This window comes from Pan troglodytes, chromosome 10 (assembly GCF_028858775.2).
Source record: "Pan troglodytes isolate AG18354 chromosome 10, NHGRI_mPanTro3-v2.0_pri, whole genome shotgun sequence".
Taxonomy (NCBI): domain Eukaryota; kingdom Metazoa; phylum Chordata; class Mammalia; order Primates; family Hominidae; genus Pan; species Pan troglodytes.
In genome coordinates this window covers 17,536,249-17,824,606 of record NC_072408.2, presented here as the reverse complement: position 1 = coordinate 17,824,606, position 288,358 = coordinate 17,536,249, and the positions used below count along the sequence as shown (strand labels likewise).

General features: G+C 36.9%; 6 protein-coding genes and 1 long non-coding RNA gene across 72 annotated transcripts in view; 5 read left to right on the top strand and 2 right to left on the bottom strand.

Annotated features, from left to right (window-relative positions):
• Positions 1-12,804, top strand: part of YBX3 (Y-box binding protein 3) — a 24,339-nt gene extending 11,535 nt beyond the window's left edge. The window contains 5 exon segments of one of the 2 annotated variants that reach the window (NM_001280274.1): positions 1,761-1,967; positions 7,735-7,832; positions 9,749-9,923; positions 10,529-10,628; positions 12,230-12,799. In NM_001280274.1, the coding sequence (NP_001267203.1) occupies positions 1,761-1,967; positions 7,735-7,832; positions 9,749-9,923; positions 10,529-10,594 (546 nt within the window). In that variant the 3' untranslated portion in view covers positions 10,595-10,628; positions 12,230-12,799. 2 annotated transcript variants of the gene reach the window in all.
• Positions 12,805-40,361: 27,557 nt separating this feature from the next.
• Positions 40,362-98,268, top strand: STYK1 (serine/threonine/tyrosine kinase 1). 5 transcript variants are annotated; one of them, XM_016922971.4, is made up of 11 exons: positions 40,362-40,741; positions 77,803-77,928; positions 80,318-80,437; positions 80,883-81,017; positions 83,703-83,966; positions 85,282-85,463; positions 87,232-87,315; positions 90,110-90,318; positions 92,292-92,332; positions 92,998-93,094; positions 94,618-96,047. In XM_016922971.4, the coding sequence occupies exons 3-11, from the start codon at positions 80,386-80,388 to the stop codon at positions 94,820-94,822; spliced, it is 1,269 nt and encodes a 422-aa protein (XP_016778460.1). In that variant the 5' UTR covers positions 40,362-40,741; positions 77,803-77,928; positions 80,318-80,385; the 3' UTR covers positions 94,823-96,047. The 5 variants fall into 5 exon arrangements, 4 of the variants coding, with proteins under 4 accessions (XP_016778460.1, XP_016778461.1, XP_054520046.1 ...); XR_008538437.2 differs by lacking the exons at positions 40,362-40,741; positions 77,803-77,928 and adding exons at positions 40,958-41,191; positions 96,053-98,268 and having other exon boundaries at positions 94,618-95,436; XM_054664072.2 differs by lacking the exon at positions 40,362-40,741 and adding an exon at positions 40,973-41,191.
• Positions 98,269-101,356: 3,088 nt separating this feature from the next.
• On the top strand, positions 101,357-126,823 carry MAGOHB (mago homolog B, exon junction complex subunit). 10 transcript variants are annotated; one of them, XM_063786341.1, is made up of 11 exons: positions 105,017-105,129; positions 105,573-105,858; positions 107,025-107,107; positions 115,347-115,437; positions 116,741-116,907; positions 117,969-118,058; positions 119,019-119,255; positions 120,944-121,086; positions 122,564-122,670; positions 125,342-125,500; positions 126,718-126,823. In XM_063786341.1, the coding sequence occupies exons 5-11, from the start codon at positions 116,793-116,795 to the stop codon at positions 126,719-126,721; spliced, it is 855 nt and encodes a 284-aa protein (XP_063642411.1). In that variant the 5' UTR covers positions 105,017-105,129; positions 105,573-105,858; positions 107,025-107,107; positions 115,347-115,437; positions 116,741-116,792; the 3' UTR covers positions 126,722-126,823. The 10 variants fall into 10 exon arrangements, 8 of the variants coding, with proteins under 8 accessions (XP_009423125.1, XP_520743.2, XP_009423124.1 ...); XR_010148266.1 differs by having other exon boundaries at positions 120,944-121,168; positions 125,342-126,823; XR_010148267.1 differs by lacking the exons at positions 120,944-121,086; positions 126,718-126,823 and having other exon boundaries at positions 125,342-125,461.
• A 31,192-nt stretch (positions 126,824-158,015) lies between these two features.
• LOC104001468 (uncharacterized) lies at positions 158,016-163,612 on the bottom strand. Its single transcript, XR_128441.6, has 2 exons — positions 163,300-163,612; positions 158,016-159,475 (listed from the first exon to the last, which is right to left on the bottom strand). It is a non-coding gene; the product is annotated as an uncharacterized LOC104001468 (long non-coding RNA).
• Positions 163,613-165,059: 1,447 nt separating this feature from the next.
• KLRC1 (killer cell lectin like receptor C1) lies at positions 165,060-272,631 on the top strand. 51 transcript variants are annotated; one of them, XM_063784698.1, is made up of 12 exons: positions 165,087-165,713; positions 179,523-179,636; positions 183,849-183,978; positions 194,186-194,236; positions 196,113-196,254; positions 224,489-224,846; positions 267,464-267,681; positions 268,072-268,167; positions 268,683-268,736; positions 269,262-269,413; positions 271,018-271,118; positions 271,998-272,631. In XM_063784698.1, exons 7-12 carry the CDS (start codon positions 267,495-267,497, stop codon positions 272,107-272,109), a joined length of 702 nt encoding a protein of 233 aa, XP_063640768.1. In that variant the 5' UTR covers positions 165,087-165,713; positions 179,523-179,636; positions 183,849-183,978; positions 194,186-194,236; positions 196,113-196,254; positions 224,489-224,846; positions 267,464-267,494; the 3' UTR covers positions 272,110-272,631.
• On the bottom strand, positions 209,221-212,327 carry EIF2S3B (eukaryotic translation initiation factor 2 subunit gamma B). Its single transcript, XM_063786336.1, has one exon. The coding sequence runs from the start codon at positions 211,313-211,315 to the stop codon at positions 209,897-209,899; it is 1,419 nt and encodes a 472-aa protein (XP_063642406.1). The 5' UTR covers positions 211,316-212,327; the 3' UTR covers positions 209,221-209,896.
• A 9,893-nt stretch (positions 272,632-282,524) lies between the features above and the next one.
• Positions 282,525-288,088, top strand: LOC107973221 (NKG2-C type II integral membrane protein). 2 transcript variants are annotated; one of them, XM_024347561.3, is made up of 7 exons: positions 282,525-282,898; positions 283,288-283,386; positions 283,659-283,703; positions 284,168-284,212; positions 284,759-284,910; positions 286,490-286,590; positions 287,467-288,088. In XM_024347561.3, the coding sequence occupies exons 1-7, from the start codon at positions 282,607-282,609 to the stop codon at positions 287,582-287,584; spliced, it is 852 nt and encodes a 283-aa protein (XP_024203329.3). In that variant the 5' UTR covers positions 282,525-282,606; the 3' UTR covers positions 287,585-288,088.
• Positions 288,089-288,358: the final 270 nt, after the last annotated feature.

The following is a 288,358-nucleotide window of genomic DNA, read 5'->3' as shown; positions in this document are numbered from 1 at the left end:
CGAAAGCAAAAGTGGTAGAAAAACATTCAGTGAAAAATTTTTCTTAAAGACTTTTCCTGTCCAAAACCTGAAAATTCTAAAGTCATGCATATAAAAGATATTTAGAAACAAAATTGTTAAAACGCTTAAGAAACAAAATTGTTAAAACTCTTAAAGTATACATAAATGAGCTTTTTTGTTGTAATATCTAAGTCCCAACAACTTGTTCAGTATCTCTCAAAAGAGTGTGTTCAGCAGTGCTGGTGCCATTATTATGCTTTGTAAAACTCTTAAAGATTTGATTGTGTGAAATGCAAAAGAGGAAGATAAGCCCAAGAAGAAAAACAGTTTATGTTGTCTCACACTTAATATTTTGGTAAGCATTTTCTGTGCAAATAAACGTTTACATAATTGTGAATCTCATCTTTGGTAGAGGTTTTATGAAGAGTAGAATGACTTGATTTTTTTTGAAGTTAGACTAGTTGAGGCTTTTTTGGAGGGGGAGTTTGGTTGCACATGTGGACTTGTTCTGGAAGGGTCCAAAGCTTAAATACACTCCTGTAAAAAAAAGTAATGGGTCATTATTTTGCTTTTTTTATTTATTCATTTTTAAAAACTAGTTACTTCCCATTAAAGACATTTGCATATCCCCTTTAAAGTAAAACTTGAAATCACATAGTCTTTGTAGGATGTTTGGTTTTTTAAAATGTAAAATGGTAGTATATGATATAATTTAAATAGAAGAAAAATATAAAATGAATCAGTGAATTCCTTTGTGAATATTAATAAGATCTATATTTAGAAACCTCCAGGATTAGGGCTTACTACCACCAAAGTATGATTACAGCGTTACTCCTAAACATATAAAGGGAGTCATGCCTTAGGTCAGTTGTTCTCAAACTTCCTGATTTGGGGATCTGTTTACATGCTTACATGTTATTGAGGATTCTAGAGTTTTTGTCAATGTTTATTTATATTAATATTATATTAGAAAGTAAAATAAACTTAAAATGTTAATTGATTAAAAATATATGTTCATGAAAATAACAGTTTTTATGGAAAAAATATTTAAATTGAAAAGAGTGGTATTGCTTTATACTTTTGCAGATCTCTGATGTATGGTTTAATAGAAGATAGCTGGATTCTCACATCTGTTTCTGCATTCAGTCTGCTGAGAGACCACATGTCATTGTAGCCTTTGGGAGACCCCACCATATACTTCTGAGAGAATGCCTGGGAAAGGCAAATAGCATCTTAGTAATATTATGGCAATAGTTTGACCTCGCTGACCCCCTGGAAGTTTTCAGAGATCCCATCCACACTTTACAGACTTGTAGGAAGAATACCACTTGGGTCAAATATGTTGGTAACATCATAAAATGTATTATTTTTTGGCTTTTCCCTGACGTTGCCTCAGTGGATGGTAAATGCTGGGAGACACGCATTTGATGGAGCAAAAATTATAAACCTTGCAGATACTCTTCGGGTGGTTGGTTAGCTGATACCAGTTCTAATGAGATGACTATTAAATTGATTGTAGATTGATTGCTCTTGCTTTTCTGCTTCTTGGTATTTTATCTGCACAGATCTACTCTAATCTTAATGTAGTTTATCCCAGGCAATCACATGATAATCTGGGTTAAATGCATTTTGTCTGTATAATGGAAAGGATTATATTGCTTTGGGGAGATTTTATTTTGGTGATATTCATCCTAAATGGTGTTCTTTGGTTCTTTCCTTGCTAAAACTTCTTCTGAATCTCTGTTTCTTTGCTTCGCTAGTACGCTGGGGAGGAGGAGGAGGAAGGGAGCGGCAGCAGTGAAGGATTTGACCCCCCTGCCACTGATAGGCAGTTCTCTGGGGCCCGGAATCAGCTGCGCCGCCCCCAGTATCGCCCTCAGTACCGGCAGCGGCGGTTCCCGCCTTACCACGTGGGACAGACCTTTGACCGTCGCTCACGGGTCTTACCCCATCCCAACAGAATACAGGTAAAATTGCAACTGAGACTTCTCTTCAGCAATCCTCACCCTTCCGTCCTTCTCTGCCTCCTCTTCCTCCTCCTCCTCCAACATCAGCTGCCAGAAACCTTGCTTATGGCTTCCTGATGCTACAAAAGCTGAGGCAAGGCCTTCAGTCTGCTTTTTCAAAGCAGTCATTCCGGTAACATTTCTAAAAGCAAAACCACGTGATCCATGCCTTTAATAGGGAACCCTTATGGCTAAAGTTTCTAGTTGATAGAAGAACAAAAGAATTAAGGTAACAAGACAGGTGGAATGTGTAAGAGCTTGGACTCTGAAGTCAGGCTGGATTTGAATCCTGTTTCTGCTACTTATTTGTGAGGTTTTGAGAAAACCAAGTTTTAGATGAAGTTCATCCATTAAGTGGGGGCATTAAATGCCTGCACCATAGGGTTATGATGATTAAATATAAAGGATTTAGCAAAAGAGATGCCTGCAGCATAAATAACATTTATAAAGTATTGGTTTTAAATGAGACAGTGCTGATTTTTAAAGGCAACCTACCAGAATGGAGGTTGTTGATGATTGATTCTCCTTTTTCACTGCAGAATATTAGTACAGCTGTTTTGAGTTTGTTTTGTGCTTAATGACCCTTACATCAACTTTGCAGTTCCTAGGGAACTTGGAAAACTAGGGATAGATCATCATTTTTGTTATCAGTAGCCAAAACTTTTTTCTCCTCAGTGTCCTTGGGGTTTCTTTTTTTTCCCCTCACCGCTAGATGTTTTGACCGAACATTATGTTCAGTCTGTTCTTTGCTACCCTTCTCCTGTCCCATCATGCATGACTGTGTTCTTTCTTGTTTTTTTCCTTCTACTCTTCAACAGCTGCCCCTGACAAATGTGCTAAAAATAACAAGTAGACTTACATATATGGAGAGATTGGGTACATGAGACATAGTAGCTTTAGGGCAGCACTCTGGGCTTCTAGGAAACAAGGACAGGAAAAGTCAGTGAGATTGTAATATGCACTTATTTTTAGCGTCTTAATAGTGCTTTCCTGAAATACTCCTCCTTAGTGTTTGGCTTATACAACATATATCACGTTTGCTGAAAGCATGATGATTCTTTTTCATATCTTTTGAAATAAAATGTATTTCATCTTAGGAATTGAAGTTTCAGAGCAAAGTCGTTCCTTAGTGCCACATAAAACATCATATGCAGAAGCTAATCAAAAGCTGCTTTTGAACATGTACGCTTATTCCTGTAACTTAACTGCATTTAGTTATTGACTGAATGGCTGACTTTCCTACCTATTCCATGTCAGAAGTAAAAGTTGTCTTGATCCTTTAAACCATATTTTTAAATAATCTTTATAACATCTACTAGCTCTCTGACAAAGTAGTCTGGTTAAGCCAGTCAAGAGCATCAAAAGAAAATTCCTAAAGCTCTCATCCATATAACTAAGCTACTTCAAGGTTGTCAGTGTGTTCTCTTAAAAATATATAGATGGATCTCTAGGATAGTAAAAATTATTGAGATCAAATAGAAAAGTCTTCGCCAACGTTTTCTACTATTACAACACTATGAAATTTATTGGGCATAATAGAAAAAAAAAATAGGAATATATAGGCCAGTGGTATTTGCCTTATGCACTAAGGACATAATATAGCATGATTTATTAGTGACTGAATGACTTCCATTTTTAAAGAAAATAGTTCTATAGATTTGAAAATTAAGTAGAATCATTCACTGAGCTACTATGTGCTTGTTGTCTTTGAGAAAATCATTATATGATGGAGGGAAGGGAGCAACATTGTGGCATCTACCAGGTGACAGATACTTGGAATTGGTTCTTTCTTTAGTTGTCTCTATAGCCTGAGGGAAGCAGTGGTTTCCATATTTTTTGTTGTTGTCACAAATGAAGGAATTTGATTACTTTTAAAAATCAGCAACTTTGATTTTACATGGACAAGAAGTGGTAGAACTTAAATTCATTTTGTTCTTGTCATCCAGTCTTTCTGGCAGACTCTTATCCTTTATACATGTTAATTGCTGTTTCTGTCAGTCTTTTTTTGTGACTCAACAGTTTCTGAGGAAGAAATGGCCGAGCTTACTTAGGAAACTAAAGAGAGGCTCATGTGATGGGGATGATGTGAATGAAGGGGGAGAGGGTATGAGGTGAGATCTCAGGGGAGGTCAGACATGCTGGTAGACCACTGTAAAGACTTGACCTACTGTAAATGTGATGAGAAGCCAGTAAAGGGATCTCAACAGAAAAGAAACATTGAAGAGATTATTGGACTGTTTTGTTGGGACTAGACCACAGGAGGCAAGAGTATAAAAGCAGGGAGAACAGCTGCTATAATCTTTTCAGTAGAGAGATGAACATGGGTTGTATTAGAGAAGCTGGCAGTGGAAGGTCTGATTAAATGGTTAGATTTGGAAAATGTTTTAAGCATATAGAGGTGTTGGCATTTCATGATGGATTGAGTGAAGAGTATGAGGAATGGTAATATATTGTATGAGGAGTAAATAATACCTCTGCAGTTTTGATTTAAACAAATATGGGAATACTGAAGAAAGATTGGGTTTGGAGGGAAAGGTGAAAATTCTTTGGAGGTCTTTTTCTCATATTAAATTCACGTATAAGTGGAGGTGTTAAGTAGGCAGAAGAAATAAAGCAGAGGGAAGAGGTAGAAAGTGGCTGGAGGATGGAAGGTGTAGTCTTAGATACCGTGGTTGACAACATTTTTGGGAGTTCATTAAGTTGTATTTGAGAAGAGACCTAAATGGAGCAAGGGATCAAGTCCATCAGGTCCCAGGAAAGGCGTGAATGGGAGTCTGAAGGGGAGAAATGGAACTGCAAATAATTATTTGGAATTATTTATTTATTTATTTTATTTTATTTTATTTTTTTTTTTTGAGACGGAGTCTCACTCTGTCACCCAGGCTGGAGTGCAGTAACACGATCTCAGCTCACTGCAAGCTCCATCTCCTGGGTTCATGCCATTCTCCTGCCTCAGCCTCCCGAGTAGCTGGGACTACAGGCACCCGCCACCACGCCTGGCTAATTTTTTGTATTTTTAGTAGAAATGGGGTTTAACTGTGTTAGCCAGGATGGTCTCAATCTCCTGACTTCGTGATCCACCTGCCTTGGCCTCCCAAAGTGCTGGGATTACAGGCGTGAGCCACCGCTCCTGGCTGATTTGGAGTTATAAAACAGGATGTTTAAAGCCATAGGGGCAGGATGATATTAACTATACAGTGAGTGTAGGTGGAAATAGGGTCCTAGGATCAAGTTCTGGGACACACCAACGATTAAAGATTAGGAAGATGAGGATTGTCTAGCAAAGGACAGTGAGAAGGAGCAGCCAAGGAGAATGTATTTCAAGAAAGAAATGTGTTAAATGCTTGTTGATAAGTAGAGATTAAGCTGAGAATTGATTATTAGATTTGGTAACTTGGAGGTCAGTGGTTTGGTGAGGACAAAAGTTTAAATAGAATGAACTTAAGAAACAGCAAAGGGCAGGAAGAGGAGACATATTCCCCATTGAGGTTTCTGTAGTGGTGGTCATGATGTTTGGTTTTTCTTTAGTATGTATGTCTGTAAAGAAATGGGGTAGTAGCTGGAAGAAGATAAGGGATCAGAGCAAGATTTTTGCTTGATTTGATTTGCTTTTTACAATGCAGAGTTACCCCTGGTCTCTCCCTTACCCCTTATCTCACCAACAACTTCTAAAGCCATTAAATGGGCAGATCAAGGTAGGCACGTGTGTTTGCCATAAACCCACATATATATACACACACATACATAGACACACATATATATGTAGCATTGTGTGTGTGTGTTCCATGGTTCTGTCTACTGAAAGGTCCTGAAAGCTGTGATATCTTAGTAACAGCATTGAGCATACCTGTCCCCCAATTTTTTGTTTTTAAATAACATTCTCAAACAAAAAGAATTCCCTTTTTGTTTGTCCCAGCTGATTTCAGAGCTGGGACAGAGAAAGTATAATGTGAGCCTGGAACATCTTGTTGTGGCAGAAAGCGAAGAAGTACTCAAAGAATGTTGGAAACACATCAAAAGGATATGAGCCAGCTTGAAGGGGTTCCCATTGGCCAGTAATGATAGTAACAGATTACAACTCATTGAAAAAAATAGAAAACCATGAGTCCATACAAATATAAATAAATAAACCAATATATTGAAAAATTTGATAAGGAATAGTATATTTATGCACTTTGTAAGTACTTCCTCACAAAGTACTCATTAATTACAAAGAAGGAAAGAGTCAACTTACAGTGGAGGACTCTGGTGGCAGATACCACCTTAACCACTTATCAAAGTGAACATTATCAGTAATGGCACAAATTGAAACTATATGCCACCTGACAGGATGCAGTGAGGAGAATGCAGTGTCACTTTTGTGACATTCCCCTGGGGATGCAAAGACAATATCTAATCATTAGTGAACACCAATAACCCAAGTTGAGGGATATTTTACAAAATAACTGGTTTGTAATCTTTAAAGAAGTATCAGGGTCATGAAAACCAACGTGGTGGCTCATGCCTGTAATGCCAGTACTTTGGAAGTCTGAGGCGGGTAGATCACGAGGTCAAGAGATTAAGACCATCCTGGTCAACATGATGAAACCCCATCTGTACTACAAATACAAAACATTAGCTGGGAGTGGTGGCACATGCCTGTAGTCCCAGCTACTTGGGAGGCTGCGGCAGGAGAATCGCTTGAACTAGGGAAGCAGAGGTTGCAGTGAGCTGAGATCGCGCCACTGCACTCCAGCCTGGCGACAGAGTGAGACTGCATCTCAAATAAATAAATTTTAAAAAATTGCTCCAAACAAAAAGATATAACTTACTTTAGTGCATAATTCTAAATGGTGTTTTTGCTATAAAGAGCATCATTGGGACAAATGGTGAAACTTGAATGGGATCTGAGAATTACATTTAACTTTTCTGTAACTTTGTGCTTATTTCAAAATTTTAAAAAATTGAAAAGGATGGGTGCTATTTCACTGGGTATATATGCTTGGATGGAAATGATAGAAAAGGTGAAAACATATAGTGAAGGGGTAGCGTTAACATGCTGTGTCTAGTTGATGAGAATAGAGAGGCTGTTGGTTTCAGATATGAACTTGGACCACTTACCCAGGGTAATGGGAGAGAAGAAAATTCTAATGTAAATACAGGGAGCTGGGTAGATTTGCTAATGAGAATGTGAAAATTGTCTTCTGACTGTTTCTCTTTCTTGATGAAATAATGAAGGACAGTATTTGGCTCTTAGCGGGAGGAAGGGATGTTTTGAGAAAAGAAAAGAAAGTTGAGTTATGGCTGTATGGTAAAGAATTGCAGACACTGTTGGTGGGTTTTTTTCTTTTTTTAAGTTGTTCTTTCTTTCCCCTGGAAGTTGTACAATAAGTTAATTTTATTCCACTGGCTTAAAGTAAGTTTGCTGTAAAGAAAAATAAAAGAGTATTTTATTTAAAGAGATGAATGAAATGTATCCGATTTCAAAATGTTAAATTGATACGCAAAAATAAAGTTAGGTGCTCTGGGACTCAGCAAATGAGTATTCTAGTCAGACTAGGTTTGTCTTCCTTTTCAGTCGTTCACGAAGATGTACTCATAAATAGTTTGTGTTGCAACTGAGAGTGCCTAGTTTTGTAATGAAGCATTTTGTTTTTTACTTCTAAAAAAAATTCTGAACATAGCTGTATGCACTGTATCTTATCCCCTGTGCCGTGACACTCACTGTCAGCTCTCATTGCCTCTTCAGGCTGGTGAGATTGGAGAGATGAAGGATGGAGTCCCAGAGGGAGCACAACTTCAGGGACCGGTTCATCGAAATCCAACTTACCGCCCAAGGTACCGTAGGTATGTCGCATTTTCCTCTAATGGCCAGTTAAAGGACTTGTGTGCACAATGGTAGAATGAGGACTGTGTGGTTCCGTTTTGTGGATTTATTATATATCTAGAAGATGTGAATGCTTTGACTACATGCCAGAGTTTTCAGGTGGTGGTGTGACATTTCCCACCTACTTAATACTAGAATTTTTAGTTATCTCTGCACCAAAGCATCATTTTGTATTCTGGAATTATAATAAGATGTAAATTAATACTTAATTTTTATCAAAATAAATCAGATAAATTATTGGTGGGCAATTCCGTGGTAATGCTGCAGATGGAGGAAGAATTGAGTGTCAGAGGATATTTGGGATAGTGACTTAATCACTGAGGCAGTCCAGTAGAGGGGTTAAATCAGGGTATGATCAAATCGCCTGAATTTATCTTCCTACTCTAGAATTCATTAGATGTATGTTCTTGGACTGCATTCCAGCCTGCGCAACAGAGTGAGACCCTGTCTGAAAACAAAGAGATATTCTATAGTTGGGGATTAAAGGTACTAATGCAGCTAAGATAATTACTGTGGTACCTGATAAAGTAAAGGCCTCACTATGTATTAGATATTATTACCACCATTGAGGTTAATATTAGTGAACGCTGGGTTATTGTATTTGTGCTTTATTCCTTTTGAAGACTGAATTAGGCTAGACTCCTTCCATAAGATCCCTTTGAAGCGTTTTATAATATAAGCCTGCCCATTCTTTTATCTTACCCTTTGTGGTAAGTGGAAAAACTACAGCTTCCTTCCTGAATGATGTTTATGCTACCTTGAAATTTGTCAGTATGGCTTTATTGAAGGATAAAAAGTATATTATATTGGGAAAGGATTCCACCAATATAATTGTAAAAGGATCGTATCCTTTTTCTTCACAAGGTTCCCTCCAGCTTTAGGCATAATCACTAATGATTAAGTACTAGGGACTTTCAAAATAAAAGAGATGGCATAGAAATGTCTTACTGGAACAAAAAGGATTCAGTAGCGTGTGAGGCTCAGCTTTGTCAGTCCCTGGATATGTGATCTTGGAAAGTCATATTTGACCTTTTTTAACCTATAAAAGCAGCACTTTTATATAGCTCAGCCGTATACTTTATCATCTAAACCTCTTGGTTTTCTTGTTATAAATCTCACCCACAGAATTACCATTCATATTAAATATTTAATTTTAAAACTGACTAGCACAGGCTCTGGCACATAATAATGTTTCTTCTCATGTTTAATTCCCTTAGTCTCTGCTAAATTCTGTTCATGGAAGGCAGATACCAGACTACTCTTCTTTTCTTTTTTAATTTTCCTATTCTTAGTGCTTATCAAAGGGCCTGATAGGAACAGAGTATGTGTTCGGTATATGTATGTTCCTTACAAATATGTATTCAAATGAAAGGGGAAAATGATGGAAAATTAAGATTTTTTTTTTCATGAAACCTCTATTCCATTTGTTGCATTGACCTGTGAATAATTCTAGCAATAAGTACTCATCACTTGACTTTTTTTTTTTTTTAATTTTGAGATGGAGTCTCCCTCTGTCACCCAGGCTGGAGTGTGCCAATCTCGGGTTGCTGCAACCTCTGCCTCATGGATTCAAGCAATTCTTATGCCTCAGCCTCCCAAGTAGCTGGGATTACAGGCATGTGCCACCACGCCCGGCTAATTTTTGTATTTTTAGTAGAGATGGAGTTTCACCATGTTGGCCAGGCTGGTCTCGAACTCCTGACCTCAAGTGATCCGCCTGCCTCAGCCTCCCGAAGTGCTGGGATTACAGGGGTGAGCCATCATGCCTGGCCCTGATCACTTGACTTTTTAATTTTTAAAAATAAATAAAACCTTATTTTCTGGAGAAGCCCTGTCCTGTTGGCACTTGTTCTATTTTCTTCTGTGTTCCCTACAGCAGGGGACCTCCTCGCCCACGACCTGCCCCAGCAGTTGGAGAGGCTGAAGATAAAGAAAATCAGCAAGCCACCAGTGGTCCAAACCAGCCGTCTGTTCGCCGTGGATACCGGCGTCCCTACAATTACCGGCGTCGCCCGCGTCCTCCTAACGCTCCTTCACAAGATGGCAAAGAGGTAAATCCAACCAGTCAGGGCGGATGTTGCCAGATAGTCTTTAATCATGTCAGACTTTAGCATTCTAAAAGTGGTTTTATCACATGAAACCTGACACTTAACAAATACAAAAACATTTTGCTCAAGATCCATATATATAGGGTATGCCTTGCACATAACACAGACCACATATTTGAATCCAGTTAACATTCTCTGAAAGAATGGCCCATACTAATGGGGATTCAGAGCTAAAACATTTGGGGTTCTTCAAAGAAGAGAGGCATTTATCGAGAGGAAGCTGCCTCTAAGCATGAGTTGAAAGCAGTTGTATATCAGACTTTATGGAGAGTAGTGGTATTTAGTTGCCGTTTGTAAGCTGTTCTTATATGGTACTAATTTTGTTTTGTTTTGTTTTTTGTTTTTGTGAGGTTTTGGTTTCGTTTTGTTTTGGTAGAGATGCCAGGGACTGAATATGGTAGTAATTTGTGACTCATACATAAGAGTAGTTAAATTTTTGCATGCTAATTTTCCTTCACAGGAAAATTCAAACTTTTAAGAACTTTCAGTCTTGAACTTTCCACTGTCATCTGACTTTATCTGATTTATGGCTTTGTTTTGCATTTTAGGCCAAGGCAGGTGAAGCACCAACTGAGAACCCTGCTCCACCCACCCAGCAGAGCAGTGCTGAGTAACACCAGGCTCCCCAGGCACCTTCACCATCGGCAGGTAAGAGCTGGGGCAGCCCAGTCTTGAGTTGGTATTTTCTTTTTAGTATCACTGGTTTCTCAAGAAGAGTACAAATTAGTCTAAACTAGTTCTACAGTTCATCTGTGCCAACCCCTTGTCTCTATTGGGACTCTGTGGAAAAAGTGATTTGGTGGTTAAATATTTCTGGGATTGACCTCATTTTAATAAGCTTTGGTGAGGGTATAAGCATTCAGACAGAGTTGATGATACTCAACTTCTTTTTTCTAGACAGGCAGTTTTTTAACTACTAGTACCACTTAGGAAAACTGATGCTAAAAGTCCCTAACAAAGGCCTGGTTTTAGTAATCAGAAACAGTTTCAGAACCTGTTTAGTAATCAGAAACAGTAGAATAAACTAAAGGATTTTTTTTTCCTTCCCTTTTTCTTTGATAATCAACTTTATTTATTTTGAGGCGGTGCAGCATAGTGTATAAGAGCCAAGGTTTATCTACCCATTGCAGGCTCTACTGCACCTCTCATTTGCTGGGTGATCTTGAGCGGTTTATCCTCTGTCTCAGTACTATCTGCTACTGGTAAAAATTAGGGTACTAATTATATTTACTAGGGTCGTTGCAAGGATTATTAAGTGAAATAACAGGAAGTGTTTACAATAGGGTATGGTAAAGAATAACCTCTCGTAAAAGGATAGCTTGTTATTTTCTTGTCATTTTCTACTTTTTTCTGTCTTTTAAAGGTCTTGGACATTTTATTTACATAGAATTATAGCCAGAAAGATCAACTCAATTATAAATTCTGGGTTGTTTTTTTTTTTTAACCTATAACCCTTTTAACTGAGACTTTAGTTCTTATACTTCTTGGTTATCACCCTTTCCATTAGCTTTTAGTTAAGAGAGAGGTTGTAAACTCAGTGTCAATGCTATTTTTCAAAAATTGTTAAAATTTCATCAATGAAGTTTTGGGATTATTATAAGTTCTTGTGTCTTAAGGCCATCTGCTTTTATATCCAGTGATGTGGGATTTTAATCAGCCGTTAATTAGGTAAGCATTCGCTTTGAGGACAATATTCTGTTTTATCTTGGGTAGCATGGACAGTTTGTCAGAGAAATAAGTTCCCTATTCAAACTTGGAATTAACTGATTCAGAGTAACATATTAATAATATAAAAATGGCCATACCCTTTTATGGCATAACATTATTTCTAGGTATTGTTTCTAAGGAAATAATTTTAAATATTGGGAAAAAAATATTTTTACAATTTACAGTCTGTCTGACATTTGGTAAATAGCTAATTGATATATTCATATTAGGAGATAGGGTGCAGCCACTAAAATGATTTTGAGTATTGTTCATTAGTAATGGTAATTTTCTTTTATACAATTTTATAAAATTTTTGCTCTTATGTACTGACTTTTCTGGTTTATAAAAATACTTTATTAAAAAATGAGAGTTTCCATTTAATTAACATATAGCTTACAGATCTATACAAGATGTGATTGTATTTAGAGCATTTGAAGTACTCTTTTTCTAATTATATGAAAAGCATATAATTTCTGCCTTTTTATTCTTTAACTCATGGTTACTTTGTCACTCTTTATAAGTTTGATTTTAATTTTTCCCAGGTGACCTAAAGAATTAATGACCATTCAGAAATAAAGCAAAAAGCAGGCCACAACCTTAACCAACACCAAAGAAACATCCAAGCAATAAAGTGGAAGACTAACCAAGATTTGGAGATTGGAATGTTTACTGTTATTCTTTAAGAAACAACTACAAAAAGAAAATGTCAACAAATTTTTCCAGCAAGCTGAGAACCTGGGAATTCCTGCACAGAAGACAAGAGAGCAGCCTCTCCAGTTTCAGCAACCGCTAGGTTTCTATTTTTTTTTCCTGGTTTTTACTGTTTTGGTAATATATATATTGAAACAAGAAATATTAATACCACATGGGGAGAACCCCAACCAAAGAAATCTGAAATATATAGTAAATGCTTTTTTTTCCGTTTTTGTTCATTTTGGATGCTGGTGCTAAACCTCCAAGTGTCATGATTTAAAAAAAAAAAAAAAATTTATGTCCTTCTTATTTATTTCTTAGGATGAGGGGAGGATAACATTTTTGCTTTCTTATGTGACTCTCTTTGAAAATGTGCGGTAAGAAATTCCTCAAAAATAAAATTTTTACCCTTCAGAGGACAGAATGTTTAATGGGAGTGTATTTTTGCCGACCTTAGTGTGTGTTTGTCTTCTCCACCACTTGATTTACTTGACTTGATTAATAGTAAATTCAAAGCCAAATGTAAAGTTAAGTTAATGCTGTTTCACAAATTTAGGCATATAAGCTTGAGATGATAAAAAATTGGATTCCTGTTGAAATGTACAGCTGGAAATTGACAAGTTCATGTCTGAGTTCAGTAGTAGGCATGAATTATTTGGTACTGTCTCTTTTTGAGTAATATTCATTCAGTGAGGTGACGTGATGACCTTTAGATTAACGAAGGAGTTAATAGTTGTAACATCCTTCAACTTCCAGCCTGAGGTTTTTACCACTAACTGCTGTGTTGTAGGTATACAAGGGAGCTCTTTACAACTACATTTCTCCCCCTCCCAGCCATGGTGCCCCTAAGTTGAGAAAAACTATCGCAGCTGTCAGTGCCGTATAGTTACTTTTCAGAACTGCTGCAGCAGTACATATCGAGTGTAGGTTTGTGCTAAACATTATTCTAGTGGCTAGGATGGAACAAACCAACAAAATACCATTGTTTCAATGACCAGGTACATACAGAAAATAAACAAGTATGGAATTTAATTTAGATGGCCATAAGTGCTGTTAAGAAACATAAAACGTGGTAGGAGGACAGGGACTGGCATAATCATAGGGGATATGTTGATTTTAAATAGTGGGGAGGGTCTCCTATTTAAATGGAGTCCTAAGGTGAGGGGTCATTAAACATTTGAGTATCTGCAGGGAAGAGCACTGCAGGTGGAGGGAGCATTCTTGGCCTAATAAATGGCAAGCAGGTGAACGTGAACTGTTCAAGAACCTTGTATTATCTTGCAAGTTAAAAGGGTTGGTAAAAATTGGTAATAGGCCAAGGCAAAAAAAAATCAACTATTTTATTCTATTAAAAAAGGCTCCCATCTTGGTTCCAGTTTCCTCCAGGCAACCAGTTAGCATATCTTAAAAATAGACCCATTTCACATATTTCATGTGTGTGAGTCTGTGTGTGTGTGTGTGTGTGTGTGTGTGATTGGCCAACTAATGCAAATTTGAGAAGAGGAAATGAGCTTAAATTGTGCTTACGTTAACAACTTAAAAACAATCATTAGACATATCCATGTTTAAAATTCTATGAATAGTTCAACTATACTATTCAGCCAGTCTTCTTTTTCCTAACTTCCCCTTCTTTTTTTTTTTTTTTTTTTTTGTGTGTGGACAAGAGTGACTTTATTTTATTTTGTTTTATTTTTCAAGATTGATGACAATTCTTTTTCTTTTTTATATTTCCTTTTTTATTATTATTATACTTTAAGTTCTGGGATACATGTGCAGGACATGCAGGTTTGTTACATAGGTATACATGTGCCGCGGTGGTTTGCTGCACTCACCAACCCATCACCTACATTAGGTATTTCTCTTAATGCTATCCCTCCCTTAGCACCCCCAACCCCCAGCAGGCCCCAGCGTGTGATGTTCCCCTCCCTGTGTCCATGTGCTCTCATTGTTCAACTCCCACTTAACAAGTGAGAACACACAGTGTTTGGTTTTCTGATCTTGTGATAGTTTGCTGAGAATGATGGTGTCCAGCTTCATCCATGTCCCTGCAAAGGACATGAACTCATCCTTTTTTATGGCTGCATAGTATTCCATGGCGTATATGTGCCACATTTTCTTTTTTTTTTTTTCTTTTATTATTATACTTTAAGTTTTATGGTACATGTGCACATTGTGCAGGTTAGTTACATATGTATACATGTGCCACGCTGGTGTGCTGCACCCACTAACTCATCACCTAGCATTAGGTATATCTCCCAGTGCTATCCCTCCCCCCTCCCCCCACCCCACAACAGTCCCCAGAGTGTGATGTTCCCCTTCCTGTGTCCATGTGTTCTCATTGTTCAATTCCCACCTATGAGTGAGAATATGCAGTGTTTGGTTTTTTGTTCTTGCGATAGTTTACTGAGAATGATGATTTCCAATTTCATCCATGTCCCTACAAAGGACATGAACTCATCATTTTTTATGGCTGCATAGTATTCCATGGTATATATGTGCCACATTTTCTTAATCCAGTCTATCGTTGGACATTTGGGTTGGTTCCAAGTCTTTGCTATTGTGAATAATGCCACAATAAACATACATGTGCATGTGTCTTTATAGCAGCATGATTTATAGTCCTTTGGGTATATACCCAGTAATGGGATGGCTGGGTCAAATGGTATTTCTAGTTCTAGATCCCTGAGGAATCGCCACACTGACTTCCACAATGGTTGAACTAGTTTACAGTCCCACCAACAGTGTAAAAGTGTTCCTATTTCTCCACATCCTTTCCAGCACCTGTTGTTTCCTGACTTTTTAATGATTGCCATTCTAACTGGCGTGAGATGGTATCTCATTGTGGTTTTGATTTGCATTTCTCTGATGGCCAGTGATGATGAGCATTTTTTCATGTGTTTTTTGGCTGCATAAATGTCTTCTTTTGAGAAGTGTCTGTTCATGTCCTTTGCCCACTTTTTGATGGGGTTGTTTGTTTTTTTCTTGTAAATTTGTTTGAGTTCATTGTAGATTCTGGATATTAGCCCTTTGTCAGATGAGTAGGTTGCAAAAATTTTCTCCCATTTTGTAGGTTGCCTGTTCACTCTGATGGTAATTTCTTTTGCTGTACAGAAGCTCTTTAGTTTAATGAGATCCCATTTGTCAGTTTTGTCTTGTGTTGCCATTGCTTTTGGTGTTTTAGACATGAAGTCCTTGCCCATGCCTATGTCCTGAATGGTATTGCCCAGGTTTTCTTCTAGGGTTTTTATGGTTTTAGGTCTAACATTTAAGTCTTTAATCCATCTTGAATTAATTTTTGTATAAGGTGTAAGGAAGGGATCCAGTTTCAGCTTTCTACATATGGCTAGCCAGTTTTGCCAGCACCATTTATTAAATAGGGAATCCTTTCCCCATTGCTTGTTTTTCTGAGGTTTGTCAAAGATCAGATAGTTGTAGATATGCGGCGTTATTTCTGAGGGCTCTGTTCTGTTCCATTGATCTATATCTCTGTTTTTGTACCAGTACCATGCTGTTTTGGTTACTGTAGCCTTGTAGTATAGTTTGAAGTCAGGTAGCATGATGCCTCCAGCTTTGTTCTTTTGGCTTAGGACTGACTTGGTGATGCGGGCTGTTTTTTGGTTCCATATGAACTTTAAAGTAGTTTTTTCCAATTCTGTGAAGAAAGGCATTGGTAGCTTGATGGGGATGGCATTGAATCTGTAAATTACCTTGGGCAGTATGGCCATTTTCACGATATTGATTCTTCCTACCCATGAGCATGGAATGTTCTTCCATTTGTTTGTATCCTCTTTTATTTCATTGAGCAGTGGTTTGTAGTTCTCCTTGAAGAGGTCCTTCACATCCCTTGTAAGTTGGATTCCTAGGTATTTTATTCTCTTTGAAGCAATTGTGAATGGGAGTTCACTCATGATTTGGCTCTCTGTTTGTCTGTTGTTGGTGTATAAGAATGCTTGTGATTTTTGTACATTGATTTTGTATCCTGAGACTTTGCTGAAGTTGCTTATCAGCTTAAGGAGATTTTGGGCTGAGACAATGGGGTTTTCTAGATATACAATCATGTCATCTGCAAAGAGGGACAATTTGACTTCCTCTTTTCCTAATTGAATACCCTTTATTTCCTTCTCGTGCCTAATTGCCCTGGCCAGAACTTCCAACACTATGTTGAATAGGAGTGGTGAGAGAGGGCATGCCTGTCTTGTGCCAGTTTTCAAAGGGAATGCTTCCAGTTTTTGCCCATTCAGTATGATATTGGCTGTGGGTTTGTCATAGATAGCTCTTATTATTTTGAAATACGTCCCATCAATACCTAATTTATTGAGAGCTTTTAGCATGAAGAGTTGTTGAATTTTGTCAAAGGCCTTTTCTGCATCTATTGAGATAATCATGTGGTTTTTGTCTTTGGCTCTGTTTATATGCTGGATTACATTTATTGATTTGCGTATATTGAACCAGCCTTGCATCCCAGGGATGAAGCCCACTTCCTAACTTCCCCTTCTCTCTTCCTGCTCACTTTAAAGCTATTCTAGTATAGAATATTTCAAACATACTTTTTAAAATGTTTTTAAAGGGTACCATATACTTTTTGGCACTGATTTTCTTTTTCACCTAATATTTTTCCTATAGAGTCCTCTCATCATTTGTACTGACTATATAACATTCCATTACATAGCTATCCATAATTGTACTAGCCTTCTATCATGGGATATTGAGGGTATCTTAATTGCCATTGCAAACATTTTGCCTGATATAATCCCAACATCCTTACTTCTAAATACTGTCATCTGTTTCAGGATGGTAGCTATTCTATTTCTGGGAAAAAATAAAATAAAATGGAATGATGAATGCAGAGTTGGGGAAAACACACTGGTTGTAAGTACAGAAATAACACAAATTGGATGTGATGTGAGGATGGGCCAAAAGTATGTTATTTTACTGGTGAGGGACCTTGGATTGCTTTATCAAGAAATCCAGGCTACCGGGGTGAGACCACAGCCAGAAATTAACTAGAAGGCTATCTGTCATACGGCAATCACAACTTAACTCTATGGTTGTTCATATTTGATGGCACTGCACCTATCAGAAAATAGCATTACGCAAATCAGTATTTGCCTCCTACTATGTGTCAAGAGTGATGGGTGCTTTCAGATCACAAGTAAGTCAGCTGTAACTGTTATAAGGGCTCTTGTGTTTATTGCAAAGATGCAAGTTTTGAAAGCTTTTTGCTCTTAGTGGAGTGGATAAATGTGTTTATAAAGACTAATGTTTTGAGATTTTAAAGAAAAATTTTAGAGCTAAATTAGATTGAAGCTAGTTTCAGTTAAAAAATGGAAAAGAATCTCAAGATTGATTTTGTATATTATGGCATAAGCATTTTGTTTAATAAGAAAAAGTCTAGAAAGGATACAGGTGCTGATATAAATCTCTGGAAATGTGATCTTGTGCAGTAGCAGAAAGAAGAATTCATCAGCTTTGTGATTTTCCCAAATGCTCTGTGAAAGCATTTCATTTTAACTGATGAGCTAGCTCCAGAATCACCCAGGCTTTCAGAATGGGGATGGTAAGCTCTCATGAATGATCCACACTGGTCAAATAACACGGGGAGCTTAGTTTGCAGATCCCTCCCTATGCCTCTAGTTTGGACAGTATTCTAGTAAAAGGGGTATAGAATAGAGGCATCTGATAAAAGGGACTAGAAATCACCACTTTGTTATTGCCATAGTATTGTTCTTTTATGCATTGATCTCATTGTCAAATTCATGAAGGCTTGCACATAAGGGGTTCCAGGCAACGCCTGTGCCTGTCACATGGACTTGGCACCACTGGTGAAAACTCCCTCTTATCAGTTGAGAACAGAATTTCCCGAGTAATAAAAATTGTGGGAAGAATGTGTGTGTGTGTGTGTGTGTGTGTGTGTGTGTGTGTGTGTTGTTGTTGTTGTTGTTGTAAAAAGTTCCTAAGATGTTTTCCAGAATGGCTGTTAAGGGCCAAATTGTGTCCCCCTAAAACTCAAATGTTGAAGTCCTAACCTCCAGTACCTCAGAATGTAACCATATTGGGAGATAAGTTGTTTTAAGGGGTGATAGATGAGTTTAAAATAAGTCCATTTTAGGGTGAGGTCTAATCCAATATGACTGGCGTTCTTGTGAGAAGCAACACCAGAGGCATGCATGCACAGGGGGGTGGCCATGTGAAGAAGTTGCAAGAGGAAGGCCATCTGCAAGCCACTGAGAGGCCTCAGTGAACCAAACCTGCCAGCACCTTGATCTTGGACTTCCAACCTCCAGACCTGAGAAAAGGAATTTCTGTTGTGTAAGCCACTAATCTGTGGTATTTTGTTACGGCAGCCCTAGCAAACTACTACAGAGGCTATGTCACTTTATGTTCATGGCAGCAGCGTATAAGACCTGATTTCTTAACATCTTCATCAGCATTTGGTATTGTTACCGTTATTTGTTTAACTTTTATAGGTGAGGTGATACTTATTGTGGCTTTAATTTGCATTTCCCTAATAGCTAATGACATTGAATATATTTTCATGTGCTTATTTACCATCTCTATATCATTGGTGAAATGTCTTTTCATGTCTTTTATCAATTTTCTTATTGGGCTGTTTGGTTTTTGTTACTGTTTGAATTTTGGGAGTTCTTTGTGTAATCTAGATATGAGTTCTTTGTCAAGGATGTGGTTTGTAAACATTTTTCTCCCAGTTTGTAGCTTGTCTTGACTTTTTTTTTTTTTTTTTTTTCTTTCTGAGACAGAGTCTCACTTTGTCGCCAGGCTGGAGTACAGTGGCGCAATCTTGGCTCACTGCAGCCTCCGCCTCCCAGGTTCAAGCGATTCTTCTGCCTCAGCCTCCCATAGCTGGGATTACAGGCACATGCCACCACACCTGGCTAATTTTTGTATTTTTAGTAGAGACCGGGTTTCACCATATTGGCCCGGATTGTCTCTCTCTCTTGAACTTGTGATCCACCCACCTTGGCCACCCAAAGTGCTGGGGATTACAGGTGTGAGAACCATGCCTGGCCGTCTTTACCCTTTTAACAGTGTCTTGTGCAGAACAAACGTTTTTAATTTTGGTGAACTCCAGTTTATTGTGTTTTTTTTGTTTTTTGTTTTGTTTTGTTTTTTTCCTTCATTGATTGTGCTTTTGGTGTTATTTATGTCTAAGAACTCTTTACCTAGCCTCGGTCTTAAAGATATTCTTCCATGTTTTTCTCCATCTTTGTGTCTAAGATAGGAAGTTTAAGTTGTTTTCACCTGTGTCTGTCTAGTTGTCCCAGCACCATTTGTTGAAAAGACTGTCTTAGTTGAATAGCTTTTCTATACCATTGCCAAAATCCAGTTGGCTCTGCTTGTGTGGGTCTTTTTCTAGGGTCTCTAATCTATTCCACTGGTCTTGTTTGTTATCTCTCTGCCAATAACACATTGCCATAATTACATAAATCTTAATATCAGGTAGAGTAATTCTTCCCACTTTATTCTTTTTCACAACTGTTTTAGCTATTCTAGTTCTTTTGCCTTCCTGTGTACATTCTAGAATAAGCTAATCTGTTTCTAAAAAAAAAACCTTGCTCGGATTTTAATACAGAATGTGTTAAGCCCTTGATTAGTCTGGAGAGAATTGAGGTTGAGTCTTCCAATCCATGAACACGTACATCTATTTATTCAAATCTTTGATTTCTTTCATCTGCATTTTACTTTTCAGCATATAAGTTCTGTACATATTTAATTAGACTTATACCCAAGTATTTCATTTTTAGTGATTGCAAGTGGTACTATAAGCTTTCACTGTTCATAACTAGTGTATAGAAATAGAATGGATTTGTATATGTTGACCTTTTATGATACAAATTCACTGAACTTACAGTTTTAAGAAATGTTTTGGTAGATTATGTTATCTGCAAGTAGGCACAGTTTTATTTTTTCCATTCTAATCTGTATGCCATTTATTCATTTATTTTCTGTTCTTTATTTTATTTATTTATTTATTTATTTATTTTGAGACGGATTCTTGCTCTGTCACCCGGGCTGGGGTGCAGTGGCGCGATCTCGGCTCACTGCAAGCTCCGCCTCACGGATTCACGCCATTCTCCTGCCTCAGCCTCCCGAATAGCTGGGACTACCGGCGCCCGCCACCACGCCCGGCTAGTTATTTGTATTTTTAGTAGAGACAGGGTTTCACCGTGTTAGCCAGGATGGTCTCAATCTCCTGACCTTGTGATCCGCCCGCCTCGGCCTCCCAAAGTGCTGGGATTACAGGCGTGAGCCACCGCGCCGGGCCTATTTTCTGTTCTTATTGTGCTGACTGGTGAGGACATTCAGTGTTATATTAACTGAGAATGGTAGAGTGGATATTCTTGCCTTTTTCCCAATATTAGGGAGAAAGCATTCAGCCTTTCACCATTAAGTATCACGTTAGCTGTAGCTATTTTTGTAGATGGTTATCAGGTTCAGGAAGATCCTCTCTGTTTTCCAGTTTGCTGAGAGTTTTTATCATGGATAAATATTGGATTTTGGCAAATGCTTTTCCTGCTTCAGTTGATATGATCGTATGATTTTTCCTCTTTAGCTTGTTAATATGGTGGGTTATATTGATTTTTAAATATTGAACCAGCCTAGCATTCCCTGAATAAATGCACTTAGTCATGTTGTATAATGTTAAATATATTATTGGATTTAACTTGCTAATATTTTATTGAAGTTTTGTCCTCCTCTGTGCATGAGGGATATTGGTGTGTAGTTTTTCTTTTTTCTGTACTGTCTTTGTCTGGTTTTGGTATCACAGTTAGCATTAGCCTTATAAAATGAGATGGAAAGTGTTCCTTTTCTGTTTTTTGGAAGAGATGATGTATAATTGATGTTAAATTTTCTTTAAATGTTTGGTAGCATCTGAGCATAGAGGATTTTTTCTGAGAATTTTTAAACTACAAATTTAACAATTATAGGTCTATTCAAATTATCTATTTTATATTGGGTGAGTTTTGGTAGTTTATGCTTTTTAAGGAATTCATTGTCTCTAAATTATTACCACATTTGTGTATGAAGAGTTATAATGATTTTTTAGGTTTTCTTTTTAAGTCTTTGGGGATGGTAGTAAAATCTCTGTTTCACTACTGATATTTGTAATTTGCATCATTTTTTTCTTTGTCAGTCTCACAAGAGGTTTTCAATTTCATCAAAATTTTCAAAGAACCAGCTTTTTGTTTTATTGATTTTTCTCTGGTTTTCTGTTTTGCACTTTATTGACATCTGCTCTTTATTATTTCTTTTTTCCTGCTTGTTTTAGGTTTATTTTGTCCTTTTTCTGATTCTTAAGATTGGAGCTCAGATTATTTTTGACTTCTTTCCTATTCTAATATAAACACTTATGCTATAAATTTCCTTCTCAGCGTGGCATTAGTTGTGCCCACAGATTTCAAATGTTGTATTCATATTTTCATACAGTTTAATGTATTTTAAAATTTATCTTGAAACGTCTTCATTGACCCATTAAGAAGTATGGTGTTTAATTTCAAATGCTTGTTGGTTTTTCTGTTATTCTGGTGTTAATTTCTAGTTTTATTTCATCATAATCAGGGAACACACACTGTATCATTTTGATTATTTTAATTTGTTGAGTTTTATTTGGTTTACGGTCCAGGATATGGTCTGTCTTAGTGAATGTTCCATGGGCTCTAAAAAATAATTCTGCTATTGTTTAGTGGTTTTGGTGATATTATTCTTTATCCTTGCACCAATAGAAAGACCATCTAATCATGTAGTTTCTGCTCTGTGAACATGATAACTGCTGAGTTTTGGGAGAGACAAGGGAACCTGGGGCCATATGCTGACTGAGGTTGCCAAAAGAACTGGTTTGAACCAGCCAATTAAAGCACCTCCCCCATTTTGAAACTTGCCTTGCGGACTCAAGTAGATCTAACCAAAACCTGTCTTGACTACTCCAGAAGTCAGATAAATTGGGTGGGGCAAAGTGAAAGATTATAAAAATTTTGTGAAAAATGTTGAGAAGCATGGTATGAAGTTATCTTTAAAGTCTCTTGCACAAATGAACAACACATTAAATACCAATGTTCTCAACACTGTTTTAGGCCTCCACAACAATCCTTGCTAGTCACTTTTGTTGCCATTTAGGAAATGTGAACATTGTGGATGCTGGTTACACAAATGTATTATAAGACTGAAATTCACAGAAAGTAGGCTAGATGGAGAACAAGCTCGGGAGTTATAATATCTAGGTTCAGGTCTAAAGCCCTCATCATCTATAACCTCAGGCTGCTCACTCCAGAACGTGGTTTCAACATATTTGAAAGGAAAAATGTAGTTTTCAACTAAAGGTAAAGGGGAAGACATTTCAGATTATCCCAGCTCTCCCTCAAGTAGAATATGCCATTGTCTTTTTGTGGATGGCTCTGTCCTGGTCTCATCTAGGGATTATGTTTCACTGCCTGAGACATGTAATCTATACCTCTACATAATTGCAGGACAAAGGATAGTGGAGGTCTCGGCCCATGTAGAGTAATCCAAGTGTGTGCCAATGACATTGTATCATAAGTATAGCCAACCAAAATAGGTAAGAGAGAAGCTAAACAAAGATCAAATACCTTGCTCGTTCTGGTCACTTAGTTTCTATTTAGAAAAGTGTATTTAAACTGTGGTATTAGATCGTTTTTGACAAGTACAGTTTGAGATAACCCTGATGATGTTGTGAAAGTAAAGTGTGCTGATAATGGCTTTCCTTATTATTCTTATTCCTGAAGTCATTTTCTTGACAGACTCAGAACTTTCAGACCCTTTCCTCCTACTTTTTCTGCTTAGTCCTCCTTTTTCTTTTTAAGGTTAAGTTTTAAGGTTAAATGACTACTGATGGTGTGTGCAATTGTTAATCATTTCCATCATCCCCAACAAGCAGCATTTGGTAGGTATTGAGGCCTTCCTTTATGAAGTTCGTTGTAGTTGGGAAGGTTTTGATGGTTAATTTTGTGTGTCAACTTGACTGGCCACAGGGTACCCAGATTAAACATTATTTTGAGGTGTGCCTGTGAGAGTGTTTCCAGAAGAGATTAGCATTTGAACCTGTGGATTCAGTAAAGTGATTGTCCTTCACAGTGTGTGTGGGCATCACCTAATCCATTGAAGCCATGAATAGAGCAAAAGGCAGATGAAGGAGGAATTTGCCCCTTTTTCCATGCCTCACCACTTGAACTGGAACATGTCGTCTCATCTTCTCTTGCCTGAGACTGGTATTTACACCATTGGCTCCTCTGACTCTCAGGCCTTTGGACTCAGACTGAATTAAACCACTGGCATCTCTGGAACTCCAGCTTACAGACAGCAAGCAGTTCTCAGCCTCTATAATGAGCCAATTCCTTAATCTTTTTATACATCATATATATACATCATATACACACACATCATATATATACACATATATATATCCTATATACATCATATATGTGAGATATATATATATGTGTGTATATATCTCATATATATATATATGCTACTGGTTCTGATTCTCTGGAGAACCCCAACTAATAGAGATTTTGGTAGTGAGAGTGTTTCTAGAGGAATAGAATTTTAAGGATGAGTTTTCAGAATTCCTTCTGGAGTTCCCAGAATTGACTCTCTAATCTGATTAGATTTAAAGATGCTAATGACTACTTCCAGTAGTAAATAAAGCATTGATAGTGTATGGCATGAACTGTTTATGGAGATATGCACAATTTCTCCACTGGGTACTCCTAGTCCACCACTTACAAGGAAGCAAGGAGCTAAGTGACTATGTATATGATACTTTCAATCATTTTTGGAAAACTAAGGAAAATAATGATGTTAGTTGGTTGTTCCTATGTTTCTAGACAGAGTAGTGAAAGAAAAGGATGAGCTCAGGGATATGAAATCTCAGCTTAAGCACTACATAACTGTCTCAAGAGCTTCTATGTTTGACCTGAAGGAGACTCTTACCTCCTATAGCTGTACGGCTGAAATTGCTGAAAATCGAAGGCAGAACCTCATCCTGTGACTGGCTGAGTAAACTGCAAGTTGAATTCCCAGCTTTGCATGGTATGTTGTATTGAAGTGAGGGCATTAAATGAAAAAGCATGGGATCCTATACATTGGGATGTGGCTGTGTGGCAAGACCCTGATGAAGCTGGGGACATTGAGTCCCTCATTCTTATAGCATTCTTTACAAGTAGAAGAGGTCTTCCTAGCCCCCACAGAAGTGGTCCCCTTAACTCCAGAAGCAGCAGCCTCCCCATGCTCAATACAGTGGCATCCTCACCCCCAGTGGTATTAACCCTGAATTGCCTGAGAAAATAGTAATTGCCTTCCCTGAGACAGTGGCCCAGTGAAACAATACTGATTCTCAGGACCCACCCTCAACACCCTTATTTTCTTCTAGACCTACAACTAGACTCAAGTCCCAGCAGGCCCCTAAGGGTGAGGTAGAAAGTATGACCCATGAGGAGGTGCACTACACTCCAAATGAGCTACTTGAGTTTTCTAATTCATACACACAGAAATCCAGGGGATATGTGTGGGAATGGATACTAAGAGTATAGGGTGATAATGGAAGGAACATAAAATTGGATCAAGCTGAATTTATTGACATGGGCTCACTAAGCAGAGTTTCTGCATTTAATGTTGCAGCTCAACTCAAGGAGTTAGAATGAGCTCTAACAATTAATTTGATTGTTTGGCTAAAACATTAATCAAAAGGTGGTTCACCATGAGTGAATTGGAAATACCAAAAATGCCTTGGTTTAATGTAGAGGAAGAGATCCAAAGGCATAGGGATATTAGAATGTTAGAGTGAATTAGTCATTTAAGACATTCTCACACTGAGAAGTCCAGAAGACATATGTTTCAGCAATACTGGAAGAAATAAATTTGTGAGGTAAGTTCTGGCATCTTTGAAGAGTTCTCTGGTGGCTCTACTCTCCATAGGCCAGACTTCATAGTGGGAACTGCAGTCACTGAATTGGGAAACCTAAATGCAGTAGGAGTAATCGGATCTTGGGGTAGCAGAGGCCAAGGCAAGTTGGGCGTAGTTACATTAGAGGGCATCAGAGTCAAAGCAGTAATCAGAGTAGTCTGATTTGTGTAGACCTGTGGCATTGGCTAATTGTTTATAGTGCTCTTAGAAGGGAAACAAATAGAAAGTCTACTACATTTTTTACCTGTTTAAGCAGAAAAGTTCTAGGTCAAGTGAACCAAAGTCTAACCTGAATCATAAAAACAGAGAGTCATGGCTCCTTAATCAATTACCAGACTTGAGCCAATTTACAGACCCAGAGCCCCTTAAATGAAAGGGAGTCGAGGTCCTTTTGAGGGAGGAGCCACATACCCTATCAAAAATGTATACTGTTAATCTTTCTCCAAGCCCTCCACAAAGAAACCTACTGCCTTTTACTGGGGTAAAAATCACTGGGGAAAATAATCACGCATTTAGGGAATTACTGGACACTGGTTTTGAAGTTACACTGATTCTGGGAGTCCCAAAATATCACTTTGACCTACCAGTCTGAGTAGGGGCTTATGGAAACCAGGTGATCAATGGAGTTTTAGCTCAGGGTCATCTCACAGTGGGTCCAGTGGGTCCCCAGATCCATCCGGTGGTCTGCTTCCCAGTTCCAGATGCGTAACTGGAATAGACATATGCCATTAGTAGCTGAAAGAATCCCACATTGGTTCCCTGACCTGTGGAATGAGGGTTACTATGGTGCAAAAGGCCAAGTTGAAGCTATTAGAACTGCCTCTACCTAGGAAAATAGTAAATAAAAACAATACTGCATTCCCTGAGGGATTGCCAAGATTCACGCCACCATCAAGAACTTGAAGGATGCAGGGATGCTGATTCCCCCAACATCCCCATTCAACTCTTGTATTTGGCCTGTCCAGAAGACAGATAGATCTTGGAGAATGACGGAGGATTATCACAGGCTTAACCAGGTGATGCTTACAGTTGCAGCTGCAGTATCAGATATAGTTTCATTGCTTAAGCAAATTAACTCATCTTCTGGTACTTGGTATACATCTATTGATCTATAAAATCCCTTTTCCTCCATACCTGTTCATAAGATTCACCAGAAGCAGTTTGCTTTCACCTGGCAATGCCATTAATGCACTTTCACTGTCCTAACTAAAAGGTAGGTGTATTAATCCATTTTCAACTGCTATAAAGAACTACCTGAGGCTGGGTAACTTATAAAGGAAAGAAGTTTTTGGTCTGCATTTTGGTCAAAGCCATTCAACAAGTTACTAGGAAGTTCTAAACTTTCCCCTGTCTTTCTATCTTCTTCTGAGCCCTACAAACTGTTCCAAGTTCTGCCTGTTACTGAGTTCCAAAGTCACTTCCACATTTTCAAGTATCTTTATAGCAGTGCCCCAAATTGCCCCTATCAATTTTCTATAGTAGTCAATTTTCACACTGCTATAAAGAACTACTGAGAGTGTGTAATTTACAAAGAAAAGAGGTTTACTTGACTCAGTTCCTGTATTAGTCTTTTCTTATGCTGCCAATAAAGACATACCTGAGACTGAGTAATTTATAAAGGAAAGAGGTTTAATTGACTCTCAGTTCAGCATAGCTGAGGAGGCCTCAGGAAACTTACAATCATGGAGGAAGGGGAAGCAAACGTGCCCTTCTTCACATGGTGGCAGGAAAGAGAAGTGCCAACCAAAAGGGGGAAAAGCCCCTTATAAAACCATCAGATCTCATGAAAACTCACAAGAACAGTAACATGGGGGTAACCAACCCCATGATTCAATTACCTCCCATGACATGTGGGGATTATGGGAACTACAAGTTGAGATTTGGGAGGAGACACAGCCAAATTTTATTAGTTCTGCATGGTTGGGGAGGCCTCAGGAAACTTACAATCATGGTGGAAGGCAAAGGGGAAGCAAGTCACATCTTAAAATGGCAGTAAGGGGCAGGGAGAAGTGCACCACTTTTAAACCATCAGATCTCATGAGAACTACCTTACTATAATGAGAATAGCATGGGGGAAACTGCCCCTATGATCCAATCACCTCCCATCAGGTCCCTCCCTTGACTTGTGGGGATTACGATTTGAGATGAGATTTGGGTGGGGACACAGAGCCAAACCATATCAGTGGGTCAACTTGCCAGACGTATGTTATAATTTAGTTCTCAGTGATCGTGACTGACTTTCTCTTCTTCAAGATACCACAGTGGTTCATTACATTGATGACTTATGCTGATTGGACCTCATGAGCATGAAGTGGCAAATATTCTGGACTTATTGGTAAGAAATTTATATGTCAGAGGGTGGGAAATAAATCTGATGGAAATTCAGGGATCTTCTCCCTTGGTGAAACTTCTAGGATGCAGTGATTTGGGTCATGTTGAGATATCTCTTCTAAGGTGAAGGATATGTTGTTGCATCTGGCCCCTGAGAGAGGCACAATGCCTAGTAGATCTCTTTGGATTTTGAAGGAACATATTACTTATTTGGGTGTGTTACTCTGGCCCATTTACAAGTGAACTGAAAAGTTGCTGGTTTTGAGTGTAGCCCAGAACAAGACAAGGCTCTGCAACAGGTCCAGGCTGCTGTGCAAGCTGCTCTGGTACTTGGGCCATATGGAGCTTGAAATATTAGTGGCAGATAAGGATGCTGTTTGGAGCCTTTGGCAGGTTCCCTTAGGTGAATCATAGGACAAGTCTTTAGGATTTTGGAGCAAGGCCCTGCCCCATCATCCACAAATAACTACTATTCTTATGATAAACAACTCTTGGTGTGCTACTGGGCCTAGTAGAGACTGACTACTTAATTGCGGGTCACTAATTTAACTGGACCTTAGCCACCCACCATGAACTGGGTGTTATCTGGCTCCCCAAACCATAAAATTGGGTATGCCAGCAATACTCCATCATCAAATGGAAGTGGTATATACATGATCAGGCCTGAGCAGGCCTAAAGGCACAGGTAGGTTACATGAAAAGTGGCCCAAATGCCCACTCCAGCTATACTGCCTTCTCTCTCCCAGCCTACACTTACAGCCTCACTGGGAGCTCCCTGTGATCAATGGTCAGAGGAAGAGAATACTTAGGTCTGGTTTACAGATGATTCTGCACTATATGCAGGCACTACCTGAAATTAGACAGCTGCAGCCCTAAAGCCCCACTATGGAACATCCCTGAAGGACGGTGGTAAAGGGAAATCCCCCAGTGGGCTGAACTTTGAGAAGTGCACCTGATTGTTTACTTTGCTTGTAACAGAAAATGGCTAAACATGTGGTTATATACTGATTTATGGGCTGTGGCCAATGGTTTCACTGGATGCTCAGGGATTTGACAGGAACATGATTGAAAAATTGGTGGCAAAAAATATTTGCAGAAGAGCTATATGTATAGACCTCTCCTGTGTCCCATGTGAATACTGACCTTAGCAGGGGAAAATCCTGACTCCTAAGGCAAAATGGGACAACTGCTTTGCAATGGAAATAAGGAAGAAAACGTGTGGAATACAGGAGATTCTTTAGGGCATCTCTTAGATTACATGCTCTGTGTTTAAGGTCAATGAAACTGTTACAACCCAGCCTAGGGAGGAGGACTAAGGGAGCAGATCCTTCAGAAATGAAGGTTTTGGTCACATCGCCTGATAAAGAATCATGACCAGCTGAGGTGTTGCTAAAAGCAAAGGGAACACGGAATAGGCAGTGAAAGACAGTATTACAAATACCAGCTACAACCACGTGGCTGCTTACAGAAATAAGGACTGTAGTCATCATGAGTACTTCCTCCTTATTTTGCCATGAATACATTTGTGTTTGTGTGCATCTTTGTTTTCTTTCCTCTCTTACTCCCTTATCATGTAGCATAAGATATATTCATTGTATAGCCATAGTGTTTAAGTACAGTTGTTCCTTGGTATCCATGGAGGATTGCTTCCAGGACCTCCTGCTGATACCAAAATTCACAGATGCTCAAGTCCCTTATATAAAGTGGTATAGTATTTGCATATGACCTATGTACATCATCCCATATACTTTAAATCATCTCTAGGTTACTTATAACACCTAATACTATGTAAATGCTATATAAACAATTGGTATCCCCTATTGTTTAGGGAGTAATGACAGGGAAAAAGTCTGTACATGTTCAGTAAAGATGCAATCATCCATTGTTTAATGAATACTTTCAATCTGCAATTGGTTGAATCTGTGAATTTGAAACTCACATATATAGAGGATTGGTATTTATTTTATATCATAATATTTAAGTCAAGGGATATCAAGGAGAAGAGTACACACTGCTCAAGGACTTTACCTCCTTTTTTGGGAAAAGGGTAATTGCCAATTTTTGTTTTATGCAGGGTAACTGTATCATGTTAGGTGGAATTAGGACATTGTTGTTTTCTTTATTTGGAGATTAAAGTATGGTTTAGAAGATGTGTATGGGTGCCAAGTTGGCACGGTGTAGACTTGAGATGGTTAATTTTATATGTCAGCTTGACTGGCGACAGGGCGCCCAGATTAAACATTATTTCTGAATGTGTTTGTGAGAGTGTTTTGGAAGAGGTTAGCGTTTGATCGTGTGAACTCAGTAAGGTAGATTGCCCTCCTCAGTGTGTGTGGGCATCATCTAATTCACCGAGGGACTGAATAGAGCAAAAGGCAGAGGAAGGAGGAATTTGCCCCATTTTCCCTGCCTCGCTGTTTGAACTGGGGCATCTCATCTCATCTTCTCTGGCCTGGGACTGGAATTTATACCATAGGGTCCTCTGAGTCTCAGACCTCCGAACTTGGACTGAATTATACCCCTGGCTTTCCCAGGTCTCCATCTCACAGATGACAGATTGTGGGACTTGCCAGCCTCCATAATCATGTGAGCCAATTCCTCATAATACCTCCACCTCTTTCTCTCTCCACGGATAGATCGATTGATAGATAGATCTTTTAATTATTTGTTCCAATTTTTAAAAAAATTTAAAAATGGAAACACACCCCAATAGACATTTTAATATATAATCTCCATATATGTATGACTACACTCATAGCACATGTTATAAAGCACACAAAAAATAAAGATCAAATATTTTCAGAAGATGTTTGTTAATGTAACAGACTTCTTCATACTCAGATATTTTAATAATAATGTGATTTAAAATGTTTCATTATTTATAAAAAGGTATTGTCTTAATACTTTGTGATATGTGTTTTGAAAATCTGTTTCTTTGCTCAGTTTGATATGGTATTTGATTTCAATGACTGTAATAGCTAAAAAAAAAATTCTGGTCCAAATAGAAAAAAAAGCACTTTTACGTGTATAAAATATATACATACACACACAGATACACACATATACATATATACACGTATGTGTGTATATACATATTACATGTATATATGTGTATATATACACACATGTAATATATACACACATATAAGAGCTAGTTACATATATGTGTGTAATATCCATATATACATACATATGTGTATATATATGTGTGTATGTATGTGTATGTGTGTACATACTATTATGTACACTTACACGTATTTTTTATATACACATATGCAAAAATCATTTATTATTATATATATATACATATATAAATACACATACATATATACGCACATCCCATTGCCCAATTATTTAAATGTTTTTGTTAAAATGTCCATAGAACATTTCCATCTACCCTGGTATAAATCAGTTTCTGTAAACTAGAAATTTTTACATAAAAATTGCTTTCAGAATAAATGGGAAGTAGTCATTTTAAGTATAATATTTAAAGAGGTTAGAAATTTCTTTTAAATTTTATAAGTATGTAAATAGAGAATTCATAAATGACTAATTTATTTCAGCAACCAAAACATTTAAAATTAATGGTAATGGCCGGGCACGGTGGCTGACGTCGTGATCCATCCGCCTCAGCAAAAGCAAAATTAGCTGGGTGTGGTGGCGCGCACCTGTAGTCCCAGCTACTCGGGAGGCTGAGGCAGAAGAATCGCTTGAACCCGGGAGGCGGAGGTTGCAGTGAGCCAAGTTTGCACCACTGCACTCCAGCCTGGCAACAGAGCAAGACTCCGTCTCAAAATACATACATAAATAAATAAATAAATAAATAAATAAATAAATAAATGGTAATATTTTCAAAAACCCATCTTAAAACCCCATAACAGGTGTTCTTTCCAAAAAAGTTTCCTTTTACCCATTGTGAAAACATCATGTTTACCTTGAAGGTGTTTATTTTTACAAAATTGTTTGCTAGGTAGCATACTTCTGCCAGTACTTATCAAAGAATAAACAGCAAAGTGGGAAACTTGACTTTGTGTAAAGGGAAAAATGAATAGTATTTTGAATGTGATAACTCTTGAGTATTTTGACAGATGATAGCAGTAAAAACAAGTAATTATAATTATTTCTCCTGTCATTTTATGGTATTGCTAAGATCATACTATTTATTGGTTTTATTTTATAAACTAAACCACACTGATATCATCATAGGCTACATTATGTTAAACAGGTACGAAGAAATGCATCTTGCACATTAGCAACCCCTTCATTCACGTATTGCTGTCCTACTCACCAGGATACTAGATGAATAGCTCATCTTCCATACATGATACACAACCCTCTGACATACAGACCCAGTGAGGGTGCCACTGTCATTTCATGATATAAAATATTAGTAAATTTTAGCAAAAGCTTATTTTCATATATTTCAAGACAAAAATACAAGCAAATATTTATTTTTTCCTCCTGGTTTGCATATTACCTACCATAGTCACCACAATATCAAGCATTGTAAATATACTATCTTTTACCTTTACTGAAAGACATACTATTTCCCTTTTACTGATGTGGAAAACAGTGGCTCTTGCATCCTAATATGTTTGCATTCCTCAAGATAATTAATGCTAGCTGCTGTAATCAACAATCTTCAATTCCAGGGGCTTAATATATTTTTTTCTTGTTTGTTTGGTTTGGTGGCTCTCTCCGGGCATTTCTCCTTCCAGTAGCTACTTAAGAATGAAGTCTCCTTTACACAGTGGCTCTATCACCTTTAACATGTGGTTTCAGCCTGTTTTGCGGTCATCCAGCCAGTAGGTAGGGAAATGAGGGAGTCCCTGGGCTTCAGACTGGAAGTGACACATCACTAATGCTTATGGTCTCTGGACAAGAGCTAGTTACATGGTCCTATCCAGATGAAAGGGTGCTGGGAAGGTGCACCTAGAGGGAAGAAATAGGTGAGGTGGGCAGAACCTACCACAATCTCTGCCACAGTTCCAAAGCATGAACTGTTTGGAGGTGGATTTAGGTTTCAACCATGGTCTTTCTGATTACAATATCCATGCTTTTCTCTTCATGCTACATTGTCAGTGCAAGGCAAAAGGAAGAACCCACGAAAAGACTAACTGCCTCTTCATGCTGCACTTCGTAGGGGCACAGCTTGATGAAAATGAGATCTGTCTTTAGCTTTGCCCGTTCATAAACTTTACTAATTTTTAGTTCCCCAAGGATTGTTTAATACTATGTTTGCAAAAATCATTTATAATAAATGACATTTTAATAACTTTAAAAAACTTCTTGGGTTTATTGAATTTTTCTCCTTCCTAGTCTAGAACAAGTGAAGATGCTTTACTCTCTCTATACAGTATACGATACACTATATATACTTTATACATAGTATACTGAAATTTATTACAGTATATATAGTAAATATATATACTATATTTATATAGTATACATAATTAAATTTACTATAGCATATATAATATAGTATACTATATATAGTATATACTATAGACCATATTTACTATACTATATACTATATATTTACTGTATGCTATATTTATATTTAATATATGTGATATTTACTATATATTACATACAGTAAAGCATCTTAAGTTTTTATTTTATATATATAATATATATACATATATATGACACCAAAAGATAAAATAAGTAAATTGGTACGATAATGAAGTAAAGTGCAAATAGGTTGAAGTTAAAACTGAGGTAGAGCACAATATGTTAGCCATGAATCCTATACATAATAGAGTGGGTCATAAATTTGGTTCTGATATTTTGTAACAAATATACTTCTAAGAAATACAAGTAGCTATAAGGTGAAATGCATCTACAAAAAGAGTCAAATAATTTGCTTCCAAAACGTGCAACTACACCTCTTACTTAACCCAAAAGGAAATATATCCCATGGATCATTGACTCATTCGCTCATCCATTTAATAAATATTTATTAAGGGGCTATCGTGTACCAGATACTGTTTTAGGTTTTGAAGATACTTCTGTGGACCAAACAAGACCCTGTCTTTACAAAGTTAAGGAAGAAAGATGATAAATAAAGAAGTAATTGTATAGTATGTTTGGGGATGATAAGCACTGAAGGGAAAATAATGGCAAGGATGACTATATGTGCCAAGATGGAGTGGGGTTGGGTGGTCAGGAAAGGCCTTACTGATAAGATTACATTTGATCAGTTACCTGAAGGAAGTGATGGTGGTGGGTAGTTGAGGAGAAATCCAGAGTGTTCTAGGAACAATAAATCACAAGTGCATTGCTCCGGGAATATGTTTAGAGTTTTTGAAAGATATTGAGAAGCCAAGGAGACACAGTGTCCTTGGGGAGACCTGGGGAAGGAAGTACTGGGGATCTTGCGTTATGTAGTAATAGCAACCTTATGCTACACAAAGTGTTCACATCCTGTGATAAAAGCATATTTCTGCTTGGCAATGTTGAATACAACATTCGCTCTGGGTTTTTTTTTTTTTTTTTTTCTGGACTCTATTCAGACCACGGCATTATTATGATGTAAATGAATCCTTGAAGAGATTTGGGCTTCCTGATCTCAATACATTTCTTAATTACCTCTTAGAGGCTTTAGCATATGGTTTTTTTTAAAGTTGATTTTACTAGCAATTTTTATGTATTTGGGTACAAATATGTATTTAATAAAGCATTTAATTTGGCAAATATTGACTTTGCAGCTGACTTTCTGTGTGACTACAGATGAAACACAATCACTGAATCTCAATAAAAATTACATGTTTTTTTACAATAGCTGTCCTCTCTGCCTCACTAAGGTTTTATAGAGCTCTAACAAAATGATAAATCTGAAAGTAGTTTGAGACTTCATTGTAAGACCATCACTTTTCTGATCTTCCCATGTTTGACAAACACACCCTGGCACTTTGCAAGGGTCTATAAATACTGACAAATTGGGGTCTCTGTCCTTAGGGAGAATATAGCCTATTAGAAGAAACAGACAAGGAAACTACAAATGAGAAACACTCTGGTACCGAGAAGAAAGAAGGATAGTCTGCATAGGAGAGGATTCAGAGTAAAGTTGAGGGACCATTTACTTCTCAGGTGAGCTGCATCCTAAAGAACTAGGAGGAATTATTAGGTAAGTTAGGAGGGGAAGGGCATTACAAGCATAGGGAACAGACTGTGCAAATGCTTGTCAGTTGAGAGGATTTAGTACTTGTTTCTTTGGTTTTTGTGGGAAAAAATGAATATGTAGTATGATTGGTGGATATTAGGAAGTATAGATAAGGTGAGGGTTAAGGGAGATTCACCATCAAGAAATTTTATTTTGTAATGATGTAAGAAATCTTCATTAAGAAATTTTATTTTGTAAAGATTTTAAATGGGTATAGGTATTGCATGGTAAGACATACTCATTGGAAAAAATATGCTGGCAATAAAACGAAAAATTAGAAGGTGATATTGAGGAGTGAAGGCCAGTTGGAAGAATCTTACAGAAATTCAGGCAGGAAAAGAAGAGGGGTGAATTCAGATAACAGAAGAGAGAAAAGAGACAAGATAAAGAGAGATTTAGAAGGTACGACTGTTATTGATATTTGATTATGTGAAATGGAGGCAAAAAGATTGAACAGCATCCATGTGGCATTTCCCAGCTTCCTGATTTGAGCAGCCCAGTGGATACAGTATTCTTGAAGCTTATAGTCCATTAGGGAGGGCAGTAGCTATTTGGAAAATCATATTTAAAGACTGCTTATTGAATAATTAGTACCAACCTTTAGATAATTATTTAGTGGTATTGTAAAAACTCTGTTCTTTTTACCTTTATCAATGAAGTAGGTAGAAATAATATAAAAAGGGTGCTTTTTTAAAAAAAATCAAGTATATAGTTGAAAATATCTCAGTAATATAGCTAGAAAGGGATAATGTCAGAATTTTGATTCAGAATTATTTTTAATGTTTTACCTGAAGGGGACTGAGATGAACAAGATAAAGTGTTTAAAAGATAGAGGTACAATCCACCATAGGTTGCATAAGTATAGATTAATAGAAACCTAATTTATTATTGGCAATATTAGGTAATAATAATATGGCAATTAACACTTATGTACTGCTTTTGATTTTCAGGAAGTATTTTTCAAGTATTTTTTTTTATTTGAACTTTCAACAACTCTGTGAGTTGGGACTTTTTTGTTTCATTTTACATGTAAACAAATTGGGGGTTAGAGAGGTTAAGTGTGAGAACAAACTTTCTGATAACCAGGCGTTATGAATGGAATAAGCTGCTTGTTGGCCGGTCCTCAGCACTGAAGAACTGTAGACAAAGCTGGATGTCTACCTGCTAGAGATGTTCCACAGTGTGCAATAGCTCTAGCAGGAGGGAGTTAGGGGGAGATGAGATTTTGCATTCAATGATTAGAGGATCATAGAATATGAACCCTGACAAGAACCTGAGGCTAATGTAGTCTAACCTTTTCATTTTACAAGTGAGAAAACTGAGGCCCAGAAAGGTCAACTTGCTCAAGCTGATGCAAGCTCTGGAATCTAGCTGTAGGTCAGTGATCGCTAACAGTCATGCTAAACTGAATGATTCTATGAGAATCCTGAGGAAAGAAGGAAAACGAGAAGAAAAAAATGAGTGACCCCAAATGGTTGACATAATATCCTTAATTATCACATTTTTTTAATCCATAGGGAGAACGAATGTTCTTGAGGAGAATAAAAGTAGTTGGCAAGTGGTATATGTTTTTTATGGTCAACAACATTTTTTAAAGTTTATTTTTTTTTATTTTATTTTACTTATTTATTGATCTTTTAGTATTTACAGGAAACAGAGACTACAAAGAGGTGTAAGACATGGACCTTACACTGCAAGCTCTTCCAAGCAATATGTGGTGGGCAGAATAATGGTCCCCAAAGGTGTCCACACCGTAATCCTCAGAACCTGTGATTATGAGGCAGGAGAATAGGGTCTGAAGGCAGGGAACCTAAGACCGATTGGCTCTGACTTCCTAGAACTGAATCAAAAGGAAAACCCCACCTCTCCACACCCAAGTAACAAAACTATCAGAGGTTACTTCCTTTGCAACTCCCCCCTCCACCCTTTTCTGCCGTTGCAGATGAAAAATGAAAGGACCTCCAATTGGTCTCCTCCTGCAACCAATCAGACTGGTTGCAGGCCAAGTCTTCATGTGTAAATTTGTAACTTCACTTCAGCCTCCAGTTGGTCATTTTGCACCACCAGTCAGACTGGTTGCTGGCCACTACTTCATTTACATAGGGTTTAAACCAAGTAACAAACAGGAAACCTCTAGAGAGTATTTGAACCCCAGAAAATTCTGTAACCAGGCTCTTGAGCCACTTGCTCGAACCTGCTCAGTCTGTGGAGTGTATTTTTATTTTAATAAATCTGTGATTTTCTTTCATTGCTTTGTTTGTGCCTTTTGTCCATCCAATTCTTTGTTCAAAACGCCAAGAACCTGGACACTCTCCACCGGTAACAATTACGCTACCTTTAATGGCAACAGTGATGTTGTAGACGTGAATGGAGCTTCACAGAAGTAGATTATCCTGTGGGCCCAATCTACTCATCATGTGAGTCCTTAAAGGTGGAGAAACTTTCCGATCTGTGGTCAGAGAGAGCAGGACACACAGCAATGACAGAAGGGTCACAGAAACACACACCTGATGTGAGAGGACTCAACCAGCCACTGTTGGCTCTGAAGACGGGGGGATCAAAAAGGCTATCAACCAAAGAATATGGGAGACCTTTATAAGCTGGGAAAGGCAAGAAAACAAATTCTTCCCAGGAACCTCTAGAAAAGAATACAGGCCTGCTAATACCTTGATTTTAATCCACATAGAATTTTGTTGACTTCTGACTTACAGAACTGTAAAATAAAACATTTATGTTGTTTAGGCCACTAAGTGTGTGGTAATGTGTTATGTTAGCAATGGAAAACTAATATATAAGGTAAAAAGAAACAACATGTACATGGAAGCTTACCAATGATCAATATTCTCTAGGGTATACCAACCAGGGTTAAACATGAGGTCATATGAATAGTAGTTTCCCATACTCTGTCGCCGCCTTTAGTTGGTTGCAGAACCTCTGTTTTTTCTTAAAAGATCTTTTCCCCAACTGTCCCTGAAGATCCTCAAGATAGTAGAGGACCTCATAAATTTTCACAATCCCAAACCCTAGCTGTTACGTAGAAGCCACTCTTTTCCTTGTCTTAGGTTTCCTCTGGTGATGTCTACCGTTCTCTAAATGCCTGGGAACTCCATTTACATGCCAGGCATTGCTGCAGCAGTGACTCTACTGCTGACTTTGTTTATAACTTTCATCAAAGTGACTCTGATCCTCTGTGCCAGTGCAAGCCTTTCAGGTAAGCCTCAGGCCCATGTGGAGCTACCTCCTACTGGTAGCCACTGCTTGCCCTTTTGTGAAAGTTGAACTGCATTTCCAGATAAAGTTGGAAGAATTCACCTGCCCCGCTTTTGTGTTATACTCCCTTGAAAACAGTTCCAAAGCAAAGCTACCTTGTGTACACAAGGTCTCATACGGTTTTGTTGTTGCTGTTGTATTTTTCTGTGAAATAACTCTACCAGTTGTACTTAAGAGTCCCCTCTCACTAGGACTCTGTTATTGCATAAGGGCTTGGCCAAAGGACATTGAGATGCAGACCCAGTGCTGAACCCCAAGCTATTCTTGTTAGTAGAAAATACCTTTGTGCTTTGATTTTCTTTTTTCTTATAATGAGTGACTTTCCAGGAATTCCTCCATGCCTTCCGTAAATAGATTCCACCCCACTAAACCAGTAGATTCCTTCCTCACAACTGCAGAATCATACAAGAGGGAATATACTAAGTAACACATGGATGGACGGCTTTAACAGTTTAGAGGAGCGCAGGATCTGGCAGTTAGGATTCATGTAGGCTAAACTGGAGAAGGAAGAGATCTCCAGTGTATATTTCAGTGTGACTTCCCACTACCGTTCAGTACTTAATCTGGACAGAGAGATAATGGGCATTCAACAAATTCCTATGGAATTAATAATGAGGCAGAAATAACGATCTGGTAGAAACACTGGGGCCAAAGCATTGTTGACAATGAGTTGGAGGCTTATAAATTTGAGATGGAGGTAATAATTGAAATTACAAGGGAATGAAAACTTGAAGAAAAAAGAGAAATAATGGATATTCTAACCATCTTATTAATGAGTATAATGTGTGGGACTAGCTATACATATATACCTCCTGGTGAATGTCTGCTGTGTAACTCAGACTATTTGGTACTTAGTTGTTTCTGTGTGTGGGCATTATCATTTCCAGTGTTTTCTCTAACTCAAAATGTTTGTAATGTATAATTTATGTGATTTGCTCAAAAAAATTGGAGAGAAAAATTTTGCCTCCCCTTTCTGGATTGTATTTTGGTTTCTTTTTTAACTTCTATTTCTATAATAGTAACTAGATTTTAGACAAAATTCTGTGCATCAGAATGAGTATCTAGCAATACATTGCAGAAATTTTAAAAATGAGTAAACCACTTTATCTGTCATGGAGGAGCATGCTTGGGGAGGTAGAGTAGAAAATTACATAATATGAAGTTCCAATCAGTTCATTTGGATTTGATGTATCACTTATGACATAAAGAATCTAAAGAACAACTAACTGATGAGATGTCTTCCTTTCTCCTTTTGAGGTAAAATTCACATAACATAAAATCAACCATTAGCCATTTAAAAATGAACAGTTCAGTGGCATTAAGTACAATTCATCCTGTTTTTAAAAAGCCCTGAAGGAAGTGAAAATGCCAATAGAGAAAGCTCTAGAGAACTGACATACCTCAGTCTCTAAATATGCCACATTACATTGACTCAAGTTCTTTTTGCTCTAATGACTGTCAGTTTGTGTTTGGTATGCGTTCAATGCTGAATAAATTGGTCACATATTCAAGTTACCTATGACTCTTATTTCTTTAATTGAGTTTGTATTAGGTGTTAATATCTAACAGAATTCCTTCAGCTATCTATTGTCTTAAGTATTTTCTATTATTTTAGTTTCCATGTGGACGGGTAACATAACTACCTTGTTCACTGTTTCCCCAGAGGAGAACCCAGGACATAATGGGATATGTGTGTGTGTGTGTGTGTGTGTGTGTGTGTGCGCGCGCGCGCGCGCACGCTCTAAATGAATGATCTATTACGTAATCTTGGGATTTTAATTCTCATTAATTCCTTATAGGTTCCCCCACGTCTCCGCAGTGGTCAGTACTTTTCTTTTTCTTTTTTTTTTTCTTTTCTTTTTTTTTGAGATGGAGTCTTGCTCTGTCGCCCAGGCTGCAATGCAGTGGCACAATCTCGGCTCTATGCGATCTCTGCCTCCTGGGTTCAAGAGATTCTCCTGCTTCAGCCTCCTGAGTAGCTGGGATTATAGGCGCCCGCCATCACGCCTGACTAATTTTTGTATTTTTAGTAGAGACGGGGTTTCGCCACGTTGGCCAGGCTGGTCTCGAACTGCTGACCTCAGGTGATCCACCCGCCTTGGCCTCTCAAAGTTCTGGGATTACAGGCGTAAGCCACCACTCCCGTCCCTTCAGTATTATCTTGTAACATCCCGGCAAAGCCTTCAGGTGGAGAATGTTCCTGGCGCGGAATAATCCACCCGAATGTGAATCCTGACCATTTTTAGGCGCCAATGGAGGCCGCTGCTACGGGGCCGGCCGTGAGGTGGCGCTGTTGCCCTGTATCGTGACTCCGTTTTCACCTGGACTGGAGTCACCGTGATACCTGACATCTAGCAATCACTAGAGTAGGAAATGAGTATAGATCAGCAACAAGTCCAGCCTTTACAGTTGCAGCAGAGGTTTCCTGTGGCTCGAGTGTGGCGAGTCCCGGAAACCTCGGAGCCCGCAGACTTCCCTTCGCGGGAGCCCGCCCGAACTCCATCCTTTGCCGGCAGCCACGCCCCGCAGTGGGAAGGAGGGACTGAAAAGCATTTCCTTGAGGCTGGCACACCTTGCCCTACCCAACCCGGTCATTATTTCCCCTCCGACTGGGCCGGTGCCATCGGAAACCGGAGTGACCAGAGGAGGGACACGGTAGTGAACGGGGTATGGGGGGCGGGCGCGGCGGGGAGGGTAAAGAAGGTGGGAAGGGAATGGCAGCGAGGCAGCTGGGGGAGGACTTTGCAGTTGGGGAGGGAGAAAAAGGGAAGAGGCTGGGAGCGGAACGGGTGTTTATGTGAACAAACAGAAATCACCAAGTGAATTAACCTGTGTTTCTTCGGAACAAGCATCTTGTGGGGTTTGGCTTCTGTGTTTCTATATGATAAGGGACTAAACCTGCCTCAGCAGATTTGGTGCAGGGAGAAGCATGAGAAAACCCAGGAATGGGGGACCTCTGTTTATTCCTGGAGAGGGGGCCATCAGGAGAGGGGGACGGGAAAGAATGAGGTTACAGGAATTACTTGTCAGAGGACTGCATAGCCTTTCAGACCATGGAATCATTGCTTTCAGCTTCGGCTTCCTCATCTGCAAAGCATAAATACGGTAATTATTTTCCAGGGTTGTGGCGATATTTAAATAAGATATCAATAACCATGCTTTAAAAGTGTACAGCGTGATGTGCTATCCCTTGTTGACTGAATCTGTTTTCTTTCTTTCTTTTTATTTGGGGTGGGGAGTAGGGGAGGGAGTCTCGCTCTGTCGCCCAGGCTGGAGTGCAATGGCGCCATCTCGGCTCACTGCAACCTCCGCCTCCCAGGTTCAAGCGATTCTCCTGCCTCAGCCTCCCAGGTAGCTGGGATTACAGGCTCCCACCACCACGGCCGGCTATTTATTTTTTTGTATTTTTAGTAGAGACGGGGTTTCACCATTTTAGCCTCTGTTTTCTTTTCAATGTCTTTTTTCCTCTTTCATTTTTCTCTATCAACCCTTCATCCCCCCTTTCTTTCTTTCATTTATGCGATTGTTGCTTCCTTCTGTAATGGGTCCTCTCCACATTGGAGTTTCTTATACCTATGAGACCACACTTCCTTCCCACTGGGTGGGAAGTAGTTGTGGCAATAAAGGAGTCGAGTTACTGTAATGTGCAGCACAGCTCAACTGAAATACACCTGGAAACAGAACTCTGTGCTGTCTACCTGGTTTTTCCCCCTCAATGCACCGGAATCTCCACTGACAGCTAGCTAGGGGACAGCTAGGTCTTTCAATGAGACATCATGAAGTATTTGCTTCAATGAAAATCATATACTTTTTCGTTCAGTGCCTCCATTACTGTGTGAGTTTGCTAGGGCTGCTGTAACAAGCTACCACAAACTGCATGGCTTTTGGCACCAGGCACCAGGGACTGATTTTGTGGAAGACAATTTTATTCACAGATGCGGATGAGGTTGGTGGGAGATGGTTTCAGAATGAAACTGTTACACCTTACGTCATCAGGCATTAGAGTCTCATAAGGAGTTCGCAACCTATATCCCTCACATGAGCAGTTCACAATAGGGTTCACGCTCCTATGACAATCTAATGCTTGTGGGCACGGTGGCTCACACCTGTAATCACACCACTTTAGGAGGAGTTGGTGGGTGGATCGCCCTGAGTTCAGGAGTTTGAGACCAGCCTGGGCAACTTGGCGAAACCCATCTCTACCAAAAATACAAGAGGAAAGAGAAAGAAAATCTAATGTCGTGGCTTATCTGACAGGAGGAGGAGCTCAGGAGGCAATGACAGCGATGGGGAGTGGCTGTAAATACAGATGAAGCTTTGCAGGCTCACCTGCCTCTGATTTCCTGCTGTGCACCCCGTACCAGTCGGCTCCCCGGGTGTTGGTGACGTTCTGGCTTAAACAACAAAATGATTGTCTCACAGTTCAGTAGGCTGGCTATCCAAAACTAAGGTGTTATGAAGCCTGCATCTATTCCAGGCCTCTTTCTTTGGCTTGTAGATGGCTGTCTTGATGTTTATATGGTGTTCTCCCTGTATATATGTCTCTGAATTTCCCCTTTTTATAAGGACACTAGTCTTATTGGATTAGGGTCCATCCTAATTACCTCATTTTAATTGATTATCTCTGCACTATCATCTCCCAATAAAGTTACATTATGAGTTACTGGGGGTTAGAATGTCGGCATATTAATTTTGAGAGGGTGTACAGTTCAACCCTTTAACAACTAATGTCTTTAATTATGCACAAGTTAGTTCAGCATTGCATGTATTTCAGTTTTCTCTGGCAGAAACTACTTCCCACCTTTCCCAAACCCTCACGACCAGTCCCAACCAACACGTGCTCCGAAGATCTGCCAGGAGTTATGTGATTCTGCAGCTCTGTTTTCTTTTAACCTGAGTGTGTACATTTCCTGTTGCCACTGTAACAAATTACCACAATGGTGGTGGCTTTAAACAACATAAAGTTTTATCTTACAGTTCTTGGGGTCAGAAATAAAAATGGATGGGCAGGTTTCCAAATGGATGGTTCTTTTTGGAGGCTCTAAGGGAGAATCAATTTCCTTGCCTCCTTCAGTCTCTAGAGGCTGCTACAGTCCTTGGCTCATGAACCCTTCCTCCATCTTCAAAGCCAGGAATGGCCAGTCAAGTGTTTCTCATGTCTTCTCATGCTGACGCTCACTTTTGCCTTTCTCACACTTAAGGATTCTTGTAATTGCACTGGACTCACTGAGTATTCCAGGGTAATCTTTCTATTTTAAGGTCAGTTGATTCATTCCATCTGTAACCTTAATTCCCCTTCGCTATTTCAACGCTATTAAAAATCAACATGGCCAGGCGTGGTGGCTCACACCTGCTAATCCCAGCACTTTGGGAGGCTGAGGTGGGCGGATCACGAGGTCAGGAGATCGAGACCATCCTGGCTAACAAAGTGAAACCCCATCTCTACTAAAAATACAAAAAATTAGCTGGGCGTGGTGGCGGGCGCCTGTAGTCCCAGCTACTCAGAGGCTGAGGCAGGAGAATGGCGTGAATCCAGGAGGCAGAGCTTGCAGTGAGCTGAGATTGCGCCACTGCACTCCAGCCTGGGCGACAGAGCCAGACTCTGTCTCAAAAAAAAACAATATATTCATAGGTTCTGGAGATTAGTACATGGACATCTTTGGGAAGCCATTATTCTGCCTACCGTACCTGAGCTTTCCCAACTGGGTATTCTTTATTTTTATTATATGTATATTTAAAATTTATGTTTAATTTAAAAAAATTAAAAATTATATATATATTTATCATATACATGTTGTTTTGAAATATGTATATATTGTGGAATGGTTAAATTAAGCTAATTAATATAGTATTATTTCACATATTTTTGTGATGAGAACACTTAACATCTACTGTCTTGGCAATTTTCAAGAATACAATACATAGTTATTAACTATAGCCACCATGTTGTACAATAGAACTCTTGACCTTATTCCTCCTAACAAGGTGGAATAAGGTCATACCCTTTCATATCCTTTGACATCTTTCTAACCCCTCGAATTCCCCCAACCTCTGGTAACCATCTTTCTATTCTCTACTTTCATGAGTTCAACTTTTTTAGACTCTACATATATGTGAGTTCCTATGATATTTTTCTTTTCGTGCCTAGCTTATTTCACTTAACATAATATCTCTGGGTTCATTCATGTTGTCAATTTCCATTTTTCAAAAGGCTGAATAATAGTTCATTGTGTTTATACTGTATGTATTTATACTTTATTCATTTATCCGTTGATGGACATTTACATTGATTCCATCTCTTGGGTATTGTGAACGATGCTGCAATAAACATGGCGTGCAGACAGCAGTATGTCTGAAATCAGACGCACTGATTTCATTTTCTTGCTATCTATACACAGAAGGCAAAACATTGAGCCTTCAGAATAAAAGTAAGATAATATATTCAATAAAGAACATGATATACAAAAGTCAGATCACTATTGGATGTATACCCAATAGTGGGATTGCTGGATCATATAGTAGTTTACTTTTAATTTTTTGAGGAACTTTCATACTGTTTCCCTAATGGTTGTACTAATTTACATTCCCACCAACAGTGTGCAAGCATCCCCCTTTCTCTATATCCTCTCCAACACTTATTTTTCATCTTTTCGATAATAGCTATTCTAACAGGTATGAGGTAATAGCTCATTTTGGTTTTAACTTGCATTTTCCCTGATGATCAGTGACGTTGAATATTTTTTCACATATGTGTTGGTCATTTGTGTGTCTTCTTTTGAGAAATGTCTATTCAGGTCCTTTGTTCATTTTTAATACAGTTATTTGTTTTCCCCCTATTGTTTTAGTTCCCTATGTATTTTGGATATTAATCACTTACCGGATATTAATCACTTCTCAGATATTTCTACCATTCCATGGGTCATCTCTTCACTCTGTTGATTTTTTCCTTGGTTGTGCAGAAATTTTTTAGTTTGATGTAACCCCATTTGTCTATTTTTGCTTTTGTTGCCTGTGCTTTTGGGTTTATGTCGAAAAAAACATTGCCTAGCCTAATATGATGGACCTTTTCTCTATGTTCTCTTCTAGTACTTTCACAGTGTCAGATCTTACATTTAAGTCTTTAATCCATTTTGAGTTGATTTTTGTACATGGTGTTCTTTATTGAGTATATTATCTTATTTTTATTCTGAAGGCTCAATGTTTTGCCTGCTGTGTATAGAAAGCAAAGAACTTTAAATCTTTTTTCTGAAGAAAAACAACCTGCTTAATGATGGAACAAAAAATGTGTCCCTATTGAACAGAAACCTGGGTACCATGTACTTGCTATATACACTGTTAAAAAGTACTCCCCATTCCCCCTTGTACTTTTAGTATTATAGCTTAATCCTTTATGCCCCATTAGTTTCTATAGGTTATTTTTCTATAAAAATTTCTTGCAGATCCAATGCTATTTTCATAGATGAATTAGCTACTTATTTATTCAACAATCATATGAATTCTGATATATGCCAGACACTGCTCTTGGTGCTAGGGATACAGCAATGAACCAAATAGCTGGTCCCTAAACTTTTATTCTCATGAAGGTTTCATGCTTTTTCTTCTTCCTTTGCCACTTCATTTTTGTCCTCCCCACCAGCCCAGGCTCAGCCAGTCTCTAGTTCTCCAACATGCTTTCTGAATTTAGATGTGGCTACTGTTCTGTGCCTACTTCTGGGCTGGGTTAATGAGGGACCTAAAGAAGCTGACTGTGCTCTCCAGGAAATTACAGTCTTGTTGGGAAGAAACAGATAATAATAGGCAAACTGGTTAAGTACTGAATAAGTAGGTTGGGTATTAGATATCATGTCTTGGCATAGTTTCTAACTGGAGAAAGTGAAAGTAGAAGGGAATGAATGTGCACAAAGGTAAAGAAGCTAATTACGGCTGGGTGCAGTGGCTCACACCTGTAATCCCAACACTTTGGGAGGCTGAGGCGGGCGGATCACCTGAGGTCAGGAGTTCGAGAGCAGCTTTGCCAACATGGTGAAACCCCATCTCTAGTAAATATACAAAAAAAAAAAAAAAAAAAAAAGCCAGGTGTGGTGGCAGGTGCCTATAATCCCAGCTACTCGGGAGGCTGAGGCAGGAGATTAGCTTGAACCTGGGAGGCGGAGGTTGCAGTGAGCCAAGATCGTACCACTGCACTCCAGCCTAGGCAACAAGAGTGAAACTCTGTCTAAGAAAAAAAAGAAGACGTAGAGGAAAAAACAGCAGCAGCAGCAGCAAATTACACAGACAGACAGTGTAGAGTGGACAGAGTCCTCTCTCAGTCCGGGGGACCTGAAATCCGTTTTAAGCTCTGGTTCTCTCTTTGTGAGCAAACAACAAGGCACCTACCTCAGGGGTCCTTAGTTGTTTTATTATTATTTTTATTCCTTTTGAAAAATGAAGGGTAGAGGTTGACTGGGAAATTGCTGGAGATTCTTCCAGGTTAAAAAAAAAAGTATTTTATTGTTGAACTTCTCAGAATTTCTTTGAGATTTCTAACTAGAATAATAATAAGATAGTTTAGAGTTTAGAAGAGACAGTCACCTCTGGATACAGAAAGGATAATGGGGATGGAGTAAGGGGTTTCTATCCATCCGTTGGCTTAAAGCCTCCTTTCCTGCAGTTGTTCTCACCTCCTCAGCCCAGGTGTCCTTCTTCACTAGCTTTTCCTCCCTATACCTTCTGCTGAATTGGGCAGTTAGAGTTCAGCCCTATCATATTGTGAATACTACCTCCTAAGGGTGAGTCTTCAGGAAACACAAACATTTCCTGATGCCCACTCTTTCCTTAGCCCCCAGCAGTCTAAGTCGTATCCAAGCTTCTGAGCATTATGTGCTTCCCTGAAAGCCATCTCAATCGGTTTTCTCATATTTCTCATTCATAATAACCCTTCTTGGCATAGTGACAACAAGGAATATCAACAGTTAATTTGTTTTGTTTTGTTTTTTGAGATGGAGTCTTACTCTGTTGCTCAGGCTGGAGTGCAGTGGGATGATCACAGCTTGCTGCAGCCTTGACCTCTCAGGCTCAAGTGATCCTCCCATCTCAACCTCCCCAGTAGCTGGGACTACAGGCGTGCACCACCACGTTCAGCTAATTTTTGTATTTTTTTTTTTTTAAAGAGACAGGGTCTTGCTGAAGACCCTGGCTAACCAGGCTGGCCTGGAACTCCTGGCCTCAAGTGATCCTCATGCCTTCATCTTCCAAAGTGCTGGGATTACAGAAGTCAGCCACGGAGGTCAGCTGACAGCTAATTCTTAACAATTGCCATGGTCAGAGCAAATCGAAGGTAGTGTTTTAACTTTTATGACCCCAAATTTATATTTTTATGCTTTAAATTACTGGCTAAAATAAAAAATGAAAAGGAAACCTGTTTTAGTTTTTTCCTCTGTAGCTGTTAACCTTTATAACCTCAATAACTAGCTCCGTCTTTATACATTTAAGGGTATTTTTAAAAATTGTTAGATAACAATATATAGGAATATGGTATTTTTAGAATATTGATCTAAATTAAAATTATGTATATAATTCTAGGCTAAGTTAGAATTCTAGTAAGACACAGTAGTAGATGCCAAAGGTTTAAGGGAAAAAACATGTTTCAAACTATGCATTGTGGTTATAGAAAAATCTCAGTAATACACATGTGTACTAGTCCTTTCTCACACTGCTATAAAGAACTGCCCAAGACTGGGTAATTTATAAAGAAAAGAGGTTTAATTGACTTATAGTTCCTCTGCCTAGGGAGGCCTCAAGAAACTTATAACCATGGCAGAAGAGGAAGCAGGCACGTCTTACATGGTGGAGGTGAGAGAAAGCGTGTGAAGGCAGCAAAGGGGGAAGAGCCCCTTATAAAACCATCAGATCTCGTGAGAACTTATTCTTATCACGAGAACAGCATGGTGGAAACCGCCTCCATGATCCAATCACCGCCCACCCGGTCCCTCCCTCGACATGGCGGGATTACGGGGATTACAATTTGAGATGAGATCTGGGTGGGAACACAGAGCCAAATCATATCAACATGTAATATCCACATATGAAGTCAGGTGCCTTTCTGGAAAAAGCCTTGAAATGATTGGTTTTAGTTGTACACTCAGACATTGAATGATTTAACCAGATGTACTGTGTTGTGGGAGATGAGTGCAGGGTTTGTGTTGGACAACTTTAGGAGACAGGATTATGTTATATTCATATTATGCTACCAAATAAGTGGTGAAAAATATTTGCCAAAGGTGCTAATTTGGTGTTTAGAGAAGTTGATCTCAAGTACTTATTTTTTCTGACAATAGTCAGCTATCAGGACCAATTGTATGTCAAGTCACCCCTAGTTTGTGTCAGTGAAAAAAGGCTTAAAATCAACTTCTCCAAAGTCTCTGTTAAGTCAGATCAGGCTGGCTTCACTTAAACAGGAAAAGCTCCTGGTTGACCCTCACCTACATGCTCTTTGACACCTCTTCAGCCTGGGCCTAAATTTATACCACTTCTGGCCAGTTAGAAGCTATAACAGCAAGAAAGGACTTGTTTAGTGGTAGAATTAACAGGTTTGGCTTAAGGAAGGAGGAGAGAGGCAAACGGAATGCTGAAAATTGATCCTGACTTCCCTGTGGTCAGATTTATTCTATAAGACTTATTCGCAGATTCCACAAATCCAGCCCATCTGATGTGAAACCACGTGGCTTCCCTGACTCCTACTTCTGTGGTCTTTCCTCACAGGGCTCAAGGCCTGACTCCTTTAACTTACCTTGGGGCTGGTATCTTAGTATAAGTCAGAGTGAGTTCTGGCTGAGGAAGAAAAAAGAAGCAGAGTATTAATTAGAATATTCTTAAAGCTCCATCAATGAAAACACAGCTGGGATATAAATATTGTAGCCTTCATGTATCTGGTAGAGATTGGCAGAGGCTAGTCTGGACACATGTGCATCCCAAAGTCCCAGAAGAAACTGTGACAGTGTATGCACATTGTGAATTGCAAGGGCCAGGATCTTCTTCCTCGTTCTCATCCCTACAAAACTCAACTGAAAAAAATAGATGGACTATCCAGTCAGCCTTATGAAGGGTGGGAAAGTGTAGTGGGAAGAGCATCAGATGGAGATTGAACACACAATGCTTAGCTGCTAATTAACTGCTGGGAGGTGTCTGAACTCTGTGCCTTAGTTCCCCCACCAGTAAATTTGGAAGTTAGGTTTTTGTTGTTGCTTTCAAAGCACCCTTGTACACACAGGGCATTCTACGGCATTTGTGAAGCATGCGCTGCATTTCATAGTGTATTTGTCAAAGAGATCAAGAAATAGACAGCAGGGTTGCTGTTCTTATGTTTTTTGTTTCTGTAACAGGGAGGTGTGATCATAGTGGTACAGAAGGCATGGGATGGTTACCTCATTTACAGCGTGTGAACGGCATGGCTTTCTGACACTGAGAGTTGAACCTGCTGTGTTTGCATTCTTTCTTGAAGCCCAAGCAGCTCCCATAACCCTAAGTGACCTTGATTTCACTCTCTGTCTCTTTTCCTCACCCATGTTTCATACTTAGGGACAGTCTAATTAATGGATTCATGATTGGAAGGTCCCACATCTGATTAGATCTCTGATTCATTTTCTGACTTATGCATGTCACCTTTTCACTTAAACTTGGTTTCCACATGCAATATGAAGTTGGTAAAATAGCCATGAATTATTATGAAATGATTTCCTATTACAAAAATGGGGATAATTTTGAAAAATATTCCAGTTTTGCAGCATTAGAAAAAAAGGAGTGTAGGTAAACCTAATGTGATTTATAACTACAATTATAATCTCCCCTCCCACACCAAAATCATTTTTCTAAGTCTGCTTTTTTGGGGGCTAACATTAAAACAAATTATTCTTAATTTGCTGAGTTAACATTTACTAGGAAATAGAGACAGGCTCACTTGAACTAAGGTCATAAAAGTATGACCTTAGGATATCTACAAACAGACGGCCAATAAAGATTTGGCAGTATCAGCAAGACATAACTAGTGACAGGTTGTGGGTTTATAAATATTCAGATAGTGTGTGAGATCGATTGCTCACAAAAAGAAGTTCATTGATCCTTGGCATAGAACTCTCTGTTCTGTGCTAGATGTACTAGCATCTTTACACCTGAGTTTAGGGTTTAGAGGTGATATTGGGGGCTGCATCTTTGTGGGCTTTTACTAGAATCTCAGTCAGACATATTTTGGGTGCCTAGGGAGCAGTGGTCTCTGTAGGAGGATGGATAAATAGAAGTATTTATATTAATAGGAAGTTAGGGATGTGGATTCTTTGGACACACTCTCTTGTCCCTGCAATTCATGACAACCTGAGAAATTTAGATCATCCCTTGCGGTCTATCAGGGGAAAATGAGCTGGGTTCTGACGCCAAGACAACTACAGAACATAGTGCCCTATATTCTGTCTACTTATCCAGGTATGAGAAGGATCAACAGTGGCCTTATATTACACCATGCTGCTTCACATAGAATGCATTTCTGGCTAGTCTCTGGGACTGGGAGGCATTTGTTGCCCGACCTGTTCTAGGACAGATTCTTTCGGAGACAGAACATTCTGTGGTCTCACCAAATCACACACAAATTCTGGTTTAACCTTTAAAGGCCATGGAACTATAAAGTTTATTATCAACAAATGTTACTTGTACACCAAAAACTACAAAACATCCCAAGTATCCTTGAAAGAAGCTAAAGAAGACCTAAATGAATGGAAAGACATATTGTTTTCTTAAATGGGATGACTTAATATTGTTAAGTTAGTGGTAAGCCCCAAATTGATCTACATACTCAACATAATCCCTATCAAAATTCCAGCCTTTTTTTTTTTTTTTTCCGAAATGGTCAAAGTGATTCTAAAATTTATGAGAACACAAGGGAGTCAGAAGAGCCAAAACAGTCTTGAAAAAGAACAAAGTTGGAGGAATCACACTTAATGATTTTTTTTTTTTTTTTTTTTTTTTTTTTTTTTTGAGACGGAGTCTCATTCTGTCGCCCAGGCTGGAGTGCAGTGGCGCCATCTCGGCTCACTGCAAGCTCCGCCTCCCAGGTTCACGCCATTCTCCTGCCTCAGCCTCCCGAGTAGCTGGGACTACAGGCGCCTGTCACCGCGCCTGGCTAATTTTTTGTATTTTTAGTAGAGACAGGTTTCACTGTGGTCTCGATCTCCCGACCTCATGATCCTCCTGCCTCGGCCTCCTAAAGTGCTGGGATTACAGGCGTGAGCCACCACGCCTGTAAGTTTTAATGATTTTAAAACTTACTACAAATCTACAGTAGTCAAGATTGTGTGGGCTGCGTGCTGTGGCACGTGCCTATAATCCCAGCTACTTGGGAGGCTGAGGCAGGGGGATCCCTTGAGTCCAGAGCTTGAGGCTGCAATGAGCTCTGATCACACCATTGCACTCCAGCCTGGGTCACAAAGTGAGACATTATCTCTAATAATAATAAGGCTGAAAAGACTATCTTTAATCATAATAAAGAGCAGAAAAAGATTGTCTTTAACAAATTATGCTGGGACAATTGGATATTCACATGCAAAAGAATGAAGTTGGACATTTACCTCTAATTCAAAATGAACCAAAGGCCTGAATATAAGAACTAAAACTATGAAATTCTTAGGAAAAACGTAAGTGTAAATCTTTGTGATATTGGTTAGGCAATCGTTTCTTAGACACACATCAAAAGCACTAGCAATCAAACACAAAACTGTCAAAATTAGAAACTATTATGCTTCAAAGGACATTATCAAAAGTGAAAAGACAGCATACAGAATGGAAGAAAATATTGCATATGATATATCTAATAAGGGTTTAGTTTCTGGACTATATACTGGGTACTTACACAGTAAAAAGACAAATTGCCCAATCAAAAAAAAATGGTAAAGGATTTGAATGTACATTTCTTCAAAGAAGATATACAAATGGCCAATGAGCACATGAAAAGATGTTCAGCATTATTTATCATCAGGGAAATGCAAATCAAAACCACAGTGAGATATCATTTCACACCAACTAGTTGGGCTACAGTAAAAAAGACGAAAAGCAAGAAGTGTTTGTCAAGGATGTGGAGACACTGGATTCCTTATAAATTACTGGTGGGAGTATAAAGTGATGCACTCACTTTAAAACACAGTTGTCAGTTCCTCAAAATTTAAACATAGAGTTACCATATCAGCAATTTCACTCCTACATATATACCAAGGAAAAAGTAAACATGTCCACACAGAAACTTGTATGTGAATGTCCACAGCAGCATTTTTTATAAATGTGAAAAAGTGAAAACTATCCAAATGCCCACCCACTGATAAATGGCTAAAACAGAATCTCTGTATATATCCATACAATGCAATATTATTTAGCCTCAAAAAGGAACGAAGTTCTCATTCATGCTACAACATGGATAATCCTTGAAAACATTTGCAAGTAAAAGAAGCCAGCCAGATACAAAAGTCCACATACTGTATGAGTCAATTTATATGAAATGTCCTGAATAGGCGAATCCATAAAGACAGAAAATAATTCATGATTGCCAGGGGCTGGGGAAGGGAGCAGAGTAGGGAATGACTGCTATTGGGTAGGGGTTTCTTTCTGGGGTAATGGAAATATTCTAAAATAAGATAGTGGTGATGGTTGCATACTTTTGTGACTATAATAAAACCACTAAATTGCACACTTTAAAAAGGTAAATTTTATGGTATATGAATTATATCTCAATTTAAAAAACACAAGTAATATTAAAGGTAATTCTAATTTTGCAAAAAAATACTAGTTTTTGAGAATTTACTGGACAAACAGTATAAGGCAGATTTTTAAGCCAAATGATCTGGGTTGGAACCCATCTTCACTGCTTACTAGCTGTGTGATCTGGAGCAACTTACTTAACCACTCTCTGTGCCCCAGTTTCTTCATCTGGTAGAATTAAATGACTAAATATTTGTGAAGTGCTTGGAAGAGTGCCTAACACATGACTACCACTATATAAATGTTTGCTGTTATAACCGGTGCCATAAACTGTACTAGATAATAGTGGGAATCAAAACCAGTATCAAGGAAGTTTGTGTTAAAGACAAATATCAGTTAAGGAAGAGCAGAGCAGGGTGGATTCCAAAGCAGATTGCTTTACTTGGTTTATTGGCTGGACTGTGCTCCATGCCGACATGTGAAGAGTCTGGGTTTTGTGCAAGAGGAGGAAGAGATGATACGGATCGAGAATATAACATCTAAATTTTGCCATCTTACTTGGGTCCTGGGAAAAGGTCCAAAAATATGTTAGAGGGGACATATGGAGGAGTAGCAAGGAATGGTTAACAGCACTTAATATATATTTGTTGTTTAATGTAAATAAAAATTAGGCAAAAACTTTTCAGGATTTTCCTCTGGAATTTTGGTCGTAAACTCATGATGTTTCTCCTCCTGTTCTGATTTGAAGATTACTTTTTTCTTGAGACGTTTTTATTATTTCATTTCAAAAAGTAAAGGTCAGACTGTTACCAGAAAGGGGTCCCAATTCAGACCCCCAGCAGAGGGTTCTTGGACTTCACTCAAGAAAGAATTCAGGGCTAGTCCATAGAGTAGAGTGAAAGTAAGCTTACTAAGAAAGGAATAAAGGAATGCTCTCCATAGGCAGAGCAGCGGTGTGGGCTACTTGACTGAGTATATTTATAGTTATTTATTGATTATATGCTAAACAAGCAGTGGACTGTTCATGAGTTTTCGGGGAAAGGGATGGGCAAATCCCAGAACGGAGGGTTTCTCCTCTTTTTAGACCATATAGGGTAACTTCCTGATGTTGCCATGGCATTTGTAAACTGTCATGACACTGGTGGCAGTGTCTCTTAGCATGCTAATACATTATAATTAGTGTATAATGAGCAATGAGGACGACCAGAGGTCACTTTTGTGGCCATCTTGGTTTAGGTGGGTTTTGGCTTGCTTCTTTGCCACATTCTGTTTTATCAGAAATGTCACTGTGACCTGTATCTTGGGCTGACCTCCCATCTCACTCTGTAACTAAGAATGCCTAACCTCCTGGGAATGCAGCCCCGTAGGTCTCAGCCTCATTTTACCGAGTTGCTATTCAAGATGGAGCTGCTTTGGTTCAAATGCCTCTAACATATTTCCCTCCTCCCCTTTACAAGGGGACCCTTAATCCTAAGGGTTGTAGAGGGATGACGATCCATCTTCTGTAACTTCTTCTAGCTGAATAGTGGCAATGATATTGATACCTAACTATTAGTGTCTTTTGTATTCAGGGTAGAGAGAAGCTTGGTCAGAAAGTATCAGTATGGAGAGGGCCATTCATAACTCTTGATTTCCCACAAAAGGTAATATCTGGAAGATTAATAAGTGTTCAATTTAAGAAAACATTCTGTAAGCTTATACTGCATTCCTACACAAAGGGTACAAAGCAATATATTCTGCAAGAGTAGAGCAAAATAAGCAAAACTATCCTAAGTAAACTAACAAGGCTTTTTGTGAAGTGGGCAACTGTTAGAACCAAGATGATATGGGGTCACTAACTGATTCCAGTACTTGCCCAGAATTAGAATACTGATCCAGATTTTTATATTACCCATCCATCTTGTTTCTTCTGAGCTGCAGTCAGAGATCACTGGTTGATTTACAGGAATAAGCAGGGTCAGTCTAAATTGCAGAAAAAAACTAAAAACTGATGGGACTAGAATCTAACAACAGGTGTACCATAGTTCTTGAAACAAAATTTTTCTATCTCCTCATTTTTACTAAAGACAAATCATAATAGAACTGATTTGTTTGCAAAAATAAGCTTTACTATTATACTTGGCCTGATTATTTATATGAAGTTCAGCAAGAATAATTATTTTTCACATAGGTTCTTTTTAAATTAGCTCTGATGAAACTTTATTCCATAAGTAATTTCAGATAAGACTTTTAAAAAACTCCTTGAGCTCAGCCATGGTTTTGTACCATAAAATACCTAGGAGTTGGATAAATTCCCCTCCTCTTGAGGTCCCAAGATAACTTGGGGCTCCTGGGCCCATCAGAAAATGACATTCTTCACTTACAGGAACCCTGTACAGGGACTACATAGACAAGGTATGAGGCCAGTTTTCCTAAGGAGCTTTTATTGACTCTGTAAGTCAAGTTTGATTCCTCAAAGGAAAGCACTCTATTTCAGTCAAAGACTTGGTAATAAAAACAGTTTATCCAATTGTGTCCTGTTGCAAAAGAAAGCATTCTTTTTGCACTTATGCAAATAACTATATTGCCGTAAGTTAAGCATACTCACAAATAGTTTCCAAATTCTGGAGAAATCAGATAGAGAGAAATATGCTCTAAAATTTTGTTTACAGGAGTATTGCCACAAGCTACAGATAACTCAAAAATGTTCTTGACTCTGAAAAACAAAGCAAAGAATTAGCAATGTTTTAAGCAAAAAGTCATAAAAGGATTATTTCAGTCTTTCATTAGTTCAGTCCATGCAGTTAACTCCTGTTCTGTTTGATATTCATGAACATTTCAGCTCTCCGTGAGAATCATGAAAGTTTTCGCCTCTATCCTAATGTCACAATCTCCAAAGTTATCAGAAACCTGCATTCAAGAGCACCTGTCAAATCCTATTACTGACTATAAGGCACCTTTAAAAGAGGATCAAAACAAGACAACAGTTGTCTGTGAATGACAGAAAGTCTTAGGGCAGCCACAGTCAGACATGATTGACAAGGAAATACGGTTACCTCTGTGGCACACAATAATATTATGTAACAATTATAATGACTAATAACATACTAAGTCATATTAGAATTATAGGAGTTTCCCATAATTTTGGGACACATAACCAAGAACATATTTATTCAAATACAGCCCAAAGAAAGCCAAACACAATTTTATATTTTATAATGCTTCCCGTATGATTTCTACAGATGTTTATACCACATTAAGCCAAATATGTCTCTTCTGGACTTTAGGGGACCTAATACGAAAAGATTAATTAGGTCAGAAAAAGACACAATTTACCATTTGATTTTGGAAAGTTTGTCAAATATTGAAGGTTTAACCACTTGATTATTACAAACATAGAATCTCAGGTCACCGTAAGTCATTCATTTAGCCAAAACGATAACTCAAAAATTTTAAAAAGACAAAAAACTTTACTCATTAATAGAGGGAAGACAGCTTTCCACACAATGTCTCTTTTCCTTCCTTTTTTTTTCTTATAGTTTATTCAAAAGGCAAACAAAATTTCGTTTTTAAAAATATTACACAAAAATCTTATTCAAGAGAGAAAGCCAGATTTTACAGTGTACTGTTAATGTCAATCCCAATTCTTAATAAAACATTATAGACAAATCTATTCAATCGTAAGCAGTTAGACCAAGAGGTAAGATTCCCATAAACCTTTTTAAACTCTTTACAAATTTTTGTTAAGGAGCAGATCACTGCTCTAAGAACACCCTGTTGTGCTTTTATTCCAATGTTCAATTTACAGAAAAACTGAATAAGACCCCTTTAACTTTAGCCGATATGTTCACACAGAATTTCCTTCACAAGATTAATTTTTCACAAATCTTCCACAATTTGCTCAAATTTTCAGCTTCATCCTAACTTTTAAGTGAGGATAACTTAACTTAGAACCCCTTAGCCTTCTAAACTAGGCTAAAAAAAATTCACATTCCCATGCCTTCTTATAATCTTTTACCAAAAACACATTTCACTTTCCTTACACACCTTGCATGTTAAAACTGTTTTTCCAGTTGTCTCAATTATATGTTACAATGTTAACTGTTAGCAACTTTTATTTTTGGTGAAAAACCTGGTAAGTAAGTGATTTTAATTAGGTACTAGGTGTGAAGCCTAGGACACCAGAGAGAAATACAAGATAAGGTCTGATTCTTTCCAGCATTGCCAGGGGGCATGTCTAATTCTACATATCCCCAGGACTTATCTAGAATCTAATGGCTCTAAAGCAGGTATACCAAACAATTTTCAAAAGTCAAATAAGCAGTTTATGACCTTAAAGTATTTAGCAAATCTAATTATCTGATCTGCCTAATTTAGACCAAATGTCTAAATTTGGAAGACATTTTTATTTTACCAATAATCTTTAAAACTGTCTTTATTTCCCAAAGCTTACTAAAGTCACATGAACTAAAAAGCATTACAGTTTTTATTTTTCTGACAAAATATTTAAGTGCTTATTATTATTATTATTATTTTTTTTTTTTTTTTTGAGACGGAGTCTCGCTCAGTCGCCCAGGCTGGAGTGCAGTGGCGCGATCTCGGCTCACTGCAAGCTCCGCCTCCCAGGTTCATGCCATTCTCCTGCCTCAGCCTCCCGAGTAGCTGGGACTACAGGCGCCCGCTACCACGCCCGGCTAATTTTTTGTATTTTTAGTAGAGACGGGGTTTCACCGTGTTAGCCAGGATGGTCTCGATCTCCTGACCTCGTGATCCGCCCGCCTCGGCCTCCCAAAGTGCTGGGATTACAGGCGTGAGCCACCGCGCCCGGCCAAGTGCTTATTATTTTTAAACCAATTAATCAGAGCTCTTTCATATATAAATGTTACACATACAACACATATGAATACACAACAGACAGAAGATCCAGTAGTTGTAAGATTTTTCATTTGCCAATTTTTAAGTTTCTTAATTGAATTACTGGCTTCAGGGGGAGCCCTTTGAGGAACAGGGCCAGGAAAGCATGCAATTTCTAGAGCCTAATAGGCAGGCACAGCTGGAAGGCAAAACAGATTTCAAAAATTTAAGGGTCCCATTTTTATACCAGATCTTGGATCCCAAAAAAGAGGAAATCAGCCCACCTCCTATGGAACTCTTATCTCTCAGTGTGGCAATGGGGACACTTCCATATCTTCCAGGTGGTCAAGAGTATGCTTCTCTGATCCAAACATGCAAAGAGTTAAGTATCCCCCATAACTTCCATTAGCCATCCCTAAAAGTATGTTTCCTACCTAGTTATTACAAACCAAAGCTCTCTCATAATAAGAAGTAATTTCTGATACCCACAAAAGTCAAAACTGTCAGATAACACAATACAAAATGAAACAAAGCATTAGATTTTGAGAGGGATTTATTTATCCCCTTTCAATTCTAGTGGTTTCATAAGGAAAACAGAGGCTTTTTTCCAAAACAGGATCTGTGGCAACTCCTCTGTTTTTCCCAAGGAGTCTCAGGCTGTTAGAAATTATCTTAGATCCCCTCATGTGTATCAAGAGTGGCAAGAAGACAAAACGGAGAAAAACAATTGTATTAATCCCTTGTTTTTTGTTTTGTTTTGTTTTTTGTTTTTTTTGAGATGGAGTCTCACTCTATCGCCCAGGCTGGAGTGCAGTGATGCGATCTCGGCTCACTGCAAGCTCCGCCTCCCAGGTTCATGCCATTCTCCTGCCTTAGCCTCCCAAGTAGCTGGGACTACAGGTGCCCACCACCATGCCCAGCTAATTTTTTGTATTTTAGTGGAGACAGGGTTTCACCATATTAGCCAGGATGGTCTCTATCTCCTGACCTCGTGATCCACCTGCCTCAGCCTCCCAAAGTGCTGGGATTACAGGTGTGAGCCACCGCACTCAGCCCTGTATTCATCCATTTTCATGCTGCTGATAAAGACATACCTGAGACTGGACAATTTACAAAAGAAAAGCTTTAATGGACTTACAATTCCACATGGCTGGGGAGGCCTCACAATCATTGTGGGAGGCAAAAAGGAGGAGAAAGCCATGTCTTTTGCCTGTGGGCGACAGGCAAAGAGAGAGAGCTTGTGCAGGGAAACTCCCACTTTTAAAACTATCAGGTCTCACGAGACTTATTCAGTATCACAAGAACAGCATGGTGAAGATCTGCCCCCATAATTCAGTTATTTCCCACTGTGTCCCTTCCACAACACATGGGAATTATGGGAGCTACAAGACGAGATTTGGGTGGGGACATAGCCAAACCCTATCAACAATTTAGTCAACTGAGAAGAAAAAAAATTTTCCTCAGAGAAATAAGATCCAAGAAGAGAAAAAACATAAAAATCTTTTAAATATACGTATAGCTCATACATCTTCTTTTAATTAAAGCTGACTTTTAACCATAGCACTTCAAAAATGCTTTTAAATCTCTTATTACCTGACTTCAGCCAGGCCACACAATCCATTTTTCTGGCTTTTAAGCTTTACCAAAGGTAACCTCCCAGATGAAACCAGTAAGCTTTCACTAAGGTGATGACTTAACCACAAGTGTACCAGTATTTTAAAAGAGATGATTAGCAGTTTTTACAAGATTTAGAGTCTACAAGGTGCCTCAGAGAAAGGAAGATTCAAGAAGGGAAGATAGAAGTTGTTCACGGGGGGAGGGGATAAAATCAACAAATGGCAAAGATCACACCAATATCAACCTGAAAGTACTCATTCCCTAAACCAGAAATTGAACCCTGAACCAGGGATGCCATTGTGAAAAGGCAAAGCCTTAGCTACTAAGCTACAGCATTGGGAAGTTTCCATTGCCTTCTCAGAAAGAGCCTGGAGCAGACAATTTTGAGCCAATGAAGGCTTTTAACTGCTCAAAACAATTTTTAGAGCTAACTATGTCATAAACTCCAAAATTGCTGTCCTCTGGATGGCAGAAACTAAGAGAAAGTACTGCCACATGGTTACAAGGTCAAGCTCCCAAGGATATAAAACAAGATGAGAGAGAAACCCTATCTAGCTTATGGAGTCCCAAGCCTGTGTTCTATCCCAAGGTACCTCCCCTTTATGACAGAATAACACAGAAAGACAAATTCAAAGCACAAAATACACCAGATTCACTACAGCATTAAGACTAGCCTCATGAATCCTTTTATTCATTAATCAAAACGTTGCAAGAGAGTGATTTCTACCATTCCTACAACTGGTTTGTACAGAGAGAGAGGAAAGGGAAGGGATAAAAGTGTTGCCTACAGTGGGGTGGGGAAGGCAAGGAGCTCAGAGAGACTAGGTAGTGAAGGATCTTTTCTAGCAGTCCCATCAGCTCTCAAGTTTCCCACTTTGGGGAGAAAAAAGCTCCCCGTGTCTGGTGATCCTGTACATGCCTATTCCTGTCATCCATAGCTGTCAGCAAGGAGTGCAAGGCAGATTAATCCAAAGAGAATAGCAGTTAACATCCCATAGTGTCAAATCCACTTTTAACCAAGAAGGACTTTACTGAGAGGGGCCTCTAATCCCTAAATCTTAGGAAGGACTCTAACCTTTCTAAATTGGGCCTCAAACTCAAGTTTCATTAAGCATCCTTGCCTTTTATTAGGAGGGGCCTTAACCCTCTCTGTCTTAGGAGAGACTCTCCTAAGTTGGACCTCTAACCCAATCTGATCCTTTACCTGGGCAAAACATACCCCGCCCCTTACCTAAAGTCGGCCAATTGGCAGTGCTGTGGTCTATTTCCTTTGGGTCCATAGGATTCTCCTCAGTATAGTCCCTTCATGGTTTCCAGGAAGATGTTATTGGAAAGGGGTCCCAATCCAGACCCCAAGAGAGGGTTCTTGGACATTGCTAAAGAAATAATTCAGGGTGACTCCATAGAGTAAAGTGAAAGCACATTTACTAAGAAAGTAAAGGAAAAAAGGAATGGCTACTCCACAGGCAGAGCAGCGGTGTGGGCTACTTGACTGAGTATACTTAGTTATTTCTTGATTATATGCTAAACAAGGGGTAGATTATTCATGAGTTTTCTGGGAAAGGGTTGGGAAGTGAAGGTTCCACCCCTTTTTAGACCACATAGGGTAACTTACAGATGTTTCTGTGGCATTTGTAAACTGTCAGGACACTGGTGGGAGTGTCTCAGCATGCTAATGCATTATAATTAGTGTATAATGAGCAGTGAGAATGACCAGAGGTCACTTTCATGGCCATCTTGGTTTAGGTGGGTTTTGGCTGGCTTCTTTACTTCATTCTGTTTTATCAACAAGGCCATTGTGACCTGTATCTTGTGTTGACCTCCTATTTCATCCTATAACTAAGAATGCCTAACCTCCTGGGAATGCAACCTAGTAGATCTCAACCTTGTTTTACCAAGCCCCTGTTCAAGATGGAGCTGCTCTGGTTCAAATGCCTCCAACAAGGCCAGTCTTTAAACATTAATGCAGTGCCACATTTTTGTTCCCAGGACAAGTCAAGAATCCATGAGGGTAGCAGGTATTGCTAGCAATATTCATATACCTTTGCTTTAAACTGCTTTCTGTATCAGTTGGAGCACATCTACACTTCTTGATGTTCCTGTAGCTCTGACTCTTTCTGTCAACATACAGGATGTACAGATCGTACTAAAGGGACTGGAAGGACTGGATTTTGAGGAAATGATATAAGGTATTAAATTTCTTGCTTAAAATGATAGAGAAAAACTCTTATCCACCTTTTCTCAGGTTTTACACTTCTGAATTCTCATATGTAAATATATTTTATATATCTTAGTTTCATTATAGTTCTACTTTCTTGGGTACTCCTCATGAGATATCAATAAATAATCATAAGGTCTTGTATTTGTACTGATTGTTATACATCTCAAATACTTTACATGCAACTCTCTAGAAAAGGTATGTTAATTGGGCCAGGCATGGTGGATCACGCTTGTAATCCCAGCACTTTGGGAGGCCAAGGTCGAGACCATCCTGGCTAACATGGTGAAACCCCGTCCCTACTAAAAAATACAAAAAAAAATTAGCTGGGCATGGTGGTGGGCACCTGTAGTCCCAGCTACTTGGGAGGCTGAGGCAGGAGAATGGCGTGAACCCAGGAGGCGGAGCTTGCAGTGAGCCGATATCACGCCACTGCACTCCAGCCTGGGCAACAGAGTGAGACTCCGTCTCACAAAAAAAAAAAAAGAAAGAAAAGATATGTTAATTGACTTGCCAAAGGTCACACAGGAAGTCATTGACCCAGTGTCATAATTGAGATCTCCTGACTCCTTTCCCTATTTCAGGAGAAGTTTCTTCCTTTTCACCAAGCATTTCTCCTAGAACTTTCCATTGAGAAATAATTTAGGTGAGGAAAACAAGATGAATTTCAGAGCAGAGGGAAGTTGAAGCCAAAGTGAAGATTACTGTCAGGACCTCATCGTACTGGAGACTATATTGGTGCAAATATAGCATTATTTTAAAGTTCATTTATCTTAGATTTTTTCCAGAGTGCATCTCATATTACCTCTCCTTAGACTCATTAACCCTTTTTCTTTCTAAGAACTATAAGTAGTGATCTAAGACAAGATAAAAAGTGTGGTCAACAAATGATACGGCCTTGAGTAAAGTTGGCTTGAAAGTCTGTGAAAGAAATACCAAAGCCTGAGAGATTTAACAGATCCTCAAGTTATTCATCATAGAAAAGCTTTACTTCAGGAAGCAAGGGTACTTCAGAAGAGATGGCCTTGCGCCTGTCTACATGACAGGAGAGGGAAGGATGTGGGGAATATGATAATTCTTCCTTGGATTTCTGAAATACTTGTATTCTAAAACTTTAAAGTACTTTCATATGTTTTATCTCATTTGTGCTGTCAAAACATCTCTGATTACATTGCGCAAGACTATGACCCGTTATTTTACAGATTAGGAATTAAAACCCAGGGAAGTGATCTAACTTGCTGAAGATTACATACAAATGAGGGAGAAATGGATGAAGGGAGGAGGGGGAGAGAAAGAATGTGAGAGAGAGAGAGAGAACTAGAATAGTGGCTGCCAATGTAGAATCTTATCTAATAAATTAGAGTCTGGTGAATTTTCTCCGGATTAATTAAGAAAAGGAGATAACAAGAGTTTAAGGTGGGGTTCCCAAACTTGGCTGCATATTGGAATTATCTTAGGAGTTTTACATAAATCTCAATACCTGGTTCCTATTCCCAGAGTCTGATTCTGATTTAATTGGTTTGAGATACATCTCAGACAATGGGATTTTTAAAAAGCTCCTCAAGTAGAACCACTGGCTTAAGTCTTGGTTGTTAGAGCCTAGGAAAAGAATAGTACAAAATCTGCTGCATCCACTTTAATATGCCTATGACCTTTTAAATTTGAAAACTATGAAGCAATTTACAAAAAAAAGAATAGAACAATTGACAATTTAAGATTTAAAAAAGTAGATACATTGCAGAAGGATGGTAAGAAAACTGTACTGAAGCATAAGTAAGATTTTCTGTAAAGTCAGGTGTCAGGAAATAATTATCTTATTCCTGTGGAATATACAGAAATGTGAGTGGTATTATGTTATCATATTGATGTTACATAGAATGAAGTTCTTACCCACAAGGTGAGGTCGTTCAACAATGTCATAATTTGAGGAATAATAATAATGATATAGTAATTATTATAGGAATATTCTTATTATTATAGCTATCATAGGAATAATTAGTAACAGCTAGTGCTTACTATGTACTAGGTGTTGTTCTAAGTGCATTATCATGTAAAATTGTTTAATTATTACAGTGGCTCTTTGTGTTAGATAATATTGCAAACCCAATTTACAGATGAGAAAACTGAGCATTAGGAGAGATTAAGTAATTTGCTTAAGAGTACAAAACTAATTATAACAGTAGGAGAGATGGGTATACTGGATTTCAGAAATGGGCTGGGCTATGCTTCTGAGACTTGTAAGAAAACTGGAAACTGAGCTGAAATCTAGGAGTCTGAATAATAAATATGCCTTTATCATGGCAGATATAAAAGACCATAAGGAAAGAAGTGAGTGAGCCCAGCATTTCGCTCATGCATACAAGTTTAGAGCAGGAAAAGTGCAGGACCAAGGCAGGAGGCTGTTGGGCTCCGGCGTGGTCCTCTTAAGATAACAAGCTAGCTGCAGTAGAATTGCAAACTTCAACTTAGGAAAATACACACCCCTGCATACACCCCTCACACACCCAAAACCACACTTGCATACACACTGCTCCCACACTTTTTTTTTTTTTTTGAGAAGGAGTCTCGCTCTGTCACCCAGGCTGGAGTGCAGTGGCACAATCTTGGCTCACTGCAACCTCCGCCTCCCGGGTTCAAGTGATTCTCCTGCCTCAGCCTCCTGAGTAGCTGAGACTACAGGTGCATGCCACCACGCCCGGCTAATTTTTGTATTTTTTTTTAGTAGAGACGGGGTTCCGCCATGTTGGCCAGGCTGGTCTCGAACTCCTAACCTCAGGTTATCCGCCTGCCTCCGCCTCCCAAAGTACTGGAATTACAGGGGTGAGCCACTGCGCCCGGCCCTGCTCCTGCACTTTCTGTTCACTGAATTGGTTTCCCAAATTTACTTAACATTTAGCAAGTCTTTGGGCAACTCTCATTTTATTGTGTCTGTGCTAAGAAGAAAGAAGTTTTAGCTACATTTATGCTAATACGTTGAAGGAAAGCCACACTCTCTTCAGACCACTGGGGTGGGGCAATAGTAATCAAAAAGGGAAGCTTGATCAGGAGCACAAAGTTGGAACCACTGATCTGAAAAGTAATTATGTTATACAAATAAATTCTTGCTAGAAGAGGCACTTTTAGCTACTATCACTGAAGAACAATTTTACTTCCTTATTAATTCTCACTAGAATCCTCTGATGTAAGCAGGCAGAATTATCTCAGCTGTATAGGTTAGTAAACCAAGGCTTCAATAGATTAAGATAAATCCACCCCTAACTCTGACACTGGTTCTTTTATTCTTTCTCCTTTACTACAGTTGGATGGAGATGATACATTAACTTTGTTCCTGGGAGTCCCAACTTGGCTTTCTCCCAGGTCGGCAAGATAATGCCTTTAGCAAGCAACAATGAAGCTCGTTAAACTCAAGATTTTTTTTTTTTTTTGAGACAGAGTCTCTCTCTCTCCCTCAGTTGCCCAGGCTGGAGTGCAGTGGTGCGATCTCGGCTCACTGCAAGCTCCGCCTCGGGTTGACGCCATTCTCCTGCCTCCGCCTCCCGAGTAGCTGGGACTACAGGCGCCCACCACCACGCCTGGCTAATTTTTTTGTATTTTTTAGTAGAGACGGGGTTTCACCATGTTAGCCAGGATGGTCTCGATCTCCTGACCTCGCGATCTGCCCGCCTCGACCTCCCAAAGTGCTGGGATTACCGGCGTGAACCACTGCTCCCGGCCTGAAGCCATTAATCTTGATTTAACGGTTGTACTTTGTCTTTAATTCTAAACACTAGTTCTTTAGGAAGATTGTTTTCCCTCTTGGTCTCTTTTTGTTACCATCAGCCAATTTTCTTTTGTATTTCTGCTATCAAACTTTTCTGCCTTGTAGCCTTTCTTCCTTTGCATGTTCTTATTATAAAATAACTAAGGCTTAATTCATTCCATTTGGAAAATAGAAAAAAGAGGAAAAAACTATTAATAGTAACCATCATCACTGTTGCTGTAACACTCTAATATATTTTTCTTTGGGCTTCCCCTACACAGGTGTTTTTCCCAGTCAATTTCATTGTACTCTTGCCATATATACCTCATTAAAATGTGCCTTTTTACTTAACCCACTAACATTACAAACTGCCGTTTATTAAACATTTTTGTGAACATAAATTTAATAAATGTGTAGTATTCCATGGTCCAACTGTATAAAAATAATTTGAAACATCCCTCCTTTTGATGAAAATTAGTTATTTTTTCTATTTTTAATTTTTTTCCAGAAAATTTCAAATATGTACAAAAGCAGCAAAAATAGTACAATGACTTCCCATGTATATCCCCTGAATTTGGCAATTTTGAACACATGGTTGATTTTTTTTTATTTACATCTCCACCTATTTCTCCTCCTTCAAGTCCATGAATTATATTTTGAAGTAAATCCCTACTTATATTTTCAAAAAAATTAAATAAGGGTCACAGATTTTCTTGTGTGTTCAGAAACATCTTCCATTTTTAAAAAACATACATATAATTGACATTTGGGAGAGAAATTACAGAGTCAAAATTATGAATGCCATTCAGGCTCTCAATTTTCATAGTGCCAAGTTATTTTTCATAAATGTAGACATTTAGATTCCTTGTCAGTCTTACAAGAGTCATTTTTAAATAAAACTATTTAGGGAATAAACATTAGTTTTCAAATCTTCTTTTCTGCTGGGTGTGGTGGCTCACACTTATAACCTCAGCACTTTGGGAGGCTGAGGGTGGGAGGATCACTCAAAGCCAGGAATTTTACATCAGCCTGGGCAACATGGCAAGGCCCCATCTTTACAAAAAAATTAAAAATTAGCCACCCGGGAGATCAAGGCTGCAGTGAGCCAAGATCACATCACTGCACTCTAGCCTGGACAACAGAGTGAGGCCCCAGCTCAAAAAATTTAAATAAATAAATAAATAAATAATATTTTGTCTTAAATGGATTGGCAAAAAATGTATCTTGTTTTATTTTAAAGTATTTTTTAAATTACTAGTTAAGATAAAAATCTTTCATCTTAGTTCACCATGCTTCCATATTTGTTAAACATTTTGTTGCAATGAACTCATTTACTTTTGTTTTTCACATTTTTGACTATTTATTTATTGGCATATTAGTGGTTTTCTCATTACTGTAAAAGTACTATGTTTTTATTTGTTTATTGATTGATGTTTCCATTGTGATTTTTTTTTCTGTTGGAAGAAAGTTTTTTGTTTAAGCTTAGGAAGTTATCACAAACCCAATATAATTTATAATGTTAAGTTTTTTATGTCTCTTAAAGCATCTAGCTTTTTTCCCAAAATTTATTTTGTGTACAGGTGAATCAAAAATATAATTTTTGTTATCAAACAAGTAGTCCATTGCCTAAATTCCATTTGATGAATAATCTATCTTAGTACTTCTCAACCCCAGCTGTACGTTAGTATCTCCTGGGAAGCATTTCCTTGATTGAAGCTGATATCTGAAGTCATAATCTATGGGGTTTATAATCATCATAATCTCTAAGAGGAGTGGTATATTAGTCCGTTTTTATGCTGCTGATAAAGACATACCTGAGACTGGGCAATTTACTAAAGAAAGAGGTTTAATGGACTTACAGTTCTGAGTGGCTGGGGAGGCCTTACAATCATGGCAGAAGACAAGGAAGAGCAAGTCACATCTTATGTGAATGATGGCAGGCAAAGAGAGAGAACTCTCTTGTGCAGGGAAACTCCCCTTTATAAAACCATCAGATCTCGTGAGACTTATTCACTCTCACAAGCACAGGAAAGACCTGCCCCCATGTTTCAATTACCTCCCACTTTGTCCCTCCCACAACACATGGGAATTCAAGATAAGATTTGGGTGGGGACACAGCCAAAACATATCATTTTACTCCTGGCCCTTCCCGAATCTCATGTCTTCACATTTCAAAACCAATATTGCCTTCCCAACCGTCCCCCAAAATCTTAACTCATTTCAGCATTAACTCAAAAGTCCACAGTTCAACATCTCATCTGACACAAAGCAAGTCACTTCCACCTATAAGCCTGTAAAATCAAAAGCAAGTTAGTTATTTCTTAGATACAATGGGGATATAGACATTGGGTAAATACAGCTGTTCCACAGGGAGAAATTGGCCAAAACAAAGGGGATACAGGCCCCATGCAAGTCTGAAATCCAGCAGAGCAGTCAAATCTTAAAGCTCCAAAATGATCTTTGACTCTATGTCTCACATCCAGGTCATGGTGATTCCAGAGGGGGGTTCCCATGGTCTTGGGCAGCTCTGCTGCTGAGGCTTGACAGGGTATAGCCCCACTCCTGGCTGCTTTCATGGGCTGGTGTTGAGTGTCTGCAGCTTGCCCAGGCACATGGTGCAAGCTGTTGGTGGATCTACCATTCTGGGTTTTGGAGGACGGTAACCCTCTTCTCATAGCTCCACTAGGTGGTGCCCCAGTAGGGACATTGTGTGGGGGCTCGACCCCACATTTCCCTTCTGCACTGCCCTAGCAAAGGTTCTCCATGAGGGCCCCGCCCCTGCAGGAAACTTTTGCATAGGCATCCGGGCATTTCCATACATCCTCTGAAATCTAGGCAGAGGTTCCCAAGCCTTAATTCTTGACTTCTACAGGCTGAACACCACATGGAAGCTGCCAAGGCTTGGGGCTTTCACTCTCTGAAGCAACAGCCCAAGCTGTACCTTGGCCCTTTTAGTCACAGCTGGAGCAGCTGGGACACAGGGCACCAAGTCCCTAGATTGCACATAGCAGAGGGACCCTGGGCCCAGCCCATGAAACCATTTTATCCTCCTAAACCTCTGGGCCTGTGATCGGAGGGGCTGCCTCAAAGGTCTCTGACATGCCCTGGAGACATTTTCCTCATTGTCTTGGTGTTTAACATTTGGCTCCTTGTTACTTATGCAAATTTCTGCAGCTGGCTTGAATTTCTCCTCAGAAAATGGGATTTTCTATTCTATCACGTTGTCAGGCTGCAAATTTTCCAAACTTTTGTGCTCTGTTTCCCTTATAAAACTGAATGCCTTTAATAGCACCCAAGTCACCTCTTGAATGCTTTGCTTCTGAGAAATTTCTTTGTCAGATACCCTAAATCATCTCCCTCAAGTTCAAAGTTCTACAGATCTCTAGGGCAGGGGCAAATGCCACCAGTCTGTTTGCTAAAACATAACAAGAGTCACTTTTGCTCTGGTTCCCAACAAGTTTCTCATCTCCATCTGAGACCACTTCAGCCTGGATTTCATTGTTCATATCATTATCAGCTTTTTGGTCAAAGTCATCCAACAAGTCTCTAGGGAATTTCAAACTTTCCCACAGTTTCCTGTCTTCTTCTGAGCCCTCCAAACTGTTCCAACTTCTCCCTGTTACCCAGTTCCAAAATCACTTCCACATTTTTGGCTGTCTTTTCAGTAGCACCCCACTCCTGGTGTCAATTTGCTGTATTGATCCATTTTCACACTGCTGATAAAGACATACATGAAACTGGGCAATTTACAAAAGAAAGAGGTTTAATGGACTTACGGTTCCAAGTGACTAGGGAGGCCTCCCAATCATGGTGGAAGGCAAGGAGCAACAAGTCACATCTTACGTGGATGGTGGCAGGCAAAGAGAGAGAACTTGTGCAAGGAAACTCCCCCTTATAAAGCCATCAGATCTTGTGAGACTTATTCATTATCATGAGAACAGCATGGGAAAGACCTGGCCCTATGATTCAATTACCTCCCACTGAGTCCCTCCCACAACATATGGGAATTCAAGATGAGATTTGGGTAGAGACACAGCCAAACCATATCAAGTGGGAAATGAACACCAGGATTGATATTTTTTAAAAATGCCTCCTAGGAGATTCGAATGTGCTCTCTGGTTTGAGAACCACTGATCTGCTTATTTTGATTCTTGCTGACTTCTTTATATTAAAGTCCTAAATATGTGTCTCTTTTTCTGGGATATTTATGTGTTCTATTAATCTATCTCTCTGTTTTTCAGTGTGTGTGGGTGTGTGTGTTTAGGCTTTGTAAAACATTTATGCCTGATACAGGCCTCTCCATACCAAACTTTGCTTTGTTTTTTTTAGAATGAGAGATTACTGCATGTTGGGGTATTACCAGTTCCCTTTCTTATCTTGCTGGAGCCCTAAGTTTCCAAAGAAATCAACTATAAAATCTCTCTCTGAACTCCTCTTTTCAGTCCTCTCATTCATATAGGTCTCGAAGATCAGAGAAGAGCCCCCTAAACACATTTTCTCCACATCCTCACCACCTATTCATTCCCAGAACCACCCTGCTCTCTGGCCACTGCACTATAGCTATTCTTTCTATGATGGGTGACCTCCATGTTGCCTGTATCTGCTACTTATTGTTTTCCTGACCTCTCATCAGATTTTAGCCCAGCTGTTGTCCATGCCCCTCTCCTTTGCTTCCACAACAGCACAAACTCTTGGTTCCCCTTTTACTTCTCTAGTTTTTCCTTCTTAGGCCCTCTTTGAGTTTCCCCCTGGACCCCAATTCCTCTTCCTTCATGTAGCCCTTATCCGTTGGAACTCCATGGATTCTTTCCTAGGCCCTCTTTTCCTCTCTTCTCTTTTTCCTTTTTGTTCATTTTTTCCTCTTTCTCTCTTATTCACTTTCAAGCTTTCAATATTATCTAATGACTCCCAAATATTTATCTCTGGTCCAGACTTCCCTTATGAATCCTAAGAACTGTACAACCAAATGCTTTTTTCTAATATTCTACTTAAAAGTCACACTGGCATCTTAAATCAAAATGTCCAGAACAACTCATCATCTCCTCTTCTTTGATTTCTCCTTCTCCTTCTTACCTTCTACAACCACTGTGTCCTGTTGGTTCAATCTCCTCAAGGTTTCCAATCCATTATTTTTCTTTTTTTTACTGTCACTACTGTAATCCAAAAAATGATTATGAAATTATTAGTTTCACAATTGATATTCTCATATGTATTTATTATCACCTGCAATTTATTACTCAATTGCTGCAAAACTAATACTCATTTTTACTTTTCAATTTGAAATGATTAAAGGTTCACAAGTAGTTGCAAAAATAGTATAGAATCCAATGTAACAATTACCAATTTTCCCAATGGGAACATCTAAATAACTGTAGCAAATTATCCAAATTATGAAACTGACAATGGCACAGTATAATGAACTAGAATGTAGAGTTTCCTGGGATTTCAGTTTTTGCATTCACACATTATCTTTTTCCTCTCTGTGCATAGTTCTTTGATATTTTATCACATGTATAGACTCATGTAATTTTCACCACAGTCAAGATACAGAATTGTCTGTCACCATAAAGAAACTCCCTCATGCTACCCCTTCAAAGTCACACCTCCCTGTTCCTACTGGTAAACACTGATCTATTTTCTGTCTCTCTAATTTTGCCATTTTGGAAATATTATACAGATGGAACCATACAGCATGTAACCTTTTGAGACTGGCTTTTTCCACTCAGCATAAAGTCCTTGAGTTCCATCTAAGTGTTGCATGTAGGAATAATTTGTTCCTTCTTATTGCTAAGTAGTATTCCAAATAATTTTTTTTTTCTAAAATACAAAATGGACCATGTCACTCTACTTAAAGCACTTCAGTGATACTTAGAATAAAACAAGCAATGTTTAGCATGGCCTAAAGGCTCATTATGATCTGCCTCTCGCCTACCTGCACAGTGCCATCTCTTCGTGTTTTCTCCTCTCTTGTTACTGTCCAGGCCCACTGACCTTCCAGTTATGAGAATGTATCAAGCTCTGTTCCCATCCAAGGACTGCATATTCCTCCTCTCTTGCCTTGTGCCTGTGCCGACCTTTATCTAGTCAGCTCCTACTTATCATTTGCTTAAATATTGTTTACTTAAAGAAACTTTTTTGACTTCCTTCCTATTGCCCCGTTTTTATAGCACCCTAAACTTCTCCTTCATAGCAAAACATATTTAATAATTTTTATGATTAATTATTTAACATCTGAGTGAATGACTTGGAATAAGGCTGGCCCCCCAAGGAATGATGTGAGATAAACTAACTAGATTGTAGAAGTGGAAGAAGTAGAGCTGTCTTGAATGGACAGTTCAGTTACAGAGCAAAATTCAGGCAAGAATTAGCAACTCAGGTTTTCAGTGTGGCCAGCAGAACATAAAGGCAATGGGTTCAGGGGTGTGAATGAAATAGGAATGAAGTAGAGTGGAGCAGGATGATGGTCAGTAAAGAGGCATTCAACCATTGTGGTTGCATTTATCTGGGAGGCTTTTATATTAGTAGCAAGAGCTCAGTAATCAGAGTATAAAGTAAAATTTCAATCTCACTTAGGATTGATTTAGGCAAAGAGAGGACAACACGGCCCCATCGACTTGTGTGGCATTCAGGTGAGGGCTCCAGATTTGAGAGGGTTTTGTTAATAGGCATGAGTAAGTGGGCAGATTTGGGGAAGTGGATAAAGGCTACATCTTCCCCAAATTGGAGAGTATGTAAGATAAATAGGATGAAGAGGACTGAGACTGCTGATCTCCGTAATGCCCCCGTCAGAATTGGTTCAGGATCTGGGTGGAAATTAGCCAGCATATAAGTGATATCAGCGGAACCAGTACAAGGAGCTGAAAAATTTAGAGACAGAAGAAATCAGGCAGGTGCTGATATATTTTCCCTGATGAATACCATACCACTATCTAGCATTCTTTCCATTTCTGTACCTTACTTTACAGCATTATGCTATTTGATTTATCTGGTTTAAATCTCTCTTTCTCAACATGATTGTTAAATTCAGATATCTACTGGCAGCTGTACTATTTCTGCTATCAAATGACACCTAGTTGAAGTATAAGAAGTTTTAAATCCTGCATTAACTTTTTGATTACTTTAACTCCCTCTCTGTACATAGAGTATACTTACATCCACAAATATTATAAATATTTAGATAAAAGATTTTTTGTTTCATTTTGTTATTTTTGGTTATACATGTTTACGTGATTGATACAGCTATGTGACTATTTCCCAACTGGAAAGGCAGATGAAGAAGGAAGGGAGGAAGGGGGAGACTAACACATATTGATGATCGCAATGGCTCTGGTAATGTTCTAGGCATTTTACAGAAATTATGCTGCCTAGCTCTCAACAACCCTGGTAGGTAGTTATCATCAGCAGCACTTTACATATGGGAAAACACCTTCACAAAGTTAAAATACCTTATACAAAGTCATCCTGAATGATAGGAATGAGATTCAAATGGAAGCCAAACTCCAAAGTCTTACCATTATAGCACAGGAAATTGTATGCAGGGTAAGGGTAGGAATAGATACCCAGCAGATTCCAGGGCTGCCATGATATGGGTAGGAAGATGCGGATGAAAGGAAGCCTCCAAAATTTGGGAGCTCTTGCAGGGACAAGGAGAGGTAGCATAACTGGCTGAGGGTACTTATTGATTGGCATGCCCGTTTTCCAGTTGATAAACTTCCTACTGCTCTCTGCAGTTCTTTATTACCCTTAGGAGACATGCACGTTTCCTGCTCACTAAACTAGGAAGGCAAGGAATGGCAAGGTCAGGTGACATGCTTCCGGATGCTGAATGAATCACCCACCAAACCAGAACTAGAACTTCCAATCTCTCACTCTGTTATTACAGCACTAAGTCAGGGCTGACTCCACTTCCCTTAATTCCTGGACTGCTCAGCTCTGAACCATGCTGACCCACTCCCTAGGGAGGGGAAACTGCCCTTGGATCCTGGCTGTACAGAATGAGGCAGGAGGTTATGTGTTCCCAGAGGTGTCTTTTTCCTCTCGCCAGGAGTTTGTTATTGTTTACCTGGAATTACATTCTACATATAGAACTTTTATAGTGACACACTGTATGGCACAGCACTGAGGTAAACAGGAGCTGAGTTAGCTTTCTGATGGTGAAACCTCATGTCCACATCTCTCTGCCTGGGCCTGGGACTCATTTATCAGAGAATGAGAAAGTGTGTGTATGTATATATGTGCCCCTACAGCCTGTTGTAGCCTGTCTTCCTTCAGTCCTCCTCAGCTTGGGCCCTCCTCTCTGCCAGAGGGCAGTGTGTTAGACAGGCTGGAAGAGTGGCCAGAAAACAAAACAGATCTCCTCACTTATGGGGGGAGACTTCCAAGAGAGTTTTAGAGAACCCAAAATCTTTCTTAGAAGGAAAAACCCAGCAGGCTGAATACAAAAGAAGAGGACTGATCCTTGGAAATGCAAGGTCACTGACAACAGTAGGAACAAAGTATTTGAAAGCAGCCCCAACCCATCTTCTGGTGCATTAATCAGGTAGGAAAAGGAGACACGGATGGATTAGAGATAATCCTGTGCTGAGTGGGGATGGCGTTGTGAGTTCTCAGCTTTTCCTTGTCACTGATAGCCCTTATTCTGAGCTGGGGAAACTGAGGAGCTGGGAAAATTGTTATTGATTAGGAATCTCAGGAAGAGAACGTAATCAGCAGGAGAATATTTAATTTAAGATATGCTGTTTCTGGGCTTTTCTTTGAAACTGGTAGATGAAGGATTATGGAATTGGGTACATACAAAATAGCAAGATAATTATAATAAAAATAAACTGTTTTGAATTTGTATAATACCTCAAAGGAAATAAAATGTGTTTATCTGCGAAACCATATTTAAAATTTGATGCTGTTTGTAAGCATCTGTGAGCACTGCATTTCTTACCTAGATGTTATGGGGCCTGTCTTGCAATCACTTTGTTCCTCTACAAAGTAAACTTTTGTGAGGTACCAGGATATAGACTAAGCTTCCTCATCTCAACTGTATATCACATATGTTTCAGGAATCTCTGGAGACAGGTAAAAATAGAAGCAAGAAAAACTGATAGCCCTCAGATTTCATAATCTGGTGAGTACCAGTGAGTCAAAAGATCTGTTGAAACAGGCGCAGGACTCCTAGGCACCATGGTGGAAAGGGGTTCCCCTTTGAGAACCCATTTGAAACACTTTCTCTAGTGTTCATTTCGATCCCTGGGTCTCTAGGAAATGGGGGAGGGCAAAGATCAGAAATAAGCACAATTTCTCAATATCTGAGAAGAGTGAGAGGACGAGATAACCTCTCTTAGATAACCTCCTCCCTGCCTCACCCACACTAGGAGATATCACAGGGCATAAGGCAAGTTATCTACACAAATACGCTTCTCTGGATTTAAAAAGAATCACCTCTCCAGTGTGCCCTTCCATGCACTCTGTGTCCTCTCACTGGTTTGTTTCCCTAGAATGGTAGAGCCTGGGGCACTGAGAGAGACAGCATGAAGACCCTAATTCCTAAGCCAGTGCCCTGTCCCCTGCAATTTCTGGCCTCTTTCTGACCCTCATGCTCACAGTGAAAGATGGCTAGTCCTAAGAACCGGGACTTTTTACTCAAAAAGCAGAAGATAGAAATAGGATTGGGGATCAGACCCAGGAAAATGAACAAAGGAAACAACCCAAGATGACATAATCTGGTGAATACTAGGAAAAAAATTCTGATTCTACTTCTATTTTCAGAATATACTTTAAAGACAGACATGCAGATGTCATCTATGTCCCTATGAGGTTCCTATATGGACACCCTTACAGGCAGATTCAATTCATCCATTCTTTCCAAATTGAGTGTATGTTAGTAAAATTTGGTTTCAGCCTTGTGGTTTCCATGATTCTTTTGGATTCCAATGTAATTCCTTCTTGACCTTGTTGGTCTTTCTCATTTGAAAGACAAGTAATATATGCACAACAAAGTAGTATAAAGAACATTGGGTTTGTAAGTAAAAGACCTGGGTGTGCAACCTCGCTTTGCCATTTTTTTTTAAAAAGTGGCTAATTTGGTGGGGTACGGTGGCTCACGCCTGTAATCCCAGTACTTTGGGAGGCCAAGTCAGGTGGATAACCTGAGGTCAGGAGTTCGAGACCAGCCTGGCCAACATGATGAAACCCATCTCTACTAAAAATACAAAAATTAGCTGGGTGTGGTGGCATGCACCTGTAATCCCAGCTATTTGGGAGGCTGAGGCAGGAGAATTGCTGGAACCTGGGGGACGGAGGTTGCAGTGAGCTGAGATCACGCCATTGCACTCCAGCCTGGGCCCACAACAGCGAGACTCCATCAGAAAAAAAAAAAAGTGGCCAATTTATAACTTAATCACTAATTCATAACTTAATCCCTCAGTTTCTGCCTTGCCTTCTTTGTATGAAAGTGCCTAGCACAATACCTGGCACACTGACTGTAGTTGCTAAACACAGGTTTATTAGATCTGAAAACCAGAAGCTTGTTTCATAGGATGTTGGTAACAAGTAATTCTCAGATTCTCTAGAGCTGAGCATTGTTCTCTCTCACACTTCCAAATTAATATATTCAGCCCATTAAACATGTTTTTTGTTTGTTTTGGTTTTGTTTTGTTTTGTTTTGTTTTTTCCAGATAGCTCAAGGGTAAGAATGAAACGCTAACTATACAAGAAGGCAGACTGTTTCAGGCTAGGGGCTGCTACCTCCATATATTTTACCCTCCTCACTTTTAGTCTTTGAGTCCTCTGCCCCATAGCCCAAAGCCATTAATAACTTCCTTGATCCATATGGCAGCCACCTGGAAGGGTGGATCACTTGTCTATCTAAAAAGAACATGGCTGGAAGATCCGCATGTGTTGATAAGCAAGCAGTAAGGTTGAAGGTGAGGCTGGCACAACAGATTTAACTGTACCTTACTGGAACAGGGCCAGATGTTATACTGAGTTCAATCATGGAATTTTTCATCACACATAAGCAGGTAGAGTGCAGGAAATCTGATTTTAGAAGTCTTATATCTAGGTATATTTTGGTAAGAAAAGTTTACTCTGGAAAGTCATGGGTAAATTGCAGATTGTGTCCGGGAGACTGTATTGTGCTAACTGAAAAGAAATGCCACTTATTAAGAGTTGTGTTATGGTTGCAAATAGAATATAGTGTGAATTAAAATAGATGCCTAAATGCAGTGTGACACTATGCTTGTATTGTATGTGTAAAAGTTTAGAGAATTAATATTACTATTTAGTTCAATTTCATTATAGTTATATTCATGAGCTTTTATGGTCTTCAGACTATAGTCTTGTAAAGATTTAGCATGGACTTTACTCCTCATTTCACTTTCATTCTCCTCCCTTTTGTATCTCCTTCATTGCACTGTTTCTTCTCAGGATTCTCAATGAAAGAGGGGAGTTAAACCTTTAACATGCTAAGAGAAAGTCTGAAGCAACTGATAAGAGAAATTAAGGAATGATAACTACAAGTGAGGCAATATTATGGTTCTAACTAGAACCCTGCCTGAAGAGATTTGGCTCTGTAGATATAGGATTATGTAAACTAGAGGCAAAGTATATACAAACATATTGTACAACTATCAAACATATTTATCAGAATGAAATATATTACAATTTCACTAGACCCTTGATTCCAATGCCATGGATTTCATTATTCATAACATTAAATAGAGAACTGTGGATAATGCTTTACAGTTCAGCTAAGAGAAGAAGCAGTAGCCTACATATATTTTTTGACATAGTGGGAAAAGTATTTAGAGATAATGAAACGGAGTGGAGTATTGGTCAGATTGAACAGGAATCTTGGCCAGAAGTATCCTTCTAGTAGTCAGGTGGGCCAGAGTTGAACCCATCGAAGAGTCATCCTAGAGGTTTTTGGCATTAAGGCATGCCTTTTCTCAGCTTGACAGAGTGGACAGGCAAAGCCGTGTGGTTTCTGAGTATGAATTTCAAGCTAAACAGTGATCTAGAGAGGAATATTGCTGTTACAAGTAAATATAAGCATCCTCTGATGTATGAGCTTTGGTGGCCTCTGTGTGGTGAGGTTTCCCACATTAGCTTTCATGGATATGTGGGTATGCCCAGTGTGTATGCCTTAAAAATCCTAGACTCGGCCGGGCGCAGTGGCTCATGCCTGTAATCCCAGCACTTTGGGAGGCCAAGGCAGGTGGATCACGAGGTCAGGAGATCGAGACCATCCTGGCTAACACAGTGAAACCCCCTCTCTACTAAAAATACAGAAAATTAGCCGGGCGTGCGTGGTGGTGGGTGCCTGTAGTCCCAGCTACTTGGGAGGCTGAGGCAGGAGAATGGCATGAACCTGGGAGGTGGAGCTTGCGGTGAGCAGAGATCACGCCACTGCACTCCAGCCTGGGTGACAGAGTGAGACCCCGTCTCAAAAAAAAAAAAAAAAAATCCTAGACTGAATCTGGTACACCCCATATGCCTCTACCTAAATAAACTGTAACCATTAGAAAGGGTTTATTGTATACACATATGGAAAGCAATTTCATTGGGTGGACCTCATCATTCTATACATTTATCTCCTTGCTCTAGCATCCAATTTCACTGGGCTGCAAGATATCAATAAGCCTTGCCTCTTTAAACTACTTATGTACAAATAAAAGTGATGGTGAGAACCTGGCTCAGGAAATGCAGTAGCAGGCCATATTGCATCCAAAGGTGAGTGCTCTGTAATAGGTGTGATAGTTAGTGTAAGGATATAAGCATGAGTTTGAGTTATCAGGGATTTGTGTGTTTGGCCAGGTGCCTATAGTTGAGTATGGATGGCCCTCCGTGAGCAGTTCACTGTGCCCATGTGGGGGTACACGTACACATGGCTTTAAACGACTCCCTTCAGTATGTATTAGTGGGTGTGTAGTTTGTTTTCTGGGCCGAGCTCATGAGTCTGAGCTAGCTGCTGACTGACCCTTTTTTCCACCTGTGCTGTGGTAAGAGAGAGTGTGCTGAGAACCTCCTGCTCAGAAAGCCAAACTGGTTAAACTGGCTGCTCCCTGAATGAAAACAATTACTTCTGATAATCCACTAAAAAGGAAGCAAAGGAAAGGAAAATAAGAATGATAATAGCAGTGATAACTTTTCTAATAGCCTTCCTGAGTTCACCGTGCTGATCCAATGTTTTATTTTTCAGAACTTCTCCTTTGTGCCACTCTCTTAAGGTCTGTTTTTTGAAAGTTTCATCACTAGTGCTAGTCCTTCCATGTGGCCTCATGAATTGTGGAAGCTTTCTCAGCCACATTTCTCCTTGCCATTTTGGTTTACACACTGGATACAGTGGACTTTGCTATCTAACTATTCATCAACTTCTTAGATCCCATTCTAAGAATAAGAATAAGGATAAGAAGTTCCCTCTTCTGTGCCAATTTTCCGCCCGCTGGCTACTTGGCTGTTTACCTGAGCTTCTGTCAACCAACCGCACAGTTTTGTTTCTCTTGAGTTGTAAGGGAATTGTTTAACTATTAAACCCATATACAAGTTCATGGTGCTCCAGGAAGAGTGGAAAACAGATAAGGCAGAATCTGGGAGGCTTCTTTACATAGGTCTTTCAGGCACTGAGAGATTCTGCCTCAGTAAGTAACACTGTGGTTATTAGTATCAGTATTAAAAACAATGCATAATGTAATGATAGAGGACAGCATAATATGGCTAATGTAACACCTGTACAACATAGTAGCATATTATATAAGCTATACTTCTGATTTTTGTTTTATGTTTTCATCAAGTCACTACAAAACTGGATCACATATTTAGACTTATTTAGCAGAAAATCATATTTTCTTTCAAGTTAATCAGAATTAAAGAAGTAGGCTTTGTTGACTATAGAACCATGGGAGTGTCTTGTCAAGCAAAGGCAAAATATAAATTTAGGAGAGGTATGGGACAGTGGTAAACATGAGTTCTCTTTGGAAAGAAAGAACCAAGTTTCTGGGGCTGTTATTTGAAATATGTACTGATTATATTGTATAGACTTAACAGTGATACACATAAAGAATCCCTTGCCAGACAAACAAGAAACTAATAACTAGAGTCTACTTGGAGGAGACTGGAGGAGAGTTAAGATCTGGATAAATGGAGAAGAATGGGGTGGGAGGAAGATTTTTATGCTATACAATTTTACACTACTATTTTTTGAATCATATGAATGTATTTTCTTTTTATTTAAAAGAGAAAGAGAAGGTGGCTTGGTACTGATACTTCCTTTATATCCTTGTAGCAATGAGTGTCCGTGTCTATATCTGATATGAGCAGAGGAAGCACCTTGAAGCTCTGAGGGATGAGGAATTAAATAGTTTTTATTGATAAATGCTGTCTGTTCACTGCTTGTGAGGGTGTGGATATTTCAGAGAAACAAAGCAAATGTGTAACTCATATCCTTCGACATCTGTCAATTTTTTATTCATTATCTGAATTAACTGTGTGTAAAAATGAAATTAAATGTTTTCTTTAGAGCTAGAAATTGTAGCTCATGCCTGTAATTCCAGAGACTCAGGGGGTTGAGGCAGGAGGATTAATTGAGCCCAAGAGTTTGAGATTTAAATGAGCCGTGCATGATCACACCACTGCACTCAAGCCTGGCTACAGAGCAAGATCCCAACTTCAAAAAATGTTTTGCTTAAAAAATGTGATGCACAGCTAAAAAAAATATATTAGACATGCTTAATACTGTAGGGGAGGTAGATCATGCCCACATAACCCATGGATCACAGTTCAGATGGATGTTTTGAATCTGTACTTGAACATGGGAGCAGAAGTCTCGGGTGGGAGGGGAGACTTTAAAATAATTTCAGTAACAGTTGAATGAAAGGACAAGAGCAGATCAGAGCTCTTTGCTGTATAATAGAGAAAAGAGAAACGCTGAGAGGAAGAGAAGGTTGGGAGGGTTCTTCCAACCTGAATATCAGCTAGGTAGATAGAGATAAACGGATGACTCAGAGAGGTAGCCATTTACTTAACTAGTGATCTGTAGAGGCGGTTTAAAATTCTGTGTGTACTTCATTTATTTTTTTCATTCATTTTATTTTATTTTTTTCAAAAACCACTCAATCCTTAGGAATTACTCACAGCTGTGCTGTGTGCATTCTCTGTGGGCCTAGCAGGGAAGGGGACAGCCCTGTGGCAATGGGCATGACACGGATGCTCCTGGAATGCAGTCTCAGTGACAAGTTGTGTGGTAAGTATGGATTCCACAGATGTCTATCCTCTGATTTTAGAATTATGAAGGCTAAGGTCTGGGTAGATTCTAGAAGGAGGATGATTTGATTTCCAGTAGAAATGAAGACAGTGGTGATAAAAGGATGGGGACTAGAGGCCATTGTCTTTTTGGGGAGAGGGTAAGTGCTAATCAGTGATCCAGATGCTGCATCTTCAATCTTGGTAAGAAACTGCCAGAAGCAACGTCATGCACATTTGATGGGCTAAGAAACAGAGTCACTGGGGTTTCTGATTAGAGAGTTGCTCCCAGCAGTGTTTCTGTTGAATGGAAGTAGAGGAGATGGTAGAAGAGATGACCTTTTCATGTATGATGAGCTGAGAGCTGGCGGGTAGGGGAAATTGCATGAACACCAGGTTAGGCTTCTTCTTCATTCTCTTCTCTTCCTGTGTGATCGCCTACCCAGTCATCCAGGAGAAGCAGTATGAAGTGATTATCGTCCCAACTTTGTTGGTTACTATCTTCCTCATCCTTCTTGGGGTCATCCTGTGGCTTTTTATCAGAGAACAAAGAACTCAACAGCAGCGTTCTGGACCTCAAGGTAAAGCTCAAACTTTGGGCCTGGGCAGGGGCTTAAAGAAGATGGAGATTAGGAAAAAGTATGGTCTAAGTTTCAATGAGCCCATGTCTAGAAGTCTAGGTACCTGCAATGAGAGAGGCATGGGTTCCCTCCCATGGAGTTGAGAGGGGGATGTTCTCTTTTCTAGGAATTCCCGAGTTGAATTCAACACGTGCTTACTGACTGAAAAAAGAGCGTGCAAGAAAAACCTCATATAACCTGTTTCTATTCCTGTTGGACTATCAAAACTTTGACTATATGAGTGCCTAAGGACCTAGGAGAAAGACCTAAGGGGGTAAAGTCCAAGGCTCTATGAACATCCTAGGAGGATGACATATCACCCTATGATACGTTCCATTCCTAATCTTTGCCTCCAGGATATATGATGGAAAGGAGGGGCCTTTATATTATAACAGTCTTTGAAGTGCTAAGTACATAATAACAGTCTGTTCTGGAGTTCCATTGAGCATATAATAAAAGGGAATCAATTCATAGATGAAACTCAGGGTAAAAAGAAGGAAAAAGAAAACTCTCATAATGATATGAAACTCTATAGTGGCTAATCCTTAGTTTTTCTTTAAATTTTATCCCAATAGTCTTATACTTCACTTTTATAGAAAACTTCTCAAACAAGTTGTCTAAACTCACTCCTACTACTTCTACTCATCACATTCTCTTTTGAACACACTAAAATAAGGTTTTCATCTCTACCACTTCGCCAAAACAAGTCTTTCCAAGGTCATCAATGACAGCTGCATTGAAAAGTCCAATGATCAATTCTTAGTCTTCGTCTTACTTGATCTGTCAAAAGCATTTGAAACAATTTTAAACTTTCTCTTTCTTGAAATACTTGAAAAAACTAAAGCCACTTCCTAAATGCTATAATTTTTAGTCTTATGGATTCAAATACATTTTCTATTCCAATGATAGTCCCTTGAACTCGATTCTCATATTAAACCACCTACTGCACAGTTTCAATAGAATACAAATCTCATATGTAATATGACCAAAACAAAGGTCCTGAAATTCTCTCATAAATGTCCTCCGCAAATAGTCTTGCCTATCTTAGTAAATGGCAAGTCCTGTCTTCTGTGTTTTTAGTCTCAAACCTTGAAGATATCAGTCTCAAACCTTGAAACACAGTTTGAGACTGTGTTTTCAGTCTCAAACCTTGAAGTTAACTCCTTTCTTTCTCTCACAGTCTGTATCTAATCCATAAGCAAACACTGTTACCCTGTTTTCAAAATAAACCCAAGTTACTCTCACATCTCACTGATCACTGCAACACACTCTTAACATTCCCTGCTTCTGCCCCTACTCCTTTATAGAAATGCCCGAATGAGTCTTTTAATACAGTCAGTCCTGTTAGTTATCTGCTTGAAATCTCTCTTCCACACACACACATGCAGTAGCCTCCCACCTTGCTCAGAATGAAAAATGACAAAATTTTTTCCATGGCCTTACGTGATCTGGGCCTCCCTGGCCTTATCTCCTACTACTCTCCAATGATCCCACTTGGCTCCAGCTACACTGGCTTCCTTGCTATTTCTCAACTATTCCAGCTATGCTCCCTGCTTAATGCTTTTGCAATTTTTGCTTTCTTTGCCTACAATACTCTCCCTGACACCAGCATGGTTTGCTCCCTAGTTGCTTCCAGGCCTTTCTCAAATGTTATCTCATCAGAAAGGCCTTTTTGACCTTCATATATAACACAGGTGACTGATTCACTGATGCTTCTTCTCCCCACCACCTTTTTTTTTTTTTTTTTTTTTTAAAGAGATGGAGTCTCGCTATGTTGCTTAGGCTGAATGTTAATTCAGCCCAGGATCTCCTGGGCTCAGGAGATCCTCCTGCTTTGGCATCCCCAATAGCTGGGATTATAGGCTCATGGCACCACACTCAGCTTTTTCTCCATCTTTTATTTTCCTCCACAACATTAATTGCTTGATATATTATTACCTGCTTCCTCTCCCCTACAAGTAGAAAGTAATCTTCAGGTGAATCTGGACTTTTCCTGTTCCCAGCACTTAGAACAGTACCTGGCATGTAATAGGTGCTATTTGTTGAATAAATGAATAAATGTAGATTTAATAAGAAGGATGAACCTCTCTTTTTTGCTGGCCAAGGGAAGGAGAGAGTACCAGAAGAGTTTTTTGACCAAGACTCAAGGAAATATGAAATAACTTGACTTTTGGGGTAACTTGAAGGAGGAAGAATAACCATAGCTTAAAGCTGATTAATTATCCATACCTTTCCTCCAACTTTGAAAGCCATTTGTCTGATTTAAATGACAGTTCTCATTGGCAGTTACCTCCACCTTTAGGCATCTGTGGTTTGGATACCTATTCAGTAACTTCCCTAATTGTCTCCATACCACACTCATGGGAAGTACTCAATTGTAACCCAGAGGAAGGAAGGCAGGAAGGAAGTGTCATGACCGATTTCCTGGGGTCCTTCTTGAGTTGTCCTAAGAACTAATGGGGATTATTATAAAGGTTCTACAAACTTGGCATTGATGCTGGTTTATAGAGAAGCATCAGCAGACAACTCCACATTGGCCAAAGAGAAAACTGCTGAAGGAACCTGCTTGCCAATTTGTTTCAGGGTCTGCTTTCCGGGAATCCCCAGGGCGGGGAAAAACTGGTTGACATCATCTCTCTGTTCTAGGCATTGCCCCTGTTCCTCCACCTAGGGACCTAAGCTGGAAAGCAGGGCATGGAGGAAATGTGGCTTTGCCACTTAAGGAGACATCCGTGGAAAACTTTCTGGGAGCTACCACACCTGCCCTGGCTAAGCTGCAGGTGCCGCGGGAGCAACTCTCTGAAGTTCTGGAGCAGATTTGCAGTGGTAGCTGTGGGCCCATCTTTCGAGCCAATATGAACACCGGGGACCCTTCTAAGCCCAAGAGTGTTATTCTCAAGGCTTTAAAAGGTAAAACAAGAAGCGTTTGACTCCCTTTCCCCTAACAGTACATATTAACAGGCTTTGCGAACATTGAGATGTTAACTAACAGATAGTTGTGATCACAACTGTGTACCGAAGAAGGTAATAGAGTGGAAACTTGAGGCAGAAATGTTTTTCTTGGTGTCTTTTTTTTTAATTACACAAATTGTTTATTTGTGAATCCTTACCCAATCTCCAAATAATAACTAAAATGACTACTACAAATAAGTATAATGTTATGATGAGTAAGATGTTAGCTGTGGCTTTTTACACAGTCTTTATTGTGTTGAGGTACATTCCTTCTGTACTTTGTGTAGTGTTTTTATCATGAAAGGATATTGGATTTTATCAAATGCCTTTTCTGCATTGATTGAAATGATCATATGATGTTTATCCTTTATTCTGTTAATGCGGTATGTCACAGAATTGATTTGCATATGTTAAAACATCTTTGCATCCTAGGTTCCCTAGCTCATCTTTGCCTATTGAGGCTGTTAAAACAGATTTTTTCACAATGGATGTTACTTGTACTAGGATTCTGAGGTTGTTTCCTCATTTTACTTTATTCTTTGATACCCCTTCCTGATATTATATTTCTTTTTTTTTTTTTTTTTTTTTTTTTGAGACAGAGTGTTGCTCTTGTCACCAGGCTAGAGTGCAATGGTGCCATCTGGGCTCCCTGCAACCTCCGCCTCCCAGGTTTAAGTGATTCTCCTGCCTCAGCCTCCCAAGTAGCTGGGATTACAGCCGTGTGCCACCATGGCCAGCTAATTTTTGTATTATTAGTAGAAATGGGGTTTCACCATATTGGCCAGGCCAGTCTCGAACTCCTGACCTCAGGTGATCCACCAGCCTCAACCTCCCAAAGTGCTGGGATTACAGGTGTGAGCCATCATGCCCAGCTTACATTATATTTCTCTCTCTCTCTCTCTCTCTCTCTCTCTCCTCTTCATGATATGGGCCAGTAATGGTGGATACATAGAACAAGGATAAGACAAGCAAGGATATTAATCCAAAGGACTAGACAGTGATAACTTTTTAATGCAAACAGACTATCTCTCTATTTAGGCAGATGAAAGCCTATTCAGTTCTAATAATTATGATTCTGTGTTACCTTTGATAAAAGATCAGTGACATTAAGCATCATCTTCATCTAATTAGTCCCCTTTGTGTTTATTTTTGCCTTCATTCACTCCCATGTGGGGCCTTGAGAATTACCATCTTAAGTTGCCTCCTGCTCCCTGCCTCCCACTCATCGAGGATGCTCTGACTGCTCACTGCCTGGCTCTTTCGTCCTCTACAGAACCAGCTGGGCTCCATGAGGTACAAGATTTCTTAGGGCGAATCCAATTCCATCAATACCTGGGGAAACACAAGAACCTGGTGCAGCTGGAAGGCTGCTGCACTGAAAAGCTGCCACTCTATATGGTGTTGGAGGATGTGGCCCACGGGGACCTGCTCAGCTTTCTCTGGACCTGTCGGCGGGTGAGCAGTAGGGCAGAGGTATTAGGAGGTTAAGGCTTGACCTTGTTGACTAGCTTTTCACATGTCAGTTAGTGTGACAAATGAGAAAATGCAGAGACACTATAATAGCATGACAGAATAATGGAGTATGACCATATAATAGAACTTTTTGTAATTATAGAAATGTTCTATAACTGCTCCATCCAGTATGATAAGCCACTAATCACAGATGGCTTCTAGACACTTGAAGTGTGGCTGATGTGTTGGAGAAACTAAATTTTACATTTTATTTAATTTTAAGTAATATAAGTTTAAATAGCCACAGGTGGCTAATGAGCAGAGTGTGGACAGTACAAGTTTAGAGCATGGACTTTAGGCTTCACCTCCTACTAGTTATGTGACTGTGAGCCAGTCACCTTTCTGATCCTGAGTTTTCTGAATCTGTAAAATGGGAGTAATAATTATTACAAAAAATACAAGAAATTATGTATGTGAAAACATGGCCATGGTTGGTACAGAGTAAGCACTCAAAATGGTAGCTGTTATAAAGATAATTATATAACAATTATCTTTATATTGTTTATATATAACAATTATCTTTATATGAGTATTTTTGGTAATGATTAGAATTTTGTTGCAGTTATTAAGTGTATTTTCCATTCTGTAACATCACTATAATATGGTGGGCAAACTCAGGGAGAAATTTAGCTTGTAAAGCTTTTGTAGCTCAAACTCACCTTTTTTAAAATTAAAGCATTCAGAAATTTTTAGCCTCAAATGGATGTCCTTTTCCTTAAAATTTCCCTTGTTCTATATTCCTCTTTCAGAAGTGCTACCTGTTTCCCTAGTTTCTCACTTGCTAGTGAGCAAGTTCAATATTCTTTGAGCCTCCTTCATATGCTGATTATTGTACAACTGAATGTGTATGAGAAAGGGACCCTGTTATTGTCTTCCATCCTGTATTGTCAATAGGACAATTGCAAGTATTTAGGCATTTTAAACTTTTTAAAGAGGTCACTCATCTAAAACTTGTTTTGTCCTCTAACTGCACTAGCTTCTTTCCATTTTTAAAAAATACCATGCGTCTCTATTTCAGATTATCTTTATATGTTTTTCTTGTTCCACCAAACTTCTCTCTTCTCTTCTTTTCATAGTTAATGTCCACTCATCCTTCAGATCTCATCAATTTCCCTGTCCCTGCAACTCAATCAACTCTCTTCTGCCCACCATCATATGCTCTCTTAGCACTTTGTACATTTCCTTTATGGCACTTACAGATATGTAACCATTGATTTATGTATGATTATTTGATTCTGATTCACATGTGCCTGTCACCCAATAAGCTCCAGAAGGCAGCAGCCATGCTATTTTACTCATGCTTGTATTCCAAGTTCCTAACATGGAATAAGGGACATTTCAGGCATTCAATAAAGATGCATTCAGTTTATGTGCTAAATTAATCATGAACACATGTGTGCTCACATGTGCATACACACACAAGCACACACACAGAGCCCTAGAAAAATTGCTGCTTTATTCAGTGGATAGTCTTATTTATACTTGTCTTACCTGCTATTCATCTATGTCTGTCATTGTTTTTCCAGTCCAATGGATCATTTTATGTCTCTGCCTATCTGAAAATCTCCCACAGCCTCACTTTGAACACTAGTCCTTATATTTTTCATAGCTTTGATAACTGCATTTCAGAGTATCTCTGCCCAACTTTATTTCTTTTCCAAATCTGTGAGTGCTATTTTGATATAATGGCTTTTTTTCCCTGTCTTTTTAGGATGTGATGACTATGGATGGTCTTCTCTATGATCTCACAGAAAAACAAGTATATCACATCGGAGAGCAGGTCCTTTTGGCGCTGGTAAGACGAGGCAACATGACAACTGATGGTGTGACGTTTCCTTGTTAGCCTTGTTTTTGATGCCATATTTCTCATATTAATATTCTCAAGTGGTGTGTATGTTTTAAAGAAAATTAGATAGAAGTTAGGGGGCAGAAACTCAAGCATGGATAAATTGTTTTTAGTCCCTTCCTTAGGGATTTATCTAGATAATTTACCACACTATTGGTAATTTCAGGAAGAAAGTAGTCAACTTAGGGTTTATACAAGGAACAGGAAGGATTTGAAAGATTTTTCAGTCTTAAAAGTCAACAACCAGGGCCAAGAGGTATACACCCATTTACTTGATAATTTTACATCCCCATTGGTACTAATAATAGAATTAAAAGAGACAGATAGGGAAGCAAGTAGGGAGAAGATACGGAAAGAGAAACTGAATGGGTGAAAGGCGACAGAACCAGAAGGAAGTACGCAATTTTATACCTGAGAAACAAGAAAACTAGTTCAGAACATGTTTGGTTGGAGACTTGCTTTGATACTGAATGTGACAGGGAGTACATATAATTATAAAAGATTAAGGAACAAGTGGAAAAGGATGAATGAGAAGAGCAACAGTTGGATAATTCCTTTATTTTAAAACAACTTAAATATTTGTTTATTTATTTATTTATTTTTTGAGATGGAGTCTTGCTCAGTTGCCCAGGCTGGAGTGCAGTGGCACGATCTCGGCTCACTGGAAGCTCCGCCTCCCAGGTTCACACCATTCTCCTGCCTTAGCCTCCCGAGTAGCTGGGACCACAGGCGCCCACCACCACGCCCGGCTAATTTTTTTGTATTTTTAGTAGAGACGGCGTTTCACTGTGTTAGCCAGGATGGTCTCAATCTCCCGACCTCGTGATCCGCCCGCCTCGGCCTCCCAGAGTGCTGGGATTACAGGCGTGAGCCACCGAGCCCGACCTAAAACAACTTAAATAACGAGATAAGAGAAAGAACTCAGGGTTTAAGATAAAAAATTTACCTTTACCAGAATTACCCAGGAAGTTTATATGTCTATTTCTATGAAATTATTTAAATGGTTGTGTTTAAAATTAACATTTGCTATGGAAAATCGGGGTTCTGTGAAGCTACTGTTTTAAGTATTTGATATATCTTGCTACTTTGAGGTGTGAAATATAGGGATCTAAGTGGAATCAGGAAAAGGTTAGAAAAAAAGGATTAAGGTGGGTAAAGAGTAATAGTTATGGTTGAAGCTCCCATGGGGCAAGGGAGAGTACACATCATATACGTGAATATTGTCTATGGTGTTTGGATGGCCTCGTTGATATGTTCCCTTGATAAAGAGGGTCAGGATACAGCCTACCCTGTATTCAGAACCACAATTGCAGAGGCGCCGTACAGGGATGAATTGGTCAAATTGGTGCATTCATCAGGACCCTAAGCTACCTGTTACAAGGCAATATCATGCTATTTTTTTCTTACTTTTAACAAGCTCAAAGTCAGTTACATTCTTTACTTCTTATCATGGCCGTATAATTTCTTATTTTAAAGCTTCACCAGGCACAGAAAACTGCTAGTTTTCTTTGTCATCAGTGATTGGAAATTATCACCTTTACCTTTTAATTTTCTATACCATCCTTTTTTAGTAATCACAGCCCTCAATATCTAGGTCTTCAGTCATGTATAGTTTTGCAACTTTCTTCTTATGCCTTGAATAGTTTGATGCCATTGGAAATTACTCCAAAAATCAATTATCATAGGGTGCCATGGCTCTCCGATGCTCTGTTGGCTGTACTAGAATTTGATACTTCTTAAAAATGTAGGTTACCAGGTCTTTCTTCCTACATTTTGGTTTAGTAAATCTGGGGTGAAAATCTTATGTTTAAAAAGCTCTCAGGCAATTCCAATATGCAGACTGACTTGAAAATTTTTAGTAGAGTTTATATAGTACATCCTATGAATTATAATACCTGGTTCTGATCACTACTGCTTAATAACTCTGTGGCCTTTTGTAATCATTTAGATTTATCTAAAAGAAAATTTCTGAATTCAACCCATGCGGTTATTTTAGGGGAAAAAGTGAGATATGTATATAAATTTTTCATTATGATACTCAATTTTGGTACGTATTACATTGTTTTGAGGACTACTGCTAGAAACTTGGAATCAGGCTGGGTGCGGTGGCTCATGCCTGTAATCCCAGCACTTTGGGAGGCCGAGGAGGGCAGATCACGAGGTCAGGAAATCGAGACCATCCTGGCTAACACGGTGAAACCCCGTCTCTACTAAAAATACAAAAAATTAGCCAGGCGTGGTGGCGGGTGCCTGTAGTCCCAGCTACTTGGGAGGCTGAGGCAGAAGAATGGCATGAACCCAGGAGGCGGAGCTTGCAGTGAGCCGAGATCCTGCCACTGCACTCCAGCCTGGGTGACAGAGCGAGACTCTGTCTCAAACAAACAAACAAACAAACAAAAAGAAAGAAACTTGGATTCTACTCCCTTTTCCAGTGTCTAGCTGGGTCCTTTCTCATGGGAAACGAAAATCAGGCAGGGGTCAGTGTTTGACACAGAGGTGATTATATTTTCAAAATCCAGTATTAATGTCATTTGAATTATTTGCTCAATTTGGTAATCCTAAACACAATGCAGAAATGTGCAGTTCATTAGCATGCTTTGGAAGTGACATATCATTATTAGTGAGACTTGTTCAGAGTAGAAAATGTCCTTGTGTTTTTGAAGATTCCTAGGACTGTCTCTCCTTGTCTGTGACCCAAGCTGTGATCTCAGACAGCTGATCATATTTGATTTTATCTTGACAGGAATTCCTGCAGGATAAGCATTTGTTCCATGGGGATGTGGCAGCCAGGAATATCCTGATGCAAAGTGATCTCACTGCTAAGCTCTGTGGATTAGGCCTGGCTTATGAAGTTTACACCCGAGGGGCCATCTCCTCTACTCAAACCATACCTCTCAAGTGGCTTGCCCCTGAACGGCTTCTCCTGAGACCTGCTAGCATCAGAGCAGATGTGTACGGTTTATTCCTGGACTCTGAGTTTACTTTCTTCATGACTTGGGTGTTGTCCCTGAATATGATTTGATCTGTTGCCAATTCTGTATACGAATATAATCTCTACTTAGAAATCAGACATACTCTCAAGCAGAAATGTTATGTGACAGAGTTCATGTTTGTCATCTGTCTGCAATCCTTTTTGGTACTTTTTCAACTTTTTCTTTTCTTTTCTTCTTTTCTTTTCTAAGACAGGATCTCACTGTGTTGCCCAGGCTGAAGTGAAGTGGCATGATCACAGCTCACTGCAGCCTCCACCACCCAGGCTCAAGCGATCCTCCCACCTCAGCCTCCCTAGAAGCTAGGACTACAGGCATGCACCACCCTGCTTGGCTAATTTTTTTTTCTTTTTTTTTTTAGAGACAAGGTTCACCATGTTGCCTAGGCTGGTCTAGAAGTTCTGGGCTCAAGTGATCCTCTCACCTTCGCCTCCCAAAGTGCTGGGATTACAGGCATGAGCAACCATGCCCAGCCTCAAGTATTTCTTCTGTATTAGATTAGCAGCCTTAATTAGAAAAAAAAAAAGTGAAAAGATTATTCACATCAATATCTGAGGACTTAATCTAGTAAAGTCTGTTTTATCTGAAGGAATAACCAAAAGGCCAGTTAACCCATACATTGTTAAAATAAAAAGAAATATACATACCTTCAATAACTTATTTTAACATAAAACTTATAAATGTACATTATCTGTTTTTTTCAAGGAGGGGCAAGGCTTCTTTTTATAAGGATGAGTTTCCCAAATGAAGTTACACATTGTTCTTTTAGTGTAAATAGTATCTTTTAGTGTAAATAAAAATGATTTATTTTTGAGTTCCAGTTCAGAATGATTTTAGGTAGCATGAGAAACCTGAAAATAATTGTGAAATTGTTTGACTGCAGACTTTTGATGTTACTTTTCCCAATTTTCTAAGTTGTCTCCCTCACACAATTTGACAAGACTTTCTTTTTCAGCAGTTTATTTTTATAAATAATTTTCAAAACATTCAACTTAGTTTTCAAAACATTCAACTTCCTTCAAACTTTGTTTGAAGGAAGATAACACTTTTTTGCATTTAATCCATATATAAAATACCTAATTGATTATATAACTACATATAATTGCAATTACATGTAAAATTGGCATTAACAGGATCATAAAGAATCACAATTGTCTTTTGGTAGCCATATAACTCAATTGCTTGGAGAAGTGCATTGATGTAATGTAGAATATCCTGCTAGCCATGAATGCCATGAGCAGCAGAGGAAATTTAGAATATCAGTTAATATGAGGAGTCAGTTATGAGATTACCATTGTTGCTTCACTGACATCTGCTTTTCAATAGACATCTGGGGGTAATAAACTTAACTGTAAAATATTAATCATTCAATAATGATATTACAGAATAGTGAACTATACACCTCTCAAGTCATATTGCTTAGGCAAATACCTATTTCAACTATATATAAAGCTTGCCCTGTTAATATTTTTCCTAGGTTTGGGCAATTAAATCTACTGAGAAAATAGTGACTAAATGATAAAACTTGGTTGAATTTGTGCTAAGAATAAAGGCAAGAATTTCAGCAGAGAGGGATGGAAAGGAAGAAAGAGACACAGAGGGAATATTTTTAGGTAAATGTGCTTTTGTGATTGAGGTAAATGTGTTTGTGTGGTTACATGCACACACATTTGCAAATAATAACAAACATCTATTAATTTAAAACACAGGAGAGTAAATAGAGATATAATTTCAATCTTAAAAGAGATTCGAACCTATGGAAATTGAGCAGAAATGCTTTCTAATGGCTGTTATTTTGTTTTTCAGACACTCATCCTTGATTCTCCTTCATTGCCTTTTTCATGGGGCTCTTATTAAAGGCTTCTGACACTTAAATGAGCTCTCTTTAGAAAAACAGAAATAGAAATTAAATAGATGGCTTTGTTTCTTTTACAGCTGGTCTTTTGGGATCCTGCTGTATGAGATGGTGACTCTAGGTAAGGATGAGCCCCAAAATAGTGTGTACCTATATGCAAATATGCAAGCGTGTTTATTTAAGGGGTGGATGATGTATGCTTTCTGAAAGGGTTTCAGTACAGTGCTGAAGCTAGAAATGGACTGACATGTTATCTAAGCCTGATTCCCGTGATAGTCATATAAAGTGATTATTTTCTCCTTGCCCCAGTCCCTTCTTCCCTGTCCTGTTTTACCTTTCTTTTGCTCTCTTCCTCTTTATTTTCCCCAAAATATTACCAAATCCAAGGGATGTTTTCAAATCCCAAGGATAATTCCCAGAGTGGTCTTGCATAAACATAAAAATGTTTACTCCAGACTTATTAATTCATTTGACTGAGAAACTGCACACTTTCCCATGTATGGAGAGTGGAGGACAGGTCTTATGTCTTACCTTGTCTTATTTGATCACTTTCTTAGAGATTCAAGATTCTCCTAACTTATCAGGTTTTTTTCTCCAAAACACCTTTCCCCCCAATTCACTAAATTATATCCATATTTGATCACCAGGGAGCAACTGAATTGTATGTAGTATTTTTCCTATGGCTATATCTTTTGCAAGCAACCAACCCAAGTGGATGAAGAATAGTGTTAGTTACAGTTCATATTTTAGAGGACCCTAAAGTTCTCATTATTTTCATAATGACAGGAGCACCACCGTATCCTGAAGTCCCTCCTAACAGCATCCTAGAGCATCTCCAAAGAAGGAAAATCATGAAGAGACCCAGTAGCTGCACACATACCATGTAAGTGGTTTTTAAAGGCCTGCTCCTCTTTCATTCCAAATGTTGTTTAGCCCTCTATCAATCGTGCCCTTTTCAAAGTGCTCAGATGATCCTCACCTGTGTATATGTATCCATGTACAGCTTTTAACCAAACCCATGCAGTAAAATATACCTATCTCATATATTATACATGCATATATATTATATATACATATACATACACACACTCACACATACTCACACACATACACATACCCCCACCACACACTGAGAACTATATTAGGAACCTAATTTTATTATAGTTTAGTTCCATGGGAAGCTTCTAAAATAGGTAACAAGTAAACTAAACCCAATGCAAGTATAGTTGTGTTTAGTCTAAATGTCAGTCTTCTGCCAGCCACAGTTCAGACATCTGTCATAAAAGCCATTGCACTAGAGTTACTCATTCAGAGTATACCAGTTCTTATTTAGTATTTAACTTTTAAATGACTGTCTCCCTGTTTTTCCAACTCTCAGTGTGATAGAAGCCAACCAGAGGAAGGGGAGATAAGAAGAAATTAGAAAGGCAGAAGGAGGATCCAATGTTGTCAGCAGATTGGGACAGTTAGTGAACCAACCTAGAGGCAGGAAATGGAAAAATAAAAAATTACATAGACTGTTATTACCAATGAAGTTCAAAAAGGAACTGCTGTAGAATGTAAGAAAAGGTTAAATTGTGTATAAGAAGGCAGCAGAGAATATATTAATGTTTTTATTAGAATTGTTGCTATTTTGTAAGTTTTTTATCATTGAATGGGTAAATTTACAGCACTTGGTTTTCCTTATAATAAATAATTACTGCATCAAGCAGATTAAATTTAAGTATCTTAATTATATATGAGTATACACATACACACACACGCACAGAATATAGTGATGGAGCTGGGTACAATAGAAAAAAATTGATGACAAACATTTCTATGTGTTAAAGGCTGGTCTTAATACTGGGAAAGACACCTAACTGACAAAATACCTGACCTGGTACCACAACCTCTGGTACTTGTAACACAGCCTTGTCATCTGCAATTCTAGCAGCAGCTTCTAGGCACAAGTATTAAAGAACATAACATTTTGATGAGGAGATATCTGAAACATGAAAATCAACCTAAAGTATGCAGCAGTATACATGATTAAAAGCTCCGTCTCATATCAGAGTAAAAATGACATGTGTTCATTTCTACCCAGCCCTGTTACTTTACCGCACAATGCTTACAATGTTACAGCAAACAATATGTAGTGATAAAACTGTCCTGTCATACCCTAGTTTGGAAAATGTTAAGTCATTCCTATTATACAAGAGCACTTGTTGAGAAAGTGCTATTAAGAGACTTGATATAAAAAGATTGAGAAGGAATATCACTCTCTGGGAAGAATATGAGTAACCGGGCAAACAGAAGACAATTAAAGAATTGCAGAGTTGTTTGTTAAAGTTTGTGAGGAGAGGAGACATGCTCCCCATACATTTGCCTTGTCAAGGAAGTCAGTTTCTCTTGTTTCCCTCTCAGGTACAGTATTATGAAGTCCTGCTGGCGCTGGCGTGAGGCTGACCGCCCCTCACCTAGAGAGCTGCGCTTGCGCCTAGAAGCTGCCATTAAAGCTGCAGATGACGAGGCTGTGTTACAAGTACCAGAGTTGGTGGTACCTGAACTGTATGCAGCTGTGGCCGGCATCAGAGTGGAGAGCCTCTTCTACAACTATAGCATGCTTTGAAGAGTCTCGGGCAAGAAACATTCATGCATGAGTATATGTTCTTGGAATCAATTCCTCTAAGAACAGAGAATGGTCTTTCCAAGGGACACAACGGAAGAAATGGGACATGGATTCTTGATCTTCCTTTACACATTTCTCGGGAAATCTGAAATGATGCTGGATGAGACTCTACACATCCTGAGCTAAGACATACTGTCAGTCTCACTTCTGCTGTCCCAGTCCTAGAAATCCTGGGTAGAAGTGGTGGACCTGTGCCAAGGAGGTTTTAGAACTCTGCAGTATTTGTTGGGGCATGGCACAAATAAGCTCATCCCTCCCATCCTAGGCTAGTTTCCTCTGGAACCACATTTTTATCTAGATGAAAATTTGGAATGAAATGAAGGAATAGAAATCCAATAAAAGAGTTGAAGGGAAAGAAAATTTAAGGTTCTTCTTGCTCAGGATTACAGATATGGACCAACACCTCCTTCAAGAAAAGGTGGTAGGACACAAAGTTCTTCAGTCCTGAGCCCTACATGTGGGGTTGGAGGAGAACTATAACGGAAAAACCTCTGAGTTTCACCTTAGGTATAGATAAAAGAAAGATGGTCCCCTTTTATCTGATTCTGAGACAGGTAAATTCTGTTTGTTACTACGTTTAATTAGAAGGTGGAGGAGTCATTTCATGATTAAGAACATTCAACATGTATTGTTCATTAAGCTAGCTTCCTGGTTCCGATTAGACTAAGGAGACTAAGCCTAGAGAGTCAATGTTAGAACAGTGAAAATTCTGTGTGTGTGTGGTGTGTGTGTGTGTGTGCACAATAAATAGGAAATGTAGAAACCAAGCAAGAAGCCTTAGTAGCTCAGTCTTTAACAAGGGTTAGAAAAGAATGTAATCTGATATGGAAGGATAGCAGCTTCTAATTTTCAATCATCTGTTGATATACTGTGAAACTTATTTTATTAAATTAATATTTATTAAATGGAAATATGCTTTTCTGGTTTATAACTACTAAAAATATCATAGGGAGGATAAAAGTAAATAAGTGAAAGTTAATGTCAATAGAAAAATTCAAGAGATAATGTACAATGTCAGAAAAGGGATTCTTTATGTGTAAATGGGGATAATACCTATTTCACAAGGTTGTTCTGAGGATTGATACGTTTTGAGTATGTATTTGTACACTATCTGGCACATATGTGCTCAATAAACGTGTTTCTCCTTTTCTTTTGCCCTTCCTAACCCAGGACCTTTCATATATTTTTCATTTAAAATCTACTGTGACCAAGAAGAGAAACTCAGTCGGTAACACTGCAAGGCAGGACGTGCCTAAAGATGATGATATGGCACAAGTAGTGATATTATACATGTGCAATGATGAAGTCATCATTTTCGTACGCTTTTGGATGATGATAGTGGACTCCTACTATTACAAAATATTGAAAACATCATCATGAGGGCAATTCTGTTGAACATGGTGGTCTGCAATTTTAAAAAACACTTTGGGTACCCTGGAAGGGACATCTAAGGCTGCCATAAGAAAAATGACTGGCAGCTAAAAATGTTGTAGAAGTTGGAATCCTGACGGAATCATAATGAGTCAGCTAAGGGAATAATGATTCTTGCCGCTGTAAGAATACCACAATGACTAGTCAGGATTTAAATGGGTAGCAAGTTGCAGTAGGGAGAAGGGCAGAAGAGTGGCTTCACACAAAATTACAGAGTCCTATGGAATCCCATTGTTGCCTCTCAGCTGTTCATTTAAGTCAAAATTACAAATATTTACTTATTTATCTGATCACTTAAAAATATTGAGTGTTAAGGCTTGCTGTGCCAGACACTTGGCTAGGTGTAGGATAAAAGAAATAGGGAGCTTTTGATTACAGTCTAGAAGGTGAGACACATTATACATTTATTTGTGTGGGTATCTGTTAAGTGCAAAGTGTTAAGTGCTATGAAGAAAAAGCATAGGGTAGTAGAAGGGAGTTTAAAGGGAACACTTCCCTGAACAGAAATGGGCTATAAACTGAGACCTTAGGGATGGGTAAGTAACCCAGGCCGAGTAAGAAGAGTCTCCCAGGAGGAGGACATGTGTGTGTGAAAATTCTGAGGCAGGGAACTGCAAGAAAGCATATGGGTTGCAGCACGGTGAGCTAAGGGAAAGTGGAACACAGTGAAATGGAAGGTTGCTTTGTTGTACTGTCTTATTTCTTTTAGTAGGAGGGAAAGAAGCAGACAATTGATATTTAAGTTTTTTACCCCCAATTTTATTTGTTTTTCTGGCCTGGAAAACTGGATACAGTAATTTTTACTCTAAGAAAACTGGGTCTTTCTCTCACTTGGCCAGGCTTCTTCCAGGAGGAGGATGATATTTCTGGCATCATTGACCTTTCAGCCAAACTAGGTGTTTCCAAGCTAATGAATGAAAAAAAGAATCAAAATATTTATCATTTAATCGGGTTGACTCTAGATAGATTTTGTTGTATTGTTTTGATTGCCTTCTCTTCCAGTCTTGTTTTTCCAATCTATGCTTTATTGTTAAAAAAAAAAAAAAAACTCCAACACTTAGGAACAACGCAAACACCCACCTAGATACAGTGTCTAAGGGAAACTTGGCAACGTCATTTAAAATAGAATAGTCTGAACCAGTAGTTCTTAAATTATGCTTATGGAGCACACTATGTTTTTTTATGCCAGATTTAGGTATTCTGTTATTAAAATCAAATAATAGTAGTGGGGTTTTTTTTTTAGCATTTTAAAACAAAAAAGTCAGTTAATTAAGATTTCTTAATCTTAACTTTGTTGCAATAATTTTTTTAAATTTTGCTTTAACACTCTTATTGAAATAAATAAGTAGCAAATACAGTGGAAGACTGGAAGATATCGTATTACCCTTAATTTAGCATACTGTGTTTACCCGTTTTGGGGAAAAGAGTTAGCGATTATGCTATGTGTTTGAAGCATATAATATTGTCATTTGCTGGAAAAAAAATTTAGATTGAACAATTGAATTAAATATGTCATGCCATGGTAATCTAGAAGTAGCTCCAAGTTCTCGCCATATATGAACATATGTGATAACGAATGGTGTGGAAAGTTTGGTGTTTCTGCATGATCGTGATTCTCTTACTTAAAAAGTTAATACCACTAAGTGGTAAAAAGACAGATAAGGCTAACGTCCACAGGGAAGTCTATTATGGAAAAGAGAAGAGCAAGGTGGGTGGATGAATTAAAAATTAAAATATTACCTCATTCTGAGTATTTTTTAAAATTTAAACCACATTATGCACTTATTCTTGACTTACTACTCTGATCCATTTATTAATAACTGAATGAGATAGCCCTGACATCTTTTGTTCTGTAAATACAAAATCAAATGAATCAGACGTTATTCATAAATTAAAAACATGAGACTATAATATCTAGTGCTTATCACAATAAACATGGAACATGTTTCTGAAAATTGGAAGTCAGAATGATTTGATCATTAAGCCCTAATTTCAGATGGAAATAAAACGTTTATTTCTTACCTACTTCACTTTGTGCTTTGAAATTTACCTCTGTGTTAGCAAAGGTGGAAACAGTATTTTGGCTTCACTTAAGCAGCTCAAACATTTATTTTCATAAGTAAACTGTGTTGATATCAGTAAGTACGTCCTAATTTGGAGCCTACAACAAGCAATTTGAAAATGTTCACAATTTTTTTTTTGCTATTTCTAGCCCAACTAAAAGTGTATGAAAAGATTCTAACTGTGCTGACCAACACAGTAGCTTCTAGCCACATGTTTATTTAAATGTTAATCTAAATTAATCACAATTAAGAATTCAGTTCGAAGTCACAGTAGTCACATTTCAAGTGCTCAGCAGCCATACAGAAGAACATTTCCACATCACTGTTGTGTACCATCCAAGAATACAACACAACGCAGATGCTTTATCACTTTGTAATTCTTGCTTCAATACAAAAGGTTCAAATTTTGGCTTAAAATATAAAGAGTTAAGTAAATATAGTTTCATATTTTATCTTACAAACAGGTAGGATTATAGTCTTGAACCCCTATGTCATTTTTGGAGATCAAGACAGTAACTGGCCCACTTAACAAAGATGTTAATACTTTGTGCATTCTGTAACCTCTATTTATATAGTTACACATTCTGGTATCCATAGTTCTATTTAGGTAAACATGAAGATGAACATTGGCACATGTGCCAAAAACCTGAAGGAGAGACATTAGGGAATCTAAGATATTGAATGAGGCTTTCCATATAATTCAACAAAATGGATTACAGCTGATATTTCCAGAGATACTGCGGAATAGAGTGCTCAAATTTCTGTGAATTATTCTTGTGGTAAGTGTGGTGACCAACCCATCTCAGTTTGCCTGGGTGTTTCCAGGTATGGAAAGTCCCATTTCCCAGGAAACTCCACAGTCCTGGTCAAACTGGAACGCCTAGTCACCCTAGTGATAAAACATGGTGCTTCCTGTTTCTTACGTACTTTCCAAAATGGTGGCCTATTGTAGGGACTGATTCATTTTTCTATATTAATAGTTATATAACTACTAATATGGACTCAAGGAAACGTGGCCCAATTTGCCTTTTTAGTCATTCTACTCGAACCTTATGCTCTAGCTATACCGAATTTCTTAGTGTTCCCCAAACATGAATTTTCACACCACTGTCTTTGCTCGGGTCATTTTCTGCCTGGAATGCTTTTTCATCCCACTGAACATACACAGAACTTACTTCTCAAGGTCCAATTCAAACACTTCCGTTGACAAGCCTTTTCCAATACTCTTTTTTCAAATTTCCCTACTCTGCAATAGAATGCTGTCGCTTCCTCTGCTGTACTACCGGCATGTTTTACACACTTTTTTTTTTTTAGACGAAGTTTCGCTCTTGTCACCCAGGCTGGAGTGCAACTGCGCGATCTCCGCCTCCCGGGTTCAAGCGATTCTCCTGCCTCAGCCTCCTGAGTAGCTAGGATTACAGGCGCGTGCCACCAAACCTGGCTAATTTTTGTATTTTTAGTAAAGACAAGGTTTTGCCATGTTGGCCAGGCTGGTCTTGAACTCCTGACCTCGGGTGATTTGCCCCCTTTGGCCTCCCAAAGTGCTGGGATTACAGGCATGAGCCACTGCGCCGGGCCACATATATGCTTTCTTTTCTTTTCTTTTTTTTGAGACAGAGTTTCGCTCTTGTTGCCCAGGCTGGAATGCAGTGGCACGATCTCAGCTCACTGAAACCTCTGCCTCCCGGGTTCAAGCAATTCTCCTGCCTCAGCCTCCCGCGTATCTGGTACTACAGGCACGCGCCACCACGCCCAGCTAATTTTTTTGTATTTTTAATAGAGGCGGGGTTTCACCATGTTGGCCAGGATGGTACATATATTCTTAATTATAGCAATTGCTCCCTTGTGCTGGTATTTGCCTTACATGTTTGCTTTCTTTTCTAGACTACCAGATGAAATGGCTTATTTCTAGTTTCAAACTGTCACATAGGAAATGTTTGTTAAAACTAATGTTTTATAAAATTTAAAGCTTATTTTACATATTATCTCATTGGATCTCTCAAGAATTCTGTGAGCTTGGCAATGTAGATTGCTGTATGTGCATTAGGCTGATGAACAAACAGGCTTAGAGATAGTCACTTGCCCGAGGTTAGTTAGCTGTTAAGTGTTGGGATTGAATCCCAGGTCTTCTCACCACCACTTTCTACTAAAAATCACTGAAGGTTGTCAACCGACAGATAGGATTACTCTGTGTGTTGATAACAAAAGGGTGATCAATAATATTTGAAAAGGAAACTTTGTGTAAAAGTCTTTCCCTTACCTTAAAAACTACGCCACACTGGAGCATTCTTTCATTCCCCCAATTTAATTCTATCTGGCGAGAAACAATAATGGGCTAAACCATTATTGTATCTTAAGTCAAATTGCCAAAACTTCACAGGCTACTAAAAGTTAACCCTTATTGAATGAATTAAGAGCCTTAGAAGTTTTGCTGTTAAAAAAAGCACGGTGACTGTCAGGGTTTTTCAGGTGTTGGGGTGGGGGGTGTGAGTGTTTTAAGACTTGGATTCCTTTGACTTTGTCTCTATTATTATAGGCTTATAGGTCCCGGGTAAGTACCAATCGCTATCCAAAGGGAAAGCACCCTGTTAGAAATTAAGTAAGAAAAATGGTTTATATTCCCGGTCTGCCATTTCGATTCTAAGCTTTATCTTTATTTAGCTCACAGTTAAAGGGGGCATAGAGCCACATCCACCTCACAAACGCCGCAAGGATTGGGAGACCAGAAAAGTAAAAGTGACTTGCAAACCTTTAGCTCTAAGTCCATAAAAAAGACTATCATATGCTCACATTTCTAATCTTTGCTAGTATAATGTAATCTTTATTTTGAAAACAATGTGCCTCCATTCCTAGGAAAGCGAAAGTCACGGCGCTGCGATCCTCCCTTCAGCGCCTCCGGACTCTCACGCGATACTCGGCTTTCACGATTTAGTCTAGGGCTGCACGGCAGGCGGAAGAGAAGCGCCTGTGGTGACGCACTTATTCCGCGCGATGACGTCACTGCAAGGCGCCGGGGGACACGTTGGCTGCGTTTTCGGCGGGCTTCCCGGGTACAAAAATGGCTATGGCTAGCGATTTCTACCTGCGCTACTACGTAGGGCACAAGGGCAAGTTTGGGCACGAGTTTCTGGAGTTCGAATTTCGGCCGGACGGTGAGAAGAGGCCCACGGCACGCGGTGCTGGGAAAGGGGAGCGAGGCCGGGTGGTGTGGAGGGTACAGGCGGCGGAGGCCACTGCTTCCCTCGAAGGAAATAGGAGTTTAAGAATAGAGGAGGCGTAAGTTGGTTTTATAAATGAAAGAGAATTAATTGCAATAAATTAAAGCTAATCCTGTCACAAACTGAGAAGCTGAACCTACAGTAATCAGAATTCTGTAACAGTGCACCAGAAGGGACTCTAGATTGTCGCCCTGGTTGAAAATGCTAGCACTTTTTTGAAAACACCCCCACCAGCGGGTGGTCCAGTGGATGAATAAAATCTCGTGGTGACCAGTACCTTTTCTTCATTTAGGCTGTGTGTTTTCTTTGAAGGGGAGGAGCCCAACGTGTTAACAAATGAGAATAATAATATGTTTTAGGTGTTTACGTGTAATTGTTCACCATAGGACGCATGAAGAGTACCAAGCAAGAGGGGAGAGGTAAAGTTCCACAGGAGGGAGTCAGGAAGATCTTCTTAGAGGACGGCACTCTTGAGATGAGTCTCGAAATGAGAGACTTGTCCTTTGAGAGAAAAAAAACAGACTTCCAGAGCAGTATGAGCAGAGGATGAGGTGAAACTGCTACCCAAGTAGTGTGCAACAGTGTGTTTTCTGACAGCGCTATCCTTAGAGAATGTTACATTGATCTTGCCTACCTGCAACAAGAAAGTTCATTTGGATATATATTTTTTGGGTTTTTTTGAATGCGCGTTTTGTGCTGGACAACAAGCAAATACAAAATTTTAAGGTACAGTAATGAGTAAGACAAATTTAACTAAAGCAGATTTGTCTTGGTGGGAGGCACAGACATTTAACTATAAAGCAGTATGCATATTAAGTCCTATAAGCAGGCTTTGGACAATGTTCTGTGAGAGCAAGAATAAAAAATTAGAGAAGGAACGTATATTAGGAAAGGAGAAGAGTATCAAGCATTTCAGGCAGAACTCACGTTAACTACAGTCCTGCAATTATTATTATTATTATTATTTTGAAACAAGGTCTCACTCTGTCACCCAGATCTGAGTGCAGTGGCACGATCTCAGCTCACTGCAACCTCCGCCTCCCTAGTGCAAGTGATCCCTCACCTCAGCCTGCCGAGGTGCTGGGAATACAGGCCCGCGCCACCTCACCCAGCTAATTATGTTATGTTATGTTATGTTATGTTATGTTATGTTATGTTATGTTATTTTTTGTAGAGATGGGTTTCCCCATGTTGCCCAGGCTGGCTTCAAACCCCTGAGGTCAAGGGATCCACCAGCGTCAGCCACCCACAGTCCTGGGATTACAAGCATGAGCCACCGGGCCAGCCCTGCAATTATTTAGAAACCTTAATCACTGTATTTAACCTTACCCTCCCCATAAATTCAGCTAAATTTACCTGAATTCATCTATTCTTTATGTAGTATTATTTTCAGTTCCTCTGCCTGCGAACACCATCAAGCTTGTCCCTATCACTTTTAGCAGGTCACGTGAATTAAGTACCTGAATATTATCAGGGAAGTTTTATGCTAGAACAGTGGTTCTAATCAATGTATCTGCCACTACACTGTTAACACATACTTCCATTGGTAATATTGAGCCTCCCGAAGACGCGTTTCTTTTCTTTTCTTTTCTTTTTTTTTTTTTTTTTTTTTTTTTTTGAGACAGAGTCTTGCTCTGTCGTCCAGGCTGCAGTGCAGTGGTGCGATCTCGGCTCACTGCAACCTCCGCCTCGTGGATTGAAGCGATTCTCCTGCCTCATCCTCCCGAGTAGCTGGGATTGCAGGCATGGGCCACCATGCCTGGCTATTTTTTCGTATTTTTAGTAGAGACGGGGTTTCTCCATGTTGGCCAGGCTGGTCTCTAACTGCTGACCTCAGGTGATCCACCCATCTCAGCCTCCCAAATTGCTGGGATTACAGGCATGAGCCACTGTGCCTGGCGCCAAGCCATCAAAGACTGGCATTTCTATCATTTTAGAGTACCTGTTGCACATTATAGCTGTGTCTGGGCAACTGACTAGCCATAAGGGGAAGCATACATCAGATAATACAACAATCATGATGGATTAAAATTAAATATAAACTAGCTAACAAACTCATCAACTTTGATCCAGAAGCATCGTTTGTATGCTTCCTAGTCATAATTCTAAAATGTCTGCATTATAATTGCATGCATACATTTGAAGGAAAAAAATTTTTAAAAGAGAACATTTTGGTGTAGTGGGGAAAGCCTGAGTATTGAAAGAAAGTAGATCTAGATCTGAATCTTGTGTGACCCTGGTTAAGTTACTTAACTTTGTTTTCTCTCCTATGAATAGGTGAGAGAATAAAACCCGATTTTTGGGATTGTTTTACAGATGAGATTAAATGCTCTGGGTGAGGCACTTAGCACCGATACAGACATATAACAAACTTTAAAGGAATCTTAGTGCCTTTTGCAGATTCTCTTTCTAGTTCATGATGTAGCTTAAGAAAATAGGCCTTAAAAATGACCCAATATATATTGTAGGCATGGGCTGTTTAAATATTTGGCTAGCTTCAACTTCAGCAAACTTAACCAGCAAACATTTATTGTCTACATGTCTAGCAATGATCTTACACAAGGAGGGAAGAAATATTAATAAAAATAGTAGTATAAAATGGTCTTTACCTTCAAAATTGTATATGATGTTAATTTTTTTAGCAGTTTTTGCTATTATAAATTGATTTTTTTCCACTTCCCACAGGAAAGCTTAGATATGCCAACAACAGCAATTACAAAAATGATGTCATGATCAGAAAAGAGGTAAGTTCTATGTGAATGTCTTTTTTTTTTTTTTTTTTTTTTTTGCATTTAGCCCATTTTCTTCAAGTCTGTGTTGAATTTTAAAAAGTACATCTAAGGCTATATTGTAAAGAAGAAGGCAATTTATAGATTGAAAGAGTTTCCATTTAAATTAGATACAATGTTTGCATCCATAGGAATGAGAAAGTTCAGAGAACTAACCTTGACATGAACTACACTTGCATTTGTTGATTTATTGATTTAGGGACAGAGTCTCACTGTGTTACCCAAGCTGGAGTGCAGTGGCTTGATCTCAGCTCACTGCAACCTCTGCCTCCCAGGCTCAAGCGATTCTCCTGCCTCAGTATACTTGCATTTATTACAGTTCACCTTATAGATCTTGTGATGACACAAGTTAACCACTTGTGGGTATTTGGATCTCAGTGTTGCAAAGGCAGAATACAGTGTTTGAAAGACAGGTAATGATGAGAAGAGGGAAAAAATGTATGTGAAAGGAAAGGGCAAGAGATGAAGAAAAGCAATGTATCAAGGATAAGTGATTCTGTCTCCTCTACTTTTGGAATCAATTAAATTTTTCTATATTCCTCTATTTGGATATTCAGGGTTTGTAACTCATTTCTTTCTGAGTTGAGGGGTGACATAGGTGGGCATTATCACATTTTATTATGATTAATTTTTAGGCTTATGTGCACAAGAGTGTAATGGAAGAACTGAAGAGGATTATTGATGACAGTGAAATTACAAAAGAAGATGATGCTTTGTGGCCTCCCCCTGATAGGGTTGGCCGACAGGTTTGTATTTAGTGATTCTTTAAGTGTATAAATATTAAAAATTGATAATACTATTTTGTTTCCAGTTATTTATTTGGAATGAGTCTAAGTTGATTCTCTGGCTATTTAATAGGCATCTGGTAAATTCTCTTTAATTTTATCTCTTAGTTCCGTTTTTCTGTGCTACCTCCTAGTAGTGAAGGAGTCAGTGCATAGCTCTAAATTTAGACATCTTTCTCTGTAGTCACCCCAGCCAACGTTAGGATGTTTTCACAATGCAGTGTTATGAATAATTTCTGTTGTGTGTTAATCACTTTTATTAAGAATATGACTATGTAAAATTTATTTTCGCCAAATCATAACTTCTAAAATTCTTATGTGCATCCCTATACCCCAGAGAGAAACTTGATTGGTGGTTTCTTTGTTAAAACTGATGATTGCATTTCCCTCTCATATTCCTTCAGAATAAATGATGTTTCTCAGGCTTCTGAAGAACTCTGAAGGCCTAATTTCACTCTGTAAAAAGAAAGTTTGGTTTCTGAATTGGGTCTTTTCAACTCTTGGAGAAATTCCTTCAACAACCCCTGGAAGGAAGAAACATTTAATTTCACTTTTGTATATCCCTGAGGATTGTACTTTATATCACCTTCTTTGAATAGAAGAAAATGTGGAGAAATCTAACACATGCTGACACTCTGTAGGAGTAACTTAAGTCTTCTGCTTAAAGAAGCATTATTTAGAAAAGCAAAGGTAATAGTTAACAGTATTTATTTTAAGCATCGTATCACTTTTAAAAAGTAAATTTAGGCCTCAGTTTGTTTTATGCAGATACACATATGTACTAAAAAGCAAACCACAGCAGCTAACCTTTTATATCATTTAGACTCAGGGAGAGCCTAGTATTTTATCTGTTCACTTAAGGATGTGTTCATGGGTTTTGGTTAGTGGGGAGGAGTAGGCATGCTTCAGAAATTGCCTTTTGTATCAAGTCAAAGGTTTTATGGCTGTTAGAGCATCTTAGCTAATTCTCCATTCTGTGTGTGTCATAAACTGCATAATTAGGCCTCTGATTAAATAAATAGCTACGATTGTCTTCAATAGTGTCTGTTAACTTGAAGATTCGTTACAGATATAGCTTTTTAATTATTGGTTTTAGGCCTGCAGATGAACAATATAGGGAAAATCTATACAGTAATTACAGCACACTAGGAACATCTACATTAGGTTGTTTTTTTTTGTTTTGTTTTGTTTTTACTGGTTCTTAATTTTAGTTATTTTGTGGAGTATTAGTTTTGAAGTCTTACCATCTTGGGATCAAATATAAGTACCATCATTATTAGTGGTTATAAATATCAACAAGTGTTTTCTTCTGCTTTATGAGTTTTGGATTACACATTTGTAAAATAGGTTAATAAGGTTATTTTCAAGATTACAGAGAGTACAAAGTCCCTACCACTAGGGCCTGACATACAGTAGGTGCTAAAGTGGTGGTGGTTATTAATATTACACATTTTATTTGTAGAATCTTCCAGAAAGAAAAAATGTGTATTTATCATATTAAAAATGGTCTTATACTCCTATCATTTTTACAACATGTGCTTCAAAGTGACGTCTTTAGTTTTTACTGACATTGTAAGAAATATTTCTTTGTCATTTTGTTTCATAGTGTCTTCTTTATGTCTCTGGAAAGCAATTCTTTGTTGGTCCTAAACTTGGGGGTAGTGCTCGTGAGCAGTCTTTATTTTAAGGATATAGTTTATATCTAAGAAACCATGTTTCTTTCCCCCTCGCCCCCCACTCCCTCTGTTGGCTGCTAGAAAACTTGCAACTAAAATTGGGATCTGCTTGTAGCAAGAATACAGATACCTCTGGGATAGATTTTTATATTAACTACATTTTTCTGCTATATTTTTTAGGAGCTTGAAATTGTAATTGGAGATGAGCACATATCTTTTACCACATCAAAAATAGGTTCTCTTATTGATGTAAATCAGTCAAAGTAAGTATGTTAAAGCATTTTGGCGAAGTTTTCATTATTACAGAGGCTCATTTTAGAACTATAGTCAGTTTGTTAGCCAAGATAATTTCAGTGGCATCCTATCAGTTTATTATGCAGATGTAATTCTGATTTTTATGTCATTAAAGGCTTATTATCTTGTCTCTCAGTAGAAGTTAGCAGAGTATTTCATTGATTGTCCAAAAACTTTTAATCCAACAGCTGTATATAATAATGCCCAAGTTGTATTAGCTACTTTGTATAAAAATGTGGATACGGTATCAGCAAATCCAAAGGAAAGAAATCCTTATTGGATTATAGCAGCCTCATTAGGCCTATATCATCTCACTTTCCTTCTTGGGCTCAATACTTGGGAAAAAGATGGAAAAAATCCATTATGGCCTAAGTATCCTTTAGCTATCGATGTCTTCCCAAGATCTGTCTCTCCTCTGCCCCAGGGTTTTGTAGCACATCCCATTTTCTTGGTCTGATCCTAGCCACTTATTTTTATTTGTGCCCATTCCCCTCAAAGTGTCCCCATAGTGCTCTTACTTTTTTCTGTCACCCTGAATTGTAATAACCTATTTGTCTGCTTTACTGGTTTGAATGTAAGCTCCTTGAGAACCTTGCTGTATCCACAGAGTTAGCATAGTGCCCTGCACATAATAGATGCTTTCAATAAATATTTGTTACCGGAAAGGAGAAAGGAATGAATGCATGATAACTATTGGACGCAAAATCTGTGTTCACAAAGACCATCCAAATGCTTTTAAACTATCAAATTTCTTTTCCTACATTTGGTAAGGGTGTGGCATTGATACCCTACTGGGATTATAAATTGGTAGTGGTTTTTGGAAAGCAGTTTGGTAATATGCATCAAAAACTGTTGACATTTTTCATTCACCTTTGGCCTAGTAATTTCATTTCTGAGCATCTCTTCTATGGAACTATTCCTAAATATTGGAAAAGCTTTATTATGCATGAAGATGCTCATTGAAGTATTATTTATAATAGGAAATTAACCCCAGTGTCTAACAAGGAGAGAATTATTAAATTAATTAAAAATTACTAGGGAATTTTTTTTTTTAATGCCGTGGGGAAAGTAATGTAAAAAAGGGCACAAGGAATAATTTTAGTTATCAAAAAATAGAGAAACATCAAAATGTTTATAGTTATTCTATGAAATGGTAGCATTACAGTATTATTTTTTCTGCTTTATTAGACATTTTTATGATGTGGTTATTACAATCATAAGGATATGAACTCTTTAAATACTAAAATGAATACTGATGAAGAAACTATTTTTTCGTATAGAAAAGATATTAATTGTATGTTCATTTTAGTTGTCAGCAAAATCCTTCCTTTCTCCTAAATTTTGTTAACTTAATTGTTATGAGATTTTGATTTGTTTTGTTTTAGGAGTTTAAAGAATTGTTTTATCCTAGGAAGAAAAAGTAACTTTTACCTTTTTAAATTTTAGGGATCCTGAAGGCCTTCGAGTATTTTACTATTTGGTACAAGACTTGAAATGTTTAGTTTTCAGTCTTATTGGATTACACTTCAAGATTAAACCAATTTAAATTGTATGTTTTCAGGCTGTTTGTATATTTAATTAAGGGATGGGAGGGGTTATTTGTCATTTACAGTATTGGGGTTTTTATGAATGTGAAGCAAACAAAAAAAATTTGTATGTAAACTGAAAATAAGAAAATACATTAGCAAGCTTAATGGTTATCCTTACTTGAGTCCACATGGGTTGGACAGTCCCCACACACATTAAATTCTGTAAATAAAAGCCACCTTTTGTTAAAAATTTGCTCTAATAAAACATACCAAATCCTGATTGCAGAGTAGTTTTTTGTTTTTTCCAGGAGGCTGTGTCTCTAATTCACTTTAGAGATAATAAGAAATTGTTCTGGTAGATATATCCTGTGACAGAAGATACTTTAGGTGGAAATAGGTAGCCAGATTCCCATCCATGAAAGGCAAGTGTAGATTGTCCCTTATTTCCTTCATACATGATTAGATTTAATTTTGGGGGGCTTATACAAGGTCTAGTTTTTTTTACAGTTATGACAAACCCCTCAGGGATTATTCACATTTAAATATTTTCAGTTATAAGCAGTGAGGTCCTAAAGTGTTACAAGAGTACAGTCTACCCCATGTTAGGCATATCTTTGATTATGTCCTTATTCCTTATTTCACGATGTATTTGGTCTGTAGGGGAGGGGGGAGAACTAAATGAGTTTTCAGCTTTATAAATTGTTAAACATTTAGACAAACATACATGTATGTATGAGTGTACATAAATATTTTTAACTCCTATTGACCACGAGTCTCACTTCAGTTTCCCAGTTCCTTTCAACCTCTTTCTGATAGATTTCCTCTTTCATTACTTTTAGTAACCATGTTCCTTGTTTCCTTTTATTCTTCCATCTGAAGCCCCACTCTTAAAAAGTTGCACTGTTCCAGTAGTTATAATCCACTTGCCCTAGGAACAAGTTAGCACTGAATTTTGGGTGGAATAATTAGTTTCTGAAGGCTTGCCAGGACTCCTGAGCAGGTAGGCTCTAGAGTCGGGCAGTCCAATAACTTTTTTGCAATAATGGAAACGTTCTATGTGCAGTCCAATAGGGTAGCAACTGGCCAAATGAGGCCTATTGATTACTTGAGGTGTGCCTTGTATAACTGAATTTATGGTGCTATTTAAACAATTTTTTTCTAACGTGAAAAGGATAAAACATAAAAAACTCTTGAGAACTATAAAGTGAACACCTATATGCCTACCTAGATTCTATACTTAACATCTTTTTTACTGTAATATCTCTATTATAATAAATCTTGGTTTTCCACTTAACTGGTGTAATTGGTGCCAATAAACTACTTTTTTTGTAGTGCTATTTAATTTTGATTAAATTTAGATAGCCACGTGTGTCTAGTGGCTACCCTTTGGACAGTATAGCTCTAGAGCATGGCTTGGTAACCTGTTTGCCATGGAGCACTAGATGGTCCTTTTCACTCCTCAAAATGCATGCCCATTGTCTTCAGGTTTGCCATGGAAAGTCAAATGATTTCCACTTCATTATGCAAGTACGCTATCATCTTCAGGTCTTTTGTATGTAAAATGTTTCTGTTCCAGTTGTAGACCTTGATGATTGTGCAGTATGAAATCGTATTGTAATTTTCTTGCATTTAGATGTCAACCTCAAACAGAAACAGGAACAATCGTCTTTTGAACTTCCAGTAGGCCCACAGTTGTTGGTTGTTCCTCAAAACGGGTTGTGGCTCCTGTTGAATAAGATGATCCATTAAAAACTGAACAAGGTTGAGGAGAAATTGTGCTTACGTTGAAAAGTCTTTACGTCTTTGTCCCCATTCTCTAACTTCCTTACGTTTTCGTTTATTTAGCTCTGTCCCCACTATCTACTAGAATTTCTCAAATTTAAACCAAGATGGGAGACTAGGTCATTAGGAAAATATTACCGTCTACAATTTTCTTATACTTTGATCTGTCTTTTATTTGATTGTAAGTTGCTGATGGACAGTGATCATTAGAAACTGAATTTTGTATAGTACTAGTTTTATATGGAACTAGATTTTTATTGCACTCAGGTTATGTTCCTTTTACCTCCTTCCTTAATAAAGAGACCACTTGAAATAATCAGACTTTTTCCAAGTACTGTCTGCACCTCATCCCACCTCTTCCCCATTCATGAGATAGTGCAGAACCCTAGCACAGTCTTTTCCATATAGTAGGTGTTTTTTAAGTTTGTTGAATTAGTTGCTGTCTTGCTCTGTCCTTAGATTATTTGCCTTTAGATTATTTATCTTTGGTATTTCATTGGTATCAGGCTGAGTCTATTTGTATGGATATTTTTAATGTAAATATTAATGTAACTGAGATGATTTATATATTCTATTGTTAGACTACTTCGTTTTGATTTGAAATGTGTGAACCTATGAGCATGGACTGTGCTGTAAGTTTAACCACTGACCCCTTTAATTAATAACTGGATTCCTAGCATGAACGGATAATGAAGTAGAATAGAAAATTTTAAAAATTTAATGAACAACAAAGGTAAATGAAGGATTTGAGGGTGAGTTCAGAATCTGCCTTGGCTGACTTCCGTATGATGATCAGTAAAGTTGGATAACTACCACTCAAAATCTCTGGCATCTACCTTGTCCTAATTTGAACTGTGTGATGTGGTGGAGAGAATACTAATTTAAGAATCAGAAGTCTTAATTACAGATCAGCTTAACTATTTTCTCTTAAATTGCCATCGGGAATCCTTTTTTTGCCGTTATGTCATCATAGTTAACTTAGTTCCTGAGGTGGCCCTCTTGTTTGGTTTCTCAGAAATAAGAGGAAGGATGGTTGCTGTTTGATCAATTACTAGAGGTTCAGTTGGGACAATGTATGTTAAACTTAGAGCATTTGAATGTATTTTATTGTAAAGACAAGAAAGACAAAAAGGGTGATTAGGGAAACAGAAAATCTCAAGCTAGAGATTTTTTTTTTTTTTTTTTCTTTAAGACGGAGTCTCCCTCTGTCACCCAGGCTGGAGTGCAGTGGCGCGATCTCGGCTCACTGCAAGCTCCGCCTCCGGGGTTCATGCCATTTCCCTGCCTCAGCCTCCGGAGTAGCTGGGACTACAGACACCCGCCACCACGCCTGGCTAATTTTTTGTATTTTTTTAGTAGAGACGGAGTTTCACCGTGTTAGCCAGGATGGTCTCTATCTCCTGACCTTGTGCCTGCTTCGGCCTCGTTTTATCTTTTTCTTTACTATAAGAGCCAGGAAATTCAGTGTCATGCAGTGGGATAAAAGTTAGGCATTAGAACAAATAAAAAAGGAGATGGCAATTTGTCTGGGTGAGGTTAGTCCTCCCAGTGAAGTGATTCAGACCATCTTCCCTGCATGCTAGGGGTTTTTCCAGACATCCTTCATTTTAGTCTGGGGCAGGAAGAACAGTGTGCTGCTGTGAAATGATAAACCATTGAGGTTTGACAGTGTGACCCGAAGGTTTGAAGGTGTGACTAGAAGCTGTTCTAAGCTTCTAGCTAACAGTATGGTCAGAAAGGAATGAGTAAAATATGTGGTTTCCTAAATAAAAAGGGCTTTTGCAGGAAAGGAGCCAGAAGATAAGCAAATTAATACTTCATATATTCATATTTGTGTGTTATGTGCATGTTTTGCACAAAAGTGAATTTGGAAGACAAAGTACCAGAACATTCAAAACTCTTTATGTTTCTCTTCTGTTTTATTAACTGGATGTGATAAAGTTTAATACTTCCAACTTTGTGCCTCTTTAATCAAAAGGCCAGGTAGGGAGTTTCAATCTCATTTGAAGTGACTGTTATCTTCTGGTGCTGATTGTGTTTTCCTTTAAAGGAGAAATTTGCCTTTTCCAGCAATTCAGAGCTTGGTAATAAAGAGAAAACAGGGGAGCAGCTAGAAAATTTGGCTTTCGCATCGTCAGTTTCATTCTGCCTCTTTTCAAAACTATGAAGAAATCTAGATTTTATAGTCAGTTCCTTTTAACTTGATCCACTTTGTTCATCAGGTGCACTTGTAGGCATCATGCCTCTTACATGTGCTGCAGTTTCAATAATGAATAAGACAGACTTGTGGACTTTATATTATGATAGAGGAGACAATATGTAAAAAGTATAAAAAATTGTGCTCTGCACTTGTCTAGTCTCCATCCTGAGAACTATTCACCTTCTCCCCAGCTATGTGGATGTAAATCAAAACAGAAACATGCCTCAACATAACCAGTATCTATCTGAATGGGGCAGTAAGATATGCAGCCACGGAATGGTTTCTCTAGAGTGATGGTGGCACTAGCACTCCAAGCCTCATGGCAGGATAGAGAACCTGGCTCAGTATAATACGTCAGGATTTCTGCACTGCAGTCCTGGTGTTTCCCCTATTAGAACCTTAGGGGAAGAAAAACAAACAAGAAAACAGTTACTTATTTTGAAGTGTAAGAAATCCTGTCTGTAGTGCTAAATTTCATTAGTCCTAGCCTATGAAGCGTGTGATACTTTTATTGAACCTATGAGAAAAGTGAGGCTTGAGGATTTGGTTGACTTGTTCAAATTTTTATAGATAAGAACAATTTGAATCTTGGACTTCAAGTAACAATTTTTAACATTTTATGAGAGCCCACCATATATATGCCAGGTTGTAGTTAGGCACTTTGAGATGGATCTTATCTCATTTAACCCTCATAGCAACCTTGGATGGCAAAAAATATTACTATTTTACTGTGGTGAATACAAGACTTAGAGAAATGAAGTAACTTGCCTGAAGTCACACATGGGAGCTAGGGGCTAGCATTTCAAGCCAGATTTGCCTGGTTCCAGGATTCATGCTTTGTGGCAAGAGCCTTGTTGGAAGCCCGGGTCCTTCTGAATTCACGGTCCATTGTGCTCTGTCTTCAGTCAGGCCAGATTTTAAACAGGAATGAAGAATTAGCAATAATGTTTCCTCATGCAAGTCAATGAACTTCTTCACTTTAGTTTCCTCATTTGTAAAATGGAGATGAAAATAAATACTTGTCAATGTTGGGAGGTTTTAATATGGTTATATGCACAAGAGGTACTCCAATACATGACAGTATCTCTGTCACCTTTTCAACATCCGCTATTACTACACCCCAGCCCCTGCCCCCGTCACCCACTTCCTATCTTCTCTCACAGAACTAACTTCCTTTATTTATTATTTTGGCATTGAGATAAAGGGATACGGACCATCTTTACTCTGATTTGGGATTGACAAAGCCAATCCAGGATGGAGGGAAAGAAGAAAATGCCCAGCAGCAAGTATTCCTGAAGCGTCCAAACTCCATGCATGAAACTTTGCCTACATTATTGAGTAAAATTAGCCTCTGGGAGATGTTTCATCTGATGGCCTGCACATGATGATGTGGCCGACTTCAGGGACTACATGTCCCTGTATCAGCAATTTCGCCTGCTGTTCTGTGCCTCTCTATCCCACACTCCTTATTAACCACTATCACCTGATTTGAACAATTTAAATTGGTTTCCTAGAACTGTAATCAGAAGATTGAAAAAGACTGAATCCAATAAAAGTGGAAGTCAATGAGAGATCTGAGTACATTCTGGCAGGGTCTGCCTCATGGTGGAGTGACAAAAATGAATTTTTTCAAGTCTTCGATATAGGTGAAAATGTGAGGCCTTGCTGGAAGGTTTTAGGGATAGATTTTATGAAGTGAGATTTCGTGGGAAAACTCAAGTAGATAAATAATTTGCCAGTATCTTTTTCTTAAAAAATCAAATGTGCACATTTTCACACACAACTGATGGAACATCAAAGGGAACATCTCTTCTGGAGGGCGTTTGGTGATATATATTAGAGTTCTTTAAATACATAAAGCCTTTGACATATAATTTTATGCTTAAAAAGTTTCCCTAAAAAAATACTCAAAAGTACAGACCAAATATATTTTACAATAGAAAAAATTGAAAACAATTTAAGTATCCAACAGTAGGGGATTGCCTAAATAAATGATGGTTTATCCCTGTGAGTAATATTTTTAAAATAACATTTCAGATGAATTTCTTCGAAATAATGGAATACATATTATTTATTAGAAAATAATAAATCAAAAATACTGTGTAGGGAATGATACCAACCTTGATAGTAAGCACAACATACAGAGAAAAAAAACTGGAAGAATATATGCCACAATTTTATAGTGGAATTACGGATCTTTTAAAGTAATTTAAAAAATACATTTACTTGAAATAAACAGATAGAAAAAGGAACTTTTAAAAAATAATGACATATAGGAGAACATTTCCAACAGAGAGACTGTTATTTAAACTAAGAGCTAAGTAGTTCAATCATTACACTTCTTTTATATGTCTATATTTTTATACGTAGACATTTTAGTAGTGTCTTTTACCAGCAGTTTCTCTAAAGTATGTTAGTTTTTTGTTAATGATATTAGTTTTATTTTCTCCAAAGATGTGTACAAAATTTTATCTTTTCAGCCCTCAAATATTGATTTTGAACATTATTTTGCAAAGAGTACTAAGTGGTTGGTTAGTTGAGATAGAGGAATATGCAGTTTTTGACCATCTTTCCTTTCCCGTCAGTACCAGCTTTCATGATACAATTTCCTCTTATCACTTTGGTCAAGAGGTGGGCAGAAAATTTTGAGTTACAGTATCATTCGAAGACAATTTATTTCTGCCTTTCATGTTATAGCCCCTAAGGGATCCAGGACCCGAAAGGCCAGCTTCTCCCTCATTTTGAAATCAGTTTTCTCCACCTGCACCACTGCATAGCACAGATACAGGTAATATCCACTTTTATTTTCTCAGATCTTTCTACCAGATTATCCTTAGTCTTACTAATTCTAGAAATACAGCATTTAATTACAAATGACTTAGCATTATAACAGAAATGATAGGAAAGCATTCGCTACTGATTGTATTAGTGCTGCACTACTTTGAAGGAAATTGTAGTCCAGTATTAACAAAAAGTTATTTTCTCTTTCTCAATATGCTGTGATTTTTGCTTTGTGTTATCAAAATACAGAATAGAGATTTGAGGGGTTAATTACTTTTTACTTAAGTCTAATGATTTACATATTTTATCCATCTTGAACGACTCTATAATAGAAAATACTTCTTTTTCTTAGGAAAATGTGACTAGGTTAGAAAATTTTGTAAATTAAAAAAATTAGAAAAGAATATGGTTACATGTGCAATTTGTTTTTTCATATTTCTCATTTCTTGGATATCATCTTTTTATACTGACTAACATAAGAAGTAAATTTTAGGTATTTACTATTTAATTATTCTTTTCTATATTGACATTCATTAATCAATTGAATCTTTTATGGACACTAATGACTGCCTGTTGACAACTGTTATTTTCACATAGGCTTCTCTGGCAATATACCGGAAGATTATTTCTAAAATTTTAACGTACATGGAATCATTTGAGATTTAAAATACATTTATCTGGGCTCCAACCGAAGTGATTTTTATTTAGTACATCTTGCAAAAGGCACTGAGTCTGGCATGTTAACCAATTTGCAATATTAACCCTCAAATAATTCTTTTGTAGAAGGTATATGCAATACATTTTGGAAAGCACTCTGATAGAGTCAAGTATAGTTGGAAAGAATGCAAGAACTTTGTTATATTTACATGTATATTAGAATACATGTAAGTTTTTAAAAGCCAAGATATTTTTATTTTTCCAGAATTTATTAGATTTTTTGTTTGTTGAACTCATAAAGTGTTTCAGTGATTTACAGTGGTATCAATTTTACCTAACATTTGTATATGTATGTTGAATATTTTGAGCAAAATTGGCTGGGTGAATAGAACAATAATCTATTGGTAGATTTTTTTCTCATCATTTCTGTATTTTCTCATTATCATGGCTGTGATCACTAGAAGTATAAATGACTTTAACAAAAGTATTGAAAGATTTTTCATTTCTTCTATAAATGAGGCTCACTCTAAATGCTTTAGGCACTTAGTTAATAAACACACACCAATAGACACACAGACAGGCACACATACATCTCTCAGCATCAAATCCTGGTGTGTTCTTATTGGCTGACATTTTAATTTTTCTTTCAACAGAAACCATCCTATTTCAGGATTTGAATGCAAAACTTACCTTCTTACTCTAAAGATGAATGATCAGGGAGAGATTTATTCAACCCTGAGATTTTTGCAGTCTCCTTCAGAGTCACAGAATAGATTAAGGCCTGATGATACTCAAAGGCCTGGGAAAACTGATGACAAAGGTATGCGTTTTAAGCATTTACATTCACCTGTTTCTTATGGATTGTCAAACTTTTGACATTTGAAAAAAGATTCCTATCTGTACTTCTTGTTCTTGGCTGGTGATAAGAAACTATAATGGGGTAGAGTAGTAGAAGTATTTTTGTTTTAAGTTGTGAGAATGGAGAAATGAGTGAATTCTTTTAAATTTGAGAAACTAGTAGAATGTTTTTATTTAAATGTGGTCAAGAAGAATTTGTGAGGCCTTGATAACAAAGGACAGACTAGATCTGAAGAAAACATGACATTTCCTAGAGAAATAAAAGTATGAGAGGAAGTGTAAGAAATGAAAAATCTATGTTAAAAACAACATTTTTATGCAGATAGCAGATATTTTATGTGCCTTAAGTATTTACCACATCTTAATGGCAATGATGCAGTAACAATGTTTGAATCAAAAGGGGCATTCTAATTTTTCTATGCTCTCTCTCTCTCCCTTCAAATGTGGTCATTGTTAAACTATGCATTGAGAATAACTTTTGCTGCTTTAATATAGAGATAATCAGAGATACAACTTTCAGACACTGAGGATCTCAAAAGCTAAAGGATAAATATAGCATTGTTTAGAGAAAAATAGAATTGATGAAAAAGAAAGAAAAGTTGATTTCTAGAAACTCCCTCAAAGATGGACCCATCCACATTTGCAGCTTCAGAATATCCACTATTGACTACTAATTTCTTAGCATTATTGAGTGCTTTTTCCTTTCTCTTCATGATTAGTTGTGATCACAGGAAGGAACACACACGTTAGCTTAGATTTTGCTACATGTTTTGTGTCTACTGCTATTGGTGCTTTTATGTGGGATGGACTTTTTAAATCCTATAGAACTATTCCTGTGTGCGGGATTTCTACAATGCATGCATGTAATTTCCAGATTACAAATTTAAATATACTTGTGTGATATATTTTTGTCAGAGTTTTAGAGGATATTGTCTCTTTGTTTCAAATGGTTTCTCAGGTCAAGGTTAGTAGTGAGCCGAGCTCTTCCCCTGGTGATTATTTTCCTTATTTTTGTATTTAAAGAATTTTCAGTGCCCTGGCGCCTCATTGCAGTGACTCTTGGGATCCTCTGTTTACTTCTTCTGATGATAGTCACAGTGTTGGTGACAAATAGTGAGTAATAAAATACAGCTTTCTCGTCCGAGTAGCAGCAGTAACCACTGATCGTGCAGATATTAACCATGCTCCGTCCATTGTTCCCCGTCTGTAATCAGAGAATGTCCCAGGTGGCTCTGGCCTTTGTTGGTAATTTTTTTCTGGGCATATGACAGTGTCATTTTTAATTTACTTAACCTTGACTCTGAATCTGTGATGAGCTGTCTCACTGTGTATAATACATGGTAATATTCCTTCTCATAGAGGATTTAGTAATACATGTATTCTTCTATTTGGGTTTGATTATTGTGAATCTGAGATAAACATTCTTTGAGAGACAACTGTTCAAAAGAAATTATGGCTTTCTCTTGACATTTCTCAAAGTATGTAATGACGAAATGGTTTAGTAAAAGAAAGAATCTACACATGCAGTTATATAATATTAAATTCAAGCTTTACCTTTTGTTTGAATTCCTTCATATCTTTTGAAAAAAATCACTGATATTTTATATTCAGATAAAATTACATATCTGGATCGTACTCTCTTTTCTGCTGCGGATAGTCTATCTGCCCCAATAATAATTGTGCTATCACTTCATGTTTCTTAGTTCAGATTTTCATATGCAGAAGATATGTGGTTAAATGTTGGCAAACTGACTTTTACTTTAGTGCTTATTTGTAAATGATGAGTTATTAAAAATAAACTAAACTGAGAAGTAAGGTGTCACCTTCATAATTTTATTCAGATATGTTATTTATCCTACACTTAAGTTGCTAATGGTGAGAAATTTATGTTTCCCTTTTTATGGTCAGTTCGTTGAGGTGTTACTTTCTAAATGTCAAATTACTAATCAAAGTAATGACTAATTAAAGTAATGATTAATGGTTGTCAGAGTGAAATTTTTTCTTTTGTCTTAAATTTCAATATTTAATTATTATGAGTACTTATTTGTATTATATCTATGCCATTAATTTTAGTCTTTCAGTGTATTCAAGAAAAACATCAACGGCAGGAAATTCTAAGAAACTGTAGTGAAAAGTACATCATGCAAAATGACAACTACTTAAAAGAGCAGATTTTGACAAATAAGACTTTAAAATATGACGTTCTCAAAAATAGCTTTCAGCAGAAAAAGGAACTGGATTCACGCCTTATACAAAAGAACAGATGTCATAGAGAAAATGAGATCGTTTTTAAAGTTTTGCAAAATACAGGTACAAAGGAAATCTTGAATGAAAGATTGCATGATTTTGCATTATTTCTTCCCCTCCATAATCCTTGAAGCCTAATAAACAGGCTTATGATAGTATTAGCGACCTCTGAGGTCTACTGGGCAACTTTTAATCTGTGCCTCTTAGATGTAGTGTGGGTATCTTGGAGGTTTTGCTTGTTTCAAATATGGGATTGGGACCCCAGGATCCATGTTTAGATTAGTAAAAGCCTACAGTTCCCAAAATTCATTGGCACATCTTACATTATTAATGCTCCCAAAAGATGAACTAGTATGTAAACTCCCCTGAAAATTCTGATCATTTTGGTCCTGTGAGCAAATTAAAGACTTCCACTTTTTGCTGACATAGAATATGGATGGAGGTTTTCAGTAAAAATATATTTGTGCTAAAATGGGCACAAGGGCTGTTATTTGGATGCTGTTATAAAGATAATTGTGTGTGTCATGCACATCTGTGTGTTTCCATTCTGCCTTGATTTCACATATTTGGTCTATTTGTGACCAGTATGTACTCCCTGTAGCACATCTGCAAGATTTGCCATAGTGTTAATGTTTGTGCGACTCTGTGCAATGATACCATTGAAAGCACTTAAGATATAAAAATATTAAATCTCATACAGTAAACTCTATTATCTTGCATAATGATGGAATTAATTGACCTGGTTAATCAACAACTACTAAATACTTGTTTAGGATTTAGAGTTTACAAAGAATTTTTGTATATTTAATCTCATTTAGGTATGATAATTAGTAGAAATTTACCATCTCTATTTTTAAAGGCTGAGTAGTATTTTAAAAGTTTAATATAGTATAAAATATAGGAGGAAAAGAAAAAGTTTTAAAATTTTTCTTTTATTTAGAAAACATTCTAGAATCTTTTTTAAAAACTTAATTCAATTTTATTATTTTTAGACAATTTTATTGAGGTATTATTGATATACAAAAATGCATATTTTTAATGTTTTCAATTTGACGAATTTGGACAGAAATGAAACCATCACCACGATCAGAGTAATAGATATATCCATCATCTCCAAAAGTTTCCTCATGTCCTTTCATTTATTTATGTATTTGCGGTAACAACACGAGATCTACCCTCTTAATAAGTTTTTAAGTGTACAATACAGTATCATTAACTATTGGCACTATGCTGTACAGCAGATCTCTAGAACCTAGTTATCTTGCATGACTGAAACTTTATACCATTGAACTTCCCTCCAATCCTGGGCAACCACCATTCTATGCTTCTGTGAGTTTAACTATTTTAGATCCCTCATATAATTGGAATAATAAAGTATTTGTTCTTCTGTGACTGGCTTATTTCACTGAGCATTATGTCCTCAAGGTTCATCCATGTTGTCATATATAGCAGGATTTACTTCTTTTGGAAGCTGAATAATATTCCATTCTGTGTATATAACACATTTTCTTTAGCCATTCGTCATCAGTGGACATTTAGGTTGTTTCCATAGCTTGGCTATTGTGAATAATGCTGCATTGGACACGGGAGTGAAGGTATCTCTTGTATTCCAGAATCTTGATGAACTTTGTATTATAATTATTGATTGCTATTGGGATTTTATTTAGTTATGATGGGCTGATAAACATATTCCTCTGGTTAACAGAATCCCAGATGACAAGAAGTTTGATGATTCACCTTATATACTGTAGGCAAATTCTCTGAAGACCACGGGTCCTGTTGTGGAGTAAACTGTTATTATTTTACCATGCAGAAGAAAGACTGGAAGGGATGTAAACAGACTTGTCAACATTGTAGATCATCCCTTTTGAAGATAGATGACAAAGATGAACTCGTATTTTACATTCACTTTTATTCTCTTGGACTCTGTTTCTCAATGTTGGACCTAAGATATTGAAGACAGGCTGGAGTCCAGAGTGAGAGACTTCAACTATTCTTTGTATGTGTCTGTCGTGTGAGCAAAAATGATATAGTTAAGAGGCTCCCAGGAAATAATGCCTGCTAATGGTCATATAATTCTACTACTTACTAAATATTCAATACGTTATCTATTATGATGACCATTATTATTAAGGATGCTGTTTGGGTCTTTGCAAATCATCTCCCTGTCAGTGGTTATACTGCAGACTCCTTAGAAAGGGAGATGGATGACCTCTAGTATTTATTTAACCTCTCTGAGCCTATCTTCAAAATGGAGATAATAATGAGGAACATAAAAGTGATAACAGCTTTACAAATTAGCCTCAATAGTGATTTTCATTGCATTCATAGGTAACATTCACTTAACATTCTTTTTTTTTTGAGATCTTTTTCTTTTTTTTAACATTCTTATATATTATCTCAAGATGTGTATCTTTAAAACAGAATTGTAAAAAGAGAAAATATAGTGATATAGTGTAACAATACGGAATAATAGTGATAACAATATTGAATATAACAATATTGAATTTTAAAACAATTATGTTTAAAATTTTTAAAAACTGTTACTAATGAAAGTTATCCAAATACTCAAAATATGTTTTTATAGAGATAGGTTTGCAAAGATTAGCCTGAAACTTGTATTTATTGTTTAGGAAAACAACACAAAATGTATATGCAAATCTAATGAATGTTTAAAAAATCATAGCATAAAAGAATTCATGATATCAAGTTATGAAATAATTTCATATGATACCGTAAAACAGTTAATTTAAACCTGTATTTTAAAATATATTTAGTCACTTAATCAGACATTATGTAATATGTCACTTTGATATACTACATTTTAGACATAGTAAATACTTCCAAATACTTCACCCATTCCAACTATGGAACTATAGCAAGGCTTCCTCTTATGGGGCTTAAGATTTTACTGCGCCCCTATCATACACACACCTTTTTATTTTAATAGATTTGTTTTGAGGATTCCTTTTTTCACTGAAGATTAAGTGATGATCAATTTTCTACATCCTAAATATTCTTCTGGAGCATGATTTTGGATAGTTTCATAAAGCATTATAAAATATTTAACAACTTTCCTATTGGTAGATATTTGGATATTAAACTTTTCCATGTTTTAAATAGTCAGTGATACTGACAGCCATTTTTTAACATAAATGAATACTATATTAATACGAGGGGGAAATTACCTTGGGAAATGGAAAGGCAGGGATCTAGGGAAGAGAGGTTTTTCTAGGGAAAAGGGATGAAGGATGATGTGGAGAGTAGCAGAGTACTGGCCATAGAAACAGTCGGCCCCTTGACCTGTCCTTGTTCTCACTCATCGAACAGATGGGAATTTAGTCACCTAATATGTTTTGTTTCTATTATAGGCCTTCATTCAATCTCAGATTTATGAAAATAATTACTGGATTGGATTATCATATGATGAAAGGGAAAGTAAGTGGAAATGGATTGATAATGGCACATCTCCTGGAATGTAAGTGTCTGGAAAGCATTCAAACTGTAACATTGGTGGGGGGGCGGGGGTGAAATGATTGTGTCTAAAGAGAATCTTTTCTCATTTCACACAGTTTAACTCATTTTTAAGCAGGAGTCTTTAGTAACAATTAGAAAAATGGGTAAGAGTGTTTTAGGAAGTATAGGTAGAAAAGGAAGAGATGAGCCATAAAGAGTTAATAATAATTTTAAAAGTATCATGCTAAATACGTGCTCAGAAATATGTATTATGAGGTACATAAAATGAAATAAAATCATAAAGGAAGGTGGGTGGTATGAAGTGATTGGGCCATCCTAAGTCAGCCATAATGATCCCTCCCACAACCACAAATGAGTATTCTGAGTATCCAAAAAATTTATTTTCAGTTACTTTATGTAATTAGTTTATACATACATAGCACATAAAACATATGTATTTTATATATACATACACACACACACACACACCTTCACTATAGACCTTCTATTTTGAAGTACATTATTAGTAAACTCTTGGGTTTACATTTAGTTCTGGTTAAACTATTCATTGACTTTTAAAAAATCCTAATTATTATAATTTTACGTGTGGGTTCTGCAAGTATTGTAGTTCTGGGCTGCAGACCTGCAAAAGATGTCACACAGAGGGAATTACCTTGATGTAATCATATCCTTCAAGCACACTCCCAGGCAAACTATTCCAGAGGTCAGAGAACAGAAAGGCTCACAGGCCAAATTAAGATGATCAAATCACAGTTGGTTAAACCAATGTAAAACCCATAGCACAGTTCAAAGGGAAAGAGATAGGATAAGTTGTTGCACTTGGGATAAGGTGCAGGGTGAAGGGATCACCCTGAATCTTGGGTTATGCATAACCCTGAATCTTGGGTTATGCAGTCTTCATACGACCTAACTCTCTCTGCTGCATAATCCTCTCCTGATGATGATATGGGGCCATCTTGTCGTGTGAGTAAGGGGTCCCAACAGACACAAAGTTTTTGTGGCCAGCACACACATGTTTGTCTACAGGGAAGATTCTCTCTTACAGGAATGTGTAAGCCTGGCCACAGCTGTAAGTTTCCAGTTACCCTGATGAGCAGCTGTGGATTTAATTTGTGTTTCTTGGGCAGAGGCCAGAATGGGTATCACCAATGGGTGGTGAATTTAAGACCTCAAGAATGTTGAGTTTGTATGAGCCTCATGTTTATTTTGTGTACGTTTAGTGTCTATTTGGTCCCTTCTTTTTTTGTCTATGTTCGGTGCTCACATACTTTACTTACGTATCTATATCTAACATCTCATATGTTACTAATTTTACCTGTTCACATCTAACACATCTTGTGAGTTCTACCTATGCCTCACAAACTACTTGGTTTCATTTATCTTCCTTACCTGTTTCTTTATTTTCCTGTAGCAGATTTGAACTTTCTTAAGTAATACAGCAAATGCAAACATATGACGGATGCTTTTTGATTTTGAGTTCTTAAGTGGGGGCTTTTCTGCTTAGATCCAAGGTTCAAGACAATTCTAGGTGGTTTATACTGAATGTATATCCCTTTGGGTTCTCAGTCCTACGTAGCTTATCTTCTACTTAGAATCTCCATCTTGAGTGGAATTCATTTCAGCCTACTACATCCATTAAGGGAAAAACGATCTTCAGTGCTTCACTTGCCCTTCTGCAGTCCCACCTTTACTTAATATTCAGCCTGAGTATGAATCTGCTTCTTAACAGTTTATGAAGTTAGTCAAGAAGGCTTAACATATTTTTTATTCAGTATTTTAAATTGTTTTTAATAGGAAGGTAGTTCTGGCACTTAACCATTTTGCTAAAATAGAAGTCATGCTTTAGCTATTTTTCTAAGAATTGTCATTAGCTAATAACTCTTAGCTATAGGGTGGGGGAGGAAAGGAGAGAAAACACGATCGAACAATCTCATCTCTGACTATATTCCAATTCTTCCCTTTTCTTCTTACAATATATATACATGAGCCCTGGTTATCTATGTTACAGGTATTCAATTCCTCTCTCTCTCTCTTTTTTTAAAATTGTTTTAGAGGCAGGATTTCACTTTGTCACCAGGCTGGAGTGCAGTGGCATGATCTCAGCTCACTGTAGCCCCAACCTCCCGGGCTCAAGTGATCCTCCTGCCTCAGTCTCCTGAGTAGCTGGGACTACAGGCGTGTGCCACCACACCCTGATAATCTGGTAATTTTTGTATTTTTTGGTAGAGATAGGATCTCACTATGTTGCCCAGGCTAGTCTTGAACTCCTGGGCTCCAGTGATCAGCCCTCTTCAGCCTTCCAAAGTGCTGGGGCTACAGGTGTGAGCCACTGTACCTGGCCACTATCCTTCTTTTTTAATCTCTCACTTTTATTGAAAAAAAATTAGCACAAGAAAGCAATATATCATAATTTCATTGCAATATTGCAAGGTACTTTTGCCTTCTGACCAAAAATTGTCAGTGCGGAATAAAATGGGAGATTGTGGGTGTGATTAAGAGGTCATGATTCTATTTAATGGACTAAGAGCAAAAGAAAATATTTTAGTGATGAAGTTATGATAAGCATTTCCATATTCTAGACATTTAGGCAGCAGAATTTTTTAAAATCATGGTTTATGTAATTGTAAGCTTTGGAATTAAACAGTTGACTACATATGTTTTCTGTTCTACAGTAATTCTACAATAATGCGTTTTTCTTCTGGGAGAGGAGAATGTGCATTTTTGACCTCAACAAGAATGGCAACTATTGATTGCATTCAAACGTACAATTGTATCTGTGGGAAGAGAATAGACTCTATTTTCTCTGATTCAGTGTGCGCCAAGAAGAAAAGGTGAAAATGGAATGTTTTCTTTTTTTGTTTCCCATAATAATTTCTGATTATAAATCATTGCTTTTAACTGTGGGACTTAGTTAATTCTTCAAAAGATAAAGATGAACAGGAAGAAAAAGAAAATTATTTTGGACTATGACTTTAAAGATCAGATGCCATCTTTCTTCCTGGAGAAGAGGAGATTTTCTCTTTTGAGAGTGGTTGTTCCTTCCTTTAATGTCCCTGAGGAATTATTCATTCTTTCTAATTCTCAGAACTACCTATACAACCAGTTAGAGAACTCTGATATTATATCCTGGGTCTTTTTTCTTATCAATAGGATAAATCATTCCAGCATCTTCTGGTTTTGAAAGCAGTTGTGAACTAGAATGTAGTTATTTTTTTCTTCCCATCTAGAAGTTACCTCATCTTTTAAAACATTTGTTTTGCTACAAAATATAACTTCAAACTTACTGAAAGTTGCAAGCATAGTACAAGGAACTTCTATATAACCTTTACTCATACTTACTAGTTGTTTATATTTTGCTCTGCTTTATATTTCTCTCTTTCTATCTTCCACTTAATAATAAATTGAGGACTTCATGTCCCTTTGTCTAAATATTTTCCAAGATCAAGGGCTTTGTTTTATATAATCACAGTGCAATTATCAAACTCAGGAAATTTAGCATTAGTACAGTACTATGATCTAATCTGTAATCCATGTTCAAATTTTGTCAGTTGTCCCAATAATGCCATTTATATGTATTTCTTAAAAATCCATGTTCAGGATAATTCAATGCATTTGATTGTAATGTCTCTTTAGTCTTCTTTAATCTGAAACAGTTCTTTAGGCTTTTTCTTGACCTTGACATTTTAAAAATTAACTTTATTGAGTTATACTTTTCATGCAATAAAATGCACTCACTTTAAGTCATGAGGAATATGGGTTTTAACATATATATATACACACACACACACACATATATATATATATACCTTACACAGTATGAAATCAAGATATAGAATATTTTCATCATCTCTAAAAGTTCCTTTCTGCCCTTCGCCACCCACTTTGCCCCAGGCAACCAGTGATGTGCTTTCTATCTGCAAATTAGTTTACCCTAGTCTAGAATTTAATGCATCATGTACTCTTCTGTATCTGGCTTATTTTTACGCAGCATGTTTTTGAATTATATCTATGGTTTTGTGTATCAGCATTTCGTTCTTTTTCCTACTAGGTAGTATTCTATTGTACAGATATACCACAATTTATTTCTTCATTCACCTGTGGACATTTGATGTTTTTCCAGTTTTTGGCTATTGTGAATAAAGGTGCCATGAACATTTGTGTGCAAGTGTCTGTGTGGACAGGTTTTAATTTCTTTTTAGTAAATACCTGGGAGTCTGATTGCTGGGCCCTCTGGTAAGTGTATATTTACTTTTATTTATTTATTTATTTATAAATGGGGTTTCTCTATGTTGCCCAGGCTGGTCTCAAACTCCTGGCCTCAAGCAATACTCTAACCTTGGCCTCCCAAAGTGTTGTCATTACAGGCATAAGACACCTTACCTGGCCTACTTTTATAAAAAAACTTCTAAACTTCTAAACTATTTTCCAATGTGGTTGCATCATTTTACTCTCTCAGTTGCAACATATGAAGATTACATTTGCTCCTCATCATTTTCAACACTTGATATTGTGTCTTCTTAATTGTAGCCATTATAGTAGCTGTCTAGTGGTATCTCATTGTCATTTTTAATTTGCATTTCCTTGAAGACTAATGATACTGAGCATCTTTTTATGGGTTTATTGGCCATATGTATATTTGTAAAACATTCATATGCCCACTTAAAAAAATTGGGTTCATCTGTCTTCTGATAATACAGTTGTAAGAGTTCCTTATATAATTTGGATACAAATCCTTTGTTAGATGTAGATAATGTGAATATTTTCTCCCAGGCTATGTCTTGCCTTTTCATTTTCTTAATGGTGTCTTTCAAGAAGCAGAAGTGTTAAAATTTTAGCTCAGGAGATGGTTGCACCAAAACCTCACAAATCATCACTAAAGAACCTACTCATGTAACCAAACACCACCTGTTCCCCAATAACTTATGGAAAAATAAATACATAAAAATTTAATGAAGCCTAACATCATTTTTTCCTTATTCATGCTTCTTAATTTCTAGCTAAGAAATCTTTGCCTTTATTAGGAGCACAGAGCTAAGAAATCTTTGCCTATAATTGCTTCTAGAAGCTTGATAGTTTTATGTTTAGCTTCTATCCGTTTCAAGTTAATTTTCCTATATAAATGAGAAAAAGTTGAGGTTCACTATTATTCCATATGGATATCCGGGTGTTTTTGCACTAGCTGTTAAAAAGACTTTCCTTTTCTTCATTGGACTACTTTGATGCCTTTGTAGAAAATTAATTGACCTACCTGTGTGGGTCAATTTCTGGATTATTCAGTCTCAGCATTCTATATGCCTATTCTTGTAATAGTACCATAATGTCTCAATTACTGTAGCTTTATAGTAGCCCTTGAAATCAAATGTTCCAATTCTCCAAATCCATTCTCTTTTAAAAGTATACTGGCTATTCCAGGTTCTTGCATTTTCTCAAAATTTCTTCAAAAATGCCTAATGGGATTTTCGCCGGGATTGCGTTGACTCTATAGATTAATCTGAGAGAATTGACGTCTTAATAATATTGAGTGCTAGAATTAATGAACATGATTTATCTCTCATTTAGTTCTCATTTCTTTAATTTCTCTGAGCATTGTGGTACTTTTTTGGAATATATTACCCAGTTATTTTTTGTCTTTTTGAGATGGAGTCTTACTCTGTCACCCAGGCTGGAGTAGAGTGGCACCATCTCGTCTCACTGCAACCTCCACCTCTCAGGTTCAAGTGATTCTCCTGCCTCAGCCTCCCGAGTAGTTGGGATTACAGGCATGCACCACCATGCCCAGCTAAATTTTTTTTTTTTGTATTTTTAGTAGAGATGGAGTTTCACCATGTTGGCCAGGGTGGTCTCGAACTCCTGACCTCCTGTGATCTACTTGCCTTGGCCTCCCAAAGTGCTGGGATTACAGGTGTTAGCCACCGCACCTGGCTAGAATATATTACACATATTTTGTAAAATTTATTTTTTGATCATATTTTAAATGGAATTTAAAATATTTTTCAAAGTATTTGTTGTTAGTTTATAGAAATAAAATTGAGTTTGTAAATTAACCTCATATCTTATCACTTTGCTAAGTGTACTTCTTATTTCTAGCAATTTTTTTTTTTTTGTAGATTCCTTAAGAGTTTTCTATGTTCACAATCATGTCCTATAAGAATATGGAAAGTTTTACTTTTCCTTTCGTTCTTTTCTTTCTCTTGTTTCATTGTACTGGCTAGGACCTCCAGGACCATGTTAAAGAGAACTGATTCTAGTAGGCATTCGTTCCTTGTTCCCAATCTTACAGAGAAAAGCATTTAGTTTTTCACTGTGATGTGTGAGGTCAGCTGTTGGTTTTTCACAGATTCTCTAGATCATTTTGAGGCAGTTTTCTTCTATTCTTAATATATTAACAGTTTTATCATGAATGGGAGTTGATTTTTTATACATTTTTTCTATATCGAGATAATTACATAGCCTTTCTCATTTTGTCACTTAATATGGTGAATTGCATTGATTGATTTCTGCGTGTTAAACAAAACTTGCACTTCTCGGATAAATCTCATGTGGTTGCAGTATATTATATTCCTTATATGTTGCTGGACTTAATTGGGTAATTTTTTAAGGACTTTTGTGTTTATATTCATAAAAGATATTGGTCAATTTTTTTTTTTTTTTTTGAGACCGAGTTTCACTCTTGTTGCCCAGGCTGGAGTGCAATGGCGCAATCTTGGCTCACCGCAACCTCCACCTCCTGGGTTCAAGCAATTCTCCTGCCCAGCCTCCCGAGTAGCTGGGATTACAGGCATGCACCACCATGCCCAGCTAAGTTTTTTGTATTTTTCATAGAGACAGGGTTTCTCCATGTTGGTCAGGCTGGTCTCGAACTCCCGACCTCAGGTGATCTGCCCGCCTCGGCCTCCCAAAATGCTGGGATTACAGGCGTGAGCCACTGCGCCCAGCCCCAGATATTGGTCTATTTTTAAAAAAAATTTTAATGTTTACAGTATAGGGAAGACATGGTCTTATATATTCATTTGGGATATTTTTGAATATGCTTCTATTTTTGAAAGTTTTTTTTTTCAGAATTTGTATTTTTCTTTCCTTATATGTTTGATCTAATTTACCAGTGAAATAATCTAGGCCTGAGCTTTTCTCTGGGAGAATGTATTTAATTAGGAATACTATTTCTTTAACAGACAGGGCCATTTAGACATTCTGTCTCTTCTGTCAATTTTGTTAATCTTTGTCTTTTAAGAAACTTGTTTCATTTGTCTACATTGTCAAATTTATTGGCATATTGTTCTTCATAGTCATATTAGTTTCCTAGGGCTACTGTAACAAAGTACCAGAAATTTGGTGGCTTAAAACAACAGAGATTTATTCTCTCACTGTTCTGGAGGCCAGGAGTCCAAAATTAAGGTGTTAACAGGACCACTCTCTTTCTGAGACTCTGGATGGAATTTTCCTTGCCTCTTCCTAGCATCCAGTGGTGGCTGTCAGTACCTGGTGTTACTGCACTTTCAGCTTCTTCCTCAATTTCTGACTCTGTCATCACATGAATTTCTCCCTGCGTATCTCTGCCTTCACATGTGGTTTTCTCTTTTAATAAGGACACTAGTCATATTGGATTAGGGCCCACCCTAATGATCTCATGTTAACATGATTACATCTGCAAAACAACCCTGTTACCAAATAAGGTCACGTTCACAAGTATGGGGGTTATGATTTAAACATATATTTTTGGAGGACATAGTTCAACCCATAACAATAATACTCCTTTATTATCTATGTATTTACTGTCTGCAAGACCTGTAGTTATATTCTTTCTTTTCTGATATTGTTGTATTTATTTGTCTTCCTTGATCAGTCTAGCTAGAGATTTATATCCATTTTATTAACCTTTTCTACTTATTTTGAGTTTAACTGCTTTTATTATCTTGACTTCATAAGTGAAAGCCTCTTTTCACATATAACTATTTGAAGCTATAAATTTCCCTTCAAGTGCTATTTTCCTGCGTACCACAAATTTTGTTAGGTAATTGTTTTTGGCTCATGTCTTAAAAGTATGTTGTTTAGGTGGGGTGCAGTGGCTCACACCTGTAATCCCAGCACTTTGGGAGGCCGAGGTTGGTGGAACACTTGAGGCCAGGAGTTGGAGACCAGCCTGGCCAACATGGTGAAACCCCGTCTCTACTAAAATACAAAAAAATAGCTGGACAACAGAGCAAGACTCTGTCTCAAAAAAAAAAAAAAAAAAAAGTTGCTTAATTTCCAAATATTTCAGGATTTTCCAGATACAGTTTTGTTACTGATTTCTAATTTAATTTCTGTGTGGCCAGAAAATATACTATATTATTTTAGTACTTTAAAATATGTAATACTTGTTATATGTCCTTGTATATGGTCCCATGATGATAAATGTTCCATATATACTTGAAAACAATGTGCGTTTTGCTCTATTGGAATGGAGTGTTCTATAAATGTCAATTGGGTGAAGGTGATTGGTAGCTTTGTTCAGATCTTCTATTGTCCTAATGATTTTTTGGTCTAATTATCAATTATTGAAAGAATGGTTTTTAAATGTTTAAATATTATTTTTACTTGTCTACTTATCTGTTTTTTTTTTTTTTTTTTGCTTCACGTATTTTAAAGTTTTGTTCTGTCTCATCCACTAATCTATGTGTTCTACTAGACCTTAAAATTGATCTTTGTTTTTTATATGTTGTATCCACAGTGCATTAAAGGGTCTTTTCCTCAGTAGTTACTAAATAAATATTTGATGAATGAATGAATTATACCCATGGCATGGTCCTGGGAACTAAAATATCAGTTTCTTGGTACATAGTTGTTTTAGTCTGTTTGGGATGCTATAACAAAATACCATAAACTGGGTAGCTTATGAACAACAGAAATTTATTTCTTACAATTCTGGAGGCTGGGAAGTCCAAGATCAAAGTGCTAACAAATTCAGTACCTGGTGAGGACCTGCTTTGTGCTTCACATATGCCCATCTTTGCTGTGTTCTCTAGTGGAGGAAGAGGCAAGGGAGCTCTCTAGAATCTCTTTTATAAGGACACTAATCCCATTCATGAGGGCACGAGCCCCATGACCTAATCACCTCCCAAAGTCTCTATCTCCAAATAGCATCACACTGGGGATAAGGTTTCAACAAATGAATTTTTAGGGGACATAAATATTTGGTATATAGCAGTAGAGAAGAGTTTTTCAGTGTCCATAGAAATGAAATTCTATCATTAAAGAATTTTAATAAATTTGTAACTCAAGATTAGATTTTCTTATTTGAATAGAGTAGGATGTGGTGATGATCTCATCTCAGCATGAAACAGGAAAGGTTGAAGCATCAAAAATGGATTAAAAAATACGCAGTGGTAATGTTTCATTTTCATCTTTGATTTTATTCATTTCGATCTTCTCTTTTTTCTTAGTCTAGCAAAAGGTTTGTTCATTTTATCTTTTCAGAAAACTAACACTTTGTTTTGTTGATCTTTTGTATTTTTTAGTCTCTATTTTTTCATTTCTGCTTTAATGTTTATGTTTCTTTTTTTAAAAAAAGTATGAAGTTCTGGGATACATATGCAGAACGTGCAGGTTTGTTTCATAGGTATACGTGTGCCATGGTGCTTTCCTGCACCCATCAGCCCATCATCTAGGTTTTAAGCCCTGTGTGCATTAGGTATTTGTCCTAAAGCTCTCCCTCCCCTTGCCCTCCACCCCGCAACAGGCCCCAGTGTGTGATGTTCCCCTCCCTAGGTCCATGTATTCTCATTGTTCAACTCCCACTTATGAGTGAGAACATGGAATATTTGGTTTTCTGTTCCTGTGTCAGTTTGCTGAGAATGATGGTTTCTAGCTTCATCCATGCCCCTGCAAAGGACATGAACTATTCTTTTTTATGGCTGCATAGTATTCCATGGTGTGTATGTGCCACATTTTTTTGATCTTTATATGTTGTTCCTTTTAATTTTGGATTTAGTTCTTGTTTATTCTGATTCCTTGAGGTGCAATGTTTGGTTTATTTGAGATCTAATTTTTTGATGTAGGCTATAAATTTCCTTCTTAGAACTCCTTTTATTGTATCCCATAGGTTTTAATATATTGTGTTTCCATTTTTGTTTGTCTCACTATATTTTTAATTTCCTTTTAAATATATTTATTGACCCATTTGTTCTTCAAGTTCCTCCTGTTACTAATTTCTACTTTTATTCTATTATGGTCAGAAAAGACACTTGATATGATTTTGATATTTAAAAGAAATTGTTGAGACCTGTTTTGTGTTCTAACATATAATACATCCTGGAGAAAGTTCCAAGTGCTAATGAGAAGAATGTGTATTCTGCAGCTGTTGGTTGGACTGTTTTGTAAATATCTGTTAGGTCCATTTGATCTAGAGTACAGTTTAAACCTGATGGGTTTATTTTGGTTGATTTTCTGCGTGGATGATCTGTCCGTTTTAGGAAGTGGGATGTTGAAGTCTGCTACTATTATTGTATTACAGTCTATCTCTCCCTTTGGATCTAATAATATTTGCTTTATATATTTAGGTGTTCCACTGTTGAGTGCATATATATAGTTGTTTCTCAGTATCACTGGGGAATTGTTTCCAGAAATCCTTATGTGTCCAGAATTGGTACCTTCCAGTGGGTTCTTGGTCTCGCTGACTTCAAGAATGAAGCCGTGGACCCTCGTGGTGAGTGTAACAGTTCTTAAAGATGGTCTGTCAGGAGTTTGTTCCTTCAGATGTTCAGATGTGTCTGGAGTTTCTTCCTTCCGGTGGGTTCGTGGTCTCGCTTGACTTCAGGATTGAAACCACAGAACTTCGCAGTTAGTGTTATAGCTCTTAAAGGTGGCCCGTCCAGAGTTGTTTGTTGCTCCCGGTGGGTTCGTGGTCTTGCTGACTTCAGGAGTCAAGCCGCAGACCTTCGCAGCTCATAAAGGTAATGTGGAGCCAAAGAGTGAGCAGCAGCAAGATTTACCGTGAAGAGCGAAAGAACAAATCTTCCACAGCGTGGAAGGGTACCTGAGCTGGTTGCTGCTGCTGGCTATGATGGCAAGCTTTTATTCCCTATTTGGCCCTGCCCATGTCCTGCTAATTGGTCCATTTTACAGAGCACTGATTGGTCCATTTTACAGAGTGCTGATTGGTCCGTTTTTACAGAGTGCTGATTGGTGCATTTCCAAACCTTTAGCTAGACACAGAGCGCTGATTGGTGTGTTTTTACAGAGTGCTGATTGGTGCATTTACAAACCTTTAGCTAGACACAGAGAGCTGATTGATGCATTTTTACAGAGTGCCAATTGGTGCGTTTACAAACCTTTAGCCAGACAGAGCGCTGATTGATGCGTTTTTACAGAGTGCTGATTGGTGTGTTTACAAATATTTAGGTAGACACAGAGCACTGATTGGTGTGTTTTTACAGAGTGCTGATTGGTGCGTTTACAAATCTTTAGCTAGACACAGAGCACTGATTGGTGCATTTACAAACCTTTAGGCAGACAGAAAAGTTCTCCAAGTCCCCACTCCACCCAGGAAGTCCAGCTAGCTTCACCTCTTACTTGCATCTACCAAAATTCATTGATGCTCAAGTACCTGATATAAAATGGCATAGAATTTGTATAAACTTATGTACATCCTTCTGTATGCATTAAATCATTTCTAGATTACTTATAAACATAATACAATGTAAAATATTTGGTATACTTTATTTAGGGAATAATGACAATAATAAAAACTCTATATATATTCAGTACAGATTGGATATTTTTTTAAAAATATTTTCGTTCTGTAGTTGGTTGAGTCTATGGATGTAGAACTCGTGAATGCAGAGGGCCAGCTGTATTTATATAATTGTTATATCCTCTTGCTGAATTGACCTCTTTATAATTACATAATGACCATTTTTGTCTCTTTTTAGAGTTTTTCAATTATAGCCTAGTTAACTGATACAAATACAGCTGCTCCTGTCTTCATTTGGTCTCTACTTGGGATATCATTTTCATCCTTTTACTTCCAGTCTGTTGTGTCCTTACAGGTGAAGTGCTTCTCTTACAGGTGAAGTGCTTCTCTTACAGGTGAAGTACTTGCAGGAAGCATAAAGTTAGGTCATTCTTTAAAAAATCAATTTAGCACTCTATATCTTTTAATTGGAGAACTTAATATATTTACATTCAGGGTTATTATTGATAGATGAGGATTTAGTCCTGACATTCTATTATTTTTATTTTCTAAGTTCTGGGGTTCATGTGCAGGATGTGCAGGTTTGTTACATAGGTAAACATGTGCCATGGTGGTTTACTGCACCTATCTACCCATGACCTAGGTATTAAGCCCACCATGCATTAGCATTCTATTATTCCTTTCTGGTTGTTTTATAGATTATTTGGTCCTTTCTTTGTCTCTTGTTTACCTTGTGATTGGATAGTTATCTGTGGTGACTCTGATTCCCATCTCCCTAATGTTCAGTGATGCTGAGCCTCCATCTATGTGCCCACTGGCCTCCTGCCCATAGTAGAAATCTTGAGCAAAAAGACATTACGTAATTTCAAGGTATACCACAAAGTTATAGTAACCAAAACAGCATGGTAGCATAAAAATAGACACACAGACTAATGGAACAGAATGAAGAACACAGAAATAAATCCACAGACCTACAGCCAACTGATCTTCAACAAAGGCACTGAGAACACACATTGGAGAAGGGACTGTCTCCTCAATAAATGGTGCTGGGAAAATTTTATATCCACGTGCACAATGAAACTAGATCCTCACCTTTCACCATATACTTAAATCAACTCAAAATGGATTAAAGCCTAAAAGGTAAGTCCAAAACTACTAGAAGAAAACACAGTGGAAATGTATCATAATATTGGTCTGGGCAATGATTTTTTGGTTAAGACTTTGAGAGCACAGGCAACAAAAGCAAAAGTAGACGAGTGGGAATACATCAGAAAAGCTTCTGCACGGCAAATCAAATAATCAAGAGTGAAGAGACAACATGCAGAATGGGAGAAAATACTTACAAACTATGCATCTGAGAAGGGGTTAATATCCAAAATATATAAGAAACTCAAACAACTCAATTAAAAAATGGACAAAAGATCTGAATAGGCATCTCTCAAAAGACGACAAACAAATGGGAATAGGTATATGCATAAACGCTCAACATTAGTAATCATGAGGGAAATGCAAATCAAAACCACAGTGAGTTATCACTTCATGCCTATTAGAATGATTATTATGAAAAAGAGAAAAAAAAAATGCTGCCTTGGCATGGATGTAGAAAAGTGGGAACTCTTAAACACTGTTGGTGGAGATGTAAATTAGTTCAGTCACTATGGAAAACAATATGGAGGTGCCTCAAAAAATTAAAAATGATCCAACAATCCCACTACAGGATATTTATCCAAAGGAAATGAAATCAGTATGTCGAAGAGATATCTGCAGCACTATTCACAATAGCCAAAATATGGGATCAACCTAAGTGCTCATCAGTGAATTAATGGATTAAAAAATGTGGCATATAGGCCAGGCGCAGTGGCTCATGCCTGGAATCCCAGCACTTTGGGATGCCGAGGTAGGCGGATCATTTGAGGTCAGGAGTTCAAGAGCAACCTTACCAACATAGCAAAACCCCATCTCTACTAAAAATACAAAAATTAGCTGGGCATGGTGGTGCACGCCTGTAATCCCAGCTACTTGGGAGGCTGAGGTGGGAGAATCGCCTGAACCTGGGAGGCAGAGGTTGCAGTGAGCTGAGATCACATCACTTCACTCTAGCCTGTGTGACAGAGCGAAACTCTGCCTTAAAAAAAAAAAAAATTAGTATATATAGACAATGAAAAGCATTCAGTCATAAAAAAAAATAAAATCCTGTCATTTGCATTAATTTAGATGAACCTGGAGAATATTATGTTAAGTGAAATGAACCAGGCACAGAAACAAATACTACATGGTTTCACTCTTTTGTGGAATTTTAAAAGGTTGGTATCATGGGAGTACAGAGTAGAATAGTGGTTACCAGAGTCTGGGGAGGGCAGAGGGAGGAAGGAATGGAGAGAGATTGGTCAACAGGTACAAAATTACAGATAGAAGGAATAAGTTCTGGTGTTCTATTGCAAAGTAGGATGACTATCGTTAATGATATTGTAGAGTCTATTTTAAAATAACTAGAAGAGAGAATTTTGAATGTCCTCACCACAAAGCAATGATAAGTGTTTGGGGATATGGATAAGCTAATTACCCTGATTCCTGACTTGATGATTACACAATGTATACATGTATTGAAACATCACACTGTACCCCATAAATATGTACAATTATTATGTGTCAATAAAAAATAAAATAAAACAAAAAAAAACCTATACAATAGTGTGAAATGCTGTTGGGATGCTGGCCTGTGGCCAAGCATCAGATTCACCTGGAAAACACAGCCTGATGAGTCTCACTTCCAGAGTTTCTAATTTTGAGAAACTGGAAACTAGTAGTAAGATCCACTGATATTGACCAGTACATAACCTTGAACTCTTCACTGGCTTGCGTGGTTACACTACCAGAACCAGCTTTGGCCACAGGCCAGCATCCCAACAGCATTTCACACTATCGTATAAGTTTTTTTTAGTTTTATTTTATTTTTTATTGACACATAATAATTGTACATATTTATGGGGTACAGTGTGATGTTTCAATACATGTATACACTGTGTAATGATCAAATCAGGAATCAGGGTAATTAGCTTATCCATATCCTCAAACATTTATCATGAATCAAATATCAGATTCACCTGGAAAACACAGCCTGATGAGTCTCACTTCCAGAGTTTCTAATTCAGTAGTATAGCATGTTAAACTGTGTCCCCCAAAAGGTAGGCTCCAGTTCTCACCCTGAAGAATGTGAACATGACCTTATTTATGACCTTATTTGGGAAAAGGGTATTTGCATATGTAATTAAGGTAAAGATCATGAGATCATGCTAGATTATGGTGGGCCTTAAGGGGGCCTTAAATCTAATGATGGATGTTCTTTTAAGAGATAGGAAAAGACACAGAGACACAGAGGGGAATGCCGGGTGAAGACAGAGGAAAATATTGTAGTTATGCATCTATAAACCAAGGAAGTCCAAGAGTATGGCACTGGCATCTGGCAAGGGTCATCCCATGGTGAAGGCATTACATGGAGAGACAGCGAGAGAGAGAGAGAGAGAGAGAGAGAGCGAGAGCGAGCGAGCTTGTTTTTACAACAGAACCACTCCTGAGATAACGATCTCACTCTCATGAGGGAATTAATCTATTCTTAAGAGTGAGGTCCTCATGACTTTAATCAACTCTTCAAGGTCTTACCTCCCAATAATGTCACAGTGGTTATTAAATTCCAACACTGAGTTTTGGAAGGAGCATTCAAACCAAAGCACCTCTAATGGTAACATCTTGTAAAATCATGGTATAATATCACAACTTAGTTATTGACATTGATACAAATGCAGAGAGATTCTATCACAAGGCTCCCTATTATTGCCCTTTTAGAGCCACACCTGCTGCCTTTTCTCCATTCCTTGTTCCTGACTCCTTCTCTGTTTCTATAATTTTATCATTTCAAGACTGTTAAGTAAATGAAATCATACGGTCTGTGACCTCAACGTAATTTCCTGAAAATCTATACAAGTTTTTGTAGGTATCAATAATGTGTTCCTTTTATTGCCAAGTAGGTATGGATGTATCACAGTTTGATTAACCATTTACCTATTGAGGAATATTTTGTTGTTTTCAGGGTTTTTTGTTTTGTTTTGTTTTTTTGCTATTGCAAATAAAGCTGCTATGAACAGGAATAGACATTTTTGTGTGAACATAACATGTTTAATTTATCTGAGATAAATGCCCAAGAATGCAATTACTGAGTCCTATGGTAGTTCATGTTTAGATTTATAAAACACTTCCAAACTGTTTTCCAAAGAGGCTGTAACATTTTATATACCCATGAGTGATTCATTTTCTTTGCATACTGGCCATCATTTGGTGGTGTCGTTATTTTTAAATTTTATCCCTCCTGATATGTATATAGTGATGTCATTAGAATTTTTTTTAAATAGATTACAATTTTGAGCAGTTTTAGTTTTACAGAAAAATTGAGTGGAAAGTACAGAGAGTTTCCATATACTCACTCACCCTCCTCCCAGTTTCTCCTATTAATATCTAGCATTAGTGTGGTGTATTTGTTATAATTGATGAGCTAATATTGATATGTTATTACTAAGTAAAGTTCATGGTTTATATTAGTTTCACTCTTTGTATTTTACATTCTATGGGTTTTGACAAATGCATGACATATATCTACCATTACAGTGCTGTAAAGAATAGATTCATTGCCCTAAAAATCTCCTATGCTTCATCTATTCCTCTCCTCCTTCCTCTCTCTGAGGCCCTGGCAAACACTGATTTTTTTTTTTTTTAACCATCTCCATAGTTTTGCCTTTTACGGAATGTCATATAGTTGGAATCATATCTTATACAGAATTTTCAGATTGGCTTATTTTACTTAGCAGCATGCATTTAAGTTTCCTCCATGACTCTATAACTTGATACCTCATTTGTTTTTTTACTGAATAATATTTCATTGTCAGGAAGTACCACGACAGGTGATCACACCTGGAGAAGGACTGTTGGTTGCTTCCAAGTTTTGGCAATTATGAATAAAGCTTCTATAAACATTCATGTGCAGGTTTTTTGTGGATTTAAACTATCACCTCATTTAAATAAATACCAAAGAGTATGATTGCTGGCTCATATTGTATGTTTATTTTTCTTTTAGCACCTGCCAAACTATCTTTCAGAGGTTGTACTATTTTGCATTCCCACCAGTCACGAATGAGAATGGAGCTGTTGCTCTACATCCTTGCCAGCATTTGGGTTGTCAGTATTTTAAGTTTTTACCATGCTAATGGGTGTGTAGTGGCATCTCATTCTTTTAATTTGCAATGGTATATGATGTTTAATGTCTTTTCATATGCTTATTTGCTATCTGTGAGGTGTCTCTCTATACCTGTTTATACTAGCTTTATAAGAGAAAAAAATCCAGAGAAAACCAAAATATTCCTCAATAGGTAATCTTTTGCCGATTAAAAATATGGTTTGTTTTGCAAATATTGTCTCCCAATCTGTGGCCTGTCTTTTACATTCTGTTAATTTGTTTAGAATTTTTGCCATAATCTTTCCTCTACTTGGAAAATAAAATTTCTTATAATTTACCTAATGTATACAAATTGGGATTTTCCTTATTTGGACATTAAAATCATATTAAATTTCACATAGTATTTTTCTGCCATGATGTTGGGAATATTCAAATCCATCTGAGACTTTTTTATGATATCTTCCATTATCTTACTAGACAGAGAATAATGGATATTTTCCTAGGTACAAAGGCAGATATATATGTTATCATAGGCATTTGAAAATGGCAGGTGCCATGCGTTCATGCAAGTTATAATGGCAGTTACATAAAAGAGGTCTTTCAGTTTGTTACAGCAGTAATAAGACCAAATGGAGATACAAATTAAACTGAATAAAAGAAAAAAGGTTGAGCCTGAAACTGAGTTTATCCTTAATGGTAGATTCTGACTCATGATGCAAAGAGAAGAATATTTGGAATCAATAATGTGCAATAGGGTTGTTTTCCATTTTTTTTTCTTTGATTTTATCTGCCTATCTTTGTCAAAATCTCAAAGTAGAATCCAGTTTTTTTACTCAAAATTCCCTAAGATAATTCTGTTTTAGAAGTGATTGTTGTGTGCTTCGAGTTCTCTATGCTAGATGCTGCTTGTTTCACCTATTTTGTGTTCCAGCTGTGTTTCATTTGACCTGATATGCTTTATCCCGCCCGTTTCTACAGCTAAAATTTTTCTATCAAGAATCAGCTGAAGTGGCATATGCTTGTACAATTAGTTTCTCACGTTTCATCCCAGCCAGAATTAACTGCCCATTCTCCTGCTCTATGAAACTCTTTGTCTTTTATTATGTCACTTTGGATTACATTAAGTAAATGTTTGTCATTTGAATTCCACTGAAAAATATTTTTTTCATACACTTGTTCACAATTTGTATAAACTTTGAACAGTTTATTTTCTCACTTAGTAGTTTGGCTTTTGTCGTGAAAGCAATACAAAATGAAACCCATTCGGTCCAGATACCTTAGAAGAGAAGTGAGCATTTAAAAAAAGAAGAAGAATATGGAGAAGGCTATCTTTCAGTGGTGAAAAGCATAAGCAGAGATGTGGTAACTCTAACACTTCACTGGAAAAATCTCTCAGAGCAATTATTATGATAAAACCATCAGAGGAAATAAGGATCTGGGTGGTATGTGCTTAAGTGTCAAATATCCAAGATGTACTCAAAAGCTAAATAATAAGGAAATATTTAAAGTTTATTTTTATTCAAGAATTATTTATTAAACAACTACCATGTATAGGAAGCTGTGGTAAGTATTGGGAATTCAAAATGAGTATGATATAGTCACTGCCTATAACCTAGGCTAGTTGGCAAAGGGATCATTAACTAAAAGACACATATCCATGATATCAAGTAAATTATTGATAAGGAATGACTATTCCAATTATGGAGCAGTTCAGAATATACATAATATACGTTAATACAGGATGGCCATAATGTTGGGAAATATAGATAACATTTACTTTCACAGATTAACCCATTTGATTGCTTCTTCCAGAAAATGCTAATGGAGCAGGTTTATATTCTGAAAATTAGAGACAAAAATCATTGGAGGCAACGTATCACAGAAGCATGTGCAGGCATTGATAGAAATGTTGTATTAATGTCCCATGTTGGTCCCCATTATGCATAACACATTGCTAATGAGGAACAACACGTTGAACATATCATGTAATGTCACCATATCTCAGAGTGATAGGAATAAATCAATACTATAAAACTTCGTTATGTTTCCAGACTTGCTGATCATGTTGCATATATAATATATATAATTTAAATATTTTGAATGTTTCCCTTTTTTTGAAAGAAAATTGTGCCATTTTCTTCCAAATATTTACACAACGTAAAACATAAGAGCAATGACATTTATAGAAATGACAATTTTCAGTATTTATAATCTTTTCTCTGTCTAAAGAGATAATTTTTCTATTCCCCATTTTCCCATGGTTTGAATTTGTAATTTTCTATAGCAGAGTTCTCTTGTATATTTTCTTCTTTGACTCTGTCACATCGTAGGAGGTGCTGTCAGAATATTCTTGTCTCCAAAAGGAGCTTTTTGGAGCTTTTGGCTTGGATTTCTTCTGTCATCATACAAACATCAAAGAAAGACAAGATCTCAATATGGAAACCACATATAAAGTGATTACAGAGATTCTTATCTAATTCATTTACAGTTTTGACTAGATTATTTCTCATTTCACTCCCTTTTTCCTATTTTCCCTTTTTTCTTCTCTTTGTTTTTTCCATCCTTCCTTGTCTAGTTATCTGTGGTATTATTTTTTTCTCTCCATTTACCAGTTAAATATATTTATTTCATATGTACTTGTTTTTAGGTCTCTTCCCTAAGTGAAAAGTGTCAATGTAAACATCTATGAGAATTCTGACCAGAATAGAAACCGTCAGAATGCCACTGAAATGTCAGGATCTCCTATTGTGCTGCTGACAATATTTGCAGTTGTTCTGGACATTGGATATTTTCTTCCTGTTCAGCATTTATCACGGAAAGTGAGCGACTCTCAATTCTATTTCTGACCAAATTGTTTGTGGAGCTTTCAGGTAAAGGACAAAGGTGTCATCAGCTATTGTTTCTAAAGATTTTGTTGATAACTTTAATTCTATCTGATGGCGATTGATATTTGAAATTCAAAGAGAGTGAATTCAGAACATGAAAACATTAGGAAAGGGGAGTGAATTCCCTGGATTAGATTATTGCCAAGTTGAAGTGAGTTAAAAGCAGTTAATCGATGGCTCACACCTGTAATCCCAGGACTTTGGGAGGCCCAGGCAGGTGGATCACCCGGTCAGAAGTTCGAGACCAGCCTGGACAACACGTGGTGAACCCTGTCTCTACTAAAAATACAAAAATTAGCCAGGCATGGTGGCATAAGCCTGTAATCCTAGCTACTCAGGAAGCTGAGGCAGGAGAATCGCTTGAACTTGGAAGGCAGAGGTTGCAGTGAGCCAAGATCATGCCACTGCACTCCAGCCTGAGCAACAGAGCAAGACTCTGTCTCAAAAAAAAAAAAAAAAAAAAAAAAAAAAAAAAAAAAAAAAAAACAGGTAATTGAGTGAAAGAATTTCTGTTCTGATAATGGAATAATTCTGGGTCTTCCAAGACTTCTTTCTTTTGGAACTGAATAAAGTGAATTACACAGATTAAGAAAGTAGAGAAGATGTAAGTTTATGTTTCCCTTTCTTTAGAAATAATAATATTTTTTGTTGAACATTTTGTATGACCCTTTTTAGTTAGCCTTTATTCTTAGCTTATAAACTATAGTAATCTAGACAGGGATTTTTTATTATCTGGAGTTATACAGACAAACTATTATATGACTTTTTTCTTTATAAGTTGAAAACTTTCAAAACATAAACTTTGTATTTTAGTTTAGAAACAAAGCCATTCAAGTAAATCACATTGGTCTTTTTAGATGCCTTGATACAGAATTAATTGCTCCTTTTTTTAGACTCCTTTGTTTATAATTGTTTCCCTTAACAGAACATTTATTTGTTCCTTTACTCATTTGTCCAACAGTTGTTTATTCAACTCTTTCTATGTGCAAGGTATTATACTTAGAACTGAAATTATAAAGATAAATAAATTACAGATCTTTCCCTCAGGAAGCTCAAACTTCAGAGAACAGAAATACAGACAGATAACTGAAATGCAATGTCAAGACATAAGTCATTGGACCAAAATTAAGGTGTTCAAAGAACTCACAGCATGTTATCAGGAAGTCTTCTCAAAGAACTCCATTCAATTGAGTTTAGAGGAAGAGTATGCATTTTGCCAGTTGGATAAAAGGGAGAATGACGTTTTATTCAGATTTCTTACAGTCCGAATGCATAACTTAAACCATGGATTATTAGCTCTGCTGGAAGGTAGGCTATTGGGCCCTTTGGGAGGAGTTATGGATGGGGATAACCAGCACAGTGTTTAGCTGGAGTAGGAAAAAAAAAAAAAAGTTTCAATAATAGATGTAAGAATGAATACTGTATAACAATTTGAAAATATCCAAATATTTCTGCTCAGGGCCAAACTATTCTTTTCTTCTTTGGTGTAGATTCCAGAAACTCACCCCTCTTTCCTTTTTCATTTAAAGTCGTTACTGCCTATGGTACTCTTTGGAATCACCATTAACCATGACACACACCTCAGGTGAACTTTTTCTAACTCTGTTTTTATTTCCTCAAAGGCATTTGCTCAAGTTCCTTTTCTTAAAAGTATTTTTATATTTTTATTTTTATTTTTTACTGATAATTGCTGCAGGTAAATGAGCAGAGGATCAAAATACCACAAAAAATATAGTATATTGTTTTTCTTTATCCACTATGTACTATGGAATATAGCATATATATTATCCCCTTTCTGGGAATTGAAAGAGCCTTCTTGGATCCCTGACTTTCGTATTTATTTTGGAGTATGAATAATAGGCCCTCAAAAATTTGTTGATGTCTGGTTAAAGGTTAAATCTTGGGTAACCATTAGCCTCAAGTAGCAGAGACTGTTGGCCAATCCATGAATCATTCCAAATCTCCTGCCATTCTCAGAAGTTACTCACTTTCCCAGCACCCTTGCAGCTATAGAGTGTCCATACGGCCCACCTCTGGCCATCAAACTAAAGACAAAGCTGGCTAGAGGACTTCTGGAGTGGCTTGCTTTGCCTCTATTCTCTTCTTGCCTGTGGGGAAAAGAAAGAGAGATTAGACTGTTACTGTGTCTACGTAGAAAGAAGTAGACATAAGAGACTCCATTTTGTTCTGTACTAAGAAAAATTCTTCTGCCTTGAGATGCTGTTAATCTGTAACCCTACCCCCAACTCTGTGCTCGCAGAAATATGTGCTGTGTCGATCCAAGGTTTAATGGATTTAGGGCTATGCAGGATGTGCTTTGTTAAACAAATGCTTGAAGGCAGCATGCTTGTTAAAAGTCATCACCACTCCCTAATCTCAAGTACCCAGGGACACAAAACACTGCGGAAGGCCGCAGGGACCTCTGCCTAGGAAAGCCAGGTATTGTCCAAGGTTTCTCCCCATGTGATAGTCTGAAATATGGCCTCGTGGGAAGGGAAAGACCTGACCATCCCCCAGCCCGACACCCATAAAGGGTCTGTGCTGAGGAGGATTAGAAAAAGAGGAAGGCCTCTTTGCAGTTGAGATAAGAGGAAGGCATCTGTCTCCTGCTCATCCCTGGGCGATGGAATGTCTCAGTGTAAAACCCGATTGTATATTCCATCTACTGAGATAGGAGAAAACTGCCTTAAGGCTGGAGTTGAGACATGCTGGCAGCAATACTGCTCTTTAATGCACTGAGATGTTTATGTATGTGCACATCAAAGCACAGCACCTTTTTCTTAACCTTGTTTATGATACAGAGACATTTGTTCACAGGTTTTCCTGCTTACCCTCTCCCCACTATTACCCGATTGTCCTGCCACATCCCTCTCTCCGAGATGGTAGAGATAATGACCAATAAATACTGAGGGAACTCAGAGACCAGTGCCGGCGCTGGTCCTCCCTATGCTGAGCGCCAGTCCCCTGGGCCCAGTTTTCTTTATCTATACTTTGTCTCTGTGTCTCTTTCTTTTCTCAAGTCTCTCATCCCACCCGAGGAGAAATGCCCACAGGTGTGGAGGGGCAGGCCACCCCTTCATTGCCATGAATACTGCTCTGGGGCTATGGCAGCTATGTGTGGCCACAAGGTTGTCCACATGTCCAAACGCAGAAGATTAGAAGGATTTAGATAGCGAATGGCATTGATGATGCTGTTGAGCTGCTGACAGCCCTCAGTCTCTTGACCTCTAGATTTTTTATTACACATGTCCAAATTTATAAGATCTACCTACCCGTGACTGTTATAGATTTCAATGGGCTCCTTATCACACACAAAAAAGAGCTCTCACACTGAATTAGAAGTCCATGCAGATGCAGATTATCTGACAAGTAGAAATGGACTTGTAGGATAAGCAGAATGAATAAATCAGAATAATTCTGTATTTATTATTGCTGTAGCTATAAATTATGTTCTTACAATTTGGCATTACAGTATACAAATGGTTCCATACTACAAAACAAGGCGGTTTAAGATGAAACACAAACAAAACAAGACCAAACAAACCAAGAAACCCTTATGATTTGTGGTTTAAAAATTAACAGGGTCTTAAATCTCTCAGGAAGCCAAAACTGCAGCTTCTCAGCTTGCCCTTTTGCTGACAGCTCTGCTTTTATGTATTCTGACCTGTTATTTTAATTTTCTTCTGATCATAGTAGGAGGAGAGCCTCTTTGAAATGATAACATCTTACAGTTTTGTCTCTTTCCAATCAACTCTTTTTCCACCCATCACTGATGCAACAGCATCCTCAACCCTATGGAAGACCACAAATGGAACTCCAGTATACACTTCACTCAGGAAGGCCTGTAAAGAAATTCTTGTAAATGAAGAAAACCTACTCAATTATAATTTTTATTAGCAACTACTTCCAATATGTATGAGATGTATGAATTATAATGATTGTTTTCTTTGTTGACAAAGAGTCAAACTGTGTTAAATATTTGAAGATATTTGTTTTGAGCGAAATTTGAGTGACTGATGGTCCATGACACAGCCCTCAGAAGAACCTGAGAACATGTGCCCAAGGTCGTTGGGCTACAACTTGGTTTTCCACATTTCAGGGAGACATAAGACATCAATCAATACATGAAAGATGTACATTAGTTTGGTCCAGAAAGGTGGGACAACTGGAAGCAGGGGCTTACAGGTCATAGGCTGATTCAGAGATTTTCTCATTGGCAATTGGTTGAAAGAGTTATTTTCTAAAGACCTGGAGTCAATAAAAAGAAATGCTTGGGTTATGATAAGAGGTTGTAGAGACCAACGTTTCATTATGCAGATGAAGTCTCCAGGTAGCAGGCCTCAGAGAGAATAAGCTGTAAATGTTTCTTAGGGGACTGAAAGGGTCTGTTCCATCAGTAATTCCAAAAGGTAGGAGGGTATAATGAGGCATGTCTGTCTCCTCCTTCCCATCATGGCCTCAACTAGTTTTTCAGGTTGACTTTGAAATGCTGTTGGCTGAGAGGTGGAGTCTATTCAGATGGGTGGGGGGCTTAGAATTTTATTTTTGGTTTACATCTTGAATGATTATGGAGAAAGTTCTTCTTTCCTCATATTTTATCTCGTTATGTTTCTCTACTCTCCAGAAATGACTGAGGAGAATATTTACACAGAGGTGAAATCTCATGACGAAAGAAAAAATACAATCCAGAACTACTGGCAGTGAATATACCTACGGTAAACACCTATTCTCACATAATCTTAAATTTTGAGTAGGATCTTATATCCAACAATTCAATGAGTTTGTGAATTTCTTTTTACAACTTCCCTGCCAAGTACTTGACTTTCTGGTTGAATACCTCCAAGGAAATGTAACTCATTTCTTCCCAAGGTAGCATTCATGGACTTTACCTACTCCTAGACTATTTTTCTTTATTGTAAATCAAAATATTTCTTTCTGCATTTGATATACACAAGTTTATAAGCCCTTTATTTATAAACTTGAATATAAATAATAAAAGACTTATTTATAAGCCTTTTAATAGCAAAGAAGAAGTAATCTCTTTGAAATAACATCCCTAATGACTTCTGAGGCTGAGCCCAAGAGCTCAGAGCAATACTTCATCATCTCTTCCTGGATCTGTGAATTAATTACAGTGCAGAAAATGCAGGAGAGATTGTTTTATTTCTAATAGAGTCAATGTATGTTTGCAATGTAAGACTCTGGTTATTTAAGGAAATAATATGAATGTCAGGCAAATGTGTATAATGCATTATACGGTAATGTTTAGGCCCTTATCACCATTCTTCTAATTCTCTTTTAGTTCTTTTTTGACTATCCTTCTCAGTAATCCAAGTGAATATTTGATGCTGAGCCTTGTTTCCTCCATCAACAGATAGCCATGCCAGCGGAAGAACTGAAGGAAACTATCTTGTCTTTTATGGCTTGGAAAGCTTCAGGACATGCCTGGCATATAAAAGTCTGATTTATAATTATCCTTGCTCTTGTAGTTATAGCAGTTGTAAAAAAAAATCAAAGAAAATAAAAACACATGCTATAATTTGTTGTGAGTGACCTTAGGAAGGTGGGTTTAGGACAAATGTGAGTCCTATCAATCAACTCTAGTGATTTATTAAATGTTAAAATTCTGAACATTAACCTTTTATTCTCAATGTAGAAAGTCATTATTTGTATGTGTAAATGTGTGTGTGTTTGCATGCACACAGACACACCCATTAAGCAACTTGAGGCAGAGACTGCAGCATGTGCATAGCATGTTTTGATGCCGGGCGCGGTGGCTCACGCCTGTAATCCCAACACTTTGGGAGGCCGAGGCGGGCGGATCACGAGGTCAGGAGCTCGAGACCACGGTGAAACCCCGTCTCTACTAAAAAAAAGGACAAAAAATTAGCCAGGCGCAGTGGCGGGCGCCTGTAGTCCCAGCTACTCTACTCAGAAGGCTGAGGCAGGAGAATGGCGTGAACCCGGGAGGCGGAGCTTGCAGTGAGCCTTGATCGTGCCACTGCACTCCAGCCTGGGTGACAGAGCGAGACTCCGTTTCAAAAAAAAAAAAAAAGATTTTCTTACATTCATCTTTTTTGCCGGCTTTTATTGGGCACTGTTCCACATTATGCTGTTGCCATCCTCAATAATTTTATGCTTCTGTAATTTTGTTTTGATCTAGATAATTAATATTTGTTTTGTTTCAAACACTGTTGCAATAATACTTTTGATTTATATGTTAATTTCTTTCATCTGATTTATCATGCCAATATGTTCTTGCTGCAATATAATCATGAATCGTTTACTTGCAGGACACCCGTGTTCCAAGTGCTGTGCGAGCTGCCAGTGATACTAAGAAGACACTGTGTTTTGTTGTGGTTTACTGCAATCTTGCACTAGACTTAAAAATCCTCAAGAATGACACTTATTTCCAAATACCTATTTTGGTGCATTTGAAATCTAAAAGAAAGCCAATGTGGGAGGAGACTGGGAGTAGGGAGAGTCACAGAAGATGAAGAAGTAGAGGCCAGAGAATGAGTTAATTTTTGATGCTTATCTTACATTCGAAGGGAAGTCATTTTCAATGGAGGAGAGAAAGGGTAAAGATTGCATTTTAGGAGAATAGGCTGCCTGCAGTGTGGAGGATTTATTAGCTGAAGATGAGTGGATACAATCTAAAATTTCCTTGTTGTGAAAAGTCTTTGCAGTTTATGAGTCTCATAGTATAGGAAAAGTAAGGAGTGTTTAAATAAGTTTAAATCAAACACAAATAAATCTATGACTGTAAAATCGTTCCATCACCTGTGACTCTCACTTCAAATTTATACAAAAAGGACAAATAGCAGTGACAGTACTTTTGCCCACTCCTACCTTATAAACCCTAGTGCCACTACTGTTGGACACTACTGTTTCAGCAAATAAGGAAACATATAAGACAAAGAACACAGGAGTCAGGAGGAAGCAGCTTATTTTGATCAAGTTGTGACAAGTTGAGCATTAATAATAATAAATTAATTGAAATACACTAATATTTTATAAGGCAATGTGTTTCTAATGATACTTAAAAGACAAAAGTTCTCTAGATTACAACTATTGGTAGTTATTAATATTTGTTTTGTTTCAAACACTGTTGCAATTATACTTTTAATTTATATGCTAATTTCTTTCATCTGATTTATCATGCCAATATGTTTGTGCTGCAATATAATCATGAATTGTTTACTTGTAGGTCACCCGTCCAAGGGCTGTGCTAGCTGCCAGTGATACTAAGATGCTGTGTTTTACTATTGGTAGCTGTAATCTAAGAGGAGGAATATAATAGATTAGATTTAAAAAATGTATTTCAATAAACTGATAAGAATTTTAGTAAGTTGTGTTTTAATATATCTAAATCATTCTATTTCCTCTTTTTAAATATATGTGTGTTTATACAGCAGTATTTTTTAAAACTGTATAAGTAAAGGATAAAAAATATTGGGAATTGTGAGTCAAACAGTTTAGAAAAAGCAGAACTAGACACAGGATGCTCATGTACAATAAGAAAGAACAGAGAAAGGGGAGTTGAATATTGTGTTATAAAATGATGACTTAGCCAAATGTCTTAAAAAGGGAGCTTACTTTATTGAGAGTTTTTAGCATGAAGGGGTGTTGAATTTTATCAAAGGCCTTTTCTGCATCTAGGTATTGATGGAACGTATCTCAAAATAATAAGAGCTATTTATGACAAACTCACAGCCAATATCGTACTGAATGGCCAAAAGCTGGAAGCATTCCCTTTGAAAACTGGCACAAGACAAGGATGCCCTCTCTCACCACTCCTATTCAACATAGTATTGGAAGTTCTGGCCAGAGCAATCAGGCAAGAGAAAGAAATAAAGGGTATTCAAATAGGAAGACAGGAAGTCAAATTGTCCGTGTTTGCAGATGACATGATTGTATATTTAGAAAACCCCATCATCTCAGCCCAAAATCTCCTTAAGCTGACAAGCAACTTCAGCAAAGTCTCAGGATACAAAATCAATGTGCAAAAATCACAAGCATTCCTATACACCAATAATAGACAAACAGCCAAATCCTGAGTGAACTCCCATTCACAGTTGCTACAAAGAAAATTAAATACCTAGGAATACAACTTACAAGGGATTTGAAGGACCTCTTCAAGGAGAACTACAAACCACTGCTCAAGGAAATAAGAGAGGACACAAACAAATGGAAAAACATTCCATGCTCATGGGTAGGAAGAATCAATATCGTGAAAATGGCCATACTGCCCAAAGTAATTTATAGATTCAATGCTATCCCCATCAGTCTACCACTGACTTTCTTTACAGAATTAGAAAAAAAATAATAAAACCACTTTGAATTTCATATGGAACCGAAAAAGAGCCTATATAGCCAATACAATCCTAAGCAAAAAGAAAAAAGCTACAGGCATCATGCTACCTCACTTCGAACTATACTACAAGGCTGCAGTAACCAAAACAGCACAGTACTGGTACCAAAACAGATATATAGACCAATGGAACAGAACAGAGGCCTCATAAGCAGTGCTACACATCTGCAACCATCTGACCTTTGACAAACCTGACAAAAACAAGCAATGGGGAAATGATTCCCTATTTAACAAATGCTGTTGGGAAAACTATCTAGCCAAATGCAGAAGACTGAAACTGGACACCTTCCTTCTACCTTATACAAAAATTAACTCAAGATCGATTAAAGACTTAAGCATAATACCTAAAACCATAAAAACCCTAGAAGAAAACTTAGGCAATGCCATTCAGGACATAGGCATGGGCAAAGACTTCATGACTAAAACACCAAAAACTGGCAATAAAAGCCAAAATTGACAAATGGGATCTAACCAAACAAGAGAGCTTCTGCACAGAAAAAAAAACAAAACAACTATTACCAGAGTGAACAGGCAACCTACAAAATGGGAGAAAATTTTTGCAATCTATCCATCTGACAAAGGGCTATATCCAGAATCTACGAGGAACTTAAATTTACAAGAAAAAAAAACAACCCCATCAAAAAGTGGGTGAAGGATATGAACAGATACTCCTCCAAAAAACACATTTATGCTGCCAACAGACATAGGAGAAAAAGCTCATCATCACTGGTCATTAGAAAAATGCAAATCAAAACCACAATGAGATACCATCTCATGCCAGTTAGAATGGCAATCATTAAACAGTCAGGAAATAACAGATGCTGGAGAGACTGTGGAGAAATAGAAACGCTTTTACACTGTTGGTGGGAGTGTAAATTAGTTCAACCATTGTGGAAGACAGTGTGGCGATTCCTCAAGGATCTAGAACCAGAAATACCACTGGACTCAGCAATCCCATTACTGGGTATATACCCAAAGGATTATAAATCATTCTACTATAAAGACACATGTACATGTATGTTTATGGCAGCACTGTTCACAATAGCAAAAACTTGGAACCAACCCAAATGTCCATCAATAATAGACTGGATAAAGAAAATGTGGCACATATACACCATAAAATACTAAGCAGCCATAAAAAAGGATGAGTTCCCATCCTTTGCAGGGACATGGATGAAGCTGGAAACCATCATTCTCAGCAAAGCAACACAGGAACAGAAAGTCAACCACCACATGTTCTCACTCTTAAGTGGGAGTTGAACAATGAGAACACATGGACACAGGGAGGCAAACATCACACACCAGGGCCTGTCAGAGGGTGGGGGGCTAGGGGAGGGATAGCATTAGGAGAAATACCTAATGTAGATGATGGGTTGATGGGTGCAGCAAACCACCATGGCACGTGTATACCTATGTAACAAACCTGCACGTTCTGCACATGTATCCCAGAACTTAAAGTATAATTCAAAAATAATAATGAAAAGGGAGCTTACTACAAAACTTTCATTTCTCTTTTCCTAGGATATAGAATTTCTAAGTGGCCCTTAAATAATACAATAAAGCATACATAATTTGTAATAATGCTAACATAAAATATCAGTATATAATAGAGATAGGATAATACATAATGAAATGTTGGTTGAGACTTAAAACATGTATCATTTATGATGGAGATATTAGGTTATAAAAATCCAAAAACATATGGGAAAAATGAGAATTTGAAACTTCTCATTTTTATAACAAAAGAAGTTTAACTCTAAAATAAGAGATGACTTCATGGCCTGCAGCTGGAGTTAATTATCGTGGTGAAAACAAACGGGCCCCAAACTGACTAAAAATCAGTTGCTTGACCAGCCATTTACTGAAATATTTTGCTTATTGGTCTAGGGAGATCACTACAAGCCCAGAAAGATATAAAAGGATGCATTTATACAACTAATGGAAGGTATCAAGTGGAATTATAGCCTTAGAGAAGAATAAAAATTATAGGAATAACAAAAGAAATGAAGTTTAAAAACTATTGTTATATTTTAGGATAGGTTTAAGAGTAAGCAATAGGTTTTGTAATAATTTTCTGTGGGTATATTTGCTACTTAAGGTGTTTGAGGTGCTCAAAAGACTTAGCTTAACTAAATCTGTAATTGTAGTTTAAATTTTGTATAGGACTTAAGTAATTTTGTATAGGACTTGAGTAATTATGTTGAAATCACTATTCAAATGTTTGAATAGCTTTCTTTCTTTTTTTAATTTTTTTAAGACAGGGTTTCTTGCTCTGTCACCCAGGCTGGAGTGCAATGGGCGATCTTGGTTCACTGCAGCCTCCACCTCCCGACTTCAAGTGATTCTCCTGCCTCAGTCTCCTGAGTAGCTGGGATTACAGGCATGGGCCACCATGCCTGGCTAATTTTTGTATTTTTAGTAGAGATGGGGTTTCACCATGTTGGCTAGGCTGGTCTTTGAACTCCTGTCCTCAAGTGATCCGTCCACCTCAGCCTCCCAAAATGCTGGGATTACAGGCATGAGCCAACAGGCCAGGCTCAAATTCTTTTTATTAGTTAATTAGTTAACTATTTGTGTGTAACAAATTACTAAATTATCCCACAACTTATGCTTTTTTTGGGTCAGGAATCCAGCCATGGGTGACTCTGACTTAGAGTTTCTCACAAGGATGCCTTTGGGGTGTGGGTGAGGGCTACAGTCATCTGAAGGCTCAGTTGGGGCGGACTCATATGCAACCTCATGCACGTGCTGTTGGCTGGTGTGAGGTCCTCACTCACTGTTAACAGGAGAAATGTCAATGCCTTGCCTCATAGACCTCTCCATAGAGCTACTCACTTCATGGCAGTTTGTTATTCTGTTTTCTGCTGGGGGCGTGTATGTGGGAGAGGGGAGTGGGAGAGAAAGAGGGAGAGAAAGAGAAACAGAGATGCCAACTTGAGCACACGCTCTGGGAAGAAGATTATACAATGGCATGAATACCAAGAAGTGGAATGATGACTGGAGTTATTTTAGAGAAAGTCAACCACAATTACATATCGTACATTTGATAAAATAAAAATGATTGAAATGACAAATATTAGTAAATATTAGTCACCACTTGTAAAAGCCTTTGGTAAAATTTATAGTGGTAAATTTGCATTTATGTATCCCCATTAAACTATACATTCCTGGAAATCATGCATGGAGACTTCATCTTTTTCATCAGCAGGGAATAGTACTACCATGTGGTAGGTACTCCAAAAACTCAGGTTGAAGAGATGAATGAATGAGCATTGTTTGAGTTTGTAATCTTCATTTTACATGGCTCCTGATAATTTTTAGAAATCCAAACAGCAAGAATGCTTTCTGACAACGTATAAGACTTGTGCTATTTGCCATCACCTTATAAATTTAATTTTGCTCATTACAGTTTTCAAAAGGTTTTTCACTTCTGATTCTGTAAGTTTGTACTATGGCCACCAGATGGCATCACCACATAAACCAAGCTCTAAAATCAAGGCTTATTTGAAAATTAGTCTTGCTGGTCAGAATGAAGTAATAACTATATTCTCATAAACTGCTGTAGCAAATGTTAGTAGATAAATACTGCACACAAATTTAGCAAAATATATTGATAACCTTAAAAAATGGTAGTACTTTTTGAGCCAATGAGTCTACTAGAAATCTATCTTCAGAAAATAATGTGGACAAAATGGTACACACTCAAGATTTTACCTTAGCATTATTGGAATTGTCAAATGCCAGGTAAAATCTTGTGTCCAACAATAATGAAAGGGTTAGTATATATGATACAATTAAAAAACATACTCACTTTCAAATGACTTTTATGAAGTATTCAATGACATGAGAAATGCTTCTGGCATAATGCTAATTTATGAATTGGGTTGTAAACTAATGTGTGATTCCCAGTATGTTGCATAGAAATTATAGAAAGGAAACATATTAATGTAATTTTATAAGGAAGTGTTTTTTCTCTTCATATTTCTCCTTATTACTCCCATTTTTAACAATGACTCATTGGAACATCATATGTTAATAAGAAAAAATCAAGTTAACAATAACATAACATTAGTTTTTTAGGGCTGGGCATGGTGGCTCACTCCTGTAATCCCAGCCCTTTGGGAGGCTGAGGCAGGTGGATCACCTGATATCAGGAGTTTGAGACTAGCCTGGCCAACATGATGAAACCCCATCTCTACCAAAAAATACTAAAGTTAGCTGTGTGTGGTGGCTCACACCTGTAGTCCCAGCTTACTCAGGAGGCTGAGGCAGCAGAATCCCTTCAACTTGGGAGGCTGAGATTGCAGTGAGCCAAGAAGGCACCATTGCACTCCAGCCTGGGCCACAGAGCAAGACTCTGTGTCAAATACATTAAAAGCTTTTTAGTACTTATAATTTAAAATTGTTTGTCTTCTACTATGTTAAACCATAAACATATGCATTCATTCAGCCAGGCATGGTGGTTCATGCCTATAATCTCAGCACTTTGAGAGGCCAATGTGGGAAGATCGTTTGAGGCTAGGAGTTTGAGTCCAGCCTGGGCAACAAAGCAAGACCCTGTCTCTACAAAAAGGGAAAAATTTTAAAAATTAGCTGGGCATGGTGGCACATGCCCATAGTTCTTGCTAGTCAGGGAGCTGAGATGGGAGGATTGCCGGAGCCCCAGAGACAATTCAAAGTAGAGACTGCAGTGATCTATGATCAGGCCACTACACTGCAGCCTGGGCAACAGAGTGAAACCCTGTCCCAAACAAAAAACAAAAATCAAAGAAAAAGCATTCATTCAGCAATTATTTATCTAGTGGTTTTTATATGCCAGACATTGCACTGTATGTTGATGGTTCAAAAGTGAATAACACAATTTCTGCCTTCCCTGAATGTATAATCAACTTGGATTGAAAGCTATATAAACAGATATTTTGTAAAATAACAAGTACAACGCTAAAGACTAATGATGGTACAATAAACTTTCTTCATCCCATTTAATAGTTGCAACTCTTCCAATTTGAATTATTCTACAATATTTGGTTTATGTGACATACTGAACTTTGTACATATTTTTCATTGTATAATGATTTCCAACAGCAAATATGGCACATGAGTAAAAAATATTTGCATTGGTTACAGGTATTTCTCTGTTGGAAAAGATATTCTCTACCTGTGAGAAAAGGATTATTGGTGCTGTTATTAAGGTAGATTATGGTAGGAAATACTGTTAATAAAATATCTTGGTGGTTTGATTTTTCCAACATTTGAATTGTGAGGCTGAGATGATTTTTAATAATATGGGTTTCCATAAGATTCCCCCTCTTCTCTAGAACTCAGCATTTTAACACAGCGGAATTTATATGTGAAGAGGGAGAACATGTATAGGCAGCTCTTTTTGGAGAGGAGGAGTTATCTTTGGAAAGCAGCCTTTTAAAGATGGTTTTCTTCAACACCATCTGTACTAAAATACAAAAATTAGCCACGCGTGGTGGCGTATGCCTTTAGTCCCAGCTACGCGGGAGGCTGAGGCAGGAGAATCACTTGAACCCGGGAGGTGGAGATTGCAGTGAGCCGAGATGGCACCACTGACTTCAGCCTGGGCAACAGAGTGAGACTTCATCTCAAAAAAAAGAAAAAAAAAAAAAACAAAAAACCAACATTTGTGTGTCATATCCCTTGAATGTAAAAAACAAAGTGACTTGTATGGAAAGGCCTTTTTAAAAAAAATTTGACAAACATTTTCTATAATTAATTACAGAAAAGTAGGGTGAGAATGATCACATAATTTATCCTCTTCTTCCTACCTATGTAAGTATAAGCGAGGATTAAAGTAGACTACATAAAATATAGATGTACATTTGTCAATTGAATGTCCTTTCGTGAGTCATCTAATGCCCCTAATTTTTCATCTCTAAAACACGGATATCATTTTGGAGAATTAGATGATATATGTCAAACAGCAACAATAACAACAACAAAAAAATCCTAACCCCCCAAAAACTGTATTTGACACATGTCTTTTCTATATATTGGTTTGATTCAGCTAGTAAACTATGGAATGTGAGTGACAGCACAAAGAATTAGCCAATGCTTATTTTTGAAGAGAGTCAATAATAATAAAAGGAATTATTAATTTTCTCACTTTCAATAAATCCAACAAAATAAATACTTTTCAAAAACGTGGAATCTAAGGTAAAGTATGACTATTAGAAATCGTAAAAAAAAAAATGAAGGAAAACTCCCAAAAAGACAAAAAAAAACAAAAACAAAAAAAAACAAAAACTACCAATCTGGGTCCAAACATTCTATTTTCAATCATCAGACTCTTTAGTACAATATCACATTATCATGTGAATGTTTCTTACGGTAAACCTATGGGGGAGAATCCATACTCAAGCGGCCAAATTTAAAGCAAGACAAGGATTTAAAGGTACATCTTAAATCCCTGTTATTTTAAGAATTAGCTTTTTGCCTTGTTCCTAGACCTTGGATGAAAGCGGGAGAAGAGAGGAGGTCTTGTCAGGGTCCCTCTGGGCCTCCTGGTACACAGTGAGCCCCTGTGCTTGAGGCTTCCTGTGTGGTTTTAGCTCACAGAGCCCAGCTAGCTCCAGCTGTAGCTCTTCCTCTGGTGGGCTACATGTTGTTAACCTCTCAGGAAGTATCTGGGTCTATTTTATGCTGTATTTTCATAGTGTCTTTGATAATGGATTTTCAGTTCTTATGAGGTTGGAGGATTGAGTTGGCATGGTGATCTAGAACTCACTTATGTGTCATTTAATTATATATTTTATATACTATTTATTATTTACTATAATTATTTCCATTATTATTTACTATTAGATATTATTTATATATTATTTACTGTTGGTTTGAACATGCTTTGACAAGATGATATGACATTGACTGAGTTTTAACCAATGGATGACCAGTGAAAGTTGGCCGAAAAGGTGAGGTACTAGGAAGAACCTAGATGGGCATGAAAAATGCCAGTGTAAATCCACCAGGTGGAGGAGTAATTGGAATGAGTCACTGAGAATGTGTTTAGAGCTATGTGTCTAGGCTATAAATTGACCCCCTATAGGCATTGCGCCTGCTCTTGGTGTTATTACCATCGGGCAACAGGCAATGCTCTGTTAGGCTTGACCTGGAGATTATCATTTTCAGGTATCAAAAATTGGGAAGAGGAAAGAAACATAATGCATAATTCGGTCTAGTTTTTATTCTATAAATATATAAGGAAATCCTGCTATTTGTGACAACATGGATAAACTTAGAGGACATTATTCTAAGTGAAATAAGCCAGACGCCAAAACACAAATATTGCGTGATCTCACTTGTATGTGGAATCTAAAAAAGTTGAAGACACAGTAACAAAGGGTACAGTGGTAGTTACCAGGGGTTGGGGGTTGGGGGAGAAGTTAGTCAAACTTTTAGTTAGAAGATGAGTAAGTTCTGGAGACCTAACGTACAGCATGGTGACTATAGTTAATAATAAGGTACTGTATACTTGACATTTGCTAAGAGCAGGTCTTAAGGGTTTTTAACCCCACACACACAACATGGTGGCTAGGTGAGGTCATGGTTATGTTAACTTCATTGTGGTAATTGTTTCACAATGTATATGTATATCAAAACATCATGTACATTTTAAATATATACAATTTTTGTGAATCATGTCTCAATTAAGCTGGAAAAAACCAGTGAGATGCTATATAAATGATTAAACATATTCCCATTTTGTATTTAGGTTAAGAAAGAATTTTATATTCAGGTATATCCTTACTTTTGAACTACGGCCAACCTCTGATCATTTAACTTTTTAGTTTCTCATTTTTATTTATCCCACCCAGGGTATTAGTGGTAGGGATTCTTCACAGCTGTGACTCATTTGCTTCCAGCGCTAGCACCAGGGAATTTCAAACTTTATTTGGCATAAGAATCACCTGGAGAGCTTGTTAAGCTGCTGATTATTGGGTCCCATTTCAGAGTTTCTGATTCAGTGATTCTGGCGGAGAGCCCAAGAATTTGCATTTTTAACAGTTCCCAGGTGATGTTTCAGTTGCTGGTCCTGGAACCACACCTGGGGAACTTTTGCTCTAGTTTATTTTCAATTATTTCTCACTGAAAGTACTAATGATGCTAACCAATACTCTTTGGTCAATCTGAAAATTCCTTCCTTGGACTTGCTTTCTCTGGCAGAAAAATACTCTGTTATTTCTTCAGACAAAGCCCCAGTTGGCCTTTTCTTTCCAGAGCCTTATTTTCTGATTAAATGTTTTTTTCCCCTAATAGAATCTGTTTTCTTCCCTCATTAAGGTTCACCTCTTCCTGCTGTGGGTAGTGACAGACGGTCCCTGCTTTCCTGCCTCTTACGAGAATCCCACTTGTGAATGAAGAGTTCAGTTCAGTTTTATCTTGACCAGGTGCGAGACTGCCCCTTTGTGATTCTCAATCCCACACAGGGTGTCCAAGTTTCCTATCTTCTCCTCGGGGGAGCTTAAAAGTGTCCAGAACTGTTGAAGTGGCAAGTTGTCCACAGGTGACAGATAGTAGAAAATGCATGACCTTATTTCTGTCCCATCGTGTTCAAAGGTTCTCTTGTTAGTTAGCACCCACTACCACTTCATTTTGCACTCCGCTTTTCTGCCTTCCCCTTCCCAATGCCTGGGGGAAAGAAAACATCGGGTTCAACAAGTGAACTTTTACTTCAGACTCTTCATAGTATTTTCTTTGCAAATTATCGAAAAAGAGTGCCTGGCTGGGGCATGAATGAGAGGGAGGGAAAAACCCTGAGAATAAGAAAACCACTGGGCTGTTATCCCTGTAACTCTGTCTCTCTAGATTTGGATATTAATTCATACATACATTTGTTCATTCATACCTTCATTCTTTCCACAAATATTTATTGAGCCCTGCATGCCTTTTGCTAACACTAACCACCACTTTTTAAGAGATCGATTTCCCTCTACATATACTATTTTCTAATTAAGTTCAAATGGTATACATTATGTATTAAACATATATATGCATATTAAACATATATTTAAATGTGCACTAGTATAATTTATATGTAAGGAGTGTGTTTAGCGTGTATGTGTTTTAGATTTTACTTCTAATTTCCAATCAAAGATGATGTAGAATTGATCTATGATACAAATATACAGGTGTTTTTTGTTTGCTTGTTTTTATCTCAGAATCACCAAGAGTTAAAATACCTTTTTTTTTTTTTTTTTTGCTTTAAGGTGCTATATTTTATTGAACACATTTCTGGAGTTTCTTTACAATGTTCTCCAGTTATTGTGTGCTCTTCTTTATGTGTCTACCTGATAATACATATGACACATGAAATTTTACAAATGTGTTTGTCCAATATTCTCAAAGGCATGACAACGTGCAGATTAAATATCTGGAAGCCAGAATGAAATATTATTAGAAATTGTTACATAAAAGCACAAAGAAGACAAATTACACCATTTGTAATTACTTAAAAATTCTTTTAAAGAGTACTTAAAATACTTTTAAATACCCTTCCAGTCATTTTTAAATTTAAAAAAGTTTGTTTAATTAAACCAACAATTGCTTCTTAAAATACATTATAGATTCTATATGAAAAATTGCAGGTAATCATACAGGAAAAAGAATTTTTTTAATCCAAAATGTTATATGTAACCAAGAAATAGTCATTGTGATTATACAATCTATTAATGTATTATAGTTGGATATATATACAGATGAATAAGAAGAATATTAAGACAGAAATGCATTTAGTAAAATAGGATTATACTATACATATTATGCTTTAATTGTAAAAAAAAACTATTAAATTTTACATTAGCAGGATCTAGTAGAAAATAAGACAGAAAATTAAACTAAATGAATTAATATTTAGAATTAATGTTTCTTTAACTTAAGACACTATGTCCTAAGTTTTCCCTTTTAAGATTAAGAGAAATACTATTTTTACAAAGATTTTGAAGTCACTAGACTTTTATTCTTTTAAAAATATGTTTTACTTGTAGTAAAGATTGTTTCTCTGGTATGAAAATGTGAAGACTTGAACATTTTCATGTCTCTTTCCTCAATGTCCAAATTTATTAATTTTATCATCATTTTTATTGTCTTTATGTGGATATTCATATAAAATTAGTCATTTTCAGATTAATAGTATCAATTGTATTTAAATCAATTTAAGATCATCACTATTAATTTTCTATGCCTGATTTTATTTTGATTCAATTTTTAAGTTAAAAGGTGTCATGGATTCTTCTTATTTTATAAGCATATGAAATAAAATTATATAAAGTATAGCCTACAATTCACTTAGTAGAGTGCCCTCATTGAAAATCATCCAGAAATATATTTTTACAAAGGACTTTATTCCAGCAAAGCAATATTATAATGCTAACTCAAAAATAATGTATTAACAGAAACTGAACCAGTTGAGTTAAAAAAAAAATCTTGTACAGACTTGTGCTTAGAAAACAAAAAGCCACAGAGATAATCGCTCTCACCTGACAACAAGAAAAATTCAGATAATGTATAAAAGTATAACTTTATTTGAGGACATCAGAGTGCTGAGGTCACAAGGCAACCACTTAAATTGAATTCCAAGCGGGACATGCACCTCTGAGAGATGGGACTCATAGACGGTTTCATTTTTGACAGAGCATAAGAGGAAAAGATGGCAGCCATAAAAGTAAAATAAAAACACTAAATTTTGAACAAAGTCTTAAGCTCAGTTGGGCTTTCATGTGTCACTGAGAGTCCTAGCTGCAAGGGGAGTCTCCAGGTCTTTTCCACAGGCCTCAAGTGGGAGCTCATTAGAAGGCCTGGGGCAGGGCAGAGCCAGAGAAAGCCCCTTAGCCATGGTGACGTCTAGGCATGAAACCTCAGCATTTCCCAGTGCCTTTTCTCACTTGAAGCAAAACCTTTAAGATACTTAGGGAGGGCCAACAAACCCTCCTGCTCCCAGGAATCAGGCAAAGTTTGAGTGCTTTTAGAGAAGCGGTATAAGCAAAAGTTCTCTGCCCTTGGGGGAGGGGTAGGATAAACCTCTCTCTTTCTCCTGGTCTTACAGAACGTAACGTGATGCAAAAAGAAAGCTAAAAGCAAAATTGCTTTGTAGCAGAGAAAAGAGAAGGAAACCACCATACCTCCCACCACAAGCCTTGCACCAAGCAACACACAACAACAGTCTACTGCTTGAAGAGGGGCAGAAAACTCCCCCATTACTGATCCTAGGCAAAAACATTCTGCTGTTGAAGGAAGGGGAGAAGAAAAAAGATGTTCAAACAGAGAGGAGCAGGAAACCCTCTGGGGTCAAGGATCCCACAATGACACAAGGCAGAGATCTGCTATGCCAGCAGAGGAGAAATTCTTTCCTGCCCAAGACTCCCCATAGATACAAGAAGAGCTTGGTTGCTGAGGAGGACGATGAGGAATGCTGAGGAAATCACACTCCTGAGGCCAAGGTACATAGGGCCTTGCCCAAGACTGAGAATAGGCCAAAATAAACTAGAATTTCTATTTCTCCCAACACTGTCGTTATTTTCACGTAACAAGCCACAAGATAGGAGGGGCAACAGTTTAGAGAGAGAACCTCTTCACACTGCAGGTGTGCAGGGCGTGCTGAAATCAGAACAGAACACTAAAAAAAACCTCCCGCTCCCCAGACCCTGCACGAAGTGTAAGGTAGTGGCAGTACATCACTGGGAGCATTTGAAGTCTGTGGTGTACTAAAGGTGACCACAGGAACAATGAAACATAAACTAGCTCAACACTTCAACTTTACAGATTTACAGAAGAGATATCGCCATGCTGGCCTGACATACAGTGTTTGCCATTCAATAGAATTATAAGCGACAAACACACAAAAAGTAAGAAAAGGACCCATTGCCAGAAAAAAATGCTAGCTGATAAAACTCAAGATATATGTGTTCAAGATGTTGAAATTATTGGTGAGAAACTTAAAATAATTTTTTAATATGTCAAAGCAACAGTGGAAATTTTAAAAACATGCATTGATATATGATGAAATTTTTCAGAGATGAAAACTATATTTTTAAAAAGAGTCAAGTGGAAATGCCAAGGATAAAACTATGATATCAGGAATAAAGAATTCCTTCCATGCACTTCTTAGAAAACTGAACACAGGATAGGGAAAGAAAAATCAAGTGAACTTGAAGATAGATTAACAGAAATTATCCCAACTAAACTACCAAAAATAAGAAAAGAGTGAAAAAATAACCTAACAGGTCATCCAAGAGTTTAGAGACAATACGAATTATAATTTCACATCTGAAACTTTGCAGATCAGATGATAAAGTGGCATTTTTGTTATACTGAAAGAAAATTCTGTCAATTACTACAACAGAGATAAAGAATATTACATAATGTTGATGAGATCAAAAGCAATAAGATGACATACAACTCTAAATGTATATATACCTAATAACAGATCTGAAGATACATAGAACCAAAACTGTTACCTGTTACTGGTGGAGGGTGTCCAGATTCTTGGCATTTTGAACAAACAATTGGATGAAATGCACAAACAAAACAATGAAAAAAAAAAGCACAGATTTATTGAAACAAATGTACACTCCACAGAGTGAGAGTGGGCCAAGGAAGCAGTTCAAGAGGCTGGTTATAGAATTTTCTGGAGTTTAAATACCCTCTAGAGGTTTCCAATTGCTTACTTGGTTTACACCTTATGTAAATGAAGTAGTGGCCTGTGATCAGTCTGATTGGTTGCAGAAGGTGACCAATAGGAGGCTGAAGTAAAGTTACAAGGTTACACATGAAGACTTGGCCTGTGATCAGTCTGATTGGTTTCAGGAGGGAACCAATGAAAGATACTTTCATTTTTCGTCTTCAATGCAGAAAAGGGGTGGGGGATGTTGCAAAGGGAGTAGCATCTGATCCTTTTGTTACTTGGGTATAGAGAGGTGGGGTTTTCCTTTTGATTCAGTTCTAGGAAGTCAGCGTGAATCAATCTTAGGTTCCCTGTCTCCTGACCATGTTCTCCTGCATCAAAACTGCCAAGACTGAAAGAAGAAATAGGCAAATCCTCAGTTATAGTCAAACATGTCAACACACCTCTCTCAGTGGTTACTGGAATATTTAGAAAAAAATCAGTAAGGATATAAAAAGTCTGGAAGAGCACCATCAACCAAATTGAAATAACTGGCATATATAGAATACCCCACTCAACAATAGAAAAAAATACTCAACTGCACACAGAACTGTCACCAGGATACACCATATTTTGGGCCAAAAGAGCCCATATGTTTAAAATGAATTATACATAGCATGTTCTCTGACCACAAATAAATCTAAAAATTCAATAGCAGAAAGATATTTGGAACATTCCCAAATATGGTAAAATTTTAAAATGCACTTATAAATAACACATAGGTGAAAGAAGAATTGTAGTCGAAATTAGCAAATATTTTGAACTGAATGAAAATAAACGTGCAACATAGCAAAATTTCTGCTACTATTGGAGTACTGCTTGGAGGGAAGTTATAAAATGCTATTTAGAAAAGAGAGGTCTAAAATCAGTTATCCAAGATTCCAACTTTGGAATTTAAAAAATAAGGAAAATTAATTCCAAATCCAACAGAAGAAAGGAAATAATAAAGATTAGGGCAGAAATCCATGAAATAGAAAATAGAAAGGCAATAGAGAAAAATAAACCAAAAGCTGATTCTTTTAACATGTCAACAAAATGGATTATTCCCCAAAACTGTAAGAAGACACCAATTACCAATATCAGGAATAAAAGTAGGAAAAGTAATACAGATGCTACAGATATTTAAAGGATAAGTGAATATTAAGTATTTTTCTGCTCATTAATTCAATAACATGTAAAGTGTACAAATTTCTTGAAAGACACAATTCCACAGTCCACTTAAGAGGGAATAGTTAACCTAACTAGCTCTATATCTATTAAACTAATTCAATTTGCAGTTAAAAAACCTTTCCACAAAGAAAACCCACACTTTCGTGGTAAATTCTACCAAACATTTAAGGACAATGTAACACCTATCCCACTTAAACTCTTCCAGAAATTAGATGAGGAAGGAGCATTTCCCAACTCATTTGATGAGACCAGAATTACTCTAATATAAAAATTAGGCATGTTGAGGAAAGAAAACTGAAGACGAATATCCTCCCTGAATAGAAATAATCTTTTTAAACAAAATATCAGCAAATCAAATTCAGCAGTGCTCTCAGAGTGGGCTTTGTCAGGAGGCGAGCATGCGCAGACCCTGCAGTGCGCCCGCGCGCGACGCCGCGCCAGCCAGGCCTAGAGGCAGGATTGAAGCCAGGAGGCGGCTGAGCAGGACCTGAGGGCATTAGCCTCCTCCAACAAGTGGTGGCCTCGGGCAGCCGTCACCTCCATCTCCAGGACACCCCTGGACGTGGTGAAGGTCCGCCTGCGCTCTCAGCGCCCTGCTGGGACTGAAGCCTCGCTCCAGACTCTGGACCTCTCCTAAGCCGAATCGCCCTCCTCCCTCCGAGCCACGGGGCAGGGCCTCCTGTGCCGCAGTGGTGTCCTGGAGCCCCTGCACCTGTCTCCAAATGGTATCCGCTGTGCCGCCAGGACCCGCTTCACTGGCACCATGGGTGCCTTTGTGAAGATTGTGAGGCACTAGGATAACTGGGTGATGAACCTGCCAGCCACCACCGTCTACTTCACTGGCTTACGACAAACTCCAGGCCGTCCTGTGTGACAGAGCCCTGACCTCTGATCTCTACGCCCTATTGGGATGAGGCTCAATCTTTGTTTCACTTTATTTCTCAGAAGAGAATGACAAGAAGCTATCTCCTGTGGAATATGCACTTATCACTCCTAATTCACTGAGACGCAGTAGACCCGAATGATCTACAGGAGAAGGTATGAATTTGGATATGTTTTAGGCTTTGTAAGATCTTTATTTTGGGGTTTCTATTCACATAACTCTTGTCAAAATAATGTATTATTCGACTCCTTGTTTGATTTGAAAAATCCTCTGATGTTTTTCTCCAGAGTTTAGTTTTGGAAGATTATGAGAAGAGGAAAGTAAGAGTGAAAGCAGTAGTGTTATGTGACTTGATCTCCATTTGAAATCCTCTCCTCCTCTGACTAGTTTGTTTTCCAGTCAGCCTTATTGCCTATTCACACACTGATTGCCAAATAAGCTCCATGAGGCTAGATACATTTTTTTCTATTTGCTTCACTAAAATATCATTATCACTTAGAATAGTGTCTGTCATGCCACTGATGCTCAGTGAGTATTTTTGAATGAATCATTCATTCATTCATTCAATGAATGTTTCTTGAAGGAGACCATATGTTAAGCATTACAATAGATACTAGTGTTGCATAGCTAAAAGAGAGAAATAGTGCCCTTAAGGGTCTCAGAGTCCAGTTAGAAAGACAGAAAGTATAGAGATTTGGATAAATGCTATATGGAATAAAAGTGGAGTTGTGGAAGGTCAAAGAAGGGTATTCTTTCAACACTTGGTTCAGAAATGAAAGTGGATTAAGCAGAAAATTGTTTTTGATTAGGATAACTCTGATGGGGATGAAGATAAAGGAATGTTCCAGGTGAAGAGATTGCACCGACATGGGGGAGTGGCCAGCAGTGGCCGGCAGGGTTGTGAATGATTACAGAATCTAAGCTTTCATAAGTAATACAGGAGACAAATCAAATATGCAAAATATAATTGTGATCATGGGTATAGAAAGGAAAGAATTTTAGTAGAGAGGCACTAAGGAGGTAGAATCATCAAGATTTGGTCAATTGGGCTAGATGCGGTGGCTCATGCCTGTCATCCAACCACTTTGGGAGGCTGAGGCGGGAGGATCACTTGAGTCCAGGAGTTCGAGACCAGCCTGGGCAACATAGTGGGACCCCCATCTCTACAAAAAATACAAAAATCAGCCAGGCATGGTGACATGCACCTGTAGTCCCAGCTACTCTGGAGGCTGAGGTGGGAGGCTCACTTGAGTCTAAGAGGTTGAGCTTCAGTGAGCTGAGGTCATGCCACTGCACCCCAGCCTGCATGGCAGAGTGAGACCCAATCTCTAAGGGGGAAAAAATATATTTGGTCAATTGTGCGATGATGGGAATACAGAGCCAGATATCAATGATGATTTATGGGCTTTTGCATTGGAAAACTTGAATCATGGTCCCGCTCAGCAAGATGCGAAATGAAGGCGGAGGGTCTGATAGCAGATGGATAGTAAAGTAAGGAGTTCAGCTTTGAACAGTGAGTTTTCAATGCATGTGGAGAATTCTTGTGAGTTTTTTTGTTTTGAAACATCAGATACATGAGTATGCAGATTAGGAAAGTGATCATGTTTGGATATATAAATTTGGGTGTCCGTTATGATATAAGTGGCAGATGAAGCCATGGCAATAGATGAGATCATTCATTGAGATTGTACAAATTAGTAAGAGAGAAAGGGCCAAAGACAGATTCTGGATAAAAATTATTTGAAGATTAAACAACAACAATAACAACAATAGCAACTGAAACCAATTAGGAAATTAATGTAAAACATGTGAAATCTATGAGTGTTGTGATGGAATGTAAGGGAGGAACATTCCTTTCTCTCTTCACTCAGATACACGTTTTTCTAGTTTCATGAAATGGACTGTCTCCCACCTAACCCTCTCTTGCTTTTGTGTTTTGCCTTCTATGAGAATTGGGATAATATTAAGCTATTCTGTCCTTTCAACTGTTGATATGACTCGCTTTTAACACAGTACAGAGCAGTTGTTTACTTTGTGAGCATATTTTAGACTCATTTTTGTTGATGGTTATAGGCAAGGCTAGGATTTTAAAATATTAATGGCCAGTATGGCACCGGCTCAACCAACCTGAAAATATGCCAGTCCGTAAACATTGGTTGTGTCCTGGCTATCTGTAAAACATTTTTAAAAGTTTCTTCTGGAGTAAGTTTTGGTAAATTAAATACTTCTTGGAATTTAAGTTTTCAAATGAATTATACTTTATTTTAAATTATAGTCCTTCACACTCTGTATTCCTCTTTCCTAAGTTATTTCTTACAGAATTTACCTTCCTCTAATGAACTATATATTTTAAAACATATTAAAAATAACCCTGTGTACAGTCTGGTGACTGGCTTTTTTTAACTTAAAATGTGATTTGTTTGCACAAATTTATATATTATTACTTTTGAATTAATGTAGAGTCTCTACACTCTATGTGTGGAGACTAGTGGTTTATATACATAATATAACCATTATAAAGTATTCCTAAATGATATAACTAAATATATCAATATTTCAAGTTATTTTAAAAGAACCATGGGCATTGGCGCATTCTTCCACTTGAACAGTTTTAAAGAACTCAAGTAACTAATTACAAATTATAACTTTCGGTCTTCTTGAAGTAGTCAATAGGAGAAATGCTCTGGTTTTTGGAAAATGAGACATGAGAATAGTAAAAAAAATAATAATAATAATTGTATTTTAGAAAAATGTAGGGTCACATATCTACCTAGGCTTGGAGCTATGGATTCTATTGTTTGCAGTAGTATAAGGCTTGGAGCTATGGATTCTATTTGTAGTAGTATAAGGCTTGGAGCTATGGATTCTATTTGCAGTAGTATAAGGCTTGGAGCTATGGATTCTATTGTTTGCAGTAGTATAAGGCTTGGAGCTATGGATTCTATTGTTTGCAGGAGTATAAGGCTTGGAGCTATGGATTCTATTTGCTGTAGTATAAGGCTTGGAGCTATGGATTCTATTGTTTGCAGTAGTATATGATACTCCTCTCTGCTTAGGCCTCAGCAATTTTCTGGGCAAAACATAGTTCCAATAGTCTTGGAATTATCATTGTGGTTATCTGCAGTGTGAATGCATCTGTAGAATGAATGTCCTCTGAACATTATTTAACACGAAATTACAAAGTTCTTGTTATATGCAAGGTCCTAAGCACCTTATAAATATTAGCTTATTTAGTTCATGAAACTAATCTATGAGTTAGATTTTGCCATTATTTCACAAATGAGAAACACAGATATAAAGAATTTAAGTAACTTATTTGCCTAAGCTAAGTCACACAGCTTAGTGGCAAAGTCAAGGGTCAAACCTCGGCAGTTTGGTTCTGGAATCCATGCTCTAAAGTCCTTGTTGAAGTTTACCTCAAATAGAGGTGTTTCCAGGGTCTGAGGTCTGGGTCAGCAAGCCTGAGGGTTGGCAGGGATGTGGGGTACTACATGTGCCCCCAATTATCTGGAAAATTGCATATTTTTCCTCATACATACATATCTTGCCTTTGCCCCTGTACTTTCCTCTCTGGGGTAATGACCATTCCTGTAGTTATCTCAAGATGTTAATTAGTGCTGGGAACATTTATCTTCTGTGAACCATCAAAGAACAGGTTGGAAAGCCTCACAGAAATGAAGGTTTTCATTCTTACTCTCAGCCTCAGACCCAAGCAAGTCAACAAATACAAAGAATTACTGAACATAGTAGGAATGAGGGTATATGCATATTTCTGAATTTCCACCTTGTCCTGAGAGAACTAATGTCCTGAATGTAAGAATGTTGAAATTTTGTCATTGTCTTTTAAGAAACCTATGAGAACTTCAGAAGTATAATTGAAACTGCATCCCAATGTGTCGTTTAAGAGAAAAACAAAAGCTCCTTAATAAGATTTTTCTAATCCCCAGTAAAGAAGGAATTACCTTAACTATTTCAGTGCTAAGGTATTAAGAGCAGCACAGAAGAGAGACTGGCTTGCTACTTGCAAAAAGTTAGGGATTTTGCAGAATTTAACGGATCCAACATATGGGCATCCTACTTCTCTTAGAAAGCACCTGTTTCCCTTAGAAATAGGGCTTCACTTCAAGTTGTCATCCCTAGAAATTGGAGGTAGTGTAGCACGGTATGTTTTGAGCCAGATGGAACTGGATTTTGTTATTTTCAAGCAATAATTAGCTATGCGATACTAGACCATACCCTAATTATCAGTAAGATAAAAATCTCAATTGTTGGGACTAAATCATATTGTATAAGTAAGGCCATTACCATATGGTAGGCATTCAATTTGGGGTGGGGGTGCTTACTATTAATTGTCCCCATAGATACGAAGTATTTTCTAAATAACACTTTTTTTTTCAAAGTACACATTTTTCTTGTTGAGGTTTGGAGCAGCAGATCTTATCAACATAACAACCGCAGCCTGGTCAGTTTCTCAGTTTTTTCCTGAGGGAGTCATCCAGTTAATTAAACATATTTACTGAATGTATACTTTGAGACATTGTACTAAAGGAAGACCAGTCAGCAGACTTTTATGGCTGAGACTTGGGTAGCATGATGAAGTCAAGACAGAAGATCAGGAGTGCCTTCACATTGCTACTGGATTGTTTTCCTCAGAGGATTTTTCTAGGACCTGAAATGTGTTTTCCATTTCTTCCTTTCTGTATTTCATAATGATATCCTTTTGCTGTAGTCTGGTATTTCTCCCTTAGCATTTGAATTGAATCTTGGTTAGCTCCCAATTGACTGTGCTATATAGTATTTTCCAGCTGTTTGCTTATTTTCCCAGAGATATTCTCTGTTCCTACATCCTTTCTTTGAATAATGGCCTGGGAAGGGATCCTAATAGTCACCTCTCTTACTTTTAAACTCAATAGCTTTTATTATTGGTAGCTCTCTTTTCTACAGTAAAAATCATACAATTTAGTAGTTCTAAACAAGCAAAATGCCATGCATATTGTAAGCAATTTTGGAAAAGACAAAATTGTTGATGTTAAGAAGTAATGGTTATTTTGAAAATAAATGAGAATATTCCACCCTGCCCCCACTACTTTACTACACCATGAAGTAATCTTTACGGCAGCAGCACCAATAATTTCAAAATTAGAGGCAAACACTTCTAACAGCTGGTAGGTTTTCTATAAACAAAATACCCATGAGGGCTGAGTGGGTCATAATATCTATTTAATGACAGTACTAATTCATTCAGTAATTTTATTTAATCTGTATGTGTATTTTTTTTTAGTCAAAAACTCTTAGCTCAGATAACAGCTCTTTGATTGAAGGATTGTTAACACTTTCTCTGTAATTCATATGTTCTTTTGGACAGAGTTGCAAGCAGTATCTTCTGGATGTATTGTTGCAGTAATATCAGGAAATATGTATTTCATTCTTTTGTAAATATCAGGATTATTTGCAACTAAGTGTAAATATTCTACAGAAACATTATTCCTCATGTTTAATTTTTTTCTAAATGTTTTGTTTTTTCTTGCCCAAGGCAAGGGTGAAGGGAAAATCTAATGAGATGATCACAGTCTGACATCAGAGAAATATTCTCATTTCCAAGCCTTTCTCTGCATTTGGGAAAAATATCCACAAATTCAAAGCAGAAAGTCTTTAGTAAACAGTCAAGGAGAACTGTGTTTTATTTCTATCTAACATTCCATTTTCTTTGAGAGTCAGACACATTTACTCTTCAATTAAATAGAAGTAATGTTTAGCTGTTCTTCATTTTGATGTTAACATACTTGAGATTGCCGTTTTGTTTTTCATTGGCTAAAAATATAATTTTTTCTTTGACTACTGGAATTAGTTCCTCCTGCACATTCCTAAATCACTTTTTTCCCCCTTCTACCATTTCGTGACCAATCAGGGTATAGTGTCTCTCATCTTTTGTTCAATCTAGCACTAATTATTGGCTGTTGCTTGATATATTTTTTAAAAGTTATGAATGTAGATATTAATGACATTTTCTAGACTTGAAAATATAGAGAGGGTACCTAGACATTTGCAGTTTCAATGGCTAGCCCCATGATCTAAATCAAATACATGCTATGTTCTATTTATCTTTAGGTCCTTACTATCCAGCAATGGGCATTCTAAATCACGCACATGTAAGTACACACTACAAGGAGATAATTTGAAAAAGATTTGGATTGGACTCAGTGTAAAGTATTTTTTTTCCATTTTTAAAGCATCTGATCCATGAAATTATAGGTTTTTAGAACTATAAAGAATGCTGCAGATCAGATGGTTCAAGTATTTTGTTTCACAGATGCTAAATAAATTAAGAAACTCATGCACCTGTTGATGGTAGAGATAAACTCAGAATTAGGTCTTCTATTTCTAATTTGGTCCTCTTTATACTATGCTGCTATTTAGAATGCTTTTTTCTGTGCTGTATTAAATGTTTGCTCTCTGATATGCACTGTATGCTTCAAGTTTGCAGTTAACTCACATGAGATATGCTGTTTCATGCCTCTATATTTGCATATGCTATATCTTTTGTCTGGATTACCCTTTAATCTTCATCTGGTTAAACCCTACTCATTAATTTTTAGATACAGCATTCATTTATTCATGCATTCATTGATTTAATCTTTCATAAACCATGTGTCAGGTTCTGTGTAGGGACTGGATACATGATAAACGAAAAGATGGATGTGGTTTCTTCTCACAAAGTATGTGTATCTTCTTTACAATTCAGCTTAAATGTTATCACGTCCAAATAGCTTTCCCTGGTGTGTTAGGGTTCTCTAGAGAAACAGGCCTGGAGAATACACAAATACACACGTGTGTGTGTATATAAATATAAATACACACGTGTGTGTGTATATAAATATAAATACACACGTGTGTGTATATAAATATAAATACACACGTGTGTGTATATAAATATATATACACACATATATAAACATATATAAAACATTTACATTTATTTACACGTATGTATACATGTGTGTGTAAATGTATATATTTTATACACATCAAATATATATGTAAAATATATAAATTCTACCCATCTCTCTCTATATATATTTGTATATATAGACCAGTAAATTTACACACACACTTATGCATATATAGAAGACACACACGTGTACACACATGTAAATATATACAAACATGTTTATACATACACACATGTGTGTATATATGTATATACATACACACATAAACATAAATATATATATAATTACATATGTATTTCTTTCTTATGGGAACTGGCTTACTCAACTATGGAAGCTGAAAAGTCCCACAATGTGCCGTCTGCAAGCTGGAGACGCAGGAAAGCGGGTGGTGTAATTCAGTACCAGTCTGAAGGCCTGAGAACCAGGTGAACTGATAGTACAACTCTCAGTCAGAGTCTGAATGCCTGAGAATCTGCAGGGAGGTGTGTGGGCGTGGGAACTACTGGTATGAGTCCCAAATTCTGAAGGCCTGAGACCAGGAGCTTCGATATTCAAGGGCAAGAGAAAATAGAAATGTGTCCCAGCTCAAGAAGAGAGAATCTACCGTGAGTTTGCGTTTCATTCTATCTGGACCCTCAATGGCTTGTATGATGCCACCCACATTGGTGAGGCCAGATTCTTCCGTACTCCGCCTAATATATTCAAGTTCTAATCCAAATGCTTATCTCCTCTGGAAACACCCTCACAAACACATCCAGAAATAATGTTTTACCACCTACCTGGGCATCTCTTACTCCACTAAAATTGCCATGTACAATTAACCATCAAACCCAGCAAATTCTTTCCTCGTTTGTCTGAATTAGAAACCACTCTTTTTTGCTCCATGATGTGGCATTTCTTCAGAGTGAAGCCCTTGAGGACAGGAATAGACTTTTTTTTGTGTGTCTATCCCAGGTCCTGGAGTTACGGTGGTGCTCTAGAAATGTTTGTTGAATGAATAAAGAAATAGAGAAATAGCTAAATATGTAACTCTCTTCTTGACTATAGTAGTTTACATATTGAAATTATTTTTTATATTTTCCTATTGGACTCAGTTTTTTCTCCTTTCTTAACAGGGCGCTACAGGGCTCAAATATAAAACACAGCAACTGTGTATATACCACAATAACCAAAGTGGCTGCCACTCTCTGCACCAAGAAATTTTTCTTTATTTGTGAGAGGAATTATACTAATTCCGATCTCATTATTTCATTAAATGAAATAATGAACAGTTTGGTGTGCCTAGTGCTGGTAAATATTTCTTGGCTTTGCTCCATTTGTGAGACTAATTGCATGTGTAAGAGAGCTTATAATTTGATGTAGACATTTTTAGTGTCTTAGGGTTTCAACTGCATGAGAAGGAGATTGATGAAAAACTTTGATTTTAATTTATTTTTAATTTTTAGAAAGCATCTCACTCTGTCACCCAGGCTGGAGTCGAGTGATGTGATTTGGGCTCACTGCAGCCTCGACCTCCAGGTGCAAGAGACGTTCCCACCTCAGCCTCTTGAGTAGCTGGGGCTACAGGCATGTGCCACCACACCCGGATAATCTTTGTATTTTTTGTGGAGACAGGATTTCACCATGTTGCCCAGGCTGGTCTTGAACTCCTGAGCACAAACAGTCCACCTGCTTCAGCCTCCCAAAGTGCTGGGATTACAGGCATGAGCCATGGTGCCTGGCCGCTTCTTTGATTTTTTACTCAAGTTTCAAACAAATTTGATTTTGATGGAAAAATAAATGTTATAATTCAGGAATTATTAATGGTGTTCCTTCTTCCTCTACTGTAGCTGGATTTCTTTGCAACACATCACATCTCCTATATACCTTGTGAAGAAAAGGCCAATACATTTAAGTTTTTAAAAGTGATATTCAGGTGATGTGCATTCTGAAACCAAGATGGCCCATGACATAACTACTTTCACATGCTTTTCTTTGAGAAGTGAATTAAGTGCCTGCAGATGGAATGAGCCTAATTTCTGTTATTCCTATTTGATCACTTGCAGAGTTTAAACATTTTCACAAATAAGACAAATGTTAATAGTTGAAAAATAAAATAATATAGATGCATATTGAATAAAAAGTGACTCTACAACCTCATCTAATTTCCCTCCTCTCTCCAATGTAAACTGTTGATAGTTTTGTTTGTATCTTTCCATATTATTTTCCCCAGCATTTGCTACAAATAATGCTACATTAACCTTTTTTATGCTTTTATCTTGGTGAATGTGTTTGAATGTTTCTATAAGGTAGAAATCTAGAAGAGAAATTCCTATGCCAAAAAAATGCACTTCTAAAACACTGGATGATATAAATAAATATTTACCTTCTATAAATGCTGCCAATTATTAGTCACACCTGTTTCCTCAAACCCTACCTAATATTTGATATTATTGATTTTAATGGGCACAGATGTCCTTTTATTATTGTTTTAATTAATACTTTCAGTATTACTGGTAGACAGAGTATCTTTTCTGTTATTTATTGGTCATACGCTCTTCTGTGATTGGCTGTTTTCTATATTCATGATTTTTCTACTTGTTTGCTTTTCTCCTTTTTGTGATTATAGGAAATAATTTGTCTTATATTATTTTTTAAAATTTCAGCTTTTATTTTAATAAATGTGGTACATACATAGGGTTATTACATGAGTATATTGAACCCAGGTAGACAGCATAATAGCTAATAGGATGTTTTTTAACCCACACCCCCCTTCCTGATTCCCCCTCTAGTAGTCCATAGTGTTTATTATTCTTATGTTTACGTCTATATGTGCTCAATGTTTAGCTCCCACCTGTAAGTGAGAACATGCGGTATTTGGTTTTCTCTTTCTGTGTTAATTTGCTTAGGATTATGGCCTCCAGCTCCAACCATGTTACTGCAAAGGACATGATTTCGATTTTTTTTTATGGCTGCATAGTATTACATGGTGTATATTTACCACACTTTTTTTTTTCATTTCACCGTTGATGGTCACCCACGTTCATTTCATGTGTTTGCTGTTGTGAATAATATGGCAATGAATGTATGAGTGTGTGTCTTTTTGTTACAATGATTCATATTCCTTTGGGTGTATACCCAGTAATAGGATAGATGAGTCAAATGGTAGTTCTGTTTTAAGTTCTTTGAGAAATCTCCAAACTGCTTTCCACAGAGGCTGAACTAATTTACATTCCCACCAACAATGTGTAAGCACTTCCTTTTCTTCATAGCCTAGGCAGCATCTGTTGTTTTTTGACTTTTTAATACCAGCCTTTCTGAATTATGTGACATGGTATCTGTGGTTTTGATTTGCATCTCTCTGAAGATGAGTGATGTGAGCATGTTTTCATATGTTCATTGGTTACATATATATCTTCTTTTGAGAAGTGTCTGTTCATGTCTTTGGCCCACTATTTAATGGGGTTATATGGTTTTTGCTTATTGTTTTGTTTAAGTTCCTTATAGATTCTGGATATTAGATCCATGTTGGATGCATAGTTTGTAAATATTTTCTCCCACTCTGTAGATCATCTGTTTACCCTATTGATGCTTTATTTTGCTGTGATCATTAGTTTAGTTAGGTCCCACTTGTCAATTTTTGCTTTTGTTGGAACTGCTTTTGGGGACTTCACCATAAATTCTTTGCCAAGGCCAATATTGAGAATGTATTTCCTAGGGTTTCTTCTAGGATTTTTATAGCTTGACGTCTTACATTTAAATCTTTAATCCATCTTGACTTAATTTTTCTGTATGGTGAAAGATAAAGGTCTAGTTTCATTCTTCTTCATATAGCTAGCCAGTTATCCCAGCACCATTTATTGAATAAGGAGTCCTTTCCCATTGTTTGGTTCCGTCAGCCTCATCAAAGATCAGATGGTAGTAGATGTGTGGCTTTATTTCTGAATTTTCAATTCTGTCATTGGTCTATATGTTTGTTTTGGTGCTAGTACCATGCTGCTTTAATTATTGTAGCCTTATAGTATAGTTTGTAGTTGGATAGTGTCTGTGGATTTGTTCTTTTTGCTTAGAATTGCTTTGGCTATTCAGGCTTTTTTTTTGCTCTACATAAATTATAGAATTGTTTTTTCTAATTCGGTGGACAATGATGTTGGTAGTTTGACAGGCATAATGTTGGAACTTTAAATTACTTTGGGCTATAAATTATTCAGGCCATTTTTTGGCTTCACATAAATTATAGAATTGTTTTTTCTAATTCTGTGGAAAATAATGTTTGTAATTTGATAGGCATAATGTTGAATCTATAAATTACTTTAGGCAGTATGACCATTTTAATGATATTGATTCTTCCAATCCATGAGCATGGGATGCTTTTCTGTTTGTGTCATGACTGATTTTTTTTTTTAGCAGTTCTTTGTAGTTCTCCTTGTAAAGATCTTTCATGTCCTTAATTAGCTGTATTCCTAGGTATTTTATTTTCTCTGTGGCTATTATAAATGGGATTGTATTCTTGATTTGACTCTTAGCTTACATGTTATTGGTGTATAGAAGTCTGCTGATTTCTGTACATTAATTTTGTGTCCTGAAGCCTTGCTAAAAATCATTTATCAGTTATAGTAGCTTTCAGCAGAGTCTTTAGGGTTTTCAAAATGTAGAATCATATTATCAATGAAAGGAGATAGTTTGACTTATTTTCCTATTTGGATGCCTTTTATTTGTTTCTCTTGTCTGATTGCTAGACTAGGACTCTCAGTACTATGTTTAATAGGAGTGGTAAGAGTGGGCATCCTTGTCTTGTACCATTTCTCAAAGTAAAAGCTTCTAGGTTTTGTCCATTCAGTATTAAGTTGGCTATGGGTTTGTCATAGATGGCTTATATTGTTTTGATACGTATTCCTGTGTGCCTAGTCTGCTGAAAGTTTTTATCATGAAGGGATGCTGGATGTTGTTGAAGTTTTCTGTGTCTATTAAGATGATGATGTGGTTTTTGCTTTTAATTCTTTTTATGTGGTGAATCACATTTATTGATTTGCCTATGGTGAGCCAACTTTGCATCCCAGGAATAAAGCCCACTTGATCGTGCCGAATTAACTTTTTGATATGCTGCTGGATTTGGTTTGCTAGTATTTTGTTGAGGATCTTGCATTTATGTCCTTCAGGGATATTGGCCTGAAGCTTTCTTTTTTCATTGTGTCTCTGCCAGATCTTGGTATTAGGGTGATTCTGGCTTTATAAAATGAGTTAGGGAGAAGTCCCTTGATATGGTTTGGCTGTGTTCCCACCCAAATCTCATCTTGAATTGTAGCTCCCACAATTCCCATGTGTCACTGGACGGACCTGGTGGGAGGTAATTGAATCATAGGGGCAAATCTTTCCTGTGCTGTTCTTGTGATAGTGAATAAGTCTCATGAGATCTGATAGTTTTATAAGGGAGAGTTTCCCTGCACAAATTATCTCTTGTCTGCTGCCACGTAAAACATGCCTTTTGCCTTTCGCCATGATTTTGAGGCCTCCCCAGCCACAAGGAACTGTGAGTTCATTAAACCTCTTTTTCTTTATAAATTACCCAATCTCTGCATGTCTTTATCAGCAGCCTGAAAATGGACTAATATAGTAAATTGGTACCAGTAGAGTGAGGTGCTGCTGTAAAGATACCCAAAAATATGGAAGCAACTTTGGAACTGTGTAACAGGCAGAGGTTTTTAAGTTTGGAGGACTCAGAAGAAAACAGGAAAATGTAGGAAAGTTTAGAACTTCCTAGAGACTTGTTGAATGGCTTTGACCAAAATGCTGATAATGATATGGACAATGACATCCAGGCTTAGGTGGTCTCAGATAGAGATGAGGAACTTGTTGGAAACTAGATAAAGGTGACTCTTGCTATGTTTTAGCAAAGAGACTGGTGTCATGTTGCCTCTGCCCTAGAGATTTGTGGAACTTTAAACTTGAGGGAGATGATTTAGGGTATCAGATAGAAGAAATTTCTAAGCAGCAAAGCATTCAAGAAGTGACTTGGGTGCTGTTAAAAACATTCAGTTTTAAAAGGGAAACAGATCATAAAAGTTCAGAATATTTGCAACCTGACAATACAATAGAAAAGAAAAACCCATTTTTTGAGGAGAAATTCAGGCCTGCTGCAGAAATTTCAACAAGTAACAAGAAGCCAAATGTTGATCACCCAGACAAAGGGGAAAATGTCTCCAGGGCATGTCAGAGACCTTTGCAGCAGCCCCTCCCATCATAGGCCCGGATGCCCAGGAGGAAAAAGTGGTTTCATGGACTGGGCCCAGGGTCCCCCTGCTGTGTGCAGCCTAGAGACTTGGTGCCTGTGTCCCAGCTGCTCCACCCCTGGCTGAAAGGGGCCAAGGTACAGCTCAGGCCGTGGCTTTAGATGGTGCAAGCTCCAAGCCTTGGCAGCTTTCCACATGCTGTTGAGTCTGTGGGTGTACAGAAGTCAAGAGTAAAGGTTTGGGAACCTCCACCTGGATTTCAGAGGATCTATGGAGACACCTGGATGTCCAAGCAAAAGTTTGCTGCAGGGGAGGGACCTTCCTGGAGAACCTCTGCTAGGGCAGTGTGGAAGGGAAATGTGGGATTGAAGCCCCCACACAGAGTCTCCACTGGGGCACTACCTAGTGGAGCTGTGAGAAAAGGGCCACCATCCTCCAAACCTCAGAATGGTAGGTCCACCAATGGCTTGCATGGTGTGCCTGGAAAAGCTGCAGACACTCAGTGCCAGCCTGTGAAAGCAGGAGGGAGGCTATACCCTGCAAAGCCAAAGGGGTGGAGCTACCCAAGACCATGGAAACCCACCTCTTGCATCAGTGTGACCTGGATGTGAGACATGGAGTCAAAGGAGATCATTTTGGAGCTTTAAGATTTGACTGACTCACTGGATTTCAGACTTGTATGGGGACTGTAGCCCCTTTCTTTTGCCTAATTTCCCCTATTTGGAACAGCTGTATTTACCCAATGCCTGTACCCCCCTTGTATCTATGAAGTAACTAACTTGCTTTTGATTTTACAAGCTTATAGGTGGAAGGAACTTGCATCTCTTGGATGAGACTTTGGACTGTGGACTTTTGCATTAATGCTGAAATGAGTTAAGACTTTGGTGGACTGTTGGGAAGGCATGATTGGTTTTGAAATGTGAGTACATGAGATTTGGGAGGGGCCGGGGTGGAATGATATGCTTTGGCTGTGTCACCACCCAAATTTCATCTTGAATTGTAGCTCCCACAATTCTCATGAGTTGTGGGAGGGACCTGGTGGTGGGAAGTATTTGAATCATGGGGGCGGGTCTTTCCTGTGCTGTTCTCGTGATAGTGAATGAATCTCACAAGATCTGATGGTTTTATTAAGGGGGAGTTTCCCTGCACAAATTCTCTCTTGCATGTCACCATGTAAGATACGCCTTTCGCCTTTTGCCATGATTGTGAGGCCTCCCCAGTCACGTGGAACTGAGTCCATTAAACCTCCTTTTCTTTATAAATTACCCTGTCTCAGGTGTGTCCTTATCAGCAATGCAAAAATGGAATAATACGCCCCTCCTCCTTGATTTTTTGTAGTAATTTCAGGACAATTGATACCAGTTGTTTTTGTACATCTGGTAGAATTTAACTCTGAATCCATCTAGTCCAGGGCTTTTATTGGTTGGTATTTTTTTTTATTATGGATTCAATTTCAGAGCTCAACACTACTCAGGATTTCCAATCTCTTTCTGATTCAATCTTGGGAGATTGTGTATTTCCAGGAATTTATGCATTTCCTCTAGATTTTCTAATCTGTCTGCATAAAGTTGTTTATAGTATTCTCTGAGGATCTTTTGTATTTCTGTGGAACCAGTTATAATGTCATCTTTGTCATTTCTGATTGCGCTTACATGGATCTTCCCTTTTTTTTCCTTTGCTAATCTAGCTAGCAATCTATCAATCTTGTTTATTTTTTCAAAAAATACCCAACTTGGTTTCATTGATTCATTGTGTAGATTTTTGCATCTCTACTTCATAAAGTTCTTCACTAATTTAGGTTATTTGTTTTCTTTTTTCTTTTGCTTGCTTTGGGATTGGTTTGTTCTCTTTTTTCCTCTGGTTTCTTTAGGTTGAAAGTTAGACTGTTAATTTCAGATCTTTCTAACTTCTTGTTGTTTTGGTTATTAATTGTGAATAGTTTGCAAATGTTTTCTCCCATTCTGTGGGTTGCCTTTTCACTTCGGTGATTGTTTCCTTTGCTGTGCAGAAGTTTTTTAATGTGATGTGATCCTATTAGTTTTGGGTGCCTGTTCTTTTGGGGTATTACTGAATAAATCTTTCCCCAGTCTAATGTCATGGAGAGTTTCCCCAATTTTTTGGAGCAGTTTCATAGTTTGAGGTCTTAGATTTAAGTGTTTAATTCATTTTTATTTTATTTTTGTATATGGCAAGAGATAGGGGTCTAACTTCATTCTTCTGTATATGGATATCCAGTTTCCCCAGCACCACTTATTGAAGAGACTGTCTTTTCTCCAGTGTATGTTCTTGGCACCTTTGTTGAAAATGAGTTCACTGTAAGCATGTGGATTTATTTCTGGGTTCTCTATTCTATTCCGTTGGCCTATGTGTCTTTTTTTTTATGTCAGTACTATGTCATTTTGGTTACTCTGTAGTACAACGTGAAGTCAGGTAATGTGATTCTTCCAGTTTTGTTTTTGTTTGCTTAGAATAGTTTTGGCTATTTTGGGTCTTTGTAGCTTGATATAAATTTTAGAATTTTTTTTCTATTTCTGTGAAGAATGTCACTGATATTTTAACAGGGATTGCATTGAATCTGTAGATTGCTTTGGGGAGTATAGACATTATAACAAAATTGAATATTCCAATCCCATGCACATGAAATATCTTTCAATTTTTTGGTATCCTCTTCAATTTCTTACATCTATGTTTTATAGTTTTAATAGTTTTTATTGTAGAGATCTATTACTTCTTTAATTCCTGGGTACTTTATTTTATTTGTAGCTTTTGTAAATGGGATTACTTTCTTGATTTTCATTTCAAATTGTTCACTGTTGGCATGTAGAAATGCTACTGATTTTTGTTTGCTCAGTTTGTATCCTGTAACTTTACATTTGTTTATCACTTCTAAGAGTTTTTTTTTGCTTGGAGTCCTTTGTTTTTTCCAAATATGAGATTATATCATCTGCAAACAAGGATAATTTTACTTCTTCCTTTCCAATTTGGATGCCCTCTATTTCTTTCTCTTGTCTCATTGCTGTAGCTGAGATCACGCCACTTGCACTCCAGCCTGGGCGACAGAGCGAGACTCTGTCTCAAAAAAAAAATAAATAAATAAATATAAATGAAAATAAAAAATAAAGATACTAGCTATGAGACTATTATACATGGGATTTACTATGTTGAGGTATGTTCCTGCTATACCTAGTTTTTTACAGTTTTTATCATGAAGGAAGTTAAACTTTATCAGGTGATTTTTTCACCATCAATCGAAATGAACATATGGTTTTTCTTCTTCATTCTGTTGATATGATTTATCACATTGACTGATTTGCATATGTTGTACAATCCTTGAATCCCTGGGATAAATCCCACTTGATCATGATGGCTAATCTTTTTAATGTGTTGTTGAATTCAATTTGCTCATATTTTGTTGAGGATTTTTGCATCAATATTCATAGGTGATATTGATCTGTAGTTTTTTTTATGTATGTCTTTTGTTTTGGTATCAGGGTAATACTGGCCTTGTAAAATGAGTTTGGCAGTATGCTCCCCTCCTCTATCTTTCAGAATAGTTTTAGTAGAATTGATATTAATTTTTCTTTAAATGTCTGGTAAAATTCAGCAGTGAAGTCATAGGATCTTGAGCTTTTGTGCTGGTAGAATTTTTATTATGGCTTTGATCTCATTGCTTGTTATTGGTCTGTTTAGGTTTTGAATTTCTTCATGGTTCAATCTTGGTAGGTTGTAAATGTTTAGGAATTTATGCATTTCTTCTAGACTTTCTAGTTTATTAGCATATAATTGCTCATAATAGCCACTGATGAGTCTTTGAATTTTTGCAGTATCACTTGCAATGTCTCCTTTTTCATCTCTGATTTTGGTCTTCTCTTTTATTTTCTTGGTTAATCTGGCTTAAATTTGTCAGTTTTATCTTCTAAAAAACAACTTTTTGTTTTATTGATATTTTGTATTGTTTTATTCATTTCAATTTATCTTGGCTCTGATCTTTATTATTTCTTTTCTTCCACTAATTTTGGGTTTAGATTGCTCTTACCTTTCTAGTTCTTTAAAATGCATTGTTAGGTTGTTTATTTGAAGTTTTCCCTCCTTTTTGATGTAGGCACTTATGGCTCTAAACTTTTCTCTTTGTACTGCTTTCATTGTATCCCATAGGTTTTGGTATATCATGTTTTTATTATCATTTATTTCAAGAATTTTTTCAATTTCCTTTTGAATTTCTTCATTGACCCACTGGTCATTCAGGAGTATATTGTTTCATTTCCATGTGTTTGTTTAGTTTCCAAAATGCCTCATTATTGATTTCTTATTTTATTCTGTTGTGGTTAGAGAAGATGCTTGCTATTATTTCCGTTTTTTTAAATGTTTTGAGACTTGTTTTTTGACCTAACATGTGGTCTACCTTTGAGAATGATCCATGCGCTGAGGAAAAGAATGTGTATTCTGCAGCCATTGGATGAAATGTTCGTAAATATCTTTTAGGTCTATTTGGTCTGTAGTGCAGATTATGTCTGATGTTTCTTTGTTAATTTTGTGTCTGGATAATCTTTCCATGCTGAAAGTGGAGTGTGGAAGTCTCCAGCTATTCTTGCCATGGTCTCTACTTCTTTTTTTAGTTCTAATAGTATTTGCTTTATATTTCTGGATGCTCCAGTATTGTATGCATATATGTTTACAGGTGTTATATCCTCTTGCTGGATCGATCCTTTTATCATTGTATAATGATATTGTTTGTTTCTTTTTATAGTTTTTATCTTGAAATCTGTTTTGTCTGATGTAAGTATAGCTACTCTTGCTCTTTTCTGGTTTCCATTGTCATAGAATATCTGTTTCCATCCCTTTTATTTTCAGTCTTTGTGTGTCTTTGTAGGTGAAATGTCTTTCTTGTAGGCAACAGATCATTGGGTCTTGCTTTTTAAATCCATTTAGCCATTCCGTGTCTTTTGATTAGAGAGTTCATTTACATTCAATGTTATTATTGATAAGTAAATACTTACCCCTGCCATTTTGTTATTTGTTTTCTGATTGTTTTGTAGTCTCTCTTCCTTCTTTCCTTCCTGTCTTCCTTTTAGTGAAGGTGATTTTCTCAAATGTTATGATTTAATTTCCCTTTTATTTTATTTTATTTTAGTTTTTGAGCTGGAGTCTCGCTCTGTCACCCAAGCTGGAGTGCAGTGGCATGAACTCAGCTCACTGCAACCTCTGCCTACCAGGTTCAAGCAATTCTCCTGTCTCAGCCTCCCAAGTAGCTGGAATTTCAGGTATGCACCACCATGCTTGGCTAATTTTTGTATTTTCAGTAGAGATGGGGTTTGCCATGTTGGCCAGGCTGGTCTCAAACACCTGACCTCAGGTGATCTGCCCACCTTGACCTCCCAAAGTGCTAGGATTACAGGTGTGAGCCACAACACCTGGCCTGCTTTGTGTGTGTGTGTGTGTATCTGTTGTATGTTTTTGAGTTGAGGTTACCATGAAAATTGCAAATACTATCTTATAACACATTATTTTAACCTGATTACAACTTAATACTGCTTGCAAATACAAATGAACTAACAAGCAAAAAGGAAACTCATAAAAACTCTGTTTTAACTTCATTTCCATGCTTTTTAACCTTTGTTGTTTCTCTTTATGTGTTATTGTACTACATCTTGAAAAGCTGTTGTAATTATTATTTTGATTGGTTCATCTTTTATTCTTTCTACTTAAGATGAGTAATTTACAAACCACAGTAACAGTGTTATAATATGTGTGTTGTTCTGTGTACTTACTATTACCAGTGAGTTTTGTACCTTCAGAAGATGCTTTATTGCTTATTAACATCCTGTTCTTTCTGATTGAAGTACTCCCTTTAGCATTTCTTATAGGACATTTCTGGTATTGATGAAATCACTCAGCTTTTCTTTGTCTTGGAAAGTCTTTATTCCTCCTTCATGTTTGAAGAATATTTTCACCAGCTATACTATTTAAGCCTATTTTTTTTTCCCTTCAACACTTCAAATATGCCATGCTGCTGTCTCCTGGTCTGCAATGTTTCCACTGAAAAGTCTGCTGGAAGATGTATTGGAGCTCCATTGTATGTTGTTTCTTTTCTCTTGCTGCTTTTAAGATCCTTTCTTTGTCCTTGAAATTTGAGAGTTTGATTATTAGATGGCTTGACGTAGTCTTCCTTGGGTTAAATCTGCTTGGTCTTCTATAACTTTTGTGGACTTGGATATTGATATCTTTCTCTAGGTTTGGGAAGTTCTGTTATTATCCCTTTGAATAAACATTCTACTCCTTTCTGTTTCTCTACTTCCTCTGTAAGGCCAATAACTCTTAGATTTACCCTTTTCATGGTATTTTTTAAATCCTGCAGGGATAACTTTAGGTTTCTAAAAAACTTGCAGAGATAGTGTAGAAGGTTCCCATAGATCCCTGAGTGAGTTTCACTTTCCCCTAATGTTATTGTCTTACATTACCATAAGATGATACATCTTACATTTGTCAAAACTAGGCATCCTATACTGGTATGTTACTGTTAACTGTGCTGAAAACGTCATTCAGCTTTCACCCATTTTTCCCATGAATGTCTGTCTTCTGTTCTAGAATCATATCCAGGCCCCCACATTGTATTTGGTCATTACATCTCCTTCATCTCCAAATTATGACCATCTGATTTTTTATTCAACAACTCAAGTAATGATAGACTCAGTATCTATACTTCTGGAAAACCAAAAATTTTTTAAAGTTTTTTTTGCATTATTGCTTCCATCAAAATGACATTAAAAATTGGTCACTAGAAAACATAAGAGAGTCATTTTGGTATTTTCTGTATAAAACATAACTCAACCATTATTTCATATATTCAAACTCATCCATTATTTCATATAAACCATAACTGACCATTATTTCATAACTGTCAGTTTAAAACAGGAAATACAATTAAAGATATATAAAAATGCAAAATATGAGAAAAACAATCCCTATTTTTATTGTATAATGTTTTGTTTTTGGTGACAGGTTTACTGAACTAAAGATTCTCCCTTTGCCTTAGAAGCTAAGCTACAGTCACCTAACTTTTACCAATTTAAAAATTTTAAAAATAGGTGAAAATAACAGTATATAGGAAATGCACAATATTAAAAATGAAAAATAAAAACCTATTACCTCTTGGATTTTTGTTTTTGTTTTTGAAAAATCATTCCAAAATTTTATGCATGCTGCCTGCTATATTATAAAGTTCACATTAATTCAGCTATATCCTGATATCATTCTGCTGTGTTCTATTCATGTTATCATGAGCCTCTATCTCTCTCTCTTATTTTATGTGCTTATTCACTTATTTCATCTTGGGGTTGTATCTTGATTTCTATTAACTTTATTCTTTTATTAAATGTCATTTCAGTTTTTAAAAAATTTAATACTGGCTAGACTTGGTGAACATAAATATAATTTCAGTGGACATTAAAAGATAAACACAAGTTGAGGTAGAAAAGAAATATAGGAAACAATTGAAGAAACATTAAAAGTACATTGATATTTTTGGGTACAAAAGTGTGTGGGTGTTTTAAGGAAAGAGAAAAGCTTTGGGAAAATGGTCTTTATAATCAACCAATTAATAATAACCTCATCCTTTATTCAAAATAGTTACAAAGTTAAATTCCTTAAAAGAAAATAGATATGATATACCTATACTCTGACAATAATATTTTATAGATATTGTTGATAAAATATCTAAACCTATATAGTTTGCTAGATTTTCAAGAACCTATTATATTTATTTTATTTAATAAAACTTGAAGTTTAGTTTTAAAATGCCAAAAACTAAAATTGTTAATAATTACCTATCTTTGGTGGTTTGCCCCATACTTTTAGGGACAGATGTATATCAGTTGCTCTATTAATATTAAATGATGATAAATGTAAGCCTATACAACTCTTAAAAAGAGTGGAAGCAACACATTCCTATAAATATATTATGGACTAATTTTTAGAATCCATTTGACACTTGTTATGGTTCATAACATATACAAATGCTATTAAATGCATTCTGGTTAAATGACACATTTGGAACTGGGGAATTTGAGGTAAAAACATACATAGAGATGTACAGCAGCCAAGCAGAGTAACTAATGCCTGCAAACCTGGAAGATCATAGTTCATGGGCGTGCTTAAAAACTGTTTACCTTTAAAAGAAAGTTCAATTGTCTGGAGAATTTCCAGGATGCATTGTCTGTCATAACTTTATTAAGTTAGAAACCTACTCCCTGAAAGCAATCAGTTGATTCCTAGTAAAGAAACAGAATAAGCCGAAGGCAAACCTACAAGAGAAGCAACTAGAGAATCTAGTTTTGTTACCACTATTTAGAAGGGGATAAGATAGTTTTGCTTTAGGGTAATGAGAGATGCATTCTCAAACCATGAAGAAGTGCCTTTGTAAAGTATTCAAATGGTGTAGCTGGAATAGAGATGAATTTCAGTTGTTATTACTGCACATTTCTAAGAAGGATTTTTAAGCACTAGAGCATTGGGTGTGCAGATTAATGTGGTTGACCCTTTAGGTGTGCACATTAATGAGGTTGATATGAAAAAAACAACACCAAAGCCTGCTTTTGTTACTACTACCTACTTCTAGAGTTAAATAGGACATAGGGCTGCTCATTGAATTAAATAATTTTTAAAAATGCTTTGACAGCTGTGGCTACAACTACTGGAAGAGATTATTTTGACTTTGATGCTTTAAAAGGGCTTCATTCAAATCTATTCAACAGTTTAAGGCTTTCTATTTCTGCTTCTGTCTTAATTTTTATTATTTAAAGAAACAGTCTCTTTCTTCAGATAATTTAAAGAGAAGACAAGAAGTGGAAAAATACTATTTCAGATCAGTCAACCCATACTGTATATAGTTACATTTATTATAATTCATCAAGACATCGCAATATATTTAGGATGTTCATTAAAAATACAGACCAACATTTATGCACATTTTAACAGCTATCTATTTTTATTATATGTATAACAATTGTGGATTTTCCTCCATTTTATAAAAAGTGTATAAATTACACAAGGCAGAATATGGATATTTATTTTTCTATTTTTATAGATTTAAAATCTTTTTGTTAACCATTTTCTAATCTCATGAGTTGCTGAGATGGCCATATAGATATAAAACAGGAAAGCATATTTGTAAATATATATATATGGATTAGAAAATGGTTAACCAGTTGCCATAAAGTTTATGGCAGTTGCTGTAACCAGTTTAGCAGTTGCCATAAATTTTATGAACATTTAATGAATCGAGAGAGAGAGAGAGAGAGAAGAAACTTTATGGCAACTGCTGAAGCTCAGGTTTGAGTTAATCCATTAAATGTTCATAAAATTTATTATTTTATTTATGACTTGTCTGTCACGGATTGTGAGTAGGAAAGGTGATACTGACACCACTGGAAACTTTCTGTGGGGAAATACTGAATGTCATATGATCCTCCTCGGCTTTCCTCTGACACAGTGTCTTTGAGGGTCAGTAATACATATCAGTAAGTACCTCCTGGTCTCAAAGGAGAGAGAAAACCAGCAGGTCAGCACATCCTTACTGTATTCCTGACCAAGTTTGTCTTCCAGCTGGTGAAATCTCAAGGCATAGACACAGGTATTATCAGCCAGTGTGGGTGTGCGATCCATGTCTCTATGTATCATGCTGTTGAGGAAAGAGGAATAAAGTAGAATTTTGTATAGAAAAGCTATGTAGAAAGTTGGGAGACATTTGAATTGTTGCAGGAAATAATTAACTTTAGGATCTATGTTAATATCTAATGTTAATGTTACACTAAAGGTAAAGGCAGAAATGGATCAGAATAAGAATGTGTCAAATATATTTACCATGTAGAATATGATTTTTAAAAATTCTCAAATGTTTGGGGAATATTTATTTTCTTTTAGACATTATGACTCTGGACTTCTTTTTTCTTACCATGAAGGATGCTACTTACCTGGTTGGCGATGAATTATTCAAATCTCAAATTCCCTATCCTGAATTTAGGTGTAATAGGAAAAATTTGAATGTTTTTTAAAATAATATTTTTAATCAAAAAAATGCAGTTTTATATTTACGAATATGTTTTCCTGTTATATATGTACACAGATATTAAATAGAAAAAAACTAAACAAAAACTAGCTAGCTGGCAAAATATATGACCTTAAAATAGGACTTACCTTATAACTTGGCATAGTGAAAGAGAGAATATTTATTGAAAAATAAATTGTAGTACATTTATATATTTATTAATTGTTTGATGATCAAATCAGGTTCCCTCAAATTACAAAGTAATTAATGGTGGAAATATTATGATATTTTAAGGGTCCAACAACCAAATCTACCTGTAAACAATGATATTTTGGTTCTGTCTGTAGAGTTATTGAAAATATTTTTTGGGGAAAAATATTTTCTCCTCTTAAATAACTAAGTATCTCAGATTTTCTTAGTAATTTATTTTTCAGTAGTCATCCAAGAATGCTCCTAAATATTTTTAAATTATCTATTTTTTGTGTGTGATTCAGTTATGAAATAAATTTTATTCATTTACTTAAATATATTTTTTTCATAGATTAGAAGTTGACATACATCCACAGGATAACATTTAGAAGAGGACTGTCATTCAATCCACAAGCTTTACTGAACACTGACAGTGAGCCCTGTAGTATGCTAAGTGATGGAGGAGAACTGAAGGGCAAATAAGCCCTACATGAATGAATCTATTTGAGAAGACCCATGTTAAATAAGATAAAACAAATTATCTATGTATCTATTTAAGCAAAAGCTGTAGAAATAAGATATAAGAAGAAATACAAAATTCTCCAATAATTATATGATTCTTAAATGACCAACTTTATGCTAACTAATTTTTATGCTTCTTTTTATTTTCTCCTGTGAATTTATTTTCTATTTAAAAGAGATGGTATCCATGCCTTACCAAACTGGTATCACATAGTTTTATATTCTAGGTATTTCACTTTAAACAAGAGTACTTTCCCATTATAAATAAGATTTTAAATATGAATCTTATAAGAAGCATGGTATTTTATTCTATGGAAAAAACTTAATTTATGAAAATATTTCTTATTGCTGAAATTAGGATATTTAGAAAATAAAGCCATAATCTCTTTAGCATATGAATTTTGTTTCAACTCTGCTTATTGCTTTAGTATAAAAAACTTTTGGTCAGGCACAGTGGCTTATGCCTGTAATCCCAACACTTTGGAAGGTTGAGGAGGGCGGATCATGAGGTCAAGAGATCGAGACCATCCTGGCCAACATGGTGAAACCCTGTCTCTACTAAAAATACAAAAATTAGTTGGGTGCGCCTGTAGTCCCAGCCACTCAGGAGGCTGACGCAGGATAATCGCTCGAACCCAGGAAGGAGAGGTTGCAGTGAGCCGAGATTGCGCCACTACACTCCAGCCTGGCGACAGAGTCAGACTCTGTCTCAAACAACAACAACAACAAAACACCTTTTATGCTAGGCACAGTGGTTCATGCTTGTTGTAATCTCTTGGTGCTTTGGAAGGCCAAGGACGGAGGATTGCTTGAGGCCGGGAATTCAAAACCAGCCTGGGCAACAAAGTGAGACCCGCATCTGTACAAAAAATTTTTAAAAATTAGCTGGGCTTGGAGGTACATGCCTGTAGTCCTAGCTACTTAGAAGGCTGGGAGAATTGCTTGAGCCTAGGAGGTCCAGATTGCAATGAGCTGTGATTGCACCACTGCACTACAGCCTGGGCAATAGACCAAGATCCTGTCTCTCTTTTATATATATATATATATATATATATATATATGTGTGTGTGTGTGTGTGTGTGTGTGTGTGTATATATGTGTGTGTGTATATATGTGTGTGTATATATATGTATATATGTGTGTATATGTGTGTATATGTGTATATATGTGTGTATATGTGTCTATATATGTGTATATATGTTTATGTGTGAATATGTGTGTATATATGTATATATTTATGTGTATATGTATATATGTATATATGTGTATGTATGTGTATACATGTGTATGTATATATGTGTATACATTGTATATATGTATATATACGTGTGTATATGTGTATATATACGTGTGTGTATATGTGTATATATATGTGTGTATATGTGTATATATACGTGTGTATGTGTATATATACGTGTGTGTATATGTGTATATATGTGTGTGTGTAGATGTGTATATATACGTGTGTGTGTATATGTGTATATATACGTGTGTGTGTATGTGTATATAGACGTGTGTGTGTATGTGTATATAGACGTGTGTGTATATGTGTATATAGACGTGTGTGTATATATGTGTATATAGACGTGTGTGTGTATATATGTGTATATAGACGTGTGTGTGTATATGTGTATATAGACGTGTGTGTGTATATGTGTATATAGATGTGTGTGTATATGTGTGTATATAGACGTGTGTGTGTATGTGTGTATATAGACGTGTGTATATATACGTGTGTATATACGTGTGTGTATATATACGTGTGTATATATGTGTGTGTATATATACGTGTGTATATGTGTGTGTATATATACGTGTGTGTGTATATATGTTTGTGTGTATATATATATATATATGAAAAACCAAAAAAACTTTCAAAGGAGTTACAGTTGAAAGAATATTAACATCCTTAAGTCTGTTGACACATATTACCGTATTGCTTTCCAGAATCATTGGTACAAATTACACTACCACCAGTGATGTAAAATTAAAGTGAAATATGTACATCATGTCAATTATTACTGTTATTAATTATTATAAAATTTGTGAAATGTGATAATTAGGAAATATTTTGTAATTTGAATAATTTATGGTTCTTTCTATTAGTGAGAAGGTACAATTTTGTGCGTGATTGTCATTTGTCTTCTTTATTTCTTCTTCTGTAAGTTTCCTGTTCATTCATTTCACCTAATTTTCTCCTGTGGTATATTTCCTTTTTTCATTTTTATTTTCAAAGAACATCAAACAGTTTGAGTACATATTTATAACACTAATTAAAATGCCATATAATGCATGTGTGTAAAACAAGATACCCACTAAGTAGTGTAATAATAAACATAGGAAGAAATGTTTTGAAATATTAAATGTCATTATTCTTGTGTTATAGAATTACGAGGGATCTACAATTTTTTTAAAAATTTCAGATATGCATATCATAATTGTAAAATTGGAAAAATTCAATGGTATTCTATAAATAATTGCTGATTGTTTTTGTTAAATATCTTTTTTTGGTTGCCATTTAACATGATACTATCCATTATTGACTTTGAAATTTCCTTCTATTGGAAAGGTTTGATATCTTTGTATCTTCTGTAATGTTTGCTATCCATTAACATTTTATTTTATTTTTTATTTTAACAGTATGAGTTGTTTTATTCAAATATATATATATACATGTTTTTATTTTTTGTGTGTATATATATACACACACACAATACATTTCACAAAACAAAAGAGAATGCAAACAGATTTGTGTTCTAAAACCACAAGGCAGCAGTGAAAAGTGTAGGAAAAAATCTTGCAGTAAACATAAAAGTGACTACAACTTGATTAAAAAAATGTACAGAGGTAAATGAAGAATGAAAGGACAAGGGGGAAAGAAGAACTGGCTTGGCTGTGGGAGAGGAGTTAGGGCCAAGTTATTAAGTATTTAAGGAATAAAAAGGCCCAAGGTTATTTGGAATTCTTGTGAACAATTCTTATAAAACCTTTGAATTTCTATTGGATTCCAGGCCCACTTTATGAAATGCCTACAGCCTAAATGCATTGATATTTAATGCTACTCTTCAGATCTAACAGTATTCCAAACAAAAATTCATCATCATGCATCCCAACTTTTTGTCCCTTGACTTTCCAGAGCCTGTTTTATGAGCTGCCTTCCCTATTATCAGCATGTAAACTGGGGAAAAAAGTTTCTCTGAAATCCCTGGATAATATTACTTTCTGGCAATTTCTAACTTCTGTTAAAGATGGACATGTCATCTCTTTTCAACTAAATGTTAAATTTGTTTTTCTAATTTGTTATTCTTTAATCTAAAAATCTAAAGAGGCAAGAAATCTCTCTCCAAAACTCTTTCTTGAGAAGACTTTTCATGACACCTTTCTGAGCTAACCTACTAAATCTAATCACTGACAAATTATTTGACAAATGATTTGATCAATTTAGCTATTGAATATTCCTCATGTGGTAATTTAAACTCAAAAGTTATACCAGAACACCATTTACTGTCTTAAGACTGGAAGTATAACAAAAACGGTACAAGGAGAGTGATAAAAGTGGGGTAAAAATTAGATTGCTTTGGAAACTCATGGACAGAAACCCATGGAAAAGTTCCTCTCCTGCCACCATAGGGGTGCAGGTTACTCTGGTGAGTTGGGGCATGAACTGAGGTCTTCCACCTGATTCTTGCTTTTCATGTACCTGGGCAGGGAGCACCTATCATCTCTCACCATCATCCAGGGCTCATTCCCTTGCTTTAAAGGGGACATCACTTGTGGCTTATAAGTCCAGTTTCCCAAAGACACAAATATCACATTTATCCAGCATCAAATCCTTTTGGAGTTTCTCTGTTAAGGGCTCAGATGATCCCACTTATCTGGAGAGAAAACCATGACCATATTTTCAAATTTCACTGCCGCCTATGATGGCACTCTTAGTAACAAAAGAGCCATTTTTCTTCTCCTCCTCCTTCTGTTCTCAGGGAAAAGGTTAAAAATCTCAGGCAGATTTTGAAAGAGAATCATAATATTATTCCACTTTAGATTTTAGGTTTAAGCATCTTAATTCTTTTCTCTCCCTCATCAATATCAACAGCAGTCATTGGGTGTGACAGTGTAATTTATTCAAATATCTAGAAATTGCTGACTGGAGAATGATAGACAATTTCTAAAGAAGGCCTTTGTCTTTATCTTTATTGGTGTGGTAAAGGTAAAATATTTTCTGGTAATGTGCCTGAGATAGATTGAAAACTAGGTAGGATTTTTAAAATATGAAATATAATTATAATATCAATATAACTTCATTTTTAATTTTTTAAACATCAGAATTTTTCATATAATTAAATGAGGACACATCATAATTAACAGTCAAGTTTAGTTTATATTTAACATATTTTGAGAAAGAGTAGCATTCTAATACTCTATAAAAATATATATACATGTATGTATATACATGTTTATGTGTATATAAATATAATTTTATTTGTTTGTGTATTTCAGATGAAAGCAGCATCATTTCAAGAACTTGGACTGATATAAATAATAAACATGAAGTCCAGGGGTAGGGCTGGCTGTAAACATGTTGCAGTAAGATTTTCAGGAACCTAAGTTCTTCCCATAATTGTGATATGGTTGTCACAATTCCGGGCATCACAGCCTGCAAAGAATCTCCAGAGCAGAAAGGGGATCATGTTTTCTTTTGTCTTTTTTCTTTAAAGAAAGAAATGATTTCCTAGAAGTTTGCTGCAGACTTCCTCTGTGTCTCATTGGTAAGAACTGGGCCCCATTCTAATTCCTTAATCAAATCAAGGTGAATTAGATGAATCTGGAAGAGAATGCAATGGATGTTGAAGAATCAGTAAATATGGAAACTACAATAACTCAAATCTATTTAGGTATAAGGAAAGACTAATTTTTTCTAGATAATTAATTCTCCCAGCTCCATTAATTGAATGATGCTTTGTTCTAAGTCCTGATTTGATGACAAATTTATACTCTTTTTAAAACTGCATACATTATTTAACTAATCACAGAATATAGTTACAGACATAGTATGTATTATGGTTATTTTTTATTTATTTAAATATTTTTTAGAGACAGGATCTCACTCTGTCACTAAGGCTGGAGTGCACTGGCACAATCATGGCTCACTGCAGCCTAAAACGCCTAGGCTCGAGTGCCTCTCCTGCCTCAGCCTCCTGAGCGGCCAGTGCTACAAGCTCACACCACTACACCAGGCTATGTGTTATGGAACATATACTAATTATACAGCATACTTAAAAGGATGAGAAAGTTGGATCTGAAAATAAAAATACAAACACCTTTGGCAGTATGATATGATTTACAGACTGAAAGTCAACTCTACTCCTCTGGGTTTTGTTTTAGTATAATATTAACATAAAATTGTAGACTCAAAAGTTATTCTTGAGATGGTTTAGTTTAATGTCTCATTACTTACATGAGGAAACTGGAGAAGTTATTTTCTTAAGGCCATACAATTAATTTGTGGCATACCGAGGATTAGAACTGCTTCCTAGATTCAAGTTTAAGGTTCTTTCAGAAAATCTTGAGCTCACTTTGTTTTGTGGGAGGTTGAATATCAAAAGATTATGACTTTTAGGTTGCTCACACTTTCCTAAAATAGCTAGCTTTTACTATACACTTCAGGTTTCAGCGTGGACTTTGTCATCACAGTCTTTAAATACTCATTCTTGGCTTGCTATTGAGAACATATTCATCTCTTTCCTTACACTCTTAGTTAACTTAGAAAAGGAAATATTTTCATTGATTCAGATTCTTTTTCTTATTTATTTATGGTTTCTGAGGGAGAGAGATTATTTTATGGTTTTGCAGAAGTGTTATTTATATAAATGTAGGTATTAAGTGGAGGTGAAGAAGGATATATTTGGATATAGATATGTACATATATACACATATATGGATTTGAACTAAAGACTATCACTAGCTATTTGACCTTGGGGACTATCAAATATTATACGCTTTGAGGCTCAGTTTTCCTCATCTATAAATTGAAAAAAAAATCATCACTCTGCAGAGTAGTTAGAAATACAAGTGATTCCCAGCTTTGTTAATGTTATTTCTTTAAACTTCCTTTCCTTAAATCCCAGGATTTGTTCATTTTTCCCATTCTCTAAGATTCATGAGATCCAGTTAAATGGATAAGATCAGGAAGTGATGGGGTGTGGTATAAGATAATCTGGCAGATTGCAGACTGTGTTGAATTAGAACGTGTATCCTTGCTAAAGGTGACTCAATTCAGTATCATAATATGGTTATCACTTGGGACTAATACAGGCACTAAATGTTCACATGCAGTTTTCAAGAGAAGATATACATCTGGATATTTGTGTGTAAAACATTAATTTCTAACTTTTGGCAAGCAATTAAATTACCTAAAAGACAGCCTAAAAGTCTAATATAACATGTCTGTACACTGTCACAAACTATTATTTAGCTATGTAGGATCTCTGTTCTAAAACATCACAAAGAGAAGTCTACAAAATCATATTTTCTGATATTCCCTGACAAATGGTTACTTTAATTCACTTTTTCTTGACTATCATGCTTATTACTTATTGAGGTCTCTCCATTCCTTCATGATGAATGTTCCCATTTCAACTGAAGAATTATGCTGTTCGAAAGGATTCTTGCTGTGTTCTTTGACTGCAGCTCTCAGAAATGAGTGAGGAGAGAGTGACATACACAGAGACAAAATTCCCCTTTTCAAAATGAAAGAACGGAAGACGTTCAGCTCACAAAAGTAAAGGTAAACTGTTTTTTGTTTATTTTCTTGTTTTCTGAAAATATATTGTCAAGTAAGAAAAAAATGAAATCATAATTATGTTCATATATATTTGATATTGCATATCTCCTTTTTTTAAATTTTATTTTATTATTATTATACTTTAAGTTTTAGGGTACATGTGCACAATGTGCAGGTTAGTTACATATGTATACATGTGCCATGCTGGTGTGCTGCACACATTAACTCGTCATTTAGCATTAGGTATATCTCCTAATGCTATCCCTCCCCCTTCCCCCACCCCACAACAGTCCCCAGAGTGTGATGTTCCCCTTCCTGTGTCCATGTGTTCTCATTGTTCAATTCCCACCTATGAGTGAGAACATGCGGTGTTTGGTTTTTTGTCCTTGTGATAGTTTACTGAGAATGATGATTTCCAATTTCATCCATGTCCCTACAAAGGACATGAACTCTTCATTTTTTATGCCTGCATAGTATTCCATGGTGTATATGTGCCACATTTTCTTAATCCAGTCTATCATTGTTGGACATTTGGGTTGGTTCCAAGTCTTTGCTATTGTGAGTAGTGCCACAATAAACATACGTGTGCATGTGTCTTTATAGCAGCATGATTTATAGTCCTTTGGGTATATACCCAGTAATGGGATGGCTGGGTCAAATGGTATTTCTAGATCTAGATCCCTGAGGCATTGCCACACTGACTTCCACAATGGTTGAACTAGTTTACAGTCCCACCAACAGTGTAAAAGTGTTCCTATTTCTCCACATCCTCTCCAGCACCTGTTGTTTCCTGACTTTTTAATGATTGCCATTCTAACTGGTGTGAAATGGTATCTCACTGTGGTTTTGATTTGCATTTCTCTGATGGCCAGTGATGGTGAGCATTTTTTCATGTGTTTTTTGGCTGCATAAATGTCTTCTTTTGAGAAGTGTCTGTTCATGTCCTTTGCCCACTTTTTGATGGGGTTGTTTTTTTCCTGTAAATTTGTTTGAGTTCATTGTAGATTCTGGATATTAGCCCTTTGTCAGATAAGTAGATTGCAAAAATTTTCTCCCATTTTGTAGGTTGCCTGTTCACTCTGATGGTAGTTTCTTTTGCTGTGCAGAAGCTCTTGAGTTTAATTAGATCCCATTTGTCAATTTTGGCTTTTGTTGCCATTGCTTTTGGTGTTTTAGACATGAAGTCCTTGCCCATGCCTATGTCCTGAATGGTAATTCCTAGGTTTTCTTCTAGGGTTTTTATGGTTTTAGGTCTAACGTTTAAGTCTTTAATCCATCTTGATTTGATTTTTGTATAAGGTGTAAGGAAGGGATCCAGTTTCAGCTTTCTACATATGGCTAGCCAGTTTTCCCAGCACCATTTATTAAATAGGGAATCCTTTCCCCATTGCTTGATTTTCTCAGGTTTGTCAAAGATCAGATAGTTGTAGATAAGCAGCATTATTTCTGAGAGCTCTGTTCTGTTACATTGATATGTATCGCTGTTTTGGTACCAGTACCATGCTGTTTTGGTTACTGTAGCCTTGTAGTATAGTTTGAAGTCAGGTAGCGTGATGCCTCCAGCTTTGTTCTTTTGGCTTAGGATTGACTTGGCGATGTGGGCTCTTTTTTGGTTCCATATGAACTTTAAAGTAGTTTTTTCCAATTCTGTGAAGAAAGTCATTGGTAGCTTGATGGGGATGGCATTGAATCTATAAATTACCTTGGGCAGTATGGCCATTTTTACGATATGATTCTTCCTACCCATGAGCATGGAATGTTCTTCCATTTCTTTGTGTCCTCTTTTATTTCATTGAGCAGTGGTTTGTAGTTCTCCTTGAAGAGGTCCTTCATGTCCCTTGTAAGTTGGATTCCTAGGTATTTTATTCTCTTTGAAGCAATTGTGAATGGGAGTTCACTCATGATTTGGCTCTCTGTTTGTGTGTTATTGGTGTATAAGAATGCTTGTGATTTTTGTACATTGATTTTGTATCCTGAGACTTTGCTGAAGTTGCTTATCAGCTTAAGGAGATTTTGGGCTGAGTAATATTAACTTTAAATGTAAATGGGCTAAATGCTCCAATTAAAAGACACAGACTGGCAAATTGGATAAAGAGTCAAGACCCATCAGTGTGCTGTATTCAGGAAACCCATCTCACGTGCAGAGACACACATAGGCTCAACATAAAAGGATGGAGGAAGATCTACCAAGCAAATGGAAAACAAAAAAAGGCAGGGGTTGCAATCCTCGTCTCTGATAAAACAGACTTTAAACCAACAAAGATCAGAAGAAACAAAGAAGGCCATTACCTAATGGTAAAGGGATCAATTCAACAAGAAGAACTAACTATCCTAAATATATATGCACCCAATACAGGAGCACCCAGATGCATAAAGCAAGTCCTTAGTGACCTACAAAGAGACTTAGACTCCCACACAATAATAATGGGAGACTTTAACACCCCACTGTCAACATTAGACAGATCAACAAGACAGAAAGTTAACAAGCATACCCAGGAATTGAACTCAGCTCTGCACCAAGTGGACCTAATAGACATCTACAGAACTCTCCACCCCAAATCAACAGAATATACATTTTTTTCAGCACCACACCACACCTATTCCAAAATTGACCACATAGTTGGAAGTAAAGCTCTCCTCAGCAAATGTAAAAGAACAGAAATTATAACAAACTATCTCTCAGACCACAGTGCAATCAAACTAGAACTCAGGATTAAGAAACTCACTCAAAACCGCTCAACTACATGGAACCTGAACAACCTGCTCCTGAATGACTACTGGGTACATAACGAAATGAAGGCAGAAATAAAGATGTTCTTTGAAACCAACAAGAACAAAGACACAACATACCAGAATCTCTGGGACACATTCAAAGCAGTGTGTACAGGGAAATTTATAGCACTAAATGCCCACAAGAGAAAGCAGGAAAGATCCAAAATTGACAACCTAACATCACAATTAAAAGAACTAGAAAAGCAAGAGCAAACACATTCAAAAGCTAGCAGAAGGCAAGAAATAACTAAAATCAGAGCAGAACTGAAGGAAATAGAGGCACAAAAAACCCTTCAAAAAATTAATGAATCCAGGAGCTGGTTTTTTGAAAGGGTCAACAAAATTGATAGATTGCTAGCAAGACTAATAAAGAAGAAAAGAGAGAAGAATCAAATAGACACAATAAAAAATGATAAAGGGGATATCACCACCAATCCCAGAGAAATACAAACTACCATCAGAGAATACTACAAACACCTCTACGCAAATAAACTAGAAAATCTAGAAAAAATGGATAAATTCCTCGACACATACACCCTCCCAAGACTAAACCAGGAAGAAGTTGAATCTCTGAATAGATCAATAACAGGCTCTGAAATTGTGGCAATAATCAATAGCTTACCAACCAAAAAGAGTCCAGGACCAGATGGATTCACAGCCGAATTCTACCAGAGGTACAAGGAGGAACTGGTACCATTCCTTCTGAAACTATTCCAATCAATAGAAAAAGAGGGAATCCTCCCTAACTCATTTTATGAGGCCAGCATCACCCTGATACCAAAGCCGGGCAGAGACACAACCAAAAAAGAGAATTTTAGACCAATATCCTTGATGAACATTGATGCAAAAATCCTCAATAAAATACTGGCAAACCAAATCCAGCAGCACATCAAAAAGCTTATCCACCATGATCAAGTGGGCTTCATCCCTGGGATGCAAGGCTGCTTCAATATACCCAAATCAATAAATGCAATCCAGCATATAAACAGAACCAAAGACAAAAACCACATGATTATCTCAATAGATGCTGAAAAGGCCTTTGACAAAATTCAGCAACTCTTCATGCTAAAAAATCTCAATAAATTAGGTATTGATGGGACGTATCTCAAAATAATAAGAGCTATCTATGACAAACCCACAGCCGATATCATACTGAATGGGCAAAAACTGGAAGCATTCCCTTTGAAAACTGGCACAAGACAGGGATGCCCTCTCTCACCACTCCTATTCAACATAGTGTTGGAAGTTCTGGCCAGGGCAATTAGGCAGGAGAAGGAAATAAAGGGTATTCAATTAGGAAAAGAGGAAGTCAAATTGTCCCTGTTTGCATATCTCCTTCTTTACATATTGAGAGGTGTATTTATGTGTAATATTTTATGAGATTTGTGATCAGCATAGTGATTTTAATCTTAAACTCTACAATAAATATTCATTTTGCTCTAATTCTGAGGGCTTTGTCATGCTCACTATATATTCTGCCTTTTGATTTTGTATAGACTTTTTATGGCATACTGTTGCAGTAACCCTGGGAGTTGCTGGCTGGCATTTGCAGGCTTATGATATATGCATGAGTATCAGCTACACATATTTCATATGATAGCAATAAGACAGGATGAAAAATGAGATACTATAACTGTGGAACCTCTACGAAACTTTGTAAACTATAAAGTTCTAGAGACATGTTAGCAATCATAATGGTACTGATGATATTGATGAAAATGATTTTATGTTGTTATCATTTAGTTTTTGTTTATCATTTAGCCACACAAAAGAGCATATGGCTGTGATTACACAAAAATTTCACTGATACACTACACTTTACTTATCAGTGAAATTTTAAAAATAAAATTTTAAAATAATTTATTTTAATAAAATTTAAAAATATGTTAGTGTATATATATACTAACACCTATTTTACATATGTAGACTAACACTTATTTTATACTAAAAATAAGCTAATATATACTAGTATAAATTAGTATGTATGTAGTATGTATATAATATACACACACACATAGTGTACCCATGTATACACACACATATATATACATGTAGTATACTAGTATAAGTTAGTATGTGTGTGTGTATATGTATATTATATATAAAATAACACTAACTTTTTGTGTGTGTAAAATGGGGTTTGCATATGACCAGTGAATTGGGAGAATCTTTGATTATTACATTTTTATCTTACTGAAATACTGCTTAAATCACAAAGAGAACAAATTTGATGTCCTTTCTATACAAATAAAATGTTACTAGAGTTATAGAGTGAAGAACATGAATAAAGGACAGATTTGGGTATTATAATTGCCAACAATTCCTGGGTAATAAACTGAAATATACCAGTTTTGATATATTTCACATCAGTTTTTACAAAACTGTACTCTACACTTTCTTTCAATATCTTTATTCTGATTATTATTAATTATTTGGTTCATTCATTCAACAAACAACTTTGGGTATCTTCTATAGGTCAGGAACTATATGTGGCACCGATGATACAGAAATTTTTTTTTAATTATCAGCTTTCAATGAGCTCAGTTGAAAGGAGAAGTTTTTTTTTTAAGTGAAGCAGATTGAAATATAAAATACTGCTAGTGCTGTAATCATATCATGAAAGGATCAGATGAATGTCATATAACATCTTGAGGTCATAAAAGCTTCCCTGTAGATCATAATTGATGTGAAGTAGAGGACAAGCAGGAATTAGGGGGCTGAAGGTAAACAAGACTAACGTAGATGGAGTGAGGAATATGAATAAAGGGCAGATTTAGGTATTATAATTGCAAATAGTTCTTGGGTAATAAAAAATGTGGCTAGAAATTGATTTGGACAGGTATGAAGCTTCATGAGGGTCTTTTGCACTATGTTAAAAATTTTTAGATTTCCCCTAAAGGCAAAGAAAACGATTAGATGATTTTAAGTGAAGGACCAATATGACTCATGTTACATGAGCAGATATGGATTTTAGAGAGGTCAATCTGAGTAGCCCAGAAAGTGGGTGGGGGGATGTAAAGGAAATTGTTTTAGGAGTCAAGGTTAGTGACAATGACTGTCTAAACTGGCATCATGAAAAAAAGCAATGATGGGTAGGAAACCTATATGAGAAATATTTACAACGTAGAATTGCAGGAATCTGCATTGGATTCAGTGGTTGAGGGAGAGGAGGAAATCCGTAATTTCATTTCATATCAGCCTTCACACCTTGATGGATATAATTCTATTAAATGTTATAGAAAACACAAGAAGAACATTAAACTATGTTTGTTGTGATAATGGTGATGATTTAGGTGCTTTGTGGTATATCACTGGAGACAACCAGAAAGGATTGGTCTGTGTCTCCAGAGTGAGCTTTTAGTAACAGACATAGACCATTGGCATGTATATGGAAGGATTAAATGTCTGAGATCAAGAGAGATATCTAGACTGGATATATAAATTGTGGAATTATCAATTAATATAATAAGTATTTGAAAACATTGTAAGGAAAGGAGAGCCAGATGACAAAAAAGCTTTGTAACATCAGGGAGTATTATATTATGTTAGAAGAGAAGGGGTCAGAATGATGATCTTTAGGATAAGTCAACATTTAGAAATAAAATATGAGTAAATAGCAAAAAAAAATGATATTTTGATGAGACAAGTAGGAAGGAACCCAATATAGTAGAGTATCTGGGAGAGTAAGCTATGGTGAAAGTAGATTGCAATGGCTAAAACCTATTGGCCAATTAGGAAACAGAGACACTGAGTACAACAAAATTATTTTTTAAATTATGGCTAAGAATAAAGATTTACCAAGCATTCAAAGTATGTAGAGCTACATGATTCTTCTTCTTCTTTTATTTATTTATCTTTTTTGAGATGGAGTCTCACTCTGTCACCCAGGCTGGAGTGCCATGGGACTATCTCAGCTTACTGCAACCTCCACCTCCCAGGTTCAAGTGATTCTCCTGTCTCAGCCTCCCAAGTAGTTGGGACTACAGGCATACGCCACCATGCCCAGCTAATTTTTGTATTTTTAGTAGAGATGGGGTTTCACCATGTTGGTCAGGCTGGTCTTGAACTCCTGACCTCAAATGATCCACCCGCCTCAGCCTCCCAAATTGCTGGGATTACAGGCGTGAGCCACTGTGCCCGGCCTTATATGCTTCTTATATGGTATTAAAGGAAATATAAATTGATACAACCACTTTGGGAAACAGTTTGATTTTATCTTCTAAAGCTGAACATGGCTCAGGAATTCTAACTACATATCCAAGAGAAATATTTGCATAAGTACAACAATGCAAATTTACAGGAATATTTACAGCAGTGCTGTTAACAATTTGAAACATCTCGAAACTACCCAAATAACCATTAATGGGATAATGATTGCAAATCCTCCAACAAATACACAGGGACCCATCCATCTATCTCAGAAAAAAATTTCTCTTCCCACTGAACAAGTCTGAAACTCCCACCCCAGTGTTGATTTCAGCCCTAGTATAAACAAGCAAGAAGGTGAGGGGATTTATGCCTGATAGTCACTAGTTTTATGTGAAGTAGCAGAGGAGGGGTAGGATAATATTTACCTAAATTATCTACTTCACCTCCTTGATTCTCCCAGAGGAGCATGACAATATGAGGTGAAAATAAAAACCAAATTTTCTGTACAATGTCATACAATTTTATAAAGTTAAAACATTAAAAACAAAAAATAATTTTAAGGAATAACAAAGCAATAAAGTATGTATAAAATAAATCAAGGGAATTCATCACATAGGATTCGGTATGATAGTTACATTTTTGAATGAGGTAGGAGGACGGGAAGGAGTGAAATATACAAGTAGATAAATGTAATGGTTATGGTCCTAGCTATAGTTTTGGGTTACAACTAACAAAGTGAGTAACTAAATAAATAAACAGAAGTTCTTGGAGCAATGATAAAAGTGTCTTATGAATGAAATATTGTGAATAATCCTATCGGGCACCTCGAGGTCTAAAAATTAAAAAAAGACAACTCTGTTTTAAAGAGCAGGAAAAAAAATAATAGAAATCTGGGAAGCAGGAGTGGCTTGAGATTATTATACACAAGAGAAGAGAAACATTGGAGGGAAAATGTTAGAGGAAAAATGATAATAGAAGTGGAATAGCTAGACATGATGATTTTTTTTTTTTTTTTTTTTTTTTTTTTTTGAGACGGAGTCTCGCTCTGTCGCCCAGGCTGGAGTGCAGTGGCGCGATCTCGGCTCACTGCAAGCTCCGCCTCCCGGGTTCACGCCATTCTCCTGCCTCAGCCTCCCGAGTAGCTGGGACCACAGGCGCCCGCCACCACGCCCGGCTAATTTTTTGTATTTTTAGTAGAGACGGGGTTTCACCGTGTTAGCCAGGATGGTCTCGATCTCCTGACCTCGTGATCCGCCCGCCTCGGCCTCCCAAAGTGCTGGGATTACAGGCGTGAGCCACCGCGCCCGGCCGACATGATGATTCTTTAGGACATAACGGGGTGAAATCCACACTAGGGATGGAAATTTTGGAGTTTTTCAGTGGGAAGATAAATTTTTTTTCTGAGATAGATGGATGGGTACCAGTGTATTTGTTGGAGGACAAGCAAGAAGATGAGGGAATTTATGCCTGATGGTCACTATTTCTATGTCAAGTAGCAGATGAGGGCATTTTCTGAAAAGGACAGTCAAGGAGGTCCAGTAGATAATTTAGAAAAATATTAAATAATAGAAATATCTGTTGAATTGAGAAAAAGGAGTGATACAATAAGTAGGTTGTATACTGTTGAGGGGCTAAATGATTATAAAAACCATCAATTTGGAGCTGCATTAATCTGCATCTGTACAGTTTTGTGATTTTTTTGCCAGCTGGCCTTCAGATGCTCTTGGGAAGATGAGATGGTGAGTGATAGAATGTTCCAGAGCTGACTGTTTTTAGATGACAAATATTCATTGCATAAAGACTATGGTGCAAGATTGTTAGATGTCTTGCCAAAATTATAAAGTGCTGCACTATGTGGACTTGAGTGGGCAATAAGGAAAGGAGAAAATAAGTGATTAATTATAAGGAAATAGCAGTTTTTAGAAACCAGATGTCTTTCATTTGTCTTTTAATTTCAGGTCTAGAATATAGATATTGGAGTGGATTGCTGGATGGAACAATAGCTCCATTTGTTATAATTGGGAACGTTAAGAGATTATGCAATTGATGTTGGTTTATTTTTACAAGTAGAATCGAATTTGAATGAACAATGGTGAATAGAGGCAGAATTGTAAATAAAAACTCTTTGTATAGGAAATCTCTGATGATTTTTTTTTTTAACAGAGCCATAGACTGTGCTTTTACATTTTTTATTCTTGACTTTTTGGAAGAAATTGCTATTTCTTTCAAGGAATCTTAACTTTCCTTTTGCACATTAGAAGTAGCTGTATAAGCTCTTTCCTCATGTGCTTTCAATGAATCCGTTATAAACTTAAACATAGAGATAAATCCCTTTAAATGCAAATATTAATCACAACCTTGAAATAATTGTTTGAAGATAGATGGAGTAAAAGCCAGCTAAATTCTTTAAATTTCCAGTTTATATCTTTTGTTTTATAAATAATTAGTTTTATATACTGAAAAATATAATTTATAAATGGTTTTATTTAAAAATTCATTTTATGTTCTGACACTTCAAAATATTTTATGTTTTTCCCAGACTGTACTTCCACTTCATCAACATCATTCACTTTGTTCTTTAGAATTTCAGTAAATGCCAGGTGCAGTAGCTCATGCCTGTAATCCCAGCACTTGAAGAGGTTAATGCAGGTAGATCACTTGAGCCTAGGAGTTTGAGACCAGCCTGGGCAACATGGTGAAACCTCATCTATTCAATAAAAATAATTCAGTAAATGATGATAATGAAATGATCTTCCATTAAACCCATTCATGATATTAACTTTATAATATAAAGTTTTGCAGAGCTCCTTTAAATGTAAAACACAAGATATAGAAGAGAAAAAAGAAAAAAACCTTCTTTCTAGAGTTAAAGATCACTCCATTTTACCATCTAGTACAAATATGTACTGAGTACTTAAGCTAATAGCAAACAGATTTTTTTTTCCATAGAATTAAACCCTTCTGCACCATTTCAATAAAACTTTACATTGATCTTTGGCAGGACTTTTAATTTTGCTTTTTCTCGTCAAATCTATTTTCTATATTATATTTAATTGAACACTTGATTTCACTAAAGAAGACCCTATTTTCATATTGATTTGAGTAATTTTACTTCCTTGTGTAAGTAAATTTTACTTGCTTGTGAATAAGTTTGCCCAATATAGAACTCTTAGGATTAATATAATTGCCATATATTCACTTTGGTAGATTTCTTCCTGCAGGAAGAACTTCTCCATATTGGTGCAGTTTGTTTATACTTGAGAAGTCAAGATTTCCCAATGTAATCCTAACAGTGGCCTTGGGTCTGTCAGAGGCTGTCTGGCTCAACAGTATTTTTCCCTGAAGAATTTGGTAGAAGAGCTATGTCCAACATACAGACTTTTGGCACACAGGGGAATGCTATTTTCTGGTAATTCATTCTGAAGTAAGCAATGAAGTACGTAAAGTGTACATGTCTCTAAATGGTCTTGGGGATGGAGTGTGGGTGGTTGTTTTTGTTTTCAAGAAAAAGGCTGTGCCTCCTGTCAAGGAAAATTGTCCTGCTATGGAGAAAAGTGTTACTATTTTTAAAAAGAAGAGAAAACTTGGAATGAGAGTAAGAAGTCATGCCAAGATCTGGGTTCTAGTCTCATTAAGATTGATGACAAAGAGGAGCAGGTATGTTTATTTTATTAACCCCGAGTAACTGCTTTATGAGAAGTGTGTGTGTCCTGAGTTAGGATAATTGTTTGGGCTTTCCTCTCATCTTATTTGACCCATTTGGTGGAGGTACCTTTAGTACTGGTGCACGTTTACCTTTTACCTGCAGAGGAAGGGGAGTAGGTATTAAAGAGACCTGGAAGCACTATTAATTTTAAACAAGAATAATAGCCCTGATGTCCTTTCACTGTATGTGTTACATCTTCATATTTTAGTATACATCAGACTATTCAATATTTAGCCTATCAGTGCTAATGTAGGACAAAAGATAAACTGCCTTGGATGATATGAGTAGTCAAAAAGAGATGACTTACTGTATTAAGCTCACTTCTTTCACCATCAATATTTGAGAAAGATCAAATTTCTAAGGGAAGATGATCTCTTACTGTCATGTCCATGGAAAAAAATAGGATGAAAACAATGAAGAATGCAAATAACAATGAAAAATACACATTGTTCTTTATGTGCCCATAAAATCTATGTGTGACTTTCATGCTTTAAATATAAATTTATTTATAATTAATTTACTAATAAATTAATATACTTCTCTTGGATGTATGCATGCATGATCAAAATTTTTTGGAAATTAATGGTGATGAGTGATATTTATCTGATTAAGATTTTTTATTGCTATCAAAATGAACCATAAATCTATATAACTACAAATATGGTGGTTCTTATTCAAATGATATTTCAAGTAATGTGGGAAAGGATAATTTATTTCATGAAAATTGGTTGTGCAATTTGGATAGTTATAGAGGCATAGTATACATTCCTTTTATACTATATACCAAATATACTAGAAAGCATAAAAATTGGATGAGAATTAGAAACTATAAAATTTTTTAATAAAATATAATTGAAGTCATGATCTGAAAGTGTTTTTAAAGCTAAAATTATAGTAAATATTTTAAAAATTTGTGATGGTTTAAAATTAAAACTCTAACTGGCAAAAATTGATGCTTTTTCAGAAGAAAGGTAAGATTGTTGGAAATATATTTGCAAGCCATCTGACAGTAAGATAATACTGTTAATATTTAAGTGTGTCTGTATATTACCTCAGTTAAAAAAAATGAAGACCTCAAGGTGGCATATAGATAGAATGCTAGAAAAATACTGTGGAGGAATAGGCAGAATTACAGAATAATATTCTAACAATGATAAGAATCTTGATAAAAATCTCACAGTAATGCAATAGTTAATCTTTCTGTAAACATTTAACAGGACAAAATAACAATAGATATAGAGAAATAATAGAGCACTAAGTAGCAGACAGGCTGCCCACTGCAAGATTGCCACTTTCTAAAAGACAATTAATTTGCTCCTCAACACTCAACATTAAATGGAGAAACAAAGAAGGTAAGTATTGTATTAATATTACCCTCACATAAATATTAGATTTTTTGAAGGAGGTCAGATTTTATCTGACTGTTCTCATGTGCTTTAGCATATAAGAGATTTTAACAACTTTTCCAAGAATTTATATACACATATGTACACGCAAGTTTTTATACTTAAATCCTGTATATGAAGATTTTTTTTTCTATGAGTCTATGGTTTCATAACTTTAAAAAGCAGAAAAATTTTAATTTGCCCTACACTAACAAAAGAAAAAATTTGATTATTCACATTTATTCCCTTAAGCTAATAAGGGAATATATTTTAATGTTATATATGGAGATTAATATTACTTTAGGTCAGCAGTAGAACCCAGGGATGTATAATCACAATGCCGTCTTCAGGGCTGGTTAAAGTTTGAATTACTTTATCAGAAGAACATGATAGAAAATATATATATATTTTTTTTTTTTTTTGCTTTTTAACATCTTTTACTTATTGACCTTTTGAAACATCCAAAAATTAGTAATATTATAATCTGTGTCACAATCATATAACAGTTAAGAAAAAACATAAAATGAAGGCCTAGAAGGTTCTTTGTTACTCACCTAGAATTATTTGGTATAACAGTATTTTCCAATGGAGGAAGAGTATTGGATTTCAGGCATAAAACAATGCAGAAAAAAATCTCAAGGCATCACAGGGAGAGGGAGATAACTTCTGACTCTGGTTTCCCGTGTTTCAGGCCAGGAAGAGCAAGGGGAGAAAATTATTTGCCCATGGGAACAAGTAATCATGCTCTAAAGGACAATTTCATTCGAACCCATTCATGCATCCTTTTCATGCAATTCGAACCCATTCATTGCATCCTTTTCATGCAAAATTTCAAAGATAAAGCAACATAAAATATGGGGCCAAAGAAAAGGGAGAGGGTCTTCAAGGATAATTTGTGCCTTTAAGTTTTTACTGGTACAACAGTCCTTCAGCCTGGAGGTACTCAAAGACGAATCATGAAAAAGAAAAAAAACTTTATTTCGAACAGGTTCAGTGATACATGTGTGTGCTACAGCAAAGGCTGGTTGTGGCAAAGTTTCATTTCAAACTGCATGATGTGGGCTAGGCAAGGTGGCTCACGCCTGTAATCCCAGCATTTGTGAGGCCGAGGTGGGCTGATCACCCTGAGGTCAGGAGAGACTGGCCTGGCCAACATGCCGAAACCCCGTCTCTACTAATAATACAAAAATTAGCCCGGTGTGGTGGCACACACCTGTAATCTCAGCTACTTGGGGGGCTGAGGCAGGAGAATCGCTTGAACCCGGGAGGCAGAGGTTGCAGATCATGCCACTACATGCCAGCCTAGGTGACAGAGCCAGACTCAAAAACAAAACAAAATAAAACTAACAAACAAAAAAACTGCATAATGTATAATTTTGACATTATGTGGGAATGCTTAACTTCTGCCAAAATGTAGATTCAATCCAACATTATGCCAATTTTTATATTAATTGTAGTCCCTAAGTTTTCATAACCAAAAAAAAAAAAAGAGAGAATAACCTTACAGCTACCTACTAAGGTAACAAACTGTGAAATCAGTTCCCCAATATCGCTTTGAAAATAAACCCCTTGGTTGTTAAAGAGAAATTCCAACTTCCAGCTCCATCCGAATGTATTATTTAACCGGTGTTCTTCAGTCATCATCTACTGTTGGCTTGATTGTCACTCCTCTTCTTATCTGACCCCAACCAATTAAACGCCAGTGTTTTTCAACTCTTCGGCTAAGGGCAATTTTTTCTCCTACCTCTGTGCACACTGGATTGGTCAAGACAATTTTACCCAAATCGGCCTTGACAGCACTAACTCTCCCTCCTGTCGACAGGGATCCTATGTTCACCATGAGCACTTCATTCTTAGACAGCTTTTGAACCTTTGCTGCTTTCTTGTCTCCTTCAGTGCGTACACCTAGAAGCCGTCTAAGCAGGAAATAGGAAATTTCCAATTCTGTGAATATCTCAGGTAAAGCTCCGACTGCACCAAGTACTTGCCCCACCATTCTGTCAGCCCGGCACAAAGTGGGGTCAATTTTTGTTCCAACTCCAATAAGACCGCCTGGAGCAGCATATTGCAGATCATTATGCTCCGCAAAAAGTGAAACAATTTTGGAAAAGATTGGTTTACACATGAGTTTTCCTTCACTATCTTTGGAAACAATACCAGGTCTTACTTCTGTCTCCTGGCCCACCTTTAATACTCCTTTTAGGATACTACCACCAGCTACACCTCCCTTAAGGTCATCAACTTCACAGCCAGGTTTGTTGACATCAAAAGATCTAATAACAATAAGCCGGGGCTCTGAAGTAAAGTCTCTTGGGGGTACTGGAATTTTCTTTACTATGTACTCACAAACAACTTCAATATTGTATTTCAGCTGAGCCGAAATTGGAATAATGGGAGCTCCCTCTGCTACTGTACCTTGGACAAATGCAAGGATCTGCTCGTATTGTTCTTTAGCCTGCCTTTCTTTTACCAAATCAATTTTATTTTGTAGAATCAAAATATGCTTCAGTTTCATGATCTCTATAGCAGCCAGGTGTTCAGATGTCTGAGGCTGAGGGCAAGATTCATTACCAGCTATCAACAGAAGAGCTGCATCCATCACTGCTGCACCGTTCAGCATAGTAGCCATCAAAATATCGTGGCCAGGACAGTCAACAAAGGAAACATGTCTGACTAATCTGAAGTTCCCTTTGGTCCCTGGAATGTCTGTAGGAAACTCATCAGGCATACTGCTCCCACAAGATCGATAACATTCTGGCCGAGGGCAACTTGGGTCATCAAGTTTATAAATCTTAGCATTAGCATATCCAAGCTTGATTGTAATATTTCTTTCTAGTTCATTTTTGAACCTGACGGTGTGAACTCCAGAAATAGCTTTGACGACTGTGGATTTCCCATGAGCTACATGACCAATTGTACCTATATTAATTGTGGCTTGTCTGCTGATAACTTCGTGTGAAAGTGGCGTCAACTTGGTAACATCCAAGGTGGTGAGATCCTGACGCGAAAGGTGCGGCTGCTCCAGAGTCACCCCAGCTTCTCCGCCCGCCATGTTGCCAAAAGAGGAAGAAAGTCACCCCGGCTTCCGCCTGATCGTCTGCAGGGGTCCTAGTGCGGGGCGGGGAAGCGGAGGCCGGAAGGTCGACTAGGGGCTCAGGATGGCTGGTGCAGCAGCGGCCTCAGTGCTTGGACTTCTCTCCGCTTGAATCTGCACAGTGCCTGTCGGTAGGCTTACTGGAAAACACGGTGCAAAGTTGCTGGAGCTATTCGTCGCAGACTTGGTAGATATTTGTGCAGGCAATACTGAGGGCAGCCACCCAAACCCCCGCCCCCTGGGCCCATGCGAGGCGCGTCGAAAATATATTTTCAGTTGACTACAGATAAATACTTAAAAAATTAATGGACCATTGTAATCTATTTATATGAAAATGGATCTTGTATATACAGCCTGCTATTACATTTCTAAGAAGACACAAAACCAGCAACACACTGAATAATTCTACACTAAATATTTTTCTTCTTTAAGAAGATTAATTATTAATATATTTATTTTTTGTTCGAAACAAATAGCTATGTCGTGGTTTATATTATAATTTTCATTTCTTCAAATTATGTTGGAGTGATGACCATTAATAGATGCTATATTGGAGATTTATTACAATGGCTTTATTGAGGTATAGTTTATATACAAAAAAACTGCATTTTTAACGTATACAATTTGATGAGTTTGGACATATGCATACATTCGTAATACCATCACCCAATGAAGATAGTAGGCATGTTTATCATCTACAAAGTTTTTCTTAAGTACCTTTATTTTGGGAGCAGGGGGCAAGTAAGACACTTGACATGAGATCTACCCTCCTAGCAGACTTTAAAGTGATCAACGTATTGTTGCTAACTATACGTACTATGTGGTACAGTATATCTCTAGAACTTATTCGTCTTTCGTAACTGAAACTTAACCAATTGAAAGTGAGTCCCTGGTAACCACCATTCTCTGTTCCTATGAATTTGACTACTTTAGATAACTCATATAAGTATAATCATAAAGCATTTGTTCTTCTGTGACTGGCTTATTTTATTTAGCTTAATGTCCTCAAGGGTCATTCATGTTGTCATGAATGGCAGAATATTCTTTCTTTAAGGCTGAAGAATATTCCATCATATGTACATACTACATTTTCTTTATCTGTTCATCTGTCAGTGTACATTTAGGTTGTTTAAATATTATTTATTCTTGATAATCCTACCATTGATGTGGGAGTGCAGATATCTCTTCAAGATACTAATTTTAATTCTTTTGGATATACTGTATAGCCAGAAGTGATATTATTGGGTTATATGGGTAGTTTTACTCTTAATTTTTGAGGAAGCTCTATACACCTTTTTCATAGTGCATTCTTATCAACAATGTGCTAGGGTTCCAATTTCTTCACATTCTTACCAACATATATATCTTCATATATATGTATATGGATATATTCGTTTTAAGTAAGAGGGTAATAAATGAAAGTGAGAGGATGGCTCATCTCCTTCTTCTGGGTATATATGAATGAATATATGGATATATGAATGTATCCATATATATATATATGTAAAATAGCCATCCTAACAGGTGTTAGGTAGCATCTTAGAATATTTCCCTAATGATTAGTGATGTTGAGCATTTTTTCATATACCCACTGGCCACATGCATGTCTTTTGTGGAGAAATGTCTATTCAAGTCCTTCATCCATTTTTTAAAATTGGGCTATTTTTTGTTTTTGGTATTAAGTTGTAGAGGTTCCTTATATATTCTGGACATTAATACCTTAACAGATATGTTATTTGCAAATGTTTTCTCAAATCTATAGGTTGCCTTTCACTCTGCTGTTTCCTTTGCTGTGCAGAACATTTTTAGTTTGATGTAGTCCCACTTTATATAATTTTGCTTTGGTTACTTATGCTTTTATGAAAATTTAATGTAATCAAATACATCTATAGATTCAAGGCAATTCTGTTCAAAATCACAATTGCATTTTTTTTTACAAAAATAGAAAAATATTCCTAAAACTCATGTAGAACCACAAAAGACACTGAATAGCCAAAGCAATCTCCAGGAAGAAGAACAAGATTAAACAAGGTTAAAGGCATCATACACCCTGAATTCAAAACTATTACAAAGCTACAGTAGTACTGGCATAATAACAGACATACAGATCAAGGGATCTTTGAGAAATGCAAATCAAAACCACAATGAGATACTGTCTCTCACCAGTCACTATGGTGATTCAAATTTGGCATTTTGATTAAAATGTCAAAGAATAAGAGATGCTGGTGAGGTTGCCAAGAAAAGGGACACTGATACACTGTTGGTGGAAATGTAAATTAGTTAAGACACTATGGAAACCAGTTTGGAGATTTCTCAATGAAATGAAAAACACAACTACCATTCAGCCCAGTTATCCCATTACTGGGTATAGACCCAAAGGAAAATAAATCATTCTACTAAAATACACTGGAATTTGTATGTTTATCACAGCATTATTCACAATAGTAAAGATATGGAATCAACCTAGGTGCCCATCAAAAGTGGATTGGATAAAGAAAATGTACACATACACTCATGGAATACTATGAAGCCATAATAAAGAATAAAATGATGTCCTTCGCAGCAACATGGATGCAGCTGGAGGCCATTATCCTAATCAAATTAACACAGGAACAGAACACCAAATACTTACATGTTCTCACTTATGAGTGGGAGCTGGACATTGAGTACACATGGACATAAAGATGAGAACAATAGACACTTGCAACTCCAAAAGAGGGGATGAAAGGAGGAGTGTAGGGGTTGAAAACCACCTATTGGGTACTATGCTCACTATGTGGTGATGGGGTCAAATGAAAACTAAACCTTGGCATCACGCAATATATTTATGTAAAAAAATCTGCACATGTACCTCTTGATTCTAAAATAAAAATAAAAGATTGAGATAAAAAAGAGATAAAGTGTATTTAGTACAGTCTATTAGGACATTCCTAGATTTAAGTTGTTTCTATATAATATTTCTAATATGTAAACTATTCCTCTATGTTTTCTTCTAGGAGTTTAAAAGTTTTAGTTCTTACATTTAAATCTTCAGTTGATTTTGATTTGATTTTGTGCCTGGTGTATGATGAATCCAACATCTACATATGGATATTCAGTTTTCCCAACACGATTTGCCAAAGAGACTGTCATTTCATGGCATCCTTATATTAATATAAAAATTAGTTTACCATGTGGGTTTATTTTGGGGTTTTCTATTCTGTTCCATTGGTCTATATGTCTGGTTTTCTTTTAATCAGTACCATGCTGTTTTGGTGATTGTAACCATGTAGTATAGTTTTAAGCTAGGTAATGTGAAGCCTCCAGCTTTTTTGTTTGTTTGTTTGACATTTGGGCTCTTTTTTGGTTCCACATGAATTTTATAATAGTTTTTTTTCAGTTCTGTGAAGAAAGACATTGGTAATTTGATAGGAATTGCACTGAGTCTGTAGATTATTCTGAATAGTATGGACATTTTAACAGTATTTAATTTTTCCAATCCTTGAGCATAGAATATTTTTACTTTTGTTTGTGTCATCTATTGTTTCTTTTGGCAATGTTTTATAGTTCTTCTTGAAGAGAGCTTTCCTGTCTGGTTAGATGAATCTCAAGTTATTTTATTATTTCTGTGTTATTGTAAGTGAGATTGCATTCTCGATTTTGTTGTCAGCTTGAACATTATTGGTGCATAGAAATGCCACTGATTTTTGTATCTCAAAACTTTACCGAAGTCATTTGCTGAATCTAGGAGTCTTTTGAAATAATCTTTAGAATTTTCTAGTGTGGAATCATACTCTCAACCACACGAATTTACAACCAAAATCTACCAGATGTATAAAAAGGAGCTGGTACCAATCCTGCATGAACTCTTCCAAAAAATTAAGGAGGAGGGATTTCTCCCTAACCCATTCTGAAACCAGTGTTTCTGATATTAAAGTCTGCCAAAGACACAACAAAAAAGAAAACTACAGGCCGATATTCATGATGAAGAGAGGTGCAAAAATTCTCAACAAAATACTAGGAAACCACATCCAGCACTACATCAAAAATATAATCCACCGCAATCAAGTGAGCCTTATTTCTAGGATGCTGGCATGGTTCAACATATACAAATCAATAAATATAATTCACCACATAAATGGAATTAAAAACAAAAACAATATAATCATCTAAATAGATGCAGAAAAGGGACTTGATAAACTGTAACATCGCTTTATGATAAAAAACCCTAAGCAAACTAGGCATTGAAGGAACATATCTCAAAATAATAAGTACCATCTATAATAAACTCACAGCCAATATCTTACTGAACAGGTAGAAGTTGGAAACATTGCCCCCAAGAACTGGAATAAGACAGGGATGCCCACTGTCACCATTACTGCTCAACACAGTACTAGAAGTCCTAGCCAGAGCAATCAGGCAAGGTAAATAACAGACTTCCACCAGGAAAAGTGGAATTCTAATTGTCTCTTTATCTAAATCTTTTAATCAGAGCTATATGTAATATATATTTAACAAAATGTAAGACTATATTTACATTAAGTTTTAAAACAAATTTTTCATTAATTATGTAAACAAATATTTATTAAGAATCTTTTTTATGCCAAACATGCATCTAGGGTCTGAGAATACAAAAGAAGAAAAAACAAAGAAAAGTCACTGCTCACATGAATGACCTTTAGTGGAAAGAAGACACATAGTGAATGAGTAAATTACATGCATAGTACTTGATTATAGGTAATCATAATAAAGCAGGAAAGGATATTTTGCATTATCAAATGGCATGTTTAAATAAACTAGTCAGGAAAGCCTTGGCTGATCCTTGTTTCTTTCCAGTTCTGCTTTGGTAATCAAATAATCTAAAATCTCACTTTCTCTGCCGGGCATGGTGGCTCAATGCCTATATTCCCAACACTTTGGGAGGCCAAGGTGGGCAGATTACTTGAGGCCAAGAGTTCGAGACCAGCCTGGCCAACATGGTGAAACCCGTCTCTACTAAAAATACAAAAATTAGCCAGGAGTGGTGGCGGACATGTGTAATCCCAGTTACTCGGGAGGCTGAGGGAGGAGAATCGCTTGAACCTGGGAGACGGAGGTTGCAATGAGCCTAGATGGCATCACTGCACTCCATCCTGGGTGACAGAGTGAGACTTTGTCTCAAAGTAAAATAAAATAAAATTTCATATTCTCTTTGATAACTGAAATTCTCTATATTTGCTGTTATAACATGGCTTCTTAGCAATATAATTACTCTACGAATGAATTGCATTATAAATTGATGGGGCTGTAACTTCTGATATAAGAAATTTTTTAAATGTACTGGTTCACTAGGCTGTAGAAGTACAAAATATTGATAATATTATGTCTTTTTTCTTGTGGTTTATTCATGAAAACTAGGCCAAGAATAAGAAAAATCAAGGCGGGGATAGTTATTCCCTTTATAATTTCAGAAACAAGTAGACAGCAGAGAATTCTGCTGAAACCTAGGTACCCACTGAAATAAAACTATACAGAAAGAGCTAATGGTAGTTGCTTAAATTTAAATTCTCCTACAATAGCCTTAAAATATATATATAGATTACATGCAAAAATAAAAATGAAAGCAGACAAATGTATGTCTTTAGCATGACTAGGGGTCAGAAAATACTAAAACTTCAAATTATTGTAAATTAAAAAAAAAAAACCTTACAGTGGAGTTATTCCTAGATCCCATCTCTATCCTCTCATGGTGCCCTAGGGGTTTCAGATAAACTGGCAACTACCTCAGAAAGAGCAAGACCACACTAATTGTGAAAATTTAAAAAGGAATTCCAAAAGGATCAGATTGGTGGGCAGAAGGAAAGTATGTTTTGGACTTGAAGAGTTAGTCTTGGAAAACGAAACTTCTGAGAAGAGAGTAAAACATAAGAAAGGAAAAAGCACATTTAAAATCTGCTCAGTAAATGAGGGAAAAAAGGAAGTGTGTGTATGTGTTGAAGAGAGGTGTTAGGATAGACAAAATGACATTCAAAAGACAAAACAAAACAAAAGAAACTTCTCTCCCCCAAATCATTCATTTAAGAGAATACATTGCAATATTTTGACAGAAGAGGACACTCTTGACATAGGAATCCAATACAGTGCTCCAACTATCATTCCAGTCCACAAAAAGCATTTTTAGTCTATTAATATACGAAGATACTATGGAAAGAATACAGAATTAAAACATTCAAACTGATTTTTTAAATGCCCCATGAAGAACAATCATGAAACACAGAAAAATACGATGCAGCACTTCAAACTGATTTAAATATCCTAAAAACAAATAAAAATTGAACTAGTATACCAAAAATTCACAAGTTAAAAACCAAACTGTATAAAGCAGGAAGAAATGCAACAGTTCTTTTATTTTCCCATTTTCACTCACCTATTGTTATCGGGACTTTTTTTCATCTAAATTACAGACTTTATAACTAAAAGCTTCTTCCTAGGAAGATCCTATATTTTAGAAACTTTCAGTATCGATTTTCCTTATATAAATCTTTATCAAATTCACTTATCAAGCTAATTTTTCTCTGGAATCATACAATGATAAATTATTTCCTGCCTCAGTAAATTTTTACTTCCCGGATTTTAATTATTTCTGTCATATGAAATGATGTATCTGAGTCCTGTAACCACTAAATCCTTTCTAATTTATTTTGTTTATATACATTTTCACAGAAACCCTGGAATCTGGATAACCTGTTGTGTAATTTATGCTAGAATAACCTTTTATAAAGTGTTTTAAGCACTATTTATCTGACAATTATAAGACAAGACTCAGAAAAAAATGGATCAATGAAACAGAAAATGTCCCAAATCAGATGGTCAAAATAATCTATGACTTGGAAAATAAAAGCAGGAACTAAGACTGTGGCCGTGAGTGTTTGAGGAACTAAATTCCTAGTGTTTAAGTCCTGAAAGAATAAAGTTTCAGCTAATATGCGTTCTGTTCCTATTGCTTTGATAATTAATCATGGCATTTTCATTTTTTTAGATAACTGTAATTCTCTGACTTTGCTTTTAAAAATTAATTCTCTCAATTTAATCACAGCTTATTCGAAAGAGATGACAGGTGTATAGATCTGTGGTTTCTGTCACAAGAAAATCACTTCTTGGGAGAATTTTCTATACATAACCAGTTTTAGAAATGCAAAAGGTAATTTTAATTTATTTTTGTTTTATTTTCCTATAATATTGATTACAAAAGATAGGAAAAATTAATATAAAGAAAATGACTGATTTTTAAAAATGTATCTTTGTGCATATCCTAAAAAACCCTGATCTCTACATAAAGATATCTATTATTATTTTTCTTCAGAATTTCAGAAGTAACAAAAGAGAAGAAAATTTTATGGAAATCTGAATTTCCATCTCATTAAAATAGACTGCGGAGGGATTTGGAATGTAGACACTTTATCTTATTTCCTTATCTTATTCTATTCATGTTAATATCTGTAACTAAAATAATCTTTCTTTGACTAGCTGGTTTATGCTATTTTTAGAACATAATGCTTATATATTCTGTTGGAGTGGTTATTTAGTAGAATATTTTGATATAAAATCATAATCCAAACATGTGACAACTAAAATTGTTTGAAAGGACTTCTTAAAAGTGTAAATGGAATAGCTTACAACTGATGCATGCTTTTGTAAAAAAAAAAAAAAGTTGTTAAATCAATTAAATACCAAAGAAAAACTGATATTGGAAACATTAGTTAAACCATAATGGAAAAATTTCCAAGTTTTTAGATTTTTGTCTGAGTTTACTCCTTAATACCTACAGAGTTTGGGGTTAGGTTTATCAGCTTGAGGCGTCAGTTTGGTTTCATTTTGGTTTGAAAGAAGAAACAGAAATTAAGAGAGGGATTTTGAAAAAGAAAGAAGTCATGGAAAGTGTGAGGCACAAACTATGCTAACAAAATTCAGTCAACCCTTTTGCTAAGAACATAATTATATCTCTCATCAGTCAGAATGGCAGTTATTAAAATGTCAAAAAATAAAAGATGCTCTTGAGGTTTCAGAGAAAAGTGAACACTTATACACTATTGGTAGAAATGAAAATTAATTCAGGCACTGTGGAAAGCAGTTTAGAGATTTTTCAAAGAACCTGAAGCAGATCTATCATTTGACCAGCAATCCCATTACAGGGTATATAACCAAAGGAAAATCAATTGTTCCATCAAAAAGACGTATGTATGTTTATGTCCCTCATGGTGCTATTCATAACAACAAAGACAGAATCAATGTAGGTGCCCATTAATGGTGGATTGAATAAAGAAAATGTGGTATGCGTACACCATGGAATACTATGCATACATAAAGATAAATAAAATCATGTTTTTTGTGGCGGTATGTATGCAGCTGGAGGCCAAAATCTTAAGTGAATTAATGCAGAAACAGAATCTCAAACACTGCATATTCTCACTTATAAGTGGGAGTTAGACATTTGGTACACAAATATATCAACCTGGAAAAACAGACATTAGCGACTGTCAGGGGATGGGAGAGAGGCTGGCGTGGTACCCAAAACTACCTGTTGGGTACTATGGTTACTACTTGGGTGATGGGATCATCTTTATCCCAAACCTTAGTATTACACATATACCCATGTCACACACTGTCATGTGCCCTCTGAATCCAAAATAAAAGTTGAAAAAAACGAATTAACAAAATCAAACATATTAGATTTTAATTTTTATATATTACATGCCTTTCACAAAGACTTCTATTTTTCTTCATGCTGCTTAAAAGTTATGGCTGTAAGAAAAGTTAAAAAAAAGAAATACCTATATTGTATCTTAAATATCATTTTGTGCTTTTCTATCGGTGGTGCAGAATGAATAGATGCTCTGGGAAATGACATCAATTCTATATCATTTATTTATTCACTGAACTCACATTTATTGGGTTAACATATGTGGCCAGTTGCTGTGATAGCCCCAGGGTTATAAAGGTTAAGTAAGCATGGTCCATTAAGGTACTTACAATACATAGGGGAGCAAGTCACAGAAGTCAGAGTTCCAGTGCAAAGCTAGGTGTAAGCCTGGACTGTGATAGGAGTATGTAAGATGGACATTATCCAAAATGTTAGGCTGCCCAGTGTTTGCACATTTGAAAGTCGTTTTCTGGGATATTTAATATTGAGTCAAATAAAAAAATGAAAAGAATATTTTGTACAAGACAGCACATTCAAAGATATACTATTTTCTGGTCAACATTTTTTTATGCTCCAGAAAGCTACAACAACAGATATTTCTTGGCTCCCGGGGGCTATGATGAATTTCAAAAGGAGGTGGTGTAACTTCTATGCTCAGAAAGCACTTACAAGTTAAATATGAGCAATAAAGTTGAAGGTATATAAAAACTTAGAATAACAATAGTAAGTAGAAAAATGACTGTGTATGAGTGGTTGAGTGTGTGCAATGGATGTTTCTGCTCACCCCTGTAGAGATACAGCAAACCCCAGTGCTGCCAAGACTGTGGTGGAACCTCTGTGGCTTCTAGGGGAGGTGTGTAGTTCAGCCCATGACGTCGATATGGTTCAGGGTGCTATTTACTGACTATTTGGCTGGAACAATCTCCTGAATTTTATGTGAACTGCTTAGTGGAAAGTTTTAAAATCAAGCAATATCTGTAAATATATTTCTTGGCAAGAGAAATAGTATGAAAAGGATAAAGTGGGAAACTTTTCTGGGCAGTGAGGTGAATAAAACACTGGTAGAGAAAATGAGACTGATCTAAAGATATTGACAAATATATTAGAAAAGAGGAAAAGAGAAGATTAAGTTCTCATACTTGCCAGCAAACAAAATTTGATCATTCATACATTATGTGAAGAGAAATCTGAAAGTTTAGGAATTGTGTTGATACAGCTTGCACTAAAATTCAATCAGCTTTTTATTAGAAATGATATTAACACACATAAGTTCATAGCTTACTACTAATTACAGTAAGTTCATAGCTTACTATTGATTACATTTACAAGAACAATAATACAAACATAGAATTTGTTGATGTAAAATAAATTTGCTAGCAAAAAATTTAAATCTATAATTGTGAGTCAATGACTGGAAATGACTTTACAAATCTATTACAAATATTAAATATTTTGTTACACTGAAGAAATATGTTTCCTAAAAAAGCATTTCATTAAACATATGAGGTCTGATTATGCACACATTGTGGAATTTCATGTGTACAAAATTGTATGTTTCCACACTGGTTTAGGAAATAATATTAAAATTTTTTTTAATTGAAAGAATAATTTGTTTTTCCTTTTTTTCTCCTTGAAAGTTATCTGTTTTAAAAGTAATTTATCTTAATATTTCAGTTATAGAACCAAAGAATTATGCTTTACAGACTTGAAATTTCCTCTGCACAGTGGTGCGATTTCTGGGGAATTGATATATAAAAAAATACTATTTACTAGACATTGTATGAAATAGCATGTTTAATGTTTAGTTGTATGTCTTTGCTTTCCATTTTCGATAAGTAGATTTGTCGAAATTCCTCTAGCCCGAAAGAAGTGAGTGTCTTTGGTGTGTCAGTCACAAAATCAACTATCCACTCATTGAGAAAGAAAAGGAGAAATACCAGGTTAAATTTCGAAAAGCCATGGCTGGTAAGGTGTTTTTAAATATGTGGCTTAAAATTCTAGAAAATCCTGAGCCAGGATTGCAGAAATTGGCATTTTGATTCTGAGGTGTGCACAAACTTGAGAAGTTTGAAGAAAACCTTTGGAATTTTAAAGGAATAGTAATAACTTTAAATCTTTGATTGTGTCAGTGATACAGTCAATTTTGCAAAGATGTAAAAACATAATAAAAGAACGGGTATGTCTTTATAAATTCATAATAAAATTGCAAAGCATCCTATTCTCCCCTAGAAAAAAGGGTAGATTTTTGCTTAGCTTTGAATTATATTGTCAGAACCCAGTAAAGCGAAAAATTTCATTCAGAAAACACCATTCAATTTGAGCTCTGTTGATAATTCAATTAGATTTAGTCTCATTGTTAGGATATTTACTTACTCGATGATGCTTATTTGAATGGGGAAAATTTTATTTATGGAAATACATTTTATTATAGGACTTAGAATGTATAGACATAATACAAATTATATTAATCTGCATGCTGATATTCCAAAGAGCTTTTGGGGAATTTTCTGTTTGCTATTTTCCTTCAGGAAATATTTCAGGAATCTTAGCCAGGTTTAAATTGCTATATCTGTGAAAATAATGTGAACATTGATATACATATTTAATTTAATTTATAATGATGTATTTAATAAAGATTCTAACTCAGAAGATTTCTTTTTTTCTGAGACAGACTTAGGAAACAAGTCTGTCTTCTTTCTTTAAAAGCAGAGCTTCTGAAGAGAATAGATCCCAGACTAAATTCAATACGATTTTCAAATGTTTACCCAGAGACATCAAGAATTAATTCTGTTTTTGTCAGACTCAGCCTACTAATGTGTTTTATATATGGCAGAGTAGGTCCTAAACCTATCTTTCAAGCAGTTGATATTGTCAAATCTTTTTTCCTTTCTAGAAGGTTTAAAAATAAGAAAGCTATTATTCTATTCCTTCTGCTATCAAAATTCAACAGTGAGATGTTACTGTCAGCAACCCAGAATTAAGTATTGAATATTGGATGTTGAGAATTATCCAGAATGGGATACTGTAGACAGTGGACAGTCTTGTCTTTGAAGGGTTATTTTAATATTCCCTTCATATATTTGGGTGCTCTAATATATGTTTATAATTGTTATGTCCTCCTGGTTATCTGATCCTTTATCATTATAACTTAACATTTATTTTATCTGATTTAAATACGGCCACCCCTTTTTCTTTTGGTTCCCATTTGCATGGAATTTCTTTTTCAGTCCTTTCATTTTCAGACTGTGCGTGCCCTTACATCAAAAGTGTTTCTGTTATAGACAGAATACAGTTAGATCTGGCTTTTTACTCATTCAGCCACACTGGGTCTTTTTATTGAATAATTTAATCCACTTATACTTAATTAATTACATGAAAGGATTTACTATTGCCATTTTCTTCAGCGCTTCTTGTATTTCTTGTAGTCATTTTGTTTCCTTTTTCCTCTGTTTCCCTTTTTTTGGGGGGTGCTGGGGACAGGGTCTCACTCTGTCACCCAGGCTGTAGGGCAATTCTGGGTTGAAAATTCTTTTCTTTAAGAATGTTGAATATTGACCCCCCACTCTCTTCTGGCTTATAGGGTTTCTGCAGAGGGATCCTCGGCCTTTGTAGATGACCTGACCCTTCTCTCTGGCTGCCCTTAACCTTTTTTCCTTCATTTTGACCTTGGAGAATCTGATGATTATGTGTCTTGGGGTGGACCTTCTTGTGGGATATCTTTGTGGCGTTCTCTGCATTTTCTGCATTTGAAGACTGTCCTGTCCTGCTAGGTTGGGGAAGTTCTCCTGGATAATATCCTGAAGTGTGTTCTCCAGCTTGTTTCCATTCTCCCCGTCTCCTTCTGGTACTCCAATCAATCGTAGCTTTAGTCTTTTTACCTAGTCCCATTTTTCTTGGAGGCTTTGTTTTTTTTCATTCTTATGTCTTTAATCTTGTCTGCATGCCTTATTTCAGCAAGGTGGTCTTTAAACTCTGATATCCTTTCTTCTGCTTGGTCAGTTTGGGTGTTGATACTTGTGTATGCTTCACGAAGTTTTTGTGCTGTGTTTTTCTGTTCCATAAGGTCATGCGTGTTCCTCTCTAAACTGGTTATTCTAGTTAGCAGCTCCTCTAACCTTTTATCAAGGTTCTTAGCTTCTTTGCATTTAGTTAGAACATGCTCCTTTAGCTCAGCAGAGTTTTTTATTACCCATCTTCTGAAGCCTACTTCTGTCAATTCGTCCATCTCATCCTCTATCCAGTTCTGTGCCCTTGCTAGAGAAGCACTGCGATCATTTGGAGGAGAAGAGGCACTCTGGCATTTTTGGTTTTCAGCGTTGTTTTGTTGATTTTTTTCTCATCTTCACGAGTTTATCCAGTTTTGATCTTTGAAGCTGCTGACCCTTGGATGGGGTTTTTGTGGGGATTTTTGTTGTTGTTGTTGATTCTATTGTTGTTGCTTTCTGTTTGTTTGTTTTTCTTTCAATGGTCAGGTCCCTCTTCTGTAGGGTTGCTGCATTTTGCTGGGGGTTCACTTCAGGCCTATTCAACTGGTTCACTCCCTCGCCTGGAGATGTCACTCAAGGTGGCTGGAGAACAGCAAAGATGAGTGCCTGCTCCTTCCTGTGGGATCTCTGACCTCAAGAGACACCAACCTGACACCAGTAGGATCACTCCTGTATAGGGTGTCTGACAACCCCTGCTGGAGGGTCTCACCCAGTTGCGTGGCACAGGGAACAGGACCCATTTAACGAAGCACTCTGACAGTCCCTTAGTGGAGGGATGTGCTTCGCTGAGAGGAAACCCACTCATCTGGACTGCCTCGTTTCCTCAGAACTACCAGGAGGAAAGGTAGGTACAGTGTTCCTGGTTAGCATTTTTTCCCAGCACTTTGAATATCTTATCCCACTTAATTCTAGTGTGCTATGTTCCTGCTAATAAATCTGCCGATAATCTTATGGAAACTTTCTTATACATGATTAGTTGCTTTTCCTTTGCTGTTTTCAAGATTCTTTGTCTTTGACTTTTGACAGGGTATAATGAGTCTCAGTGTCAATGTTTATTGTTCATCCTAGCTGGAGTCCTTTGTGTTTCTACAGTTTAATGTCCAATTACGTGGATTTAGGAAGTTTTCTCATATTATTCTTTGAATAAGCTCTCTGGAAAAGTTTGTTTTAAAACATCAAGAGAGGCCAGGCGCGGTGGCTCACGCCTGTAATCCCAGCACTTTGGGAGGCTGAGGCAGGTGGATCACGAGATCAGGAGATTGAGACCATCCTGGTTAACACGGTGAAACCCCGTCTCTACTAAAAATACAAAAAATTAGCTGGGCGTGGTGGCGGGCGCCTGTAGTCCCAGCTACTGGGGAGGCTGAGGCAGGAGAATGGTGTGAACCCGGGAGGCGGAGCTTGCAGTGAGCCGAGATCGCGCCACTGCACTCCAGCCTGGGCGACAGAGCGAGACTCCACCTCAAAAAAACAAACAAACAAACAAAAAAACAAACAAAAAAAAACATCAAGAGAAGTGTGTTCTTTAAAGATTTGGAAGAGTTAACCAGTAAAATCATTTGAACCTACTGTTTCCTTTGTTGCAAAATAATTAACAAAAATTTAACTTTAATTGATGCAGTTCAATGTAGGGCTTCTAATTCCTGTATAGGCATCTTTAGTTGTATTTTTCAAGGAATTGATTTTAATCTGAGTCAATACATTTATTGGCATTTGTTCATAAGTCACTCATTCTCCATTTAATATCTGTAAGATTTTTGCAAATGTTCCCCACACCTTTTCATTCAGATAATGATAATTTTTGTCTTGTCTCTTTTTTTCTGTTAACTCTAGTTATTTCAAACTTACTGATCTATTCAAAGACTGGCTTTCACAGTAATCAATTTTATCTATTAGGTTCTTATTTCATACTTTTCTGCTGTATTATTATTTCTTTCCTTTTGCTCTTTTGGGGTTAACTTATTTTTCACTTGGTAGTACGTTAGGGTAAAGCTTAAGTCAATTATTTGAGACCCTTTATTTTTTACTTAATGAAATAATTATCTTTCTACTCACTATTAACACATCTCCCAAATTTTGATAGGTGTTTAATTTTTATTTATTAAAATATTTTGTAATTTTATGTCTCATGGATTTATGTAGAGGCATGCTTTTAATTTTCTAAATATTAGTGGATTTTCTAGTGTCATCTTGCTAACAATTTCTAATTTATTTTTATTGTATGAGAGAACATACTGTGCATAATTTCTATCCTCCAAGACTTATTGAGTCTGGTTTTATGTCCAGTGTATGAACGAACTTGGTGAATGTTTCATATGCAGTTATGAAGAATCTTCATTCTGCTGCTGTTAGTGGTAGTGTTTGCTCTAAACATGCAAACAAAGTTAAGCTGGTTGATATTGTTAATAAATTATTCTGTAACCTTACTAATTTTCCCTCTTTTTGTTTTATCAATTAAAGGTGGGAGCTTGAAAAGTCAATCTCATAGAAGTAGAGAGGAGAATAATAGTTACCAAAGCCTGGAAAGCGTATATGGAGGGGAGGGGATAAAGAGAGATTGGGTACAAACATGGTTAGATAAAATAAACAACTTCTAATGTTAGCTAGCACAGTAGTGACTACAGTTAAAAACAATGTATTGTATATTTCAAAATAGCTAGAAGAAAGAACTTGCAATGTTTCCAACGCAAGAAATGACAAATGTTTGAGTTATGGATATCGTAAATACCCTAATTTAATCATTACACATTCTATGCATGCCACAAAATATCACATGAACCCCACAAATATGTATAAATATACATCAAAAATGTTTTTAAAAAGAAAAGAGAGTTAAAATATCCAAATGTAATTTTGTATTTTTTCTAATTTCATTTTATTTTTAATCATTAAGCATTTTGAATCCCACTTAATAGATGCACACACATTTAGTGTTTTTATGTCTTCTGGAATGTTTGATTAATTTATCATTATGTGATACTGCTTTTTATTCATGGTAATATTTCTTCTTCTGAATTACATTTTGTCTGGCGTAAATATAACCACTCCTGGTTTCTTTAGATTAATGTTTACATGGTACATAATTTCCATATTTTAACTGTTAGTATATTATTTATTCATATAAACGTAAATGGTTTTACAAATACAGTATATCATTGAATAATGTTTCTTTATCCAATCTGATATTATATGTCTATTAACTGTAGTCAGACCATTTACATTTAATGTAATTGTTCAAATGGTTGAATTTACATCTATAATCTTTCTCTTTGTTTCTGCTTTGTCCCATAATTACTACCTTCAATTATATTGAGTTTTTAAAATTACTTCTTTTTTTTCAATACTGGCTTATTAGCAATAACCTTTTCTTTTGTTTTTATTGGTTGTTCTATATTAAAAGTTATCCAAACTTCCCTACACAGTCTATCTTTAAATAGTATTATATCACTTCTTGTGTAGTATAAAACTTTATAATAGTATGCTGAATGTTCCTTTCTGACTCTTTTTGAGTGAGAAATACTTTTAATATTTTTCCATATATATTTTTTATGTTCCATATTGTCTCTCGTGTTCTTTTGTGACACCGATTATATATGTGGTGTATTTTCTTGTATTGTCTAACCACTAATTCTTTACTGTTTGGTCCTTTTTCATATTTTTGAAGCTTTCTTCTGTTTTCATTCTGGATAGTTCTTATCGCTGATTTATTCTTTTGCATTGTGTAATCTAATCTAGTATTTATCTTGTTTATTATGTTTTTATTTCCAGTATTGTATTTTTTTTTTTTTGAGTTTCACTCTTGTTGCCCAGGCTGGAGTGCAATGGTGCAATCTCAGCTCACCTCAACCCCTGGCTCCCAGCTTTAAGCGATTCTCATGCCTCAGCCTCCTGAGTAGCTGGGATTACAGGTGTGCACCACCACACCCAGCTAATTTTGTATTTTTAGTAGAGACGGGGTTTCTCCATGTTGGTCAGGCTGATCTGGAACTCCTGACCTCAGGTGATCTGCCCGTTTTGGCCTTCCACAGTGCTGGGATTACAGGTGTGAGCCACTGCGCCCATCCATCCAGTATTGCATTTTAATTTCTAGAAGTTCTATATGAAATATAAAAAGTAGAATAGGAATATATTATATTTCTGTTTCTTTCAAATGTTAGACCACAAAACAGGACTTTAAAAAATTCAAAAAAATTGAACTCATAGCAAGTATGTTTTCTGACTACAGTAGAATAAACTAGAAATTGACAACAAGAGGAACTTTGGAAACTATACAAATACATAAAAATTAAGCAATATGCTCCGGAATGACCAGTAAGTCAATGAAGAAATTAAGAAGGGAATACAAAATTTTTTTGAAACAAATGAAAATGGAAATATACAATAACAAAACTTATGGGATACAACAAAAGTAGTGCTAAGAGGAAAGTTTAGAGTAATAAGCAACTTCATGAAAAATGTAGAAAAACTTCAAATAAACAACCCAACAATGGACCTTGAAGTAGAAAAGTGAAAGCAAACCAAACCCAAAATTAGAAGGAAAGAAATAATAAAAATCAGACTTGCAATAAGTGAAATTGAAATTTTAAAAAATACAAAAGATTAATCAAAAAGTTTGTTTTTCAAAAAGATAAACAAAATTGACAAACTTTTAGCCAGACTACAAAAAAAAAGAAGACCAAAATAAAAAAATCAGAGATGAACAAGGAGACAATACAACTGACACTGCAGAAATTTAAAGAATCATTAGAGACTGCTCTGAGCAGCTATATGCCAATGAATTTGAAAACTTAAAGTTGGATAAACTCATAAACACATATAACCTCCCAAGATTGAACCATAAAGAAATTCAAAACCTGAATAGACCAATAACAAATAATGAAATCAAAGCTGCAATAAAAAGTCTTCCAGCAAAGAATAGCCTGAGACCTGATGGCTTCACTGATAAATTTTACCAAATATTTAAAGAACTAATACCAATCCTGCTCACACTATTCTGAAAAAATAGAGGAGGAAGGAATAAGTTTCAACTCATTCTATGAGGCCAATATTACCCTGGTACCAAACCAGCAAAGACACATCAGAAAAAGAAATCTGCAGGCCAATATCCCTCATGAACATAGATACAGAAATCCTCAAGAAAATACTAGCAAACTGAATTCAGCAGTACCTCAAAAAAAAAAAAAAATTCACCACAATCACGTGGGCTTTATTCTTGGAATGCAAGTTTGACTCAACATATGCAAATCCATACATGTGATTTACCACATAAACAATCAAAAACAAAAAAAGTATCATCATCTCAACAGATGCAGAAAAATTTTTTGATGAAATCTAACATGGCTTCTTGATAAAAACTCACAACAAACTAGGCATTGAAGGAACATATCTCAAAATGAGAAGAGCTATCTATGACAAACCACAGGCAATATCATACTGAATAGGCAATAACTAGAAGCATTTCCCTTGAAAACTAGAAAAAGACAAGGGTGCCCACTCTCATCACTCCTATTCAGCATAGGACTGGAAGTCCTAGTCAGAGCAATCAGGGAAGAGAAATAAATAAAACACATCCAAATAAGAAGAAGTCAGGCTACCTCTCTTTGCAGATTATGTGATTTGATACCCAGAAATCCCTGAAGACTGCTCCAAAAGAACCCTTGTACTGATAAGTGGCTTTAATCAATTTTCAGGAAACAAAGTAAATATACAAAAATCAGTAGCATTTCTATATACCGATAATATTCAAGCTGAGAGCCAAATCAAGAACATAATCCCATTTATAATAGCCACACACACACACAAAATACCTAGGAATACATCTAACCAAGGTGGTGAAAAATATCTACGAAGAGAAATAGAAAACACTGCTAAGGAAGTCATAGATGACACAAACTAATAAAAAGAAATTCCATGTTCATGGGTAGGAAGAATCAATAATGTTAAAATGGCCATATGGCCCAAAGTAATCTATAGACTTAATACTATTCCTGTCGCTATTTCTATGAGTTCAACTGTTTTTGGAATATACATCCATGTTAGATCATATGATATATGTCTTTATATGGCTGGCATTTTTCACTTAGCTGGATGTCCTCTAGATTCATCTATGTTGTCACAAATGACAGTTTCCTTCTCTTTTAAGGCTGAGTCATATTCCTTTGTGTGTACATACCACATTTTCTTTATCTATGGATCCACCGATAAACGCTTAGTTTAATTACATTTCATGGCTCTCTTAAATAATGCTGTAATATACATGGACAAGAAGAGAGATTGTTGATATATTAATATGCTTCCCTTTGGAAATATAACCAGTAGTTGAATTGTTGGATCATATGGTAGCTTTATTTTTTAATTTTGTGAGAAATCTCCACACTGTTGTTCATTACTACTGTACTAATTTACATTTCCACTAAGAATGTGCATGGGTTCCCTTTTCTTCATATCCTAATGAACATGTGACATCTTTTGTTTTTTTTATAACAGCCTTCCTAACAGATGTCAAATGATTAGTTATCCTGTTTGTAATTTGCATTTTCCTGATGATTAGTGATGTTGAGCATGTTTTTATATATCTGTTGGCCATTTGTATATCTTCTTTTAAGAAATACATTTTCAGGTTCTTTGTCCATTTTTAATTTTTTTTCTATTGAGTTGTTCCTTATATATTTTGAATATTAACCTTTTGTCAGACATATGGTTTGAAAATATTTTCCCTAATTTTTTAGATTGCCTCTTTACTCTGTTTTTTTTTTTTTTCTTTTTCAGTGCAGTAGCTTTTAACGTTTGATGTAATTTTGTTTATCTCTTGCTTTTTTTATTATTATACTTTAAGTTCTGGGGATACATGTGCAGAACTTGCAGATTTATTACATAGGTATACACATGCCCTGCTGATTTGCTGCACCCATCAACCCGTCATCTACATTAGGTATTTCTCCAAATGCTATCCTTCCCCTAGCCCTCCACTCCCCGACAGTTCTCAGTGTGTGATGTTTGCCTCCCTGTGTCCATGTGTTCTCATTGTTGAACTCCCACTTAATGAGTGAGAACACGCAGTGTTTGGTTTTCTGTTCCTGTGTTACTTTGCTGAGAATGATGGTTTCCAGCTTCATCCATGTCCCTACAAAGGACATGAACTCATCCTTTTTTATGGCTGCATAGTATTCCATGGTGTATGGTGTATATGTGCCACATTTTCTTTATCCAGTCTATCATTGGTGAGCATTTGGGTTGGTTCCAAGTCTTTGCTATTGTCAACAGTGCTGCCGTAAACATACATGTGCATGTGTCTTTATAGTAGAATGATTTATAATCCTTTGGGTATATACCCAGTAAGTGGATTGCTGGGTCAAATGATATTTCTGATTCTACATCCTTGAGGAATCACCACACTGTCTTCCACAATGGTTGAACTAATTTACATTCCCACCAACAGTATAAAAGCGTTCCTATTTCTCCACATCCTCTCCAGCATCTGCTATTTCCTGACTTTTTAATGATCGCCATTCCAACTGGCGTGAGACGGTATCTCATTGTGGTTTTGATTTGTATTTCTCTAATGACCAGTGATGTTGAGCTTTTTTTCATATGTTAGTTGGCCACATAAATGTCTTATTTTGAGAAGTGTCTCTTCATATCCTTTGCCCACTTTTTGATGGGATTGCTTGTTTTTTTTTCTTGTACATTTGTTTAAGTTCCTTGTGGATTCTGAATATTAGCTCTTTGTCAGATGGATAGATTGCAAAAATTTTCTCCCATTGTGTAGGTTGCCTGTTTACTCTGATGATAGTTTGTTTTGCTGTGCAGAAGGTCTTTAGTTTAATTAGATCCCATTTGCTAATTTTGGCTTTTGTTACCACTGCTTTTGGTGTCTTAGTCGTGAAGTATTTGCCCATGCCTATGTCCTGAATGGTATTGCCTAGGTTTTCTTCTAGGGTTTTAGGTCTTACATTTAAGTCTTTAATCCATCTTGAGTTAATTTTTGTATAAGGTGTAAGGAAGGGGTCCAGTTTCAGTTTTCTGCATATGGCTAGCCAGTTTTCCCAACACCATTTATTAAATAGGGAATCCTTTCCCTATTGCTTGCTTTTGACGGGTTTGTCAAAGATAAGATGGTTGTAGATGTGTGGCGTTATCCCTGAGGCCTCTGTTCTGTTTCATTGATCTATATTTCTCTTTTGGTACCAGTTCCATGTTGTTTTGGTTCCTGTAGCCTTGTAGTATCGTTTGAAGTCGGGTAGCATGATGCCTCCAGCTTTGTTCTTTTTGCTTAGGATTGTCTTGGCTATACGGGCTCTTTTTTGGTTCCATATGAAATTTAAAGTAATTTTTTCTAATTCTGTGAAGAAAGTCAATGGTAACTTGATGGGAATAGCATTGAATCTATAAATTACTTTGGGCAGTATGGCCATTTTCACGATATTCATTCTTGCTGTCCATGAGCATGGAATGTTTTTCCATTTGTTTGTGTCCTCTCTTGTTTCCTTGAGCAGTGATTTGTAGTTCTCCTTGAAGAGGCCCTTCGCATCCCTTGTAAGTTGTATTCCTAGGTATTTTACTCTTTTGTAGCAATTGTGAATGGGAGCTTACTCATAATTTGGCTCTCTGTTTCTCTATTGTTGGTGTACAAGATTGCTTGTGATTTTTGCACATTGATTTTTGTATGCTGAGACTTTGCTGAAGTTATTTATTAGCTTAAGATTTTGGGCTGAGACAATGGGGTTTTCTAAATATACAATCATGTCTTCTGCAAACAGAGACAGTTTGACTTTCTCTCTTCCTATTTGAATACTCTTTATTTCTTTATCTTGCCTGATTTCCCTGGCCAGAACTTCCAATACTATGTTGAACAGGAGTGGTGAGAGAGGGCATCCTTGTCTTGTGTCAGTTTTCAAAGGGAATGCTTCCAGATTTTGCCCATTCAGTATGATATTGGCTGTGGGTTTGTCATAAATACTTCTTATTATTTTGAGATACATTCCATCAATACCCAGTTTAGTGAGAGTTTTTAGCATTAAGGTGTGTTGAATTTTATTGAAGGCCTTTTCTGCATCTATTGAGATACTCATGTGTTTTTGTCATTGGTTCTGTTTATGTAATGGATTACATTTATTGATTTGCATATGTTGAACTAGCCTGGCATCTCAGGGATGAAGCTGACTTGATCGTGATAGATAAACTTTTTGATGTGCTGCTGGATTTGGTCTGCCAGCATTTTATTGAGGACATTCACATCGATCTTCATCAGGGATATTGGCCTGAAACTTTCTTTTTTTGTTGTCTTTGCCAAATTTGAGTGTCAGGATGATGCTAGCCTCATAAAATTAGTTAGGGAGGAGTTTCTCTTTTTCTGTTGTTTGGAATAGTTTCAGAAGGAATGCTACAATCTCCTCTTTGTACCTCTGGTAGAATTTGGGTGTGAATCTGTCTGGTCCTAGGCTTTTTTTGGTAGGTATGCTATTAATTACTGCCTCAATTTCACAACTGGTTATTGGTCTATTCAGGGATTTGACTTCTTCCTGATTTAGTCTTGGGAGGGTGTATGTGTCCAGGAATTTATCCATTTCTTCTAAATTTTCTAGTTTATTTGCACAGAGGTGTTTATAGTATTCTCTGATGATAATTTATATTTCCGTGGGATCAGTGGTGATATTCCCATTATCATTTTTTATTGTGTCTATTTGACTCTTCTCTCTTTTCTTCTTTATTAGTCTGGCTAGTGGTCTATGTTTTTTGTTCATCTTTTCAAAAAACCACCTCCTGGATTCATTTATTTTTTGAAGGTTTTTTTTGTCTTTATCTCCTTCAGTTCTGCCCTGATCTTAGTTATTTCATGTCATCTGCTAGCTTTTTAATTTGTGTACTTGTGTTTCTCTAGTTCTTTTCATTGTGATATTAGGGTGTCAATTTTAGCTCTTTCCCACTTTCTCCTGTCGGTATTTAGTGCCATAAATTTCCCTCTAAACACTGCTTTAGCTGTGTCCCAGAGATTCTGTTATGATGTGTCTTTTTTCTCATTGGATTCAAAGAACTTATTTATTTCTGCCTTAATATTGTTATTTACCCAGCAGTCATTCAGAAGGTTGTTCAGTTTCCATGTAGTTGTGCAATTTTGAGTGAGTTTCTTAATCCTGAGTTCTGATTTGATTGCACTATGGTCTGAGAGACTGTTTGGTATTATTTCTGTTCTTTTGAATTTGCTGAGGAGTGTTTTACTTCCAATTATGTAGTCAATTTTAGAGTAAGTGTGATGTGGTGCTGAGAAGAATGTATATTCTGTTGATTTGGGGTGGAAAGTTCTGTAGATGTCTATTTGGTCTTCTTGGTCCAAAGCTGAGTTCAAGTCCTGAATATCCTTGTTAATTTTCTGTGTTGTTGATCTGTCCAATATTAAGAGTGGGGTGTTAAAGTCTCCCACTATTACTGTGTGGGAGTCTAAGTCTCTTTGTAGGTCTCTAAGAACTTGCTTTATGAATCTGGGTGCTCGTGTGTTGGGTGAATATATATTTAGGATAGTTAGATCTTCTTGTTGAATTGATCCCTTTACCATTATGTAATGGCCTTCTTTGTCTCTTTTGAGCTTTATTGGTTTAAAGTCTGTTTTACCAGAGACTAGGATTGCAAACCCTCCCTTTTTTTTTCTTTCCATTTGCTTGGTAAATCTTCCTCCACCCCTTTATTTTGAGCCTATGTGTGTCTTTGCATGTGAGATGGGTCCCCTGAATACAACACACCAATGGGTCTTGCCTCTTTATCCATTTGCCAATCTGTGCCTTTTAATTGGAGCATTTAGCCCATTTACATTTAAGGTTAATATTGTTATGTGTGAATTTAATCCTGTCATTATGATGTTACCTGATTATTTTGCACATTAGCTGATGCAGTTTCTTCATAGTGTCATTGGTCTTTATATTTTTGTGTGTTTTTGCATAGTTGGTACTAGATTTTCCTTTCCATACGTAGTGCTTCCTTCAGAAGCTCTTGTGAGGCAGGCCTAGTGGTGACAAAATCTCTCAGCATTTGCTTGTCTGTAAAGGATTATTTTTCTCCTTTGCTTGTGAAACCTAGTTTGGCTGGATATGAAATTCTGGGTTGAAAATTCTTTTCTTTAAGAAGGTTGAGTATTGGCCCCCACTCTCTTCTGGCTTGTAGGGTCTCTGCAGAGAGATCTGCTGTTGGTCTGATGGGATTCCCTTTGTGGGTAACCCGACCTTTCTCTCTGGCTGTGCTTAATATTTTTTCCTTAATTTCAACCTTGGTGAATCTGATGATTATGTGTCTTGGGATTGCTCTTCTTGAGGAGTATCTTTGTGGTAGTCTCTGTATGTTCTGAATTTGAATGTTGGCCTGTCTTGCTAGATTTGGGAAGTTCTCCTGGATAATATCCTGAAGAGTGTTTTCCAACTTGGTTCCATTCTCCCCATCACTTTCAGGTACACCAATGAAATGGAGGTTTGGTCTTTTCACATAGTCCCGTATTTCTTGGAGGGTTTGCTTGTTCCTTTTCATTCCTTTTTCTCTAATTTTGTCTTCACAATTTAGTTCATTAAGTTTATCTTCAATCTCTGATATCCTTTCTTCCACTTGATCGATTTGGCTATTGCTACTCGTATATGCTTCACGAAGTTCTCTTGGGGTGTTTTTCACCTCCATCAGGTCATTTATGTTCCTTTCTAAACTAGTTATTCTAGTTAGCTATTCCTCTAACCTTTTTTCAAGGTTCTTAGCATTCTTGCATTGGGTTAGAACATGCTCCTTTAGCTCAGAGAAGTTTGTTATTACCCACCTTCTGAAGCCTACTTCTGTCAATTCGTCAAACTCATTCTCCCTTATTTTGTTCCCTTGCTGGCGAGGAGTTGTGATCCTTTGGAGGTGAAGAGGCATTCTGGTTTTTGGAGTTTTCAGCCTTTTTGCACTGGTTTTTCCACATCTTCATGGATTTATCTACATTTGGTCTTTGATGTTGGTGACCTTTGGATTTTTGGTGACCTTTGGGGTTTTGGTGTGGACATCCTTTTTGTTGATGTCAATGCTATTCCTTTCTGTTTGTTAGTTTTTCTTCTAACAGTCTGGCCCCTCTGCTGCAGGTCTGCTGCAGTTTCCTGAAGGTCCACTCTAGACCCTGTTTGCCTGGGTATCACCAGTGGAGGTTGCAGAACAGCAAAGATTGCTACCTGTTCCTTCCTATGGAAGCTTCGCCTCAGAAGGGCACCTGCTAGATGCCAGCAGGAGCTCTCCTGTATGAAGTGTTTGTCACCCCTGCTGGGAGGTGTCTCCCAGTCAGGCGGCATGGGGGTCAGGGACGCACTTAAGGAGGCAGTCTGTCTCTTACCAGAGCTCAAGCGCTGTGCTGGGAAATCTGCTGCTCTCTTTGGAGCTGCCAGGCAGGAACATTTAAGTCTGCTGAAGCTGCACCGATAGCCACCCTTCCCCCAGGTGCTCTGTCCCAGAGAGATGGGAGTTTTATCTATAAGCCCCTGACTGGGGCTGCTGCCTTTCTTTCAGAGATGCCCTGCCCAGACAGGTGGAATCTAGAGAGTCAGTCTGGCTACAGAGGCTTTGCTGAGCTGTGGTGGGCTCCACCCAGTTCGAACTTCCTGGTGGCTTTGTTTACACTGTAAGGGGAAAACCACCTACTCAAGCCTCAATAATGGCGGATGCCCCTCCCCACTCAAGCATCACAGGTCAACTTCAGACTGCTGTGCTGGCAGTGAGAATTTCAAGCCAGTGAATCTTAGCTTGCTGGGCTCCGTGGGGGTGGGATCCACTGAGCTAGACCACTTGGCTCCCTGGCTTCAGCCGCCTTTCCAGGGGAGTGAATGGTTCTGTCTTGCAGGTGTTCAAGGCACCACTGGCGTGTGAAAAAAAACTCCTGTGGCTAGCTTGGTGCCTGCCCAAATGGCCACCCAGTTTTGTGCTTGAAACCCAGGGCTCTAGTGGTGTAGGCACCTGAGAGAATCTCCTGGTCTGCAGGTTGTGAAGACCATGGGAAAAGCCTAGTATATGGGCTGGAGTGCATCATTCCTCACGGCACAGTCCCTCACAGCTTCCCTTGGCTAAGGGAGTGAGTTTTCCGACCCCTTCCACTTCCCAGGTGAGGCATCACCCCACCCTGCTTCAGCTCGCTCTTTGTGGGATTCACTCACTGTCTAACCAGTCCCAATGAGATGAACTGGCTACCTCAGTTGGAAATGCAGGAATGCCCACCTTCTGTGTTGATCTTGCTGGGAGCTGCAGACAGGAGCTGTTCCTATATGGCCATCTTGCCAGCCACCCTCTTGCTTTTGTTTTAAGGTAATGTCAAAATGTCTTTGCCCAGATCAATGTCAAGAAGATTTTTCATTGTGTTTTCCTTTAGTAGTTTTACAGCTTCATGTCTTACATTTAGTTCTTTATTTTGTGTTGATTTTTTATAAAGGATAAGAAAAGGGTCCCATTTCTTTTTTATGCTTGTGAATATCCAGTTTCCTTTACACTATTTATTGAAAAGATTGTCTTTTGTCTATTGTGTTTTCTTGGCACTTGTTGAAAGCAAGTTGACCATAAATGTGTGGATTTACTTCTAGGATCTCCATTCTGTTCAGTTGGTCTACATATCTCTATTGTGCCAATACCAAGCTGTTTGGATTATTCACCTTTGTAGTAAATTTGAACTAAAATAGTGATATTTTCAGCTTTGTCCTTTCTGCTGAAGATGTCGGCTATTTGAGGTCTCCTGTGATTTTATATGAATTTTAAGACTGTTTTTCTCTATTTCAGTAAAAATGCCACTGGGATACTGATGAAGATTACATTGAATTAGTAGGTTGTGTTGGGTGTTATGAACACTTTAATAATATTGATTATTCCAGTTCATGAAAACAGGATATCTTTCTATTTATTTTTGTCTTCTTCAATTTTTTTCATCATTGTTACATAGTTTTCAGTCTACAGATCTTTTACTTTTTTGGTCAACTATATTCCTAAGCATTTTTTAATGCTTTTGTAAAGTGAGATTGTTTTCTCAATTTTTTTTCAAATGGCTTACTATTAGTGCATTGAAACATTATTAATTTTTGTATGTTGTTTTGGTATCCTGTAAATTTACTGAATTAATTGATTATTTGTAACAGTTTTTTGGTTAAGACCTTATGGTTTTCTGTATCTAAAATCAAGTTGTCTGCAGAGACAATTTAACCTTTTTCTTTCCAATTTGGGTACCTTTAATTTTTTTTAGCCTAATTGCTATGGCTAGAACTTTCAGTACTATGTTGACTAAAAATGGTGAGAGTGAATATCCTTGTTTTGATCCTGAAATTAGAAATATCTTTTAATTTTTCACCATGGAGTATGATGTTAGCTGTGGGCTTGTCATATATGCCCTTTAATTATGTAAAGATGTATTTTATCTATACTTAATTGTTGATAGTTTTTATTTTAAAAAGATGTTAAATTTTGTCAAATGTCTTTCTGCATCTATTGAGATGACCATATAGTTTTTTGTCATTTATTCCATTAAAATGGTGTATTATGTTTATTGATTTGCATAGGTTGAACTACCCTTGCATTCCAGTAATACATCCCACTTAATAATGGTAAATGATCCTTTTAACATGCTGTTAAATTCAATTTGCTACTATTATGTTGAAGATTTTTGCATCTATGTTCATTAGGGATATTGTCCTGTTATTTCCTGTTATTTTCTTTTTGTAGTGTGCTTGTTTTGCTTTAGTATCAGGGTAATGCTGGACTCATAAAATGAGTTTGAAAGTATTCCCTCCTCTTTGAATTTTTAGAAGAGTTTGTGAAGGATTAGTATTAGTTCTTCTTTTTAAATTAAATTAAATTTAATTATATTTCAATAGTTTCAGGGGAACAGGTGGTTTTTGGTTATATGGATAAGTTATTTAGTGGTGATTTCGGAGATTTTGGTGCACCCATCACTCAAGCAGTGTACACTGTACACAGTATGTAGTCTTTTATTCCTTGCCCCCCTCCTACCCTTCCCCTGAATCTGCAAAGTCCATTATATCATTCATATGCCTTTGTGTCCTCATAGCTTAGCTCCCACTTATAAGTGAGAACATAAGTGATTTTCCATTTCTGAGTTACTTCACTTAGAATAATGGTCTCCAGCTCCATCCAAGTTGCTGCGAATGCTATTTTTTTTTCTTATTATGAGCGAGTAGTATTCCAGGGTGGGTGTGTGTGTGTGTGTGTGTGTGTGTGTGTGTGTGTATAATATATATATATACCACATTTTCTTTATCAACTCCTTGGTTGATGTGCATTTAGGCTAGTTCTATGCATGTAGAGGTGTCTTTTTCATGTAATGACTTCTTTTCTTCTGGGTAGATACCCAGTAGTGGCATTGCTGGATCGAATGGCACTTCTACTTTTAGTTCTTTAAGGAATCTCCATACTGTTTTCCATAGTGGTTGTACAAGTTTATAGTCCCATTAGGAGTGTAAAAGTGCTCCCTTTTCACCACATTGACACCAAATTCTTGAATCCAAAATAGAGCCCACATAGCCAAAGCAAGACTAAGCAAAAAATAAAAATAAAAATAAAAATAAAGGAGGTTCCAAGATGGCCAAATAGGAACAGCTCCAGTCTGCAGCTCCCAGCATGAGCAGTGCAGAAGACGGGTGATTTCTGCATTTCCAACTGAGGTACCGGGTTCATCTCACTGGGGCTTATCAGACAATGGGTGCATCCCACAGAGCAGGGTGGGGCATCACCTCACACGGGAAGCGCAAGGGGTCTGGAATTCCCTTTCCTAGCAAAGGGAAGCCGTGACAGACAGTACCTGGAAAATTGGGGCACTCCCACCCTAATACTGTGCCTTTCCAACGGCCTTAGCAAGTGGCACACCAGGAGATTATATCCTGCGCATGGCTCGGAGGGTCCCACGCCATGGAGCCTCACTCACTGCTAACACAGCAGTCTGAGATCAAACTGCAAGGTGGCAGTGAGGCTGGGGGAGGGGCGTCCACTATTGCTGAGGCTTGAGTAGGTAAACAAAGTGGCTGGGAAGCTCAAACTGGGTGGAGCCCACCACAGCTCAAGGAGGCCTGCCTGGCTCTGTAGACTGCACCTCTGGGGGCAGGGTGTAGCTGAACAAAAGATAGCAGAAACTTCTGCAGATGTAAACATCCCTGTCTGACAGCTTTGAAGAGAGTAGTGGTTCTCCCAGCGCGGAGTTTGAGATCTGAGAACGGACAAACTGCCTCCTCAAGTGGGTCCCTGAACCCGAGTAGCCTAACTGGGAGACACGTCCCAATAGGGGCCAACTGATACCTCATACAGCCAGGTGCCCCTCTGAGATGAAGCTTCCAGAGGAAGTATCAGGCAGCAACATCTGCCGTTCTGCAATATTTGCTGTTCTGCAGCCTCTGCTGGTGATACCCAGGCAAACAGGGTCTGAGGTGGACCTCCAGCAAACTCCAACAGACCTGCAGCTGAGGGTCCTGACTGTTAGAAGGAAAACTAACAAACAAAAAGGACATCCACACCAAAACCCCATCTGTACATCACCATCATCAAAGACCAAAGGTAGATAAAAACCACAAAGATGCGAAGAAACCAGAGCAGAAAAGCTGAAAATTCTAAAAATCAGAGCGCCTCTTCTCCTCCAAAGGAACACAGCTCCTCACTAGCAATGGAACAAAGCTGGATGGAGAATGAATTTGACGAGTTGAGAGAAGAAGGCTTCAGAAGATCAGTAATAACAAACTTCTCTAAGCTAAAGGAGGATGTTCGAACCCATCACAAAGAAGCTAAAAACGTTGAAAAAAAATTAGACGAATGGCTAACTAGAATAAACAGTGTAGAGAAGTCCTTAAATGACCTGATGGAGCTGAAAACCATGGCACGAGAAATATGTGATGCATGCACAAGCTTCAGTAGCCGATTTGATCAAGTGGAAGAAAGGATATCAGTGATTGAAGATCAAATGAATGAAATGAAGCGAGAAAAGAAGTTTAGAGAAAAAGGAGTAAAAAGAAACAAACAAAGCCTCCAAGAAATATGGGACTATGTGAAAAGACTAAATCTACATCTGTTTGGTGTACCTGAAAGTGATGGGGAGAATGGAACCAAGTTGGAAAACGCTCTTCAGGATATTATCCAGGAGAACTTCCCCAACCTAGTGAGGCAGGCCAACATTCAAATTCAGGAAATACACAGAATACCACAAAGATACTCCTTGAGAAGAGCAACCCCAAGACACATAATTGTCAGATTCACCAAAGTTGAAATGAAGGAAAAAATGTTAAGGGCAGCCAGAGAGAAAGGTCGGGTTACCCACAAAGGGAAGCCCATCAGACTAACAGCGGATCTCTCGGCAGAAACTCTACAAGCCAGAAGAGAGTGGGGGCCAATATTCAACATTCTCAAAGAAAAGAATTTTCAACCCAGAATTTCATATCCAGCCAAACTAAGCTTCATAAGTGAAGGAGAAATAAAATACTTTACAGACAAACAAATGCTGAGAGATTTTGTCATGACCAGGCCTGCCCTAAAAGAGCTCCTGAAGGAAGCACTAAACATGGAAAGGAACAACTGGTATCAGCCACTGCAAAAACATGCCAAATTGTAAAGACCATCAGTGCTAGGAAGAAACTGCATCAACTAATGAGCAAAATAACCAGCTAACATCATAATGACAGGATCAAATTCACACATAACAATATTATCTTTAAATGTAAATGGGCTAAATGCTCCAATTAAAAGACACAGACTGGCAGACTGGATGAAGAGTCAAGACCCATCACTGTGCTGTATTCAGGAGACTCATCTCACGTGCGGAGACACACATAGGCTTAAAATAAAGGGATGGAGGAAGATCTACCAAGCAAATGGAAAACAAAAAAATGCAGGGGTTGCAATCCTAGTCTCTGATAAAACAGGCTTTAAACCAACAAAGATCAAAAGAGACAAAGAAGGCCATTACATAATGGTAAAGGGATCAATTCAACAAGAAGAGCTGACTATCCTAAATATATATGCACCCAATACAGGAGCACCCAGATTCATAAAGCAAGTCCTTAGAGACCTACAAAGAGACTTAGACGCCCACACAATAATAAGGGAGACTTTAACACCCCATTGTCAACATTAGACAGATCAATGAGACAGGAAGTTAACAAGGATATCCAGGAATTGAACTAATCTCTGCACCAAGCAGACCTAATAGACATCTACAGAACTCTCCACCTCAAATCAACAGAATATACATTCCTCTCTGCACCACATCACACTTATTCCAAAATTGACCACATAGTTGGAAGTGAAGCACTCCTCAGCAAATGTAAAAGAACAGAAATTATAACAAACTGTCTCTCAGACCACAGTGCAATCAAACTAGAACGCAGGATTAAGAAACTCACTCAAAACCGCTCAACTACATGGAAACTGAACAACCTGCTCCTGAATGACTACTGGGTACATAACGAAATGAAGGCAGAAATAAAGATGTTCTTTGAAACCAATGAGAACAAAGACACAATGTACAAGAATCTCTGGGGCATTTAAAGCAGTGTGTAGAGGGAAATTTATAGCACTAAATGCCCACAAGAGAAAGCAGGAAAGATCTAAAATTGACACCCTAACATCACCACTAAAAGAACGAGAAAATTCGCTGGGCACGGTGGCTCACATCTGTAATCCCAGCACTTTGGGAGGCCGAGGCAGGTGGATCACAAGGTCAGGAGATCAGGACCTTCCTGGCTAACACAGTGAAATCCTGTCTCTACTGAAAACAAAAAATTAGCCAGACGTGGTGGGTGCCTGTAGTCCCAGGTACTCGGGAGGCTGAGGCAGGAGAATGGCATGAACCCAGGAGGTGGAGGTTGCAGTGAGCCGAGATCACGCCACTGCACTCCAGCCTGGGGAACAGAGCAAGACTCCATCTCAAAAAAAAGAACTAAAAAACAAGAGCAAACACATTCAAAAGCTAGCAGAAGGCAAGAAATAACTAAGATCAGAGCAGAACTGAAGGAGATAGAGCCAAAAAAAACCCTTCAAAAAATCAATGAATCCAGGAGCTGGTTTTTTGAAAAGATCAACAAAATTGATAGATCGCTAGCAAGACTAATAAAGAAGAAAAGAGAGAAGAATCAAATAGATGCAAAATAAATAAATAAATAAATAAAGGGGATCTCACCACCGATCCCACAGAAATACAAACTACCATCAGAGAACACTATAAACACCTCTACGCAAATAAACTAAAAAATCTAGAAAAAATGGATAAATTCCTGGACACATACACCCTCCCAAGACTAAACCAGGAAGAAGTTGTATCCCTGAATAGGCCAATAACAGGTTCTGAAATTGAGGCAATAATTAATAGCCTACCAACCAAAAAAAGTCCAGGACCAGACGGATTCACAGCTAAATTCTACCAGAGGTAAAAAGAAGAGCTGGTACCATTCCTTCTGAAACTATTCCAATCAATAGAAAAAGAGGAAATCCTCCCTAATTCATTTTATGAGGCCAACATCATCCTGATACCAAAGCCTGGCACAGACACAATAAAAGGAATTTTAGATCAATATCGCTGATGAACATCGATGCAAAAATCCTCAATAAAATACTGGGAAACTGAATCCAGCAGTACATCAAAAAGCTTATCCACTACGATCAAGTTGGCTTCATCCCTGGGATGCAAGGCTGGTTCAACATATGGAAATCAATAAACATAATCCATCATATAAACAGAACCAAATACAAAAACCACATGATTATCTCAATAGATGCAGAAAAGGCCTTCAACAAAATTCAACAACCTTTCATGCTAAAAGCTCTCAATAAACTAGGTATTGATGGGGCGTATCTCAAAATAATAAGAGCTATTTATGACAAACTCACAGCCAATATCATACCGAATGGGCAAAAGCTGGAAGCATTCCCTTTGAAAACTGGCATAAGACAAGGATGCCCTCTCTCACCACTCCTATGCAACATAGTGTTGGAAGTTCTGGCCAGGGCAATTAGGCAGGAGAAGGAAATAAAGGGTAATCAATTAGGAAAAGAGGAAGTCAAATTGTCCCTGTTTGCGGATGACATGATTGTATATTTACAAAACCCCATTGTCTCAGCCCAAAATCTCCTTAAGCTGATAAGCAACTTCAACAAAGTCTCAGGATACAAAATCAATGTGCAAAAATCACAAACATTCCTATACACCAATAACAGACAAACAGGAGCCAAATCATGAGTGAACTCCATTCACAATTGCTTCAAAGAGAATAAAATACTTAGGAATCTTACTTACAAGGGATTTGAAGGACCTCTTTAAGGAGAACTACAAACCACTGCTCAACAAAATAAAAGAGGACACAAAGAAATAGAAGAACATTCCATGTTCATGGATAGGAAGAATCAATATTGTGAAAATGGCCATACTACCCAAGGTAATTTACAGATTCAGTGCCATTCCCATCAAGCTACCAATGACTTTCTTCACATAATTGGAAAAAAACTACTTTAAAGTTCATATGGAACCAAAAAAGAGTCCACATTGCCGAGACAATCCTAAGCCAAAAGAACAAAGCTGGAGGCATCACGCTACCTGACTTCAAACTATACTACAAGGCTACAGTAACCAAAACAGCATGGTACTAGTATCAAAACAGAGATATAGACCAATGGAACAGAATAGAGCCCTCGGAAATAATACCACACATCTACAACCATCTGATCTTTGACAAACCTGACAAAAAGAAGAAATGGCGAAAGGATTCCCTATTTAATAAATGGTGCTGGGAAAAGTGGCTAGCCATATGTAGAAAGCTGAAACTGGATCCCTTCCTTACACCGTATACAAACATTAATTCAAGATGGATTAAAGACTTAAATGTTAGACCTCAAACCATAAAAACCCTAGAAGAAAACCTAGGCAATACCATTCAGGCCATAGGCATGGGCAAGGACTTCATGACTAAAACACCAAAAGCAATGGCAACAAAAGCCAAAATTGACAAATGGGATCTAATTAAACTAAAGAGCTTCTGCACAGGAAAAGAAACTACCATCAGAGTGAACAGGCAACCTACAGAATGGGAGAAATTTTTTACAATCTACCCATCTGACAAAGGGCTAATATCCAGAATCTACAAAGAACTCAAACAAATTTACAAGAAAAAATCAAACAACCCCATCAAAAAGTGGGCAAAGGATATGAACAGACACTTCTCAAAAGAAGACACTTATGCAGCCAACAGACACAAGAAAAAATGCTCATCATCACTGGCCATCAGAGAAATGCAAATCAAAACCACAATGAGATACCGTCTCACACCAGTTAGAATGATGATCATTAAAAAGTCAGGAAACAACAGGTGCTGGAGAGGATGTGGAGAAATAGGAACACTTTTACACTGTTGGTGGGACTGTAAACTAGTTCAATCATTGTGGAAGACAGTGTGGTGATTCCTCAGGGATCTAGATCTAGAAATACCATTTGACCCAGCCATCCCATTACTGGGCATATACCCAAAGGATTATAAATCATGCTGCTGTAAAGACACACACACACGTATGTTTATTGTGGCACTATTCACAATAGCAAAGACTTGGAACCAACCCAAATATCCATCAATGACAGACTGAATTAAGAAAATGTGGCACATATACACCATGGAATACTATGCAGCCATTAAAAAGGATGAGTTCATGACCTTTGTAGGGACATGGATGAAGCTGCAAACCATTATTCTCAGCAAACTATCGAAAGGACAGGAAAGCAAACACCGCATGTTCTCACTCATAGCTGGGGATTGAACAATGGGAACACTTGGAAACAGGATGATGAACATCACACATTGGGGCCTATTGTGGGGTGGGGGGATGGGGGAGGGATAGCATTAGGAGATATACTTAATGTTATATCGATATATCGATATATACTTAATGTTATATACCTGTTAATGACGAGTTAACAGGTGCAGCACACCAACATGGCACATGTATATGTACGTAACAAACCTGCACGTTGTGCACATGTACCCTAGAACTTAAAGTATAATAAAAATAAATAAATAAATAAATAAAAACTACATCTAGAGCATCACATTACATTACTTCAAACTATACTACCAGGCTATAGTTACCCAAACAACATGGTACTAGTAAAAAAAAAAAAAAGTAGGTATGTAGGCCAATGGTATCAGCTATTATTTAAATGTTTGTTATAAAGCTGTCAAGCCCTGCAGTCCTTGAGAAATCTTGATTACTTTTTCAATGCCCTTACTAATTATTGATCAGTTGATATTTTCTATTTCTTAGTGATTTATTCTTAATAGATTGTATGTTTCAAGGACTATATCAGTTTCTTCCAAGTTATCCAACTATTTGATGTATAATTGTTCATAATAGTCTTTTATGGCACTGTGCATTTATACAATGTAAGTTATAATGCTGCCTCTTTCATGTCTGATTTTATTTACTTGATTATTCTCCCTTTTAGTCTTAGTCTAACTAAATGTTTGTCAATTTCATTTATCTTCTCAAAAAACTAACTTTTAAGCTCATTAACTTTTCTATTGTTTTATAGGTTATTTCGTTGATTTCTAATTTGTTCTTTATTATTTTCTTTCTTCTACAAAATTTATGCTTTGTTCTTCTTCATCTAGTTCCTTGAGTTGTAAAATTGAATTCTTTATTTCAGATCTTTCTTCTTTTTTATGTAGGTGTTTATTGCTATAAATTTTCTCCTAGAACTGTTTTTTCTGCATACCATAAGTTTTACTATTTCCATTTTCATTTGTCAGTCTCAAGATCTTTTTTATTTCCTTCTTGATTTCTTCTCTGATCCATTGGTTATTCAGGAGCATGTTGTTTACTTTCTGCATATTTCGGGATTTTTAAAATCTCAACCTGTTAATGGTTTTTCATCTCATACCTTTGTGGTCAGAAAAAATGCTTAGTATGATTTCAATCTTTTTAAAATTTTTGAAGACTTTTTTGTGGCCTGACATGTAATCTATCCTGGAGAATGACTTATGTGTGCTTCAGAAGAATGTTTATTCTTCTGCTTTGGGATGAAATGTTCTGTATATGTCTGATAGACTTATTTGGTTTAAAGTTCATTTCAAGTCCTGTGTATTATTGAATTTCTGTCTGAATAATCTGTTATTGAATTGACATATCGAAATCCTCTACTATTAATGTATTGCTGTCTATCTTCCTCATCAGACCTATTAATATTTGCCATATATATTTAGGTGATCTCTTGCTAAGTGTATATATTACAGTTTTTGAGTTATAGTTTATTTTGTCTGATAGAAGTATAGCTATTCCTGCTGTCTCTTGGTTTCTATTTGCATGAATTATCTTTCTTTATTCCTTCCCTTTCAGTCTACATGTGTACTTAAAGCTGAAATGGGTCTCTTGTAGGCACCATATAGCTGGGTGTCTTGTTTTTCCATTTAGCCAATCTATGTCTTTTGATTGAATAGTTCATTCTTTCTTGATTCAAGGTAATCATTGATAGAAAAAAATTTGCTACTACCGTTTTATTGTTTGTGGTTTTTTGGAGATCTTTTGTTCCTTTCTTTTTCTCTTTTTTTATACTTTTGTGATTTTATTTTTTTCTGTAATGGTATATATATTAATCCATTCTCACACTGCTATAAAAATACTACCTGAGACTGGGTAATTTATAAAATAAAGAGGTTTCATTGACTCACAGTTCTGCATGGCTGGGGAGGCCTCAGGAAACTTACAATTACAGCAGAAGGGTAAGCAGGCATGTCTTACATGGTGACAAGGGAGAGAACACGTGAAGGAAGTGAAGGGGGAGGAGCCCCTTATAAAACCATCAGATCTCAAGTGAAAACTCACTCACTATCATGAGAACAGCGTGGGAGCAACTGTCCTTATGATCCAATCACGTCCCACCAGGTCCTGCCCTCCACATGTAGGGATTATGGGGATTACAATTTGAGATGAGATTTGGGTAGGGACACAGAGCCAAACCATATCAGTATGTTTTGATTTCTTTCTCTTTTTCTTTTGTGTATCTGCTATAGGTTTTTGATTTGTGATTAAAATGAAGCTAACATAGAAAATCTTGCAGTTATGCCAATTTATTTTAAACTAATAACAACTCCAGTTTGATTGCATATCACAACTCTACACTTTTTCCCTCATTTAATGTTTTTGATGCACAATTTACATTTTTAAATGTTGTGTATCCTTTAACAAATTATTGTAGGTATGTCTTTTTGATAGTTTTGTCTTTTAAGTTTATACTAGTAATATAAATGATTTACACAACCATTACAGTATTAGAGTATTCTGAATTTGACTACATATTTACCTTTACAAGTGAGTTTTTTTATTTTTGTTTTTAATATTATTAATTAGCGTTATTTCATTGCAACTGTGGAAATTCTCTTGAGCATTTCTTGTAAGGCAAGTCTAGTGGTGGTGAACTCCCTCAGCTTTTGTTTATCTGGAAATGTCTTTATTTTCCTTTCATTCCTGAAGAACAGTTTTTCCAGGTTTAGTATTTTGGTTTGAAGATTTTTTTCTTTTTCAGCACTTTGAATATATCAGCCCACTCTCTTTTGTCTTGCAAAATTGTTGTTAAAATGTTTGCTGATAGTCTTATGTAGTTTCCCCTGTATTCGATTATGTCATTTCTTACTGATTTCAACATTCTGTCTCTCCTGGCCTGGGATAGGCACAGAGCCAAGGGGACCTTTCTACCGTGGAGAAAGGGTGAGTAAGCAAGAATCCCAGGGGACCAACACTTCTGCGACAGAACTTTCATTCCTGGGCATGGGAGATTCCCCCTAACTGCTTTCTCTCCCCTAGCCTTCAGACCAACATGAAGATCTGCCTGCTATCTGGGTAGAGAGGCTTCTCAGGCCCATGTGTAGTCCCATAGGTCTTGCATTCCTCAAGGAATGCAAGGTCCTCTGTTGTTGAGGACCTCAGCAACAGATCCCATAGGCCTCCCAACAAGAGTTGTCAGGCGGTCTTAAATACCCTCATGTTATTGGCCACATTCACAGTGCTGAGGAGCAGATGGACTTCAGGCCTTGCCTTTGCTGCATCTCTCCAAGCAAAGCCAATTGGCCTGTTACCATGATGTAGCCACTCCATTCCTGCCTGAGCACTACAGCTGGTTGTAGCTCTTTATTTCTCTGTAATGGAGCTCCCAGATGTAACTGACAGGCTTGCTGTGAATGCTGCTGTCATGCTCCCTGCCACTGCTGCCCTCAGGCTGGGGATGGAGTGAATAGCCCAAGAACTGTCATTGGCCTCTAGCGTGCTGCACTGCCATATGGAAAAGTGGCCAGGCCATTGTCCACATGGCTTCTCGACCCTGCTACATCTTACTGGGCAGGATCTCCTAGCCTGGGACCCAATGCAGCTGCCTTTCCCCTTGCCTGATCACTTTATTCAATGGCAATGGCCGTCCTGTATTGCTCTAAAATGGAACTCCCAGAGGCAACCATCAGGCTCTCTGCCATTGCCTCCACAGTGATTCCAGTCCCTTCTCCCCCTAGGATATGGAGGATACAAAGAGTCTGACTAATTTCAGCCAATTAAAGTGCCAGTGGCCATCCTACAAAGAGGACAGCTCATCTTCCCCGATAGTCTCTGACCCTTCTGGTTTTGCCAGGCATAGCCCTCTGGCTTGGGCCTGCAGTGCAGCCACCCTAGCCCTGGATGATTACTCTGATTGGCAGTGGATCTGTGATTCTCCCAGAGGCAACTGACAGCCCCTCTATGACTGCCTACTGTGGTACCCACCCTTGCTGTTCCTGGGCTGGGGAAGGAACAAATACCCTGATTGCTTTGCTTCTTTTTTCATGCCTCCAATACATCGCAGCCACCCTGTGGAGAGACAGCCAAACTGTCTTCCCTGTGTGTCCCATTGAAAGTTTCCAGAAATGAAGCCAAGTGACTAAACTTACTCCACAGTTAAAAGAACATCCGTCCTCCCAGATGAGAAAAAACTGGTGCAAGAACTCTGGCAATTCAAGCAGCCAGAGTTCTCTCTTACCTCCAAACTAGTCCACTAGCTCCCCAGCAATAGTTCTTCACCAGTCAGAAATGACTGGACAAACATAGAATTCAGAATCTGGATGGCAAGAAAACTCATCAAGATTCACAAGAAAGTTGAAACCTAATCCAAGGAATCCAACAAATAGAGTAAGACAATAAATGAGCTGAAAGATGAAATAGTCATTTTGAGAAATAACTGGACTGAACTTCTGGAGCTAAAAATTTCACTACAGTATTTTATAATACAATCAGAAGTACTAACAGCAGAATGGACCAAACTGAGGAAATAATCTCTGAACTCAAAGACCAGATCATCAAATCAACTCAGTCAGACAAAAATACAGAAAAAAGAATTTTAAAAATTGAACAAATCCTACAAGAAATGTGGGATTATGTAAAGAGACAAAATCTACAACTCCTTGGCATCTTTGAGAGGAGGAGAGAGAATAAACAACTTAGAAAACCTATTTGAGGACATAGTCCAAGAAAATTTCCCTAATCTCACTAGAGAGGTTGACACACAATCTAATAAATATAGGGAATCCCAATGAGATACTATACACAATGACCAGACTGAGGGCACATAGTCATCAAATTCACAATGTCAGTACAAAAGAAAAGTATCTTAAAGGCAGCTAGATTGAAGGGTGAAGTCACAGACAGAGGGGATGCCATTAGGCTACCAGCAGACATCTCAGCAGAAACCTTAGAAGCCAGAAGATATTGGGGGCATATTTTCAGCACCCAGAAGGAAAAAATTCCAACCAAGAATTTCATATTCCACTGAACTAAGCTTCATAAGTGGAAAAAAATCCTTCTCAAGCAAATTTTGAGGGAATTTTTTTAAATAAATCGGCCTTACAAGAGGTTATTAAGGGAGAGCTAAACATGGAACTAAAAGATTGACACCTGCTACCACAAAACACACTTAAACTTATGGCGCATAAGTACTATAAAGCAAATTCACAATCAAATCTACATAACAACCTGCTGACCACATGGTGATGGTTTCAAAATCACACATATCAATACTAACCATGAATGTAAACAGGCTAAACAACCCACTTAAAAGACATAGAGTGGCAAGCTGGATAAAAAGAAAATAACCAACCATCTGCTGCCTTCAAGAGACTCATCTCACAAGTAACAACACCCACAGTCTTAAAATAAAGGGATAGAATAAGGACTGCCATGCAACCGGGAAAGAAAAAAAGAAAAAAAGAACGGGAGTCATATTATCACATCAGAAAAAAAGATTTAAACCAAGAAAAATGAAGGACAAAGAATGACATTACAGGATTTCAGGCCAGCTCCAGTCTGCAATTCCTATTGACACCAATGCAGAAGGCAGGTGATTTCTGCATTTCCAACTGAGATACCCAGTTTATCTCATTGGTACTGGTTAGGCACTGGGTACAACCCATGGAGGGTGAGCAGAAGCAGGGTGGGGCATCACTTCACCTGGGAAGTGCAAGGAGCCAGGGGAACCTCCCTCCCACAGTCAAAGGAAGCCATGAGGGACTGTGCTATCTGGTGCAGATACTACATGTTTTCCTATGCTTTTGCCATGGTTTTTGCAATCTGCAGATCAGGAGATTCTCTCATGTGCTTACGCCACCTGGGCCCTGAGTTTTAAGCACAAAGCTGGGTGGCTGTTTGGGCAGACACTGAGCTAGCTGCAGGAGTTTTTTTCATAACCCAGTGGCACCTGGAACCTCAGCAAGACAGGACTGTTCACTTCCCTGGAAAGGGGGCTGAAGCCAGGGAGCCCAGTGGTATTGCTCAGTGGGTCCCAATCCCATGGAGCTTAGCAAGCTAAGAACCACTGGCTTGATATTCTCACTGCCAGCAGAGCATTCTGAAATCAACCTGGGATGATCCAGCTTGGTGGGGGGAGGGGCATCTGCCATTACCGAGGCTTTAGTAGGTGGTTTTCCCCTGATAGTGCTAAGGAGGCTAGGACGTTTAGACTGGGCAGAATTTACCACAGTGCAGCAGAGCATCTGTGTCCAGACTGCTTCTCTAGATTCCTCCTCAATGGGCAGGGCATCTCCGAAGGAAAGGTAACAGCCCCAGTCAGGGGCTTACAGATAAACTCCCATCTCCCTGGGACAGAGCAGCTGGGGGAAGGGGCGGCTGTGGATGCAGCTTCAGCGGATTTAATCTCTCCTGCATGCTGGCTCTGAAGAGACCAACTAATCCTGACAAGAGGGATTCTCCCAGCACAGCACACCAGCTCTGCTAAGGGACAGACTGCCTCCTCAAGTGGGTCCCTGAGCCCCCATGCCTCCTGACTGGGAGAGACTTCCCAACAGGGGTCAACAGACACTGCATACAGGAGAGCTCCAGCTGGCATCAATTCGGTGCCCCTCTGGGACAAAGCTTCCAGAGGAAGGAGCAGGCAGTAATCTTTGCTGTTCTGCAGCCTCCACTGGTGATACTCAGGCAAAGAGGGTCTGGAGTGGACCTCTAGCAAACTGCAGCAGATCTGCAGAAGAGAGGCCTGACTGTTAGAAGAAAAACTAACCAAAAAAAAAACAATAGCATCAACATCAGCAAAAAGGACCCCTCCACAAAAATCCCATCTGAAGGTCATCAGCCTCAAAGATCAAAGGTAGATAAATCCATGAAGATGAAGAAAAAACAGCACAGAAACACTGAGAATTCCAAAAACCAGAATGCCTCTTCTCCTCCAAATGATCGCAGTTCTTCTTCAGCAAGGGCACAAAACTGGATGGAGAATGAGATAGACAAATTGACAGAAGTAGGCAAATCAATACACGTAATCCATCACATAAGCAGAACCAGTGACAAAAACCACATGATTATCTCAATAGATGCAGAAAAGGCCTTTGATAAGATTCAACACCCCTTCATATTAAAAATTCTCAATAAACTAGGTATTGATGGAACATATCTCAAAATAATAAGAGCTATTTATGACAAGCCCACAGCCAATATCATACTGAATAGGCAAAAACTGGAAGCATTCTCTTTGAAAACCAGCACAAGACAAGGATGCCGTCTCTCGCTACTCCTATTCAACATAGTATTGGAAGTTCTGGCAGGAAAATCAGGCAAGAGAAAGAAATAAAGAGTATCCAAATAGGAAAAAAGGACGTCAAATTGTCTCTGTTTGCCAATGACATGATTGTATATTTAGAAAACCCCATCGTCTCAGCCCAAAAACTCCTTAAGCTTATAAGCAACCTCAGCAAAGTCTCGGGATACAAAATCAATGTGCAAAAGTCACAAGCATTCCTATACACCAATAATAGACAAGCAGAGAGCAAAATCATGAGTGAACTCCCATTCACAATTGCTAGAAAGAGAATAAAATACCTAGGAATACAACTTACAAAGGAGATGAGAGACCTCTTCAAGAAGAACTACAAACCATTGCTGAAGGAACTAAGAGAGGATACAAACAAATGGAAAAACATTCCATGGTCATAGATAGGAAGAATCAATATCGTGAAGACAGACATACTGCCCAAAGTAATTTATAGATTCAATGGTATTCCCATCAAGTTACCATTGACTTTCTTCACAGAATTAGAAAAAACTACTTTAAATTTCATATGGAACCAAAGAAGAGCCCGTATAGCCAAGAGAATCTTAAGCAAAAAGAACAAAGCTGGAGGCATCACACTACCTGACTTCAAAGTATACTACAAGGTTACAGGAATGAAAATAGCATAGTTCTGGTAAGTAAACAGCTATATATACCAATGGAACAGAACAGAAGCCTCAGAAATAACACCATACATCTACAACCATCTGATCTTTGACAAACCTGACAAAAACAAGCAATGGGGAAAGGATTCCCTGTTCAATAAATGGTGCTGGAAAACTGGCTTGCCATATGCAGAAAGTAGAATCTGGACCCCTTCCATACACCTTATACAAAAATTAAATCAAGATGGATCTGACACTTAAAAGTAAGACCTAAAACCATAAAAACCCTAGAAGAAAACCTAAGCAATACCATCCAGGACATAGGCATGGGCAAAGACTTCATGACCAAAACAACAAAAACAATTGCAGGAAAAGCCAAAATTGACAAATGGGATCTCATTAAGCTGAAGATCTCCTGCACAGCAAAAGAAACTATCATCAGAGTAAACAAGCAACCTACAGAATGGGAGAAAATTTTTGCAATCCATCCATCTGACAAAGGTCTAATATCCAGAATCTACAAGGAACTTAAGAAAAAAACAAAGAACCCCATCAAAAAGTGGGAAAGGATATGGAGAGACACTTCTCAAAAGAAGACATTTATGTGGCCAACAAACATATGAAAAAAAGTTCATCATCACTGCTCATTAGAGAAATGCAAATCAAAATTCAATGAGATGGTATCTCATTGTGGGACCATCCACACTCAGAGATGAGAAAGAACCAAAGCAAGAACTCCAGTAACTCAAAAGGCCAGAATGTCTCCAGACAACCGCCCCAGTTATCCAACGAGAGCTCTTAACCAGGCTAAGCTGGCTGAAACGACCGAAATGGAATTCAGAATATGGATATGAATGAAGATCATTGAGTTTCAAGAGGATAATAAAACCCAATTCAAGGAAACTAAGAATCACAGTAAAGTGATATAGGAGCTGAAGAATGAAATAGCCAGTGTAAAAAAGAATTTAACAGCTCTGACAGAGCTGAATAACGCAGTACAAGAATTTCGCAGTGCAATCGCAAGAATTAACAACAGAGTAAATCAAGCTGAGTAAAGAATCTCAGAAGTTGAAGACTGGTTCTCTGAAATAAGACAGTCAGACAAAAATAAAAAGAAATGAACAAAACTTCTGAGGAGTATAAGATTCCATATAAAGAGGCCAAATCTATGAATTCTTAGCATCCCTGAAAGGGAGGGGGAGAAAGCATACAACTTGGAAAACATATTCCGGGATATCATCTATGAAAATGTCCCCAACCTTGCTAGAGAGGCCAACAGTCAAACTCAGGAAATACAGGGAACTCCTGCAAGATTCTGCACAAAAAGATCATCCCCAAGACATATAGTCATCAGATTTTCCAGGGTAGAAATGGAAGAAAGAATGTTAAAGTCAGTTCAAGAGAAAAGGCAGGTCAACTTCAAGGAAACCCCATCAGGCTAACAGCCAATCTCTCAGCTGAAACTCTACAGCCAGAAGAGACTGGGGGCCTGTATTCAACATTCTTAAAGAAAAAAATCTTCAGCCAAGAATTTCATATCTGACCAAACTAAGCTTCCTAAGTGAAGGAGAAATAAGATTCTTTTCTGATACAAATCTTGAGGGAGTTTTTTGTCACCAGATTTCCTTACAAGAAATTTTGAAAGGAGCACTAAATATAGAAAGGAAAGACCACTACCAGCTAAAACAAAAACACACTTAAACACTCAGACCAGTGTCACTATAAAGCAACCACACAAACAAGCACACATAACCAGCTAACACACATATCAATACTAACCTTGAATGTAAATTGGCTAAATATCCCCACTAAAAAGGCAGAGGAGTGACAAGATGGATAAAAAAGCAACACTCAATGGCATGCTGTCTTCAAAAGTCCAATCTCACATGTAATGACACTCATAGGCTCAAAATAAAGGGATAGAGGAAAATCTACTAAGCAAATGAAAAACAGAAAAAAGCAGGGGTTTCAATCCTAATTTCAGAGAAAACAGACTTTAAACCAACAAAGATCAAAAAAAGGCAAAGGACATTACATAATGATAAAGGTTCAATTAGACAACAAGACCTAACTATCCTAAGTATATATGCACCCAACAAAGGAGCATCCAGATTTATAAAGCAAGTTCTTAGAGACCTACAAAGAGAGATAGACTCTCATACAATAATAGTGGGAGACTCCAACACTTCACTGACACTATTAGACAGATTATTGAGGCAGAAGGTTAACAAAGATATTCAGGACCTGAACTCAACAATGGACGAAATGGATCTGATAGACCTTAACAGAACTCTCCACCCCAAAACAACAGAATATACATTCTTCTCATCATCACATGGCACATACTCTAAAGTCAGTCACATCATTAAACATAAAACCATCCTCAGCAAATGCAAAAGAATGAAAATCATACCAAGCACACTCTCAGACAATAGCACAATCAAAAATAGAAGTCAAATCTATAAAAATCACTCAAAACTATGCAATTACATGGAAACTAAACAACATGCACTTGAATGACTTTTGGATAAATAATGAAATTAAGGCAGAAATAAAAATGTTCTTTGAATATAATGAGAAAAAAGATACAACATAGCAGAATCTCTGGGACACAGCTAAGGCAGCATTAAGAGGGAAATTCATAACACTAAATACACACATCAAAAGTTAGATCTCAAATTAACCACCTAACATCACAACTGAAAGAATTAGAGAAGCAAGAACAAACCAGCCCCAAAGCTAGCAGAAGACAAGAAATGACCAAAATCGGAGTTGAACTGAAGGAAATCAAGACACCAAAAGCCATTGAAAAGACCAATGTGTCCAAGAGTTGTTTTTTGAAAAAAATAATAGATAGACCACTTGCTAGAATAATAGACCCGAATAAACACAATTATGAATGATGGATAGACTGTTACCACTGACCCCCAGAAATAAAAACAACCACCAAAACTACCACAAATACCTCTATGCACACAAACTGGAAAACCTAGAAGAGATGGATAAACACCCAGACAGATACACCCTTCCAAGACTGAACCAGGAAGAGACCAAGAGCAAGCTCTGAAATTGAATCTGTAATAAACAGCCTACCAACCAATAAAAGCCCAGGACCCAATAGAGTCACAGCCAAATTCTACCAGTTCTACAAAGAAGAGCTGGTACCATTCCTATACAAGCTATTCCAAAAAACTGAAGAGGGGGGACTCTTCCCTAAATTATTCTGTGAGGCTAGCATCATCTTGATACCAAAACTGGTAGAGACACAACAAAAAAAGAAAACTTCAGGCCAGCCGTGGTGGCTCATGCCTGTAATCCCAGCACTTTGGGAGGCTGAGGCAGGCGGATCACGAAGTCAGGATCCTGGCCAACATGGTGAAACCCCATCTCTATTAAAATACAAAATATTAACTGGGCATGTTGATGCGTGCCTCTAGTCCCAGTTACTCGGGAGGCTGAGGCTGGGGAATTGCTTGAACCTGGGAGGCAGAGGTTGCAGTGAGCCAAGATGGCGCCACTGCACTCCAGCCTGGTGACAGAGCAAGACTCTGTCTAAAAAAAAAAAAAAAATACTTCAGGCCAATATCCTTGATGAACATCAATGCAAAAATCTTCAATGAAAACACTTGCAAACAAAATTCAGCAGCACATCAAAAAGCTAATTCACCATGATTGAGCAGGCTTCATCCCCAGGATTCAAGGCTGGTTCAACATATGCAAATCAATAAATGTGATTCATCACATAAACAGAACTAAAGACAAAAACCAAATGATTATTTTAATAGATACAGAAAAGGCTTTCGATAAATTCAAAACCCCTTCATTTTAAAACTCTTAACAAACTAGGTATTGAAGGAACATACCTCAAAATAATGAGAGCTGTCTATGACAGACACACAGTTAACATCATACTGAATGGGCAAAAGCTGAAAGCATTTCCCTTGAAAATCAGCACAAGGCAAGAATGACTTCTGTCACCCCTCCTATTCAACATGGTATTAGAAGTCCTAGCCAGAGCAATCAGGCAAGGGAAGGAAATAAAGGACATCCAAATAGGAAGAGAGGAAGTCAAACTCCCTCTCTTTGCAGGCAACATAATTTTACATCTGGAAAACCCCATAGTCTCACCCCAAAATCTCCTTCAGCTGATAACTTCAGTAAAGTTTCAGGATACAAAATTGACATACAAAAATTACTAACATTCCTGTACACCAAAAACAGTCAATCTGAGAGCCAAATCAGAAAGGCAATCCTGTTCACAACTGCCACAGAATGAATAAAATACCTAGGAATAAAGCTAACCAGGGAAGTAAAAAATGTCTACAATGAGAATGACAAAACACTGCTCAAAGTAATCAGAGAAGACACAAACAAATGGGAAAACATCCCATGGTCATGGATTGGAAGAATCATTATTGTTAAAATGGCCATACTGCCCAAAGCAATTTACAAATTCAGTGCTATTTCTATCAAACTACCAAGATATTCTTCACAGAACTAGATAAATAAAACTATTTTAAAATTCATCTGGAACCAAAAAGAGTCTCAGTGGCTAAGGCAATCCTAAGCAAAAGGAACAAAGCTAGAAGCATCACATTACCTGACTTCAAACTATAATAGAGGGCTAGAGTAACCAATACAACATGGCACTGGCACAAAAACAGGCACCTAGACCAATGGAACAGAATAGAGAGCCCAGAAATAAGGCTGCACACTCATGATCATCTGATCTTCAAAAAAGCTGGCAAAAACAAAAAATGGGAAAAAGACTCCCTATTCAATAAATAGTGCTTGGATAACTGTCTAGCTATATGCAGAAGAATGAAGCTGAACCCATTCCCTACACTATATACAAAAGTTAACTCAAAATGGATTAAAGACTTAAATGTAAAACCCAAAACCATAAAAACCCTGAAAGGCAACCTAGGCAATACCATCCTGGACATAGGAATGAGCAAAGATTTCATGACAAAGACACTAAAAGCAATTGCAACAAAAGCAAAAATTGACAAGTGGGATCTAATTAAACATAAGAGTTTCTACACAGGACAAGAAACTATCAACACAGTCAACAGTCAACCTACAGAATGGGAGAAAATATTTGCAAACTATGCATCTGACAAATGTTTGATATCCAGAATATATAAGGGACATAAATAAATTTACAAGAGAAAAACAAACTCCATTAAAAAGTGGGCAAAGAACATGAACAGACGCTTTCCAAAAGAAGACATACATGCAGCCAACATGCATATGAAGAAAAGCTCAATGTCACAAATCGTTACAGAAATGCAATCAAAGCCACAATGAGATACCACTTTATACTAGTAAAAATACCTATATAAAAGTAAAAAAAAAAAAAAAAAAAAAAAAAGATGCTGGCAAGGTTGTGGAGAAAAGGGAACACTTATACACCATTGATCAGAGTGTAAATTAGTTCAACCCTTGTGGAAAGCAGTATGGTGATTCCTCAAAAAGCCAAAAGAGGAACTACCATTCGACCCAGCCATCCCATTACTGGGTATATACCCAGAGGAATATAAATCATTTTACGTTAATGACACATGTATGCAAATGTTCACTGCAGCACTATTTATGATAGCAAAGACAAGGAATCAACCTAAATGCCCATCAATGACAGACTGGATAAAGAAAATGTGGTACATATACATCATGGAATACTGTGCAGCCATAAAAAAGAACAAGATTATATATTTGGTGGGAATGTGGGTGGGGATCAAGGCTATTATCCTCAGAAAACTAACAGGAGCAGAAAACCAAACACTGCATGTTCTCACTTATAAGTACAAGTTAAATGATGAGAACGTATGAACACAAGGAAGGAAACAACAGACACTGGGGTCTACTTGAGAGTGGAGAGTGGTAGGAGGAGGGAGAGGAGCAGAAAAGATAACTATTGGGTACTGGGCTTAATACTTGGGTGATGAAGTAATTTGTAAATAAACCCCCATGACATGAGTTTACCTATGTAATAAACCCTCACATGTATTCTAAACCTAAAACTAAAAGATGAGAAAAAGACTGCCAAAAGGCTACTAGAACTGATAAATGATCTTAGTAAGGTCTCAGGATATCAAATCAATGTACCAAAAGCAGTAGCATTCCTATACACTAATAATCTCCAGGCTGAGAGTAAAATATAAAACACAATCCCATTTATGATAGACACAAAGAAAATGAAATACATAGGAATAAATACAGCCTACCAGGGAGGTGAAAGATCTCTACAAGGAGAACTACAAAATTCTACTGAAAAAAATCAAAGATAACACAAATTAATGGAAAAACTTTCCAAGCTCATGTATTGGAAGGATCAATATTGTTAAAATGGCCTTACTGCTTAAGGCAATTTACAGATTCAGTGCAATTCCTATCAAACTACCAATGCCATTCTTCACAGAATTAGAAAAAAACTATTCTAAAATTCATATGGAACCAAAAAAGAGCCTGAATAGCTAAAGCAATTTTAAGCAAAAAGAAGAAAGCTGGAGGCATTACACTGTCCAACTTCCAATTTTACAATAAGACTACAGTAATCAGAACAGCATGGTATGGTACAAAGTAGACATCTATCCTAATGGAACAGAATAGAAAACTCAGAAATAAAGCTGCACACTTACAGCCATCTGATTTTCAAAAAGACAGATAAGAAAAAAAGGAATATAAATGGACTGCTTATACAATAAATGATGCTATGAAATCGCCTTGTTGTCTAGGGTAATATCTGAGGTTTGTTGTCCCATGACCACAGAAAACTAGGACGTGAACACACCAGAGTGAGGTTAAGACAGGAAGTTTAATGGGCAAAAGAAAGAGAAGAGATCTCTGCCCAGGGATGGGTACTGGAGAAATGGGTTGCTGCTTCTGCAGTGAAATGTAGAAGGTTTTATAGATGAGCTTGAGGGGGCAGTGTCTGATTTACATAGGGCACGAAAGATTGGTCGGACTAGGCATGCCATTTGCATAGCGCTTAAAGAAGCTGGCCACTCAACCCTAATCTTTTATTACGCAGATGGTTGTCTACCTGGCCTGTGCCATGTTGCCTGGTTCTTTATTAGTGACAAAGAAAAGGGAAGATGGAGCCTCCAGGTTGAAAATGCCTGGCTTCCAGTCAGCCCCTTTTCTATTGGCACAGCTGCCAGCATGCACACATGCAAGTCTCCAGCCTGCTTATCTATGTCTGCTGCTTCATTTTTCAGGCTGCTCTTTGTTAGAAAAGAAGTTATTTGGGGCTGCTTTTTGTTAAAAGGGAAGCCTTGCTGAGAATTCCTTTACCCTCACTATCTGCCTAAATAATTTCTTTCTGGTTCCTGTATCACTAGTGTAACTGTCTAGCCATGTGCAGAAGAGTTAAAATGGACCCTTACCTTTCACCATATAGAAGAATTAACTCAAGATAATTAAAATTTTAAATGTGATACCTCAATCTGTAAAAATTTTAGAAGAACACCTAGGAAATACCTTTCTCAACATCAGCCTTGGCAAACAATTTTTTGGCTATGTCCTTAAAAGCAAGGGCAATAAAAACAAAAATTGACAAATGAGACCTAAACTAAAAAGCTTCTGCACAGCAAAATAAACTATTAATGAAATACACAGACAACCTACAGAGTGGGAAAAATGATTTGCAAACTATGCATCTGACAAAGGTCTAATATCCAGAATCTATAAGGAATTTAAACAGAACAACAAGGAAAAACAATAACCTCATTTAAAAATGGGCACAGGACATAAACAGACACTCCTTAAAAGAAGACATACAAGTATCCAACAAGCATATTAAAAAACACTTATCATCACTAATCAACAGAGAAATGCAAATCAAAACCACAGTAAGATACCATGTTACACTAGTCAGAATGACCACTATTTAAAAGTCCAAAAACAACAGATGCTGATGAGGCTGCAGAAAAAAGAAAATGCTAATACACTATTGGTGGGAATGTAAACTAGCCTAACCGCTGTGGAAAGTAGTTTGGAGATTTCTCATAATACTTCAAACAGAGCTACCATTTGACCCTCAATTGCACTACTGGGAATATAACCAAATGAAAATAGATCATTATATCAAAAAGACGCATGCACTCACATTTTTATCACAGCACTATTCACAACAGCAAAGATATGGAATCAACTTATGTGCTCATCAGTGGTGGACTGGATAAAGAAAACGTAGCATATATACACCATGGACTAGTACTCAGCCATAAAAAAGATAAAACCATGTCCTCTACAGCAACATGGAGAGAGCTGGAGGCCATAATCCTAAGCAAATTAATGCAGGAACAGAAAACCAACTACTGAAGGTTCTCACTTATAAGTGGGAGCTAAACACTGAGCACCCTTAGACGTAAATATGGGAACAAAAGACACTGCAGACTACTAGAGGGGAGAGGAGAGCAGGGAAGAATGGTTCGGAAAACTACCTACTTTGGATTATACTCACTATTCTGGTATAATATACCCATGTAACAAACCAGCACATGTACTCCCTGTATCTAAAAATAAAAGTTGAAAGAAAAAAAATTGGAAAAATTCTCAAGGACAGTTGACTGGCCAAAGATTTTTTGAGTAATACCCCACAATCACAGGAAACCAAAGCAAAAATGGACAAACAGGATCACATTAAGCTAAAAAATAAACAAAACCCCCCACGAGATTCTCTTATCTTAGACTTTTGACAATTTGATTATATTATGCCTCATAATAGTCTTTTCTGGGCTGATCTTGCTCATGATTCATTGAGCTTCATGAATCTGGATTTCCATATCCTTCCCAAGTGAGGAAGGTTTTCAGACAGTATGTCTTTAAAGAAAAAATATTTTTGACTTTTTATCTCTCTCTTCTCCTTCTGAAGTTTCTATACTTTCTATACCATATTCTTGGTGGTGTCTCAAAGGTCTCATGCTTTCTTTGCCACTTTTTATTCTTTTTTTACTCTAATTTGTTAATTTTAAAAGACTCTTTTTTTGAGTTCACTAATTCCTCTGCATGATTGAGTCGGGCATTAAAACTCTCTATTGACTTATTTATTTCTTTCATTGTGTTCTTCAGCTCCAGAATTTTTGTTTGGTTCTTTTTAATGGTTTATATTTCTTTATTAAATTTTTATTTTGTTCATGTATTTTTTGTTTTAGTTGTATTTTTTGTTTACTCTTTTCTTTTGCATCTCACTGAGATTTTTAAAGATGATTGTTTTGAATTACCTTAAAGGAAACTTATAGATCTCCATTTATTTGGATCAGTTGCTAAAGCTTTATTAGTTTCCTTTGGTGGTGTCATATTTGTCTGATGCTTTGTTATTTGTTTATCCTTGTACTGATGTCTGTGCATTTGAAAGAGCAGACTCTCTTTCAGTCTTTACAGACTGGTTTCGGTAGGTTAAAAGCTTCTCCTGTTAGTGTCCTGGGCTGATGAGATTGCCTTCAGTATCATGGTTGAATGGGGTTACAGCCAGATCACATGGTTGCTTACGGGTCCAGAGTGGGATCTTTGGTTCATGATCCTTTTACTAGGGCTTCTAGCAGGCTTGTATCCTATTTAGTGCCTCAGAGGGCCAAACTGGCTCTAGAATCATACTGTATAGGGCTGGGGAGGGGATGAGGGTCCACTTCAAGGTCTGTAAATGGTGGGTCTATTATTAGGTGTGTAGTTGGGGAAGAGTTTATCTAGTTTGCTGGGAAGGCTGCTCATGGGTCTCTGAGTGGGTTCCTCAACCTGTGGCACAGAGGAGTTAGTGCTAAGTCACAAGGTTTCCTCAGGGTCTATAGCTGAAACCAGTGTCTTCATGTCTGTCTCTGGGGTCATGGTTGAGTGTGTTTTCTGGCAGGTCTGTGGGCAGGCAGATTTGCCTCAGACTGTAGTTGAGTTGGGCTGGAGCTGGATCCAGAATGGTTTCAAGATCTGAAATAAAACTAAGGTCTGCGCCTGCAGGGGCACTAATGATGTCTCTCTCCAGGTCCCCGTATGGGCAAACTGCTCTCTAGCATAGCTGAGAAGGGTCGAAGCCCCTTTTCTGTCCAATTAAAGGATCTGCTGTGAAACCTAGGTCAATGGTCTCCTAGTTGGGACATGGATGCACATGTCCTCCCTCTGTATCCCTGAGCTGGCAAGACTGCTGACAGTCCACAGCTGAGAAGGGTGAAAGTCAAGATTCAAGGCTGTTTCAGAAACTACCGTGGAACTGAAGTCAGCAAGCCTGTACTGCTGACAAAGATGATTGAGTCTCACAGCAATTTCCTGTGATTAACTCAGGTCACAGTTGAGAGGAGTTTGAGTGGAGATTCAGGGCCATTTTAGTATCTTCTGTAGGACAGAGGTCAGCAAGCATGCCCCAGAGGTACAGATGTATATGTCTCCCAGGAAGTCTCTGTGGGTGAAGGACTGATCTCAAGTTGTGGCTGACGCTAGTTAAAGCCAAGTTAGAGGGCTGTTTCAGGGTCTACATTGAGACTACAGTTGATATGCCTACCTCCTGAGACACTAGTGTGTGAGTCTCCTCCTGGGCCCCTGGGCAAATGGTTTTGGCAGCATGACCAAGGCCTAATGGGGCTGAAGGCAAGCCCACAGGAGGATGGGTCCCTTTTCAGGTCTGGAGATGGAATCACTGTTGGTAAGTCTGCCACTTGGATGCAAATCTATTCCCTAAAACAACCTTCCTAGGTCTTGGGTTCCACTGGCATTTTACAAACTCCTACTTGAATTCCAAACTCCCTCAAAGGAACTTTTGTCTGTGGATGGCTGAAAAATTATTGTTGCTGTGGGGGCATATGTGTGGGGGACCACCTATTCTGCCAATTTACTGACTTTCCTCCTAGTAAGATTTTAAAATTACTTTTTCCCCATACATAGTTTGACTTCAGTTTTTGTCATTTACAACTAAATATTTCTATCAAAGTTGAGATAATTTGTTATGGCGGAGAATGAATAAATGAAGAATGTAATGAATAGCTATTTAATATTTCAATTTCTGGTGTGCTAATATATTTCAAAATTGATTAATATTTTACCTTTCCAAGATACATTTATTTTTATCAAGGGTAATCTGAAGATTAAATAATCTATTTTAAAAAATTAAATGCAAAAATTTAAGAACTAAGAGAAGTTAATAATATAACTTTGCCAATGATGCTTTTTGTGCCAGCTACAATCAATTGAGTAATTACTGCAGTAATTTTTCAGAATAATTAAGGAAAAAATCAGTAGATATCAGTTGATAATATTACTATGTTTCAGAATGTTTTCTATTATAATGGAAGTGATATAATAAAATAATATAAAGAAAAGAAGTATGCAATGTTAAGATTTAGCAACCTAGTCTAAAAGGCACTCTTAACAAGGTGAGGGTTGGCAATGTTCGTGATCAGGACAGAAAAAAAAAAATTCTCATAGGCACTTGAAAAATGAACCAACTAAATGACACACTTTCAAAGTCAACGTTGTACTTTTAATAGACCAAGTATCCTATATTTTGGAGGTGTGTGATGAGATAAAACTGATTTCACAATAGCCCATGTGTAGAATTTCCTGTTCAAACCTTAGTAACACGTTGATGAGAAATCTACTTTTTCCACTCTTGACTCACTCTGAGCCTTCACAGGGCAGTCTGCGAAGATTGCAGGCATTGTTTGTTCTTGTCTTGGATTTATGCCTTCAAATTTCACCTTTTATTACACAGCTATAGCAGGCCTTTTTATGAGACTAACCTGGCCTCTCCACTAAAGGATGTGTGACTTTCTGGGGACAGAAGGTATGTGTTGCTACTCTCCAACTCTCTACTAGCCTACCTCATTTAGTGGGTGATTACAAGTGCTCAATATGATACAAAGGAGGTATAATTAATATACAATAAAATCAAAGTAGAATATTGCTGTCTTCATTTGAATAACTCAGGGTAAAAACCTAAAATATGAAATATGTTGAAGGATGTCTTAAAGTTTTCAAATTATTGTTTGTGGAAATCTAGTGGGTTTGTTGATCAATATAATTTAAGGGAAAGCTATTAACATCAAAATAATGAACAATTAATTTTGTATTTTGTAATCAGTACATCATGTATCTTTGAATAATTTATATTTAGCTTAGCCATTAAAGATTATTAAAATAATCAATTGATGAAAGCCAAATACAATTCCTCAGACATGTAGATTAAAGAAAAGCAGTTTTTATTTTTAATAAAAATCAGAATGAGGTAGATTACATAAAATGCTAAAGGTATTACAAAGCAATAAAAATACTTTTTAAAAATTGATCAAAATATTGCAAAAAAAGGTGTAGCGCATGGACATAGGAGACTTATCTGAAGATTTATTTTCCATGCTTTAACTGACACGAATCAGAAACAGTAACATAACAATTGTGACTAAAATAATAATTAAAATAGCTAATGCTTATTGAGAACTTTAAGTGCCAGGTTGAGTGGTAAATGTTTTACATGCAACGTTTTATATGTTCTTATTCCTGTTTTAGATTAACAAACTGGGTTATTAAAAATAGAATAACTTTTTAAAGGTCGTACATTATAAGTGTCAAAGCTAGAATTAATTCTAATCTCACTGACTCCAGAGCCCATTGACTAAATGATTTAATTACATTATCTGAAAATTTACAAGTACTTATACAACTAAAGTGGCCTTTACTCACTTTGACAACCATAAAATCATTCTATAATTTTAAATGAAATGTGCTTTAACATGAATTACTTATACTTTTATTTATCATTTTTTGGTTCATAATTTAGCCAGGAAATAAATTACCAATTACTAATTAAATTACCAATACTTCTGTAAGTATTAACAATTTATGTAATGTTCCTAATACTATTTAGGTTATGCATAAGTTAACTGTGTCACATAGCATTTTCTGACGTATACAAATATTTAAATTTTTATAATTCTTAATAATTCAAATAATTTTTAATAATTTCTTAGAACATTTCAGCCATTAAGAAAAGACCATTTAATTACCCCTATTGATTTTCATTAATGTGTATAAATTACTAAATAAAAGTAATGTAGTACAAGAAATTTACATATATATATATGTCAACTTTACTGTTACTCATGTGCAGACCACATAGTCTTAACCATTACTGGATTTCAAAATTAACATAAAAATGAGTGCAGAAGTTTTTCTAATACAACATTTTCATTTTTAACACAGGTAAAGCACCAGACTTTAAGAAATATATTTTTATTCCTGAACTTCTTTATTCCTTAGTAATTTATTGCTTCTCATTGCCCCAGCAATAATATTTTGTCAAATGCAGAAAATTTATCTTTTTGTTTTGAGTCGGAGTCTCACTCTGTTGCCCAGGCTGGAGTGCAGTGGCACGATCTCCGCTCACTGCAACCTCTGCCGCCCATGTTCAAGAGATTCTCCTGCCTCAGCCTCCCGAGTAGCTAGGACTACAGGCGCCTGACATCGTGCCCGGCTAATTTTTGTATTTTTAGTAGAGACGGAGTTTCACCGTGTTAGCCAGGATGGTCTCGATCTCCTGACCTCGTGATCGGCACGCCTCGGCCTCCCAAAGTGCTGGGATTACAGGCGTGAGCCACCGCGCCCGGCCTAAAAATCTTTTTTTAAAACAAATATTCATAAGAAACTTGTTTAGGCTTGAAGAAAATCAGAGAAAGAACTTTAGATTCTTTAATGCGAAATGAGCTCCAATACTCGTTCTCCTCCTCACCCTTTTAATTGCACTAGGGAATCGTGTATATAAACCATTTATTAACTTCTTAACTACTGTTATTATAGAGTACAATCCCTGACATCACACACTGCAGAGATGGATAACCAAGGAGTAATCTACTCAGACCTGAATCTGCCCCCAAACCCAAAAAGGCAGCAACGAAAACCTAAAGGCAATAAAAGCTCCATTTTAGCAACTGAACAGGAAATAACCTATGCGGAATTAAACCTTCAAAAAGCTTCTCAGGATTTTCAAGAGAATGACAAAACCTATCACTGCAAAGGTGAAGCATTTAAAAGATCCTCAATGTAACAGTCTAGGATGTGCAGCTTGGGGTACAGGAATGTGAGGAAAGAGAAGGGAGTGCTCATGTATCTTCTATTTGCAAAGATCAGAATTCCAAGTTGAGATATGCTATTTCAATGTAAAGTATGAAGACTGATTGAACTCATTGTTGAAGTTTGTAGTCTTTGTCAAATAATTCATGGAGCATTATTTTTCCTGAAAATGCAATGGTATATTATTCTGAGAAAAAGATTACAATGGGAGATGAGGGTTTGGGGTCCAAGTTTCTCTGTATGATTCCTGTGCATTCAGGTTCTCTTGTCTGTGAATCTTCTAAACGACTGTATCCACCTCTCCTTTCGCACTGTTCCCATTTCTCTCCCTGCAGATTTACCATCAGCTCCAGAGAAGCTCATTGTTGGGATCCTGGGAATTATCTGTCTTATCTTAATGGCCTCTGTGGTAACGATAGTTGTTATTCCCTGTAAGTCTATTTTCGAAGATTACAAGGGGAATTTTCACGTTAATGATTGAATGTGCCTCTAAACATTTCATATTTTCAGGGAATAGAGTTCTCATTGTAATGTATATATTTGGACTAAATGTGGAATGATTATTCTGAATTTGTCAAAGAATAAATGAAAGAATAATTGTTGAAAGTATTCGCTTCTGATGCAATCGTATGTATATATTTGGATTTCATAACTCAAAAATATGTTCTAGGAGTCTGAAAAACCTTACTGAGAAATAGAAATTAATTTTTGAAAGTAGTTAAATCAAGAATTATAAGAACTATATGAGATGGTGAAATTTGGTTCTTTAGATCTATGAAATACTTTTCCAAAAAACCACCATTACTTTATCAAATTTTTCTTAAAATCAATTTTATTCCATATTATTCTAACTCTAAATAATACAAAAAATTCAAACAAAAACTTAAAATTATTATGATTGATTTAGATGCTAATTTTTTTACAAAGATTACTTTAATTTTTCTAGCTACATTAATACAGAGGCACAACAATTCTTCCCTGAATACAAGAACTCAGAAAGGTATATAATAATTTTTAAAGTTTTAATATTGTACAGTTTATTTTTTCTTGATCTTAGGCTGTACAAAAATAAAATTTGGGGTGAAAAATTATAAAATTTGGCAATAAGTGTTCATAAATAAAATTACAGTAAGGCATTCACTTGTCATCAACTATAAGTAAAATCACTATGCTTTCTTTTTATCTGTTGTGTTCAAATTCTTACTGCTATAATATGATAAGATACAAGTTATTTATTGTTCCTTAAAAATCAGATTAGTTCATTGATTTTTCAAGACATGTATAGAGTGGATTTTTGTTTGCTGGTTTGCTTTATATGGGAACACAATTAGGAGATGAAAGGCTGACCCTTTATTGCACATGTGTGTATAAGTGACTGGGTATTTTGACACTATATATTTACCAGCCCATGAAGATGCATAGATATGTTGCATACATATAGGTTTATATGTTTGCAAATATGTGAACTAATTTTCATTTTTAAAAATTCATATTGGTCTAGATAGTAATTCATATCTTTATTTAGCACGTCATTGTGGCCATTGTGCTGAGGAGTGGATTACATATTCCAACAGTTGTTATTACATTGGTAAGGAAAGAAGAACTTGGGAAGAGAGTTTGCTGGCCTGTACTTCAAAGAACTCCGGTCTGCTTTCTATAGATAATGAAGAAGAAATGGTAAGATGTAAATGTTTTAAACACTTTATGAAAAGCTTCTTTCGGTCGATAATATATTTGTAGAAATCATCCATATGTGTGGGTATATATATTTAGCTTATATGTTTTCAAGTTTATGTAGTATTTAATTGATTGACTTAATAATGTTTTAAAATTCATATATTGCTAATGTACTTTTGATTATTTTCAGTTTTTGCTTTTCATGGAAAACCATGCTTCTAGAAATGCTTTCAATCCACAATACATTTTTCTATCTAATTTTATCGGGCATGATGTGATCTGGTCATGCAGATTGATCACAAAGTGAATGAACTCCTGTGATACAAGTCAGATCATGAAATAAAAGTTTCCAGCTCTAGCAGTTCCACCCCTGTGTATGCCCTCATCACTTATCCTGACTCCTCTCCAAAACACTGTCTTGACTTTTAATGTTATAAATAACGTTTACCTGCTTTTGAATTTATATAAAGGGAATCATACACTGTGAATTTCATGTCTGTGTTTTTCACTCCTATCTGATATTTGTGCAATTCCTCCATATTATTGCGGTTATCTGTCGTTTGTTACTGTTCACTGCTGTACTATGTACAAAGAACACTAAGAATCCATTCAATCCTGTGTCTCTGGATGGGGAAGTGAGTCTCATGCTCTCAGGGACAAAGAGGACCCTGGGTGGTGCACTGGTAGTCATTGGGTTCCTTTGCTGATCCTCCTCACCCACATCCACTCTGGTGTCTCTTGGTATGAGAAGGAAGTACTTCCTCTGGCTGTATTGGTAGCAAGTCTCCTGGTAGATCATCCTTGCCAGTGGTACCAGCCTTGCCTGTTGTTGCAGAGGGGACTCCCCTTCAATACAGAACAGGAGTGAGCTTTGCTGGGCCTCCTCCTATTGCCAGGTTGGGTGTAGGGAAACAGCAGGCCTAGGTCACCTTCTTCTGTCGTGTGGAGGACTTAACATGCTCGCTCGGACACTTGGTTGATCCCTGATGCTAGGGTCCCAGACAATTTCATCTTTCTCTTTCCACCTTTCAGAGTTCTCCATTGCTTTTGTCTTTCATTAATCCCAGAGTTTATAGTTGTTTTTAGTAGGGAGTAGCAGAGAGAGACGAGTCTACACCACCTGGTCAGGATCACTGTTATTCCACCAAAACCAAATCAGATAAAAAAGTGAGGGCTTATCTAGTTAAAGAATGGTGTGGTACCCAGAAAACCCAATATGTAGCTTCCATGTCATTTATTTCTGAATGACAACCTCTCATTTCTTTTCTAAATCTCCAACTCTGAGAAATATAGCACAAAAATAGTTTGATTTAGTCACAGTATCTGGAGGAATGAATGCACAGTATCAGGAAACTTATTTAAATCCTTACTGTGTTTATTCAGTCAATTGGGGTAACTATTATAATGCAAGAATTAAAACTTCTTTATTAACATGAGAAGAATAAAAGTACTAAGTATAAACATTGATGGGTTCATTTATATCAAAATTATAAACATTTATGAAAGTTTTTGGCACTGCAAATAGTGGCTTTCAATTTTAATATATTATTTTTATAATGTTTTCATAATTATTATTTAAGTGAAAATTCTTTCTTTTCTTTTAGAAATTTCTGTCCATCATTTCACCATCCTCATGGATTGGTGTGTTTCGTAACAGCAGTCATCATCCATGGGTGACAATAAATGGTTTGGCTTTCAAACATGAGTAAGTTGTTTTGTATGGCGCTATATAACAATATATATATAAAGGATAAATTCAGAAGAATAATATGAATAAATCTATGTGGAATCATAGAGATGAAGAAAGATGTGGAAAGTTAGTGAAATGCTGACATAAATATTTTACAATAGACCATAGTAGTCCATATATTTCAACCGCTCATTGGTCAGCTAGTAACCTTCTTGGTTATCAGATGGACCAGGGGTGTCCAATCTTTGGCTTCTGTGGGCCACATTGGAAGAAGAAGAGTCTTGGGCCACACAGAAAATACACTAACACTAACGATAGCTGACGAGCAAAAAAAAGAAAAAAAAATCACAGAATGTTTTAAGAAAGTTTACGTATTTGTGTTGGGCCGCATTTGAAGCTATCCTGGGTCACATGCGGCCCGTGGGCAGCGAGTTGGACAAGCTCGAGCTGGACTATCAGGGAATTGCAGTGCTTGTTTTTATTAAAAAGCCACGCTTACTTTTTTTCTTAAGAATATCCTCAAAGCACAAGAGTAGTGATGTTGGCATATTGCTATAATTTTGTTATTAGTAGTTATTGTTGTCAATCTCTTATTGTGCCTAATTTATAAATTAAAATTTATCACAGTTATGAATGTGTAGAGAAAACGTAATCTCTCTATGGGTTCTGCACTATCTGCCGTTTCAGGCATCCACTGGAATCTTGAAACATATCCCTCGTGGATGAAGGGGGACTACTCTGTTGAGTGTTCAGAATAATGACTCTTACTAATATTATGAAAAATTTAATTCCCCTTTTCCATGAAATTCTTTTCTTACAGTACATGGAAAATGCTTTCGTCTCATGAATCATTTGCTTAAAATGTAACAGAATATGGATTTTTCTCCATTACAGGATAAAAGACTCAGATAATGCTGAACTTAACTGTGCAGTGCTACAAGTAAATGGACTTAAATCAGCCCAGTGTGGATCTTCAATAATATATCATTGTAAGCATAAGCTTTAGAGGTAAAGCGTTTGCATTTGCAGTGCATCAGATAAATTTTGTATTTCTTAAAATAGAAATATATTATGATTGCATAAATCTTAAAATGAATTATGTTATTTGCTCTAATAAGAAAATTCTAAATCAATTATTGAAATAGAATACACACAATTACTAAAGTACAGACATCCTAGCATTTGTGTCGGTCTCATTTTGCTCAACATGGTATTTGTGGTTTTCAGCCTTTCTAAAAGTTGCATGTTATGTGAGTCAGCTTATAGGAAGTACCAAGAACAGTCAAACCCATGGAGACAGAAAGTAGAATAGTGGTTGCCAATGTCTGAGGGAGGTTGAAATAGGAGATGACCACTAACTGATAGAACGTTACTTTGTGTCGTGATGAAAACTTTCTAAATTTCAGTAGTGGTGATGGTTGTAACTCTGCGAATATACTAAATATCATTGATTTTTAATCATTTTAAGTGCATGAAATGTATGCTTTGTACACGACACTTCAATAAAGCTATCCAGAAAAAAAAAAAAGCCTCTCCTGGGATTATTTGTGACTGCATTTATTCTCTAAAGTAATTTTTAAAGATTAGCTTCTTTATAATATTGACTTTTCTAATCAATATAAAGTGTTTCCTTCAATGTACTGTGTTATCTTTAATTTCTCTCTATTATATTTTGTATTTTGGGGGATTGAAGTCATACAGAAATGTAGGCATTTTACATTTATGCTTTTGTAAATGGCATCCTGATTCTAAAATTCCCTTTAGTAATTTTTGTTGTTATAAATAGAAATACAACTGATGTCTGCATTTTGATTTTATATCTACTTATTCCACTGATTTTATATATTTAAATCTATTATGTCAACTATTGATTTATTTCTGGGTGTTCTATATAAAGAGCAATTTTATCTGCAAATGATCACACTTTTATTTTTTTAATCTGTATGCTATAACGTAGTTTTATTTTCATTTATTTTCACTGGCTAGGGCTTTATACCCATAGTTGAATAGAAGGTACAATCAAAGTTCTGTGTGTATCATATGTATCGTTTTCTGATTTTGGCAAAAAATACTTAAACATGTTATTCATATTTACAAAGCTTGGTGTTGTTTTCATCCTATCTTTCTCATATTGAAGCAGTTTTATAATATTCCTATTTTCTAATAGACTTTATCAATTGTAACATTTTTATTAATTTGTAGCAGTTGGAATGATATATGTTGTGTTTATATAACATTTTATAAACTACTTTTATTTTTTCAAATGTTAAACCAGCCTTTGTTTCTGAAATAAATCCATGGTGATCATTGTATATTTCCCTCATAAAATATCAGTGCTGGCCGGGTGTGGTGGCTGACGTCTGTAATCCCAGCACTTTGGGAGACTGAGGCCGGTGGATCAGGAGGTCAAGAGATTGAGACCATCCTAGCCAACGTGCTGAAACCCCATCTGTACTAAAAATACAAAAACTAGCTGGGTGTGGTGGTGCGCACCTATAGTCCCAGCTACTCGAGAGCCTGAGGCAGGAGAATCACTTCAAACCAGGGGTCAGAGGTTGCAGTGAGCCGAGAGTGCACCACTGCACTCCAACCTGGCGACAGAGGGAGACTCTGTCTCAAAAAAAAAAAAGAAAAAAGAAAAAAAAATTAGTGCATATATATTTTATGTAGGGTAAGATTTGTTTCTTCATCCACGTTCACAAGGATATTTGACCATGTTTTTATTCATAGCTATATACTTGAAAGGTTTTGATATCAAGGCTATCTTGGGAAGAATTTCTCTTTTTCTATAACCTAGAAGCATTTATTGAGCGTACTGCTTTATTTTTAAATGTTATAATTCACTAGTAATGCCATCTGAGTTTGTAGACTATTTTTCTAGGAAAGTTTATGTCTAAACTGAATTTCTTTAAAACGTGTAGGATATACTCGGATTTCTATTTGATGCACTGCATTTGGTAATGAGTATGTATGAATTTTCTATTTCATATAGACATTAAAATGTAATGAAAATACAGTTTTATTGCCACTAAATAACTGTAAAGACCATAATGGTATTGCCATGTTTAATCTAGAAATAGGCCAGTTGTGGTGGCTCAAGCCTATAATCCCAGCACTTTGGGAGGCTTCACTGTGCCTGGCCCTTATCAATTTTTTAAAATGTTAAATTTATTATTTTTGTGGATACGTTAGTAGGTGTATACTTTTAGTAGTCTTTCATCAAATTTTAAAAGCATTTTCAATGAAAATACCTTTGGCCTTGTTGTTCTCTCTATTGTAATATTCTTTATCGTGATTTTTTACTGTTTATTCATTATTTTCTTATACACCACTTGTATTTAATTTTAGCTTTTCTATTTTTAATTTATTTTAGTGCATTCAATGGTAATTTAATTTTTAGGTCATCTTTTGTAATATACGTACATTGAGGGCAATCGATTTTTACAAGAGAGATTTTCATTCTATTTTCCTTATAATTCATATAAAAATTGTGACCATTCATTTTGATAATTTATTTCACCCATGTTATTTAGATATGTATTACTGAATTTAAAACCATTGAGGTTGTCAGATTTTTTTATTGACTTCTATTGTAGGTAAACTGTAGTTAGAACATTTTCTATGAAGCTGAAAATATTCTTCATCTTTGTATGCAAAGATGTGGCTAGTGTGCTGAGAAACTGGTTTTATATGTTATTTATTTGGTATTAATTAATGTTGAATTAGAATAGCTATTTTTTAACTATCCACTGGCCAAGCTTGGCTAGTGGTACTACATTGAAATCATAGTCCTATATTTTTTTACTAATATGCTTAGAATTATGAGATTACAGTGTATTTGGGAAAAATATGTGAAATTAAATATGTGAGTATTCTACATGTGTGTGAGTGTGTGCATATGAGTGATAACTACGTGTCTAGTTCAGATCTTTCTGTCAGCTCTGTGGCTTGTTTATGTGTTAAGCACTGAGAGAAAAGGGTTTAAAATCCCATTTATGATTGTTACTTATTCACTTTAATCCATTCTATGTTGAACTTGTCACATTAGGTACATGCAATGATAAAAATGTATATTACTAGTGGTTTGGAAAATTAATCTTACATTATGAAGCATGCTTCCTCAATTCCAGTAAAGGGCTTGCCTTATATTAAGACGGCACTATTACAACTGTAATAGTGTTCTACCAGTTTGTGAGGCATGGTATATGTTGTTAAATATTTTATCCTCATCTTTCCTTGTTTAAATATTTTAATTTTAATTTCAGTGCGTACATAGTAGGTGTATATGTTCATGGGGTCCGTGAGCTGTTTTGAGGGAGACATGCAGTGCATAATAATGACATCATGTAAAAATGGTGTTTCCATCTCCCTAAGGATTTATTCTTTTGTTACAAACAATCCAGTTATACTCTTTAGTTATTTTAAAAAGTACAATTAAATTATTATTGACTGTAGTGACCCTGTTGTGCTATCAAACACTAGGTCTTATTCATCCTTTCTATTTTTTGTATCCACTAAGTAACCACTTTCACCTCCCTACTACTAACCTTCCACTATCCTTCTCAATCTCTGGTAACCATCCTTCTACTGTCTCTCTCCATGAGTTCAATTGTTGTGATTTTTAAATCCCACAGCTAAGTGAGGGCTTGTGATGATTGTCTTCCTGTGACTGGCTTATTTTATTTAACATAATGACCCCTGGTTCCATTCATGTTGTAGCAAATGACAGGGTCTCATTCTTTTTATGGCTGAATATTACTCCATTGTTTATATACACACATGTTATTTGTCCATTCATCTGTTGATGGACACTTAGGTAGCTTCCAGATCATAGCTATTGTGAAGAGTGCTGCAACAAACATGGGAGTACAGCTATCTCTTAGATAAACTGATATTCTTGCTTTTGGGTATATACCTGGGAGTGGGATTGCTGGATCATATGGTAGCTCTACATTTATATTCATTTTTCTTTATGCTTACATGCAAGGAATGTCTCATAAAGACAACAAACAGTTATTACTGAATATATACATTCTTTGCTTTTAAATTCAAATTACTCTATACTTAATTATCAATTTCTAAAATATAATCCTTATGTATTTTATTTGTATGGAAATATATAAGCACTGGTATTAATTATAACTTAATTTTTATTACATTCTGATTGAACACTACCAAGTGTTTAAACTCTGTTGTTCCCTTATGTTTTCATAATAAATATTTTCATTGTTTACTTTCCACATACAAACTTGTTAATTTAATATAATTTACAACACACCTGCTGGCACTTTGATCTTGGACCTCCCTGTTGTCTGAACTGTGAGTAATATATCTGTATGGTTAATAGATTGCTTAGTTTGTGATATTTTATTATAGCAGTACAAACAAAGTAAGATTACTCTCTATTTTATTTACCAGTTAGCCTGTATCTGCTCCCCAAATTCTAATACAAATATTTATTTCAATGTTGGAAACTTTGTCATTAATACACTATCTATTCAATATCCAATTAGGTATATCCACATAATTCCTTTACTTTAAGTCTTCTTTTTGAATATCCAAGTTTTCATTGGGAAGGCGTGCTTAATCTATTGAAGATATTTGAATTTTATTTTCTTTAGAGTTATTAATAACTAATTCACTCCAATTTCTTAAACTCCTTGAAAATTACTTCATTTCATGTTACATTAAAAGTATATTTTCACTTCTTATTGACTTCCAACTTAGCCATAACCCATAGGAAACCAGATATTGCCATTATTTGCAATAGTCACAGTAATTCATATGTAGGTTCGGTGTTAGGGTTCTCCAGATGGACAGAACTAATAGGATACGTGTATATATGAAAGGGAGTTTATTAGGGAGAATTGGCTCACACGATCACAAGGCAAAGTCCCACAATAGGCCATCTGCAAGCTGGGGAAGAAAGAAGCCAGTAGTGGCTCAGTAAAAGCCTCAGAAGCAGAGAAGCCAAAAGTGCAGCCTTCAGTCTGTGGCCGAAGGCCCAGGAGCCCCTGTAAAACCACTGGTGTAAGTACAAGAGTCCAAAGGCTGAAGAACCTGGAGTCTGATGTCCAAGGGCAGGAGGAACGAAGGAAGCATCCAGCACGGGAGAAAAATGAAAGCCGAACACTCGGCAAGCCAGCTTACCCCGCCTTCTTCTAGCTGCTTTGTTCTACTCGCTCTGGCAGCCATTGGATGGTGCCCACCCACACCGAGGATGGGTCTTCTTCGCCCAGTCCACTGAGTCAAATGTCAATCTCCTCTGGCAACACTGTCACAGACACAGCCAGAAGCAACACTTTACCAGCTATCTAGGCATCCTTCAATCCAATCCGGCTGACACCTAATATTAATCATCGTAAGTTCTGTGTGTGTGTGTGTGTGTGTATTTATGTCACATAAACATATATATATATACACACACACATCATATAGAGTAAATTCTAATTACTCCAGTTATCTTGTGTAATTTTTGTTTTGTTTTTATATATTGTGCCTTTGTATTAGCATAAACTTCATTCACGTTAAACGCTCAAACAGTAGAAATCTGTATTATTTCGATTAACAAAGGACATGATATACAGTCACGTGCCACAAAATGGTGTTTTGGTCAATGACTGACTGCACATAGATAGTGGTCCCACTAGATTATAACGGAGCTGAAAAATTCCTATGAATTAGTGACGTCATAGCAATAGTTGCAGTACAGTGTATTATTCACATGTCTGTGGTGATGCTGGTGTAAATTACCTTGCTGCCAGTGGAATAAAAGTATAGCACAATTACATACACTACATAATATTTGATAATGATAATAAATGACAATGTTACCTGTTTATGTATTTACTGTAGTATACTTTTAATTATTATTTTAGAGTGTACTCCTTCTACTTTCACAAAAACAGTTACCTGAAAAACAACCTTGGGCAGTTCCTTCAGGAGGAATTCCAGAAGAAGGCACTGTTACCATAGGAGAGGACCGCTGCACATGTGTTATTGCCTGAACCTTCCAGTGGGACAAGATGTGGAGGGGATGACAGTGAGACTGATCTTGCTGACACTGCGTAGGCTTAGGCTAATGTATGTTTTCGTGTCTTCGTTTTTAAAAAAAGTTTAAAAAGAAAAAAATTAAAATGAAAAATAGAAAAAAGCTCGTAGAAAAAGAATATAAAGAAAATAGTTGTTAAGACTGTGCAATTTGTGTTTTTAAATAAAGTGTATTTAAAAAGAGGCAGAAAGTTTTTAAGAAATGAAAAATTTAGAAACCAACAAAGTTGCAGTAAACTAAAGTTAATTTATTATTAGCTCAAGAAAAAAAGTGCTGCATAAATATAGTGTACCCTAGTGTACAGTCTATAAATCCTACAGTAGTGTGCCATAATATCCTAGGCCTTGACTTTCACTTGCTACTTACTCACTGACTCACCCAGGGAAAATTCCATTTCTGCAGTCTTCATTCGTAGTAAGTGCCCTATAAAAGGATGCCATTTTAACCTTTTTTAAGCATATTTTCCTGTTTTTTTGTTTATATATAATTAGACAAACAAAAATTACCATTCTGGTCACTTCTTACATTATTCACAACAGTAACATGTTGTACAGGTTTGTATCCTTGGAGCAATAGCCTATCCCATATAACATAGGAGTGTAGTAGCTGTACCATCTAGGTTTGTGTAAATAAACTCTATGATGTTGACACAGGGATGAAATTGCCTAAAGACATATTCCTCAGAGGTATCCCTGTCATTATGCAAACAATAATGGTGTAACACTATTTAATGGAAAACACCAAGTGGATGTTTGTAGCAATAGTAGACATCAGTGCTTCAGACTTAAATAGAAAACATCAGTGAATGATACATTATGTGGCATCCTTAGTGAATGATTTTATTGTTTTAATTCCATAATGTGACTAATAGAAAAATTAACCTAGTTTATGAAAATGTAATAAAATGTAAATATAAATAAATTTACTTGTAACAGAAATAGATACAATGTGAACACAAGCATATATGCATATGGCATTATTAATTAATTTTGTCAAAATATATTATAATATATTTTACAGAAAAACATATATACCTAGCCACCATTAGCCATTGTGATGGAAGGGCAAATAATAATTCTCATTGCAAAGAAATAAATATGGGTTTAAATTCCAACTTTTTAGATTTTAGAGAATAGCCAGGCACGGTGGCTCATGCCTGTAATCCCAGCACATTGGAAGGCGGAGGCAGCCGGATAACGATGTCAGGAGATCAAGACCATCCTGGCTAACACGGTGAAACCTCGTCTCTACTAAAAATACATAAAAAATTAGCTGGGCGTGGTGGCACACGCCTGTAATCGCAGCTACTCAGGAGGCTGAGGCAGGAGAATCGCTTGAGCCCAGGAGGCAGAGGTTGCAGTGAGCCGAGATGGCACTACTGCACTCCAGCCTGGGCAATAGAATTATGCATAAACATTCCCCCTTTTCTTGATAGAAAATAAATGATGAAAAGATTTTTATTTAATACAACTAGATAATTTATAGTTTTTTCCCTGATGTTCGTATACCATTTATTTTTTAAAAATTTTTGTTTATTTGTTTTTGAGACAAGGTCTAGCTCTGTTGCCCAGGCTACAGTGCAGTGACACTAACAGTTCACTGCAGCCTTGACGCCCAGGGCTCAAGCGATCCTCTCACCTCAGCCCCCAGAGCAGATGGGACTACAAGCAAACACCAGCATCCTCGGCTAATTTATATATATATATATATATATATATATATATATATATATATATATATATATTTTTTTTTTTTTTTTTTTTTTTAAGAGATGGGGTTTCATCCTGTGTATCATGCTAACCTCAAACTCCTGAGCTCAAGTGATCCTGGAGTGCTGGGATTACTGACATGAGCTGCCACGCCTGGACATTCATGTATCATTTTACTTGTGTTTTAAAAAATCTCCATTTTCTGGCCTCCCCATTTTTAAGTAGGTGATGTTTTAAAAATTGCTTTAACCTCCCTTCATAGTTTAACTTAGGCTTTAATCATTTACAACAAATATTTCTATTAAAATGCAGACAATAAGTCATGATCAGAGAAGGAATCAGTGAACAATATAGTAGGTAGTTTTTTTATTATTTCAGTCTCTGGCATAGAGATATAGCTCAGTATTGTTTAATATTTTATTCTTTCAAGAGACATTTATTTTAATCAGAGGAATCTGGTTAACTTATATAAAGAAGAAAAATGAATGAGGGAATTTTAAGAACTAAGGCAAAGAAAGCAAGAAGATAAGTTTGAGAATGCATGTCAGTTACAATTAAGTTGAAAATGCAGCATTTTCTCAAAATAGTGACAAGTACATTAAATTCCTATTGATAAAATCATTATTTAAATTTTGTTATTATGATAGCAGTGATATTATAGGGGTATATGATAAAAAAGTATATAATGTCAAGTTTCAGCCACCTTGTCTAAATGTAGAAAACAACCACCTAAGATCCTTTTGAAAAGTTACAAAACTTTGGTGTTTGTGACTGAGATGGAAACAATCACCAGCATGGATCAAATCTCTGCTCTCCCCTCATCTTGTCGACCATAAAAATAATTTCTAAAAGGCACTTGAAAATGGACAAACTAAATGACACACTAGCCACCCAAAGTCTCCTATATTCTAAAGTGTGTGATGAGACAAACTGATTCAAAATAGCCCTAGGGTGAGGATTTCCTGTTCAAATCTGCAGCGACACATTGGTGAGGAATCTACTTTTTCCACTCTTGCCTCACTCTGACCCTTCAAAGGGCAGTCTGTGAAGATCACAGATAACGTTTGTGTCTTTCAGAGGTAACCTGACCTCTCCACTGAAGGGCGTGTGGCTTTCTGATGACAGTAGGTAAGTGTTGCTCCTCTCCCTGTTTCTCTACTAGCTCATCTCATTTAGTAGAAGATTGTAAATACTGGCTGTGATGCGCCTGAGGTAAAGTTGATGTAGACGAAAATCAAGGTAGAACTTTATTCACGTGAATAATTCAAGGTGAAAAACGAGCCAAAATATAAACTATGTTTAAGGATTTCTTAGAGTATTCACATCATTGCCGGTGGAGAATCACTCAAGTAGATGCATACATAATAATAGGTTTGCCAATCCATGTAATTTAGAGTGAAACCCATAACCATCATGACAATGAACAATTAATTTTGGATTTTGTAATCATTACTGGTTTAATTGTATATTACATTTAGACCAAACTTTAAAAATAAATTTTTAATATGGATACATCAAATTGTGAATGTCAAACATTAATTCTCAATCACACACCTAGATTTCATGAAAGCAGTTTTAATTTTTAATAAAAATAAGGATGAAATCATTTCCATAAAATGCAAATCTGACCTTAATTATAAACAATTGGAAGACTTAAAACAATTGAACCAAACATTGCAGAAAAGATGTACCACACTGACATGAGACGCCTAATTAATCAGTTATTTTAACACACTCTAATGCAAATCAGAAATAATAAAATGGCAATTGTGTTAAAAATAGTTGAAATATCTATTATGTATTCAGTGGTAACATGTGCCAGGTTGTGTGTTTAGTTTTCTACATACATTATACTTTGTAAATTATTTTTCCCAATGTAGATTAGTAAACTAGGTTAGTAGACACTAAGTAATTTAGTACAGGTCACATATTACAACTTGCAAAGCTAGAATTAATTGTAGTCTCACTGACTACAGAGCTCATTGACTAGATTATTAAATTACATTATCTGAACTATTACAATTACTTATGCAACCAAAGCGACCCTCACTGACTTATACAATCATAGGAGCTTTCTGAAAGTTTGATTGGCCACTATTCTTCCATAGATGGCCCACACGTTTATTTATCATTTTAAGTTTTCCTATTTTAGTCATTAAATCAATTACCAATTTCTTGTGTAAAAGCAGCAATTTAAAAATATGTTTTCAATAATATTTATGCATATAGTAATGTAATGTTTTACAAGATATATTTTTAAAATTTTAATGATTTTTCTGATTTCCTAATTTAGAAAAAAAATCATTTGACAATACCTCAGGTCCTTTTAATAAATGAATGTAAGTCACTAACAATGTATTTCAGTATAAGCAGTTACTCTATATGCTGACAGAACTATTTTATCTTATGGCACACAATCCTTAACCATCAATGACTCTTAAAACTATGATAAAATTTGTGTATTTCTAAATACAGTATTTTGATTGTTGACATATGCAGTCTATTGGTGTTAAACATTTTTGAAGAATCTAACCTTAATTTAATACCAGTTTTTCATGAACTTCCTAGTTCTCACAAGCTTAATGTTTTTATTGTTCCCACTAGTAATATTATGTCAAATACACAATACATCTAAAAAATTGCCAATTATATCATGTAATTTTTGTTTAAAGCTTTAGGAAATTAGTAGCAGAATTTTACATTGGTTAACAGCAAAGTAAACATTATTACTCAGCCCCAACACATGCACATTGCCTATACCAGGGATCCTGTCAAAATATACACCATTTATAGCTTCTTAAGTGCAGTTATCATAGAGCACAGTCCCTCACATCACACAGCTGCAGAGATGAATAAACAAAGAGGAACCTTCTCAGAAGTGAGTCTGGCCCAGGACCCAAAGAGGCAACAAAGGAAACCTAAAGGCAATAAAAGCTCCATTTCAGGAACCGAACAGGAAATATTCCAAGTAGAATTAAACCTTCAAAATCCTTCCCTGAATCATCAAGGGATTGATAAAATATATAACTGCCAAGGTAAAACATTAAATATATCTTCAATATTATTGTTCTAGGATGTGCAGTTGAATGCAAAAGGGTGAGGAAAGATTAGGGAATATTTTGCACTTGTGAGAATCGGAGTTCATAATTGCGATCTAAAATTCTAATATGAAATCAGAAGACTAATTTTATTCGGACATTGTTCAACTGTAATCCGCGGTCCACTCATGGAACATTATATTTACTGAAAATGAAATGGTATATTCTGAGAGAAAGATTACTAGAGTAGATGTAGATTTAGAGGCCAGAGTTTATCATTATGTTTCCCTGTATGTGTGGGTTCTCTAGTATGTAATTCTCTAGTATGTAATCCTAATCAACTCTCTATCTCCCCTCTCTCAGTGCCTCTATTTCTCTCCCTGCAGGTTTACTGCCACCTCCGGAGAAGCTCACTGCTGAGGTCCTAGGAATCATTTGCGTTGTCCTGATGGCCACTGTGTTAAAAACCATAGTTCTTATTCCTTGTAAGCATATTCTTGAAAGATTAGAAGGGAACGTTTTACTTTAATGCTTGGAAGTGCCTCAAAATATTTCATACTGTTGAAGAATAGAACTCTTATTTTAATGTTTATTTCAAAGATCTATTACTTCATTTATTTTTATAGAAAAAGTTAATTTTATTAAAGATTGTCCCCATTTTAAATAACACACAAAGTTTCAAAGTAAGAAACTAAACTCATTATGGTTTATCTAAATATTACTTTTTATAAAAATCATTTTAATTTTTCTATTACAGTCCTGGAGCAGAACAATTCTTCCCCAAATACAAGAACCCAGAAAAGTACATTTTTATTTTCAAAGTTCTGATATTAGTACAATTTGGAACCAAAATAATATGGTTATTCTGAATTTTTCACAACATAAATAACAAAATCATTGTAGAGAGCGTGTGTTTATTTTTTGTGTGTAATCTATATATATGTATATACATACACACACAAAGATATTTTCTGATTTCATAATTCAGAGGCATGCTATAGAAGAAAAGTATTTAGAAAAACAAATTAATTTTTGAAAGTGGTTACATCAAATACTACAAGAGATGGTGAAGTTTTGTGCTAAAGTCTTTAAAAATGTTTATTTCAAAGGTCTATTACTTTATGTATTTTTATAGAAAAAGTTAATTTTATTAAAGATTCTCCCCATTTTAAATAACACACAAAGTTTCAAAGTAAGAAACTAAACTCGTTATGGTTTATCTAGATATCAGTTTTTATAAAAATCATTTTAATTTTTCTATTACAGTCCTGGAGCAGAACAATTCTTCCCCGAATACAGGAACCCAGAAAGGTACATTTTTATTTTCAATGTTCTGATGTTAGTACAATTTATATTTTGTGTCTGTTTTAAGGCATGTAAAAGAATAATGGCATTTTTGCAGAAAATAAGCCATAAAATTCAGCCATTAATATTTATAAACAAAGATTATGAGGCAGCATTTCCTTTTCTCCAATAAGTAGAAATACTCACTTAAAATCATTCTACTCTCTTTCTCCCAATTAACAGAGGTTTCCTACTGCTGTGAGATGATACCAAATAAATAATTTTACTATTCTAAAAAAGCAGTTGTGTATCAGTGATGTTCAAGACACGTGTAGAGTGTATTTTTGTTTGTTGGTTTGCTTTATATGGGAACACAATTAGGGAGGAGAGGCTAACCCTTTTCTGTGCATGTGTGTATGACTGACTCAGTTATTAAAAATATACATTTATAAGCCTGTAAGGATGCGTAAATATGTTAAGCACATATATGGTTATACTGTTGCAAATATGTAAACTAATTTTCATTTTTAAAAATTCATATTGGTCTAGATAGTAATTCATATCTTTATTTAGCACGTCATTGTGGCCATTGTCCTGAGGAGTGGATTACATATTCCAACAGTTGTTACTACATTGGTAAGGAAAGAAGAACTTGGGAAGAGAGTTTGCTGGCCTGTACTTCGAAGAACTCCGGTCTGCTTTCTATAGATAATGAAGAAGAAATGGTAAGATGTAAATGTTTCAAACATTTTATGAAAAGCTTCTTTCAGTGAATAATACATTTGTAGAAAACATCCATATGTGTGTACATATATTTATCTCATATATTTTCAAGTGTATGTAATATTCAATTGATTGACTTAATAATGTTTTTCAAGTTATATACTGCTAATGTACATTTATTTTCAGTTTTTGTTTTTCAAGGAAAACCATGCTTCTATAAGTGCTTTGAATCCACAGTAAATTTTGCTATCTAATTTTATCGGGCATGATATCATCTGGTCATGCAGATTGATCACAAAGTGAATGAATGCATGTGATACAAGTCAGATCATGAAATAAAAGTTTCCAGCTCTAGCAGTTCCACCCCTGTGTATGCCCTCATCACTTATCCTGACTCCTCTCCAAAACGCTGTCTTGACTTTTAATATTATAAATAATGATTGCCCGTTCTTGAATTTATTTATATAAAGGGAATCAAACAGTGTGAATTTCATGTCTTTTTCAATCCTATCTGATATTTGTGCAATTCCTCCATATTATTGCAGTTATCAGTAGTATGTTACTGTTCACTGCTGTACTATGTACAAAGAACACTAAGAATCCATTGAGTCCTTGTCTCTGGATGGGGAAGTGGGTCTCATGCCCTCAGGGACAAAGAGGACCCTAGGTGGTTTACGGTGCATTGTTAGTCATGGGGTCCCTTTGCTGATCCTCCTCATCCACAGCCATCCTGGTGTCTCTTGGTATGAGAAGAAAGCACTTTCTCTAGCTCCATATTGGTAGCAGGTCTCCTGGTAGATCATCCTTGCCAGTGGCACCAGCCTTGCCTGGTATTGTGGAGGGGACTCTCCTTCAATACCCTCCTCCTATTGCCAGGTTGGGTGTAGGGAAACAGCAGGCCTAGGTCACCTTCTTCTGTTGTGTGGAGGACTTAACATGCTCGCTTGGACACTTGGTTGATCCCTGATGCTAGGGTCCCAGACAATTTCATCTCTTTCCACCTTTCAGAGTTCTCCATTGCTTTTGTCTTTCATTAATCCCAGAATTTATAGTTGTTTTTAGTAGGGAGTAGCAGAGAGAGACGAGTCTACACCACCTGGCCAGGACCCCTGTTATTCCGCAAAAACCGAATCAGATAAAAATTGAGGGCTTATCTAGTTAAAGAATGGTGTGGTGCCAAGGAAACCCAATCTGTAGCTTCTATGTCATTTATTTCTGAATGACAACCTCTCAATTCCCTTCTAAATCTCCAACTCTGAGAAATATAGTACAAATATAGATTGATTTAGTCACAGTATCTGGAGGAATGAATGCACAGTATCAGGAAACTTATTAAAACCCTTCCTGTGTTTATTCTGTTAATCGGAGTAACTATTACATTGCAAAAATTAAGTGTCTTTATTAACACGAGAACAAAAATGAAAGTACTAAGTGTAAATGTTGAAGAGTTCATTTAAATCAAAATTATAAACATTTATGAAAGTTTTTGATACTACAAATAGTGGTTTTCAAATTTAATATATTGTTTTTATAATGTTTTCATAATTATTATTTAAGAGAACATTCTTTCTTTTCTTTTAGAAATTTCTGGCCACCATTTCACCATCCTCATGGATTGGTGTGTTTCGTAACAGCAGTCATCATCCATGGGTGACAATAAATGGTTTGGCTTTCAAACATGAGTAAGTTCTTTTGTATGGTGCTATATAAAAAATATATATAAAGGATAAATTCAGAAGAATAATATGAATAAATTTATGTGGAATCATTGACATGAAGAAAGATGTGGAAAGTTAGTGAAATGTTCATATAAATATTTTACAGTGGACCATAGTAGTCCATATATTTCAACCGCGCATTGGTCTGCTAGTAACCTTCTTGATTATCAGATGGACCAGGGGTGTCCCATCTTTGGCTTCTGTGGGCCACATTGGAAGAAGAATAGTCTTGTCCACACATAGAATACACTAACACTAACGATAGCTGACGAGCTAAAAAAAAAAAAAAAAATCACAGAATGTTTTAAGAAAGTTTACGTATTTGTGTTGGGTCACATTCAAAGCTGTCCTGGGTCACATGTGGCCCATGGGCAGCGAGTTGGACAAGCTCGAGCTGGACTATCAGGGAATTGCAGTGCTTGTTTTTATTAAAAAGCCACGCTTACTTTTTTACTTAAGAATATCCTCAAAGCACAAGAGTAGTGATGTTGGCATAGTGCTATAATTTTTTTATTAGTAGTTATTGTTGTCAATCTCTTATTGTGCCTAATTTAGAAATTAAACTTTATCATAGTTATGAATGTGTAGAGAAAACATAATCTCTCTGTAGGTTCTGTACTATCTGCCGTTTCAGGCATCCACTGGGGTCTTGAAACATATCCCTCGTGGATAAAGGGGGGCTACTGTATTGAGTGTTCAGAATAATGACTCTTACTAATATTATGAAAAATTTAATTCCCCTTTTCCATGAAATTTTTTTCTACAGTACATAGAAAATGTTTTTGTCTCATGAATCATTTGCTTAAAATGTAACAGCATATGGATTTTTCTCCATTACAGGATAATAGACTCAGATCATGCTGAACTTAACTGTGCAGTGCTACAAGTAAAAGGACTTAAATCAGCCCAGTGTGGATCTTCAATAATATATCATTGTAAGCATAAGCTTTACAGGTAAAGCATTTGCATTTGCAGTGCATCAGATAAATTTTATATTTCTTAAAATAGGAATATATTATCATTGCATAAATCTTAAAATGAATTATGTTATTTGCTCTAATAAGAAAATTCTAAATCAATTATTGAAATAGGATACACACAATTACTAAAGTACAGACATCCTAGCATTTGTGTCGGTCTCATTTTGCTCAACATGATATTTGTGGTTTTCAGCCTTTCTAAAAGTTGCATGTTATGTGAGTCAGCTTATAGGAAGTATCAAGAACAGTTAAACCCATAGAGACAGAAAGTAGAATAGTGGTTGCCAATGCCTAAGGGACGTTGAAGTAGGAGATGACCACTAATTGATAGAATGTTTCTTTGTGTCGTGATGAAAACTTTCTAAATTTCAGTAGTGGTGATGGTTGTAACTCTGCGAATATACTAAACATCATTGATTTTTAATCATTTTAAGTGCATGAAATGTATGCTTTGTACACGACACTTCAATAAAGCTATCCAGAAAAAAAAAAAAAGCCTCTCCTGGGATTGTTTATGACTGCATTTATTCTCTAAAGTAATTTTTAAAGATTAGCTTCTTTATAATATTGACTTTTCTAATCAATATAAAGTGTTTCCTTCAATGTACTGTGTTATCTTTAATTTCTCTCTATTGTATTTTGTATTTTGGGGGATTGAAGTCATACAGAAATGTAGGTATTTTACATTTATGCTTTTGTAAATGGCATCCTGATTCTAAAATTCCCTTTAGTAATTTTTGTTGTTATAAATA

Coding starts and splice junctions, on each gene's coding strand:
- STYK1 (XM_054664071.2), top strand. CDS start 41,140: ATGGAATCATTGCTTTCAGCTTCGGCTTCCTCATCTGCAAAGCATAAA. Junction 80,438..80,882: donor TCTCAGTGACAAGTTGTGTG/GTAAGTATGGAT, acceptor TCGCCTACCCAG/TCATCCAGGAGAAGCAGTAT. Junction 93,095..94,617: donor AGTAGCTGCACACATACCAT/GTAAGTGGTTTT, acceptor TTTCCCTCTCAG/GTACAGTATTATGAAGTCCT.
- MAGOHB (XM_063786341.1), top strand. CDS start 116,793: ATGAATGATCAGGGAGAGATTTATTCAACCCTGAGATTTTTGCAGTCT. Junction 116,908..117,968: donor TGGGAAAACTGATGACAAAG/GTATGCGTTTTA, acceptor TTGTATTTAAAG/AATTTTCAGTGCCCTGGCGC. Junction 122,671..125,341: donor AATGGCACATCTCCTGGAAT/GTAAGTGTCTGG, acceptor TCTGTTCTACAG/TAATTCTACAATAATGCGTT.
- KLRC1 (XM_009424764.5), top strand. Junction 268,168..268,682: donor AACGATAGTTGTTATTCCCT/GTAAGTCTATTT, acceptor TAATTTTTCTAG/CTACATTAATACAGAGGCAC. Junction 269,414..271,017: donor TAGATAATGAAGAAGAAATG/GTAAGATGTAAA, acceptor CTTTTCTTTTAG/AAATTTCTGTCCATCATTTC.
- EIF2S3B (XM_063786336.1), bottom strand. CDS start 211,315: ATGGCGGGCGGAGAAGCTGGGGTGACTCTGGAGCAGCCGCACCTTTCG.
- LOC107973221 (XM_024347561.3), top strand. CDS start 282,607: ATGCACATTGCCTATACCAGGGATCCTGTCAAAATATACACCATTTAT. Junction 283,704..284,167: donor AAATACAAGAACCCAGAAAA/GTACATTTTTAT, acceptor TTTCTATTACAG/TCCTGGAGCAGAACAATTCT. Junction 286,591..287,466: donor GGTTTGGCTTTCAAACATGA/GTAAGTTCTTTT, acceptor TCTCCATTACAG/GATAATAGACTCAGATCATG.